The sequence below is a fragment of the Mytilus edulis genome, chromosome 5 (genome assembly GCF_963676685.1).
Source record: "Mytilus edulis chromosome 5, xbMytEdul2.2, whole genome shotgun sequence".
NCBI classification, from domain to species: Eukaryota; Metazoa; Mollusca; class Bivalvia; order Mytilida; family Mytilidae; genus Mytilus; species Mytilus edulis.
The window spans coordinates 56,259,181-56,469,006 of NC_092348.1; the positions used below are offsets into that span (position 1 = coordinate 56,259,181).

Below are 209,826 nucleotides of genomic sequence, written 5' to 3' on the forward strand. Positions count from 1 at the left end.
TATAAACGTTTTATATTCTTTTCAGTTACTTGCAATGCTGTATTCATACAATGAGTCTTTTATGTTGTGAAGATAAACTAGTGCACTAAGCCATTGTACTGTTATGAAATAAATTGGTATTTAAAATTTACGATGAGCGATTTATGAATTCCCAATTTGTTTCAGGTAAATTGTTAAATTTGACATCTATGTTTACTTAGATTAAACTGGTAGGAGAATTAATCGTTTATTGACAAGGGGAGATAACACGATACATGTGGTAGCTGTGAAACTTATCAGAACAAAACAATTTATTGTTCCTCTGGGTTGTTGACTCTAATTTTATCTCCACTTTGGCATTTTTTGGATGGTTCCTGGAAGGTTTTTATCTGTTCTTGACGTAATTTTTGAAGCACTTCAAAAGTACATTGTTGACAATAAAAAAACATGCTGCTGTGTGCTACCCATATTAGCACTATGGGACTTAAGAATTTTAATACTATACAAATCCTTGCCCAAATAACAAAAGCAGTCTATTCTCAATATCAATAGGCTAGCTGGGTGCTAACAAAATGTGAATGGAAGTAGATTGCTGGATTAATAAAACAATGAAACAGCAACCCAAGAACACAATAAAATAATTAAATCTTCAGGTCTAACATTACACAAGCATGTCTTTTTAACAATATGGCAAGCACCTTATTGCACTGAGTCAAAAAACTATATATGATTTAAAAGAGAAACAATAGATTCTAGGGGCGGATCCAGCCATTTTAAAGGGGGGAGGTGTTCCAACTATATGTCCCAATTCAAATGCATTGATTGTCCAAAAAAAGGGGGGGTTCCAACCCCCGGAACCCCCCCCCCCCCCCCTCTGGATCCGCGCCTGGATTCTGTCATCTAAATTTAAGGTATTGACTATTCATTTGAGCTGTTGGCTTTCCTCTTAAAAACAAAAGAAATAACCATGAAGCTGATGGAATTTTCAGAAAATATTTTTTAAAACTCTTAAACTTTAAATATTACAGAATGTATTGTAAATCTGTTTAGAACATATAGGTAAAATGAGTCTTATGTAGACGAAACGCGCGTCTGACGTACTAAATTATAATCCTGGTACCTTTGATAACTAATTGCAACTTTATTTTTTTATAAATGTAAATGATTTACATTACTACTCCAGGGACAAAGCTCTAGTTTGTTGATCAAAATGATCACCCTTCTTGATTGACAATTCTAATTGCACTAGGAATGTGACCCATACTGAGATAAGCTGTACCTCTGTTGCTGATAACATATGTAAGACAAACAATATCGTTTATAGTAGCAGACAATGTTTTAATTATAACATTTTCAGTTTTAAAGTGTTACACAGAAAAATAAATCACAATACAAGTCAAATTAATGATAAATACAAAAAGATTATGTCCTGAGCATTAATTTGTTTCTCAGTTTTAATCTGTAGTCTTTAATTTTCTGAAAATAAAAAATAACCTCTATATAGATATAAATCAAAATAGTAATATTTCTAATTCAACTAATTATTCAGTGGCGGATCCAGGGGGGGGGGGGGGGGGGGTCCGGGGGTGCACACCCCCCCTTTATTTTTGCCGATCAATGCATTTGTATCGGGACATATGTTTTGCACCCCCCCTTTGCCCTGTTTGCCCTGGGTTAGCACCCCCCCTTTCGAAAATTCCTGCAACCGCCCCTGTTATTGAATGGTTTTGATTATAACATTCAAATGGTAAATAGCTTTATAGCAAGTTTATTTAAAGTCTAAAGAAAGGAGTGAAATTGTCCCTGTTTTATGGTTCCAAAATAATGAATTTTTCACATTTGACAGCTTGCATATATGTTCATATAGCAAAAGACTAATCATCATGAATTAGCTGAATCAGAGGGTGTGATGGTTGTTGCTACAGGAAACAAAGAAAACCACAATCCAGATTGAAAACAGGAGACCATTTGGATAAATTTAGCAGGGGTGGATCCAACCCTTTTTAAAAATGGGGAGTTCCCAATCCAGGATAAAAAGGGGGGTTCCAACTACATGTCCCCATTCAAATGCATTGATCAGCAAAAAAAAGGGGGTTCAACCCCAAGAACCCCCCTCTGGATCCGCCACTGTTAAGTAACAATTAATGGTTGAATCCAAAGACCACAATAAATTGAGTACTTTTAGTGCTTTTAGTTTTTGAGCTCTTTTTTGAAGTTCCTACAGTAAACCTTAAGTAACTAGAAAGATGGAGAACAGCAATAGTGGTGGTTCCTTTGATAAATGATTATCTCTCTTTATATCTCAAGAATTAATGTTAAATTATCTTTTTCATATTAATTTTCTCATTTATCTTGAGGTATATTAATTGCATATTTAGTATATATATGTAAACATTTATCTTTTAGGTATATAAATTGGATACTTAGTATGTTAACTTGATATACAGGTACAAAAAAAATGTTATTATTTATAGCATGAAGTTGATAATATTCCCTTACTTGTTAACTTTGTTTCAATATAGTCTATGTGGAATTCAAATCCTATAGACTAACAATAACTCACATTGATTTGTAGAAATGCAGGCGCGGATCCAGAGGGGGGTTCCGGGGGTTGGAACCCCCCTTTTTTTGGGACGATCAATGCATTTGAATGGGGACATGTAATTGGAACCCCCCCCCCCTTTTGTCCTGGGTTAGGAACCCCCCCCTTTTTAAAATGGCTGGATCCGCCCCTGAAATGACTTATGAAATAGTGATTCAATGTTTATATCTTGGTACAGGTGTACTTGTTATTTAAACTAGGTTTATAAAAAAATCAGGATATTTTTTTTGTAATGTGTCAATTCTTACAGAATGCTGAATCTTTGCCAGACCTTGGACTATAAAAAAAACCCCATAATTTTTAATAGATCATTGAAATAATATTTATCTTTTACAAAAATCTATATAGTTTTGACAAATGATGACCTTTAAAGATAATTGTTGTCAAAGTGTTGCAATATTGCCATATTCGTAAATTTGATATTTATTTTTTAAAGAATTGCGTCATTTTTAAATAAACAGATACGGAATGTTTTAAAAAAATCTTCTCTTAACATTCTAAAAGATTGTAATTATATTTACAAGTATACATTGTAACTACCTTTAAATTGCTTATGAGATGTTTATGTTTAACGAAATAATCTATAATTTGTGTATTCTAAAAATCATTACCATTTTAACAATAGCTGTTTAAATGAAATTTTCAATATTTATAAAAAGACCTTGATCAGAGATGGGCCCATAACTCCTCTTCTTCATATCTAATCGATAGATTGATATAAAATTTTGTTATGTAGTAAACGACTGATGTTTGTTTATCTTAAAGGACCAGAGAGGAGTCATGCTTCATTTGTTCAGAGCATATCACGCCTGTCAAAGGCATTGTATAGGAATTTTTAATTCATAAGGATTTAAAAAAGTCTTTTCATACAAGAATAAACTCTGATGTTGTTAGATATTTAATTTATTGGAAAGTGTCCTCGTGCCGAAGTCAGTCTATTGAAAAATGTTCAATGTTTAACTTGGGATTTTGAGATCTTGTTCGGGTTTGAAGAGATATGTTGCCTTCATTTAATATTGATTATCATTGGAAAAATAGGTAGTGAAAATTTTGATGGATTAATGTGTAAAATAGCTATACTGATATGGAATTTTGTACAAAAAGATTTTAAAACTGAAAATTTGTAATATTTCCTAGACAACATGGAGACAAGGTAAGGATGATCTTTGTTTACATCAAGAAATTTAGGATTCTTAGTTTTAAGGGGCTGAAAGGGGTTAGGAGGAGGTTGCCTTAAATATTTTAAACATTTTGAAAAATGAAATAACACAAGGCAACACAAATATCTAGAAGATGGTAGGAATTAAGTCTTACTTTAAAGTAGACATAAGTAAAGGTTTATTTTTAGGCTCCCCCCACCCCCTCCAGTCTATAAATCTCAGGATTTACCAATTTTTGTTAGTGTATGTTTTTTCTTTCTTAAACTAATCCAGAAAATGTTATGAAATATCAGCTTTTATCCCACCTCTACTGTATTAAACCTTCAGATTAACCCCTGATGCTCTGTCTTTATAATTAAATTTTAATAATATATTTAGAATCATTTAAAAGTCTATATGATATGCAGCATGAAATTTTCCTCTATCAAGCATGGATAATTTTCTAATAATTTAATGTTTAAATTTGTCCTTTAAAGTTATAATGTTTGAAAATAATACATACTTTTTTTCCTGGTTATACAATTACTAGTTTTAACTTCATAACGTTCATTTCTGAAGTTAAATTGTGTCATGTTTCTCAATGCTGAATTTCAATACTTTGAAATTAACATTTTGATACATCTATTATATTCTATATGCTAATGTAAACAAGTAAAGTTAAAATATATTGATAGCAATTATGGCAAATTGATTCACACATGGGTAAGTCATTTTAAAGGCATAAAACAAATTTTAGTCGTTAAATATATCTAGTATTAATGACCATTATTTTCTTCCTCTATTTGCTTTTAATATGGATTTTACATAAAGAAGAAAATTCACAAAGATTTTTCGCTATTTTTTCTTAATTTCAATTTTAACACTTGAATGAATCAGTTGGTGGGAAGAACTTTAACATGTATGTAAACCTGCTCATAACAATTTATCAATATATTGTATGCATTTAAATATCTGCGTTCAATAATGATCATAAAAGTGCCAATGAATGTAGTCCATATTTCAGAATGTCTACTCAAAGGGCTTAAAACTGTTCAATGCCAATATTTGTGAAAAAAAAATAATTTATAAGTTAAGAAATCTAGGCTTCTTAGTTCTAAGTCCTGAGTAATTCGTAATCTTAAAAAAACAATGCATGCCTCATTTATAATAATTTGTTAAGAAAATCATCTTTGACAGTTTAATTTTTTTAAGAGTCACAATTCCCTCTTGAAATCTCTATTTTTTGTCAATTGACAACCAATTGCGAATGCATTTTTTAAAAATCAAATTACAAGTTCTTAATATGAGTTGTCCAGCATCTTCAAATAGATGATTCTCTGTTCTCTGGTGCTATTCTAAAAGTATGCTTAACAATATAAGTGATGAATGACAGTATGCTATGGCAAGCCGTTTTACTATTTATTCGAATTTTAAGATATCACCTATACTCCTTTAATATATAAGATATCTTATATAATTTCATTTTTATAAGATATCTTGTATATTATATAAGATATCTTTAATGTTATATGAGATATCTTTAATGTTATATAAGATATCTCATAAAGTTTATGATATCTTATATACTTTATAAGATATCTCCTAAAGTTTATAAGATATCTTATAAAATATATGAGATATCTTACAAAAATTTTTTGTATAATATATCTTATATAATTTATAAGATATCTTATATAGTTTATAAGATATCTCATATAGTTTATAAGATATCTTATATAGTTTATGAGATATCTTATAAAGACAATTATATAAGATATCTGATAAATTATATAAAATATCTTAAAAACTATATAAAATATCTTATAAACTATATAAAATATCTTATAAACTATATAAGATATCTTATAAACTATATAAGATATCTTATAAACCATATGAGATATCTTATAAAGTTTATGAGATATTTTGAGGTAAGAATAAATAGCAAAACGGCTTGCCATAGTATGCGCCCTTTAATGGATCTCCATATAGGAGAGTTTGAGTGGGGTTTACTGTTACAGAACAGAGAATAATAGGCCATCACCACAGAAAAATTGACAAAAAAAGAAGAATATATATGATGGGGGAGAAAAAGATATATGATAAGCAAATTAATGGAGAAAAAGAAATAATGGGGTGCTAAAATATAAGGAATACAGAATAATGGACAGAAAATATAGAGAAAATAACCTAAAAAATTAAAAAACACAGAAGGAACCAAATCCAAACCCTTATATAGACTATCTAGTTACCTCTCAATATCTTTTTGGTTAATTATGTAATTCGGTTGCCGTCTCAATACTGATGTTAAATAATGTCTAATCTTTTATTCATTTAACATTAGAATCAGAAGTTTCAAAATCAGAAGTTTCAAAAAATCAGAAGTTTCAAATGAACTTTGAAGTACAATATGTATTGTATATATTTTGAAATCTTATTAAAGATCCATATCTCAAATAGTACCTGTTAGTCAGAATGTAAAAATAGTTCGTTCAATTATGTGACTATTTTGTGTCCCTTTGCATATTTCCTGCTATGACAGAAATAAGTCCTAGTTTTAAAGACCACGTCGAGGGTGTACAACATTAATATTTGTAAAGTCAAAATTCCAACTATAATTATACAACGAAAGTTCATTTCACATATCATTAACTTAATTTCATTTCCTTTGAAGGGGACCTATTACTGGATTCAATAAAAAATCATCGATCACGTCAACATAAAATATTCTATTTGAATTAATGAAAGTAAATAACAGCACAACTGAAGTTGTATAATTTAAAATGTACAATAGGTGTTTTAAAATTGAATTCAAAAATATAAATATGATTTTTAAAAGGCTAAACACAAGTTTTAGGTATTTGATAGAACTGGAATTGATCTTGATTTTATATATATACATTTGTATATATATCTTTGAATTTTTATATCTAGAACTTGTCACTTTCTTAATCTATATATTTTTAATATATGTTGTAATGTTCAAATGAAATAATTTTTTATAGATTATATAAGATTTGCTAATACAGGAGCTTTTTTTATGGATATTACAATTTAAGATCATAAGGATTAAAAATTTAATTATGCATGTATTGTTAAAAAAAGATTACATTTCATTCTAAATTGATGAAATAATATTATGTAACAATAAATTATATTTAAAATATTGAAAAATCAATTCAATTATGTAAAAACAGAAATCAATGCTATTGCTGTCTGCCCGTGATACAGCTTTTCATTAGGAACTTGATAAACGGTTGTTCATGATAAAAGAACATGCAAGATCTTGTTTCTAGTAAAAGTTAAAATCTCCCAGTAAGTGTCTTATTGCAAGCTATCAGTTAGTTAAATTGTCATCACAAACCACTCATCCCAAAAAATGTGATATTTGTTGCTGATCAATTTGTGTATCTTTCAATTGTTCAAAACTTTACTGAAAGTTTAATCTCTGAATTTATGATTCAAATTAACAAAAAAAACTAAAGTATAAGGAAGAAGTTTTCTTCAATTAATATAAAAGTCAGTGGCAGATCCAGAATTATTAGGGGGCCCACTGGAGTCATGCTTACCTCAGTGATTCTCTTTATAATCAACAAAATATTTTCCCACAAAAAAGGGGGGGGGGGGGGGGGGTTAATCGGCCTCTAAAATTCACAAACACATTGCTACCCAGGACAAGGAGAGAAGATAACACCCCTCCCAAATCTGCTCTAGTTTTTGGACCTTTTTTTAATCTTAACCTTCACAGTGTTTAAGATTTAAGAGGATTGTGCTTTTAATTAAATATGTTTGCATTCTTTAACAAGATTAATTTCAACTAAGTTTGTAATCTTAAAACTGTAACAAGATTGATTTTTAAAACAACTTTGATAGATTAAAGATACATTCATGGTTAAAAACTTAAAATAGAAAATATCTGATAAATTAAAACATGATTGTTGAATGGGTACCACCAAATCGGCATGTTCTCTTTTTAACATGCTACTTTTTTAAAGAACCCTTCCGTAGGTAAAGTTAATACATGTTTATAGAAACAATCTTCACAATCTAATTCACATAAATTTTCACATGTAGGTCCTATCATGGTTTTTAAATTGTGGTAAAACTTGTGTTGGCTCACTAAGAATGGATTTATTGGGCTTTCTCTTCAACATGGGGGCTGGGTGAGTTAATAATCCAGGATTATTTTTGAAATGTTATTTGTCATTTTTGTTAAGTTTGTAATTTTATCTTCACAATTGACTTTAATTAAGAATTTGTCCAGACATATTCTGAAAATTAAAACCATGTTGAGTAATAGTGATAATTTGCCTATTATCGCCACCTTGATATGAATGGCTATTTAACAGTGATTTATGAAGGTACAGAAATAGCCCTTAGAAGTTGATTATAATACTTTACAATTTTATTAAATTACTTTATGTAGATGTGAACACACTACAGTTTCTAGTTGGTTTTTTAAAGTACAGGTCATGGGGAAAATGCAAGTACACATTATATTTTTTGTTTTATATTTCATGATACATTTATTGTCATAATGATACAGACTTGGCAACTACAATGTATTATTGCTTGTTGTTAGGTTGTCATGATCAATTCCAGTGGCAGATCCAGAATTTTGCACAAGTGGGGGCTCATTCTGCTCCTACTTCAGTGATTCCCTATACATGTATAAACAACAAAAACTTTCCAAGAAAAGAGGGGAGGGAGGGGGATGTTCCTTTTAAATCTGCCTCTGAATCCTGCAATCCAATTATGAAGAGCTTTCAAGATGGAGAACTGCAATGAAAGCACTGTTTCTTTGATATTATTTTTTGTATCATCATGATATTTTTTTCATTGTGTCATTTTTTCCATTTAAAAATTTCTTTTTCAAATTGATTTTAATTAGGTAACAGTACAAATATTGCCATTTTCGAGATTTTTAGCATTGGCAAATAGTTCAATTGTAGTTAGATACTGTAGATGATGAAATCAATAATGTGAAAAAATTCATCCAATGCAAAATTTGTAATATATGAAGGTAGTAATGGGGGTACCTTCATGAGGTATAACGGTAAAAAAATTTCTTTAATTATTTCATGTTTTTTAAAAATCTCTATTATAGTATATATGCTATTATAGATAAATTTATTCAATACTATGCTGGGCAATTCAGAGCTGGATACTTGTGCATTGATGAATTTAGAAGTTTTTAGATAGCACTGTTACAGGTTTTTTGAGTTGTTGGTTTTTCTGTCTTGTTATTCCCTATAAATTCAGTCACCCATATTTTTTAATTGAAAGGGGGCCCAATTTTTTTTTTAGATGTTACTTCCTTTTCTATAAGGTCTTTATGAATACATGTCGGTGAGCATTTGTAAAAAAAAATATTTTTATCTTTTTAGGCACATAGAAAATGAAAGAACACCATCTGCCAGAGGAACGCGGCCAAAATCAAGTAAATCAACAAAAAAGACTAAAAATGGATTAAAGAAAAACAATATTGACGAACAAACAAAATTTGCACTCAGCATTCAAATGGTCAATCCAGAAATAAGAGCATTGGTTAAAAATTACCCACCAATAAGTGAACAAACTGCCGAGTTATTCGAATGCATTCGTCAGAAGAACTATGTTAAAGTGAAAAAATTGATTAAATCAAAGGAATGTGATAAAAATGGAAGGGATGTTGAAGATCCTTTGTTTCCAACACCCTTGATTGTTGCATCAGAGCTTGATGATACTGAAATGGTAAAATTGTTGGTCGGTGCCAAGCGTCCTGCAAATGTAAATGATGAGAACTTACATGGAAGAAGACCAGTTTGGTAAATACATTTGTATATAGAGCAAACTTATTTCAATAGGATCCCTCAAAAAGCTTTATAGTAACATTTTGTGAAAAGATATATTTTTATTTTATAGGTTTATAGATTATTTATAAGCTCCCCCCCCCCAAAAAAAAACAAAAACCAACAACAATAAAAAATACTATAAAGCTACTTTTAAAAAGGGACTATCAAGTCCTATATGTAATATTTTTTAACTGTTATTTCACATTTTATTTTTTAAATGTTGCCCTTCAAAACATGAAGATGAAGGGTTTTGGATGCGCTGAACCTCTTAACAGCTTTGAGAGGGTCAAATTAAATCTTGTTCCATTGATCCATCATTTATGCAACATGAACTTCTCAATGTGAAGCCATTTGGGAAACCCCATAGAACACTTTTTTACAGTGAGCTACTTACACTTTTAAAAAAACTTTAAAGAGTATCTGGTCCAATCTTCATATATTTATTGAAACATTTTTTGTGCAAAACTAATATCAAACTGTTTTATGTTTCAAACTGTAACAAATATTAGTTTAGTATTTTAATTTTTTGATTTGACATGTATATATATATAGAAAAAGAAATTACTAAATTGTAAGAACTTGAAAGTCATTAAGTTTACAATACTATTTAAATCTAACATCAAAGTTACAAGATTAAAATCTGTAATAAACATAATTTAGTTGAACTAACAACTTGCTAAACAATGAAGTTAATATTTACATATGTACGATAACTAACTTGTATTTATCCATTTGAAATGTACACAGTAAGGTTAGCATTGAGTAAATTCACAGTTATATATTTGGTTACATGAAATAGTATACTGTTTGTTATGAGTGCTAGCCAATAGTGATGCAACATGATGAATTTGAGTACTAACAGATTCATTAAAGATAATTTGGCTTTGAAAATCAGAATACAAAAAGTTTTAATTGAAATGTTAATATATACAAACTTCCTAAGTACTGGACAATATTTAACATCCATAGGGGGGTCCAGTGGGCCCTGCGGTGCATGTGTATATGCTCTTTTGTTCCGACGTTGGAAAGTTCCGGGTGAACTTAGTTACTTTGTTCTTCCTCTGGTTGAAAAGTTTCACCGGAACAAAGTGACTAGTTGAAAAGTTCCAACAGAACATATCAACTAGTTAGAAAGTTCCTTTCTGCCAAATTAGTCAAAACCAGAACTAACAAACTAGCACAAAAGTTCCAACGGAACTTCTACAACCAGTCACAAAGTTCCATTTGGAGAATTGATGCAAAGTAAAAGCGCAACGTATTATCTTTGAACCTTTTCAAAGGAAAACAAAGATACTAGTCACAAAAGTCAAATGGAACTTATCAACTAGTCACAAAGTTCCTCTTTGTTAGGGTTAGGGTTAGGTTAGGGTTAGGGTTAGGGTTAGGGTTAGGGTTAGGGTTAGGGTTAGGGTTAGGGTTAGGGTTAGGGTTAGGGTTAGGGTTAGGGTTAGGGTTAGGTTAGGGTTAGGGTTAGGGTTAGGGTTAGGGTTAGGGTTAGGGTTAGGGTTAGGGTTAGGGTTAGGGTTAGGGTTAGAGTTAGGGTGAGGGTGAGAGTGCACTCGGAATAAAACAACTAGTTGGAAAGTTCCATCTGAACGAAATAACTAGTTGAAAAGCTCCGCTGGAACAAAGAAACTGAACGACCATAGTGGCTGTTAAACATGCCCCCCTTTTTGTGGGAAAAATTTGGTTGATAATATAGGGAAACACTAAAGCATGACTGGAGCGCCCCCTCCCCTTTAGGTCAGTCAGCGGGCCCCCCTTACATAATTTTCTGGATCTGCCACTGACATATTATAATGACATTATGAGTGCTTATTTTCCTGCACCATATGAACATTTCTACTATTAATGTCTCTTCAGTGATGTTGAGGCCAAAATATGGTACATTCAATATTTTATTCAAACAATGAAGAGTTGATCAGACCAAAGGTGAAGCCAAAATTTTATATTTTTCATGAAAGACCGTTCAAAGATCTCAATGAAAGCAAGAATGTGTCTAAAATACATGTATGCCCCACTCGCACTTTCATTTTCCATATTCAATGGACAGTGAAATTGGAAATTGGAAATTGAAATTTGGCATTAAAATTAGAAAAATCATACCATAGGGAACATGTGTACTAAGTTTCAAGATGATTGGACTTCAAATAAAAACTACCTTGACCAAAAACTTTAACCTGAAACTCGCACTTTCATTTTCTATGTTCAATGGACTGTGAAATTGGGGTCAAAAGTCTAATTTGACTTTAAAATTTGAAAGGTCATATATCATAAGGAACATGTGTACTAAGTTTCAAGTTGATTGGACTTCAGCTTCATCAAAAACTACCTTGTCAGACCAAAAACTTTAACCTGAAGCGGGACAGACGGACGGACGCACAGACCAGAACTACTATCGTAGGTGGGGATAAAAAAACATAAGTGTTGAAGTAACTAAGTAATGTACCTGTTTCTATGAAGATCGGTATACATGCATGGATTTCAAATTTGAAAGTGTGGTGTTTATATCAATAAGACAGCAACCCAACAACTAAAAGACATCCAGTGGGCAACATGCAGCCTTGAACAATAAGAAAGTTCTTAAACAATATCTATTGATTATTTTGAATCTATAAAAGTTAACCTCTAAGTATATACAGATTTGCATACTATATGGTATATGGAAAAGGAAAAGCTCAACTTTTTGGCCCAAGTGAGCTTTTCTCATCACTTTGCATCCGTCCTCCGTCGCTGTTAACTTTTACAAAAATCTTCTTCTCTGATACTACTGGGCCAAATTAAACCAAACTTAGTCACAATCATCATTGGGGTATCTAGTTTAAAAAATGTGTCCAGTGACCGTTCCAACCAACTAAGATGGCCACCATGGCTAAAAATATAACCTAGGCGTAGAATGTAGATTTTGGCCAATATCTCTGAAACCAAAGCATTTAGAGCAAATCTGTCTGAGGTAAAGTTGTTTAACAGGTCAAAATTTATCTGCTCTGAAATTTTCAGATGAATCAGAGAACTCATTGTTGGGTTGCTGCCCCTAAATTAGTAATTTTAAGGAAATTTTGCCGTTTTTGGTTATTATCTTGAATATTATTATAGATAGAGGTAAAATATGAACAGCAATAATGTTCAGCAAAGTAAGATCTGCAAATAAGTCAACATGATCAAAATGGTCAATTGATCCCTTAAGGAGTTACTGCCCTTTATAGTCAATTTTAAACAATTTTTCGTAAATTTTTGTTATTCTTTACAAAAATCTTTTCCTCTGAAACTACTGGACCAAATTCAACCAAACTTGGCCACAATCATCACTAGGGTATTTAGTTTTAAAAAAAAATGTGTCCAGTTACCCGGCCAACCAACCAAGATGGCCACCATGACTAAAAATACAACATAGGGGTAAAATGTAGATTTTGGCTTATATCTCTGAAAGCGAAGCATTTAGAGCAAATCTGACAGAGGCAAAAGTGTTTATCAGGTCAAGACCTATCTGCCCTGATATTTTTAGATGAATCGGACAACCGATTGTTGGGTTGCTGCCCATGAATTTGTAATTTTAAGGAAATTTTGCTGTTTTTGGTTATTATCTTGAATAATATTATAGATAGAGATAAACTGTAAATAACAAAAATGTTCAGCAAACTTAGATCTACTAAAAAGTCAACATGATCAAAATGGTCAGTTGACCTCTTAAGCAGTTATTGCCCGTTATTAGTAAATTTTTAACAATTTTTCATAATTTTTTGTTATCTTTTACAAAAATCTTCTTCTCTGAAACTACTTTTGGTTATTATCTGAATATCATTATAGAAAGAGATAAACTGTATAAATAGCAATAATGTACAGCAAAGTAAGACCTACAAATAAGTCAACATGATCAAAATGATCAATTGACCCCTTCAGGAGTAATTGCCCTTTATAGTCAATTTTTAACAATTTTCATAAATTTTGTAAATTTTGTAAACTTTTTACAAAATATTTTAACTACTGGGCCAAGTTCATTATAGATGGAGATAATTGTAAGCAGCAAGAATGTTCAGTAAAGTAAGATCTACAAACACATCACCATCACCAAAACACACAATTTTATCATGAATCCATCTGTGTCCTTCGTTTATGATATGCCCATAGACCAAGGTGAGCGACACAGGCTCTTTAGAGCCTCTAGTTTTGAATCTCCAAGAAATATATCATTGAGCAATCTCTATTCTTTTTCAGGATAGCAGCTAGGAATAAGAATACAGAAATAATGGAGCTTTTGGTTGAAGGCAACCAGGAATGTCAAGTGAATTTTACAGACAGGGAAAAAGGTAAGTTCAACTTATATTTCTATTCTAAAAATGTTTATTTGGGGGTATTTTTAAAACATCATACACAGTTCTTTAATTCCAAATGTTGGACAGGAAATTTGGATAGAAAAGAGAAAGATAGAGAATTGAGTAAATGCTAATGAGATACCATCCAATAAACTATACAGGAAACACATTCCATGTATACAATTTTAGAATTATTTTATTGGAAGCAGATGAGAAAATCATTTTAGTCTAAATTTGTTAAAGCCCAATTCTTTGAATTCTTTATACAGTAAATAATACTTTTACTTAAGCTTTCTATAACTGATAAATTATATTAAAAGTCATCTTTCAAAAAGGATTGATAAGCATAGTATCTTTTGTTTGTGTACAATCAAGAATATGAGATTGAAATACAAACTCAATTTATTTTTATGACCAATAATGCTTATGAATTGAATGTATTTATGATTTTTACAGGTACAAGTCCACTTTTTGAAGCAGTGATTGGTAGTTGTCCAGATGTGGCCAGAATTTTGATACATGCTAGGGCAGATGTGAACATGAGGAAACTTGGTCAGGAGAATGGCCCTGATACTCCATTGACAAAGTAAAAAAAATTATATGAAAAATTCAAATACAGTCAAACCTGCTTAAGAGACCACTAGCTGTATTAAGCAAAAACCTGTGTTAAAAGACCACCAATTTAAGATCGCTCTGTCGTACATTTCATATAAATTGAAACTGTATTAAAAGACCACCTGTCTTAACAGACCACATTTTGGCTCTCCCTTAAGTTGTCTCTTAAAACAGTTTTGACAGTATATAAAGGGAAAAACAAAGATAATAGCTAACATAATAAAATAACATAAACAACCATGCAAGAACTTAATTTCTTTAGAGAAAAGTGATAATTTTTGTTTTTGCTCTTTTGCATTGCATGGGAGATAACTCTAAAAACAAATTGACATTTATTTAAATAAAACGTTTACAAAATGAATTGTACATTTACCAAAATGTATTCAATAATATCAAATAAAATGTTGGCACACTTAAAAATATCAATTTAAATTAGAAGATTGTGGTATTCTAAGAAAATATAAGGTTAGTCAAGCAAAAAATAAACTTGACTATGTTACATTTGTATTGTGTGCTGTTATCAAATAAATGCAACTAAACTTGAAACTGGCAGTTGTTTTGAATATGTGCCTATAGTGGTGGTGCTTTAAAAGCAACATAACAGACCAGTGTTTAATACAATAAAAGTTCACAGTAGAATATATATTGTTTTTTATATTCACAACATTACCACATTCATATTAACAAGTCCGCATCTACGTCACGCGTTTTCACACGCTTTTTCATGTCATGACATGATTTCCCATTGTCAGAGGTTGACATGTATGGATATGGTTAGGAAAGATGTTACTACATGGTCAATTTACCCAGCTATTGGTCTCTTATGAAAAATGTCTTTAAGAATGGTACAATGATATTTTTTGTGCTATGTTTGAATTTCCTGAAGCATGGTATTGTTTATTATATGGTCCATTTAAAAAAATGATTGATACTAATCATAAGCATATAAGATTCTCAAGCATGTGAAATATTACATGAGATACAGAATAATTCATTAATAAAGGTCATACAGTTACCTTTAGTTTCTAATCTACATCATTTAGTGCTTTCAAGCCACATCTCTTTTTTTTTATATTCAGAATATTTTTTTCAAATGTGTTTACATGAAACCATATTTTTTTGAATTATGTATCTTTATGAAAAAAGTACCAGTTTTTATGATATGTACAAATTCAAAAAATGCTGAGCTATGAAGATGTGCAGCATTCGTATACATCAATCAGACAGTGACCCAAGAGAGGTCAATATATATATCATCTTCATCAAACAAGCCCTAATCTCCCATTGTTAGAAAAAATATGAATAAAGGAGTAGGGGCATTAAGGCCTGGTTTTGGCCCAAGAAAATAAAATGTTTGATAACTTTTTCAAATTGGAACATAATCTTTAGAAATGCATAGGGTCAAGAAATATAAATGAAAAACATTAAGATTCTTATTTGATGACGTCACAATTACGTCATAATATATACTGTTTTCACAAAAACGATGAAAATTCAGAATTTATGCAGTTTTCTATCTTTATTTCTGTTGTGGAAACATCGTGTGCAGCCAAGAAACAACAAAATAATTTAACTGAAGCTTTATCATTACTATTGACAAAATTTCACCAAATATAAAGTTGTTTCTTGGGTACGCACATACTTTTCCAATCGAAAATATACAATTTGATGAAAAATAAGGAAAATCACAAAATTTTATAAAATATGCAAATTAAGGCATGATTTGTTGCCATGGTAACTTTTTTAATGTCCAAAATTATTTAGTTTTTCTGAATACCTTCTACCTGAGATACTTTTCAGTAATTTTAAAATATGTATGATAACTTTTAAATTTGCAGTAATTTTTGGGCCAAATAAGGGCCTTATTGCCCCTACTCCTTTAACAAAGACTATACAAAATCTGGCATCTGCCACAAAAGACAAAAAATACACACCCAGAAGTTTTCGAATTGGGACTGACACATGAACATGTACAGGGACTAAACTTAATGTTCGCTATCCTCACCCTTTCACTTTTAATCTTCAACAGTTGAATGCATAATATGTTTTTTAACTTGTTTCTGAAATAATTACGTACTATTATCCATTGATCTATATTTTTCAGAGCTATTCAGCAGGATAATAAAGAAATTGTACAACTTCTTCTAAATTCTTTAGCAAAAATGAAGTCTAAGTCTGAAAATGGACTTACAGCTCTACATTATGCTGTTGCATACAAACGCTATGATATATGTGAAGTTCTTTTAGAACATGGTGCTAAATTACATGCCAGGACAAACTCAGGGGTTACTGCTTTAGCAGTTGCAATAGAAAATCATAATCCAGCCATGGTTAGAATTCTACTAGATTACGGGTATAAAATGGACAAGAAATTTAAATGGAAAGAAACCCCTCTTCAGCAGGCTATTTTTATGCATGCTGATAACTGTGCAATGACTTTATTACATTATGGGTGTAGTATTAAAAAGGAGAAAGGTCCGTCATACTTTTGGTTGGCTGTCAACGAAAAATTGATTAAACTTGTTAAGTTTATGATAGCTTTAAAACCAGCCTTTTTAAACGAACCTTGGATAACCAAAGAAGATTGGCCAGTTTCAATATATCACAGACCTGACATCTTTGAATGGCTTAAGAAAGAATCTCGGAAAGTAAGACCACTAATGTTTCATTGCCGAGCTCAAATATATGGATATTTGGGAAGACATCCAAAAAATAAAATCCATGAGTTACCACTTCCTGATAAGCTGAAAGAATATTTACATTACAATGAATATATTAAAGATCAATATTTTGTTAAAAAGCCATTGGATGTTCGTGAGTGTCCATTTGATTGTCCGTCTCTGTGTCCAGTTCCTCACTGTCCGCCAATAGAAGTATCATCTGAGTCTGACACAGATTCAGGTGATAATATTGAAAGTGAAAATGAGGACGAAAATGAAATAAAATCAAAATTTGAGCTCAATGGTGATCTTGAATCAGAGCAAAGTGATCAAAATTCTCAAAGACAGCAGACGTGTGAACAATCTTGTCAAAAATCAACAGAGAATGGAAAGAAGCAAAAAAGAACTTCAAGTGCAAAGAAATCAAAAACTATTAAAATACACAATAAAAAATCTGATGTAGTTCATCAGGTGGAAAAAAATTAAGAAGATAAAGGAAGCAAAATTATTTATATGTACATGCATTGATTTTATTTTACTCAATTTACAGTTAAAAAGAGAGAAATTATTCTAACTTAATATGGCAAGTGCAATAAAGTTTAAAATATACAAATAATCTTCTGACATATTATTCCAGCTTTACATGTTTTACAGTAATGTATGACAGAGGTTGAGGAGATGTACATTTAACCAATAGTAATAGCTCCAGTCTGATATATATATTTTCCTGCAACTGCTTAAACATGTAATATCTTAAGTCTTGTACTCTCATTTCTATAGAAATCTTTTTAAAAGTAAGAAAGCTATTTGTTAGAACTTGATCAAACAAAGCAATTGCTAACTTCACAAGTAAATTTTTCTTTGATTTGAGGAAACTTAATTACTTGTTCAAACATTAATTAATTTCTGAACACCTTTTTTAAATTAAAATACATGGAACCCTGACTGAACCAGAAACCTGTTTAATGGGAAATAAAGAGAATGAAATAGATGTTAGAAACTTTAGGTCACTAGTAACAATTAAAATACTTGCTCTAAAGTCCATGTATACCAACATCAAAATTATTTTTCAACTGTTTTAACAAAACGCATATCTAAAATGAACAAAAAAAAATCATTCTTTAAGGGGTTTGTAAAGAATATTTTAATTGTTTGAATGGTTAAAAAAAATGTGTAAAAGATTTGCATATATCTCCTCTTGTTAAAATTTGGGTGTACACTACCCAATAGCAAAAGAATTGAGAAGGGTTTGAATGCTTTGAGACTTCAGTCCAATGAAAGATAGGAAAATAATAAAAAGTTATCAAGGGGGCATTGCATGGTTTTATCATTGTTTTCCATCATTATATACCATAGGCTGAAAAAACTTCTTAATTTGTGGCTCACATGTACCAACTAAATCCATGAAAATTGGCAACCACAAATAATAATGAATCCAGGTAACACAAATAAAAACTTCATTGCAGGCAATACAAAAATAAAAGTACGGGCAACATAAGAACAACAGCAGAAGCAACACAAAACCAACATTCCAGGTCATACTAAAAAAAACATTCCAGGCAACACAAAACCTGTAGTGCAGGCAATACAAAAACCAAAGTGAAGGCAATACAAAAACGACATTCCTAGCAACACAAAAAAAACTATATTACAGGCAACACAGAATACAAAAACAAAATTGCAGGCAACACAAAACAACAAACAGGCAACACAAAAACAACAACATCCCAGGCAGCACAAAAACAACAACATCCCAGGCAACACAAAAAACTAACAACATTGCATGCAATACAAAAACAATATCTAGGCAACACAAAAACAACATTCCAGGCAACACAAAAACAACATTACAGGCAACACAAAAACAACATTACAGGCAACACAAGAACAATGTTCCAGGCAACACAAATACCACATTCAAGGCAACAGAAAAACAACAGTACATGCAACACAGAACAAAACTACATCATCTTCAGCAATAAAGCTTTCATATATTATGGTAAAATCTGAATTGACTAAATAGTATATGGGAAAAAATAACTGACATCTCTTGTTGATTTTTTTCGCTGTTTATAGTTTATGACTAATTCATAATACTTTTTTTAAATAATTGTCAAAAAGGGTGAATGAAATGAGCAAAAGGCAATATATCCAATGAGACTGGTTGATAAATGGTTTCAGCTACGTATTCACTTTAGTAAGAGTTTAATATTGATGATATGTTTTGCTGTCTATAATAGTTTTCAAGATAAAAGGAAACACTAAAATGAGGCCCCTCATGGGGGGGTCCTAGTAATCACATAATCACCATTTTTTTGCCAATATAAATCACATAATCATTAAATATTTGCTTATCTTTAGTAATCAAATAATCATAAACTAAAAATACAGTCCTAGGTAATCAAATAATCATGAAATATTTGGCTTAATAATCAAATAATCATTAAAAAAACGGCCAAGTAATCACATAATCAAAAACCCCATGAGGGTCCTCTAAAATGTGTGTCGGAAATCATGATTAAATGGAATGGTTCCTATAATGAAAAAGAAAAATGTTTTCCGTCATATTGGTACTATTGGAAAATCCTTTGAGGGCAATAACTCAAATAATAGGTCGATTTACAGTTTCTGATAGATTTACGTTTGGGTGTTTTTTTATCTTCTTTTTTTTTTTTGGCTTATTGTCTTTCGGTGTGTTATGGACGATGTTATGTCTTTCCTCGTCATACTCATTGTAAATGTTCTAGCTGTCTCTCTTGAAACCACTTGAGTAAATGGAATCAACCTTGAACACAATCATACACATAATATTTATAACTTTCAAAGTATTATGTTTGCCCGATTACTAGTATCTCAAAAACTTTTAAGGAAACGAATTCTAACATTTTTACCTGATATCTCGAAATCTATGACTGACAGACAGACAATCCAACAGCCGAATGATGATTTACAATTTAAGATTTAAAAAAAGTCACCAGAAAGATATCTGCATGTAATGGACTCGCATCAAGATTCAACAAAACAAAATTGTATGCTAAATACGAAATGTTCTGCTTAGTATATCGTTTTGTAGTGTTGAATAAAAGTTGAATGCACATTACTGACAAACCGTGCAAGTTTATTATATACATTAGTACTCAGTCTATTTTGCCAAGTTTGTTTAAAAAAAATCCAATGTCTTCCTTTAATGCTGTTTCATAGAAACTGTTCTGACAAATGCATGATATAACATCAGATCTAAACAAAAGATAAAACTTCTATATAGTAAACAATATCTACCAAATATTGAACAACGAGTGATTGATCAGTGCACACAGGATCAATCATAAAAAAATCACGATTCATCAAAACTAAAATTTTACCAACATTTTCTACCAACAATTTCATAATTCAAATCAGCGTAGTTCTTATGTTGATGTTCTAAGTAATAAATTAGAAAGGTCATATCTGTGTAAAATAAGATTGAGTGCACACAATCTTGCTATTGAAAAAGGGCGATATTTAGGTTTACCCGTATTACATCTATAGTTTACCCAACGATGAACGAGTTTGTAATGTATACATGTAAATCAGGTGAGGTAGAAAGATGAAAATCAGTTTTTACTGAAATGTGAATGTAATTTTCCAACTACAGACTTTACTTTAAAAATATTATATTAAATATACTTCTTACATGCTGTAGTGAAAATCAACTAAATATTAATAGTTGCGTGTATAGTAAATCTTTAAAAGTCCTGAAAGTGACTAGTTCTTATATATAAATGTCTGGTGTATAGAAACAAGATTGTAGCTTCTTAATTATAACATATTTAACTATGCTGTATTCATTGTTATAATGCACCGAAATATGGGCCTTTGCCAATTATTGTAATTGTGTTTGTGCCAATAAAATATTTGTATTTGTATATATAGCAAAGCTCATCACAAATTAATACATAATGCACTAATAAACCAGTCCCACTAGAACACGATCGCACCACGCTGACGCGATCTAGAATAAATTCAGATCGTGGTGAGGTCGCGGTATTATAAGCGGCATGAAAATGTAAATTTCCGTTTCTTTCGCGATGCTACTACGTCCCCATTACGCTTCTACAACGATCCCGCTACGATTATACCACGTTCTCAACGCGCTTATTCTACGACCTCACTATACGCTTATCAAGATCTTTCTACGCTCATCACGTTCTTACTGCGACCATACCACGAGTTATCAGATTGCAACACGTTCTTACCACGCTTCTACTGCGATTATAGCACGTTCTCACCACGATTATACTACGTTCATACCGCAATCTTACTACGTCCTCAGCAAAACGGTCAACATCGTGTTCCATATCATTCAATACAGTCCCATTCCTTCTATTTCTGATTTATACGTAGATTTCGCGGAAACAATACAGTCATTCCATCAACATCTACTAGAACACGTGGCGTGTTGGTAGGGGTTGATGTTGTAGAGGCAGAGGGAGCTCTGATAGTAACGAATCCTGATCAAGTAGAGATGTCGGATAGACTAATCCAACCTAAATTACAACCTATTGCTGGTCCATAAAGCTCAATTGACGATATTTTAAGGAACGATAGCAGAGATGACACAGATGTGTCAATATATATAGGAAGATGTGGTATGAGTGGCAATGTGACAACTCTCCATCCAAGTGACAATTTATAAAAGTAAGCCATTATAGGGGCAATGTACAACCTTCAACACGGAACCTAAGCTCACATCGAGCAGCAAGATATAAAGGGCCTCAAAAATTACTAGTGTAAAACCATACAAACGGGAAAACCAACGGTCTAATCTATATAAAAACTAGAAGTATGGTTGAGTCGTTAGAGAAAATAGACAAGAAGTCTAATTACATACAGACAAACAAAACATGTAGAGATTTGATATATTTTATGTGAAAATGACAATGAGAATGATGGTCGTAGTATGAACGTAGTCAGGTAGTAAGAAGAGCGCGATGAGGACGGCAAGGGCGTGCTATAATCGTACTATGGTCTTGAACAGCGTGGTGTAAACGTGGTATAGTCGTAGTGTAAGCGTAGTTGGGTCGCGGTGAGAACGTGATAGTCGTAGTGAGGTCGTAATAACGTCGCTGTGAGATCGTAGCGCAGTATCTCCGAATAGAATCACGCTTTCGCTACGCTCAGCCTCTCTCTACGATGGTGCAGCGACCGTTGCGATCTTACTTCGACCTTAATGCGTTCTCACTACGCTTCTACTACGACCTGATTTCGCCACGACCGCTGCGCACCACGATTGTTTTGAACATGTTCAAAGTTGGCCACGCTCATCACGATCTTGAAGACCTCACCACGACCGTAATACGACCTTACTGCGATCTACACGATCGTACTACGATCATCAAAATTTGCATTTTTTTCACAGATCGCAGTGCGATCGTGGCCTAGTGGGACTGGGGTATAAAGCAACGACCATGAGAGTATATGAAATACATAGGAAAATACAAAAATAGTTCTGATTAAAGAGAGAAAAATTGAAGATGTACAATTAATGGCTTAGCAAAGGTTCTGAGATTTTTTTTAAATATTCTAGAAAAGGTTTATAGGAAGAGTTGCGAATAAGAAATGGGAACCGCCCAATCAGCAATCGGACAAAGCCCGGGTCATGCCAAAGTATACTTTGGCCAACAAACATTCGAGACTAAGATTCGAGATTTGCAAAATCCTGTCTAGCGGTTCAAGAGCAGTAGTCGAATTAGTTTTTATGTCAGTCATATGTTGAATACTGGTGTGTACGATGGTATCTATTTTCTTCGAGTACTTCATGAAACGGGGTTTTGTCGTGATCTAGGAATACAGGTTGTGGTAACGAAACGTGGAAAATAAATGTGGTGCAAGTCATCTGAGAAGTCAACTAATATTTCATAACTATATTTAACTATCAACCAAATCCTGACATTTATTGTTAAACTATCCGCGGATGGGCGAATTATTGTAGCTTGCCCACTTTGAAACTTTGGTTCTTTAGCTTCCGTAAAAGCAATCCTCTATCAAAGAAATCATAATAAGAAACGCAAGCCCTGTCATATCAACTATAGGAGATATATATCGTAGATATATTCGTACTGAATATGCATGAAATAAATGGCTGTGAACGCTAAGTAACTAAGCAACAATCAATCCGCTTATCATATACAGCCGCTGCTGGAATTAAACTGCTGCACAGAAAGTTCACGACTTTCAAGATTCCATTAATTTTTTAAAAACTAGTTTAACCCAGTCAAATATTAATGTGGTGCCATGAACTTCTTTATGACACCACATTTCTTTTAGAGTTAGCCGTGGTGCAGTGGTTAGTGCATCGGACTACTAACACAAAGGTTCCTGGTTCGATTCCCGTTCCGGGATAAAAAATTCAGGGACTGAATTTTCGGCTCTTCCTTGACACCATTTCTTCTTCTTTTTCTTCCAATTCAATGCCGTCCTTTAATTGAGTATTATCGAACTATTGCCCATACTGGGTGTGACAACAAAGGTGCAAGATCAAAACAGTCTGATGGTGCGATTAAGGGATACTGTACATAGCTCAGTACCCCCTGCTTGAAAGCATCTAGTGAGGTACTGTCCACCAAAGGTTGTGAAAGGCTGTTCCATATCCGTATGCTGTCTGGAAAGAAGGAATTCTGTATGTTGAAGTTCTTGCATACAGTACGAGAAATCGTGTTCTGTGTCCTCTAGGTACGCATAGGCGGATCCAGGGGGGGGGGGCTTAGGGGGGGATGGCGGGCCTCCCATTTCGTGGGAAAAATTTTGTTGATTATATAGGGAATCATTGAGGCATGACTGGAGCGCCTCCCCCTCCCCTTTAGGAAAAAGTTCTGGATCCGCCACTGCTACGGATGATGTAGTATGTAGCTCTAGCGTTGGCATTGCTACGAGGCCATGTACTTTTCTGTACATCATTACTGCTTTAGTTAGCCGGCTTCTCTCGGCTATAAGGTTGCCACTATAGATTTTTTGGCATCGATGTTACACTGCTGGTTTGTTGGTAGTTGTTCATTTGCTAGTATGGTCTTCAGGAAACGATGATAGAAAACGTCGGAAGGGGACGATAAATGGCTGACCCGTGTTAAGAGAGAGACATATCTCTTGCACTTTAAAAACACCCTTGTAGATTTCGAAAAAGAGCAGGCTAATGCCACTTCAAGGCAGCACTCGCACCGGTAAAGTGGAAAGGGATTTATATAAGTTGCAAAACTTATTTCCCAATCCACTATAAATAAATATGTTTAAATTAAAATTAAACCTCTTATTACACATGTAAATTTTGTTTTGATTGCAGATCTTTTATTGTTTGTATTAAATCATTTTCACACTTTCCATTGACTCCTGACATCGTGAAATCAGTTTTATAAACATGGCTACTGTTTTGAAGAGTAAGTTTGCCTAAATAAAACGGTAGATGTGACGGAAAAGTCAATGACACATATCAAGCCAACGAAGATATGAGCCCACGCGGTAAACGTCAATGTTATCCGGCAATGACGAATCGAGCCATCGATAAAAATAACTAGAAAAATAAACATCTAGAAGGCAACAATAGACAGTGAGGTCACAGTATTCAGAAATTGGTGTTCAAACGTAAAAATGATTTTTTTGCAACAAATAAGCCAGCTTAGCAACTGATGAAAAATAATATTTTGTCCGATTAAAACGATAATCCTGACCTCTCAAAAATTTGCAGAACCTAGCTTGTAGCATTGACGGCAAAAATTTATGGGCCGACACAAATCAAGCGAAAAATTCTCGACTATTGTCCTGTTATATCAGAGGTCAGAAAACGAGTACGCCGGTGATCCTTATAATAGACCTTTTTTCCTTTTTCTTTTTCGAATAAACAAATATATATAAAAAAGATGTGGTATGATTGCCGCTGAGTCAACGTTTCACATGAGACTAAATGTATTAATTTTTAATTTAAATTTTCATATGAATTTTTAGTCTAAAAATAATTTCAATTTCGAACATTTGAATTTTTGCGCCACACGCACTTGCCATCCGGGTAATTTTTCCAATTAGCCTCGTTTCTATGGCTGAACATATCACCGCCATTTTGGATTAATTTTTGTCAAAATATGTCCCTTGAAGAGCCAAATACTACTCAAATACAGCTAGAGAACATTGGAGGTCAGGTTTGATACCGAGTATATATAACAAACAAAATCAAAAATTCGTTAACACTACGTTTAATCGGGCTAGGTCGGCAGTAATGCTGCTTTTGTGGACAGATAGTGCACTGCGTTCATTGTCCGGACATTTGGGCGCAATGATCTGTTAGGGAACTTGAACTTGACAATATTCCTACTCAACACGCGTAGAAATATTGAAATTAAAACTATTTAATTGTAAAAATGTTTTTGTCATGTCGGAACGTTAGGAGATAATCCGTACTTTTCAATTATTACGACAGTCCTCATAGCCAAAACCAAGATGCCTTTCCTGGCTGTCTTGCAGGCTTATTACAACTTGTGTCCATTTTTTAGTCAAATTTCGTCTCTCGCGTCCGCCTACTTTTACTTTCTGTTTACCCGGAGTTGGACTAAAAATTCAAATAGACTTGCACAGTTTTTGACTTTGTTCAATTTTTGTTTACATGATCGTGTCTTGCTCAAGATGTTGTTCCTAGTTTCGTTTAGGGATGCATATTTTTTAGGGTTAGTATCACAATATTGTGAACGTACTGTTTATCTTTTCACATAACACTACTTTTTAGAAAGCAGATACATGTATGACTTGTATTGTTCTAATCACAAACTCCCAAATTTTCGAAGTGCTAGTGACAGAATTTCAAATATTTTTAATATCCATAAAACATGCTATTCCTTTGAACAAGGATGTGTATAGTAACTCCTTGCTTTGAATTGCTAATACAAAACTAGTACAAATAATTATGATTAGTGGGTCTCATAGTCATACACCTTATCGCTAATCCCGGCTGACCCGGCTGCTTGAACTTTTGACGCATACAACAATCACTTTTCCATTGTGGCGTCAGATATTTTGTTTTGTGACGTCAAATTTCTACGGGAACCTGTGTAATATCCAGTAATGGCGGACAAATATCGATAAGGCAGATTTTGAGGGTGTTTCAGGGGGGCCAGGCCCCCTCTTTTGTGGGAAAAATTGTTTGATTATAAGGAATCATTGAAGCATGGCGAGAGCGGGCCCCCTCTTAGGCAGTCAATGGGCCCCCACTAATGAAAATTTCTGGATCAGCCACTGATTGCCAACTTTTTGTAAGCGTGACACATGAAAGTCAAATTATTTTGCTGTGAAGATGGGAAATGAAGTCTAGCGGGACACATGAATTTACAAAAAAATGAGAATTGCTTACGTACATAGTGAAAGCAGGATTTGGGAATTTGATAAAACAGTAAGCGGGATTCGGGATCAGAACCCCCAAATGAGACCCCCTGATGATTGGCAAGGCTATTTTATATTTTTTCAGTGACGCCTTCCTACGACAGTGTCCCAGAATTTTTTTTAAATAGCCTTGTCAGACGTCATTATTATTTGGACTAGTACAAAATTTGCAGTGTTTTTAATTGTCATATGCTGAACAGTGAGACCCAATTCTAGACTAGTTCATAAAACAAAAAAGGGTTGTAGGTCAGTTCATAGTTGAACCAATGTATTGGCTTAAAATGAGAAGTACCCGGTACTAATAAGCATTGTACATGTTATAAACTTTGCAGAAATGTACACAAAAAAGCAAGAATCTGAAAGTGTGGCTTATTACTCTCTTATGAAAGGAGATATAGGGTATACATGTATAATCAATGAGGCAGTTACCCCAACAAAAACAATCAACTAGTAGACCTGTGTCTTGACTGCTACATAAAGTTTCACAAAATAGAAACAAAAGATACCAAAGGAACACTAGTACTCAACTCATGTCCAAAAACAAACTGACAATTAACTAATGTCATGGCAAAAGTGTTTAGAAAATATGTCAAGCTCTCAAAATTCTTCTCAGTTTGAAAAAGCTGAAATTTGATAACAGACTTGTTTTCCTTACATGGGACAGGCATGTGAATATGGAAGGTTTATCCTGGTTTTGTTTATTTCCTTTTAATACATTTGAACATGTATCTCAATCTTATCCCTTTATTAAATCAAGATACATAACACATGTACGTTGACTTGCAATTGAAGAAGGTATAACATATATAATGTGTCCAGGAATTGGTAGGAAAAGCATTGAGCTCTATGATTACACTGAAAAATCTTGTTTTTTTTCAAAAGACTTATAGTGGGTCTCATTGGGGTCTAAGCGTGATGCGGGATTGCCAATTTTTTGTAAGCGTGACACATGAAAGTCAAGTTATTGTGTCGTGAAAACGGGAAATGAGGTCTAGCGGGTCCCGGGAAATGACAAAAAAATGATAATTGCTTACGTACATAGTGTAAGCGGGATATGGGAATCCGACAAAACAGTAAGTGGGATCCGGGATCGGAACCCCCCAATGAGACCCTCCTTATACACTGTAGCACAGTTTCATAGAATGCTTGCAGTCATTAAAAGCAAGCTCAAAATTTGGTGGCTGAGTTTGTCTAAGTTGTTTAGTGTATCACTAGCCTGTAGCTAGTCTTTCGCCATTTAAGGGTTATGCCCATTTACATGAAAAAGAACTAAGCTTGCGCAGGGGCATTTATGTTCTCAAACTCATATTTCTTTATTTGTTAAATAATTACCAGAAGTACTAAATAAGCAGAAATATTTGAATCTTTAACATATATATATATATATAATATGTAGAGACAACAACATCTGGGTTACCGCAAGGTGATAGTTTTATTGAGTCGACATGTTTCGCCGCTAATGCGGCATCATCAGGACAATATTACGGAGTTTACATGTTCATAAAGTGTATATAATGCGATTGTATTAATTATGACGTAAAAGAATAAAAGTGAAAGTGAAAATGTAAAATAGTGTTCATAATGTAGCAAGAATAAAAGTTAAAAATAGAAATAAAAACAAATGTTTATCTTGACTGGTATGTTTGGTATGTTTCGTAGTCACTGTGATTGAGGTTCATATATAAATAGAAAGTGAAAGTGAAATTAAAATAAGAATCTAGTATAGTTAAAAGTGATGATGCCGCATTAGCGGCGAAACATGTCGACTCAATAAAACTATCACCTTGCGGTAACCCAGATGTTGTTGTCTCTACATATTATATTTCCATGAGGTTTTAAGACAACCGCAGCATACTTCGGTATCCATCTTGGTTACTCTACCAGCTTTTCCGTTAGAAGGTGTTGGTTCACTCGTCACAAAATATATATATATATATTAAAAAGAGGTTGACATAGATTCAAACTTATTGAATAAGTACCATGTAATGTTTTTATTGTATTTTTGCAGTTGATTATGCACAGTTCCTTAGCCAAGCCACCATAGCACATGTTGCTCATGTGTCTGAAACTGGAGAAATTGTTGCATTTGTAGAACAACATGTAGATCCAAACCAGCAGGAAAACATAGACCCAAATCAAATCACTTTAGCCAACTTTGATCCTCAACAACTCCATGTTGAACATGTGGTGTTTGAACAGTTACCAGAAGGGACCCAGATTCAAACTTTGGAGTTTTTACCTCCCCTTCAACAGCAACAACAACAACAGCAGCAGCAGCCAATACAGATTATCGAACCAAAAAAGGCAGAGATCAAACCTCCTGTTGGAAAGGTACATGTGTACAAATTAAGTTTAATTGCTTGATATAACTTAAAATCAATTTTCAAGAAACTGTACATTTGCATGATATAATTTTTTTATTGAAATTAACATACAGACTGACTTTATATAATTATAAGTACAATTTAGTGAAACATAGAGAAAAAGAACCATATTACTTAACAAACAAATTGTTTTAAAAAAAGGTAATTTTTCTGTGTGAACTTAGTATTCATGAATCAAGTCAAACAATAATTTTTAGTTACGTTACCAATCTTTTAAAACAGGATTCATTGCAATTTTGCAAATGATCTTGACTCTGAAGTGAGTAATTAATGAGACTTATTTTGTTTCTGATAACATGGACTTGCATGTAAGATCAGCTATAACTACTTTGTATTTACTTAACATTTTTTAATGTAAAAATTATAGTATGTGTATTTGTATTTTGATATTAAGGGCCCATTTCCATGTGAGTCTTGTGATAAAATATTTCCAAAATGGAACCAACTTCAAAGACATATAAAGACCCATGATGAAGACAAGCCATTTCGCTGCTCACAATGCAACAGCTCCTTCAATATCGAAGAGAATCTCAAATTACATCAGGCCACCCATGTGCCACTTGATGGGGAACCAACCTGTCCAGAATGTGGCAAGACATTCTCACGTATAGCTAGTCTGAAAGCTCACATAATGCTGCATGAAAAAGACGAAACATTGATGTGTACAGAGTGTGGGGATGAATTTGGTGTGCAGGTAAAGAAATGTTTGCATTTTATGGTAGAAGGACAAGAAAATATTTAGTGGTTGTTAAAACATCATATTTATTGAGCTGTACATGTGAAATACTAACATCATTGATACAGCAATTCAGAATACATTACAGCAACAATAAAGACATTTTTGTTTTTGAATAAGTGTATATTATATCGGCGATCAAAAAACATAGTAGATTTTGTTTTTCAAAAAAATAATATAAATCTTCTTCAATATTTATATTATAATCAATATAATGTGAAAATATGTATCTACACTATTTCTATATTATAAAAAGATTACCTACAAATCATTTATACAACATATTATATGTAATACATGTATCTAAGTACTGGATACATCCAAATATGAATACATAGAAAAAAATATTTAAGCAAAGCTGTTTTTAAGCACCAAACAAGCTATAAAATAGCTAAACATTATATATAATTACTTGCAATGTACAAAAAAAAAAGTATTTTCATAATTTACCATTTCTTACATACATGTACCATCCCTATGTTTTTTTTTGTCTTGTAATATGCATGGCAGATTAAAAGATCAAAGGTAAAAACTTTCAATAAAAAAGAATCACAAATCTTATGTCATGCTTTGCCATAGTATTACTAGTTTAAGTAATATACCCTGAGTTTTACAAATACTCTTCATTTATTGAATATCAGTTATACGCCTGAAAATCTCCCAACTAAATGTTATCTGATGCAAAACTAAACTTAGAGAAGTATTAGCCATCAAATTGTTAAATAATAAGATTTTTTAATGGGAGATAACTCTTGATTATTTGATAGTCTCAACTGAACAAACATTTACTGGAACACAGACAAGAAGAAGCAGGGATGAAGTCTTATCCATGCAAACAGTGTAACATGCAGTTTAATAAACCAGCTATTCTTAGAGAACACATGAAACAGCATTATAAAATTAAGTGAGTATTTGAACATGCTATTTGTGACCAGGATACATGTGTTACAGAACATATATAGAGATTTTTTATTCTTTTCATAATGGAAAATCTATCAACAATTTTTTAAGCAGAATGATAAAGAACAAATTAATGATAAATAAGCTGGATTCAGATGGATTTTTTCTAACAAGAATCGTGTTATACACTGGGAAATAACCATTTATCAAACGAACACATGAATTGCTGTTCTTCATCTTGAAATCTGAAATGAAGCTAAGATTGTTTAGTAAAAATTAAGATGATCAATGAAAGAGAATAAGGTTTATAAATATAAATTTACAATGAGATATTTCAAAGTGGATCACTGACAATCACTAGTATTCACCATACAAAATCACTGCTGTTAGGAAGGATCTGCAAATTGTCCGTTCCATGAGTGAATTTTTCTAAATATCAATATGTGGACATTTGATAATCATTTATAGTGTAGTTATTGTCAATTTTTATTGTAGAATTATTTATAACATTTCAGAGCCTCATTGACACACAGACCATACAAAAGAAATGTTGATAGGTCATCTTTTCATTACAAATGTCAGCATTGTGGAAAAATGTTCCAGAAACCTAGTCAGTTGGTCAGACACAATCGTATCCATACAGGTAATATCAAAACTAGTTAAAATTCAGTATGTAAAAACCTACCCAAAAAGATGTAAATTATTACTGAGGTTGTTATTACTTTGGATGCACAAGACAAAAATATTTTTTGTATTTTCAATTTTAATACTGATATTGTGTTATTGAAATTTGCTGTTTAAAATTTTTGGAAAACTTTTTTTAATTTTGGAATGTACCAAAAAATATCTGAGTTATCCCCTTTTATCCAGAAAATGCTATAATATTGGGATTTGTTTCAGACAGAAGAAAATTCTGTTTTCATTTCAATTAGCACTTTTCTAATTTTTTTTATAAGTGAATACTGTGTTATAAAGTGAGATACAGTAACCATGAAAAATCAGTATTCTGGTACAAAATCAAAAAATGTTTTCACTTCTTTAATATAAAAAAGGATTCCTGCCACCCAATGGCAGCAGTATATTGTTTCTAAAATATGAATTTATAAATAAAGTAATGATTAGATTTAGAACTATCTTCTTGAAAATAAGTGATATTGAATGGCATTTATATATAATATATATATTGTCTTTGCAGGAGAAAGGCCTTATAAATGTACTTTGTGTAACAGAGCATTTAACCAGAAAGGGGCTCTCCGTATACACATGAGTAAACATACTGGAGATAAACCTTTTATGTGTGATTTCTGCCCTCATGTCTTTGCTCAGAAAGGAAATCTTAGAGCTCATATTAAGGTAAGATGTTAAACCAACAAAGTTTCAAAATGAGTTTTCATAATTTTATTTATGACTTGAATTATTTTCATCTTTGCTTATAATTATGAGATCTTTTGTTGTGGCAGAAATGAAGGTCTGTACAACATGCTTTAACAATTGTTTCCAGAATAAGCATATGTGATCATGATTTTTGGTGCCTTTTGATCAGGATTATTTTCACTGAGAAAGTTTTATGTATTCATTGAAAGTTGATTTTATACTTGTATTATGTAACATTGTGGTTAGTATTTTATCCCTGTATTAGAGGGAGTCTCATGCAGACTGTCATTATTTTTTTAAAGAAAAGACTGTTAAAAAGGACACTTTGTCAAATATGCATTAGCATTGGACTGCTTAAATTTGATTTTTTTTCAAGAAAAAATTAAAGCATTAATTTTTGGCTTTTTATGTGGTATGGCTTTCTTAGTTTCTTAGTTAGGATACAAGAAAAAGGCTTCAACAATGTAGAATTATTAAATTATAAAAAGTTAAACTTTTATCATATTCATGTTACACACACATTGTTCAAACCTTTGTACATTAATATAATCATGAACTTCTTTTCCAGAGAGTGCATACACTGCCTGAAGATGGACAGGAGTTTCAAACATTCAGATGTAGTGAATGCAGCTGTGTATTTAAAAAGCTTGGAAGTTTGAATGCTCATATTAGTCGTGAACATGCAGAACAAACAGTATGTTGTATTTTAAATTTTGTTTGGCTTTTACTAGCAAAAAGTTAAAAACAAAATTACTGAACTTCAAAGAAAATTGAAAACAGAAAGTCCCTTATCAAATGTCTAAATCCAAAGGTCAAACACATTAAACGAATGGATAACAACTGTCATATTCCTGACTTGGTACAGACATTTCTTATGTAAAAAAATGATAGATTGAACCTGGTTTTATAGCTAGCTAAACCTCTCACTTGACAGTCCCACAATAGTAAAATATCTTCAAATAGAAGTAAAGAGTCCTTTCTTATTTATCTCTCACTATTTTCATTATCCATCTTGCATACTTTGTTTAGTTCAAATAATTTCAATAATTTTGTATTTATGCTTGTGTTATTGTTTTAAGATTTCTCAGCTATTGTCATTCATATTCTAGAAATGAATTTTGTAGGAGATTCCTATGCCTAATGATTCTGGTAAACAATTGATAACAGAAGAACAGAATGACATGGTTATAAACCAGATTTTAGGTTTGTCAGAACAACCGGCTGATCAGGACGAATCCAATCAACATGCTACAGAAAATCAATTACAGGAGATTGATGGACAGCAGGTTAGAACCACCACCGTACTATATACTGTAAATTAGAAATTATTACATGCATTTATTATTGCTAATTTGTCTTTTACCCTAATTTTAGACTAAAATGCAATTTAAATTCTGCGATATTGCGAAAAATCCAGTTTAGTAAAAATGAGAGCAAACTGTAGCGGTTTAGCAATTATAATAAAAACATCGCAATAATTTAGGAATTTACAATACTTGTAAACCGTCTAATTTTCTCGAGGGATTTATTTTCCTGTCAGAGTTCAGAAATGATGTTATATATCCATTAAGAAAGTCAGAAAACAGCCAAAAGAAATTATTAAGTCGGTTGAAAATGGCTAAACATGAAATAAAGTATCTGCAAAAAATAGTAGGTTTACAGTATATTGTGAAAGTAGAAATTTGATATAAAGGGTTTGATATATTCTTTATTTAAAAAAAAAGTATTATTAATGTACTGCTAGAGTTTAAATTTTGTCAGATAATTATTAAGAAAAGAAAAATTCTCAACAAAAAAATAACCTATAAAGAATATTACATTCTAAACTGCACCTGCTAAAAGAGGAAACATCAAAAGGGATAAAGGGATTCCAACAAAATCCATTGAATAACCAATTATTTTTCTATAAAACTTGAATTTCATAATTTTTCTTTTTTAGGTTTCAAATAGTGATATTCTACAGCAAGCTTTAGAGAACAGTGGTCTTCCTAGTGGTGAAACAGGAACGGGACAGGTAGTGCCGTCAACGTCTGGTACAGAATTAGTACCTGTTGCTCCAATGCCTATCTCTGTATTACAGCATACGCCAATAACACAAACAGTCACAACCATGACGCTATGCGATTCTGCTACTGGTTCTGTCAAAAAGCATATTATTAGAAAGGTACAGAAAATGATTAAAGTTAAAAACAATAGGGAACCATCATCAGTTTTGAATATTAAAATAATTACAATACAAAAACATATCATTAATCTTTTTAAATCCATATTGTAATTTAAGAAAGGTTGGTTATCAAATTTGTGTAAGTAGTTTATTTTGTCACTATGGAATTCATGGCAACACAAAAGATAGCTGTTGTCATTATCTACAAATGAACAACTATATTAGAACAATTGATTGATTAATGATTAGAACAATTGATTGATTAATAATAAGAAAGAAAGATTGATTAATGATTAGAATGATTGATTGATTAATGATTAGAACGATTGATTGATTAATGATTGCTTTAAGCTGCATCAGTATAAGACAAGAAGATGTGGTATGATTGCCAACGAGACAACTATCCACCACCTAAGACCAAATGATGTAGATGTTAGCAATTACAGGTTGTTGTATTCAACAATGAGCAAAACCCATACCACAGAGAAAGCCATTAAGGCTGAATTCCATTATAAAACAGTTGAAACAAAAAAATCACAATGGCTAGTCTTCTTAAATAAAAATATTCATATCATACATTTTGTTTCATGGATATTTATAAATCTGTTTTCTTGATTATTTGCACAAATGTATTAGTAGCATGCATTGTGGGCATTGAAATATACTGTTTTGAGGTAAGATGGAAATTTCCAAAAATAAAATGTTAAATGTCTTGGCGATTAATATCTTTCGTTCTTAGGAAACTGAAATGTCATCACTAACACATTTTTCTTGTATTTTGCAGGTGAATGGAGTGAGATGGCATCAGTGTACATATTGTGCGAAGGAATTCAAGAAACCCAGTGATCTAGTTCGTCATATTCGTATCCATACTCATGAAAAGCCTTATAAATGTACCCAGTGCTTCCGATCTTTTGCTGTGAAAAGTACATTGACAGCTCATATTAAAACTCACTCTGGAATCAAAGATTATAAATGTGATTTGTGTACAAAAATGTTTTCTACTCAAGGCAGTTTGAAAGTTCATCTTAGAATGCATACTGGTAAGAAATACTTACATTTTGAAACGTTAGAATTGAGGTTGTTAGAAAAAGTTATTCTGGATAGAACTCTGTGCAATGTCCTAGCTAGACTAGAATAGAGGAGAGCAGCTGTTGTCTGCCTTTCTCTGCAACTACTGCTCTTCTTGTCCATTTGTGCACTTTTGATTTTTGAAAGAATTTACAAACTTTCCAATGCTAAAGAATCAAAATTAACTACTGGGAATGTCTTTTTACAACCGTATTATACAATATTGTCTTTAAAAAAAGCAACCACAACAAAAAAAAACAGAAATTTATTCCATGTTTTATTTGTAAATAGTTCATTTTCAGACATGAAATTGTGTAAACATGCCCTTCTTTTTCTTCAGAACTTGTATGTATAGATGCAGTTCATAAAAATGTGAATAACTAACTCATTAAGTTTACATTGCCTTTAGTAAGTGCTAATTTGTGATACACAGAGGCAAGGTGAAAAAAAGAAGGACAGATCATAATTTAACTTTTTCTCTTTTTATTACAGGTGCTAAGCCATTTGATTGTCCTCAATGTGAGAAGAGTTTTAGGACATCTGCTCACAGGAAGAGTCACATTACATCACATTTTAGAGATGGCGATATGGATAAAAGACCTAAAAGAATGTTTAGGAGAGCCAATAAACAGGACTTGGTTCCAGATATACCACTTCAGGAACCGATATTGATAACTGATACAGGTAGATATACATCTAAAATAAGTGTTTGGAAATTGTAATACCTAGAAAATAATGTACTGCCATTCATATTTGAAACTTTCATCTTGCTTTTATGCCTTTCTGTCTTTCGGATAAAATAGAAAATGAAAACTGAATGTGTCAAAGAGACAATGACAAGACAAAAGAGCAAAAAACAGCACAAGGTCTTCAAGGTAGGGAGAAAATCCCATAATCCGAGGTCGGATTCAGCTGCCCCCTAAAGAATAATTTATACTAGTTCGGCGAAATGGAAACCTCGTGTAAATTTTAAATATTCTAATTTTACATAATCTACATGCATATTGATTAAATGTTCTTTTTAGACAAAAATAATATCTGTAACCTTGACAACCAGTGAATAAGAGGATAAAACAACAATGTGTATAAATACATAAATTTCACAATTCAATTACATTTCAGGTTTAATTCAGCAACCCCCAAGAAATAATTTGTTGAATCAGTACCTTGGAGAAGCTGCCAGTGTTGATAGACCATATAAATGTGGATTCTGTTCACGTGGATACAAAAAGTCCAGCCATCTGAAACAGCACGTTCGATCTCATACAGGTAATGCAAACTTCCTACCAAATTTGAGATACTTAGCTGTTAATATTCAGAATAGGTATTTCAAATGAATATCTGCCCTATATTTCAACATACTTATAACAAAATACATGAAGACAAATTAAAATCTTTCTGATTTTGAACTCATTGATATTGAAAATCAATTTTCAACTTTAAAGTAATTTTGTAGCAAAATTAAGAAAAGTAAGAAGTTGATTTATAAGGGGAAATAACAATCTAATGTTAAAATAAATTGTACACAGCGCAAAACTGGGGAAGGGCTTGGTAGAACCTCTCCCTTCCCCAGTTTCTCAGCCTCATACAAAAAAGTTTATATTTTCCTGACATTGACCTAATATTGTATATGTATATATTTGTAAGTAAGGAATTTAAACTACTTGTGTTTAGCCACAGTAAATGTACAAGATATTGATTTAAGCAAAGTTAATGTTATTAGACATGTTTTGTCAAATAGAAAGATACCAAAAACATATGTACAGTATAACTCAATGTTGTTATTTTTGTTAACATTCTCAAACTATTATTTTTATCTTCTTTGTTATATACAAATACTTTTTGTTTACAGGGGAGAAACCATACAAATGTATTCAGTGTATGAAGGCGTTTGTTTCCAGTGGTGTCCTAAAAGCTCATATCAGAACCCATACAGGGCTGAAAGCTTACAAGTGCCTCATCTGTGATAGTATGTTTACCACTAATGGAAGTCTGAAACGTCACATGTCAACACATAGTGAAGTTAGACCATTCATGTGTCCCTATTGTCAAAAAACATTCAAAACATCAGTCAACTGTAAAAAGCATATGAAAACACACAGGTTAGTACTAATAAAAAATCTGCATAAATCAGCTTCCAAGATTCAAACTTTATCGCCTTAAGGTGGTACCTAACACTACAGGGAGATTACTCTGTAATATCAGCTAAACGTTTTAATTACATTGTGTTGTGAAGGCAATATAAACCTTCTCAATAATCAAAATTAGTGTTTGTCAAACTGCTATATAACCAGTGTATTTTTTCTGATAAAACGCTTGGTTCAAATTCTTTTATTTTTTTATATTTTTATAAAAGGGTTAAAGTGAATACTTTGTCAAAATTTTATAAAAATTAAACGAGCCAAATTAAATTTAGTTAAAGTGTTAGGTACCACCTTAAGGTGTTTTTTGTCTCGCAGTTGAAAAATTGAATAGAGCATGGGAGAAAATCTTTGATTACACTTGTCTTTTTATGTTGCTGTCACTAAATCTATTGATTTTGAATTAATCACCCGAATCAGAAAAGGCTTTAATCTTGGTCATTCCTGAATCTTGCATAGATATTTTTAAAAATAAAAAAATGACTAATTACCAATGGGTCCTCCAAAAAAATTAACAAAGTTTTGTGCCTTGGGATCTAAAAATAAATTGAAAATATTCTTAGAACTGTAAAAAATAGCCTGTAAAAAGTGAGAGAGAAATTGTCCCTCCTTTATAATATTTTTGTTTTACAATTGCTCAAATAAAAAACAATACCTTCATTTAGATTAAATTCAAATTCTGTCTATAGGAGATTTTATCTGAAATTTTTATCCTGATCTGTTAAGTTAGAAACGGTGATGCTCATTTAAAATGATTAATTGTAAAAACCTAAAGGAACAAAATATACCATGTCACCCTTTTCCAAGCAAAATTTGATAGACTGAAATCACCAAAGTTAAATTAAATCATGTGATATGATATACTGTACTTCAGACATGAGTTGGCTCTCCAAGCCCTACAGAATGATGGACAGGATGTTGGGGAAGATAGTCAAGATGCTACAGACAAAGACCAGGCTGATCTTGTGGAGGAAAACAATTTGGCTGACCTTGTCCTTCAACAAACTGACCAATCCGGTAACATTAATCAGAATGACGGCCTGGCTCAGGCCAGTATTCAGGATGCTCTCAATTCTGCTAGTCTGGATCAACAGTTCCAGCAAACTCTTAATCACCAGGTGAATATCTTATTATTAATAAGATTATGTGACCAAATCATTTTTGATTAATTTTCATTAACACAATCAGTGTCCAACTGCATGTATGAATTATATTCATACATTTACACTTAAAAATTAAAATCCTTTTTTAATGTGAATAAAAGATGAGGAGTACACATCAAGGAGATAGCAACCAAATATCACATTAAAATTATTCTGTGATCGATACTTTGATTTGTTTTGGTAAATGTCTATTCGAAAATATTTCGCATAAATTCAGAACAAATTGAATGATAGAATATGGTCTATCTATATCATATATGTAGCTCTGGATGACAAAAGATTAGACACATTGTGCATTCATTCAACACAAACTACCAAGTATCTGCAATAACTGCTGAAGGGACAAAAAAAAGTGACCAAAAAAAAGCCTTATCCAATAATGAGAACCACTGACAATTTAGGGACGACATCAAAAGTTCAATGTAGGATAAAAAACTTAATTCACATAGTTTTTTCATTGACACCCCCATCCCCCTCTTAACTTAATTTGGGAAAAATTGATTTACCAATAGGGATATATGTAAAAATCGATTTTAGATATACAAAACTTGTAGAATTTTAAGTTTTTTATCCTACATCGATCTTTTGATGTCGTCCCTTACTGCACTATCAATAATGAATCTGTGATTATAAGTATTACAGTATGTTGTTTTTATGTTTTAGATATTTGGTCATTTAGTCAGAGTTTATTAGGAACAGGACACTGCACTATCAATAATGTATCTGTAATTATAAGTATAACAATATGTTGTTTTTATGTTTTAGATATTTGGTCAGCCACAGACATTTAGTCAGAGTTTATTAGGAACAGGACAACAGAATTTTGCTCAGTTGAATCAACATATCAATAATCAAATTCAACCTCAAAATGTCATGACCTCTCAACTTAACAACCAGATAACCAATCAGATGTCCACATCTATGAATAACCAATTTACTACACCCCTCAATGATTCTATGGTGACGTCAATTACCAGTCAGCATGGAGGCCAGCTAGAAGGGACAATTTTTAATCCAAACAGTTTCCAAATACAGGTAAGGAAAAATGTCTTCTTGAATTGGATAAGTAAAAGAGGGAAGGAAAGCATCTTGATTCAATTTAAGGAGACTTGTTATGTTTGAGACAAGTAGATTGAAGTTTTGTAGTATATATATACCACAAAAATATGCACAATATGTATGTATATGACTCAAAATAAGAGACAACCAATTAAAACTTATTGAACAGTGTGTAAAATGGAGAGAAAAAAAGGTACAATGTATATTTGACAAATGAAATTGACAAAAAAATAAAACTTAATGAAGGGTATGAAAAAAGAGAAAAACTAGAAGAAAAAAACTAAATATTAAGAAATCATTTTTATTTTCGTAATCCAAATATTTTAGAATTATTTATAATGTTCTTTTATATTGCGACTCAAATGGCTGATGGTTGGTTTCCTCAATATTCCCATTGTAAGCCTACATACTAATGGGTTTTTTTGAATGAAAAAATGTGAGCAGTACACCTGAAGGGAAAACAGTTTTGACATTTTGATTGAATTTTCAGGGGCAACCACTGCAAGACCTAAATTCATTGAACTTTAGCCAGGGAGTGACCTCTTTGACCACAAGTCTACCAAGTACTTCTATGCAGAATATACTGCCTACAAGGTATGGTAATTGCTGGATTTTATTTTGAAGTTTGTCAGAATGTTTGTTTATGAATATCAACACTGCAATTACCTAAACAATTATAAAAGCTTATACATAAATTAAAATTAAAGAAGATATGTGTGATAGATACTGGTGACATAGTCTTTTGATAATACATGGTTACACAAAAAAATCGACAATACACTGTACAAATGTACAGCTTGCATGATTACTGAAATTTAATTTTGGAAGGAGATAAAAAGATTTTCCTTTTTTACACACCAATGATGTTTTATTCATATATATATTTTAAAACGAAAAATGTTTTGATCATATTTAAATTGAAACCAATATGTATCATAATTTATTAAGTATTTTGACTTCAATTGTAAATACTTAAAAAAGGAAGACATTTTTAAAAAGTTTCAATCAGTAAACATAGAATATGCACTGATGATGAATATTTAAGTATATTTTCAATGATTTATATTTTAGTGACATATCCATTTTGGAGGCACAGGAAGCAGAAACAGTGGACAAGGAACAGCCAGCAGAGCCTCCACAGGGGACAGAATCCTTACAAAAAGACGATGATGATGGAGCGAGACAGTACCCATGTACTTTATGTGATAAAGCCTATAAGAAGTCATCTCATCTTAAACAGCACATGAGATCTCACACAGGTAAATGTAATTCTAAATATTATTAGTTTAATGTGTGCAAGGAATCCTTCAATAACTATATCATCATGGCATATAAGATCTCTATTATGGTTTATGTAAAAAGCAATATTTGATTAATAAAATTATAAATTAAAACAAATGACACTTACTATATTATTCTCATCAGATCTCAACTCAACATGTGACTTTTTTGTCAAGTGCATTTGTTTTGTGGTTGTAAATTTTTTTTATTATCATTGACACTTTTGTGTTTTGACGAAGAGTAGTGATTTATACACATTCATATTTTTAAAAACACTAAAACTACAAAACAGAAGCAGATAATAATCATAATTACATGTTTATCTCAAATCTAGAAAATAATGAGTAAAATCGTACTTTACATTTGTTTCATTTTAAAAATTCATACCCATTGTCGTTGAGATATCACATGTAGTCTTGGATGCTGCCTTTTATTGGGCAATAAAACATCTCTCTACAATTCCATGTGATTGTTTTCTACCAATCAAAATTATAGAATCCATATGACACATCTTTTAAATGAAAATTTTCAACAATTTTAGATAATTTTCAATTGTATGTTACAGGAGAGAAACCATATTCCTGTTATCAATGTAGCAAGAGTTTTATATCAGCCAGTGTACTCAGATCTCACCAGAGGACTCATGATGCAGTCAAACAATTCCAATGTACTTTTTGTAAAGCAGAGTTTACCACTAATGGTTCATTGGTCCGCCATATGTCTGTCCACGATCGTCAGAGGTCACAGAAATGTCCTTACTGTGAAGAATCGTTCAAATCATATAATATGATGAAGAGACATATGAAAACCCATAGTGATGGTATGTTCTTGTCAGAGGCGGATTTAGAGGGGGGCCCAGGGGGCCGGGGCCCCCCCTTTTTGGGAAAAAATTTGGTTGCTTATATAGGGAATCATTGAAGCGTGACTGGAGCGGGCCCCCTCTTAGGTCAGTCAGTGGGCCCCCACTTATGAAAATTTCTGAATCCGCCACTGCTTGTTACTGTGGATTCATTTATTTTTGTGTGTATCAATTTTTTGTAGATTGAGGGAAAGTTACATTTTCATGGATATTTGATTTCCCTGGTTTGGCCTATAGAAAATTTGTCAATTGTTGGACATTGGAATTTGTGGTTCCAAGGTTTCCACAAAGTCTTAGAATGTTTGTATCCAACAAATAATAATGAATCAAAGTATTCAAATTTGAAAAAAATTTCATTTAATACAAATGTGGACTGGGTGACTTTTTTTGTATATTTTATTTATTTGAGTCTTTGTATATTTTTATTATGAAAATAAATAATCTTTTTTTTTGGTCTTGTAATATTGATTTTATTTTATACCCGATATTCTTGGTTTGAAATTATGTACTTTGCAGATGAAAATTATATTTAATATTGTGACGTTCTTTTTTCTATTTTAGTGATTGAAGAGGACATAGCCTTAAACAAACGTCCTAAATCATCTGTGATGAATTTAGTTTATGAAGAACAAGCACAAGAAATTGATGAAGAGGTCCAAGAAGAAGACCAACTTAATGTGTCCAAGAAAATTTTGGAAGATTCATCAGACAAAGAAAAGGTTGTTGCGGACAAGGTTTGTGTTTATTTTCATTGGTCCAAAGGAGGTATGATATGACCTATTTTCCGGCCTCTTATAACACAAGAATTTTTATGATGACATTTAACAGTTTATATAACTGCTCTATGATTATATACTACTTATAAGTTTTTATGCCCATCTTAGAGGCATTATGTTTTTTGGTCTGTGTGTCCGTTTATTTGTCCGTCCCGTCCATTGTCTGTCCTGCTTCAGGGTAAAGCTTTTGGTCAAATTAGTTTAAGTCCAATCAATTTGAATGTTAGTATACATGTTCCCTATAATATGATCTTTCTAATTTTAATGCCAAATAACAGTTTTACCCTAATTTTAAGGTCCACTAAACACAGGAAATGATAGTGTGAGTTGGGCATCTGTGTACTTTGGACACATTCTTGTTTGGAAGTATGATATTTATACAGAATTATTAAATGAAAATATAGAATTTATTTGTACTTAGCTTTGCTGAGCATTTCTAACACATTTGAGCTGAGTACAAGTGAAATTTATTCAAACTTTTAACCCTTCAAACATTCCGAATAAAATACTTTGCATAAAAGTTTAAAATTTTGAAATTTGAAGTGAATTACATAAAAATTCTGAATACTGCATTCTTCATGAAAATTCTAGGGAAAAGGATTATCAAAGACACAAACAAGGTTTTTTTCAATGACTCTTTTGAAGTTTTGGGTTAATGCAATTTGAATTCGCAAAAATTGCACAGTTGCAGTATAACATTTGAAATTAAAAAAAAACAAGGTTGAAATACTTTTTACCTTGATGTAATTTCATACAGAAAAAAAAATTGAAGCTATCTTTAATGGTTTGTTGCATTTAGGACGTCATGAGTATCACTATACAGAGATCACATTCTTTCATGATTCAATATTTTTCTAACATTAAATTTTGTGTGTTTCAGGATGATGAGAATGATGAGGATGATGATATGTACAAGCATGCACACCAGTGTAATCATTGTAGTAAAAGTTTTAAGAAGCCCAGTGATTTAGTCAGACACATACGGATACATACTGGGGAAAAACCATTCAAATGTGATACGTGTGGCAGAGCATTTACTGTCAAATCTACACTAGATAGCCACATGAGAACTCACACCAGTAGTAAGTATACATAAAAGTTACATGAGACTCGTGTTAGTAATAAGTACTCATCACAGTCTAATGAGATTTCATGGCCATGATGTACACATCAAAAACAAGATAGAAATCATTGCAGTAAGCATATATGTACAGGCAAGAACTCAAGGCAGAATTAAGTACACATGGAGGCCATATGAGAACTCATGGCATTATTAGTAAACATGATAGCCACATGAGAACTCATGACAGTAGTAAGTATACATGATGTCTACATGAGAACTCATGGCAGAAGTAAAATAAGATAATATTTACATGAGAACTCATGACATTAGTAAGTATACATAATAGTCACATGAGAACACAAGGCAGTAGTAACTCATATAGACAGCCTTATGAGAGTCATGGTAGTTGTGAGTACATTAAACAGTCAGCCACATGAGAAAACATGGTATTAGAACAACACTACACTTCCACATGAAATAAAATGGTAGAAATAAAAATATTTAGAAAACATGACAGTGTAAAAACATTTGAAAGAATGTATGCCGAGAAACATTAGTGAATCCATACTGGTAGTAAGTAAATATACATGACAATCACAAAAAAAATAATATCACTTCTAGTAAAAATATAGGAAAAGTTTTGAGTATTGCTAGTGTTGGTTGTCCTTTTTGTGTTAGTTTTCCTGTCTTGTATGCGTAGTTCTCTTTTTAGAGGTCAAAACAACTAAATGTATAAAGATTTATTCTTGTCATATATGGATTTATCCTGCAATTGGGTGTTCTACTATACAGATACAGCCCTACAGATATCGCTATGCTGTATCTGTATACTATACAGATATCGCTTTAAAGCTCCGCCCACTGCCGGACGGAGTATTGTATGAACCTGCGTGACCTCAGAATGTGTATTGCAGTCGTATTCCAATGACATATTAATTGCGAATTAAAAATTTCTTTTATACATTCTGTTTGTTTTCAAACATTTCTTTAGAGCAATAAGAATCACACCAATTTTCTGATAACATACACACATGAATAGCAGTCTTTTCTACGATGACAACTATCGATTTGAAAACTTGAATGTGTATTATTGTGTAACAAAAACAACCACGTCAATTTCAGCATGCATGTTTAGTGAATGTTGAGTCTGAAGCGTAGGACAACTCGAACACTCCTGTTTCATATTGGACAATGTTTTGTTATTTGTTTTTACTGTTGAAATTAGTTGTTATGTTAAAATAGATAATTATTCACCTTGAGCGATGTATTATTGTTGACCATTCAAGATTCTTTTCTTTGCAACCTGTCTTCAGCTGAATGTGTGATTACTGTATGGTATTACTACATGGGCCTCAAGGGATTTCAAATCGAAAATAAATGCAAAACATGTGTTTTTGTGTCTTTTAAAACACAAATAATATACAGAATTAATTGCAGGATAAAGACAATAACTGTTTAGTGTCTTTAAATATCAGCTGTATTTGTACTCGCCTGGAAACAGGTGTAGTAGCTCGCTAAAAGCTGGCATACACCTTAGCTCCTAGCCTCGTACAAATACAGCTGATATTTAAAGACACTAAACAGTTATTGTCTATATTGACACATATATTATAAATTTGTGAAAACTTAATGAGTTGATGAGCATTAAGACCAAATTTATTTAGAGTTAATTCCCTTAGACTGTTTTTTGGTTTGTTTATTGCATTTTCATCTAACAAATTCATATTTAGTAGTGTTTTTTATTCGTTTACTAATTTTGCTCAACTAACAACTAACTGAAGTCAGTGTTTGTGAAAATTTGTGTGTATTTTTTTTTATGGCTACTGAATTTCTCTACTTGTATAAATCCTTAAATTGGTCAATTTTTCATACATTTGGTAAATATGTATGGTTCTATATATGGCATACAAAAACATTAATTAAAATTGAATTGCCTTTCATAAACATATTTATATTTCAGCAACAAAGAATTACAAATGTCACGTGTGTGCAGCCATGTTTGCTACGAAAGGAAGTTTAAAAGTTCATATGAGACTACATACAGGTGCTAAACCATTCAAATGTCCACATTGTGATCAAAGATTCAGGACCTCTGGAAATCGTAAAAGTCATGTGTTACAACATTTCAAATCAGATCCACCAAAAAGGAGAAAGGCAAGGGAACCAGAAGAATCTGTTCAGAATGTTGACTATGTATCAGCAAATGATGTACAAAATGTGATGACAATTAATCAGAATAATCAAAGTCATGTGATTCATTTAGACCAATCAATGTTGGGCGGTCAGGGTATATTACCTGTTCAGTTGACTGTACCTAATGACACTCCTCTTGCAGGACTTTCAGAAAGTGCTCTAGCTACCCAAGTATTACAAGGTTTAGAAGGCATACAGTTACAATTGACAGGAAACCAGGGCGTGCAAATAACGGGACTTGACCCTAATATATTCTCCCAGACTGTTCAGATTGATGCTAATTTGTTACAACAGCTTCAGTCGCAAGGGAACATTAATATAACAATAAATCCAAACATACTCACTCAAGCATTACAAACAGCAGATCCAAACATTATACAGAATGTTCAGATTCAGCAGCAACAGGAAGCAATTAACCCTAACATTATAGTACAACCTATGTCTGGTATCACTGACCAAAATATGATGGCTACGTCTTGTGCTAGTGTTGTAATGGCTGACGGTGCACCTAATTCTTTTGTGGTGTCAGGAGATGGTACTATACCCAGTGATCAGGTATTTATGTTATTTCAGTCAATTGGTTGTCATAGGTACTGTAAACCCAACTAATTTAGTAAGCGATTTATTTTCACAACTTTCGTGAGTAAATAAATATTGTGATTATAAGAAACCTTGACCTTTTTTAACTTTAATACGAGAGTATACTTTTCTCCCCTGGTGGTCGAGAGACCTGTGGTAGCCCGAACTGAATAGCTGGTGATAATAGTTGACCTGAAAACATAGATTAATATTTTGTAAAGCATTATTTTATTTCTTTTCCAGATAACAGTTACACAGGCAGATATAACTGAAGTAGAGGGTATGGTGGACATGGGTCAAGTAGATGATGATAACCATGAAGATGACGATGATGACGACGTGGACCTTGATGACAGTCTCGAGGATAACTTACATGGGACAGTTGAAGATGATGCACTTCTACAACAAACTATAGACCATGATAATCTGACACACGGCAGTCAGTCAGCTAATATCAGTCTGCAGGATGTTTCCCAGGCAGTTAATCCCGTCACTGGAGAGAATTATGATGATTCTTCTCGGCAGTATAAATGTCAAGTAAGTTTATAATTTCTCTGTTTACAATTTCTCTTGGTACATGTGGTAAGATGTATATTATTTTGATACAAAGTTTAACATGTAAAAAGAAATTATAAATAAAGGAAAATAATTTGTTTTGAATTATTCTCATAATAACAAAATGTTTAAATTGTGTTTTTAAAAACTTTGTTAAAATATATGACAATTCTATAATAAAAGAAGAAAAATGGGGGCAAATGAAAAATGAACAGCTTGAAGTGTGTAAAAATATGAAGATGTGATAAGATTGCCAGTAAGACAACTTTCCACCAGAGACATATAAAATCATGTGCTGCAAGGGATTTTGTTGCATGTTATTTTTTTCTAGTTACATTGATTCCGTTTTTGAGATTTAATAAATCATGTATCTTTGTTTTTTTATGTTTTTAAGATTTGTGATAAGTCTTTCAAGAGATCCGGGCATTTGAAAGAACATCTGATGATTCATCAACCGGACAGTAAACCTAGATTTAAATCGCCAGGCAACCACAAATGTCAACATTGTAATAAAGCGTTCCAGAAACCTAGTCAGTTAGAGAGACATATACGAATACATACAGGTATATATATAGCTATAAGTATTTATACCTCTAACTTTACTATCTTAAATGCTCTGTTATTTCCAGTGATAAATTATTTTGTATTACAAAGCTGGTCGCAGCCTTTTAAATTAGTAATTATACCCCCCGCTTTAAAAAAGTGGTGGTATACTGTTTTACCTTTGTCTTTCCATCAGTCTGTCAGTCCGTCAGTCCCATGAAAACTTTTGTCACATTTTTCTCAGGAACTGCAATACAAGGATTTCTGTAATTTGGTTTCAGGGTTTATATGAGTCAGCTATAATATGTGATGTGTTTTCAGATTCACCACTCAACAACTTCCTGTTTGCCGAAATATTTTGGCGGGGGTATCATCAGTGAGCATTAGCTCGCAGTTTCACTTCTTTGGAATTTTTTTTCCCCCATAGATTTCAACTTAACCACAAGTTTTTAAGCTTTTCAGTACTTAGTTACCTATTTTCAAATTTCAACAAAAAAATTGTGACATAGTTGTTTTTTTCAAGGGCTCTGATACCCCACCCCTATTCCCATAGGGAAATATGATATTTGTAGACAGTTTGACCTTTAACTGAGTAAACTTTTTTCAGACCCAAGACAAAGAATACAAAAGTCCTTCATACCTATTGCAGATTGCATGTGTATTACCAAAAGTATTTCATTTGCAGATTTAATGTTCTTTTACTGTTTAGTTTGAACATATGTTATTGTTAAACAAAACCAGTTGAATTAGAAACAATTTGTATTTATACTAACAGTTTTGGTGTTTTATGCTTTTAAAAACTAATAATTTTCTGTTTCATTTTCAATAACCATCTAAGATATATGATGTTATGGTGTAACATTACCATTTTGATTTTATGGTTAATTGGAATCACAAGTTTCGAAACCCTTAGAGAATAAACATTTGTATGATTTGTTAATACATGTGTGTGCAGCCATAGTCTTAAAGCATGCATTAAGAAAAGGCCCACAGACTTCTGATGTATAAAAAAAACAATAAGCCAATGAAATTCTAAAAACAATATCTCAAAACTCCACAGAAAAATTATGTATATCTAGAAACCATGAATTCAAAGACCACTTATATTTCTACACATGTCAAAATTGGAATCCATGTACACAAGCACTGTATGAAAACTATACTAAAGGTTGTCATCTCTGTTCACACACTTTTTTGTTTGCTTTAGTTAAGTTGATTAAAAAGATAATAGAAGTATGAAATAAACAGAAATTGAATGTTTACAATCTATAATAGCATTTATTGCATTTCTGTATATGGCTACTGTGGAATTATGCTTAATTAGCTATAGACCCAAGCAATATTAAATACTTATAATGAAATAATTTTCATATCTTGTAGGTGAGAGACCATTTGTTTGTGAAATTTGTTCGAAATCATTCAACCAGAAAAATGCTCTTCAGATCCACATGAAGAAACATAGTGGTGAAAAACCACACAGGTGCTCATATTGTGAGCTAGCTTTTACTCAGAAAGGAAATCTCAAAACTCACATAAAACGTGCTCATCATATGGACATGGTACATTCTATGAACATTCCCAAATCATACGTACCACCTGCTGGTGCTAATGTGAATATAAAAACAGAAGGGGAGGGTGGTAGTATTCATGAGGACGGAATCAGTTACGATGAAATGGCCGATTTGATGAATGTGATATGAGCCAACACAAGTGCTCATTGGTTAAAAGGCTTGTATTAGAATGTGTTCTGCGGACAGTATTATTACAGGAAGGGGAGGGTTGTAGTACTTATGAGGATGGAAACTGTTATGAAGGAAGGGAGGATGTATGTGTGTGATACGAGCAACACAAATGCTCATGTGCTCATTATGTATAGTAAGACCTATATTTAAAAATGCATTATTTTAAAACTTGATGTAAACAATTATGTATGTGAATTTTATTTAATAATAATCTGTGAATGAAAGATATATTTTATGTGTGAGTTTTAAAATGTGATAATGTGATAATTTAAACACTGACTTCACACACTGTCAAAATAAATTAACAAGGAAACATTTGGTTTTTCTTCATTTTATGAAAACTGTTGTTTAGAGATACAGTTAATTTATAATGGAAAATTAACAAATGTAAAAATTCTGTGGTAATATCAGACAGTTAGAAAAAAACAAGAGAAAACTGGAAAATCCCTTGACATATCATATAACCTGACTTGACACATGTATTTTCTTCTGGAAAACTTGTGTGATAATTGTCATATTCCTTTTGAATTGCTGTTGGATCACGTAATTTTACACTGGAAAAGTTATGTTATGGATCAGTCTTTTGTCACGAATACTCCATATTGTTCAACAATCTTCTTACTTGTCATCTGATGAAATTTCTGAGATGACAGAAAATTGACATATGCCAAAAGTATCTTAATGTATATTCTAACTTGAATACTTAACAAATTTATAATTATTTATTTCATTTTCAATACATGTAAGGAAATTTACTAAACAAAATGTATTGTTTCTTGAATTATAAGAATGGAAATACATTACTTTGGAATTTAATTTTAATGCCGATTTTTCATGACTGCAAGTTGATATTTTTTTACAAATTACAAATAACTGAGATGTGAAAGAATATGCTATATATAAATCTAGTCATGTTTAGAATTTAACCAACAAAGGAAGAAATACTGAATCTCATTATCAACTTCATTGAAGAGATTATTTTTTAATATTTTTGAAGTCAACATGTCTGTCAGTAATTCATAATAACATTGTTTTTTTTAAAGCAAGAAAGACCTAATGATGTTTCACTATTACTTGGCAACCATAATCTTTTCTAAAACAACACTTTAAGCCTCTTAGAAGATCATGTAATGGTTGAATGAACTTGTTACTTTGTTTTACATCAGATAACAAATATGTTTGTCACATATTTTCTAATAAGCTGAATCTTAAAAATTCTTAAATAATTGCAGAGTTAGTTGATGGTTTATATGATAGAATTGAATGAAACTTGCAAGTGTTTAAGCATAAAGCGCCAGTAGATTGGTAGAGCAGTTGTCAAAAAGATATTTTAAATTTATTTGAAAATATGTTGTTATAATTCTCCATCGTTAGTTTTCATTTGAGTTGCTTGCAAATTAATAAAACCTTCATAAGAACTTCACGCCTTCGTAAGAACTAATTGTTCAGTTGACACCAAATATTGCAAAAAGGTTCTTTCTTGCCAAATTTTAAGAAGAACATGGATCTGTTATATTTGATTATCTAGATATATAGGATAGACTAGCTGTAAGCACACCAACTACATGCATGCCAAATGAAGAATCTGCATTGCCAAAATTTTAATGAACTGAAAACTTTTAAATTTCTTCAACAAATGCTCAATAGGTATGACCCCACATTTTGTAAAAAAATCTTATATTTTGTTTACACAACATAATTCTGTTATAACTGTTTGAAAATCTAACCCTGGTATAACAAAGTTTAATAAAATATTCCCTACCTAAGCCATTTGCATGCGTGATCTGTGATAATGTTATGTGTAAAATTATAACTTGAATATATGGTCTGAGATTCGTTTTGGTGGTTACTTGTTAAAACATAAAATGATTTTTAACATGTTATATGTTCCATGACATTTTTAGTGACTTGGAAGTGTATTCATTTATTTGATTTTGTTGTGTTAGTAGAACTTGTTTAATATTGAACAAGTAATTTGATTTGTAATAAAAATCATTGATTGGATTGCAGTTTTTTACCTAAATTTAATGATTGTGTTGAAGACTTGAGAAGTGGCAGATCCAGGGGGAGGGTTGGGGTTGGGGGGGGGGGGGGGGGGGGGGTTTGAACCCCCCTTTCTCCTGGGTTGGGAACCCCCCTTTTTAAAATGGCTGGATCCGCCCCTGTTGAGGTATTGGCCAATTCTAGCTTTCTCTGCTATGTATATGAAATAAGGAGGCCTAGTAAGATTGCAAATGAGGCAACTGTCCAACAGAGTCCAAATGATATATAACAGTATAATATACTGTATGGCCTTCAGCAATGAGCAAAACCCATACCTAATAGTCAGCTGTAATGCGGGGTTCACACATTGCCGATTATTACTCCCGTTTGAGATCAGACAGCGATACGACACGAAAAGTGAAAAAGTCGGATTAGTATCCTCAATTATCTGGAATGTCCTATTATTGTCTGAACGCAGTCGTTTTAGTTCGTAACAGATTCCTACTGGTCGGGAAGGGTCTGAATAGTTCGGCAAAGCACCCCGACAGTTAGGTGCGTCCCATAACATTCGGGGAAACTCAGCCTATTTTGTCTAGTCGTATTTCAATCGTGCCTATGTCGTGACAGATTCTGCTGTATCGGATCGAAATCCTAACAATGTTCTGTGTATTTGGGACGGTGTCCTGTGGAATGGGAATGATCTGGAGAAATTTGTTCGAACGGATAACTTCTGTCAGCGTCGGTTCACTGTCTTGTCACTATCTGATCTCTGTAGGATTACATTCGGTAGAATCGGGACGCAGTTGTGACAGACTCGGTCGAATTTTACCTGGCGAAAGATACAAATCGGATTAGAAGCGGATTTAGAACGGGATTATCGGGATAAAATCGCCTGGAAACAGTTGAATATCGACGCTTTCTGAACAATATCTGATTGTTGTCGTGATTAAATTTTTAAAGTTTGAATTTACATCCACGATTCATAGGATCTTGATCAGACTTTTGATAAATTTTAATCTGGAACGGTCCTATCAAGGAAGGCAGTAAAAAACCGTGAATGTGTGACCCCAGCTTAAAAGTCTATATGACAAAATAGGAGAAAATTCAAAAGAAAAAAATAGTCCTAAATATTACAAAACAACAAACAAAATACAGATATAACAGACCTCTACCATAGATTTTTACTGAACGGTAACCGAGTTGGGACAAGCACATAAAAAATGTGTTCATACATACTTCAGGTGTTTATTTGATAAGTTACTACTGACCATTGCATAGCACTTTCATTCCCTAGATCTCTGAGTGTATGTGTTTTAGTTACTCAATGTTTTGATTCTATAGAGTTTCTGACATAAACACAAAAATGGGTACCTCATTTTGCATTTATTTCTTTTAGGACTGTTTCGAAAATAATTGTATCAGCTGTTATATTTTTCAAGTAGATAGCTGAAAGCACAAAACATTGGTGAAATTTATAATTGAAGGGCAATCATTCCATAGACAGAATGTAAATCTTAACATTTTGAACAATTCTATAATGGTTTTTTGTCTCTCCTTGATGGAGTCAAAAAGCAAGACATAGGCATGCTGTTGCCTGCGTTGACGGCTTCAACAATGTATTAGTTTGTGATTAGGTCTAGTTTATGGTGAACCACAAGTGATAGGTCAATCATATTTGGTATGCAGTTGTATAAGCATTGGCACATCTCATTTACATTGAGATTATTTGGCCCTGCCCCTCAGTCATGGTCAATTGACTTTGAAACTTTTGCTTATTTTAAATGTATCAGTTTGTGATTAGGTCAGTTTATGGGGAACCACAAGTGGTAGATCAATGATATTTGGTATGTGGTTGTATAAGCATTGGCATATCTCATTTCCATGGAGATAATTTGGCTCCGCCCCCTTAGTCATTGTCTATTTATTGACTTTGAAAATTTTTCTAAGTTATCATGTATTAATTTGTGATTAGGTCAGTTCAAGGGGAACCATTAGTGGTAGGCCAATGTTAATTGGTATTCAGTTGTATAAGCATTGGCACATCTCATTTCCATGGAGAATATTTGGCCTCGCCCCTCAGTCACAGTTTTTGATTAGATCAGTTTAAGATGAACTGCTTATGTTAAGTCAATGATATTTGGTATGCAAATTTATTAGCATTTGCAAGTATTGTTTCCATGGAGATTATATAACCCCACCCCCCTCTTCATGGTTTATTGACTTTGAAACTTTTTTACATAGTTTACAAGTTAATTTTTGTATTTAGGTTTCGGAACGACTTATAATGAGTCAATGGTATTTTGTATGCAGTTGTATTAGCATTGGCACATCTCATTTACATGGAGATTGTTTAGCCATGTAACTATACCCCCGCTTTGAAAAAGGGGGGTATACTGGTTTACCTCTGTCTGTCCATCCATCCATCAGTCTGTCAGTCGGTTTGTCCCATTTTTCTTGGGAACTACAAAACAAGGATTTCTGAAATTTGGTTCAGGGTTTATATAAGTCTGCTATACCGTGTGATGCGTTTTCAGATTCATCACTCGACAACTTCCTGTTTACCGAACACTTGTATGATTTTACACATGATAGCCAAGTTGAAAATTTTCTTCACATTTTTCTCAGGAACTACAATACAAGGATTTCTGAAATTTGGTTTCAGGGTTTATATAAGTCAGCTATACTGTGTGATGCTTTTTCAGATCTCGACAACTTCCTGTTTCCCGAACACTTGTATGATTTTACACTACATGTATTAAAATTATCCACTTGCGGCGGGGGTATCATCAGGGAGCAGTAGCTCACAGTCTCACTTGTACAGTCATGGTTCATTTACTTTGAATACTGCATAACTTGTGCAAGATGTTAAAGTATTGCTATATATATTTTGATTTTAACATTTGCATAATCAAAATTACAAAAAGGCGAGACATATCTCTGTGATAACAGTTTATTGAGTTTTACTTCTATGCCCATGTGGGTTGGTAGGCTGGATAAGTGTAACACTTTCTTTTAAACAAGATAAACCATGGATAAATGTGGCTCAAGTTTGGTTCTGATTGGTGTAATTTGGTCCTGTAGTTTCAAGAAGAATTTTGTAAAATGTTGGACTTGGTGCCAAGTGATGAGAGTAGCTCTTACTAGTACACTTTCCCCCCTGGTCAGTTGCCATACTGTATGCCATCTTTCCATTTGACCAAATACGATTGGATATAGTTTGTGACCTTATTGGTGACAATTCTTGGTGATAGATAACAATCAAAACTGGTACGGAGTATCATTGATATTCTTCAGGACAATCTTTACGATAGTCCTTAGCCAGAAATGATATCACTAATTTTAAGTTGTGTTATGTTCATTGCTTTTGACTGTCTGCTGACAGATTAACAACTTCACCATGTTTCTGGCCTTGACACAGTCTTCTGTAAGTTAAATTTCTGTGCTGAACACAATTTTGTATATTTGAAAGGAGAGATAAATGTTTAAATTCAAGCTTACAAATGTTCAGTCATATTCAGGATTAGATGTTTTTATGATTTGAGTATCATCCCAGCCTATTAAAGTCAGTCTATACTGGACCTCTAATAGTTAAGCAAATTGTGCTGAAACCTGTATGGTGACCTGTCATTGCTTACATTCCCTTTTCATTGGAAGATAATTGTCTGATTGACAATCAAACACATTCTCATTCTTATTTTTAAAATGTCCTGGACTGATCTGACCAACCAAATTTTAAAGTACTAGTCCACATGATGACATGTATATCTAAGGTGGTACCTAACACTACAGGGAGATAACTCTGTAAAATCAGCTAAACGTTTTAATTACGTTGTGTTGTAAACAGAATATTAAGCTTCACAATGATCAAAATTAGTGTTTGTCAAACTGCTATATAACCAGTGTAATTTTTCTGACAAAACGGTTGGTTCAAAATTTTTAAAATTTTTATATTTTTGTTAAAGGATCAAAGTAAATACTTTGTTAAAATTTTATGAAAATTAAACGAGCAAAATTAATTTTAGTGAAAGTGTTGGGTACCACCTTAATCAAACTGAGCAAACCAGTCAGCTCTTTTTTTTTTTTAAACTTCTAAAAGGGGGACGAAAGATACCAAAGGGACAGTCAAACTCATAAATCTAAAACAAACTGACAATGCCATGGCTAAAAATGAAAAAGACAAACAAAAAACAGCACACATGACACAACATAGAAAACAAAAGAAAAAACAACACGAACCCCCAAAAAAACTAGGGGTGATCTCAGGTGTTCCGGAAGGGTAAGCAGATCCTGCTCCACATGTGGCACCCATCGTGTTGTTTATGTGATAACAAATCCGGTAAATAGTCAGGGGATTATAGTTACGACGTAAGGAACATATCCGATATCATTTGTGAAACGGTTATTCCATAACGGTCAACCAACTCGTGATGGTGTCTGTAAAATTTACGAACGGATGATTCAACTTCACCATTTGGAACTCTTGGTTTAATAGCTTCCTTGTGAGCAGCAACCCTCTATCAAGAAAATCATGATAGTAAATGCAAGCACGGGAATATCGTATCAATTGGGAGATATATACCCCGTATGCAGGTGCTGCTGGAATGTTGCTACTTAGAAATGGAAAGTTCACAATTGGAAAGCTGAAATCATCTCTTTTGTCGTAAAGTTTTGTTTTCAACCGACCCTCATTGTCAATTTCTAGATGTAAGTCAAGATATGAGGCCAACTTAACTGTATCTGTGGTATCTTTTATCTCTAGCTCGATTGGATAGATGTGTTCCACATAGTCACCAAATTTTGAATTATTTAGTGAAAGAACATCATCTATATAGCGGAAAGTAGAGTTAAAGGATATCGCTAACTTCTTATCTTTCTTCCTAAGAAGTTCCTGCATGAAGTCAGCCTCATAAATGTTGCATTATTGACAGAAGCCGCTACAGTGATGCTTCAAAATGAACTTAACAAGAATCGGCATAAATAACATTGAATGAAAGAAAGAATTCAAGTTTTCTTCAGCTTTTTATTTTAACAATATTGTTGATAGGATATGGATTTATCAAAACATGTAAATACAAATATATAAAGTCAGAACACATCAGACTGGAAAGATTTAAGAATATTAATTATCACATATTTGTAACGAATACGTCGGGTTTTGCATATGCAATAACCTCAAAATTGCCCGGGGCAAAAAAGAGGATATTGATATTGTGCCCCGATTCTAAATGACGTCACGTCATTGTATCCCTAACGACACGTGTGTGATCAAATGTTTAAGGTTTTACATTTTATCTTTCTTTAAATTGTTATAATTGACCTTTTTTTCTCTTTTCTGCAGAACATAAGAATGTGATAAAAAGATTATAACATGTCTTTTCCATATTGGCCCTGGTATCATCCCTCGACCCATATAGGCCCTCGGCTAAAGCCTCGAGGCCGATATGGGAGTCTCGGGATGATACCAGGGCCAATATGGAAAAGGGCATGTTATAATCTATACTTATTTAAGTCATTTTCTATCATATGGAAACATCATTTCATTTTATATATTATGCAAATACATAAATTTCCTTGTAGATAAACATGTCATTACTACATGCTTGCAGATTGAAGATAATCTTATCACTGAGGATTTAAATATGTTTTTTGACAAGAAGTGTAAAATCATTCATAATAACAGACAAAGAAAAAAAAAAACCAATTTTTTCCCAAAATTTTTTAAGTGTTTTTAAATTTTCAGAAAGAGCATAAACAGAGGAAACTCAACTTAAATGTCATTTCTCCACCAAAATTGTTATTTATAAATTCATTGCACATACATAAATGATATATATGTATGTATGATACTTGTGTTTTAAGTAAATCATTCCAGTCTGATCATCAGAGAATGAAAAATGAAATTTTCAGAAACATTTTCAAACTGTTTACTTTTGAATACTATAAAATAAAGCACTCAAGTGTTAACATATTCATCAACATTTAGTATTCAATAGTACAGTAAACACATAGTTTCTGAATATAATAAAGTAGATAAATGATATGTAAAATGTAATGGTTTTCACAAAAATATGTACATAATTGTAGAAGTCAAACAGGATTTCATTCATTTAAAGCCAACTCAAATATACATGTATAAATGCGAATTCTGACTATGCCACAATAACTAGATATTGAATGTAATAAATATTTGCCATTTTCAACATATAAAACAATTTCTTATGCAAGTAAATTTCATTCCATTAAATAAATACATATCTGTTTATTTTCCTATAAAAAATCAGTTTAACAGTTCAACAAGATTCATACAGTATGCAGAATTATACAAACCTTTCGGCCAGTGCTCTTTATGGAAAAGGGGAGTTGGAGTTGGGTAAACGGGATTTCAAAAATCTACACTTAGAAGTAAGGGTAGTGGCCGTTTTAAAGTTATATCCTTTTTATCGCAAGCTAAGGAGAAGTATTTATAAGAACATGAGCATTCAATCAGATAATTAGATTGATTGATTGATTGTTGGTTGCTTAACGTCCAGTGGCAAATATTTCAGATAATTAGATATGTTTTCTCTAGTCAAATGGTTTCCACTGTACATAGAGCAAACAAAAATCAAAAGAATATATGAATATTTTTGAGGGTTTAATGCCAGTTGAGGCATATTCTTATCCTAATTGTCAATTTCACAGACGAATTATTAGTGAGAGTTAACAAGAGTTCCCTTTACAGACCCCCACAAAGGACAATATTTCCCCATTTGTTTAAAATCTGTAGACAATGCAGAATAACAAAATTTAATTAGATCCTGTCAAGTAGTTTTTAGTTGAAAAAGAAGTTAATTATAAAATGTGACAGTTGCCATCAGATAAAATTATTTTTTTTATATTTTTTACATAAATTTCTAATAATTTATATCCTCTTCATCAATATCATAAATATCATATGTAAATAACAGATGTTGACAACTGAATTAGCATATCTTTTTCATAAATTATATAATATTATCAATGTATCAGGATTCTATATCCATGCATTGCATGTGTTGGCAGAAAATCTATTTAAATATTACTTTGCACTAGTTTTCCCCAAATATATATATTCAAATTCAATTGATTCAATGACAAGGCATTTTATTGTCACCAATTTTTTTCAAATTCCTCATTTTCCAGAAAAAAATCATTAAATTAACACTTGTGACAGTTCCTGGATATGGATTTTTTCTTAATATTTTGTTCTTATGTAAATACAGCTGTAAAACAAGGTCAAATGAAAAAAAACAAGTGGATGACATCATTTCTTAAAAAGTTATCTCCCTTAGTCCAACTTAATCTTTGTTTATCTAGTTTGCAGTTTTCTCCCTTTGTTCATCTTATACTGTAAATCAACTAGGTTTTTCAAATACCATTTCAGCCTCTTTTTTTCCGAGCCAATCCGTTGAGATTTAATTTCAAACTTTGATGTATTTATGCAAAAGAAGATCAAGATGGACATATTCACCTTACTTTTCAAGTCACTAAAATGAATTGCTCGCAAAAATAATAAGTTTGTTTACAGAAATGACATGTTACTTGATTGAGTGCTTTGTGACATTTTTGGGTATCATAGTGGTAGAAGACTTGACATGATCTATACAGGTAGATGTCCATTAACTGCCAAGCCCATTACCAAAGGTCTTCTTATAAATAGTCCCATTTTAAGTTTTAATTAGATAGGAAATATGGCCATTTTCCAGTACTTAATATTATTACATAGATATTTAATTGATCATTGAACATACCCGAGTAAAAGTTTGACAGTTTTGACAAATACCTAGTATCTAAACCTAAGAAAGATGACTTAATGATATTTTTTTGTCTTCCTATCTGCATACCCAATGACAATTCATGTCTGAAGGCATTAACCAAACTGATATGGTGTTAACTGACAGATGACCTAAAAATGTTTTTCCCAGCATTGAAATGTGTTAAAAGATTAGTTAAAGCAAATAATCTTAAAAATCAATCTTCTAAATTACATGTAATAGTCTCTTATACAAGATTCAATTTTCATTTACTTTTCTTTATCTTATTCAGAAAACTATTTTTTTGCATGCAATTTTCTACTTGGGAGAAAGGATTTGAAAGGCAGGATTTATTCATTTAGAATGTATTGCACCACATGGGATAATGATCTCTCCTAAAGATTATCTATATTTCTTCCATTAAAAAGGTTTATCTGTTCAATAGTACAAAGATCTTTTTGATGTACGACAAAGAAACACAACACATCTAGATGATTTCTTTGTATATAAAAAATCATCGGCTGACAATTTGACAAATCTTCAAAACAGTCAATCCATATCAAATTTAATTAGTTTAAATCCAATTTTTCTTTGTAAATGGTATATATACCACAGCTGACACACATAAGATATGATTTTTTTTATCACTATTGTTAATCTGCCACGATTGATATGTCCTAACACCATCAAAGATTATATAGACAGCCTGAAACAGATGAATACCCTGAAGCTGAACTAACGAGAAAAATTAAGCTCTATTTTATGTTGAATGATTGCAGCAAAATATTGTTTTGGTATTTTTGTTGTTGAAAAGGGTGGACAATAATAAATTAAGATCAAATAGATTTGTATAATTAGATAATTCATTTACGGAATTAAAATTCCCTTATAATTTATGGCAAATTTGGAACATTTTAGACAAAAAGGGGAATTTCTAATATAATACCCATTATGCCTAAACATTTCTAGTGACGTCAAGGTCATTTTAAAAATAATTACAACACTGTAATAGTCTTGAGGATTTGTGACAGTATCAAATTACATAATCATGAAAATTACATTTAACAAGATTTTCCTTATACATGCTAATTAATTGTTTCTACATCAACAACATTTTTAGATAACAGAAGTGGATTCTGATAAATTACGGCTTTATATTTGACAAGTCTGCAAGTGACAGCCTACTTAATTACTGTGTGAAAAATAACAAAACATGCAAGTGTTACCTCACATTGTACTCTGAAAGACAAAAGGATGAAGTAAAGGCAAAAATTTAGGTCGCAATTTACTAGTACAAACTTGCATTAGAACCATGAACTCCTCATTAATTTAAGAAACTTTTTAAAGTCAAGGAAATTTTGTATCAAACTTCCAATATTGTATTAAGGGCCATGTCAACAATTTTACTAACATGAAATTATTTGTTGTAGTTTTGTTAAATCCTGAAAACAAGAATGTGTCCATAGTACACGAATGCCCCACTCGCACTATCCTTTTCTATATTCAGTGGACCGTGAAATTGGGGTCAAAACTTTAATTTGGAATTAAAATTAGAAAGATCATATCATAGGGAACATGTGTACTAAGTTTCAAGTTGATGTAACTTTAACTTCATCAAAAACTACCTTGACCAAAAACTTTAACCTGAACTTCGCACTATCATTTTCTATGTTCAGTGGACCATGAAATTGGGGTCAAAACTGTAATTTGGCATTAAAATTAGAAAGATCATATCATGGGGAACAAGTGTACTAAGTTTCAAGTTGATTGGACTTTAACTTCTTCAAAAACTACCTTGACCAAAAACTTTAACCTGAAGCGGATAGACGAACGGAGGCACAGACCAGAAAACATAATGCCCCTCTACTATCGTAGGTGGGGCATAAAAAGATAGTATTGGCTTTAAAACTATATATTGAGATCTTAATATCATGTATATCTTTCATATTCCTTTTTTCTGATAGGGCATCAAATATTTGCAACTGGAAATTACCCTTACAATAATCATTTAATCAACCTATTTTTCTTAAATCACAAATACAAACAAGAATCTTATCTTGAAGAATAAATTAATTCCAGATGAACCCTTGCCTCCCCTCTCCAAATAAAGAGAAATCATTCAACAAACAACCACTGCTTACCTTAAGCAGCAAGCTTTTGCAATGTGAGTTATCTCCCATGTTCCAGATAATGATAAATTAATCTGGTTCAGGGTAAAAAGCATTTAGGAATTGGGTTGCATGTTTTAGTATACTAGGCTAAACTGCTTTTTAAAACAACAGAACCATTTTTGAACCATTTTTCAACTTTTAACAGATAGGCTTCATTGTCAGAAAAGACTAAGACTACTTTACAAAAATATATAACTAAAATTAATCTATTAATTACTGTTACAATTAAAGTTTATTCTGTTTAATAAATTAATATTTCAGGTACAGATACTTTTTTAAAAACTGCATAAATATGTATGATTAAAAAATTGATGAAAATAGCAAATACATATAAGTAGAAAAAATAACTCAACAACAAAGTAGCAGTATAATAAAGCAAATAAAATAAATAACAACAATTTAGACAGATTAGATCTGAAATTATTAATATTATAAAGCACTTAGTACTAACAGTTCATTTTGATATGTATACAATAGACACAACCGATTTCTTTCGACTTTGTTTTATTTAATAAATAACTGAAATAAAATGATTCTTAAGGACCAAGTCCCTATTGTGGAATGATAAAATGTACAAGTATTCAAATAGATAAATTTCAAAGAAAACATTAATATCTTCTATCTTTATGAAATATTATTTCATTTATTTACAGATATCAGGGATTTCTTTGACTTTCTAATTTTAGATTTATGGCACAGAACATGACAATGAATTTTAAAAATCATTGGTACTCTAAAATATTTTTATGAAAAATAATTAAACTGATTGACAATTTTAATTGTTTAACAATTCTCAATCTTTATATTAAACTAGTATCATTGTTTTAAATACTATAATAAAGTCATGCAACAAACTCTTCAAAAAACAAATTTTAACCCTGAAGGTCACTCCATAATTACAAAAAAATATCTTGCAAACAGTCATTGCTATTTTAATTACTACAGTTGAAATTAAAACTACTACATGTACAGAGAAAATGCTTGAGCAATTTTGATTTCAACTGCTATATATCATTTTTTTTTAAATAGCAACTAAAACCCTCTAAAAACAGACGTCATGATTGCTGTCTGCTTTGAAAAATGCAGAATGGTATCAAATCTGTCACATTCTATATATAAATTTAACCGAAACAAATAAAAAAAAAAATTTTTATGAACAGAGCTCTGCTTTCGATCATCAATCATTATCTTTCATCTAATATATAATATCCATTTAATTTATACACCTCGATATAATATGACTTACAAATACAATAGTAAAATCTAATACCTGTTTGTTTACCCAAATTTTTATTAAACTTTTCAAATTTCCTGTTTTTCAATTGTTCAAATATTTGAAAATGAAAAATCGTTTAAATAGCGTGGTAAATTTATCACTGTCACCCAACGGTTTATGACATGATTTGTTACATCGTAAATTTTTCCTGACCATCAGAAGAAATTTATCCTTTGGTCCCTTATCTCCCTCACAAATCAATATTAATTCAATACAAACTATAATATAACACAAATTCTTGTCTCAGGCTGCCATAGATTATACTTTGGTCTAACTATAACTGTACTAATTTCCATCAAATAAACATTTATTCCTAATGTTTTCTTCATTTTACTTATAAATTCATAGACATGTTTTTTTTCAAATAGTAATAGTAAGACGAATGTCTTGACAATTTTTTTGAAACACGTTCTTTAAACGTATATATGTTAAATAGAAATAAGAAGTAACATACTGTGGATTCAATAACTATCAAGGATACCATTTTTAATACACTTTGAAAGGGGCAAAGTAATAAAACCAAGAAATGAGGTACTCTCAAAAAAGCAACTTTTCTTGAAGCACATAAATTAGAAATTAGCTTTATATGTCCATAGGGTAACATGTCATGCTTCTACTGTAAAATTTGCATATTTTTTTAACCACTGAATCTGGGTTAAACCCCTAATTTGGCATACATACAAAGACTGCATCATGATGAACTTTACTACCAAGTTTCATGTTGATGTGAACACTACTTCATACTGTGAACAACTTACAACTTAATTTGGGAAAGATGCATGAACCAGTTAACTTAGCCAAGATTATATTTTATGTGTGGCATAAAAAGGGAGGATTAAACCCACAGTTTAAAAGACAAGAAACTAATTTTAAATTGTAATAACAGAGAGTTCATGGAAGTTAAAATTTTGGGACTTGTTCTAAAGCCTCCATCTCTAAAACTAGAAAAGTAACAACAAATATGTCTTTTAGACTGAATTTGGATGAAAAAAAAAATATCATAAAAACTGAACCAAATTAAATCTACATATAATTATATGAAATCAATAAAAATTTTACCTGACAGCTTCTCAGACTTGAAATAACCAATATTTCAAAAAAAGACTGTCCAAACATGAACATCACAAAATAACAAATAAAAGCAAAAAAATCTGACTTCTAGAAAAGAATATACTGAAATTAGTACAGTTATTGTTTAGAAATTGCACAGAGCAAAATAAAATATATATATATATGTTACAATTTTTCTTTTTTTACTAATTCTTCTGCCATTTTAAAATACTTAGAAAACTTGGCAGTATGGTCTAGAGGAAGATAAACATAAGGACTCATGTTAAAGGCCTCTTTTATACCATATTTCTTAATGGTGGATAGATGACATCGACTTAAATGATAACGGTATGTTCCTTTTGAAGCAAAATGTCTGCTACAAGCTACACAGTGGTACTCTACGGCAGAATCACTACCACTGTCGCTATGACTACCCTCAGATATCCCGTCCTCCACAAGGTCATCCTCATCAATTTCTCTTTTCACAGACAAATTGAGAGGAACGGAGACTTCAGGCGACCCATTTAAAATAGTCCGACTTGAAGAACTCATTCCAGGAATATCAGTTTTTATTATGAGTTTCTGTAATTTATCAAGAGGGTGTTCACTGTCTAAAGCTTGTCCATAGACAAAACTACTCAATGAATCCAGTGCCGATGAAGACTTTTCAGCATTTTGTTCCTCTTCGTCGATATTTAAATATTTACTACTCAATGATTCACTTGTTACTTTCGTGTCTTTGAGTTCAGCAGTTTCTGATTTCGTACTTTGTTTAGGACTCGTCTGCCTTTTGTTGACATTTTCACATAATTTTTCAAGTTTTTCTAATTCATCTTTTGTTGAATCGTCGGCTTCACTATCATTAATCTCTGATTCCTCTGGCTTCTTTGAAGTATTTTCCATCATTAGAGACGGTTGGAAATATTTCCTATATTTTTCAAACTTCAAAAGAGGACTTAGAGACTCCTGCTTGTCAAACATATTAACCTGAAACTTGTTTTTACCATAGGTAAATTTTGAACTAAAACTTTTTTGAATGAACGATTCCATGGCTTGGAGAGCAGAGTTGCCACCCCTATCTGTCCCTTCATCCTCTGGATTTAAAATATCTAACATTTTAACACTATCAGATTTTAGTGGATTTCTGTCTTCGGATTTATCATTTTGGTTTTTTTCTGAGGATTTTTGGTTTTCATTTAGTTCTATAGGTTCAGTTTTGATATTGTTTAGCTTTTCCGGAGTATCTGTTAAAGAATCCTGATTGATAAGTTCTTGTTTTATATCACTGTGTACTTCATGTTTCAAATCTTTCTTTTCTGAACTTTCAAGTTTCACAATTCTAGACTTTAAATTTTCAGAATCTTTCCCATTACTAGTTTCAATCAGGTCAACTTCAAAGTTTTTATTTTCTTCTCTTACATTTTTTGACTGCAGATTGTCAACTTTTGATTTTAACTTTTGAATTCTCGATTCAAAGGCATCAACCATACTTTGATGAAGACAAGCTCGTACATGTTCCACAAATGAGCTTGTTTCTATCTTATCACCACAGTTTTCACAACTGATCATGCTATCGTCCATTAAATCACTCTCAGGACTACTAGCCGATAACCTGTCTTGAGGCGGTGATGACCTAGAAAGAGATTTTTTACGAGTGTCACGCTCTGTGCTTTCCTCACTTACCGGTAAATATTGTTGAATGTTTTGTTTTAAACTTAATTCTGCAGTGTGATTTTGAGTTCGGAGTATGTTTCGTTTATGATGTCCCGATAATATCATGTGATTAGCTAGTCCTTCCATGTCAACAAACATACTATTGCATACTTTACATTTGAACACGCATTCACGGTCAACATCACGATCACAATAAGCCGAACACTTGTGTGTACGTCGTCCATGTTCAGAACTTACAATTTTTGTATAATGCTGAGTCTGCATCATATGAACTGTCAACATAGGCAATGATTTAAATGATTCTCCACACTGCATACAGCGTAGAATTCGTTTGGTTTGTTCCGACTCTGTATTCAACCACATATCTTGACCGCGGACAAGTTTAGGATATTCCATCAAGTTGGCCTTTTTCACACCAGCAGGGAGATGTCCCGTTTCTTGAATATGTAAACTTAAGTCATACAATGAAGTAAATGTTTTAGTACAAACACATTTATGTCTTGTGTACTTATCTTCTTCATTATCATTGCTAGAATTCTGCTTTTTGAAGTTAGAATTCAAGTCTTTGTGATTATTAAATGACGATTCTGATTTTTCGCTCAAGGATTTCTCTGATGTTTCTGTAAATGGTGGAATAGGGCTTTTCTTTTTTGGTAATGAGGATATGGAATTCAGCAAAACATTATCTCCACAAAAAGTTTTGTTAAACATTTCATATGATAAGGGATGCAACCCTTTCACAGGTTTTTGTAATTGTCTTGTGTGATAGTCACCGCCAAACTTTTGTTGCAAACTTTGTAGACTAGATTTTACAGAATCTGGAAACAGTCCATTGCTGTACTTATGACGAGATTTCAAATGAATGTTTTCCGCTGTGTGACTTGACGTGAGTTTACTAGAACCTGGTGAGTATGACGCAGATGACGATGATTTCCCACTTCCTGTTTTCTTCGACAAGTCTAAAGGTTGGTCGTCATATACTTTCAGATTGGGTTGATAACCCATTGAGTGAAATGATGAAACAGCTGAAGGCGAAAGGAATAGTCTGTTTGAATAAGGCTTTGATTTCAACATATGTTGCCGTGGATGCATCGGAGCATTTTTAACATTCGACAAAAAGGCAGGAGTAGGAATGAGTGGCACCTGCCACTTTGAAGAATGAATGTGTTCCTCTTTAAACATCTTTTTAGGTGGTGAATGATGATGATTGTTCATGAATAAAGGTAATGGATCCTGCCTCATTAGTCTTTTTAATGGAGGTGTTTCTGAACGACTAGATTCTTTACTACATTCTTGCTTATCCACGATATGTTTAGTGTCTGATATTTTTTCACTTTCCTCCATAATTTCAGTTTTTTCTTCTTCTTGTTTTGTTTCTTCCTCGTCTACCATGATGTTTTTGTCATAGTCACCACTCTCCGTATTCAAACTTCCCTCCTCTTCATCATCTACTTCAGACTCTTCTTTGTGACCATTAGTAGTTATCTCCCCTTCATCCACATCCTGTGAATCTGTTTCCATGGTTACTGTGTCACAGTCTTTGTCACCATCACTTTCGTCCTGGTTATCATCATTATCTTCTTTTTCTGATGATTTCTCATCACCAATAGCTGAAACAGAAAAATATGAAAATTAATTTTATGAAATTAAATTTTTTTTTAAAGGCCTAAGAAATATACCTCTGTTTCAATACATAAGTAAAATACTAGATTTAGCTGCATATCACCCAAATTCTACATTTAATTTCAATTATATCGTTTCAACCAAACTGGCAATGCTTAGTTAAATCAGTTTATTTTTTAAATATTTATAGCATATAATGGAAAATTCTTGCATACAAGATGCAACAAATCTTGCCAACTCACTTTTATTAAGATGGCTTTATATGTTTTATTTATCTTTTTTGCCGCATATCCACTTTATTTGGACTGACTCTGGTGGATAGTTTCATTGGACATCATACCACATCTCCTTAATCATCTTTATATATGGATCATAGCAAGAAATTCCTCTATGTACTATACTTGGTTGCCAATATATATTTTACCACCCCTAATTTTGTGTCTTTCTTAAAATATTTTGATTTATTGTTTATTACATCCACCAAACTACAAGTATTACATTCTTATTTTTTCTCAATTTTTGATTATGTAATGAAGCTGACGAATAATATCTGATTTTAATTTCCACCGCAATTTTCAGGTAAATATCACATATGGCAGTTCACCTGTAATCATCTTTGTTTATTCCTGAGCACACGAAAAACATGTGAACCTGGATGCACTTTATGACATAAAGTAATAATATGAATTGTCATAGACGGATGCAATAAGTCATCTGCGCTAGATTTATTACGAGATGACAGTTTGACAGTCAGATGATTGTGTTTCTTGAAACTGGAGATGAGACCATAAAAACAAGGATGGGTTTCAAATTTAGGAAAATATTAAAACAACCCTAATCCATCACAATATCGGGTATTTAAAGCCCGTCTATAAATCTGTCAAAATGTAGTATATAAAACTACAGTAAAAGTGCCTAAGATTTAATGATAGGTGACATTTCAGTATGATAAAATATGTCATCTCTGTGCCAAATAATATTAGTAATAAAATTTGATATATTCTGAATAAGTTTTAAATTTAATACAAAAATTAATACAGTGTGATTGTAAAAGCAATATTCCTCTTGATTTCAGAGACAAATAATACTCTCTGTTGTCACAGCCTTGAAGACTAGCATTATGCAACACGAAACTTATACACTCAAATTTGACAAATTACCAATTTGACTAGTACAATATTTTTTTTTGAAGTTATCTCCCTTGTACAAGTTACCTCCCATGTTTCATAGCCAGATTCTATAAGAAAATGGCAATGGATCTAAATTGATTCTTTTAACTGCTTTACTTTTTCATTACATCAGTTTGGAAATGGTGCACTTTTCAGGATAATGATATTTTAGCTGGATTTTTCCATATTTGTAGAAAAACCTAAAATTTTGCATTTCAACACTTCTTCCAATAAAATAAACTACAAAGAAAATAATCATGTATTGCTAAGTGTAACACTTTATCATTTTTGGGGAGTGGGGAGCATTTCAATTTATATTTTTAATGCAATAATGTTGTGTGCAGACTTTAACTGTTCCCTTACATACGACAACATAATATGAATCACTATTGTTTACTGATGGATACTGATGATAAAATGCAAATTCTACTGTTAAGCCCTGCGGACTAGATAAACTGCATACATATATATATATATTAATTTATCAAATACAGCAACCATATTTTTTCAGGTTATATTTCACTTCAATTATAAGCAATTTCAAGAAACAGTTAAAAGATGATACGTTATTATCTGTCTCTGCTCCTGTATCAGGCCACAATTAAACACATTTTGGTTTGCCCAAACCCTACCCAAAGGTTTAGACAGTGGGTAGGTAGGTAGGCATTTTCTTTCTTTTTTTTCAAAAAACGAAATTGAAGTATCGGATGTTTATTAGTCTTCATGCCTATCTGATTAAAAAAAAACTTCTTCAAATCAGGACAATAAAAGAATTTGAGTAGGCAGCTTTTTTCTGGGTAGGTAGGGTTTGGGCAAACAAACCTATTCTTTTTTATGGCCTCATATCCCTTTAAGATGACGCTGTATTTCGAGCATTTATATATATCATTTCCAACTGTTTCCTTTTTTTGGTCAAACACCACAATAAGATTTTAAAGGAAAATTGCTTCAGTGCTAAAAAAAATATGATTTAGTAGGTTGACTGAAGAGCTACAAGAGGTTTTACCTTTTTGTTTTCAACTTAGTAGTACAATGTACTAGAAGTAAGTCTTACATACATGTAAATACATGTAATGTGGAGTAGTCTTGCTACAAGTCCAGTATTTTGTTGTGATTTATTTCTCAATTATGATTTCAGAGTTCTACTATAAGTGGAGGACTGAATGTCCACACCAGCAAAAATTTTCGAAGGAAAAGCACAACTTTGGTATTTTGCAATACAAATAGTAGACCTGCAGATTTTTTTAAGGACAACCAGGGGAAAAGTATTTTGAGAACTCTGTGATATATTTACAGAAAACTAGCATAATACTGATTGCTCAAGGGCAGTTAATATACAAGGATTACATTGACCAAGGAAGTTGGATTACGAAATATAACCCCCTTGCACTCATCACATGTTTCGTGCAGTTTCTTAATTATAAAATGATTATGAAGGAATGCATAAACAACCCCACCTACCCATGATATCAAAACAGCAATTACACAAAGTCTTATTATCTTTGATGTATATTTAATGGCTTTATAAGTACGTTAAATATGCAGTCTGACAACAATTGTGATTACGGAGACATAAAATATCCACCTGAAGACCCCCATTCTTTTATCCTCCATTTACCAAATGATTTATAGAAATTTTCGAAGTTTTATGGTGTTTCTATGCACAAATCCATGGGAATATATATTTCTATATTAACTTATATTGATTTAGTATGTCAGGTTGTGTTTTTATGAAATTTGTATAGAAAATAAATCGTATCAAAAATCGATGGAAAATGACAGAATACATCTTTAATTCCACCAGACTTAATGTATTATGTGTTCAAATGAAAAGAAATTCACAACTCCAATAAATCATATATAATAGTCCAATAAATCTGAATACTGAAAAAAATAAATTTCTATAGTTGAAGGGTGCTGTATATCATAATCGAAAAAACCAGATCCAGAAGCTGCCGATTTTGCAGTCATCGAGCTTGAAAAAATCAGACATTTGTGTAAAATTTATTTCTTAATCAGTCTGTTAACTAACAAGCTGTAGGACAAGGATGTACTTGCTCTTCATAGTACTTTTTGAGGTTTAAAGCAGGAGAGAAAAGATTTTCAGACAAAAGTTCAAAGCTGCTGTATAGATTTTGAAACTTGTTGTAGCTATAAAATGATGTTCATGATGCTGAAGCAATAGCAGGTTCTGCATGCAAAAGCCCAATATTAGGTTTTAACTTATGTTTAAAAAATTTTGAATCTTTCATGGTAAAAGTATGAAATAATATAGTAACATCACAACATAGAAAGACACATTATAAAATATCAATTGAAATGGCTAATAACTCAATCAAAAGACATATAAAACACAAGTGAACATACACTGAAAGAATAAATATACAGGTAATATGTAACATGTTGTACACTGAAGTTATAAGCTATCTTGCATTTAAGAATATGCATGACCTTTTTCTACTCCACTGAATTTTCTATGGAAAAAAATCAATTATTGAAATTTTAAATTTTTTAGTTTCGGATTTCTGAAAAAAAGAACTTCCAAGCATTGGCCATCAAAAACATTTGAGGTCATACTAAAATTAGGACTTCACCACATCAGCACATATACCATTAGGGACATTTCTCCCTATTGCAGAGGAATTGAGAAGAAACAATATTACATAACAGAAAGTCTGATTTGAAGTAGGAACAAACAAGAATGTGTCCTCAGTACACGAATGCCCCACTCGCACTATCATTTTCTATGTTCAGTGGACCGTGAAATTGGGGTAAAATCTCTAATTTGGCATTAAAATTAGAAAGATCATATCATAGGGAACATGTGTACATGTCGATTGGACTTCAACTTCATCAAAAACTACCTCGACCAAAAACTTTAACCTGAAGCGGGACAGACGGACGGACGAACGAACGAACAGACGGACGGACGAACGAACGGACGCACAGACCAGAAAACATAATGCCCCTCTACTATCGTAGGTGGGGCATAAAAATGTGGTGGGGTTAAACATTATACCACTGTACTAAAAGGGGATTAAACACAGGACCCCTGACACAGTCCACCCTTAATCTAGTAACTTTGTAAAAGAGTACTTTTTTACTTGAGTAGGTGTAGTGATCTGAGTTAATATACAGTGCAAGTGATTATTAGGGGCTCAATTCAAGGACGGTATAGTTGTAATATTTTAATGAACACTATTCTTTACTGATATATTCTAGGTCAGAATCAGCTCAACTCCTGCAGGGACAGTTACCCAAACAATACAATAACCCTTCTCTCAAAAATGACATCTATGGTTATTTTTTCTTAAAGAAAGCATGTGTGTAATATTGAGATAAAAGTGAAATCAATCCCTGATCACATTTCTTCATCACTGGACCTGATCTTTTCAAGGGGTATAACTACTCCCATCTATGATCTTATGTCCCCCATCTAAATTCAATCAATGTCCTTTATTTTTTTTAATTTTTGTATTTTGGGAGTCACATGCAGTGGTTCTGAGTGAACAATTATAATACAGAATTGATTTAGACATTTGTAACAGTTTGATTGTCCTTCAGTATCTGTATGGGTGTATGTGTTCTAAACTAATTGCCTACCACCCTTCCCAATTGCAAATAGTTTTTTCTTCTTTTTTATAAAATGTAAACAATTAGTTTTTTCTTCTTCTTTATAAAAATGTAAACCAATAACTTTTTAGAAAATGTTGAATTTCATTTCCTACTATAAAACTTTAAAAATTTAAATCTCATATCTTCCTTATTCTTACTTTCATTCTAGTCAATACCAAATAAAATAAATCACAATAAAATAAATAAAGATGATTTAAAGCCGTTATATAACAGAAAATAAAACCTATCCTTCCTGATATTTTTTTTTCTTGCTAAAAAAGTTACGTAAGGTTTGATATAATCCTTACCTTTATCTTGTGTTATGATCATAATGACAACATTCCAGAGTCACACAGTTTCAAACTAACACTCCATAATGAAGAATTATTGTGTAGTCAACGCTGATTGATGGTTACATTTCACCTGCTGTAACTGAGGGACCATATTTACCTGGCCGCTCAGGTGTGTCTGTTTGACAAAAACGTAATACCTGTCAAGAGACTGATAAATTTCGGAACCAGATGCGGACCCTTACTTTTACCTGTCAATTTTTCACTGGTTTGACAAAAAAATCGGCCAGTTTATTGGGTGATTAGCGACATATTGATTTTTGCCTTGATAGCTGTCAAAGTTAAAGTATCTGTAGGGCAGGTCATAGGATTTTGTCATTTAATATTGGTTTGTTGTGCTATTAGCAAATCTCCTTGTTTCCTTTTCCCCCCAGAAAAAAAATGTCTGAGGGCGGATTTTTATATCGCAGAACAAACTGTTACAAGATGGACAGCTATATTTATATCAGAAAGTCAAATTTGACATAGTTTAATATAAAAATAAATATTAATGTTATGTATGCTCAATATTTATCACTTGTGTACATTACAAACATATTAATTTAATTCACTTTCAGATTGTATAGTGTTAAGTAGAAACTTTAATGTTGTTTTAAATGTAAATACTTTGGCAATAAGATTTATTTTTATCATTTTGTCAATTAAAAGTTGAAAAATACTTGCTGATTGAACTTATCTTTTAACTTACAGAGATTTCTTGGTTAATGGGGGTACTTATATAATGTTCAGTGGCAAATAGTACAGGGATCTATAATGGGGAGGATAACCATGTTGTAACAATATGAATGTAACCCTTATTTTAACTCTGAACAATTTATTGGGTCAAATTCTTAAAAACATTTTGAAATAGAAAGTCTGAAATGGACATAGGGAATGTGTCAAAGGGACAACAACCTGACTATTAAGAGCAGAAAACAATCCAAGGCCATCACTAGATTTTTCACTCAGCAAGAAGATGCCACACCAGTAGATAGGCTTCAGCTAGCCTCTCAACAATAATGATTACTATTTCAGCAAAAAGGATGAAATATAAATACATATATATAACCAATGTTCAAATGCAACATAAATGAAATCTAGGCCAACCCCATCCCTAAAAGCCATCAAAAAGAAGGAAAGCCTACAAAGACTCAATGCTGGAAGTAACTGCAGAACAATAGCTCCTATGGTCCTTGTGATGTGATATCATATTTTTTTACTATCTCTGGACCATATGCTGGAATGTGCCCATGTTTACTACAGTTTTGATATAACTTCGAGCATACTGTACAGTTTTGATATAACTTAGAGCATACTGTACAGTATATAACTTAGAGCATACTGTACAGTTTTGATATAACTTAGAGCATACTGAGCATACTGTACAGTTTTGATATAACTTAGAGCATACTGTACAGTTTTGATATAACTTAGAGCATACTGTACAGTTTTGATATAACTTAGAGCATACTGTTAATTCAGAAATTATTGCTATGTGTTTATTATTGCTAAAACTGCAACAGGAATATAATTGCAATAATTGAAAGTCACATTTTAAAATTTTTATTTGAATTAAACAGGATTTTTCTCCATATCGCAAAAATTAAAATCGTATTTAGTCTAAAGTCATAAAATATCAATACTAAGTGCACGCAATAATTTCCGAATTAACAGTACTTGTTTCTAACTTAAATGAGATAAATTACTAAATGCAGTCACTAAATTCCAATTTTTTTGGTAAATTTTGCCGTCTGTCATTGTAATCTTTTAAGTAGATGATGAATGTACAATTAATTCACATGCTCTATAATCGTTTTTAGTGCATTACTTATAGACTAGAGCAAACATTGCGTTTATTTGTATTGGTTGTTTCATGTCTTGAAGTGCAAAATAATTAAATGATGTATTTGTTTCTGCCAATGTTAAGCTTACATAATGACATTCATTGCGGACAAAGATTAGGTTAGTCTAAGAAACAAATGTCCTCTTTATAATACAGTCTTGTGTTTAATTTTTTTTTTTTGCATGACTGTATGACATTGCTACACTCAGTCCAAATAGATATAGGAAGATGTGGTATGAGTGCCAATGAGACAACTTTCCATCCAAGTCACAATTTGTAAAAGTAAACCATTATAGGTCAAAGTACAGTCTTCAACACGGAGCCTTGGATCACATAGAACAGCAAGCTATCATTGGCTGAGGTTATTGATAAACCAAGCATTTAGTGTTTCTAAAAGATCTCAAGTTTCTTAAGATTATTTGCAACTTGCAAGACTCTTGATGGTTTTCAGCTTGAACTATTATATGAACTGTCTATTGTCAAAGACTGTCACAACAACTTTGACCTCAATAAATGTGTTTTGATATTTTGTGTGGTTTGGTTGCTGTCTCATTGACATTTAACCAAATCTCTGTTTGTTCATATTACAAACCATTTTGTTACACAATAAAATGCCTTACAGTCAAGCAATATGTAAACTATATTTATACCTACTATTATTTCATTGACCTTGGAGTATATAATATTGTCATAAATGATATTAGCTTGAAACCATATATATAATCAAGTCCATCAAAACTCATAAAAGAAGGGATGAGCTCCCATCAATAATAATTTGTTTAATTACTTTGCTTTTAATGTCAAAATAAATCTTTCATTTGAAATTATACGTTATCATAATTGAAAAAAAAAAAATCAAAATTCGTGATTGAAGATTTGACAATCCTAGGAATTTAATAGCGGGTAATTTGCTATACAATATAAGAAATTACACCTGTCTTTCCTTACAAACAATCCTATTATGATAACAATTGGTTGATCATCTTGCAGTCCAAGATATCAAACAAGCTGCAATTAGAACCTTATACTTTAATGTGTTTTAAATAATATTCCTGTTATAGAACATTTACATAATTTTTTTTTCTAATTTGAGCAAGACTTATGTTGTTGATGTCATTGACAGTTGAAGAGCAATTTAAATATAAATAAAAGAACTTTCCTATACTGTGCCCTCTAAATACATGTACCTTACAACTCATACCAATATAATCCCCTCAAATACATTTGGCATCCGGCTTGCAAATCTTGATTTTATTTTAAATAAAGGTTAGGATGAATTCAGATATAATATAATTCTAATTAAAGTTCTACAAAAAACTTATTTGAGACAGTGGTTAACAAAAAATAATCATTTAGTTCAGGACAGAAAATAAATTAAAGATGTAAAACCTGACACAAACCTTCTTAACTTTACAATAGCAATAGCCAATACAAAATTGTCTATGAATGCTCACTTATATAATTATGCTCAATGTTGTTGGAAAACATAAGAAGGACATTGAAAGAACTAAAACCATGTCACACTGTACAAAACTCAGTGGCTGATCCAGAGGAGGGGTTCCGGGGGTTGGAAACCCCCCTTTTTGTTACACGATCAATGCATTTGAATCAGGGGACTTAATAGTTGGAACACCCTATATCCTGGGTAAGGTACCCCCCTATTCAAAATGGCTGGATCCGCCCCTGTAATTTAAACAATTTTGCAATTCACTAAAATTATGCATCATGTTTTTAGCAAACAGAAAGAGGAACATTGAAAGAACTGGCCTTGAAGGCATAAAACTTTGCTCAGTGCTCGGAGTATAAAAATCATGCTTGAAACATGAAATCCAGCAATTTGATTGGTTGATTTTCGAGTCCGAGTACAGAAATCATGCTCGAAAGTTTTATGACCGTAAGGCCTGAAAACAAGTCACAGCCTGTATTGCATAAGATAACTATACAAAGAAGCCAATGCTTTGAAGATGCAGAGAAAAATGAGGGAGAAAATGTGTCATTTACTGACAGACACTGAGGTAAAACCAAAATATACATTATTATACCTATAAGCTGTTTGTTTTAAATTCTTATCTTAAAATGACATACATTTAAGTTTAACAGATGGACAGACCAACATAACTAGTCAACAATACCCATAACTTCTAAGCTAAAGTCTAAAACTAAATACATCTGTACTCATGCATCTTATCTTTTGCTACTTTGGTCAACAAACATCCACATTACTTAATTCAGTACCTTTCATGTTAAGACAAGATCATGCAATGTTGGAAATTTTAATTAACAATCATTGATTATGTTCAATATTTATAACTTTAAAGCACCCAAAACTCATTAGTACCCAGTTGCATACAATAAACAAGTTTAAATAAACTAATAAACTGTAACAATGTGTCAACGTTAACGTGATAAATCATACTAATCTATCACTTCCCTCCACGTCCAATTCTAAACTTAGTCATTCTATTATGACAACAAATTCTTAATTGTTTGTCATGGTAGTACTGACTTCTACTGTGTTTTGTTCTTTTTTTCATAACCAAATTAAGTTTTATTACAATCAAGGTCATAAACAAATGGTCTTAGATTCTGTACAATCAAGGCCATACAGAAATTATTCTTAGATTCAGATCACTCCACTTCAATTTTTTTTTTTAATTTGTGTAACTTCTTATGGCCACAAGATGGTTAAGTCTAAATATATTTATTTGGGGGCCAGCTGAAGGATGCCTCCGGGTGCTGGAGTTTCTTGCTGCATTGAAGACCTATTGGTGTCATCTTCTGCTGTTGTCTGTTATATGGTCGGGGTTGAAATGTCTCTTTGTCACATTTCCCATTTCCATTCTCAATCTTATTAGTCTTCCCACCAATTTTAATGCACTAGACATTTGTCATTCAAAAGTTACATCCCTTGTCATACCGAAAAGTTCTTGTTTCGTCATTCACATGATTCAGAATTAGGAGATAACTGTATTGTATTTTAAGCTCTGACGGCATCAATTGGGGATTTGATGGTCGCAAATTAAGTTTACTGGCGACGTGTTAGCGGAGACAGTGAACGGTAATTTGCAACCATCAAATCCACAATTGATGCCGTCGGAGCTTAAAATACAATATTGTTATCTCCATTCTAATGAAACTGACAGAAAACAACGTCAAAACATGCATTTAAAATCTGTCATATGCCGTCTGCGCTTGCGCGTACGTCCAATAGCATCAATTGTCAATTGATGCCATGTAAATAAGTGACGCTATCCAATCAAAATGAACGTTACAAACGTTGTTGCATTAGAATGTAACTTGGTATGACAGGTAACTAGTGTTATTGTGCAACTAATATGATACACGTATTTGCCAATTTGGAATTATGACTGTGTTGATTAAATTATAACAAATCAGCAAATCTAACCTTATTTGGCAACAAAATGCTGTAACATTTCACCAAAGTCCAAACTGAAAATTCATGAAGTCATTGAGATAGTTATCAAAGGTACCAGGATTATAATTCAGTATGCCAGACACACTTTTCATCTACATAAGACTCATCAGTGATGCTCAGATCGTTGAGATCTAATATTCAGTTTTCTCAGCCTAAATTCTTAAACCAAGAAAACATCACTTTAACTCTAATGCAAAAAAGTAAAGTTACATTACATAAAAAGCAAAAAATGTCATTTAAAGATTATTTAAATGTCTATAATTATCATACATAAAACTTTAAAATCACATTCAATTCACTTCCACGATTTTATAAACATGTTTTTCAATAGTCATTCTTTATAAGGTGTTTTGTAGTAAAATACATTAAACACGACTCTTTTTTTTAGCATTCTTAAATTTATTTTCCCATATCAGGGAATTAAATATTGCAATTTTATGTATATAGCCTGTCAGCTAACTCACCATAAAAATGACAATGCTATTTAATGAGAGTATTTTCACATAAAATGATAAAAACACCCTTATTTCTACCCCATCGAAGTTGATAATTTATTAACCAAAATGTTCAGCCAGATGCTTTTAATGTATGGATTCTGAAGAGCCCTGACAACCTTTACTAGAAGAAAATGAATGATTTAAATCCTTCATAAGAAAGAAGTTGTCAGTGTGCTGCCTGATTTATGATCGCTTGTTATTACAATTGTGCCTAACCGGGTATTATTAAGGAGAATCCCATGGCACAGTAAGAAATGGGTATTAATAGCGAACTACTCATTCAATCAAATGATATCTGACACCTTGTTTTGCAAAGGATTTGTTGTTGATATCATTTGCTTGACAAGACTTTTATTATCGCTTTTAGAGCTTTAGATGACGAAAACAAAGGGACAATCAATCACAGGTCTAAATCATTCGTAAATTACTTGTACATGCAACTCCCAAATGGTGTGGCTGAACATTTATTTTCACTGCACGTAAATAATCTGCATTGTGCTGAAATACAACATTAACACGATCAGTCTGTATGAAAAAAATACTGAAAATCTCATAAATTCTGTTTCTTTCTCTTCAACAAAATTAATTCCATATAGCAAATAAAATTTTCACATAAATCAAACAAAAATTTAAATTAGGAGATTTAAATTCACAAAATCATGTTTTATACTCATCACTTGTACAGTAACTTTTGATTTAGCAATGTGTTATAAACTCAAAGACTGTAAATAACACAATATTTTCGCTTATTTAAAAAAAAAAACTTCAATGATTTTACTAACAAAACCATTCTGACTATTATACCGACAAATACATTTTATGTACTCTCTATTATACATACAAAATTTTCAAATTAAAGCATTGTAGCTTATATTAACCAGAGACATATAATACAATATTATATGTCTCTGTATTAACTAGGAGTCGAGTTGATAAAGTAAGCATCATATATTGAACTGCATACTTATCATTCTGAGAATAATATACTCTTCCAAAAAACACAGCACACTTTCTAGCTTAAAAAAAGTACAAATGCACCAGCATTGCAAGTATTGATTTTTTATGAATTATTTATAAAATAAGGACAATTGAACTAGCATTTTTGTTTAAATTTCAATATATTATAAGGATTCTGGTTTTGATGAATCATCAAAAAAAGATGGTTCATTGAACTATTTCCATTTATGTTAAATTTTGCATACGAGATGCACTTCTTTATTAATATTCTTTTAACTATTCCAACTGTTTCCAAGCTAATCATTTTGTGGAATCATGTACTTTCTAAAAGTGTGCATGCTGTAAGGGTTATGCTTTTTCTTCAATCATTCAATAATTAATGGGTAAAGAAACTTTTTTGTTTAAATTGCATAATTTTTTATACACATCATTGGTATACATTATGCAGAATATAAGCTTTCTTAGGAAGCAGTATGTTAGGTTAACAACATATATTACACTGACCTAGTATACATTATTATCATAAAGGCCAGCAGAAGCCTGCATCTGGGTGCAGGATTTTCTTGCTTCGTTGAAGACCCATTAGTGGCTTTGGCTTGTTTTCTGCTCTTTGGTTAGTTAGTTGTCTCTTAAGTTACTTATTTATAGTGGATTGGGAAACAAGTTTTTGCAACTTATATTAATCCCTTTCCACTTTGGGGGTGCAAGTGCTGACTGGTTGTGCCATTAGCCTGCTCTTTTTCATATCTACAAGGGTGTCTTTTAAGTGCAAGATATAAAGCTCTCTCTTAGCACGGGTCAGCCATTTATCGTCCCCTTCCGACAGACTATCATCGTTTCCTCATGACAACTCTTTGACAACAATGTACTTATTTTATGGACAGGAGGACAGGCATTCTTGGTACTATATAAAACAAGTGTTAATATAACCCCAATAGTTCATGTTATTGCATTCTTATTAATGACAACAATTGGTGGGAATAATTCAAACGCACCTCAAACTGTTTTGAAGTTTTTCTCATCCCATGAAAATACTTGTCAATAACTTTAAATAATCCATCTATATTAATTTTATTCCTCCTTCCATTATACAAATGATTTATGCGAACATTATGTAATAAGATTTAATTTTTAAACTGATGTTTGATCAGACAATCTAATACCAATGGTTCTATATCAAAGCTGTGCAGGTTAAGAATTTAATCCACTTAAAGTGATTATAAAAATTTCAAACTCTACCTGTGAAAAAGCACTCCCTACTAATCCATTCAAAGTCGAAGCATTATTGTATAAGTGATTAAATATCAATAGCGTCAAGCCAATTCTATCTTATTAATCTTTCAAAATAACATTTATCTTTATTGCCATAATTTCATTACCAAAATTTGTTGTATCATTAAAGTTGTCTTCAAAAGATCAAACAAAAACAGTTATATTAATTATTGGTGATAAGAACATTAATGGGGTAACATCAAGGGCTATGCAAATAGTAAAAAACACTATTAGTAAATCTTGATTTTCTTAAACATGATGAATACATGTTTAAGTAATCAATGGCTTTCAGTCTTCTTTGATGGTTTCTTGTTTTAAGTCTGCCTTGTACAACAAGCACTAGCATTACAAAAAAGCTTTCCAAAATCGTCAGAAGAGCATTCATAAGCTCTTACTATTGGTCTGGTTAATATACCAAGTCTGTGTAGGGCAGCATTGTACTCCGCAGCAGGCTAACTCAACTCAAAAATTGTTACTATAACATGCAAAAACATGAAACTCTTCCACCATATAGGGTTTAATTGAATCAATCTAAAACTTAAGCCCAACATAAAAAGTTGTGGTTCCTGTCTTATCTACCTATTCTTAATTTTTATGTCTTCCCTAACACTTACATTTTCAATCTTTGAATAAGCACTGTCAAAGTCCAGTGATACTGCACAGAATCCCAAAACATTTCCTAAAACGATCTTGCCTTTTAGTGTAAGAAATTTTGATAATTACAGAATCAGAATCAGTAATTACCTAAATGTTGTTTTTTTTTGTTTTTTTTTCTCTTGAAAAGTTTTTTTAATTGACCTTTCATATTATGACTAACTTGTTCATTTTGGTCTTGTTATATTTTATGAGATCATCATCAAAGGATAACAGGCTGACAGACACCATGTGTTGGCAACAGTTCATTCACACAGGCACTTGAGTTAAAAAGTTGTCTAAAGCCTCACGTTAATTCAATGAAACATGCATGATGACTTTCAAAGACATGTAAAGTAGTTTGTATTATCTCTACAAATCACATACTATTGTGACCTCAGTAACTAGGATATATTGACTATGACAGAAGCTTTGACAGACTGTCAGAATGCAGCGGAGAATTACGACCCCCAGGGACTACTGTATTCCAATTTACCTGTCAAACCCATAATAATAAATACAAAGGGTGGCAAGGAAATCATTAATATCTTAATTGTGACTCATCATTTTATATCAAATGACAAAGATTTCACCATTTATCTTTTTCTTTCCCATTGAAGTGTACACCTAATTCAATTTTTTTCTATATCACTGTCAATTCATCGGTATCATTTTTCATATTGTATGGATGTCAAGCAACGAAACAAATCAAATTCTATATTGAAATAACTTCTGATCTTATGACAGTTACTGAGATTAACAAACGAAAAAAACAAACGAATGAAAACCAGAGGACATTTACTACGGTGTTCTACTCCCAGAGAAGTCTTTCAGGGGTACATTCATATTTACATCTTGATTTGCTCACACAATCTGTCCCTTAATATTTTATATCATAATCAGTATTTATTTATATCATTAAAATAATACTCCAAGGATCTTGTTTTACTAAATATCGTTGACATGAAATTGTTTAAAAATTGTCTTAAATTTAAAAACTTTTGCAATTAAAAAATCAATGTACCAAAAAATTTCCTAAGTGTGAATTTAAATTGTCGCTCTTTCTGAAATAATAGATGTCATAAGTTTTACTTTTCTTCTTAATAGACTAATAATATATGCATTGAGAAATTCTGGTCCCCCAGACATGAGTGAGTACCCCAGAAAGGGGCTGTAAAGTCATGTGACCTGAACAACTTCAAACATTTTACATTTTGTTTCTTAAAGGTCTGATAAAAATGAGAGCAATCACGAAAGACAGACACTCTCCTACACATTTTTATCATATAGATATAAAAAACAAATAACATATATTTTTCCTAGAATTACAATTTTTTCAAAATGTTTGGCAGCCCACACACTATCCCTTAAAGAATCTGTCAAAAAAGCCAAGCTCAAAATCATCTGTCTTGTTTTTAGTTCTTCTTTAAAATGAAAGAAAGTATACATGTACCACATAATATAAATCTACATGCCTACGCTGAATTTCTATATATCATTACATATCTCCAAGCCATCAAGTTCTTATGATTTACTTACCGAGCGTAAAAAAGAAAAAGAAAAAATATATAAAACTGACAATCATTCTTCTTTAAAAGCTAATTTTAGGTGACTATTTGTTAGCATGCATCATAATGTTAAAATTCATCATCGCATTCATAAGGAAAGAAAAGATACATGTATCTAAATTAGTGGGATTAATTTATAGCTGAAGACAGAACATCAGTTTTAGAGAAGAAAAAAATCTCATAGCAATCTGTCATTCTTTATACAGTATATAAACAATAAAGATGGATTTGTATATTCCCTAATAAAAAACTATGATGAAAGACACAGATGCTACTGGCAGCTGTGCCCCTTTCTAAAAAGGCCATGCGAAGATCATCAGAGTACCGTATATCACTCTGGTCCTAACACAGTAATAAATTGAAACAATCAAAATCTCTTTGTCACACCTACAGAAATACACATAATTAATACCTGTAAATTAATTGTTCAGGTAAAAAACAATGACAAGACGTAATACTGGAAGTAGGAGTCTTTCTGTGAATTACACCGACAAGGTCGAAGGTTAAGTGAAAAGCATACAAATCACCTTAACTAGTTGTAATAAACATTAAGTAAACGTAATGCAGAAAACAAGGGTAGAAATATCATATGTTTGTCAAATTTGACATTTATTTTGATGATTAAATGTTCTTCTTACTTACTACCAGAGCAGCTGTTAGGCCTTAGAGTTACTCATTCATCATTCTGTGGCAGTAAAATATCACTTCATGGTATTTCCTTAGGAACCAATGAAAAATAGAGTTATCTCCCATTGAATAAATATTACCAAAGTTTTTTCAAACCATTATTATCTGAAATATCAGAAGCTGTTTTATGATAAATATCATAAATTCCAGGTATATATGTCAAAAAAAGAATGTCAAATAGAAAAACTTGTATTCCCACTTATAATGGATGGTCCCCAAGGACACAGAAAAATCTTTTTACCCTGATGGTCCTTGATGTGCAAAATCTGCTGGTCGTTACCATCATTTCTACTGCAAAATACCAAAATTGTGGAGGTCCTTTGCAAAATTTTGGTCAAACATTTGGACCTTCACTTTTCCAAAACTATGCAAGGCCACTGGTACCATTGATTCAGTGATGCAAAAATTGTTGCAAGACTAAAATTGACACATTTATTTTTTCCTATGCATCTAGTTTTTAATTACAGTCAATTAAATTCAAATTGTTTACCCTATTTGGCCATGTGGAAGAACATGAATATAACTGGTCTTTTTCAAAATAGAATAAGTTACTGCATTAAAATTAAAATCAAATTTTATTGGCCAATGGTTTCTGAAGTATTCAGATGAAGACCCCCTTAAAACTGACCAGTCACAACAACATGCAAACATGATTGATCTTCATGTACTTACAAGTCCATTGTGTTCAAAACTATCAAAACAGATGTGCAAACACCTAAGTACAACATTTCCCCCTACAGTCAGAATTTTTAGCATCTGTCTAATCTGTGAAATCTACATGATTATGACTAGGACAGGTGAGTATAACATCATCATCACAAGGGGACAGGTGATAGTTAGTCTGAGGACAATCAAGTCTATATGATATATAGGTCTGCATGGTGGTCAATGTCCACAGGTAATATGTATAGATTATAAACTGATATACATGGTTGAACATTCATCATCATACAAATTACTCCACAAGGTCAAGATATCTTAAGTACAGCCATATAAATGTATAGGTTAGACATTGGTCAGTTATGGTCCATGAAAAAGAATCTGTGAGGCTTATTCAACTGTTGGTACCGTCATTTGGACTTTGAAACTATAATTTTATTAATAAATCAGTCATATTTTGTCTGATAAGGTCTGACATCTGTTACAAATATAGCTTAATAATGACTATTCACTTCAGGTGAGGTCAAAAGAGAGGCAACTCTTACAAAATAATCAATCATTAAATTTTTATTACTATTTATTCACTATATACTGGTACATGTATAAGCTATCAACTAATCAATCTTCCACAATACAAGCTTCATGATTTCTGGCATAATTTTATTATGGTAAGGGTTTTTTGAAAAGAAGAGTCTCAAAATGAAAATTATTTTGTAAGTGCATTATCTTTGTCTAAATAAACAAATAATGATACTGGATTGATATTTATTGTTTTAAATTTGTTAGTTGGTGTCCAGAAATTTATCATTTATCATACTTTATGTGCCTAATTTCCAAAAGAAACATGACACACCATATTCTCCAGTCCATTTGGTCCCTTTTTGATTCACAATATAAAACATTTCCTTTTAAGCACTCCCTATACATAATTATGTGCATGTTACTCAAACAGTGAGTCTGGTCTGTTTTCAGTTAAGATAAGACTCGTAAGTGGTCAAAAGCAAAACTGACACATTTTCATTTAAATATAACAAAACTGGACCAAAACCTAAGTACATTTGTTAAACTGCTGCACTGTTTGATATAAGCTTTATAACATAGAGGTTCATTATAGTGATTTTTGCATTCAAAAATACAAAATTTATTTTTTGATTTACAAAATGTGTTTACAAAAATACCAAATTCAAAGGTATATAAAAATAGAAAAAGTCCATAAAATTTGACAAAACCAAACACTTTTCTAGCCAATTTTGTTAATAAAAGAATTTTCATAAAATCTGAAATTTATCAGATCCATACTATTATCTTAGAAATTTGCAAAATGTAACACCCATTGATCACCTTCAAAAAAGCTTGACGATTTAAATTTTTGTTACTCTCAGGTATCATATCCAAATCTCTATTTGAATCAGAACAATATCAAAACATCAAAACTGATGAATAAATTAAAAGTTTGATAATATATCTAAAACAAAAGTACTAAAACAGATTTTAACACTACAGTTTCTGAAAAATAGAAGGAAGAAAAATGTGAAAATATAACAATAAGTGCAGACAGAAAGTAGTTTTCAAGAATGAATAATGGATAAACAGAGATGAAAGACAAGATGAACAGATCTTATAATTCAACAGACAAAATAAATAGGTTACAAGATAAATTTGATGGAGTAAATTACCTATACAATGGATAAACTAATTTATTACTGATATTTTTCATCTTTTATCTTAGGCTCTTAGGGGATAACAAACAACATTGAAATCCCTGGTGACAGATAGAGATGCTTGAAAAATAAACTGAGAAATGATTTTTCTTAAAACACCTAAGAGACATACATCAAGAGCTTAACACAATATGTCGTATGTTACACTGCCTGGCTCGTTAATATCCCCTCCAATATTTGACACCAGAAACGGATACCACTCAATCAAAATATTTACCAGTAAGTTTAGACAATACTTTAAGGATTTATGATGATATTCCTGTCAAAAGAAGCTCACTAGATGCAGCTAAACATCATATTTCAATGTCAACTAACAGACAATGTGGGACCATACAACCGATGGCTTTTCTACTTTATTTGATGCTTTCTGACAGTTACCATGGCAATATTAAAACTTATCCATCACTGACTTTTCTTATTTTTATCCTAATTTGTTTCCATTTAAACTGGAGGGATAAAGAGAAAGAATCAGACAAATGTCACACAGACAAATATATTTATGTCGTAAGACAAGAGATCAGTCAGCATTAAGTCTGCTATAAGCACTCAAGATTGGTTCAAAAACAGGTGAAATGGTATACAGTAAAAGGGAGATAACTCTTGAATATTTTCATAGTATATTTATCAGGAAATAACAAGTTCCTTCATAATATAAGTTACAAGATGTTCCTTACAGAGTAAAAGGTAAAAGAAGATGTGGCACTCATTACCACATCTTCTTATATCTATCGAATATTTATTCCATATAAGAATAGTGTGCACATCTTCTTATATAGATCTATAGAATATTTATTCCAACAGGAACTTATATTATGGCATTGTTTATGACAAAGTTTCCCAGAGAATTTCTTTTAGTCGGAACAACATTGTTCCTTAGTTGTTTTATGGCTATAATTCTTAATAGCGGCAATTTTATATCTTTGGAAGAAACCATATATATTTTCCATAAAACTCTATCACACTTAGGTATTTGAACTTTGCTATTTGAGAATGTTTTAAACACAGAGCAGTTTTAATACAATATGTAAGTGGTCAAATATTTTTGATCCCCTTTATAAAGACAACCTTAATGACTGCTTTTTAAAAACTCTCTTGTTTTTTCTTGATATTTAAACCAAAATAATTTAATTCACCAATATCTTTATTTCAAATAACAAAATGTTCTACCAGTGCATACTTTGAACAACTTGAAAGGTCCTTAGATTAAACTCTTTATAATTTTATTTTCAAAAATATTTCTAATTTAAAATCTTTAAACAAACATTTGAATGTCTAAAAACTAAATTGAAAGGGAAATAAAATATATCCATATTAGGAAAAAACCATTAAGGTGAATAATAACACAACAAAACAAATCCAATAAATGCCAAGATCACAGCTTTTTAATATCGTACATGCAATAATAGCCAAACATGCAATAATAGTAAATGAATTATAAATATTCATATTACATCAAGTCTAGAAAAGAAGATAAAATTTCCCACCCAGAGACATCTCTCATAAAAATACAAACAACTCCTGCCACAGCTAAAAGTTATTGATATGGTCCTGATTGAAGCATGGAAAACATAAGTCTGACATTAGCAATAATATACAGTGATTTATATGGAACTTTAAGACTGATTACAATCCATTATGGGGTCTCGTATGTAAATTAAGATCCACGGTCATGTAAGATCGGTGAAACTGGGTGCGATTTCCAATACAAATCTGTCATGAACAGAAGCCATCAATCCCGGCAATAAAATATGACAATAACTTCAATCATAAATCACTATAAAAATGTTTTATGGTTGGCTACCTATTAAAAGATGGTATCAGGTTGCTTTCATTTTGTTTTCGAGTTAGTATTTTGTTTCTATTAACTATTCCCTGACACATGGTTGATAATAGTTGATTTTCAGATAAAAGACACATAAAACAAATCATCAAATTTTATAGTTTGAATCAAAATGAAAATTCATAAATCTGAGAGACAAAGAAGTTTTTTGTTCTATGATTTAGACGCTGAAATACTGTGTCAATGTACAGTCCCAAAAGGGACATAATTCATGAAAATGTCTTTATGTTTTATTGCCATATTCAACTCTTTTCCACTTCAGAAATGCAGTTATTTAGATTAAATTGTGTTCCAACTATATGCCCTTATTCAAAAGCATTGTCATTGATCAAATAAAAAAAAAATAGAAGAAGTAGAATTCGTGACAACCAGGATTTTGCAAAGGACAGAATGATACAAATTTGTTATTTTGCAATTGAAATAACATTGAGGACCAGCAAATTTTCTTCTAGGACCATCAGGGAAAAACACATTTTGAGAACTCAGTATGTGTCAACTCTAGCATGGAAAAAAGACACACTCAAAAAACATTATATTGATCATCAGTACCAAACATTTCTCAAAAAGATTAAATCTTCATCTTCAAACGACTTTAATCCGTAACAGTAAGCCTGTAAATGTTATCCATAAACCTAAAAATATTCAATTTTTCATAAGTGTATAGGTCTTGAATTGATTATGTCAATTGGCAAACATTGAAATTCCAAATCAAAACTGGCCATGACAAACAGATGCTAGATTGTAAATAACATTATAAAGGGAAATAACTTAAGATAGGTAATAGTGATGGCCCCTAATTCAACCTTGATCTGTCAGTTTTGTGGTAATAAGCATTGTGTATCAGTTTCATGAAACTTAGTTGAGGCAAACTAAAGTTGAAGAATGGAAACCTATTTCAGGACATAGGAAGAACAGACAGACAAGGGTAACTAACTCTTGATGACCCATTCACTGGGGTGAGGGCACAAAAATATGTAAGCCATTGTTATTTGGATGGAGAGTTGTCTCATTGGCACTGACAACACATCTTCCTATATCTTAGTCAAGCTGTTCTCTATTTAATCAATGTAAATAATTGGAAATGTACATGTATCTTTGGACATATTTTCCCTTATACACCTCGTGACAAGTTGGGGAATCAAACTGATATAATGATGAATTAAAGTTTTTTTATAGAGCTCTCTCTTAATGAAAGCAATTGCTAGAATTTCTATACAGATTATATTGAATGAATATTTTCAATTCTTCTAATACAACGTATTGGCATTCTACTCTTAACGGATCAAAAGTTTGCATGCAATGTCTGAATAGAAGTTTACTTAATAGACTTACCTCTTCAGTTTAAAATGCAGTTGCAATCAAAGCTTTTGAAAACCAATGTTCAAAATAAATATTTATCATTTTCGTCATCGATCATGGAGAAAAATAATAGGCTTCAAAGGCTTGATGGATCACAATTTTTTTTTTCTCAAAATTTTAAAAGTTAAAAAAGCTTTGATCATTTTTTGAAAATGACAAAACAAGAATGATAAATTGGTTCATTCTTTATTTCAAATGTCAAGATTAGGCTGTAATTTCATCATTCACACATAATCAATCAAACAGCATTTAAAACACAGACAGATTAAAAAGGGAAACAACTCCTTTTCAACATGCAGTACATCAATTTTGATATGCTCAAGTCCTGTATTTATATTCATCAATCCATTTCTTCACTCTGTACGAACAATCAGTAACACCATTTTGGAAAACAAATTAATTAAACAAGACATGAATTTAATCAAACATCAGTAAGAGTAAAGTTTTAGTATATAAAAGAAAATCAAATAAAACACATTGCTCAACGATTGCATCAAATCATTTTAAAAATTCAAACACTTTCTTGACATCTCCAACGCAACACGATATTCATTCGAAAATGGACGAAAATCTGGAAGTTTTCGGGGGAAGTGCAGTTTGTCAAAATCAAAATTTCAGAGATAGTGGGAACCGTGGAGTCGGACAATCTTCTGACATGAAACAATTGCATGTAAAGAATGTGAAACGTTGTAAAGACTTGAGGAGCCTGTGTAGATAATAGATGTCAATGTGATACAGAAGTGAGGTTTTACAGCTTATGTAATGTTTGGTAAATGTTCAGATGATCTATGTGCCTTTATCATGCCATAGTTATCAAATAATGAAAACAAATGAGCCTTGGGTGCACACTACACTAATCAGTCAGAGATTTATGTCTTAATATGTACAGACTTATGGCAGACATCAGAACCACAGGGGAGAGGTACTAATATAGATAAGATACCACTCAAACATGCATCAATTTTAATTTAAAAAATAAATTGAATTATCTCCCCTTAAAATGGACATCTTACTTTAAAAGTACAAATATATCAAAGAAACAATCACATCAGTCATTTTTTTTTTTTTTTTTTATTTTTAAATCTGATACATTATATTTATCCTGTAATCGTCCAACCATTGAACAAATATCATGTTCACAAATAATTTTTTGCTTTATTTGTAATTGTACATATAAAGTCTCCTGTTACTCTGCTTCCATGTTGAGGAAATGGTAATGTGATTATTTTTTTTGGATAACAGATCATTTTGGGGTTCTCTTTGTCTTTTGTTGGAAATACTCAATTTATTTGTACTCATTAAGAAACACACCAAAAGCTAGGTGAGCCTCGCTTTTTGTCCTGTTCCCAAATAAAATTAAGTTCTACATTTTGTGACAAAAAAATATTGTACATATATTTTGTATATACATGTACACATGTACATATATGAGCCGCGTCGGATAGAAATCGACCTTATGCAATTCGACGTCAAACCGAGTAACGTTACGATAAAGTTTCACAAGTTTTCATACAGGTAGTTTCTGACGTTATAAAAAAAACATGTCGCTATCTTACAAAACTACGTTTTTTCAAAAAATTATTGTGGGGACATTTCTTGTCGGATTTTAATGTACTAGGTACCAATAGAAGCAGAATTGTCACAGTTATATTTGTTTATTTGGATAAATTTTTGTTGTAAAACGTTTTTAATTTTTGGTAATATAACCAGTATTGTTTTTGTTCGGAAGTTTCTTATGTATTTCAACGAAATTAAATTGTAAATACTGTTATACATGTTCATAACATGAGAAACAAAAGTAATGGACGACAAAACTATGACAAATTAAACTAGTATACTTTAGACGATTCTGCGTCTTTTAACTCCGTATTTGTGAAAATCCACCATAATATAGCCTTCACAATTTTTTTTTAGTGGGGTTTTATATAAATTTGTAAAAAAAAATATACCAGGAAACCATACAATGAGGGGGGATAGGACCTTTATCGGGACTCCGGGATCGGGTTTTTTTAAGCTCGGGATTTCGGGATTGACCCTTTCGGGATCCGGGAATCCTTTTTTTCGGATTTCGGGATGTCGGGATTTGCTTTATTTAAATTCGGGACCTCGGGATTTCGTTTTTTCAAGTCCGGGATTTCGGGATCAAGACCCCTCCTATCCCCCCTCTACAATGTTTATCTGATTAAATCGGGCCTTTAGCTAACGTATTCCATGCATATAGAACAAAACTAGTATATTATTTCTAATAAGTTTAGTAAAAAATGCCAATAATTTCTTTCACGGAAACCGCTTTATCCGGTCCGACATGAACATTTCCTAATTATCTGGGAACCGTCACCTGCGTGTCGCGTGTCGTCTGCTTTTAATAAAAAAAATTGTTCCTGAATCCTGTCTTTTTCTAAATAGCATATTTCTCAACCTTAGTATCAGTTTTGGCTAACAGGAATACATTGTTTTGCTAAGGTATGTATTTCCTAATACGTGCTATATATTGAACTATTTTTACGTTCACGATCTATTTTTACATTTTATACAAAGTGAAAGTACTATCTGTTTTAGTAAAATTTATTTTCATTTCGTTCAGTGGCATAACACCTGTCTTAAAAAATAATTGTATACAATTCTTAAGCTTAACTCAACTAAAGTAATATTCTGAAAAAAACTATTTCTGGTAGTTTAAAACGAAATTTGTGTTGTATTGCAAAACTTTGCAGTGACACACGCAAAAACAAAATTAAATCAAAAGTTATTCATGAATACTATCATTGTACCGTTGCATTTTGGAAAATCTAAAAAGAAACAACAACACAAATATACAATATTAAACAAAGACCAAGACGTGCTCTAGGTGGATTTTTTGTACTATTTGCATGCAATTTATCTGTTCTTATCTATTCAGAAATTTGGAAATGATTTGCGTGTAATTTATGTTCAATGGCATTTCTGATTTAGAAATTGAAAGAAAGAGGGAAACATTTGCATAATACATGTGTACATGTATTTCGAAAACTAATAACTTTCAAAATAAAACCTTTTAAACCTCCTTTTTCATATCCCGACAACTTTAAAATTAGTATTCGGGCAATAAAATTCACGAACTATGCATCCGTGGGTCTTACTATTTTTCGTCCGTCCGTCCGTCTGCGTGATTAAGGTAACAATTTTGAAAGATGTAAACTGTGATGTCGGATTAATAAATAATAAACCAAAATTTCATCTAAAAAACCCGTTTATTTTGAAATTTGAACTACTATAATTTAAATAGATAGTATTTGAGATTTTGAACTACCTGTCACAAATCACTGGTGAATTATAATGGCGCAAAGCGCGACTACCAGTCGTATAGAAAAATTCTCTTGGTTCAATTTGTCTTTAATTTCATTCCTTTTTAATGTTGTAGTAAATTTCTGAAATGGACTGGTTCAATAACATAGGATGCGAAGAACTAGAAAATGAAGCAGTTGCCTATTTTGAACAATATATAGGGTCAATACCAGAGATTTTGGCATCAAGCAATGTGTCTGATAACAGCGATTCCGATATTGAAAATGACGAATCTGATATTGAAAATACATGTGACACAATTCAAGCTAGGGCCCGGGAATTTTATTCCACTTCCGTCATTCCAGATCAATCGGAAAATACATTTGTTCTTAATCAAAATGATGAATTAGAGGATCCTTCCCGACTTCGAATAAATGCTCTATATGCTAACGACTGTAATTGTACAAAAAAATGTTTTACAAAGCTTTCCACATTCAGAGAACAGGCCTATGATGTATCGTTATCTGTTTGTGAATTTACAAAAGCAGAGCGTGACATATACTTGCTTTCAAAATTAGAAAACTTAGAAATAACAGACTCGGTTTTCAGAGGAGGAAAGAGAGAACGAAAACGATACCGATATTCTTTTCAAGGAGTTGAGATATGCGAGTTCACATGGAGAAATATTTATAACATTGGGAGGAGCGAATTTAAAAGTTTAAAACAGCACTTAAATGCAAATGGCGTAACCCCTCGATCCCATGGTCTTAGTGGAAGAAAATCGAATCACGGACATTCATTTGAAGTAATTGAAAATACAGTAAAATTTATCAAGCGGTATGCTGATGAATTTGGTCTCCCTCTCCCGGCTGCGCCTCGGGCAACCGACAATACCCCTCCTATTCTTCTACCTTGTAGCGAGAGCAAGAAATATGTACACTCCAAATATGTTAGTTCATGCGTTAACTCAGAACAACAGTATGTTCAACTAACCGTATTTAAAGAAGTTTGGAATGCATGTGTCCCTCATATTCAATTTATGAAACCAAAGACGGATCTGTGTAAAACGTGCTTTCAGTTGAGGGAGGATATTTCCGGATCTATTTCAGAAGACGCGAAATTAGTGACAACTCAAAAATTAATTGACCATATACAGTCTGCGCGGACGGAGCGTGAGTATTATAAATTATGTACACAAAGATCACGTGATGAATTAAAGTTAGCTGAGTCTCCAATAGGAAAGTATAACACTCCATGTTCAAAAAATTTTGAAAATGTTCATTACACTTTTGACTTTTCACAATATGTAAACTTGCCACATTCGTCTCAACAAGTTGGAGCTCTTTACTTTTTAACACCTCGAAAGGTTCAAATATTTGGAGTTTGCGATGAAAACTTTCCAATGCAAACTAATTATTTGATTGATGAGCAACAAACAATCGGAGAAAATGGAAGTCGGACACATGGACCCAATGCTGTTTTAAGTATGCTCCACCATTATCTGCATGGTAATACTTATGGTGAAAAGGCGTGTCGTTTTCATGCTGATAATTCCGTGGGACAAAACAAAAATAAAACTACATTACATTATCTGTTGTGGAGGTGCGCAAAGGGTTTGCACAAAACTATTAATTTGCATTTTATGATTGCTGGGCACACAAAATGTTTATGTGACGCATGTTTTGGCATGTTGAAAAAAAAATTTAGAAAGTCGGACGTAAACACTGTATCGCAACTGGTTAAAATTGTTGACAATTCTGCCAAATGCAATAGGTCAGAAGTTTACAATGAAAATGACGATGACGAAAACAGCTTAAAGTGGTACAGATGGGATAATTTCTTCACTAAATATTTTAAACCACTCAGAGGTATAGGAAAATTCCATCACTTCAGATTTACCAGTGACGAAGTAGGAGTCGTATTTGCGAGAGAAACTCTTGATCAACCGGAGAAAAGACTGGTCCTCCTAAAGGAAAGCGCAAACCTACCGGAGTTGCTCACGACACTTCCAGAAGTTATTCAGCCAGCAGGGCTGACAGAGGAGAGAAGGCGTTATCTGTACAATGAAGTCCGTCCTTTTGTTCAGTTTAATTTCCGTGACGAATTTTGTCCTCGTGCTTCAGAGGAGTAACATTTTACATATATATACTGGTTAATGTTGGATTGAAAACTTGAGAATCATGTATTGCTTCATTGTAACAATCTTATAAATTAAATTAAATATTGTATACAAATGTATGTTTTCATGTCTCTCTTTATTACGAGAAAAGGACCGATACAGAATAAAATTAATGCACGATAACGTTAATTTCACGACGTTGTCGTGAGATTTGATGTTAAATATATGTATCCGTCAAAACTTTGAAATGGCGAAACTTTTTTAAAAAGAAAGTTAGAGTAAAACGGTTTTTTGTATTCAAATTGTATAAATATCAGCAAAATTAATATGAACAAAACTTAAATTGAGATTTTTTTTGCATAAGGTCGATTTCTATCCGACGCGGCTCATATATTGTATATACATGTAAACATCTAGAAAAAGACACAAATCTACAGCACATCAGATGATAAGGTTCTCAACTTTTTAAATCGTTCAGTTTTAGACTCTCTCTTCAAATTTATTTAACTGTTACAATGCCCTTTGAATTTTATTCTTTTAAACAAATAGAACTCCATAAATTACAAGAACGCAAAACTAAAAAACAATGGCGGCATAAATCATGCACATCAGATTTACCTTGAGAAAAATGTCCAGCAGCTGCATATAAAACATTCTATAATGACAAATGTTTATTAGGTCAAGACCCTTATAACTACCTGGGGCTTCTGCAAACAGGCCATCTGCTTGTGAAAAATGAATTTACAACCAGCATAATACCTAAATATGGTTATTAATTTAACAAGCACACGTTTAGCAACACTTGAATCAAATTAGAAAAACAAATCGTAACATAGAAAACTATAATATTGATTAATTGAATGTTGTTTAAGGCCACTTTCTGCACTATTTTGCTATCTCCGGGCAGTCAGTTTTTATTAGTGGAGGAAACTGGAGGGCCAAGAGAAAATTTAGATTGAAAACTGACGGTTTTAGTCAATTAAGATTAAAGATGGACCCATCTGTCACATGCCACCGGAATCAAATTCACAACTTCAAAGTTGACAGCTAGGCTAGTGATACAGTAGTTTGACTTCTTATCAGAAAAAATAAAATTAAATAAAATCCATTGATTGATTTTTGATGTTTTAACGCCACTTTAAAGCACCGCATTTAGGCTATTTCGTGGCAGTCAGTTCTAAATGGTGGAGGAAGCTGTAGTGCCCTGAGAAAACCAGGACCTCCGATAGGTAAACTGACATTCGTAGTCAATTAAGATTGGAGTCGAGTGCACCCGTGTATGGGCAGGGTTCGAACGCACAACCTCAGTGTTGACTGGCTAGTGATTACAGTAGTACTACTAAGACCACTCGGCCACCGAGTCCCCTCACAAAAAATAAGAAGTTGTGCATTGTCTTTTAAAGCCTAGTCCCAATCTTTCATTCAAAGAAGTAGAAAAAAATAAAGAAGGATTCTGACAGATCTGAAACACATTTGCAACTCATCTCTGTCAATCTGAAGACAAAATATGAAGTAATTTTTACAGTAGTTCCAGAGATGAGTGTGATGAAAATATTTGTTTTAAGTCAACATCAAAATATCAAGTAATGGCAAACAGGAAGTTAAGTATCTGACAGATCCAAAAAAATGCTCACACTTAATAATTCATCAGTGTCAAGATGATCACCAAATTATGAAGTCATTCTGTCTTGTAGTGCCTGACAAAAGTGTGACAAAAATATTTAAAGGATTAACTGAAAGACATATGATGCCAATATTAGTACATGTACTTGACTTCCATTTACAGATAATATAGATACTTTAACAGTAGTTAACAACATTCAACTATAGTTTGCCCATGGATTATCAATGGTGAGCAATGGTAACCTTGGTAAAGCATTGATGCCTAAGATGGATGCATTTTGATAGGTGTGTCTCTTGGACACATTCCTGGTTACATTCTATAATTTATCAATGACCAGGACATAAGTCACATGATAAATTTGTATAAAAGTAATTAAAAGGAACATTTACAGTGGTTGCCTAATGTTTTTTGTCAACCGCATTTGTATTGATTGCAGATCTTTTCATAGTTATGGTTAAATTTTGTTTATATTTTTAGACTATAGGGATCAATTTAGAGCTTGAAATATTTTGGATACCTGCCTCAATTGTCAAAGACTTTAATTTGATCTCTTGATGTCTTGTTTATTTGTATCAACATCTTCGCTAGCCAAAGGTTACGATACAGGTGAGGGGGACTGAATTGTAACCCTTGACTAGGGAAGATGTTGCATCAGTGGTTGCTGGGTATCAGTGGTTGCTGTCTCTTAGAAATTTACAAACTGATTCCTTATATATTTTACTTCATTATGTACTCATGCATGAAACATTTGCTGCTGGATGTTAAGCTTACAACAATCAATCAATCAACCCTTTGATTCATGGGATGTTGTTTTTTTTTAAATTTCTATTTTTGAATAGTAATTTTTTAATGATAAAATGACATTCTAAGCAATTCTTAAATGTTCAAGAACTGCATGAACTGTGACTTAGTATTATTACACTAGATTAATTTATTTTTCAAAAAGCGCTTGAAAATCAGTCGTTAAAATCAGTGGAGTCATAAACGTCTTAAATTTTTTTATAAATATCAATCTTTTTTACTAAAATGAAAGTGACCGAAGTTCTACTTGTACCTTCTTTTACTTTTTAGCCAAGAAGGTGAATTGAAATCTTTTACCCAAAAAAGAACTAATACATTTTTATTTCCTTAAAAAAAAACACCAGATTTTCACATTACTCTGGTAAATAAATATAGTTTTTCAAATGTTGATTTTAATGAATAAATAAACCATTAATAGTCTGAAATTAGAAACCAAGCTGATGTAAAACATTCAATATAAAATGTAAATTTTTTAACATTATTTACAACAGGATTTGACACATTTAACAGCAATTAAACTTGGTTCAATAAATTAAATAAATTGGCATGTCTAGTCAATCCTTCAAACAAACCAATCCTACATAAAGTATCACATTTTGTCTCTGTATTTTTTATTTTTTTTTGGTATTGTCATATTTTCCAACAAAATATATGTATTTGAAGGAGCAGTTGATAGTCTTCAGATAAATGAAAAAACCAAATGATTCCGACTCCCGTTTGTTGTTAATTGCCATCTTTCTAGACACTTGCAACCATCTAAAACAAATGGATCTCCAAAAGCAGCTAACAATGGCTGTAAAGGCTATTAAACTTTGTCAAAGGTATTTTTAAACCTTTCTTTTTTTTTGTAAATTTTTTTTCACAGAAAATTTAAGTAGAAATCTATAATTGAAATTAACTCAAATGATGACTTTTTCAAAGCACTGGTCACTGGTCATCATCAGACATGCATATCAAAGTTTAGCAGGACCCTAAATATTGCAAAAAAAATGTCATAATGCTAAAATTGTATTTGTCAAGTTTTTTTTTTTTTTCATTTGTAATAAATTATGACCTATTAGTTAAGGTATGTAGTGGCATAACGAAGATTTTTTTTTTTTCAATTCAAAGAAACTTGTCCACCTTCCATTTGCGTAGTTGAGTTTAAACACCTAGCTAGTGACAAACTTTCTAGAGTCCAACAGAGATGATGATACCAATTTATGAAGAGCAGAAATGATCAACTTCTAATTAAATGTTGATTTTTTAATTCTTACCTTTCAAATATTTGAATTTAACATCTCAATACCTGAAGAAACATCAGTAATAAGGTACCAATTATAAAAATCAATTTCTGAAATTCATCTTTGCATACAAATTACATAAAAGATATAAATAATAAAGAATATGTGATAATAATTGAGTAATGAATTTCTTAACAGGATGTGATAAATGATTTCTCCCCAGGTTTTAAGATTTAATGATTGGCCTATCTGATACAGGTGTCATCCCTGATTTTTGACAAATACGTCACTTTCGTCTTAAAATCATTTTTCATTTTTAACGTTATATAATTTACATCTGAGAGAACTTTCGTAACAATACTTCACAATACTTCACACCTGCGCCATATCACAAGTTAATTAGGTTAACTCATTTATGTCGATTACAACTGCAATAATTTTGTAAACTTATACTCGAATCGTCAATATTTGACTTTCTAGGGAAACTAAGAAGAGGTGTAGCCTTTTGATTAATGACAAAGTTGTACATATTTTTGAAAAACATCTGTCACATTTTTAAACTTAAATTATGATTGATATGGCACGCATGCACAACTAAAAATTATTAATTTCCTCTAAATTCATTAAAAGATTAAGATTAAAGCTAGTAATTTATGTATTTCAATACAAATGGCATAACTCACACATTATTTATCTCCTCCCATAACTGTGCACTGACATAACTAAATTTCTCACATACTTTTCCCAAAACAGTATTACATGTATATATAAAAAAAAATCAAAAAATCATTTCATATACTTTTTAATCCAAAAGATTGATAGTCCTCATTTATATAAAGCCTACATAATTCATATATACATTTTGATCCAATATATGATGGTCCGTCATTTATATAAAGCCAACTTAATTCATATATACATTTTGATCCAATATATATGATGGTCCGTCATTTATTTTAAGCCTACATAATTCATATGTGCATTTTAATCCAATATATGATGGTCGTCTTTTACATAAAGCCTTCATAATTCATATGTGCGTTTTAATCCAATATTATCAGATATAAAACCTTGGTCACACCTTGCCATAATCTAATAATCCCAAAATAATAAGAAATTTAATAATGCGACAGGTCTTATCAATCAAATACAGATAGATCAAATGATATATTACGTAAGTTTAAATATCAAAATATATTGTTTCGTCAAAACTTACTATATAAATGGATATATACCTTAAGTATCTACTGTTTACAACAGTGTCAAATTTTAAATCAAGTTGAAATATAATGGTCCATTTTAAAGTACATGTTTAAGTATGAGTATGACATATTTTTGTATGAGAAATTACTAATACATGTAATACAGTCATGCTTAATATTATGTTTTTCTGTCACATTTTTTGGATTGTTCTTAATCTTGTGGTTTTTGTTTTTATTTTTTGGTCAAGGCAATATGTCACGTAATATTGGACTTCTGATTTTCAATCTCCCTCCCCCCCCTCCTCTTTTCTATTTATACTGTAAATTAAGAATTTTGTCATTTTACACCAAAAATCCTACTTAATTCAGATGAAAAAATTCATGATGTGAGTTTAAATTATTGTGATTAAACCCTGTCACATTTTTTGCAATATTTCTTGAATGTACAGTATCAGAACTAGATTGCTGAGACTGTTGTCAACAGCCATTTTTGAGATTTCAACAAGAAGTTGAAATCTTTTTGAATCTCAACAGCAAGACTTCCTTTGGATAATTTAACACATCTTATATCTAATGCTGTTTTAGAGATATTTCATTTTCCTAATGTCTGAAGTAGGATCTCTCCCCTTTTCACAAAAGAAACTTGACAACATGAACTACCAACAGGTCTTAAATCACCAATTTGGTCCTAAATCATTTAATTATCAAAGATGTCTGATGTGGCCTGATCTGGTCATAGATGTCAACTTATCTAACCTTTGAAGTAATGGAGCACTCCCTTAGTTTGGACATTTATGATGCATTGAACTCAAGATCTTGCAACCAACAATCAAATCTTAAGAACTATACACTTAGTGAAACCAATATTTCCCTGCATTGGAAATCTTGATTTCTTTTTTATCATTTTATTTTTTTTCAAGGGGGCAGAGGGAGTTTTGTAAACCTTTAAGTTTCTTTCTATTCCAGTATGAAAAAAACATGCTTCTGGTTTGTTATAAATCTACACATGTAAACCATGAGACACTTCTGAGAATAATGAAGCAGGAAGTTTAACAATATTAGAAAGCCCATTTGACAGGCATGATGTTTGACTTCTCATACGATTGATCAATGCTTTTTTCATTTATATGAATAACAACTTAAATTCATTATTTCCCACCCAAAAACATAAAAATTTCAATATTTCTATTATACCGCTAATATTCTATACCCATGCGACAAGGTGTTTTTCAATCTACCTTGGTACTAAATATTATGGCTTTGTTCAGACAGTTTAAAAACTAGATAAGGTTGATGTATAAAGTATTGATTGGATATAATTGTGTTTTGTTGCTTGTTTGATCAAACTATGTCCATCACAGAGAACATTTACGAGTGATTTATGACACATTATTAGACAAGGATTTTAGCTACTGCAATGTCGCAGTATTGACAGAGCTTTTGAAATCTGATTGGACTGACAGGACCACTAACATTTGTCATTTCTTCTGATACAGACCCAGTGATAAAAGAATCCATTAAAGCTTGGGACAATATATCATTTGTGCAATGATCATAATTTTTCTGGAGTGCATTGTCAGAGGGTACACAGGAGTTAATCTATCACGCGGATACACCCACCTTAATAACATGACAGTCACAACTTAAGCAATCCTGTTTTTCTAAAGATTGGTATTCTTAAGTGTTACAAAGGCTTAACTAAGTACAGGTTATGCTAATTCAAAACAACTTATCCTTGTTTTCAAATCTATTTAAAGACATGTACAAGTAATGAATCCTCTTAATTTACTTTTTACAACAAACCAGATGATCCACAGGGTGCAGCTTTATACGACAGCAAAGTTCGAACCCTGAACAGTTTGGGCAAGTATGGACACAACATTCAAGCTTGATACAGCTCTGAATTTGGATTGTGATTAAAAAGTTGTCACAACATAGGTTTCTAACACAGAATGAATGTGGTCTAAGAACTTAAACTTAAAAACTTAAAAATTTTAAATTGGACATTTACCTATTATGGTCAAATATCCAAAATCTAAATACATGGTTAGATTCAGCATATCAAAAAGTAAAATCACAAAAATACTGAACTTAGAGGAAGATCAATTGGGAAAGTCCATAATCACATGGCAAAATCAAATAACAAAACGCATCAAAAACGAATGGACAAGAACTGTCATATTCCTGACTTAAACCTCAATTATTCAATTTTTGATGAAATCAAACGAAGTATAATTTTGGACCCTTTGGGCCCTTATTCCTTAACTGTTGGGACCCAAACTCTCAAAATCAATCCCAACCTTCCTTTTATGGTCATAAACCTTGTGTTTAAATTTCATAGATTTCTATTTATTTATACTAAAGTTATGGTGCGAAAACGAAGAAAAATGCTTACTTGGGCCTCTTTTTGGCCCATAATTCCTAAACTGTTGGGACCTAAACTCCCAAAATCAATCCCAACCTTCCTTTTGTGGTCATAAACCTTGTGTTTAAATTTCATAGATTTCTATTTACTTATTCTAAGTTATGGTGCGAAAACCAAGAAAAATGCTTATTTGGGCCCTTTTTTGGCCCCTAATTCCTAAACTGTTGGGACCAAAACTCCCAAAATCAATCCCAACCTTCCTTTTATCGTCATAAACCTTGTGTTTAAATTTCATAGATTTCTATTTACTTATACTAAAGTTATGGTGTGAAAACCAAGAAAAATGCTCATTTGGGCCCCTTTTTGGCCCCTAATTCCTAAACTGTTGGGACCAAAACTCCCAAAATCAATCCCAACCTTTCTTTTGTGTTCATAAACCTTGTGTTTAAATTTCATAGATTTCTATTTACTTATTCTAAGTTATGGTGCGAAAACCAAGACAAATGCTTATTTGGGATCTTTTTTGGACCCTAATTCCTAAACTGTTGGGACCAAAACTCCCGAAATCAATCCCAACCTTCCTTTTGTGGTCATAAACCTTGTGTTTAAATTTCATAGTTTTTATTTACCTAAACTAAAGTAATTGCGCGAAAACAAATGTGTCTTCAGACAACGACAACGACGCCAATATCATACCAATATACAACTGGTTGCATAAAAACAACCATAAGCAATCATTTCTTCCTGAAATCCTTATCATTTACCTAATACATGAAAATCATATATTTCTAACTCTATAGGAAAAACTTATGCAGTATTTTTTTTGTATTTTAAAGGGGCATAACCCATGGAAAATCACATAGCAGTAATATCAATTTGGTAGACCATAACTTTTTAACAGGAAAGTTGAAAAACTAAAAACTACAGTTCTTGTCATAAAAACTTCAATAATCACTCATTTTCCCTATATCTAAGCACATGCAGTTTATAATCACATAAGCAACACGATGTGTGCCACATGTGGAGCAGGATCTGCTTACCCTTTTGGAGCACCTGAGATCACCCCTAGTTTTTGGTTGGGTTTGTGTTGTTAATTCTTTAGTTTTCTATGTTTTGTAATGTGTACTATTGTTTGTCTGTTTGTCTTTTTCATTTATAGCCATGGCATTGTCAGTTTATTTTCGATTTATGAGTTAGACTGTCCCTCTGGTATCTTTTCTCCCTTTTTTATAAATGTCTCAGATTTTGTTTTACCTGTATATGTTATACAATGTATAGGTGAAAACAAATTTCATTGACAAATTGCAGCCTGTGTTTTAAAGGGGCTTTGAAATAGATGAAGACTATCGGGTAAGAATCCTTGTTACTTGTACCGGTATTTATAAAAGCCTCTTGAGTAAATTGTCTAAATGGTAGTATTCACAAAATGTTAAAGAAAGATTGGAGGGACAGTCTATTTTATATATTATCAATCAAAATATGACAGAGGACAAACTACTGCTGACTAACATTGTAAATATTAATTCAAAAATACTTTAAACAGGATAATAATAAAACTTTTAAAGTCTTCAGAAAGAATCCATTTATAATTTGGTGTGCAGTTATGGACAAGTAACAGGTGCCTTGGGCAAGATACTCAGTTGATACAACAGTTTTTAAATTTAAGCACGCATGACAACTATTTGTCTACAAAAGACTCCTCAGTGACACATGAAGCAAAAAATAAAAACGGACAAATAAAGCATGCAGTTGAAGAGCACTAAGGACCCAAGTCACTCCATGCATTTTAAAGAAAATTAAGTATGAAGTTGAAGAGCATTGAGGACCCAAGTCACACCAAGCATCTTGAAGAAAATAAAGTATAAAGTTGAAGAGCACTAAGTAATTGGAGGACCCAAGACAGGCGGCAGTCACTCCAAGCATCTTGAAATAAGAGAGAGAAAAGCACCTGTATACCCTCATGTCAGCTGATTCATTTTACCTGTGCAACACCTTCGTATGACAATCAAACTCATCAATCAAACAGTACAGAAACCTTTTTGAAAATCAATCTTCAGAAAATCTCTCTCCTGCCTGGGATAATCATGGTGAAGTCAGTCATTTAACTGATTAATGGACAAAAGAAAAATATCTGAATTAAAGAGTGAAGATCAAATAAATTATGTACAGAAAAATTTAATGGCTTTTTACATCCATCCTGTCAATTAGTTTGAGTCATAGTGTCTATGACCATTAAAAATAAGGACATATTTCTCTCTCGGCCTCCATTTTTCTTTTCCCAATTTATGGGAAGTTTTCAAGTGATTTACTGCTTTGAAAAATTTATACTTCAAAAGCCATGGTATAAATATACTTTAAATGGTGTAATTATATACAATATGTTATGTCTTTTCTTTATATTTACTTGACATGAGAAGACATCAAATTCCTGCCTACATTTTGCATTTTTCTAAAATATAAATACATGTACTTTAACATTAAAATTCAAATGTTCAGTTGAGGACATATTAACAGGTGTTTAATTCCATCTTTCCGGTAGATTCAAACAAAAAATATCTAGCAAGAATCAAACATTTACCTTGGAGCATTATACTCAACAAATTTTCAGGGAAAAAGTTTATTCTGAAATTCAAGATGACCACCATTACTAACACTAAGCAATCAATTACTGGTAACGAAAAAATCAAGCAGCACTAAAAAAATGTACAAATTACCAAAAAAAATATCCTTTTTCTTTTTTAATTTATCAAAGTTACGGCCAACCTCTGTTATCTCTGACAACAATAAATTCAATAGTTTAAAAACTTCAGTCCTCAAACAGAGAAGCACTTACAAGTTAACACATTAAAGCAATCTATCAATAAAACATTCCCAAAAGAAAGTATACAACCTACTAGATCATCATACGATCAGACACAGTAGTCAAGATCACTGTCAGTCCAGGCTAAATTGCTTAGTCGTCATTATGGATCAAATGTGCTTTATAGAGCAATCAACCAACTTTATTATCTTGTTTTTAAATGAATTGTCCATTTGCATTAATTTTAAAAGGTAAAAGTTCCTGTAATTCACATTTACAGTGTCAGGAATGCATTTCAGGCGGATCGTAAATCGTCATTGCCAGACGTCTGAGTGAAATCTGTCTGTAATGAAATGGTAATGGAAAACCTGAAGCTGTCATTAACTTTTGCTAATTTAATTTTCAGCTCTGTTTTTGTAGATTTTTTTCCTAATGAATTAATTCCTAACAAGGGTATGACCTTGTTTGTTTTTTATATGAAACAAGTACATTAACTCATTTACTGTCGCTTGAATACAACAGTTATAAGACTTCAAGAAAGTTTTATCCAGTTAATTTTTTTTATCCCAATGTATGAAATAAAAGTTAATCACCAATAAGGAAGTAATAATACATTCTTAGGGCTTAACCAGTTTAATGGCTTCCCAAATCATCCATAGTGTGATTTTTCAAAAGCAAAGCAGGTGAAGCTAGCATCTTTTATGGATAGGCTAGTATTTTTAAAATCAACCCTTCTCTGACAAAAATATTGCTATTGACTAATAGTTGTTAACTTAAACTTAAGCAAATGAATTTACATCAGAATACCTTTTCTGGTAAAGAAATATATTTTGATCATTTAGTGCCCAACTTATTCATCATTATAAGAACTTGCAACACAATTTTAGGGTAGTTGTGCTCAATTGTATTTTGATGACGATTTTCATTACCCCTTAGGCCCTACATGCTATTTTTAATAGTAGACTTCCCTAACACAAGTTGTCACTACAAGACTTGATACATTGGTTGAATATTGCATGCATGTAGAAATTTGATACATGAACAATTCTGCATATACATGGTGTTCATGAAGATAAAATTAAGGTAAATATTTCCAGAGCTGTAAAAATTGAAAACTTTGGTTGAAATTATAAAGGAATTTTGGACTTCTTAACATCAATAAGTCTAAAAGCTAGTTAATGTCACTATCATAATTTTTCAAAAAACAAAAACTTGGTCAAAGAAAAAAATGCACTTTGATTGGATAATTTCTGTCAAAGTTTTAAGAAACAGCCATTTCCCCATCCTGAATCGACTCTCAAATTATATTTGGATGGAAATTGTTGTCAAGTAGTTGCACTCGTTCACTGCAATCAGGAACAACAATGATTATTAATTATTATTACCACAGCTTTTTGTTGTTGTCAGTCATAATTGGACATTGGTTTTTATGATACTTATGATACACTCGTAAACAACTTGATTCTAATCACAATGAAAATTGATTTTATGTAAAACTTAGTATTGTAATTGGTAATTTATTATCTACCTCTCATCCTAGCTCCACATTACAGTGAACTAGTTCCTTAGAAGGGTAATAAAGTTTTGTGAAAATGTAAATTAAAAGTAAATTCATGAAATATTTGCCACTGAACTTTGAGCAAACAACAGACAATTGCAATTTACACAAGATTAATCAAATCCCATTTCAATCTATCATGGCCTATATTTCATAGTTGAATGACTTTGGGTAAGTTTTATATCTTCTTATTGGTTTAGATACATCAACGATACGTCACCAGTGCAGTCTTTTCTTATGTTGCAACATTGTTAACATCTAAGTGATTGGTTAAGACTTTTTTCCTTCAGTCTTGCAACCTTTTTGACATCATGGTTAACCATGGTAGAACATGATTGACCATGGTCACTGATGGACATGGTTGTTAACCATGGCTGCTGACCATGGTGCCAATTAACGGAAGATGGTCAATAGTTATCAAAGGTACCAGGATTATAATTTAGTACGCCAGACGTCAACCATGTTCATGGACAGTGACTATGACTTTTTGCTTGGGAAATTTAGGCTTGCTTCATTGTAACCATGATACAACTTTAAATGTACCTTCCAAGACATTCACATGTCTTAACATTTTGTCTAATCACTTATAATTGACCTTTAAAAAAAAAGAATCACAAATAACATTTTAACAAGCCAATTAAATGTGACTCAAGTGTCACCATCAAACAAGCAACATGACTCTTTCAATAAATGTTCAACACGGAAAAATGCCTTAAAAAAATAAAACAAAAAACTTTCAGCAGATTAAGACTCAGATCTGATACCAATTACGTACATGGCAAGACATTTTTATCCAAATTTTGCATGTTTACGACAGACATATGCCATTATATCAGAGTCATCAATCCTCAAAACGCTTTGTTGAATTCCATCAATGCAGAAACTTATTGTTTGATATTGACATTCAGCGCTGAATTAAAGGAATCAGTCATCCTATAAATTGAGGGTACAATTCCCAAAAGTATTGTAAAAAAAATACAACAAGACATGATACTCTGTTTATCCCTAATTACTAAGGATGAAATCTACTTCTAATCTAGAAGAATCAAAAAGGATTAGGTCAATCATTTTTCTCTTATACAACAATGTTTGTCAAGTATGGTAATGATCATAGACTTAACTGATTATTCTTAAAATTGAGAGCTTCCACTTGGCAATATTTTTGTCAGAATCTACACCGTTTTCTTTTAGATAAACAAACCCTCTATTGTGGGCATACATAATAAAATTTAAAATAAATAGGGAATGTGTCCATTTGACACAGATAATGCCCCCGCTAGCATATCATATAAAGTTATAAAGGGACATAACTGATGAATGGTAAAAGTGACACTACCCAAACATGTACTTGATCTGAGTTTTGTGGTAATAAGTATTGTGTATAAGTTTCATACAATTTGGTTGATGCAAACTTAAGTTAGGAACAGGATGGAAACGAAAAATTCAGCAATTTTTCCATTTGTAAAGGGGCATAACTCTAGAAAAATAAAAGTGACACTCCCAAAATTCAACTTTGATCTGTATTTTTTTGGTAATAAGCATTGTGTATAAGTTTCATAACATTTAGTTGTGGCTAACTAAAGTAAGAGAATTGAAACAAAAAATTCAGTATTTTTTCAATTTGTGAAGGGGCATAACTCTAGAACAATTAAAGTGATCATCAAAATTCAAATTTGATCTGTGTTTTGTGGTAATAAGCATTGTGTATACTTAGTTTCATGACATTTGGTGGTGGAAAACTGAAGTTAAAGAACGGAAACTAACTTTGGGATGTACATACAGACGGACAAGGGTAAAACTTAATGCCCCCCTCTGCTACAGCGGGAACATAAAAATAATAATCCCTTACATATGGTATATATACTACATCTTGTAGTTGCTAACAATGCATGACATTTTACAAGATACATGTGTATCACAAGTTTTGGGTTAACCCTGCCACACTTACATGTTTTTAGGTAACCCAACCACACTTGTGAAAACAAGCCAAGATGCATACACCAAATATTCTAACTTTTGGCACTTTAATGTATCTTAGAAATGAACCAAGACACAAAATTTAAAGATGACTTTATAAATGAATCCTTACAATGCACATGTGTAAACCTTACAGTCATTCCCTACCCATTTATAGTTGAACAATGGCTTATAGGAACTGGGAAACATAAAAGCTATATAAAGCATGAAAAGGCGATGTTGACTAATGAACCATGAAAATGATGTAAAACTAAAAAGTCAGATAACTCTTCCAAACAGACATAAAAATGTATCTTATAATCATCAGAAATTGGACTTGATCATCATGAGCATCTAGTCACAGAAAGCAACATATCTAAATTTTAAAAGATTTCGTCCAAGCATTTTCAAGTTATTGCACGTACACTGTTAATGGCAGCTGCCGCCCAGCCATCAGACGTACATCATCAAAGTTATAACCAATATTTTCCTTTGGAAATCTGGTAAAATACGAGGATAACTAAAATATAACAATAATAAAAATTACTTAAAAAAACAAAAACCAGATCTTTATTACCAAGATCACGAACAAGACCTAGTCAACTTGTAACCTTCCTTTCCTTAGCTAAATCATTGTACTTTTCGCAAATTTATCTCAGGTTTTACATATATATAAACTCTCAGCTGAACACGATTTTTAAGACTACAAATGTCTGCTGATACCTGTCACAACGAAGTCATGAGACAAATTCTTAAGAAGCATTACAGACCAATAATTCAATGACGGGACATGTCAGTTTAAGTTTTTTTTATTTACAAAATGATTTTTATAATACTGTCCTCTTACAAAGGAAATATAATCTTCTTATTTGTTTGCAAAATTCAGTAAATAATGAGATTTATTCAGATCATGTCTAAAACTCACAAATCAGCTAAATCAAATAAATAACAAAAGAAGACAGAGACTCGGATGGAGTTTTTGTCAGAAAACAATCCAAGTCGTCTTCAATAAATCACCTCCCTACATGTGACAGTCTCAATTATAATGATTTTGACAAATATAAATGGGAAACTGCTTGCTTTTAGTTCTGGAGTTGTATTTACACCAGAAAAATGGATTAACTGAACTATAAAATGGCATACATCAGTCTTAAGAGATAATTATCTATTACATGATCAAACTTCTATGTAGGGTGACACCAGCGCATCAAAACTCAAGAGGGTATCATTTAAAGCGGCTTTAACACCAAAGGATAAAATGACAATTTTCTATTATTGTTGTTTAACTTGTTGGATTGCTTTAAAATTTCTGTTGTTGGGAGCTTGACAATTCAAAAAGCACTTAAGCTCTTAACCTAATGAGTTTTACTTATATCTATCTATGCTTGCATATATTTCTTCATCACTTAAAATGCCTAGTCAGAATTTTTTCAGTGTAGAGGTTTTTTTTTAACAGCACATTGCTATCTTTTCTTGTCTTATAAGCCAACTATTAATTCATATGAAATACAAACAATTTTGTCCTTATGTACTGACAGGAAACTGTTTCAAAAATGCCTTAAGTGTTTTATGAACCTCCAGTATGCCAAACAAGTATTTCAATGTCCATCCCTGAGTACATGTATTCACAACCGTTTTGAGAAAACTGAAATACAAGCAATTATGCTATCCAATTTTACTAAAATTCAGTGTATATATAAATAAGATGGTTTGGTATGATTACCAATGAGAAAACTCTCCATCAAATGACATACAAATAAGCAACTTCAGGACAACATATAACCTTCAACAACGATCAAAAACAAATACAGCACTGCAAGCTTTAAAGGCTCTGAAATGACCTATTGAAAAAAAAAATTCAATTGGAAGTTATTGAAAACATAGTTGTTCTGGAAACAGCTCTCTTAAAATCTAGAATTCCTTTCAAATCCCTTAGGCAAAGTTAAACTAAGATGAATTTGACACTTTCAGTTAGTTTATGCCCTGAAATGTTTAATATCTTTGCTCCCATATTTTGGACATAAGCATACACAGTATGTCTAATGATTATTATTCTAGAAACATGTTGTGCACATATAAAGTATATTAGTTACATTTTTACTCAGATAAATGTTGTGCACATATAAAGTATATTAGTTATATTTTCACTCAGATAAATAATGTGCACATATAAAGGCCGTACGGTGACCTATAGTTGTTAATGTCTGTGTCATTTTGGTCTTTTGTGGATAGTTGTCTCATTGGCAATCATACCACATCTTCTTTTTTATATATAAAGTATATTAGTTATAAAAATTTCACTCAGATAAATTTTGATCTCAATATAAACTTGATTTATAATACAGCTATTGCTTAATTGCAGGTTTATTAAATCACTTGCAAAAATAACAAATAAACATTTCAGTTGTAAAATTAAATGAATGTAAAAATAAGGAATTATTTGAATCTGGAATAATAATGAATTCTGGAAAATTGATTAGAAATGACGTATGATGAAAACTAACCCACCTAAGATTAATTTTAATTTCACTATAATTTCAGTGTGAACTGAGTGTTTCCCTTCAGCCATAACTCATTTTCTTGTACAGAGGTTGTTTTCAAGGCACTGGTTCCTCCTTTTCTACACCCCCCCCAAAAAAAAAACCCAAAACAATCAAAAACTACAAACTTTTAAGAGCACATTTCAAGAAAGGGAATTTAATACTTTCATATGTTTTAATTTAATATCAATTTGAGCAAAAGTAAATTATGTGCGGAAAATGTGCCCTTTTTCGGTATTATTATACTTATAATTCGATGCATTTACAAACCAAACACTACTGACAACTAACCAATCAATGGTATATATAGTCCTACTTACAACTATGACATTAAGTGTTGTCAGTTACCTGAATTAATTAAACTGTCATTAAATCATTACAACTGTTTGTTTTATTATAATCTTGCCATACCTGACTAATCACAGGATAATTAAAACAACCTAACTGTCACCTTCACCTGTAAAAGTGACATGTACTTGTCAGTAGACTGCTGGTGGTCCTAAATATGGTGGTGTAGGCAAGGGGCATACAATTCAGATGGTTAGGTCACTTAAGTCCTTATATATACCCCCACAGTTCCATGTATTTCTGTAATCTAGTAATTTCTACCAAAAGTCACTTTAAGGTATCCTAGAAAAAAACTTTGGTAAAAATTATCATTCAAGGGCAGCAACTCCAACAAAAAAGGTTGATTTTGAAGTTTTAATAATGTTGACATATGTAGATTTTGGTTGCCAATAAATTTTAATGTCTCTTTACCTATTGTAGTTTCAATTATTAACTTGCCAATAATAAAAAAAAGATCATTTCAATTTGAGGGCAATAACTCTTACAAGAAGTAAGTGAACAATTTTTATAACGTTGACTTATTTATCTTACTTATACTTTCCTCAAATACTTAAAGAATTGGACCAAAACACAAAAAAACATACTGTTGATTGGAATATACTAAAAATAAGGTCATTGTCAGGTGAAACCTACCAGATTAGAATGACCAACTTACCATTATTCCATTCAACAAACTTATTGACCTATTGTTTATAGTATATAAGAAGCAGACTCTAACATAAAAATGTGATTGATTGAATGGTCTTTAACGCTTCTTTCAGCACTATTATGCTATTTCATGGTGGTAAGTTTTTATTGGTTAAGAAAACCAATGTGTCTGGGGACAGGCTAGTGATAATTAGCAGTTTGACTACATAGACCACTCTGCCACTGAGGCACATCTTGGAACATACTGTTGACCAATGAACCTTGAAAATGAGGTCTTGGTCAGATGAACCCTGCCAGACAGACATGAACATCTAATTAGACTACTCGACCACCCTTAACATGAAATCTAATGTTAACCAATTGATTCCAAATTTTTAAAAAGTTTTGCCTTTAGAAGTATCTTGTGTTAACTTGACACAATACTTATTTTCGAAGTGTCTGCTTTTCAACAACTTGTTCACAATCAGGATCAAACAAATAGCTTGCTGTCTCAATAAGTTATCTGAACCTGTTTTGATGAAAATACAGCCATAAAATTTAAGTCCTTGAAAATACCACAAACACAAAACTACAATGATCATACATTATCCCAAAGTATCTGATAAATAGAATATAATCTTCTGTTAAATTATCATATATTTTTCAATATGAAATGTCATATGTGCTTATCAAACAGAAAATCTGTCAAACCAACAAAGATCAAAGAATTCAAATATTGAGTTAAACACAATGATTATCAATCTCTGTCATATCTAACAATGGCTATTATCAATTGTTTAAAATTTAAAAAATTTGGTATCTGATATCCCGGATCAATCTTGCCAGTTATAATTCAATACCTTAAGTGCTTAAACAATTTGTTCTTCATCCTCCTATCAAGTGGGTGACATTAATTTATCCCCATTAATTGATTAATTAGATAATTTAAAACCCTATCAGAAAACAATGTCGCTAATCTCCGTAATTGCTGCACAAAACTGCTTCATATTACTACATGTGAGATGCATAAAATTTCTTGGTGTCATTGCTGCAATCTTTTGAGCGTGATTTATACACCCCCCATTCTAATTTGTTATCTATTAATTGACATCTTTATCTAGAAAGCAAACCAAGCCCAGACCTCAACCTATTGACTGACGTCTTTTCTTGAGTTATCATATAGTAAACAACTTGCCCTCATCTCGTGCAATCTATTATTACAATTGGGTAATAGATTGCATATCTGTTTTGTAATGTGCCATAAAATTTAGATGATATAATTCCTGTCACAGTGACATGGTCCATACCTTTTTTCCCTGATGTTTGCACTTCAATTCTCATGTCTGTGAGGTCTGGAATGTGAGTTATAGCTATAATAGATAACTTTCACCATATTTGTATAATTTTATGCATGTCTTTCAAAAATAAAGCCAAGCCACAAAAAAAACTTTGGGATCCAAGTTGTTTTCTCTTCTAAAAAGTTATTATATTTAAGGCAGCAACCATTTGATTTTCGAGGGGGGGGGGGGGGGACCTATGGTTTTTTTTGGAAAAAAAAGTTTGTTTCTAGTTTTTGGAGAAAAAAATAATTAGTTTTTAATTCTGAGAAAAAAAATTGTTTGTTTCACCCTCAGCTGCCACTATATGTAATGCTTAAATTGAAAGAAAAAAATTGTTTTCGACTTGTCGCGAAAAAAATAGATTGTTTTTCGCCACAGGTGAGAAAACAAAATTGTCCAGAAAAAAAAACCATAGCTTCCCCCAGAAAATCAAATGGTTGCTGCCTAACAAATTCAAGCCCTGAAGGACTTTTATCAAATTAGGTTCAGGTCTGTCATTATTATAGGGATTGGCTGAAATAAAATAAACTTTAACAATGCTTTAAATTTTTTGGTGTTACTTGTTTGCTGTCTAATTGAAAGCTTTAACCACTCACCTTTTTACTTTTATTTTCAATTACACCAATTGTTACTTTAATAAAAATTATCTATGATTCCTCAAAAAACAAGTTGGTCGTTTTTTTGTTCTTTAATTATTTGGCAAAATACATGTATGGTTGTCTTTACATATGTTTATTTCCTTTTAAGGAAATTTGGTGTTAAAACACATTCTTTAAAGTCTCTTTTCACTAAATTTCTTTACAACTTTTCTAGACTTATGGCAATTCAGAGCTTCAGACACTTGTATTATTGGAGGCCTTTTTGTCTTTTGTCTTTTGTGTTGTTCATGTTGGTTTGCTGTCTTGACAATGAACATTCAATACCTACTTAAATTCACAATTTCCATGAACATACATAGTGACATTATTACCTTTCGAAAACTTAAAACTTTGTCTTTCAAAACTGTAATTATTCTTAAGATTTTATTTTGAGAAAATCTCCTTTTTAACAAATTATATTGGAACATATTTATATATATAAATGACTTTGAGATTTTGTTTATACAGAAGATAGATGTTCTTTCAAAATAATATTATTTCATTTTGTTTTGGCAGAGAATATATCCCTAAGGTTTCAAAATTCAAAATGTTTTCATAAATGGACGAAAGTTTGTTTTTTTATATTAAAAATACACTTGTATGAGTCTTAGTGTGAGAAATGTATAAAATAAGATTCCATTCTGCAGTATAAGACATTTTAAATGTTTTTAAGAAAAATTGTGCTTTCAAGTCCAAGTTGAACATTTCTCAAACCATGATTTATCCTCAGTCAGCATACCTTTCCCATCATTAAAATCCCATTCCATCAACAATTTTGTAATTTTCATTGAATTCTATACAATTGCTTTTGTGATAACAATTACCTTTACCTTGCTCAGAAGCATATATTTTCAAGACCGGATCAATTACAAATATGTTGCTATGGAATCTGAGTATATAAAACTGTCACAACAGACATAACTATCAATTTGTCATCAATTTCTGTCATTTCAAATCTCAAGCTATAGAACTGCAAGTTCCTTTATTAGGAAAATAAAATGTAAAAAGAAACTCCATAGACATCATAAACTTGTTCATCCTGTAATTTGCCAGTCTTTCGTGACATTAAATCATGGATTCTGATATTATTTCAAAAACGATATTGTGACCGATTTATTTTGTATGTGAACATTATTATGATGATATTTCTCATTTTGCCATACCTGATAATAAATACTCTATCAACTTTCGTTTTATAAAAAAAAATAGCCAAAATAGAAATCATCTTCCTGGAAATTATCAATTGTAAATATTGAATTTAAAACAGACTTAAAATGCATCACATGGTTCAACATGCTCAAATGAAGCCTGGTACCTAATTTCAGGTTGATCTGATCTTTAGTTCCTGAAAAAGAACATAAATGGGACCAAATTTTTTTTTTCAATTGTTTTCTGATTTCACAACCACTGATATTTAGTTTTAAAAAGGTAACATATATTTTCATAAAGCTAAGCCCCAAAAAATGTTTTTAAAAATCTCTGATTTTTTTTTCCAAATTTTTTTTCTAAAAGTTTATTTGTCTAATTTTTGAAAAATAAATAAATATGTTTCATATTATTGGATAACAACTGTGCTTCATTTCATCCTGTCCTTCCATATCTATCAGAGTTTTTGCATTCAAAAAAATTACACAAATTACAAAAATAATAAATAAGGACTCACAGACAGACAGACAGACAGATCTATAGACCAATTGAAAATTGTGGGGCTCCCATATCCACCATGTGGGGTTTCAAAGATATTCCATTTGAACACTACATTTCTTGAAATTTTAATAAGATTATAATCAAATAGCATCAATCCCTAATAAACCAACCTAAAATAAAATATCTGCCAATGCATTATTAATGTACACTCTGCAAACTGATTTCCTGCATAGTGCAACATGTTAACAGACTGATGTTATTCAATTAGCATTATAAACAGATAAAAATAACCTAATAGAAATGAAATAACAAAAGACCACTCTGAACAAGATGACACCTTTTTAATAGTGTCTGAGGAAAATTACCTAAAAAGGATGCAAATGACATCCCAGATTTGTTCGTCCCTGATCAACATGACAGACCCCTGCCGATTTCCTTCACTTCACCTTGCCCGGTGACAGCTCAGAAAAGTATCAACACGTCTTTCTGTCAGAAACAACTGCTAAAAGGATTTCATACCACTGATTTTTCCAGCAAAGACTGTCAGTTTCAATAAATCAACGGACGTTTTTGTCCTATCAAATATTGAATATGTAGCTCACTCAATATAAGTTTTAGTTCTTCCTTGTAAACAAATTCCAGAACTGTTAAGATTGGTAATTATCTGTGTATTGTACCAGAAAATGAAACTGATCGCTAATTAGATAACAATATCTTGTATTATTCTTGTCATTCACAGCCAATTGATATGAAAAAAAGCAAAATGTAATATTTAATAAATGTTACAAATTACATCTGAATTCAAAATAATTATATTTTCGATTTTAGCTACATTTGCCTATTAGATTTGTGAAAGGTAAAAATGGTCCCACCAGTTTAGGATAAATGTTAGAAAAAATTGTATTTCAAAAGAGTAATTTGATTTCTACCTGAAGGAAGGTTTAATGATAATGGCACATTTTGGTCTCTGGAATTTGAAAAGCACAAATTATTATAAAGCTATTTGATGCTATTACATATTAAGACATAAAGAAACTTTTGAAATGTCTTTAGTATACTTGTATTTTTTAATTTTTTTAGAGCAGCATTCATGAATTCACATAAAAACAAACTTTTTGTCCAACTATTGCAATAATAAATGAAAGCAAAAAAATCATAGTTACCTTTCAGATATTTTTTTTATTAGGTCTTTTTGAGTCATATTAAGGCTTCACTTTTCTTGAATTTAATGCTAAATTTCAAAAACTGCCAAATTAACCTTATCTAAGATTATATGTTTTGCAAAGATATATCCTAAGCTTAATTTATAAAGCTGCATGTAATATTGTGTAAAATGTTTTTGGGTAAAAACTTTGCATTACTTGTATATTGAATTTTGCCAAAAAAAAGTATGTGAAAAATTCAATTCAAATGACCAGGTTGCATAGAATTAAAGTCTTAATTTGGTCCAATTTTAGGATACACAAATGAGGTACCCAATTTTCCCTGCTGAGTAAATGATTCATCAGCCTATTCAACATCATCGAACTATGGACCCGATTCTGACTATATATAATACCAAGCCAATAAGGGGAGGTAAGTAGACATACATCTGCCAGTTGAAGCAAAGTCTAAGCCTTAAACTATGTATTCAATTTAAAAATTAGCTGAGATATTTTTTCTCAGTAAACAACAACCTAGCAATTGTGAAAAAGTGATAAAAATATTGAAGACAACATCAACATGAGGTTTTGCATATTTTTATAAAATATACCTTGTTCTGGGAGTTCGAACCACCCTTTTTTTCATCTATTTTTTTAAATATATATATATATTTATATGTGAATGTTTCATTATATTTTGGGGGTTGAACCCCCTCTTTTCAAAATGGCTGGACCTTAAGAAGCTGAACGGTTGAATAGAGGTTCTTTTACTGCTAAACTTACTGCAAATAAACCTATGAAGTTGTATGTGTATATAATCACTTCCAAAAATAATCCTTTTATTAGCCAAAAGCTTAGGGATATGCATATCTTTGCCTCTAAATAAAGCAAGAATACTACATAAAGAAATTGAAATACGGTTGTTTTTTTACAAACAGTCCTAATTCATTCACATAAACAATTTGGATTAAGACGTGTATAAGCCAATTAGTAAGTTTCTAAAATTTTCTAAACTTTCTAAGAGTTTCTAAAATTTCTAAAAGTTTCTAAAATTTTCATGGCATTGTCAAACAAGAAGTGACTGGCATTATGTTAAAACATCTGAAAATATAAAATCTTGACTTCAAGTAATGTATATAATATGCCAAAAAATACTGATACAATAATCATGTTCAGTGTTTCAAACTATTGGGCCTAAATTAATATATTGTTTGTTTCCCCAATCATGACCCTGCCAAGTCAGGTGTGGGTAGGTATTAGGTATGATTATGATACAATTAACAGGTTACACTTAGTCTTTTCAATTGTTATACAAATAACCCCAAGGGTGATTGAGGAATAGAAATATGGTCACTTGGTCTTCTTCCGACCGGCAGTAAAACGCTTGCCGAAGTGGGGCGTCCATTTGGCTGTGCAGGATGTATCAAGTTCGCAGTCACGTCCGGTCAGATTGGGGACGTTAAATCCGATGCCTCGTGTAAAGAGAGTGCCACTCTCTTTGCACGTTAAGAACACTTGCAACAACTTTTTTAGGGGTCCGTAGGTGGCCAGTTGCACGGCAAAATTTCTGTCCCTGTCCAATATACCCTCATTTTCCAGTGGCAGTCCAAATTTCCCCGACCATCATCCCAGATGGCCTCTATTATTTCAAGACCTACCTATATTATTTATTGTGAACTTGTTCTAGTCCTGAATATGCATGAAATATTTGCCACTGGACGTTAAGCAACCAACAATCAATCAATCAATAAAACAAGCATAGCAATACTTAATAAAACGAAAACATATGACTTGATTCCCTGTTCATAATAACTTTTTAAATGCAAGATGATGATTTTATTTTATAAAGGAAAGATTTGTTCCTACAAATTTTGATTGCCCATCATGATATACCATGAGTTCAAATTTGATTTAAATCATAATAGGTCCAGGACCATTTCAATGAATTTTCAAGAGAAAGGCCCTCATTAAAAAAAATCCTAAGTTCTTGTATAAGGCATCAGTGTAAAGAATGGTTTCTTGACCTGTGTAATTGTCCTTTCCTATAAAAGATAGGTCCCTGACCTTTGACCTACATTATAATTTGAATCCCTAAAAGTAAATAAAATGGCATAGGGCTTGTAGTACTCCTGTAATGGTTGTTACAATGTTTGCTGCAAAACTTAAGAATTTCAAATGTCAGATGCAAGAAGACACAGTTTCAATTGTATTTAACTTTTCTCACATGAAAAATTCACCAAAGCACCAACCTGCTCATGGTTGGTGGTTATCTATTGCTTCTTCCGCAAATCAAAACTGACTGCCACAACACAGATAATAGTGCTATAAGTATCGATAATGGAACATGATCAAGCTAACTTTGTGAATGTTAGACAAAAGAGATGCAGAAGCAAACATTTCAAACCTTGACCTTAAATGTAATAGGGCTCTTCCTCAAACCCATCCCTGGGGCATTACTTAACCAAGTTTGATCAAATTTGGATACATAGTTGAAAAAGTAACGTCGTGAATTCATTTTTTTTTTTTAATTGCTAATCAAAGTGATCTTGACCTTTGATCTATTGACCCTAAAATCAAATCTTGATCTTTGTCTTAAAGATGTGAAGTATACAACAATAGGACAGCAACCCATTGACATAAGAAATTCAAAACTTTTGCCATAATGTTCATAAAATCCTGAAGAATACACAAGCAGTGCCAGCTTTTCGTGAAACACGTCTTGCTAGGTTGAACTGTATCATAAGGAGAAGCTTTCCCACAGCTCTGATACAACAGTGAATTGCATCCCTGTACTTAAATTGCTTTTTCTTAAATTCAGATTTTCTGTCATTTAGAACATGTTCCCACTAAAGTAGATAACAATTTGTCATGATAGAAGCTCAATATCTATTTTGACATCATAAGTTTTTATATATAGGTTGCTGTTCAATCTATTCCTTCAGACTTTTACACCACATTTCTCTTAATTTTAACTAAATCTTCAACAAATTTAAGAATCTTTTTAATTGTTTTTCTTGTTTGTTCAATAATTTACAACAGCTAATGTAATTTGTATTAAAGCATGAGAAACATTTTGAAAGTCCTTCCCATATATGCCACCTGTTCAGCAGACTGCAGGCTCTGCTTCATTTCTGCACATTGAATTTTCAAAATCAATTTTACCTGACACAAATAAACGACTATTTTTAATGACATATTGGTGATATATATCTTTTTCCTCATATATTTCAATCTGTATGGGTTATAGAACTTGATGCTACTGATAAAACCACCCCACTTAAGTCTTGTTGTGGTATTTTCATCATTAACAATAATTTATGAGTATTTGGCTGACATGTATGAAAAATAAATGATGTTATTTGTATCTTCCTTTGACTGATAACAGCACCTATCAATCAAATTGCAATTAGCATCTCCTGTTACACAACTGAATAGTGTATTCAAACCTTTGGAATTACCAAGAGATCTTACATCATACTGTTTGAACCAATCAATTTTTCCCTCATAATTTTAATAGCATGAATATCTATATAAATAGATATAGTGATAAAATATCTGTAAATAATAAAAAAAAAAAAAAAAAAAAAAGAAAAAAAAAAGCATGAATTTTATATCATATATGGACAAAAACATTAAATATTACAACCATGACAACTTAAAATTGTTCAAGTATTTTTTTTGTAATGAACTTTTATAAGTCCTCTAATAATTTCCTTTCTTACTTTATATACATGTACTTTAAAATAAAAAGTAGATATTTCATAAAAAAAAAAAGTCAAATGATATAACTAATTAAACAGGTTTCATTTCTTTTTTATATAGTATTAAACACATTATCCCTTTTCACCTTCATCATCAACTGAAATTAAATCGTTAATGTCATTTTATCTACCCCATTATCAACTTGTTACCTAATATTTTCTTTTTAAAAAACTGTTTGGAAGCAAATGTCTTTGTGTGTGCACTGCTGAACAAATACACTTTACAATAAAGCTAGAGGTGATTGATGGCTTAGCAGATTGATTGTACTGGCTCCACAAAGGCGCTGTGACAGCTGATTGACAATCTCCAATGAAATTTTTGATTGATACCTTAGAAACACTGGCAGATGTCTGATGCATGGATTCAAGGACCAATACACAATTGTTTAATGGCAATTGCAAATAATAAACATTCGTGATAGAATCGATCAAAAAGAATGAAGTGTCATTTATTATGTAAATAGATACCCTTAATTAGTTTTTGGCGGCGACTCGTCATTCGGGTATCTGCATTGAAAGACTGTCATTTGACAGACGACGTGTTTGAGTGACAATTCAAGTGTGAAATTCTGTGAATATAGACAATGTCAGTAGTTAAATTTGATTTTGTACTTACATTTACATCTTTTTGGTTGTATCTGTTTTCTTCTTCCCATTCCTAACTTGTTTTTTGATGAGAATCCATCTGTTTGTTGACAGAAATATGTTTTGAATCTTACCGCACGTGAAGTGGTCGGGGCAGTGGGCTGAACTTAAATCTGACCCGGAAATAAATATTATGCTGACTGCGCATCAATCTTTTGGAGCATTTCCTGTTATTGGATAACGATTGCTTTTACAATTTAGCAAAATAGCTCACTATGCACACTTAATGTACGTTTAAATTGAATGTTTTTGCATTACTATTCACCTCAAAAACTGAATGACAACTCTTGTTTACATTAAAACTAATCGATTTCGCCAGAAATTTTCATGCACGAGGTGCGCACTGGTGCCCTCCATAACAAGTATGGCGGGCGAGGTTTGACAGTTTTGGTTAGGGAAATTATTGATGTCAAGTCGATAAATTTAAAGCTGACTTAAAGCTTAACACAAACTGATATATTTGTATCATGTTATCCTCCATTTATCATGTGATAATCTCGTACTGACAATTCTTGTATTAAATTTGTACTTGCACCCCTTGAGTGAAAGTAAAAAAATACTCTAGACTAGTAGATAGGGGGTTTGGGAAGGGGGGTCTGATACGGTACTGGATCCTGCTTATTCTTTGATGAGAATCCCATATCCTGCTTCTCCTTGCCATAAGAGAGCATGTAATTTCCTGTGTCCTGCCAGACTTCGTCTCCCGTTTTCACCCTTAATTATTCGACTCTCACATGTCAAGCTTTAAAAAAATCAGCCGATCCTTTATGCTTAGACCTCAATGAGACCTACAAATTTTTTTGTTCCCATTTTTCCTAATGACTTTGTACCATAAACTTGACGGAGGAATGCACAATCTCATGTCTTCAGCCATCAAACTTCCATTTGTCAATTCCGTTATGGTCTCGGAGTGAGCCTTTAAATTTTATCACTGTTTGTCGAATCTCATTTTGTCGCTGCATCAAATGGAGTAAATGTTATTTTAACAAATATAATACAGAATCAACATACTTTTGCAAAAAGATTATCATTAGATTATTCTAATTATGGCTTATTCACTTGTTAGTCCATGCTGTGCTTGTGTTTATTGTTGCATCATTAGGTCAAAGTATGGTCTTCAACACAGAGCCTGTGCTCATAAGTTTTGACCCTGACTTATTTATCATGTGATAATTTACATTATTTCCAGGTCAAGACTTATGAGCAAAACAATTCAGCAAGTGTTATAAAAAACAAATATAATTATAACAGACACTAAAGTAAACAAAAGGCAAAAACTGAACTACAGGTTTCTGACTTAGGACAGGCAAATAAAGAATGTGGCAGGGTTAAAACTTGTTTCTGAATGCTTAACCCTCCCCTAACCTTGAACAGCAGTAGTTAGCACACAATACATGTATGTTAAAGAAATTTAGAATTAGCTGCTATTGGCTAATAACCTAAAAATCCAGAATGAAGCACATAAACAACTAATGTAAAAATCTCTTGGACAAAAGAAACCATCATAGATAGAGAGAAACTGTTTAGAATTAACCAAAAAAACAAGACAAGGCAAGATATCGTTAAAAGCAGTAATTGACTCCCTAGGAGTTGCCCTTGAAAAGAACTTGAGAGGTGGTTTTACTCACTTTTTGCACAAACAATAATAGATAAAGACAATCATAAAAAAAGTCATAGATCTGCACATTCTACAAATAAGAAAGAATTGTAGATTAGGCAACTGACTCCCTATAAAAGTTATTGACCCTGAATAACCATTTTTACCCATTGAAAGAGTTGATATTACTTTGCTTCATAAAAAAGAATGGCCAACGTAGATACAAGTATCTTGTCTTAGGGAGGGATAAATCCTACTTTGTAAAGAATCACTCTGATTCAAACAAAAAATTCTCTGAAACTGATATTATCAAGATGCTTGATTTCTTGATTGACAACATATTTGTTACGTTCGGAGGACGTGTTTTTCAACAGACTGTCGGCATTCCAATGGGAACAAACTGTGCCCCTCTACTCGCCGACTTGTTTCTTTATTATTATGAGGCTGACTTCATGCAGGAACTTCTTAGGAAGAAAGATAAGAAGTTAGCAATATCCTTTAACTCTACTTTCCGCTATATAGATGATGTTCTTTCACTAAACAATTCAAAATTTGGTGACTATGTGGAACGCATCTATCCAATCGAACTAGAGATAAAGGATACTACAGATACAGTTAAGTCGGCTTCATATCTTGACTTACATCTAGAAATTGACAATGAGGGTCGGTTGAAAACAAAACTTTACGACAAAAGAGATGATTTCAGCTTTCCAATTGTGAACTTTCCATTTCTAAGTAGCAACATTCCAGCAGCACCTGCATACGGGGTATATATCTCCCAATTGATACGATATTCCCGTGCTTGCATTTCCTATCATGATTTTCTTGATAGAGGTTTGCTGCTCACAAGGAAGCTATTAAACCAAGAGTTCCAAATGGTGAAGTTGAAATCATCCCTTCGTAAATTTTACGGACGCCATCACGAGTTGGTTGACCGTTATGGAATAACCGTTTCACAAATGATATCGGATATGTTCCTTACGTCGTAACTACAATCCCCTTCCCTTTCATGAATATGACCTACCGAATTAGACTATTTACCGGATTTGTAATCACTTAAGCAACACGACGGGTGCCACATGTGGAGCAGGATCTGCTTACCCTTCCGGAGCACCTGAGATCACCCCTAGTTTTTGGTGGGGTTCGTGTTGTTTATTCTTTAGTTTTCTATGTTGTGTCGTGTGTACTATTGTTTTTCTGTTTGTCTTTTTTATTTTTAGCCATGGCGTTGTCAGTTTGTTTTAGATTTATGAGTTTGACTGTCCCTTTGGTATCTTTCGTCCCTCTTTTATGTATTTTGAGATGAAAAAATAGATGGGAAGGAAAAGAGGGGGGAGGTGACAACAATGTTCAGCAAAATAAGATTAAAAAGTCAGAAAACATTATGGAAATTTTGCCAACCAACTTCAAATATTACAATAGTTGTTATTTACCCCTGAATGATGATTTTTAACTATTTTTTAAATTTCATAAAAAAAGTATACATGAAGTTGATACATGTAGGTAGATACATGTATATGTATAAAATTTCAAATGCAAATTAAGAGATCTACAATAAAGTCATCATGATCTTATTGTCAGATTCCTTAAAGTCCTAGTCTATTTATTCTATAGCCCTTTAATAAATGTCATTAATGACATTTTTTCACATACTTTTATAATTTTGTCAATTACAAATGTACATACATGTATATGAGAATAAACTTTGATAATACAAGTAGGTACAAAATGTATAAACCATAAACAGTAAATATTATCACCAATGCTAGAGCTACACAAATTTCACCAATACAAAATTATAACTAAATAAGATCTACAAGTAAACAGTGTTCAGATAAATATCAAAATAGCATACAGATTTTTAATGGTGAGCAATTGAAAGGCAAATGTGTTCCATCTGAGCTACCTTTTTATACGACCGCAAAAAAAAATTTGCGGTCGTATATTGGTGTAGCGTCTTCGTCGTCCCAAGACGAATGTTTTCCGGATAATAACTTGAGTATAAGTAAACAGAAATCAATAAAATTTTAACACAATGTTTATAACCATAAAAGGAAGCTTGGGATTGATTTTGGGGGTTATGGTCCCTAAGGTTTAGGAATTGGGGGCCCAAAGGGCCCAACAATAGCATTTATCTAGTGTCAGAACAATAAGTTGTGTATAATTATTTCAATTGTTCTGAAATTGTACCACAATGTTTAATACCATAAGTAGAAGGTTGAGGTATATTTTAAGGGATATGGGGCAAACAGTCTAGGAATAAAGAGCCAAAAAGGGGCCAAAAAACAAGCATTTTTGTAGTTTCAAGTCAATAAATTGGAGTTTTCATTCTTTGTCTAGAATAGAAGTTGAATCAACTTAAATCAATGCTATACACAATATACAATGCAATATTTACTTTACTACCAACTGATAAATTAAAGCAATCTTTACCATTCAGTGATTGCAAGCACTTTGATTACCATTCTAGAGTTATGCCCCTTTACCATGTTTACAAGTGGAAAAATTTAAGAATTTTTCAGTTTCTGTTCTCTTAACTTAAGTTTTTCTCAACTAAATTTAATGAAATGTGTAAATAATGCTTATTACCTCTAAACTCAGTTTAAGTTCAATTTTTGGCAGCTTCACTTTTTCAGTTCTTGAGTTATGTCCCTTTATAACGTTATATGCTAGCGGGGGCATCATCTGTGTCCTTTTGACACATTCCCCGTTTATTTTTTTAGAGGTTACTATTAATTAATATTAACCATGACTGTATGACATTTTATATTTTAATATTTTATGATGTATTTAAATGAGTAGTTATTGTTGCAAGCTCCATTAGAAGTTTGAATTGAGATCATTTTTGGAATAAGGGAAAGGGGGAAGTGAAAAAAATTGGGGTGGGGTTCAATTTTGTTTTCTCATTTCAGATTTCAGAATTAAAATAGAAAATTTCTTCAAATATTTTTTCTTTGAGAGGATTAATATTCAACAGCATAGTAAATTGCTCAAACGCAAAAAAAATATTTTAAAATCATTAGACCACATTCATTCTGTGTCAACTATTTAATCACAATCCAAATTCAGAGCTGTATCCAGCTTGAATGTTGTGTCCTTACTTGCCCCAACTGTTTGGGTTTGACCTCTGCGGTCGTATAAAGCTGCGCCCTGCGGAGCATCTGATTTTATTTATTGCATATTTCTTGATCAAAATAACAGGCAGATTCTACCTGGAAAACTCCCCACAGTTATTGTTTTTTTACAATTGGATTTTGCCTACCTGTCATCATACTTTTTGGTATTAAGATGTACAAACTTGCAGGAAATTGTACATGTATGCTTCTTAAAATTTGTGTAACCAGATACGAAATTGCAGGAAATAATTTAATCCTTTGTTTCTTTATGATATTTCATGAAAAATCCCCAAAAATGTTAATTATTGCCTTTCTTAAGAAAACCAACACATTTTTATGTAGATTGTTTTTCATAAAATTTGTTGATTCTTTACTTATTTCTTCAGTTATTGTCAAACAAGCGGATATCCATATTCTTTATTAAGAATCCTTAGAAAGAGTGTCAAGGACTCTGGGGGGATGGTTGTCTCATTGGTAATCATACCACATTTCCTTTATTTTTGTAAAGGAAGCTTTGAAAATATTTATCTTGTAGATTTTTTTTTTGTATTGGAAAATATAAACATTAAAAGTATACAACATGAATACACAGTGCATGACAGTCAGAGACTGAAAGAAGAAAGATGTAGGTTGAAACTTAAAATAATTTTTTTATCATTGTCAGTTTGGATTTTCCTAGTGTTTTTGCTGGCTAATATTATGAGAAAAGATAAATCATAAAAGTAAACTTGTCTTATATTTTAAAAACCAAAATAAAGAACATTACATGATTAAAATATTCACAATGCCAAATTAGCCTACCTCTTATTAAGGGCTATAACAATAAAATAAATGTTGGGGGATAGAATGGGATTACTTGATTGGTGTTTAACACCACTATTGTGCTGTTTTGTGGCAGTCAGGTTTTATAAGTGGAGGGAGCCAGAGTGCATTGAGAAAATCATTGACTTCAGTAGGAAAACTGAGTTGAGTGCACCTGCCCTGTACGGAATTCAAATTAAGAACCTCAGTGTTGACTTGCTATTGATCAGTAGTTGGTCTATTTAAACCGCTGTGCCACCCAGGTCCCATGATATCTGTTTTAAGGAAATAACCCTATATCAAAATATTGAGGCCACTACTATACTGCTATTGTGAGTTGTTGCCCTTGAAAGATGATTTGCGTTTTAGATTATTTTAGCAGTAAAAACCTTTGATTGATATAACCTTAGCAAATATTATCAACTATACAAGATTTATAAAAATGGTATTATGACCAACGCTAATTAACTCATTATAGGAGTAATTGCCCTTGTATAGATTTTTTATGTTTTTGCCTATGATCTTAAAACTTCGATTATTATAAACAAAAATGTAAACAGCAGGAGTTTATGACCTTAAAATTACACATGAATGACAATTTTTACCAATTTTAGTGTTTAAACTTATTATCTTGAAATTCTATTAGTTAGACATGATAGACAGTAGCTGTAAAACAGAAATACATTAAACATGATCTAAAAAAAATGCCAAATTGAATAAAAACATTAATTGACCCATAAATAACAATATGGATTTATTTAAGTGTTTCTACCTATTAATATTGTTCAAGTATAGCAAAAACATTTCAGCAATACATTACAAGATCTCTAAAAAAACATCAATACTAGTTATTCAACGTATTGCTCTTAAAAACAAATTTTAGCTATTTTGCATATGTATTACATGTATCTTGAAAACTTTAATTGATACATTGATATACAGTACATTGATATAGTGCAAAAGGATCAGCAATATTAAAATTTAGATCTAAGAAAAACACTATACATTATGATTGAGATCATCAATTGACTTCTTAAAGTTATCATTGCCCTTAACTGACAATTTAAGTGAGGTTTCCTATAACTTTTGAAAAATTAAACAGAATCTAAAATAAATACAGCAAAAATTTCAAGTGATGCATGATGTACAAAAATACAAATCAGAAGACTTCTTTCATAAATGATGATTTTTACCAAGTTTTGACAAATTATTTTGAAAACTTTAATAATAAGGCCAAACAAAAACAAAGAAATTATCAGATAGCGATCAGAGGTGGATTTAGGGGGGCCAAGGAGGCAGAACTCCCCCCCCCCCCTTTTGAGAAAAATATTTGGTTGGTTATATAGGGATTCACTGAAGCGTGATGGGAGCCGGCCCCCTCTTAAACAGCCAGTTGCGATACATAATTCACTAAAATTCTTAAATTGATAAGAACCATTATTGACGTTTTGTATTGCACTTAAATGACAATATTTTACCTATATTAGCATTTTGTCTGGGTTTTTATAATTTTTCAATGGGGAAAACTATAAACAGCAGTAAAGAAGTTACAAGACCAAAAGTGTTGGAGTTATTGCCCTTAAATGATTATTCTTACCTGCATTTCTGGTTTGAAACATCTTCACTTTTGAAACTTCTAAACAAATTAAACTTATTTCAACATGAATCATCCTTGATCTGTTACTGAATTTTTGTGCATTTATCATATTCTTGTCTGATCAACTAACTCATGACTGCAAAAAAAAAGGGGGGTACAATGTCAATAAAAGTTTACTCTTTTGATAATTGGTACAATGTAGATGTGAAAACTGACATTGTTGTGACACCCAGTGTTTTCGTCAATATTATCAAATAGTGCAATACATTTGTATATGGTTAATTCTATTCAGATAGCAAGCTCAATGATACAAATTTAATAAAAAAAAAAAAAGTACCATAATAGGTAGGTCCAAGATTCAAGTTTCAAGATTTTTTGATAACGCTCAGACCCATAAATGTGTTACATGATGTCAAAGGCCAGAGGAGAGCATTTAAGTGACCAGATTTGAAACACTGGTTTACCTGACCTTGACCTCATTTCCATGGTTTGGCGATAAACATTGTGTTTTCATGATAAGGACAGCCTCTCAGAAACCATGAATTATAATAGGCCAGCTTGCACATAGTGTACATGATCTGTAAATGTTGCAATGTTGGTTTAAATGAAGATTTCTGTCTGACAGGGTTCATCTGACCTTGAGACCCTGGCCTAATTTTATTTTTCGTTTTTTTATTAGGTCTATTTCTCAGATTCATTTGGTATATGTAGAATGATTGTAAGGGGTACATGTACCTGTTTGACCTCCTTTTCATGGATCATTGATAAGGTTCAGTCAACTTCAGTGTATGTGAAATTTTCAGTAATAGCTTACTTTTACAAATTGGAAATTGGACAAAGAGTTGTCTCATTGGCACTCATAATACTACATCTTCTCATATCTATTAAAATAAGACTTTCAACATAAACAGTAACATAGAAAACTCTCATAGACTTTGGTTTAAAGATTTAATCCACAATAATGTTAAATATATTTTACATTCTAGTTTTATATTTACACCTATACATAGGAACTGTTTTGGTTTAAATATGTTCTACTTTCCAATACTTGTATGTTCTTTTAATTTTGTGCGGGCTTGATTTGGTGGTAATTACAGTAACATCTTACAAAAGTCTATTCCAATAATTTTTCAAAGAATTCCACTCAAACCGGTGAAAGGGGCCTTCTTAAACTTGCAGTTAGGTGAAACTGAAAGTTTCTTTTGCTCTGTGACTTTAAGATGAAAAATAGCAATAAAAGTGCTGTTTGTTTGCTTTTAGCATTATTTTTTTTCTGTGCATATAATGATTTTGTATGTCCTGGATGAATACCCCTATATATCCTTTATTTTTCTATTTTATTACTAGATTGATTGAATCGTCTAGATCTATAAAAATCAAGTAATGCCATAAAATGTAAAAAAAAAACAACCTTATAACCCATAATTTCCAGCTTATTAACTTTTGTAGGAGTTACAATTATTACATTTGTAAAAACAAATGGGAAACAACGTATTCTTGGAAGTCCTAACTAATCTTAAGTCTAGTTTTACATTTTGCAAGATGCAGAAGTTAGGGCTGAACACAACATTGGTTTTAAAAGGTGAATAATCAAATTAAGAAAACAGCATATTTAAGTGTTTGCCATTAACATGATTAATATTAATACTGGTAATTGAAGATGCAGAAAATGGACATGACTAGTTGCTTGATTATGTGCTCTTAAAACTAAGTTAGCTGTAAGAAAAACTAGTAGTTAGTCATGCAAACTAATTAGTCATTGTCATTATTTATATAAGTATATTATTATTTTTGTCTTTTTTCAGACGTAATTGTGATGGACACGACAAGTATTGATGATGTGGATGATTGACCTCTACCTTTGGCTTTGACCTTTTGCATCAGCGTTGTCGTAACTACCACTAACTCTGACAAACTTGACAGTTCCTTAAAGAGTGAGTGATTGTTTGTCACATTGAGTAATGACTGTCATTCTGCAAGGGCTTAAGCGAAAATCTGTCAAACAAATAGCTTCTTTACATTGACAAAGACTGAAGGATATATATTTTTTGGTTCTTAACTCTCATTAGTATGAGGATCTTCATGGGTTATGCATTTATATAGGAAAATAGGATGAACGCTTTTGAAACGAGAGGAGATTAATAAGTACACCACAATATATCCATGATTCTGATAGCAGTAAAACATGTTTTTGCAAACTTTTTACATAACAAGATAATTTTGTCAAGATTAGATGATTTAATCAATAATTCTGGGAAGGAAATTACTGTGTTTTTTGTGGCAAGCATACATGTTGCAAGATTGCCATGTTGACATAAAACACAGTGAAAATATGAAAGTTTTGAAAATTTTATTATTTTGCCAAGTCAATTTCATGTATATTATTTTGAATTTTTTTTTGATTTTAAAATGGTTTTTTTCTTAGGTTTCTTCATATATAATCATAATAAATTAAATACCATAAGTTATTTATCAATGAAATCAGTAAGCTTATGCATACATCATTTGTTCAAGGGGAGACAACTCTAGAAACTTAATGTGTTAATGCAGAGAAAATTGAAACTAGCACTATTGTTAAATCACAATTAAAGAATGTTCACTAATGTTACACTTTTTTCAACAGAGGTGGCAAAATTGTTTTTAAAAGTAATCTGAAATGTTAACTTTTTATGGCTTCTGGAGTATAAACATGAACTTATTTGAGGATTTATGTTTGGGAATGACTAACTTTTTCATCATTTCCAATAAGCAACTCACAGAGCATCTATCCATGTTCTGTTCCAAAATAGAAAATATATTGTATATATGGTTACATATATCTAAAAAATCAGTTTAGACAAAATTTCAGTTTCATTTTTCTGGGAATTTATCATTTTTGTCTTAATTTAAATTTCACTAGAATTTTTACATGAATAAACCTCCCAATTTATATTGCTGTTTGTTAGAAATTGTCAGATCACATTTACTATTAGTTTTTGAAACTACTAAAACTTTCCATGCTTGAAAATGGATCCTTGTTATGTTCATTCAGATGGGGGGAAAAAAGCTTACTATAAAAGTCTTATTTTTCAATTAACTAATTTCTCCAAAAAAAAATTGAAAAAATACGTCGGAAGAATGTATGATAAATGCCAGGTTTTGGCCACAGGCACTTGTTTCTATCCAGAGGAAGGTCAACTATCCATATAAATATTCTATTTATTCTATTTATATGGATAGTCGACCTTCCTATGGATAGAAACAAGTGCCTGTGGTTTTGGCACCCGAAATTTAAAAAAAAAAATCAAGCATTTCAAAATTATGTTAATTTCATTTAATATAATTTATAAATAAGCAGGTTAATGTAATCATGACACATTTGTACAGTAAGATCACCTACGAAGTCACTATGACTCATAAAACAAGTTGAAGTTTAAGCACTGGTATAATTTGAACTATAAAAATTACCAATTCAAGCATAGTTTTGGGTCAAAGTAGATATTTGACCAAAATCTATCCAAAAAGATACATACACATCTTTGTAAAATACATTTTGTAGCAAAATTTCTTTTTGGGTAAAGTTTCAAAATGGTGGCTTTTTTGTCACTTTTTTGCTGTTTTGAACTTAATGTATCATGGTTGAAGCTCTAATTACCAAATGCAAGACAAAATTTAAAAATATAAGTACTGGATTATGTCAGACTTGTGTACATGTATTATAAATTATGCATCATAATTGAAGAACTTTCCCAGTGAAGGACATATCTCAAAAGTGGTCTATTGTTGAAGTACAATTGAATTATTACATCACTGGTGTCAGTCAAATACTCTTAAACACACACAAAAAAGACCAACAAAATCTGCATAAGATATATATTATGTACTATGAAATGCAAGTTTTAGCAAAAATTCTAGAACTTAGCTTTTTGCAGAGTAATCGAAACTATTTGTTTTATCATTATTATTATTATTATTTAGTTTAAAAAATTACAAAATGTACTTGAGTTTGAAAGTTTGAAAAGTGAAAAGGCAAACAAATGTTTTAAAAGAAGAAATAACCTACATTCTTAGTGGAGCATTGTTACAACATTTATATTGATTATTGTATTTCAGATTTGAAGCCATGGACGAAGATGATGATATGCACATTTGTTTGGTTTGTCAGGCAACAGTCGTAGGACTAATAAATTACGTCAATCACAAAAAGTATGAATGTCCTGGAAGAAAAAATGCAGACAAAGGGGTTAAGACAGCCAAACCAGTGAAAGCTGTATCCCAACCTACATACACTCAAGGGGAGCCAACTACTCAGTCTTTCATGCAGTTATTATCACCGACTGACAGCCAGTACTCACAGTCTCCCATGTTTTCTAGTCACATAGATAGTCCAGCACAAATTACTACCAGTCAACAATTTTCTCAGTCACCAATGCATACCACTAGCCAATTGTTTTCTGTGAGCTCTTCTCCAAGCCATGGAGTAGGTTACACAACTCAAATCTCATTTAGTGATGAGATTGGCCCTGTGATGTCCTTACAACAAAATACTGATCTTCCGTCACCTCCTGCATCAGGAATGAATCATAACGAACAAGTGTCTACATCCAAGACTTCAATCCAAATTTCACCCATCCAGAATAACAGGTTAAGCAGCTCATCGTCACAAGGAACACAGCCTCTAACAGTTGATGCCAACGAGCAGTATTTAACACTTCCATCAGGAGGTTTTAGTCCACCTGGTAATGTTATGAATCCAGATGTTGTCATGAGCCCCGAAGGGTCAGATTTCTTTTCTTCCTTAGCATTGCAAAAGAAAAGTGAAAAAGTTGAGACACAACACAATGAACATAAGGATAGTCTGACCGCTGACTTGCCAATAGCTAACATTCTCAATAGTTTGGACTTGTATGATGAAGATTTAGATTTTGTGTTTGCAGACGACAACTTTCTGCAAGATGCTTTCACCGACGAATCTGATGATGACAGTTTTCCTCCACCAAACCATACTCATGGAAAGTGGAAACCAGGAGAGGGGCCGTCACATCACTCTAAAGTTTTATGGCAACCAGGCAGAAGACCAATGCATCCATCAAAAGGGAAATGGAGGCCTGGTGAAATGCCTGGAAAGGCAAAAGGCAAGTTAAAGTCTCATATCCTGGCAAGACAGCAAGAAAATGCAAAAGCAGAAGAAGAGAAAAATCAAACAAGAGTAGCATATAAGAAAAGAAATGAATATAAATGTCAGTATTGTGACATAACATTTTCAAACAGGTTTGTTTTTTCAAGCCATTGCCAGAAACCCGAACATAAGAGAAATGTTTCCAACTATGATAGAATAGAAGAGGCTGTCAAGAGTCTTGATGTAATAGAATGGAAAAATGATACAAATGAAAATAACAAAAAAAAAAAACTTGACGACAAAATAAAAGAAGAAAGATCGAGTCCGGATAATGACAATAGGGAAGCTTTGGATGAAAATAAATCTGTAGAACTGGAAAAACTAAGTAGTGAAGTAGAGGAGAAGAAACATGAACCTCCTGTTTATATTTGTTCTGTCTGTGACAAAAAGTTCGATAGCAAGTACACAATGGCACGTCATCTTCTGTCGACTTACCACAAAAATCGTATAACAGGAAATCCAGATACCATCAAAGTTTTAGAACAATATCACAAATATATAGTATGGCTTAGCCCTTACCAATGTACAATTTGTCAATTTTACTTCAATAGAAATGATGATTTCATGGAACATTTAAAGTCTGAGGATCATAAACTACAGTGTGAGGGTCTTGACGGTGAAATAATGTGCAGCACTTGTAAATTTAGTTGCCATGACAACGGCTCGCTTCTTCGCCATATAGAGAATAATGGCATACATAAGCAAGCTGCAAAGAAGGGAAATAAGCCATGTATAATCAAAGAAAAGAATTATGATACAGTATGCAAATATTGCAAGAAGAGATTGCATTCTAAATTACACATGAAAAGACACATGCGCGCCCAACATTTCAAAGAATATGCCGAATATGAATCAACATGCAAATTATGCGACAAATTTTTCTTTGATACTTACACATACAAACGTCACATGGCCACAGGTCAGCATAAATTACGAGCAGAACAAAGACAGGCATCAGGGAATGATGCTACCGAAGAAAAGCCAGAGGTTTTTAATGAAGGAGTTAACAGGACAAGAATTAATAGAAAAGTTGAAAAGCCATACAAGTTGGCAAAAAAGAATACTAAGAGTATAAATAAAAGCTTCAAATGTGAATATTGCGACTTTGTTGCTTCACAATACAATGAGCTGAGGCCTCACTACATGGAAAGCCATGCAAACCATGTGTTTGTTTGTGAATTGTGTGATTTAACTTTTATAACGGAGAAAGCACGAAAAGTTCACTTTGCTGGAATCAAACATCAAACAAACTTGAGAAAATCTGAAGGAAATCCTGCATCAGTGATTCTGCAGTGTGATTATTGTGATAGAAGATTTGAAGATGAAAAATTGAAACTATTTCATACAGAAGTTTACCATTTACATCCTAATTCAGAAGAATCTTTGAAAGACAAACTAGGTCGTGGTGATGTGACAACTTTGATGTATCGTGACTTCCTGTCAACAATTGATCAAGTAGAAGATGAAAGAATTCAGTGTCTGGAATGTCCGAAGACCATTATGAAGGACTATATCCTAGAACATTTACGATCTCATTCAGGGGACAAGCCATATAAATGTCGTTATTGCAGTTCAGGTTTTGCTGCACCACTTTCTCTTAGAAGACATTTAATGTCACATGTAGGTTTGGCAGACAGAAAATGTGAAATTTGTGGTAAAGAGTTCAAGAAGTATGGTTCTTATAGAGAACATATGACAAAACACTGTCTTGAAGAGAACAACGCTAGCAAACTTATTTGTGATGTCTGTGGACAGGAATTTCTATTACAAAAACAATTGACTACACACATGAGAAGACACGGAGAGAAGAAATTCAAGTGTACCTATGAAGGATGCCGTTGGGCATTCTATTTATACAATGAACTTAAAGCTCATTATAGGTCACATACTGGTGAGAGAGCTTATCTTTGCGACATCTGTGGATATGCTGCTGGAACAAAAAATCGTCTTAACCGTCACCATCACACACATACGGGAGAAAGAGCTCACCATTGTGAATATTGTAACTACAAGGCTGGAACACGAACTCATCTCCGAAGACACATGAGAATACATATAGGTTCTAAACCATACAAATGCCCTTATTGCCCTTATTCTTGCAATACACATGAGAACATCAGGAAACATATATCCAAAACCAAAAAACATGCTGGACTGCCAATTTATCCATGTAAATTTTGTAATTATGGCACAAGTAATACTGTTGATTTCCGTTTTCACTTGGAGCAGAAACATAAAGGAGAATTTAATTTCAAAGCAAGCGATGGATTAGCTATCATTGCTGGATTGTACAAAAAAGATGACGATCCGGACAAACCTTTAGAAGGAACAGAAATATTCCAGGTTCGAGAGAGAAAGATCAAAACGGAGAGACAGCCTCGTCAAAAACAAAAGAAACAAGCTATTCATTTTGTAGACACAAAATATGATATCCCAGAAGAAAACAAGATTGAAGTAGCTCAGTATCAAGTGAATAATGAAGATTTCCACAATCAGACAGAAATTGTAGATGTTCATGTTACGCATGAGCAGTGGCCAGCCTACACGACACAAGCAAAGATAACACCAATTTCATCCGACATGCAGTCTTACCAGAATGTAATTGAACCGAGTTATTCTGGACAGATTTCATCTGTTGGATATTTTATGCCTGTAACAACTCCCTCAAATACTGTCACTGTAGAAAGTTCGTTGATTCCACAACCTCCTGCCTTACAAGTTGATGTTGTAGCTAATGGTATTAAATTTCACTATGATTAAAGAAAGCAAAGAATTCTGATAACAGAACATTCCAGAAAAAAATGGGATGAAAAGTGATACTTTTAACTTAAAATGTAAAAGCACATATTTCATGTATTTTGGGGTATCAAATGTTATAGCCAGATATTATGTTTCCAAGTTTGACTGTATTTTTTGTTTTTTGGTTGGTTTTTGATGTTTAGTTTTTGAATACTTTGATTTATATTATTTTGTTGATTTTTGTTTTTGTATTTGAGAACAATCCTAGTCCATGAAATACATATATTCAAATAATGACAATAAGTAATTGTCTATAGATATGTTGTTGGTTGTCATTTTAGCATTGTCGGTTTAAGCATTATTTGTTGGAAAAATTAAATTGTCACTCAATAGTCTATTACCATTGGTGCTGTAATATATTAAAGAGATAAAATTACTGACCAACTTAATCAAATGAGAATTTTTTTTTTTAAATCAAGATTTTAAGAGATCATTTTATTATTTAACACACTATGATCAGGTTTACTATTTATTAACACACTATGATCAGGTTTACTATTTATTAACACACTATGATCAGGTTTACTATTTATTAACACACTATGATCAGGTTTACTATTTATTAACACACTATGATCAGGTTTACTATTATTTAACACACTATGATCAGGTTTACTATTTACTATTGATATGCATTTCATGGAATAGAGGTAAAGGTTACGGACTCTTCTATTGAAACTTACATGAGGGAAAACATATTTATAACAAGTCCTAGAAATGATGGAGACAAAAAATTGAATGCTTCTAGCTATTCTTCCTAGCTAAAATATGTAATTATAAGTATTGAATGCTTCTTTTTGTTACTTCATTGGGGTGTAAAAGTGTTGACCGAAGTACATTTTGTATGAAGCACGACAGGGCTTCATTCTAAAAAATGTGTGCACGGTCAACGCTGATATTTTAATATTTTCATGTTGATCCATTCACACATTATGAAAAATAATTCCCTAATGTATGTTTTAATTTAACACTGAAAAAATGTTTCTGATATTTTAATATTATGAAAAATAATTTCATTATAATTAACAAAAATTGTTGACTGCAATTATTAATTATGCTGGTTAATATGCTTGAAAATTATATTTTTGCTTGAAAGATGTGAGTTGTTGTAAATTTAATTTATTTTGAATACGTTGAAATCAATTTCAAAGGGCATTGTAGGCTAGAAAGCATATATAACAGTCTATTATTTGAACTTGGAATTATTTTTAACTATGGAATTTGCTTGATTTCTTGTTATTGAAATTTTTAATAAATTCCATGATTATTCTGTACTGAAATGTTCTGTGCTGCGCACAACACTTTCTATTACAAAGAAAATAGTATATTTTCAATAGAATGTACTGTGCTGCGCACAACACTATCTAACCAAAATACATTGTATTGAAAGTGTTATAATAACCGCTCAAAAGATCATAATACAAAATAAACATGGAATTTGTAAAAAAAATTTAAACACAAGAAATTATGCAAATTCCATAATTAAAAATAATTCCAAGTTCAAATAATAGCCTGTTATATTGTATTTATATTTTATAAGGTGCTATGATCTATAAGTAGCTATAGGTTTATCCAAGTGAATAATTATCTTTGGTAAAAACTGAAGACAACAAGTAATGCTATGTTTGCTTTATGCAAAGTTATCACTAAGATGAGTCTATCAGATAGACTCTTGAAAGTTCAAATAGACTTACAACTTACTTAAAAGATGAGTCTAAAATTCAAACAATATAAAAATAAGGAGATGTGGTATGATTGCCAATGAGAGAATTACCCACCAAACATCAAATTCAGTGGGATGAAAGCTATTATAGTCCACAACACAACATTTGACAATGACGAAAACTGATATAAAGTGTAGTCTGCTATAAAAGGCCCTGACATGAAAAATAAGAATTTTTTTTTTTTTTTAGCATTGTGACTTTGATCATGTTGATCTAAGTTTTGTCAGAATTGAGCACTGTCCAGAAATTCTCCAAACAAGAGTTTTTGTACAAGCACAAATTGTGGTGAGATTAAACCAGTTTTATGTGTGCAATACACCACATTTTTTAAGACCATATTTATTAATGAAAGTAAAACACACACACGCATTAAACTCCACATTCCAACTACCAACATGATGACCACTGACTTAATAAAAAAAGAAATGTCACATATACATAAGTTTTTAAGTAATGCATCAAAATGAGCTTGCTACTAGTGAAAGCTAGCTAAAGTAGGCATGCTAGGAATGTTTTTTTATTCATCTATCTTCCAACATTTTGTCTATGCAAATTTTATGAATGAAACAAAATATTTTAAAGTAACATATTGCATTCTGTGCATATTTTCATAGTTTTTTCAAATACATGTACATGCTTTCATGCACATAAAAAAATAAACTGATATTAAGAGTTGCAAAAATGATTTACTTTCAATGTAATTCAATTGCTGAATGAAATTTTTTCCCACCTATTTAATGTATATACTTATTTATAATATAGTTTCATTTCAAAATTTTTCTACATCCGATTCGTGAAAATTATGCTCTTATTTTGTTATTACTTTGAATCATCTATGGCATCATGTTATTGTAAAAGACCTTGAAATTTTGTCAAAAATTTGGTTCTAGTTAACATCATTCTTGTGTTTAGGGGTAGTGCCACTTCTTTCCCATGTTGAGCAAGTGGTTGAAAAATATGATGTTATATTGGCAAATAAATTTCTTTTTATATGATTATTAGCAATAACCAACTATGTCCAAACTTTTTATTTTCTTAATGGCAAGGATACCATTTATATTGGTGCTTTAATAAATCTGCAGGGCTCTTTAAGATGAATGCATGTAGCATATTTTTGCTTCTTAATAATGATAATGTGTTATTATTATATAAGTTTATAATATATGTATTATTTTGCTAACATTTTTTGTGAATTATTTGAACACCATGAGGGCTTTGCACTATGTGAATGGTGAAATGCAACATCTACATCTTGCACAGTGTGCTGCATTCGAACATCTAGCATTTATGTACAAATCTGTAGACCATTAAATAGTCTCCTTGATAAAACCTATTAGTTTCTTTTGTTATCATGTATAAAAATCACATATTATTAGAAGATTTGAGACCCATACCTAATTTTTTGGGAAAACTATGATTTCTTTATTTAAGTTTAAATTATGAAAACATATTATTAATGACAGAAGGATATATATGAATTAGTGGAAATTAATTTTGACTTAAATCATGGCACTATAAACAGCACAATAAAATATTCAAAAATGAATTTATTATTCTTGACCATGGAGATGAGCTGAGAGCGATCTATAGTTATGTGTTTTTATACATGTGCATGTGATGTATATTCATGTTATATTTGCCACTGGACAGTACACACCTATCTATCATAATAACATTATGTATAAACGAAGTAGTGGTATGATTGGTAATGAGACCACTATCTGCCAGAGTAGTATAGTTTGTTGTGGGTCATAATGTACCAAGTTGCCATCATCTCTGCCTTGTATTTGCTTTGATACAAAGTAGCTTGCTCCTTTTTTAGTTTGAAGCACTAGGTATTTAGAGAGTTACTACTTTGTGTGTCATTTGTTGAGTGATTGTTTAATATGTAGTTTCTATAATTTGACTGGCTTTTGTGGCAGTTGAGCACCTACAAAGAGGAAAGTCTGTAAAGGGGTATGTGGCCCCTTTTACCCTTGTAAATCCACCTCTGCTCTTGTTATAGTATACAGGAATACAGCTGCTTGAAATAACATACCAGAGTAAATCTGGAACACAATATCATGAAACAACATACCAGAGTAAATCTGGAACACAATATCATGAAATAACATACCAGAGTAAATCTGGAACACCATATCATGAAATAACATATCTGAGCAAATCTGGAACGATATAGCATGACAACCCATAGAACAGCATACAGGACCACAGTCACATAAAACAACAAACACCCAAGAAATCAGGAACTCATCATAAAATAACATTTTACCATAGCACACAGGAACACTCTAATATGAAACAACATCTAACAAAATAACATGAAACAACATATGACAGAACATACAGGAACAATATAACATGAAACAACATATGACAAAACATACAGGAACAGAATAACATGAAACAACATATTGAGCATACAATCTTCTTTTTTAAATATAAAAATAACAGATGTGGTTGTTTCCAATGAATCAACTATCCACCAAAGTTGAAATGAAGTGGATGTGTGTAATTATAGACAAACTTATAACCTTCAACTATGAGAAAAACCCATACTGTATTGTCAGCTATCAAAGGCCCTGATATGAAAATATGGTAACATTTATTTTGGTTAAGAAAAACAAATATGACACATGAACCAACCATGTTCACTCAACTACAGGCTTCTGACTTTGGAGAAGCACATACATAGTTATCAAAAGTACCAGGATTATAATTTTATACGACATAAGACTCATCAGTGATGCTCAGATCAAAATAGTTAAAAAGCCAAATAAATACAAAGTTGAAGAGCATTGAGGATCAAAAATTCCTAAAAGTTGTGCCAAATATGGCTAAGGTAATCTACTCCTGGGGTAAGAAAATCCTTAGTTTTTCGAAAAATTCAAAGTTTTGTAAACAGAAAATTTATAAAAATGACCATATAATTGATATTCATGTCAACACCGAAGTGCTGACTACTAAGACTGTTGCTGGGTTAACCATGTTTGTGAGAGCTCAACCCTCCCTAATCTTGGATAGTGGTGTAACATTACAAATAAGAACAAACTATAACAAGAATGTGTGAATAGTATACGGATGCCCCACTTGCACTATAAATCTCTATGTTCAATGGACCATGAAATTAGGGCCAAAGCTCTAATTTGGCATTAAAATTAAAAAGATTATATCATAGTATTATACATGTGTACTAAATTTTAAGTTGATTGATCAAGAAACAACATATAACAGAACGTACAGGAATACAATATCACGAAATAACATTACAGAACATACATGAATACAATATCACGAAACAACATATAACAGAACGTACAGGAACAACATATTACAGAATATAACAAGAGTGCACAAGCTGAAATGTCTCGCCTTCTTTACTAATCATTGATATTATGTTGATTGTCCTAAGTATAAAGCTTTATTACAACGGTCACATAAACTTAATTAACCAAGAAAACTAAACATTGACCAAATAACCATGAAAATGAGATCAAGGTCAAATGAACCATGCCAAGCAGGCATGTACAGCCAACAATTCTTCCATACAACGAAAAACAGACCAAAACACAAAAACTTAACACTGAGCAATGAACTTTGAAAATGAGGTCAAGGTCAAATAAAACCTGCGCGACTGACAAATAGATCATAAAATATTTCCATACACTAAAATAGTTGACCTATTGCAATTAGTATTAGAAAAAAGTACCAAAATTCAAAAACTTAACTTTGACTACTGAACCATGAAAATGAGGTCAAGGTCAAATGACACCTGCCATCTAGACATGTACACCTTTCAATCATTCCATACACCAAATATAGTAGACCTATTGCATACAGTATAAGAAAAAACAGACCCAAAACACAAAAACTTAACTATAACCAATGAACCATGAAAATGAGGTCAAGGTGACACCTGCCAGTTGGACATGTACACCTTACAGTCCTTCCATACACCGAATATACTGGACATATTGCTTAAAGTATCTGAGATATGGACTTGACCAACAAAACTTAACCTTGTTCATTGATCCATGAAATGAGGTCGAGGTCAAGTGAAAACTGTCCGACGGGCATGAGGACCTTGCAAGTTACGCACATACCAAATATAGTTATCATATAACTTATAATAAGAGAGAATTTAACATTACAAAAAATCCTAACTTTCTTTCAAGTAGTCACTGAACCATGAAAATGAGGTCAAGGACATTGGACATGTGACTGACGGAAACTTCGTAACATGAGGCATCTATATACAAAGTATGAAGCATCCAGGTCTTCCACCTTCTCAAATATAAAGCTTTTGAGAAGTTAGCTAACACCGCCGCCGCCATCGCTGGATTACTATCCCTATAAGTTATTCCAGAACATACAGGAAAACAAAATCTTTAATCACATATACTAGAGCAAACAGGATCACAATAATATGGAACACAATGACACTAAAAAACTATTACAAAGCATACAGGTACATCATAGTATGAAACAACATATAGCAGAAAATACAGATACACCATAGCATTATCCCCTTATTACAGATAATTAATTACCCCATATCATGACACAACATATATCAGGGCATATACAGGTACATCATAGCATGAAACAACCTATAACAGAGCATACAGGACCACTATAGAATGAAACAACATATAGCAGAACATACAGGAACACAACGCAAAGCAATATAACAAAGCATTAAGTATGCACAACAATACAAAACCAAACCATACAGGAACACAACATCATGAAACAGCATATTACATAGCATATAGGAACACAATAACATATACCAGATTACTCTACACAATAGTGGGAAATAATTACATTAGATGTATGTTTCATATGATACTTTATTCTGATTGGCTAACTGCACATCACGCGTTATTCCGTAAGCAATTGCATTGCTCAATAAAACTTTTCATTCATGATAACATGTGGTCCCACAATAAAGTGCACAGGTGAATTAAATAAAACAATAATAAAATTCGTGTTTTCATGATCATTGCTAAAAACTGTAATTATAAGTTTTGAATGCTTCTTTTTGTAACTTCATAGGGTTGTAAAAGCGTTGACCGTGCGCACATTTTTAGTATGAAGCTATGAAGTAATGAAGTTACAAAAAGAAGCATTCAATTCTTAAATAACATATACCAGTGTATTCAGGAACACAATTAAATGAAGAAAAAAACACACTAGAGTATACAGGTACACATAAATAAGACATAAGATATACAAGAGTACACAGGTACACAGTAACATGTAATAAAATACCAAAACATACAGTAAACAAATAAGAAGATGTGGTATGATTGCCAAAAAACTGCTCTCCTCCACAGAGACCAAATGACACAGAAGTTGGCAACTATAGGTCACAGTTCGGCCTTCAACAATGAACAAAATCTATACCGCGTAGCAAGCTTTAAAAAGCCCCGAATTGGCCAATATGAAAAATATGAAACAACTAACGGCATAATTTATGTACAAAACAATAAAGGAAAAATAAATATGTTAAAATTGAGAATGGAAACAGGGAATGTGTCAAAGAGACAACAATCCGACCATAGAGCAAATATAACATATAAACACTGAGTTGTAGGATCTTGGATTTGGATATGGTGGGGTTAATCGTGTTTGTTAGTCCCCTCGGCCTCCCATAAACTGTGACGGTGGTGTAAAAGCACACATTAACAATTCATGAAAATCATTTGAAAAGGGTTGTACAATAGCATAACCGAGTAGTAGGTGCATAAAATATAACAGATTGTAAAAGTAACCATTGAGTGTATACAACAAATACTAGTGTAAACAGGAATACAATAATATACAAATATAGCTATTGTATGAGGTCGATACAAGGATATATTGACCTGAAAGAAGTATATTGACTGAGGACGAAGTCCGAGGTCGATATACTTCTATGGGTCGATATATCCTGTATTGACCTCATACAAAGGTTACATTAGTTATATTATTAATTTCCGACCATATTTGTATCAAAATAGTCATTTAGGTTTGCTGGAATTTTATAGATATAACATTGTCTCCTTGACAATAACAACATATTATAGTTGTTAACTCATTTACTTTTTTTTTTGGACAGCTTATGTATTTGAAGATTTTTTTCTTCAAATAATCGATCACAGATATCAAGTGTTTCAAAACGTTTTAAACAATAACCTGAAATTCATTACATGACGTCACAAAGTATGTCGGTTTTTAGATATTCTAAAAATAACCGTGCAATATGCTATTTGCAGGTCAATATGCTTTTTGTTATCCGCCGTTTTCTCTCTACCTCCGAAAATATAGTTTAACATGTGACTATTCCTAAAACGAATCACATTTGTTAAAATATACGAATTAATAATATCATGAAATAACAATACATCTCTGGTCAGTTTTAACGAAGGCAAATGAAAATATATGATACCGTGGATTTGTTATTTTTCGTGGGATATCAATTTCGTGATACTCCGCTGAGACTCATTAAAGGAAGGAAAAAAGATTTTCAAACGTAATATGAATGTACTTGATTGAAACTGTTATAAAGTACATGTTACCGTCATTTAGGGTCAAGAGAAAAAGATGTTAACAATTACAGGTCATAGCACGGAAAATGCATGATATATTTGCCGCTGAACATTTAAGCATCACACATACATTTTACGAGAAAGGATTGGCATGGAGATGTGTCTAATTCCTGAAATCAATTACTAGTAACTTAGTATAAAAGTGTTTTTGAGTGTCACGATGAAACTAAGCGGAAATTATAGCCGTGGCCGGTGTGGTGATTAGCGTATAAACACAAATATAAAAAAGAAGATGTGGTATGATTGCCAATGAGACAACTGTCCACAAGAGACCAAAATGACACAGACATTAACAACTATAGGTCACCGTACCGCCGTCAACAATGAGCAAAGCCCATACCGCATAGTTAGCCCCGATATGACAATGTAAACCAATTCAAACGAGAAAACTAACGGCCTTATTAATATAAAAAAAAAAATGAACGAAAAACAAATATGTAACACATAAACAAACGACAACCACTGAATTACAGGCTCCTGACTTGGGACAGGCACATACATAACTCAGTAATGATTATGTGGCGGGGTTAAACATGTCAGTTGGATCCCAACTTACCCTCCCCTAACCTGGGACAGTGGTACAACAGTACAACATAAAAACGAACTATAAAAATCAGTTGAAAAAGGCTTAACTCATCAGATGGACAAACATGCAAGTGGACGTGGCCGGGTACTTGTACATCCCGACAACAAAAAGACACAATGAACAGATCTGAGAGTACTCGCAGTTATCTGACAGCTAGTTCAAAGCCACTAACGACTAATTAAAAATGAATGCATCTTAGACTAAACTATCAATCCGTACACATCCAACATCCAATGGATTTAGTGTAAAGACGTCATAAACAGTCAGAGAAAAACATGACCTTGTGCAATGCCAAGTTACAGGTATCAACAGATTGTAGACCCATGAATGTGTATATGTATTTAACATGCTAGTAATATTTAGTTTGCTTTAATTTACTGATAACAAAATCAATATTTATACCAATAAAACAATATTCAATGATCCTAATTATTACAGTGTTGAATTGGTAACCTTTTAGAATAAGTTTATTTAAAGGAGCGATAAGTTTACAAGATCACAAAGCCAGTTCCTGGTTCGAACCCGACCCTTGGAGAAAATTTCAGGAACTGGATCGATTTTCGGGCCTCCCTTGACACCAGTTACGAGAATAGTCTTGAGAAACTGAATTTACTGAGTTTTTGCAGGAATGTTCTATTAACCTATCTAAGTATTGGTACGAAATTTTAATCAATAAAGGTACAAAACAACTTGGTCGCACATGTCAATGAACAGGCCCCGATAAGACAATGTAAAAACAATTCAAACGAGAAAACTAAGTTGACTATATAGTGCATTCAACAAGCACTTGTTGGAACTATAGGACATTCAACAATTAGATTATAATAGATCATAGGTTACCACATAGCATCTCTTTATTCTTTATATTGCAATGAAGAAATATCATGTCACTGTACTACTTGTATAACCTAGACATGTCAATTTTTTGGATAGAAATAATAAGGTATGCATGGGACTAATAGTTTGTGTGTTTGCTCAGTCCAGACTCCAGGTTATGTAAATCCTATTACTAATATTGGAATGTAAAAAAAAATGAAATTCCGTGTCATATTCGACTAATAAAAAGATACCTATATCTCGCCTAAGTCGGCCCAAGTTAATAAATCGGTCGAGAACTTAGTCAGTTGTAAATATGAATGTCATGAATGTGACAATATGTTTAGATTGTTAAAAAATGTTAAAGCGTGTGTCATATCACCTCTTCGCCTTTTGTGAGTAAGAGAAGGTAGTTTAAGTATTTTTAATCTGTCTTTATGGCTTAGACTCCGTAGGGTTGATTTTTTATAATAAATTCCACAACGGCTTGCCATATAAAAAAGGCACTGGCTACGGTTACATGGAAATGTAACAATAATAAAAATATTATTGTTACATTGGAGACTAAATGCCGGAATGCATAGTTGGGTAAGGACCTGTTAAATTACGAATGTAGCAATAATTATTGAGGCTACGGTTACATTGCGTTATTGTTACATGAAAAAAGGCAATGTACGATGGGACTAGTAATATGTACTAAATAATAAAAGTTGAGGACATTTATTACATACATTTATATCATACAATTTATTTACTGTAATTTTTTATTTACAATGACAATTTCTACAAATCCAGTAAGTTGTTTTTAAAGTCCGACACATTTTTGATGAACGAAATTACGTCCTCCACGGATACGTGTACATACAGAATTTCTTAGTATTTAAGTTACAGTTAGCAAACTTTGATTATCAATTTGCGTCAAGTTATAAAGCTGTATGAAATGTATGTCTTGATATTGTTTCAGTTTCGTTTGAAACGTATCCCAAGTTTAATTTTTTTCACCATAAACAAAATTGGTCCAAAGTATAATGACAGTAATAAGAGTAGGTGTGCAGTTAAATACTTTTAAAAAGTGGACTATATTTTTATATATACTTTTAAAAAGTGGACTATATTTTGAACTATATTTTTCGCTGTTGTCGGGACAGTCACACTCCTAATCTTGAGTAGTATCTTTAAGAACATCAAAACCATTAATACGTAGTAAAACTATTCAAGTTGTACACCATTTGTTGAATAATAATATTTTATTATTTATCAGTATTAAATTACAAGTATTGTTTAGTACATATGAAAGAATGAAGCAATACAACTATAGAAGATTGAAGTTTAATCAATCTAGCGTACATTGCTGTTTTTCATGTAGCAATAACGTAATGTAACCGTAGCCTCAGTAATTATTGTTACATTTGTAATTAATCGGTTCCTCACCCAACTTTGCATTCCGGCAATTAGTCACCAATGTAACAATAATATTTTTATTATTGTTACATTTCCATGTAACCGTAGCCAGTGCCTATAAAAAAAGGTTTCCACCATATAAAGATAATGTTTGTATACACAAGATACATTTTAATTAATCAAAAGACGATAATCATGAAAAAAGTGGAAATGGTTGTAACTATCCCAAACCACACATCTATTGGGAACAAATAAAGATAAATGACAATCATGAATAATCTCTCTTGTATCTCAAGGGTTTAAAATACGAGTATACTAGGAGGGGGGAAACAACTCAGTGACATGTACTTTTATTGCTTTTTTTCTCCTGTGTATTAACAACTCAAAATGTAATCTTCGAGTTATCATAAAAACATTAACTATCAAGAAGGATATTATAATATTGCTTTAGGAATTATAAAAAAAAGCCAGGCCTTAGAAACCAAAAATATAATCAATACTTTCTCCAGAGCCCTAATAGAAAGAATAGATAAATCCTTTTGTGACATCTTTCTTAAAATAATAGGCTAAGGTTTCACTGACCTGGGCAAACTCATCAGGTGTACAGGCACATGATAATTAAATTGAAAAAAATAGAGGAGTAAACGATTTTTCCCCAAAATTAACTATAACGTTAGCCTAGTTGAACTTTGACTTCAAAATCTATACGTCTCTTTCCTTCTCTTTGTCTCCTATTTGTACAAGTCTCATACCAAGGCAATCAAACAAACCTAACTCGAGTAACCATCATGAAGCTATTTTATTTCAATATGTTGTTGTTTTAAACAGTGATCATAAACTCTGACCTGTCGATTCAATAGGCATCTTTAGCTTTCCTATATCTTTTATTTTTATTTAAGTTTTGATTTTACCAGCTCTTTTTAACGTTTATATCAGGGTTTGATTTTTTAAATATTTTGACCTCGAACATTACTTAAACTGTCTGAATGTGCATTTGGTACAATTGTTACCCAGGCGCGGATCCAGAGGGTGGGGGTGTGGTTCCGGGGGTTGGAACCCCCCTTTGTTTTGGCCGATCAATGTATTTGAATGGGAGCATATAGCTGGAACCCCCCCCCCCCCCTTTTTTAAAATGGCTGGATCCGCCCCTGTTACCCTTAATGTTATTTGAACTTAAGTTAACATCTGGAAACTGTATTAATAAATATAGAAACAGAGACCTATTGAATCTTCAAGCAATATTCACTTTCCCTTCCCCGCATCTGTGCAAGTCTTATTCCAACCAAGCAATGGAAATTCAAGAGCCACTTGTTTCAGCACACATGATGCACAGACGGCCAGATGGACAAAGTGATGATTATATTGCTTTGATTTAATTGGTTAAATTTTTAAATTCCCCAATTGTTTTCTCATGCTGTCCAAAAACAAAATTCTTACATGATAGACATTCTGGTTTGTAAACTCCAATTAACAGCAAACTAATAAAACTCATTTTATTGAAATATAAGAACCTGAACTGATATATTTAAGTTTTATTCATATCTTTTTGAAACTATTACAAGGTGCAGGTTTTCAGAAAATCTATTTTTGTTTTTGTTTGTCAAACTGATTTAATTTGAAAACGAGTGCATGGACCCCTATTTTTTAAAACGACATTTTGTTTCATTTTCCAGGGAGATTATATGGACCAAATTTTATAAAACTGTAAATAGTGCAATTTTTTTAATTTTGATAAATATACAGCAAAAAAAGACGTTGTTTTCTCAATTCATGACAATTTGATAAATATAAGTTATTTTTGAATAAAAAATGCATAAATTTTTATGATATTTATAAAATACTGTAATTACAAATTATTTAACAAAAAACAATTTGTGCTTATCTTTTAAAACAAAAAAGTACTGGCTTTCTTTCGAAAGGAAAAATACGGCCACAAATCCGAATTTTGAGCCAATATACAAACTTTCGACCTCATTTAACTCAAAAAGTAGCACATGGAGGTATATTTTTTATTACATTTTTGATTTAATCAGGCAAAAAATAGCTTACATGGAACTTTTCATCAAACTGTAAATACAGGATCAAAACTGTATTGTATGCCCTTAATTTGTCTTTTGTTTGTTTTGTACAGACTGTTTGATTTCTATTTTCTAACTGTTACATCATTTGATCTCTGGTGGATAGTAGTCTCATTGGCAATCATACACACCAAGTGCATCTCATTACTATATACTTGTATATATTTGGCAATTCTTAGCAATGCAGTCCCCTTGTATAAAAGTATTTGATGCTTTACTTATACTTGAAGTAGTTTTGAGAGATATTATTTTGTTTTCTTTGTTGAAAAAAGAAAAATTCTGTCCTTTAATGCAAGTAACAAGTAAAGAATAGCCCCAGTAAAACCTTCAGATGAAAAACAGCAATAAAATCACTATGCCTGTGTTTCAGGTTTTCATGTGTATGTGGGGTTTTATGTCATTATTATACACTATATCACATATTTGGGATAACTTAGTATGTTGAGCATCATTAGTTGAGCAAGAACTGCTAACTCTTTAGAAACACATGTGTTCCCCCCTGGTTTTTGGTGTATTAAATTAGCTCTTTCAAGTTTTTCTATGTAATGTTGTTTGTCTTTTAGTCATGGTGTTGTCTAGTTTTTACTCCTATTCCTGTTTTAGTTTTTATATTAATCCTTTTTCTCTCCCTCTATTCTTTTTTTATTAGCTTGTTATATATTATTGACATGCTGAAATGTCTTTAAAATAGCTTCACCATGAGCTATATTCCGACATGTTGACCACGGACGGACAACACACAAAGGTATACCATAATATGTCACAAACCGGGCATATAAAAACGTTCTTCAACCTTAAAGATTTTTAATGGATACTTGCTCTGCTTCTATTTTCACAAAAAATCTTATGATTAAAATTGATCGCAAGTCTATAGTAAACTGTTCAGGACTTATGAGTATTTTAAACTTGTATGATATTTTGTGAAAAGAGCCACTGGGTGAAAACTTTGTTGTCTCTTTGAGGACTACTCCACATATCCTTTTGAGCATAGTAAAGAACACATATTGTTTAGTACAATTTTATTAGGCACAAAGGATGAAAATTTTACAGAAATCATACAGGACAGATTTATGAGCAACTAAAGAATACTACATGAACATGTTTATATTACTGATAATTCAGATTTTTTAACAATACTCAAATTATTTTTTTTCCAATTTAAAAAAAAATACTTTTTAATGCTTATTTTTAGTCAATGCAATCAGTTTTCTAAAAAAATTACCTCAAGAGTATATTTAGAATTCTTAGAAAACAACATAATACAGGTTTGAATGTATTGATTGTGTCATCTTAAACTAGTTAAATTATTTATGTAATGGATTAATTAACAGAATATTCATAAGAATAAATATTAAATCTACATCTGTTGCATATTCATGCTATTAAAAATTAAGGTCAAAGGTGAAATCATGTTAATACTGATCTTTTTAAATCACAATAAAATAAACCCAAATCAATAACTTAAAACAAAAGATGGAAAACGTATCTAAAAGCAACTATGCAGGGGAGATAACAATTAGTGAAAAGATACAATAAACAGGGGAGATAAGATTACAGAAAATCATTTCTCAAATAAGTATTTTCATACTTAAGACAGTTTTCTAAACATACTGATAGAGAGACCATTTCACACAATAGAATTTTCTTTAGATTACATTTCTACAGTTGTGCCACATATACATATTATTATTATCAAAACTTAATTGGCTCTTGAAGTCAGTGTTTAATATAAAAAATCTTTGAAAAAACTTTATGATAATTTCCCTTACATACGTAAATCAGTTAGGAAAAACAGGCAACATAACTTACTGAGTTATTTCCACTGATAAGATTATTCATTAGCCAATCAAGTACAAGGATAGTGCCTTATTGATTAAAAACGTATAAAACTAGAATATGAATACTAAAGTAAATGATAAAAGTAAATCTATATTAAAATACATAATACACAAGTACTGATCACGTAAAAGATGGACATGGAATTCAAATGATGCAGAAAAATAATTTTTCATGTGAGACCAAAGGATTTGAAACAAAGTACAGAATGTGTTTGAGCAATTGGTCAATTCAGAATCTAATGCACTGTGGGTGAAAAGTACACCAAAATGCTTTGATTGGTTTAGGAACGATCTAATGTAACATCATTGGTCAAAAATCCATTGTTCATACACCAAAATTTCAAGAATAATCATTTTACCCATAGAAATTTAGTTTCTGAAATGGCAAATTGAAACCAGCATAGCTAGAGCCACAAAAATCTGCCAAATTTAACAATTCCTTAAAGAAGCTTTGTATAATTACATTATCTATAAACTGAATATTCCCTATCAAAATTATACATTTCTCTATGTTCACTCATAAATTTGTTTTTAGCCCAATGAAACACTTTTAGATATCAATTTTTTTGATAAAGCAATTTTAAGTACCAATTGAAACAAGAAACACATTCTTAATTGGAATTTTTAATCATGAAAGTATTTGCTTAAATGTTTGGATCGTTACAAAGTTTACATCATCAGTGCTTTATAAGCAAAATCAAGTTTAACAATTCAACAATTTATAACTTTTTTTCACTCCGTGTTCCAATTTTTTTTGTTAATCTTTACCAGAAAAATAAAATTAATTGTTGGTTGCTTATTGTCCACAGACAAATATTTCATGCATGTTCAGGACAAACAAAAACAGTGTTGAGATCTTCTTTAATTGATTTCAATACAAATGTACAGTTTCCTCTGTGATGTTAACACATTTTTTAAGTATGCAAACAATAGCTTACAATGTGTAGCACATAAACAAATATAGATAAAACACACTTATTTTTATTGTTATTAAAACATTGATACCTCCTATAAAAATAATTTAGGCACTTTGCAAGACATTTGACAGAGAAAGGTATTCAAAGCCAACAACAACAAGATGCATCCTTCCAAGTACACCATAAATTGCAAATGCTTAGGAACTAAATACAATTTGAAATACTTGCAACAATTTTGACTCGCTGTTGAGATTGAAAATAGAGGACTTTTACAGGATGATTTTGGACCTGATTAAAAAATCTGTTTTTAACCCCTGCATTCCAAAAGCACATGTCACAGAGAGAATATAAGAAATTAGTTGGTCAAGTGATTTTTCTAAAAAGAATAAGTCAACACGTAAATTGTGCATAATTCTAAAGCTAAACCAATTTTTTGTGGCCTTGTGAAATGATCTATCTAGTGTTCATATAACTAAATAAAATAAAGTAAGTTGTGTAAATAAACTTCATATATAGATAGATGTGAACATAAAATTGGTCCAACGAAAATTAAAATTACATATCAATGAATACACAAATTTTTGAGACAGCATCAATTTAATCTTATTTCTTTGGATATTACGGGGTGGGGGTGGGATGGGAGTAAAAAAAAAAGTTCCCTTCAAACAATTTTGAAATCAAGGAGATACCTAACTACTGATGTCTGATTTATATTTTTAAAACAATATTTGCAATCGAATTGGAAATAATTCAATAAATTTATTCACATTAACATACATTTACTTCTACATAAATTCATAAAATACTCTTACAAAACATAAAGTGCAATGATCTTTTATTGGTCAGATAAAATTCATTTCTCAATCTCATCACGTCTGCTCTAGCAAATTTTATTTTGATTTTGTCATTTTAAGAAATTGTATGAATTTTAAAATTTGAGAAAAAAAATAAAATTGTTGAACAGTATTTCTCGAAAAATGTGACATTTCCTCCCAAATGTTTCAATCTGCACCAATCAACCGACTAAATACAAATGACAATATAAGATTATTAAAATGACCTTACTTAATTCATTCTTTGTTCCTAATTAAAATTGTGATTTGAACAGATATACATGAGTTTATCATACACATAAACAAATAAATGAATGTGAAAACTGAAGTTAACACATTGGTATAAATTATCTCAGATCTATGTTTAACCGGATAACAGCTTTATAATAACCCTCAACAGTTAAGAATGTCTAAATGAAAAAAAAAAACTTTTTAAGTTTCATTTCATTTTTTTGCAAGTCATATATCACAAATATTTATATTATCACTTTTTGAAAGTTTTGTTTTTTTAAATCTCTATGAGAAAATGATATTTTTTATATTTTTAAACATGTTAAAAGTTCATGAACGAAGCAAATTAAAATTATTACAAGTCATCATTGTATCATTCATGTAAAGAGTGAGTATTTTATTTTCCAATATCTAGACTGAAGTCCAAGGTCAACATGATCAAATCAGTTTTTACTGTGTAGGTCAAACTGATTGGAAAAAGTACATATCTACACTGAAGTCCAAGGTCAAATCAGTTTTTACTATAGTTGTTGTATTACTAGGTGAAACTGATTATAAAAAGTACATACATGTATCAAAGTATCAACAATGACCTAATATCAAATTTGCAAACAATAAATACTAGAAGAATCCCTTTTGTAAGAAAAAATCAGAATAATTGTGGGTAATTATTAACAGGTGCAAACTTTTGTACACAATTATAAATTAGTTTTTGCACTTATATATATATCCTCACTTCCAATTTGAAAACTCTACTGCAAATAAATACATGTACATCAAAATTATATAATATGTTAAGTATAAAATACATCTTCCAAATATAAAACTTTTATGTTTCACAAGTACATTTAACTTCGATTTACACTTAAAGCATAGCTAGCATTACCAGACTTACATACATGTACATGTCATGCATGTATCCATAATAAAAATGTTACCAGACTTACATACATGTACATGTATCCATTATAAAAACGTTACAAGACTAACATACACGTGCACGTATCCATTATAAAAACTTTAAGATGTACAAAATAACAAACTTCTTCATAACAAGAGAGCTAAATAACAATGAAATAAACAATTGGCAGGATTCACAACACAACATACATTGAATACGATCATTCTCATTTGTTCTGGTCAATTACTCTTAATAGAGGGTCTGGTCTAGTAAGGAGTTCTTTATTTTCTTTAAATTTTTTTTCTAGCCCAAATAAAAATATATGTGTGGTTCCAGTTACATACTTTTAAAAAATAGGGTCAGTAGGTCGGCAATTTTTTTAATTTTTTAATTTTTTTTATTTTTGAATGTCAAAATCCGGAAAAAAATCTTGTGTTTACCGAAATTGTTTCCGGTATTGTACAATGGTGGACTTCGGGCCCCAACCGGAAGTCCACCATTTTTACATGTGTTTGGTTGTAAAATAAACAGTCATATGTTTTTAGTTAATTTTGTTGCATTCTGTTATGAATTGTTGCATTTTAGCCATAACAGATACTTGTGATGGAAATTCAGATGACAGAAATCTATGAATTTAATTATTTTAATTCACAATCCTCAAATTTGATCGTTTGAAAATTTATTTTTCAGAAATGAAAAAAAAAGTTCTAGGGTCGAGGGTTTTAACTAGGGTCGGTGGGGTTACTAGAACCACACATATATTTTTATTTGGCCTTATAGATGATTTTTCTCTTTTCTTTATATTTTTGCTTATTATTTTCCATTCTTTACATTTGGCCCATTTTTCTCCATTTTCCATATATTAGCATCACATTTTTACCTTATTTTTCTCTATTCTTTACTTTTTAGGCCCCTTATTTTTAATTCTGTAAACCCCAACCAGACCCTCTTAATTTGTATTGCCCGACAGAAGTAACACATTTAAAACAGTAGAAGTTTCATGCAAGAAGATAAATAAAAAAGCCGATTTTGTTCAAGCATTCATAATGTATTAATTTAGTATTAAATGTCTTGATGAATGTCTTCAAATAGAAAGAGGTCTTTGAAAATAAGTTATAAATCCCTGAAGAGGCATCAAAAAGATCTTATCTTTTTAACTTTGATATAACATCTTGTGACTTATAGTTACAATATATACAAAAATATTCATTTACTGTTTAAAAAAAAACAAGCTGGTTTAACTTACTTACTCTTGATAAGTTTATTTTAAGTAAAGAAAAAGGTAAAAAGAAATATTTTACATGTTTTTGAACCCAAATTGCAATTAAGGCCTAAAGTTAATTTGTTTTACTCATATCGATTCTGCCTTGAATTTGATCTTCCAGTAACATGTTGTAATAATGCCCAATGTTTGCGATATAAGACTACACACTCTGTACAGAAAACTCCCAGTTTCAACACATCAATTTAATAGTATCAAAATATTTTGCACAATTCCCGTTGTCACATCAGGTGCAAAGAAAAATCTTCTAAAACAGGAAATTTTCTCAACATAAAGTTTTTCTTCTAAACATTCTGTGCTTTAATCCAATTTCATTCTAAGTTATCTTTTCCTCAATGGGTTTTGGATGCCCATTTGAAATCATCTGCTCTAGGCTTGTTTCCTGTTGCGCTCTCTATTAAGCTTTCTAGTGTAGTCCAGAACCTGATTTTCTCTAGTGGATAATTAAGCCATCCTGTCGTTATACAGAAATATGTCTCGTGAGGAGAAACATGGTGGATCCGATGATGCTTTTTGGGTAAGATAATATGATAGTCTTGCAACATAGTAATCCACTTTGGAAGTCCAAAGTAAGTATGAGACCATTTGTGAAACTGAAAAAAGAAAAGAAAATATAAAGGAAAATGGAAATTTAATTTTCCCTTCAATTTTTTTTATCATGTCATGGTTATCAATGAATAAAACTTATAAAGAAGATGCTATACTAGCAAACAACCTGGTATTTCTGTTTATTTTAGTCTTTGTTGCAGATCATACATAACTAATAGAATATAGAACTTAAGGTGGTACCTAACACTACAGGGAGATAACTCTGTAAAATCAGCAGAACGTTTTAATGACGTTGTGTTGTTAAGGGAATATTAAGCTTCTCCATGATCAAAATAAGTGTTTGTCAAACTGCTATATAACCAGTGTAATTTTTCTGATTCAACGGTTGGTTAAATTTTTTTGAAATTTTTATATATTTGTCAAAGGGTCAAAGTAAATACTTTGTCCAAATTTTAAGAAAATTAAACGAGCCAAATTGATTTTAGTCAAGGTGTTGGGTACCACCTTAATTTTCATTCTAAATGAAGTTTAAGTGTATGCTGCATTTAGTCAGAACAAGACTTTAAAAGGAATGTAATTTATAAAACCCCTCTTTCTTTACATGTCAGATAAGCTACAATAAAGGAGTATCATTCTAGGTTTCAGGGTTTGCCTATACAACACATTAGTATTAACAAGAGTTCATCACAGTTCAGGTTCAAATTTTTTTCTGTCATTTTACGATGTCCAATTGATGTAACGTATATGCATTATGCCATATATGTGATAAAATATGAACAATTTGGAAAAACGAATGTCATGAAACAGTACCTACCAACTATTCAAAATCTTCATTTGGGATTTTCAGCACATGAAGACCTCATGAATCTCTTCTACATGTTATATATTTTATAAAAGTGTTTTAACTTTTTTAAATTACATAAACTATTGTTTTGAATATTAGTAAGTATATAAATGCCATTATAACTCGTTTTAATGTATGTTTCAAAATACATGTACTGTTATTAGTTTATAAAATAGAGGATTTCAAGATTCTGATCAATACCTCTAAGTAATAAGATATCTGGAAAGCTAGCAGTTCTGATGAAATATACTACAGGAACTGAGACTTGGCAAATTAAGGGCCCAAGATGCAATGTTAAAATACAGAGAAAATTGACCACTAAATTAATAAAGATATTTTTTTTTACAGTATTAAAATATTTTAGAGTGCATATTTAATTTATCACTTATATTTGCATTACTGTTATAACAAGCATCTATGTTTTTTCATAATGCTTAAATATTCAAGCAAACATTTTGACCATAAGAAATGTGCATATAATTTTGTTTAAGCATTGGTTATGCCTACCTGATTAGTCAAACTAACAAATACTGCAATAAAAAATACATAACATTCCCAATTGTAAGTGGCTGCTATCTGTTCAGGTGACAGTGTCCAAAACTTGTATGTCATTTGAGCTAAAAATGGGACTATAACAGCAAAATTATCACCATTGGTCTCTATAAAATCATGTCTTGTGATAGAAGTTGGGTCTATATGGTGTTCTCTGAATGGTCGTATAAAACCCTAAAAATACAGATAAAGTTACAAATGTATATTGTATCAATGAAAAATCAGTTACAATATAATAATTACAATCATTTATTTTCCCATCCTCTACTATTTTAGTGCTGGCTATAACAATAATAAGATTTAATTTTCAAATTCCTAATCTTTTTTGTCAATACTTGAATCAACTATGTAATTTTATCAGATTTTTTTTAAAATGCATTTTGTTCTGTTAGCAATTGCCACCATCTTGGTTGAACAGATGAGTATTGTAAGGTATTCTGAAAATGAACTTTTGTCTTTTGTAGACAAATGTGCATCTGATGAGTTTATTTAGGACCATTTCGAAATCTCATTTTTTTAACCAAGGAGGTTATATGAGAAGGAGAGTGAACACTCTGCTTGATACAAAATTAGCATCCCCAGGATAGCAGTTCGATTAGAGAAAAATGATAAAATTATAAAGACACCGACATGTTTATCACCTACTTGACATGGCCCTCTGATGTACCGGGCTGTTACCGCGAGCAGTTCGGACTATTAGATAAATTGCATATGTCACGTGATTGTTATCAGTGACTGGGTCATTAAAGTTCAGGTGTATTTTTGGTAACAATGCAGTGTATAGGTGTTTATGATATGGAAAAAGATTTGACTCGCAATTTCAAAATCAATCGTCTGTTTACGATGAAAAAAGATAAAGAAATGACAAAGTTATGAGGGTTTAAAGGAAAGTTAGTGTGCAATTTTTATTAAACACTACATTGCTTTAAACAAAGATTTTCGCTTCACCTTTCAATTTCTGTTTATGAGAATTGGCAGGTAATAATCATAGAAAATATACGAATATGCAAAGTACTTTAGTTACGGTGACCGGTAACAACCGGAAGGAATATATTGCAATTTAAACATAGAGAAATTTATAGGGAACAACGTAAAAGTGAGTTTCTGTTGATATAAACATTGACGGCAATAAGACGGATATTCGTTTCATTTCTATTGTTAATAAGTTTACTTTTAACGTAAAATTTAAATCTTTAATTTATACTTAATAAAAAATATCACAAAATATCTTTTTAACATGTCAATAATTGTATATGCGGTCAGTTTATGACACCTCGGGTGTTTCCGTTCTTACTCAGGAATGTCATTAGGACAAAATCTCCCCCTGTGACAGGGTCGATCTCAACTAATTAAGGTAGCAATACACAGTTAGAAGTTTAGTTTCGCATTATGGCCCCTGTGAATTTTTTAAATATGAAAGTTTTTGTACAATAAAATTGATTTTTAGATAATTGAAGAATAATATAGCCTTCTTAGTGAGTTTATATGAACATTAAGATTGTTTTTAACATGTTTTATAGGCCATTTATATGATTGACAGTCCGTATTTTCCTATCCGTACCGTGCATAGGTCCATACATTATTGTAGTGTTTATCAACAAAGATTTTGCGCTCGATCTTTTCAATTCAATTTTATGGAAAAACGAGCAGATAAGCATATGATTTTTTTGGGACCACTTGATAGATATAAACCTATGGATTCAGGAAAGGTATTACTGTAATTGATTGAAATTTTCCTTTAGACCAAATTTTGGAGACTTTTGTGACATGTTCACCCCCCTTTTTTGCTATATTTTGTATCTAAGAAATGCAGATTGTTGCCATGGTTACACCCAAGAGGGATTATATTTCACCCTTATGACCATTAGAAATCAAATCTATGGAAGATTCTCTTTCTATAAGTATATACATGCATAACACACATATAAAGCCTTCTTTGTTAGACAGGAGGGGAAAGAGGGTGTTTAAAAATCATGAGTGTCAATTTTAAGTTTTTTTCCTAACTGTGTATTGCTACCTTATGGCATTTGACAAAGCAAAGAATTGCTTTTTTTTAGACAAATCATACCACAAATCTATTGATAACTAGGTTATAGATACAATTCTGAGGGAGAAACAACCTTTAGAATGACAATATATGTTAGTTTTGTTGTTTATTGTCCTTAGCAACCAATATAGACATTTTGACACAAAGACTTGGTTCCGTCATAACTTGAAACTTTATTGGCTACCCCTTGGAAAAGAAGATTGCGCGTTATGTAGAAACCTTAGAAGGGAACGCTTTATATTTTTTCATGCGACTAAATCAAATTTATTATTTTAGCAAGTATAAAGTCACAATTTAGCATGAATTAAGCCTAAATTTTTTCTCGCTATTATAAATGAATTCAGTGTTTACTAAATTTTAACCAAGGCTTTGGTATGGTAATACACAACAAAATTGACATTCTAGAGCTTAAAAATAGCTTTAACTTGTAAAATTTGTCTACTGTTAAGGTTAATTTAAGTTTTTAAACAAGAAAAGACAGGCTTAGAAGGTATAGTTTTAGAAATTTGACTAAAAAAGGAGAAAATGCACTGTTGACATGGCATGTTTCATAAAATCACTTTTTTTTGCATTTCAGTGTCAACTGCTAACCTTCATAAAATATTTATTTCTGAACCGATTTTCAAAACTAGCAGGCCAATTTGCTCGTTTTAGCTAGCAGAAAACAGAAATCCATTTAAAGTGGAATTGGGAAAAAAAATGTTAATCCTTAAGGTAGCAATACACAGTTAGAAGTTTAGTTTCGCATTATGGCCCCTGTGAATTTTTTAAATATGAAAGTTTTTGTACAATAAAATTGATTTTTAGATAATTGAAGAATAATATAGCCTTCTTAGTGAGTTTATATGAACATTAAGATTGTTTTTAACATGTTTTATAGGCCATTTATATGATTGACAGTCCGTATTTTCCTATCCGTACCGTGCATAGGTCCATACATTATTGTAGTGTTTATCAACAAAGATTTTGCGCTCGATCTTTTCAATTCAATTTTATGGAAAAACGAGCAGATAAGCATATGATTTTTTTGGGACCACTTGATAGATATAAACCTATGGATTCAGGAAAGGTATTACTGTAATTGATTGAAATTTTCCTTTAGACCAAATTTTGGAGACTTTTGTGACATGTTCACCCCCCTTTTTTGCTATATTTTGTATCTAAGAAATGCAGATTGTTGCCATGGTTACACCCAAGAGGGATTATATTTCACCCTTATGACCATTAGAAATCAAATCTATGGAAGATTCTCTTTCTATAAGTATATACATGCATAACACACATATAAAGCCTTCTTTGTTAGACAGGAGGGGAAAGAGGGTGTTTAAAAATCATGAGTGTCAATTTTAAGTTTTTTTCCTAACTGTGTATTGCTACCTAACACCCATTTACAGAAAAGTCGGTAACATTTTATGTGTAATTATCAGCTTTTGTCCTCTCTCCTCCTATAACCTCCTTGGTTAAACATACATAAGGCCTAAATTAAAATATTGTTTGTTTCCCCAATCCCGACCCTTCCAAGCTAGGTGTGTGTAGGTAGGTAGGGAAATAATTTTATTTTTCCAAAAAGCTTGAACATTATCAGACGATCCGGCAAGCCTGAAAATCCAAAATGAATAAAATAATATATGACTTAGTTTTGACAATAAAATTTGATGAGTAGCACCAATTTTGCAGGGTCGATCGGGATTGGGGAAACAAACAATATTTTATTTTAGGCCTAACTTTTGATTTATTGACAATTATATATATATATATATATGCATTTAAATCTTAAATTGCCAAGTGATTGTAATAGCTCACAGGGGCCAAATAATCTAGGTGAGCATAAAAAAAGAACCATGTACTTAAAATTAATTATCGTATGGTGATTGTGTTTTGTTTTAACAATATTTATATTGATAAATTTCAAATTTGTAGCAGGACTTGACCATAAATATACAAAATCTATCACATGAGAAGTGTACTTTGAAGAAAAAAAAACATAACATGACCTCCCATAAAGGCATTACTAACTCTGTGGTTAATTAATTATTACCTTTCCCAAGATAGGCAATTCCACTGATCCCCAAGTGTCAGCTCCCCAGTGGACCAGTCCACTAAAGAAATCTGCAGTCAGTATACCTAAAACTGAACAGAAACATTTTATTAACAAACGATGTTCATAACACGTATATCATAAACACAAAAATTCAACTATGAAAGGCACAACAACATTAAAATCTACAGATGTGAACAATTTACATATAATATTCTTATGATTGGCAACACTTGTGGGTCCATTATGTGAGTAATCCATTACATACTGTAATATATATCAATCAAGAGTGGCAAATTATCCGCACATATGACTTTTTGCTACCCTTATTCCTTCTGGCATGTGCTCAAGAATTATAGATGTTCAGTATTGACTTGACCAATAATACAGCAAGCCAGCATACATTTAACCATAAAAGCAATCTACAGGTCTGAATCATATATACAGCCAATCACAATGATCAGGTAAACAGGCTTTATAGCTTGCTCAGTTGCTGTTCGGTGGGAGCGAAAGCTCTGTATTGAAGGCCATACCTTAATCTATAATGGTATACTTTTATAAATTGTTACTTGGATGGAGAGTTGTCTCATTTGCACTCATACTACAACTTCCTATATCTATTTATGACCAACTCAAATCTTTTGGAAGTTTCATAAATGCATAAAGTATGACCTTACTTCTAATATAAACACCAAATTATCGACTGGACAAAAAAGGCTGCTGTGACAGTGAAAACCAATTAAAAAGATCCTGACATGTTTATTTTATGTTCAAGTATAAAGCTTATGATTTGATTTTTCTTTATCATGTAGCATTTAAATTTGTGTGAATGTACAGATCATTTGAGCTATTGGTAGCTATTTGTTTGTGACAATCAACTTTTCTTCTATTCTGAGACTTCAATTTTGTTAATAATGACAATCTACATATATGTCATTATGAATTTTCAAAATGATTTTAGCATATGTGTTGCTTATAAATAGTTGATTTTTTTGGTAAGAAACCGTAGGAAAACTTTATTTCAATTTTTCATTGGATCTGATCCAATTATGATGTCAATAATTTTTGTGGTATTCCAATGTAACGGTATTAATACATGGAATAGAAGATAACATATAAGATACTTGACGCAGTAGTAGAATCTGTATAAAATTTTATCATGTTTATATATGTATTCAAATTTTAAGCATTAACCAGCATACTTACTAGCTGAAACAAGTATAAAGTACCAATTTTCTGGTTGGAAATATCTAGCTAGGTTTGTGAAATTCCATATAATAAGTCCTATTGCAGTAAAAAGGCATATGGTCTCTTGTATTCTTTTCCCTGCAAAGATACATTTTTAAATTGATTAAATAAGTAAGCCTTAAATAAATTGTATTTGTATGTTGGTATGGTTATAAAACAACAATGTTTACAAATGTATAGACTGAAATTTAAAATCTGCAGAATATAAAGAAATAACATATGTATAAAGATTTTTTGCTTGGTGAAATTCTGGTCCCAGTTACCAATATTACTGACTTTATTTCCAACATTTGGTGAGTGTCATGACAAATACCAAACAGTTTAAATGGGGATTTACAATTGCCATGAGGAACAGGTAAATGGAGAGCCTAGAAGGAAGGAACAAACTCAGTCTGCAGCCCAAACATTTTTTTTATTTACAACAGCTTGTGACAATGGATACAGCAAACAACTTTTTGCAAATTTGTGCATATGATTACCACAAAGATTCACAAAATAAATATAAATATATAGATTTAATACTTTTCAGTGGCGGATCCAGAACTTTTTGTATCCAGGTGTATTGATAAGTCATTATCCTAAGGCTATTTTTTTCTTATTTTTTCTGTAGACTTGGCTTTCATTTTTTATTACCATGCATTGTCAAGCTTGCAAATTGGTAACTCATAATTGTTTCTCAGTAACTCAATGTACGATGCTGTCCCATACTGAACCTTCTGACCTTGTTTGTTTACATTCAAATTTCAATGGCGTCAAAATCATGTGATGTCAAATCGTTCTACCCATTCAAATTGCTCTACTGTCAATTAGGGTTTATTTCAGTCTACGGCAATTACGTTATTTCTTTGTGGGATATTGCTTTAAACTAGTTTGCAATAATTTGGGGTTTTATTCAACAGGAAACCTCATTTTTTTGCCATCCCTTTCGACATCAATGGAATTTTGTATGAATATTTACCTTCAGTCATGATGGTCAGAATATTGATCTTTTTATAATGAATAAAAAAAAAAATCTATGAAAAATAAATGTTAATTGTTTTTTTATTAACCTTCTCTATATTCCTGTACAAAATTATGGCATGGACATTGTTTTTTCATATAGTTTTCCTTTCATTTTGGTTGGGCTTTTTTCGCGAAAGACGTAAGGAGCATGTCATTTTAAAATTCCTAAAAATACGATTTGCTTGACCTGTATTGCCTGCCACAAGGCTGATGACGTTGAATGGAATGTACACAAAGCAATGGAGGTCGGAAGTGGGATTTTGTGAAGTTCTAGAATGTTTTCAGACATTCGGAAGTCGGAATTGAAACAGGCATTAGAAAATTGGCATTTTTTAGCAATAATTGAGAACAACAATGAAAACTTACCTTTAGAAATGTTTATTTATTCAAAAGTGCAGAAAAAACGTATTCTGCACTGTCTTTCTACGCCGGAAGTAGCGTAGTGACGTCAATGCGTAGTTTTCCTGTGTGTTAAGTTCAAACACAAATGCCTAACGAACTAACAAGATGACCGATTTTAGACTACGGTAGGTCACTTAGGGGGGGGCTGACTGACCTAACGGGGCCCCGCTCCAGTCACGCTTCAGTGATTCACTATATAATCAACAAAATTTTTCCATGGATCCGCCTATGCTTTTTCACAAGTAACAACAGCCTCATGAAATTTTTATATATTGTGTAATCAGAGATGTTGGAATCCAGTGTTTCAAGATACTAGTGACACAATAGAAACTTTTTTATCATATATCCCGGGTCTACTATGATCTGGGAACAACATAGATATATTATTCCGGGTCTACTATGATCTGGGAACAACATAGATATATTATTCCCAAGTATGCTGAATGTTTGCAGTGCAGCAAAGGTCGTAAAATCAACAAGCATCCTGAATACCGTACGTGAGGAGTTGCATAAGCATAGATTTAACAGCTAAATCTGGTGATATACTTTACCCATTGTATATTGACCAGCCAATTCCTTGGCACCAGCATGCTGAGGTCCCCATCTGGGTTTTTCTGTGACAACGGATTCATTGGAGTTGGGGTCATCCTCCAACATAGATTTCATCAAAATCTCGTCTTCCTTTTTGACGACCATGTTGTTGCTCTGTTGATCGTTACCTTTGACCTCATCGTATGACAGCACTATTCTGCAGTAAATATTTTTGATAATTCGTTTTTTTCTTATTATTCTTATGTCTTTAATATTAATCATTATTAATTCTTATCAAATATCAATCAGGAGATACATGGTTTATTATACAAAATAACAATAAAACGTAATTTTTTTATAAACAGGTAAAGTGTTCATTTCATGATTGTTGTACTGTCAACGTATATTTATTCCGCCTAACAGAAGTTCCACTAGAAACTTTATTATAAACAATGTCATAATACCTATTCCTGTTGGAACAAATATTCTATACTATTTATTCCGTTAGGAACATATACTGTAATATATATTCCTGTGGAAATAATATTCCAGAAAATTTATTCCTTTTGGAACTTATATTATGAAGGAACTTATATTCCGTGACAGTACAACTTGTACCAGTTCACCAGACAGCATTGTTAATGCTAAACAGTTGTTAGTGAAGCATGATCTGGGTATTTGATGAAGATATTATGCTATAAGCTCATTCTCAATATCAGTCTACGATAAAATAATCAGCTAAAAAACAGTAGACAGACTAATTTTAATGAAATCAAGGAAATATAATTTGTATCTATAATTTATATTTATATAATTCGTCTAAACATCAGCCCAACAATGTTAGATCTGTAAATTTGCTTTCGCAATTTTTTTGTTCTCCCCTCGCGGGGATTCAAACTCATGCTACTTAAATATCGTGACACCAAATCACCTGCACTCTATCCGACGCGCTAGACCACTCTACCACTCAACCACCTGGGCTGCACAACAATAAAGCTTTTGGTGGCCGGGTGTTACCTTTCTCGTCAGTTTTAATATAGCGTCGTAATACAGTATGTAATATATTTGCTACGGCATTTCTTTGCGATATGTCCTTTCTTTTTACAGCTGTGGCATTTTGCATCCTTAAACCTGCATTCAGCGGCTAAGTGATTTCCTCCACACCGGTAACAATCTCCTTGTTTCGAATTTCCAGAGTTGTTTCTTGTATATGATTTTGAAACTTTATTGATTTGTTTCTGAAAGGTTCCATTTGTCCCACTCGCTTGGATGTCCTGTGCATTCTTCTCTGCAGTCTCCATAGCGGTAGCAATTTCCAATGCCTTTTCAAATGTTAAATTCGGCTCTGCTAACAGCCTCCTCTGTATGCGGTCACTCTTTATCCCGACGACTAACCTGTCACGTAACATCGCATTTAACGTGTCACCATAATTACAGTGTTCTGTCAGACTTCTTAGTGCTGCAATAAATGTCCTCACTGACTCATCGCTGTGTCTTGTTCTACTGTTAAATTTAAATCTCTGAATGATTTCTGATGGTACTGGATCTCGGTGGTCCTTCACTAGTTTTGTTAAATCGGCCAGTGACTTCGTTCCTGGTTTGGCTGGTGCTAATAAATCCCTTATTAATTTGTAGATATTCTTCCCACATACACTTAAGAAAATATCCCTTTTCTGGTCTTCTTCGTCTATCTCATTAGCATTAAAATAATGTTCCATACGTTCTACATATTGTGTCCAATCTTCGGATTCATCAAAAGAGTCTAATTTCCCGTAAGTCGGCATTCTCACTTGTAGAAATTCACATTTATTTTAATATTCAGTTTTTTTCCTCGTCGCCAAAATGTGTAATATCTTTGATAGGTAATAATACAATCCAGTTTCTATAACTAATTTATTAACAAGTACATCGTTTGATGGTCAGACTACAGAATGACAACATGTGTATAAGAACTTCAATTGATCTATTTAATTACATGTTTATTTAAGAATGTGCAGACATGTGAGAGTTGCTGATCTGTCAATTATAATTACTGTAGCAGATGATACGGTAATAAAGTGAGGTGAACTTTATAACACAGTACATGATATATAAGGCATGAAGATGGAATTATTACAGATCATCTGAAATATCTATTGTATATATAGTATACAAGTGACTATACTAATCCTTGATGACATATGTATATCTTTATATATTGTGACATATAAATTACTGTCTTTACTTGTATGCATGTTTCCTTTTAATATTAATGATATCAAACAAAATTTTAATGATGCCATCCTTAAATTCGCAATTAAATTTTTAATCATTTTATCTCAAAACATGGTGAGTTTTCCTAAATCTGGATTGATAGATTTGTTGCATGCATACATGATCTTTCCAATTCTTCATGGAAAAATTGATCTCATAATGCAAATATCTTAGCATATGTCCTTTGACATGTTTCCACACAAATAACCCCAGGTCTGAACGATGTTGCAGTTCATAATACCAAAATCGGAATCTTGTGTATTGATCAACAAGATTGGTTTAAAACAAAATCCACGCTTCTAATACAGAGGTATTTTAATTAATACGTCAAACCTCTTGAATTATTAAACAATGTGATATATAATTGTCTTTCAAAATTTGCAAATAAGAAATGTCTTGTTCATGAAAATCAAAGCTCAATTGAATAGTTAGGTTTCGATTTGACGTAGTTTGAGTTATTTACCTTGGCAGTGACCATTCAGGGGGTCATTAACTGTTGATTTCCTTATTTACATACAACAATGTAAAATCAACCGTTTCTCTATAGAAATTAAACATGAACATGTAAACTTACTTTAAAGTCATATGAAACCTCAAATTAAAAAAAAAATATGCATATGTTTTTTAATACTAAATAGATAGTTTTCATTATTCAACTTATGTACATATACTTTTTTCTGAGGAAAATTCTTTAATTTGTCCACATTTAGAAGAAGTTTACTTATTTTTATTTGCTTGCTGCCAGGAAGCAATTCGCCGACATATTTTCCGTATGCATAGTGACCTAAGCGTGACCCTCCTCGTAAAAATCCGGTGATAGCAATACGCATGGATCTGTCATTAAAAATAAACAATTACCTGATTGTATATCTTAAACACGTGCTAAATACCCATGCTTTTTCTTGATTATTTACTATAAGGTGACAATCGGTAAACTTCGGCTTCATAACACGTCATTTAATGAGTAGCCATATTTGTTAAATCATATCAGACAGATAGAAAAAAAAATTGACGATTATACGATATATTTGCGTTAAAAATGATAAAATCGTGCACAGAGGACTAAGTTTATGATATATACATGCATTGGTTCAAGAATTGGATGAACATTATTTTTCACCAGTCACTCTTTTCTTATGACTTTAAGACTGGTTTTATAATCTTAATTATTTAATTAATTTCTTCGTGGGCAACAAAAACACAAATGTTCATTTTGATCTCCAACTTTGAAATTTCAAATGTGAAGCCAATCATATGCAGCCCATGTTTTATTGGAATAACAACATCTGTCTTTCTTTTTCAAAGCTTCAATGTCATATAAGAATAGTGTTATGAACTCTATACAAACAATATATAAAATAGTTATGTTTTTATTTCAGAGCTCACAGTGTTGACAATTTAAGATAAGAAGAAAATGGCAAATGCAGGATATTTGTTGACATACAGCAAAATTTCTATGTATTTCAAAAGAGATATGGCTCGGCTGATGTCAACTGCTCAACCATTGAAACCTCACAAGGCCAAGTCTAAAATCAACAGAGTAAGAATACAGTATGATTTTGTTCTTTGATTCACTAAGATTAAATATCAATGTCAACTATTATTTGATTGGCCATCAGATTAAGAAAACACCAGTTTGAATATGAGCGTCTGGAAAGAGGTTTACAGAATACAGAATAATGAGCAAGAAATAAAGAAAATTTTGTAGTATAATTGGGTGCTAAATTATAAAGAATAGAGAATAATAGGCATTAAGGCAGATTCCAAAAAAGATTAAGTTGAAAAATTCCCAAAAATATGTTTAACAAAATCAATACCAATGAAGTTCTGTTTTGGAATACATGTTATACTTATATAAGTAAACACTTGTTGACAAAAAATAGATCTATTCACATTATATTTTTTAAATAAAGAACACCTTAAAAAAATGTTGCTATCATAACAAAATTGACAGACATTTTGATAGAACTTTCTCATGTTAGCAACACAAACAATCTTGATATTTTCAGTATTTTCAGATTGGATGTATATCTTGCTTAAATATGAAAGGCAAATTGGAATAAAACATTTCTTAAGATCTGCACCAATAAAAAAGGAATTGTAATAACTTTAAAAAAGGATTATCTTGGAGTTGCTAACATAAGATTTGACAGACATTATTGTTGCTGACAGTGGCATAGCCAGGGTTGAAATGATGTGGATGCCTTCGCCAAGCAGAGCGATGCGAATTGTTTTTGGACTATATATATATATTTTATGCAGAAAATTATATTTTTTCAGACATTGTTCCTGTAAGCACTTTTGCTCACATAGAATCCGACACTGGTTAGATTTTTGTTTAATTTCAAAATACCCACCAATTCATATAATTATATTTCAAACATAATTTTAATGTTTTCTCGAAATTCTCGAAACTGAATGTAATTCATAATTTATTTATTTGATGTAAATAAAGGCAACAGTAGTATACCGCTGTTCAAAACTCGTAAATCTATGGACAAAAAACAAAATCGGGGTAACAAACCAAAACTGAGGGAAAACGTATTAAATATAAGAGGAGAACAACGACACAACATTAAAATATAACACACAGAGAAACAGGCTAAGCATTAGACAAAATCCGATGAGAATAACAAATATAACATCAAAACCAAATACATGAATTTGGGATAGAAAAATACCGTAACACGTCTTATAGTAATGTGAATTCACACTAAAATATAAGAGAAAACAAACAACACAACGGAAACACAACGTAAAAATGTTACACACACAGAAACGAACTATGATATAACAATGGCCATTTTCCTGACTTGGGACAGAACATTTATAGAAAAAAATGGTGGGTTGAACCTGGTTGTGTGGCATGTCAAACCTCGCACTTCAATGGCAATGTTAAATATAACATTAAAATGACAACATAATATTACAGGACTACAATACAAATAAATAAATAAGAAACACATGAATAATAGATCATAAAAGGCATCAGGTTTAAAATTCAATAAACCAAAACGAGCCTCGTCCACAGACATTATTGTTGCTAATATAAGAATTTACCAGTGACGCCCAGATATAAAAGTTCGAAAGTCAAAAAAAGTACAAAATTGTACAGCACTGAGGATCAAAAGTTGAAAAAGGTTGTGCCAAATACGGCAAGGGTTTTCTGCTTGTGATAAGAACATCCCAAAAGTTTCCCACCAATCTTAATATTTGAAGTCTCATAAATGGCCCCATCACAGCGGTACTTCTGTATAAAGGAACTGAAGTGATTCCCTTTCCTAGCATTTCGCAAAAAACGGCCCTATCACAGCGGCACTTAGGAATATAGGAACTGAAGTGACCCCATTAACGCGTCGCAGGGGACATCATCGAAACACCTGGTGTCCGTCCATCCGGTCTTGTTTGCACTCTCATGTGTACAATTCTTGCCAAATTTTTATATCATCAGCAATGACAATTTTGAAAATAAGTCCTAAGCTTTGACCTTTTGAAACATAAATTATAACAGAAATCCCATTGCATTTTCTCTAAATGTACATTATGAAATACAATTTTAACAGGCTTATATAAGTACCTACAATGATGTGGCAAGATTTTATGAACATGTTGCTATCATAACATTTATTGACAGTCGAGCATCTAATAAGCAAGATTTTTGAAATTGAAAAAAATATATCACAGATGTTTTTAAAAAAAGAAAAGCAAAAGATTTTGAAACAGGGATGTTTGAATAATCAGACTACATTAATAAAAACCATTATACCAGTGTCAACTTAAAGCATTGTAAAACATAAACCTTGTGTCAAAAAATGGGAAGTAATTTCCGTCAGCCATATCACATTTTTAGCTCACCTGGCCCGAAGGGCCAAGTGAGCTTTTCTCATCACTTGGCGTCCGGCGTCGTCCGTCGCCTTTAACTTTTACAAAAATCTTCTTTTCTGAAACTACTGGGCCAAATTAAACCAAACTTGGCCACAATCATCATTGGAGTATGTAGTTTACAAAATGTGTCCGGTGACCCGGCCAACCAACCAAGATGGCCGCCATGGCTATAAATAAAACATAGGGGTAAAATGCAATTTTTGGCTTATAACTCAAAAACCAAAGCATTTAGAGCAAATCTGACATGGGGGATAAATTGTTAATCAGGTCAAGATCTATCTGCCCTGAAATTTTCAGATGAATCGGACAACCCGTTGTTGGGTTGCTGCCCCTGAATTGGTAATTTTAGGGAAATTTTGCTGTTTTTGGTTATTATCTTGAATATTATTATAGATAGAGATAAACTGTAAACAGCAATAATGTTCAGCAAAGTAAGATTTACAAATAAGTCAACATGACCAAAATGGTCAATTGACCCCTTTAGGAGTTATTGCCCTTTATAGTCAATTTTTAACAATTTTTCGTAAATCTTAATAGCAATCTTTTACAAAAATCTTTTCCTCTGAAACTACTGGGCCAAATTAATCTAAACTTGGCCACAATCATCTTTGGGGTATCTAGTTTTAAAAAATGTGTCCAATTTCCTGGCCATCCAACCAAGATGGCCACCATGGCTAAAAATAGAACATAGGGGCAAAATGTAGTTTTTGGCTTATAACTCAAAAACCAAAGCATTTAGAGCAAATCTGACATGGGGTTAAATTGTTTATCAGGTCAAGATCTACCGGTATTTGCTCTGAAATTTTCAGATGGATCGGACAACCTGTTGTTAGGTTGCTGCCCCTGAATTGGTAATTTTAAGGAAATTTTGCCGTTTTTTGTTATTATCATGAATAATATTATAGATAGAGATAAACTGTAAACAGCAATAATGTACAGCAAAGTAAGACCTAAAAATAAGTCAACATGACCAAAATGGTCACTTGACCCCCTAAGAAGTTATTGTCCTTTATAGTCAATTTTTAACAATTTTCATAAAATTTGTAAATTTTTACTAACATTTTCCACTGAAACTACTGGGCAAAGTTCATTATAGATAGAAATAATTGTAAGCAGCAAGAATGTTCAGTAAAGTAAGATGTACAAACACATCACCATCACCAAAACACAATTATGTCATGAATCCATCTGTGTCCTTTGTTTAATATTTACATAGACCAAGGTGAGCGACACAGGCTCTTTAGAGCCCCTAGTTCAACTTGTTTTGATCATTTCTACTTTTAATGGAAACAAGCATATCCAATAATTGGTCTTCTTGTTTTATTTAACATAACTATTCAATAAAACATTCAAATATTATCATTCAAATAACAGTTAGTATTGTTTTTCTTAATTTGTTCTTAAATTTTTGATGGAAATTTTCTTTTCTTTATGGAATCTGCCCAAAATTAAAGAATAGATAAAACAATGAGGTGTTAAAAAAGGATAAAATAGAGAATGATGGACCAAAAATTAAGAATAGACAAAAATGAACAAAAAATGACTTGAGCAAATTAACCTTAAAAAAATACAGAAATGAGTATCTCACATCCAGACCCCAGATTTGAATAAAAAAGGGAATTGATCTTTAATTACCCACAAGCAAAAACATCTAAAGTAAAGATTTATTTTAACTATTTCTTGTGATTTCTTAGATTTCAGAGTTATATAACATTTTGTATAATTTGATCTCTCATATGACAAGAAATGTGATAGTAGATTTTTATAGTTTTTTATATGACCTGGCTTAAAAGAAGCCCATCATAATTTGCTTATTTTGTATCATTCTGTACAATGGATGAACTAATATACTTTAATACTTTTTCAGAAAACATTTTTTGTGGATTTCAAAAAAGTAAAAGTGACAGGTGGAGCAGGAGGCAATGGAGTTATGTGTTTTACTAGCGCAAAGAATAAAGAATTCTGTGGTCCTGACGGAGGAGATGGGGGAAATGGAGGCCATGTTGTTCTCAAAGGTAGGTCATGTTCTCAAAGGTAGGCCATGTTCTTCTAAACAGTAGGTCATGTTGTTGTCATAGGGAGGCCATATTGAAACAGGGCCATTTCAAGCTCTAAAAAGTATCAGTATGAAGTAAGTTAACTAAGTAAGTAATTACTTTATTTAAAGAGGGTGACTCAATTAGCTTTCCCTAATCTACCTTGAGGCCCTCACAGAAGTAAAATAGAGACTGCAGATTAAATTAGTTTATTTTTTGTAATTGTATTTTAATTTTTCATGATATCAGTTTGTAATTTACAGCGCAATTTTCATGCTTTATTTTTTTTTTTGAGGGGGGGCTTAATTTTTATATACATATTATACATCCCACACATTTATTAGACAACAATTCAATTATGCAAACTACTTAAACAAAATAATACTGACATTATTTTCTATGCTTCATTGGAGTATTAACCTATCGGAGTATACCACTTTTTAGACAGTCATACTGACCTATATTTCATGCCTGACTGAAGCATTGTGGTATGGGAGCTTTTATATCTCTATTTAGCTTCCATACTAAATCTGCGTACTGAGAAAGTCACTGGAGTTTAGCAATTTATAAATAGGGGATTTCCATAGTAACCTAACTGAAAATAAGGATATGTGGTATAATTGTCAGTGAGTCAACTATCCATCAGACTTCAAAGGACAAAGATGAAAGCAATTACAGATCATCATACAGCCTTCAATAGTGAGAAAAACTCATACTGTTAAGTCAGCTTTAAAAAGCCTGACTTAAAAAAATGAAACAATTAAAACATGGAAAACTAATGGCTTAATTTATACAATGCAATTTACGAAATATAATAGATAAGATCCAACGACAACCTATAAATTTCAAGTGCCTACATTGAGATGCACAAAAGAATGTGGTGGGGTCTCACCTTAGTTTCTAGAAATAATTTTCTATATCAAATGAGAAGCATGATATGAAAAATTATCAGAAAAAAAATCAAAGGGAAAATACACAAAATAGCGATAAGAATGTTTTTTATATTCATGGAAAGTAGCTGTTGGTCAAGGAAGTCAGATTACAAGACATTGTCAGAATTACATAACATGTTGTCTTTATATGCAGCATCCAAGGATATCAGGTCACTTAATCATCTACTAACAGTTATAAATGGTAACACTGGTGTAAAAGGAAGGTCCAAGAATTGTCATGGAAAAAATGCTGAACATTTATATGTTAAGGTAATTTACCATTGAGTTTACATAGAAAAATATAGACTGCCATGTCTTTAGAAATTGGAAAGAGGGAGTATCCTTTTGTTATTCTTATCACAGTTTTCTAATTTGGGGAAAAACAAAATGTATAACAAGTTTTTTAAGCATCAGAGTGAATATGTTATTTGTTTAATAAATGTTTAAGAGAGTGCTCTTTACCGTCATTCCTCAAATTGTCATTTTCTGCTACTGTTAGAGACATATAGGTTAGAATATTATCACGATTTGAAAAGAAATCCTTATGATAAGTAGTTAGAGATGTATAATAATTGTAAATAGTTGAATTTTTTTTCATCATCACTAAGAAAATGAATATTTTATCATCCTGCACCTTAAGGTACAGTTAAGGGCATACGATACAGTTTTGATCCCGTATTTACAGTTTGATGAAAATTTCCATATAGGCTTTTTATTGCCTGATTAAATCAAATATGTAATAAAAAATATACCTCCATGTGCTACTTTTTGAGTTAAATAAGGTCGAAATTTTGTATATTTGGTCAAAATTCGGATTTGTGGCCGTATTTTTTCTTTCGAAAGAAAGACATAACTTTTTTGTTTTAAAACATAAACACAAATTGTTTTTTGTTAAATAATTTGTAATTTCTGTATTTTATAAGTATCCTAAAAAATTATGCTTTTTATACGACCGCAAAAATTTTAATTTTTTGGTCGTATATTGCTATCACGTTCGCGTCGTCGTCGTCTTGCATCGTTGTCTTGGGTCGTCGTCGTCCGAATACTTTTAGTTTTCGCACTCTAACTTTAGTAAAAGTGAATAGAAATCAATGAAATTTTAACACAAGGTTTATGACCACAAAAGGAAGGTTCGGATTAATTTTGGGAGTTGAGGTCACAACAGTTTAGGAATTAGGGGCCAAAAAGTGGCCCAAATAAGCATTATTTTTGGTTTTTGCACCATAACTTTAGCAAAGTAAATAGAAATCTATGAAATTTAAACACAAGGTTTATGACCATAAAAGGAAGGTTGGGTTTGATTTTGGGAGTTTTGGTCCCAACAGTTTAGGAATAAGGGGCCCAAAGGGTCCAAATTGAACTATGTTTGATTTCATCAAAAAATGAATAATTGGGGTTCTTTGATATGCCGAATCTAACTATGTATGTAGATTCTTAATTTTTGGTCCCGTTTTCAAATTGGTCTACATTAAGGTCCAAAGGGTCCAAAATTAAACTTAGTTTGATTTTAACAAAAATTGAATCCTTGGGGTTCTTTGATATGCTGAATCTAAAAATGTACTTAGATTTTTATACGACCGCAAATTTTGAAAAAAATTTCGTCGTATATTGCTATCACGTTGGCGTCTGCGTCGTCGTCGTCGTCGTCGTCGTCCGGCGTCCGAATACTTTTAGTTTTCGCACTCTAACTTTAGTAAAAGTGAATGGAAATCTATGAAATTTTAACACAAGGTTTATGACCACAAAAGGAAGGTTGGTATTGATTTTGGGAGTTTTGGTCCCAACATTTTAGGAATTAGATGCCAAAAAGGGCCCAAATAAGCATTTTCTTGGTTTTCGCACTATAACTTTAGTTTAAGTTAATAGAAATCTATGAAATTTTGACACAAGGTTTATGACCACAAAAGAACGGTTGGGATTGATTTTGGGAGTTTTGGTCTCAACAGTTTAGGAATTAGGGGCCAAAAAAGGGCCCAAATAAGCATTATTCTTGGTTTTCGCACAATAACATTAGTTTAAGTAAATAGAAATCAATGAAATTTAAACACAATGTTAATGACTACAAAAGGAAGGTTGGTATTGATTTTGGGAGTTTAGGTCCCAACAGTTTAGGAATTAGGGGCCAAAAAGGGACCCAAATAAGCATTTTTCTTGGTTTTCGCACCATAACGTTAGTATAAGTAAATAGAAATCTATGAAATTTAAACACAAGGTTTATGACCATAAAAGAAAGGTTGGGTTTGATTTTGGGAGTTTTGGTCCCAACATAATAAGGGGCCCAAAGGGTCCAAAATTAAACTTTTGTTTGATTTCATCAAAATTGAATAATTGGGGTTCTTTGATATGCTGAATCTAACTGTCATGACTGTATGTAGATTCTTAACTTTTGGTCCCGTTTTCAAATTGGTCTACATTAAGGTCCAAAGGGTCCAAAATTAAACTAAGTTTGATTTTGACAAAAAATGAATCAGTTAGGTTCTTTGATATGCTGAATCTAAAAATGTACTTAGATTCTTGATTATTGGCCCAGTTTTCAAGTTGGTCCAAATCGGGGTCCAAAATTAAACTTTGTTTGATTTCATCAAAAATTGAATAAATGGGGTTCTTTGATATTCCAAATCTAACTGTGTATGTAGATTCTTCATTTTTGGTCCTGTTTTCAAATTGGTCTACACTAAAGTCCAAAGGGTCCAAAATTAAACTTAGTCTGATTTTAACAAAAATTGAAATCTTGAAGTTCTTTGATATGCTGAATCCAAAAATGTACTTAGATTTTTTATTATGGGCCCAGTTTTCAAGTTGGTCCAAATCAGGATCTAAAATTATTATATTAAGTATTGTGTAATAGCAAGTCTTTTCAATTGCACAGTATTGCGCAATGGCAAGAAATATATAATTGCACAATATTGTGAAATATCAAATTTTTTTTTAATTAGAGTTATCTTTCTTTGTCCAGAATAGTAAGCAAGAAATATCTAATTGCAAAATATTGTGCAATAGCAAGATTTTTTTTTAATTGGAGTTATCTTTCTTTGTCCAGAATCAACTTAAATCTTTGTTTTATACAATATACAATGTATATTCACTTTTTACTACCAACTGATAAATTAAAATAATCTTTACCATTCAGTGATAACAAGCAGTTTTTTTACATCTTAATATTTTATGATGTATTTAAATGAGTAGTTATTGTTGCAAACTCCATTCGAAATTTTAATTGAGATTAGTTTTGGAATAAGGGAAAGGGGGATGTGATTAAAAAAATTGGGTTCAATTTTTCTCATTTGAAATTTCATAAATAAAAAAGAAAATTTCTTCAAACATTTTTTTGAGAGGATTAATATTCAACAGCATAGTGAATTGCTCTAAGAGAAACAAAAATTTTAAGTTCATTAGAACACATTCATTCTGTGTCAGAAACCTATGCTGTGTCAACTATTTAATCACAATCCAAATTTAGAGCTGAATCCAGCTTGAATGTTGTGTCCATACTTGCCCTAACCGTTCAGGGTTCAACCTCTGCGGTCGTATAAAGCTACGCCCTGCGGAGCATCTGGTTAATTATTGGCCCAGTTTTCAAGTTGGTCCAAATGGGGGTCCAAAATTAAACTAAGTTTGATTTTAACAAAAACTAAATTCTTGGGCTTCTTTGATATGCTTTATCTAAACATGTACTTTGATTTTTGATTATGGACCCAGTTTTCAAGTTGGTCCAAATCAGGATTCAATATTATCATATCAAGTACTGTGCAATAGCAAGAAATTTTCAATACACCTTATCGCTATTTGTCCGCCATTACTGGATATCACACAGGTTCCCGTAAAATTTTGACGTCATAATATAAAATATCTGACGCCACAATGGAAAAGTGATTGTTGTGTGCGTCAAAAGTTCAAGCGGCCGGGTCAGCCGGGATTAGCGATAAGGTGTATTGCACAGTATTGCACAATAGCAAGAAATATCTAATTGCACAATATTGTGCAATAGCAATTAATTTTCAATTGGAGTTATCTTTCTTTGTATAGAATAGTAGTTGAATCAACTTTAATCATTGTTTTATACAATATACAATGTATTTTCATTTTTACTACCAACTGATATTTGATTCACTAATAAAATTGGTCCACATTGAGGTCTACAAAGTTTAAAATTAAACATTACTTGATTTCATCAAAAAATTAATTTTTAGAATTCTATAATATCCTGAATATAATCATATCTCCAAATTAAAAATTTTAAATTCTAATTTTCATTTCTTAAACCAAATTCATAATGTGACATAAACCTATGTTGTGTCAACTATTTAATCACAATCCACATTTATAGCTGTATCAAACTTAAAAGTTGTGTCCATACTTGTCCCATCTGTTCAGGGTTCTACATCTGCGGTCGTATAATGCTGCGCATCAATTACAAGTTGTCCAAAAAAAAGATAAATTCAAATTCTAAAATTGCCATTGTTTTATGTCTACAAATTTTATGTAAGTTTTTAATCATATCACCATAGTTAAGAATATTTTATGATTTCATCGTGTGACTAGTGTGTATTCAATGATATGGGATCTGTAGAAACATAAGATCTCAGTAAAAGTACCTTTTGGGTTCCATGTTATAAGTAACGGAAACATCATGGTCTTGTCAATGATTGATCACATGATCTGTTATAATATCGAATTTTTAATTCATATTATATAATGGTGTTTAATTTCTCTTTTTTTTCTTCTTCCTTGCTTTCAATAGGTTCCTCAAGGTACAATAGTCAGGAATGAAGAAGGAAAAATGTTGACCAGTCTTGATGAAGAACATGATTATTATATTGCTGCAAGGGGCGGATCTGGTGGGCGGGGCAACAGGTTTTTCTTGACTGACACAAACACAGCACCAGCAAAAGCTGAATTGGGTGCTGAAGGAGAAAGTAGACAGTTAATGCTTGAACTAAGGATAATGGCAAATGCAGGACTGGTAATTAAATTGATGAGACAGATATTTTTTTATATTTTTTATACTGTGGTTATTATTCTTTTGATACCAATTTTCATGTATTTCATTGTTATAGATAAACTCAACATAGATACCAGGACTAAATTTTGTACATACGCCAGACACACGTTTCGTCTACAAAAGACTCATCAGTGACGCTCGAATCCAAAAAAGTTTAAAAGGCCAAATAAAGTACGAAGTTGAAGAGCATTGAGGATCAAAATTCCTAAAAGTTTTGCCAAATCCAGCTAAGGCATTTTATGCCATAGTGAACCAAGAAATTATGTGTTTAACAAATTTTTATAAGGTTATATGCAGATTTGGAAAAACCATGAAATCAAATATCCAGGAAAATGAAAGTTTTCCTTAATCCATGAAATTAGGTACCCACAAAAATAAATGAATCCACAGTATCTTACATAAAGTTAAATAGAATTATCTGTATATCAGATTAAGAGATTTTTGTTTGTAAGTAAGTGAAAAATAAACGCAGACAGAAATGCCTAGTTAAGTCCAAAATAGACTAAAATTTTCAATAATATGCAACACATGACAGACTTTTAACAGCTGATATCAATTATAAAATCAACGATTTTCATGAAAAAGCAAATAGTTTCCCCATTTCTCAAGCTTTTTTGTCAAAAAAATTTCATAAACATATATCAATTTTCAATTGTTTTACATTTACTTTCTTTTATCTGTTTCAATGACATTATGCAGAAAGGTTGGTTATATCAATATTTGTCCTTTTTTCCAATCAGTTTCTCATCACTTGAATTTGCCAAAATATGCTCGAAGAGTATTATCATTTTAAAATGAATAAAAAAACAAATAAAGATTAAATAATGATAATGTCTAATGCAGGTCTCATATTTGGAAATACATTGATTTGTCTGGGTTTTTTTTGGTTCTTTTTTTACAAAATTTTTGTTTTTCATCAATTTCTGCGCACACCAAATGTAACATTTTTACTTGACAAAATAATAAGAGTTATAATCACTTATACTGGTTACAAATTTTAAGCCTGTTTATTTTTTTTCAGATTGGCTTTCCAAATGCAGGAAAGTCCACACTTCTGAGGGCTATTTCTAGAGCTAAACCAAAAGTTTCACCCATTCCATTTACTACAATGAATCCACACATTGGGATGGTTGGTTATGATGATTACATACAAATAGCAGGTAATTATTTTGGATAATTTTAAGAACCCAGCATACTCAGCTATCAGTGGCGGATCTAGGGGGAGGGTTCCGAGGGTTGGAAGTTGGAACCCCCTTTTTTTTTTATGATCAATGCATTTGAATGGGAACATACAGTTGGAACCCCCCTTTTAAAATGTCTGGATCCTCCCCTGTATATTATGTAATTATGTTAGAGAATACTGAATCAATTGTGCTATAGAAAAAAATCAAATTAAAATCTATATGACTTTTATGACCAAAATAACAAAAGTGAAATGGAAACATTACACATCAAAAAGACATCTAAACATGTAGTTTTAACAATAAATTGATTATGTAAGCAAACAAACTTCCTCTAAAACAGGTAATGCTATCAGGTTTTCTGAAATGGTAATTCATTGATTTCTGCTAGTCAAAGATTTGGTTTTGGTTAGGTTTTCCCTATCGGCAGTCAATTTCACTCTTAGCATGCCCTGTATGAAATATCGGTAACAAAAAAACCCATATCAAATACACAAAAAAATCTTTAGAAGTTAATTTTTTAAAATTATTAGGTGAACAATTCATCGAAGAATATTTGAATATTATCACATAGTTGCTTTTCCAACGTTTAATAAATATCTATCCTTTTTGGGTTATAGAGAATGTTTTAGAAATTTCACCATTTATATATGTAGTAAATTAAAACTAATACATCTGATATAATGTTACACATAATTATTTTCACCTACAGTTGCAGATATTCCAGGCTTGATTAAAGATGCACACAAAAACCGTGGACTAGGAATTTCATTTTTGCGCCATATTGAAAGATGTGCCTGTCTATTGTATGTTATTGATTTATCAGTGAGTGAACCATGGACACAATTAAATGATCTGAAATATGAACTTGATCAGTATAAACCAGGACTATCAGACAGACCTCATGCAGTGATTGGTAATAAGATAGACCTTCCAGGAGCAAAAGATAATTTAAGAGAATTGACTTTAGCCATTAATTTGCCTGTGTATCCAGTCTCGGCAAAACATAAAATAGGCATAGATTCGTTATTGACACATTTAAGATATATGTATGATAAATATGGAGCGAAAGAAGACATCGAGGAAGATTCTAATTTGGTGACATGAAATTGTTATTTGATGGATTCAAAATTTATTGATGATGATTTTGTAATACAGTAATACATACATGTTTTAAATAAGTTTGCAATTCTTTTATTATGCATTTTGTACTGATGTAAATTTGAACAATTTAAATATAAAACTCACTTCAGCATGACTAATGATAGTCACTACTTACTTAAAAGCAATACTTGTTTAATACAGTATACTATAATTCCTATGTTGTGTGTAGTAAAATAATAAAAAACTACTGAACTCCAAGGACAGTTGAAAACAAATTCCTGTAAGCTGAAATTTCATTGGTCAACCTCAGTAAAACTGGAAAGTGAACACATCAATTCATGTTGTTTTGTAAAATTTTGAGTAGAAATTCTTTTACAGACACAATAGTTTTTAAATTACTTATCATATTAAGATGACAGTAATTAGGCATTCCATTAATTGGGGGTCTCATTGGGGGGTTCCGATCCCAGATCCCGCTTACTGTTTTGTCAGATTCCTGTATCCCGCTTACACTATGTATGTAAGCAATTCTCATTTTTTTGTCATTTCCCGCGTCACGCTTAGACGCCAATGAGACCCACTTAATTCCTAGATGGTGCTCTGTAAAAACAATAGCTCTATTACATTTGAAACTTGTATTCCATATGCTTTCTGCATGCATTTGTTATATATGGAGCATGGAACAAATATTAAGGTAAAAGGATTTATCAATTGCTTAAGTATGTGCTTAGGTGAAATCAAGAAATTCTAGAATGTATTAAAAATTGAAACTATATGTTGGAAGAACAAAATAAGCTAAACAATATTCATATGTTATGGAGCTCCTTTTCGAGATATGTACCCCCCCCCCCCCCCCCCCACCTGTAACTTTTAAAAATGGTGGGAAAAGGCTGTCTCAGACTTTTACTTTGTATTTGCATTGTTATTATTTTGGTCTCAAATTGATCATAGAAAAGAAATCTAGAATCTGCTTAAATTTTGGTAAATCACCTAATATGAGCTATTGAAGTCTTATATGGATATGGAAAGAAAAATGGGTATCATGGGGCAAAATAGTTGACCCTTTATTGAAGGAAAAAAACCAAAGAATCCAAACATCTGATCATTCCAGATGATATTTACATTACCTAAAAAAAGAATTATACACCATTAAATTGTAGAGGAAACAATGGAAACGTTTTTTAGAAAATGAATAATTTTGTAACTTGAGTTATCTCCCTTGATATAAAAACTTTTAGTGATTTTTAATTTTCTTTAAGGTGGTACCTAACACTATAGGGAGATAACTTTCTAAAGTCAGCTAAACGTTTTAATTACATTGTGTTGTAAAAGGAATAGTAAGCTTCTCAATGATCAAAATTGATGTTTGTCAAATTGCTACATAACCAGTATAATTTTTCTGACAAAACGGTTGGTTCAAATTTTTTCAAATTTTTATATTTTTATTAAAGTCTCAAAGTAAATACTTTGAAATTTTTTTATGAAAATTAAACGAGCCGAATTAATTTTAGTGAAAGTGTTGGGTACCACCTTAATCTTATCTAAAAGATTACCTCAGAAATAACTTACTGTGGATTCATTATTATTCGTTGGATACCAATTTTCATGGATTTCATGGGTACAACGAAATCAAATGTTTAACGAATAACAAATTTTCTATATGCTTGTATGCCTTCTTCAGCAAAACCACGAAATTAGATATCAGTGAACATGTCTGTTCTATGGTCGGGTTGTTGTCTCTATGACACATTCCCCATTTCCATTCTCAATTTAATGTTTTCACATTATTCCACGAAAATTGGTACCAACGAAATACATGAATCCAAAGTAACTAATTTAAACAAAGCTAGACATAACTATTCTTTGTGTGTCGAGATATAAGTTATGACTTATAACAAACTCAAACAAAACAACATACTTCCATGACTGATATCAAAAAGCCTTTCTTCTAATATTTTAAAAACGTAAAAGATAAGGAAATAAGAATAGGCAAAATGCTAAGAAACTCTTGTTAATCCGTCAAAGTTTTAAGAAAAATTCTTTGTTGGAGTTATTGTTCTTTATTGATGATTTTTATGAAAAGAAAGGACAGAGAGAATATGCATCAAGCAAAAAAAGAAATAATAAAAAAAATTTAAAAAAATTACAAACTTGACCAATCATTACATTGGTCTATATTTTGATGACTAACAAAGACATGTAATACATTGTATCAATAATTTTGCCAAATGAGCTATTTCGACTCATTCAAGCTTAATAATTGAAAAAAAAATGTCTTTATTTTTATTATCATTTCCAAAACTATTTTTTTCGCTCTTTATAAATAAAATAAAGACATAAAGATAACCGATACACATAATTAATGAGCCACCATTTTATTTAAATGTTACTTGGTAGTGTCAGAGACATGATAGTAATAGGTAAAATAACTAAAATACTGAACTCCAGGGAAAATTCATATCAGAAAGTCCCTTTTCAAATGGCAATATCAAAAGCCCAAAGACATCAAACCAAGGGAAAACAACTGTTACTGTCATATTTCTGACTTGGTATAGGCATTTCCTTGTATAGAAAATAGTAGATTAAACCTGGTTTTATAGCTAGCTAGACTAAAGACTGAGAAACAACACATATCTTCATTTTCAGTTGTTAGAAGAAATGCTCTGTCTTAAATCTGTTTGTCCTGTTTACAATGTAACAGAACTTATCTGTAAAATTGATAATTATAATTTTCCAGTTCTGAATATGCATGAAATAAAGCCACAGGACATTGAGCGAACAACATTACATGTTTTAATCATTTTTGTTTTGAAAGGTTCATGAAATATTTTTTTCTAAAGAAGGTCTGTCATCATTCCTTATGGATACAAAATAAGAAATATACCTTTTGTTAATGCTATTTACATATATGAGTATGAGCTCAACATTAAACACGTGTGAATCACTAGAAGTTGATAATATAATGTAATTATTATTACTAGCAAAATGAAATTATTGTCCTTTATATATTTTTTTTACATTAATTCAAAATCTTGAATTAATTTCTAAATTTCTAATTGTTTTGTTCATTTTTTTCAAGTTTTGTTATCACCATATCAAAGTTAACTTTTACTTTATATTCACTTCTATAATGAATATATATATTCACGTCCATAATGAATATATATTTACTTGTCTTAATATATCACTATATCATTCAGTGAAACATTGGATGATGTGCAGGGCTTTGAAGTATTTTACATTAGTTGATTTTAAATATAGTAAGACATGAATCTAAAATGTTATAGGTAGAATATAGTTTAATCCACACGTTGTCATTGGTCCTTAATTCTAAAGCCACAGCAGCAGTTCCAGTTTTCCAGTAGCCTTTATCACTATAGCCTGCCACATATTGCTGGTTTATGGAGTTAGAATTTTTCATGATATCTATTTGCACAATGTTGCTGTCAGACATTATTGTTATTACAATGTGATAATATCCAGGAACATGACAGGTAAATTTGCCTGTAGATTGGAATGATGACAGGTTGGACACGCCAACAGATGTTTTAATGACTGGGAACTTCAGTGGTCCAGCAGGTTTATTACCATACCCATAATTGGTACAACCAGTAACCACAACTGAAATGAAAGAAGTCAGTATATGAACTTCATAAGACATTCCTTTATTTTAATAGTTCATTTTTGTTAAATTTTAACACTACTTTAATGACATTAAAGTCAAGGTGTGTCATCAAGGCTTTGCTAAAAAAAAGTGGGGCGAAAAATACCAGAGGGACAGTCAAACACATAAATAGAAAATAAACTTTTAACGCCATGGCTAAAAAAGAAAATGACAAACAGACAAATAATAGTAAACAAGACACGGCATAGAAAACTAAAGACTAAGCAACACGAACCACACCAACAACTGGGGGTGATCGCAGGTGCTCCAGAAGGGTAAGCAGATCCTGCTCCACATGTGGCACCCGTTGTGTTGCTCATGTTATTACAAACCTGGTAAATAGTCCAATTCGATAGTTCATATTCGTGAAAAGGAAACAGGATTGTAGTTACGACATAAGGAACATATCCAATATCATCTGTGAAACGGATATTCCATAACGGTCAACCAACTCGTGAATGCGTCTGTAAAATTTACAAAGGGATGATTTCAACTTCGCCATTTGGAAATCATGGGTTAATAGCTTCCTTATGAGAAGCAACCCTCTATCAAGGAAATCATGATAGAAAATACAAGCCTGGGAATATCGTATCAATTGGGAGATATATACTCCGTATGCAGGCGCTGATGGAATGTTGCTACATAGAAATGGAAAGTTCACAATTGGGAAACTAGAATCATCTCTTTTGTCGTAAAGTTTTGTTTTCAATGGACGGTGCCCTCATTGTCAATTTTTAGATGCAAGTCAAGATATCAGTGGCGTAGCTATGTAATTTTTACGTGTACGCCCGAACCTTAGCGAGGGGTTCGAGGACCCAAACTGGTCAATGTCAAACAATTTCTGGTAGTGGATTAGATCTAGGGAGTGAGGCCCCTGGAAGCTAACGAGTTGTCGAGAATGAATACCATTCCTGTCATTAAAAAACTCATCAGTAGAAACATACTTTAGAATCTAAATGGTTTATTTGTTATATTAAATTATTCATTTTGTTAATTTCAAATATAATGGTCATTGGATTCAGAGAAAATGTCAAAACCAGTAGCTTTAAAATATGTTTCAAAAGAGCTGTAATGAATTAACCTACAAAATCGCCTTTTTATTTCCAAATTTCGCAAATGAACATTAATCTTCAGAGATGTGCAGGTGCACTATTAGATATCGTAAAGGGTACTGTGGAACCCTGTTCTTTTGTCTGGGATTTTCCCCGCAAAAAGTGAATCCATTTATCAGTCTATTACAGGATTTTAAATCCAACATTTTCTTTAGATATTTTTTCTTGATCTGGAATACTAGTTTCTGCCCAAGTTTCGTGACAATTTATGAAGATTGACGCATTGATAATTTATAAAATCAGGATAATACTGAAAAATGAATAAACAAAATTAATAATTAACTTTTAAAACTTTGCTTCAGACAAAAATTGTAAAAATGCTTGGATTCTGCTGAAGTTTAATTTAATTCGATGAAGTTTTGACAATGAAACTGTTGTGTAAAAATTGTTAACCCTACACTATAACTTTTAGCACCGGTTAATTTTGTCCGTAAAACACAGTTTCTGTTCAACTTCCGGAAAATTTCACAAAGTTTGGCAAAGTTATTATTATTTAAAAAAAAGTTTCTCAACATATTTAACCTAGATATTGACTCCACCGACGAAATTTATGATCGCTACGTCTCGCTTTTGTGACATAAAAACAGGTGTATGTCACAGGCTCGACAAAACTGTAAACCACAAAACGAATCTCAGCAGATAATGGATTCTTTTAAACAAAAGGGAAGGGTGTATAAAACTCACAGTAGCTTCAGACTTGACAGAAAATTGACAAATATATAATATGATACCATTTGACTAAAAAGTAAATTTCGTCACTTTTATCCGCAATTACAAGCCAAAGAAGAAAGAAATATAGAGCTGATGTGCTTCTAACAAGTTCTTTTCATTTTCTTTAGATTAAAATATTTTTTAAACAAAATTCAAGTGTACGCCCGGGCGTTTTGACGTAAACGTAGCTACGCGCCTGGATATGAGGCAGACTTACTGTATCTGTTGTATCCCTCATCTATAGTTTGATTGGATAGATGCGTTCAACATAGTTACCATATTTTGAATTATTTAGTCATCTATATAGTTAAAGGATAATGCTAACTTCTTATCTTTCTTCCTCAGACTTTCCTGTATGAAGTCAGCATCATAATAATAAAGGAACAAGTCGATAAGAGGGACACAATTGGTTCCCATTGGAAGGACGATAGTTTGTTGAAAATCACGTCCCCAAAACATCACAAATGTGTTGTCAATCAAGAAATCAAGTATCTTGATAGTGTGAGTTTAAACAAAAAATTCTTTGGATCATACACCAGACTTATGATTATCCAGTATTTCCTCTTTGATAAGGCTAGTGAGTAGTGAGGGTACGTATATGTTAAGTTTCCAAGTAAATTGCCAATACCTAATTCATTTATTAAGCATTGTTATGTGAATGAGATTTAAACACAAAAACGATGCTGTTTGGGGCTGTATCTGTGGGGACAACAACATATTTGTCATGGAATTGCTTTATTTAAGGGCATACGATACAGTTTTGATCCCGTATTTTTACAGTTTGATAAAAAAAATTCCATATAGGCTATTTTTTGCCTGATTTAATCAAATATGTAATAAAAAATATACCTTCATGTGCTACTTTTGGAGTTAAATGAGGTCGAAATTTTGTATATTTGCTAAAAATTCGGATTTGTGGCCGTATTTTCGCTTTCAAAAGAAAGCCATAACTTTTTTGTTTTAAAAGATAAACACAAATTGTTTTTTTGTTAAATAATTTGTAATTTCTGTTTTTATAAGTATCCTAAAAAATTATGCATTTTTTATTCAGAAATAACTGATATTTATCACAATGGTCATGAAATGAGAAAAAAACGTAATTTTTTGCTGTATATTTATCAAAGTAAAACAAATTGCACTATTTCCAGTTTTATAAAATTTGGTCCACACAATCTCCCTGCAAAATGAAACAAAATGTAGTTTTAAAAATATAGGGGTCCATGCACTCGTTTTCAAATTAAATCTGTTTGAATGATAAAAATCAGTCGAAAAATGCATCTTTTCCCGATATGTCATAGTTTGACGTCGCGAAAATAACATTTTAAGTTAGCATTTCCTTCCCTGTAACTGTATCGTATGCCCTTAAAGCGTGTCTTTTATATAGCTAAAAAAACTACAACGAGATATTGAAAAAATAAAAAAAACAATTCTTTTTTGTTCATTCATTAATGAAAGTGAAATATTGAAACAAAAACTTGCTTTTAGCAGTCAGTTTGGTCCAGATTTGTCCCGTAAAAAACCAAAGAGACACCGTTACTGATTATTCACTTGAAAGGAAGTAATTTGTACTTATAACATATTTGTAACGAATACGTCGGGTTTTGCATATGCAATAACCTCAAAATTGCCCGGGGCAAAAAAGAGTATATTGATATTGTGTGTCCTGATTCTAAATGACGTCACGTCATTGCATCCTTACGACACGTTTGTGATAAAATGTTTAAGGTTTTACCTTTTATCTTTCTGTAAATTGTTATAATTGACCCTTTTTCTCTTTTCTGCAAAACATAAAATATGTGATAAAAAGATTATAACATGTCTTTTCCATATTGGCCTTGGTATCATCCCTCGACCCATATCGGACCTCGGCTTAAGCCTCGAGGCCGATATGGGAGTCTCGGGATGATACCAGGGCAAATATGGAAAAGGGCATGTTATAATCTATACTTATTGAATCTGTATTCATTTGAAGTTTAATTGATCGAACCCCTTAGCTAGATATGGGTTACGCATGAACTAGGCATGTTCAGGTATTTATGAAAGGAAAAGAATGTCAACATTCGAAGTTAAACAAGGGTTAACCATTTGGTTGACTGTTCCTATCTACTAAAACTCATTTTGGTACAGGTAAAACAATTATCATTATATTGGTTTGTTTTTACCTATAATATGAAGTCAAACAGATCCAGAAAAATCCCATTGCACGCGTTCGCTATCTATTTATATCTATGTTCATATTTATATCGGATTGAATGACCATTGACAGTCTTCGAAAGGTCACCTCGATGGTTAATCAGAAGTTGCTGGACTACAATTCACACGAAATATTGATAAATTGTTATTGCTAAGTGAGGTGTTTTAAAAAATTTGAATTGCACTATACCTTTCTGTAATTGTTTATCCAGATTTTATTGAAAAAGTGAGAAAGATGAGTTGTGGTATCTGCCCATTTGTTCAATTTCATTCATGGTATTGTTAGCCTGTTCATTTATTTCTTTCATGATATGGTTTGCTAGCTTTTCATTTTCTTTTCTGTAATCGGATGTCAGATTGTGTAAAATTTGAAAATCTTGGTGCTGTTTCTGTTGCATGGTTTGATATTGATTATTCATTTGACTTTTCAATTCATGCTTGGATGATGTAGTCAGATTATATAAAGCTAGAAAGTCTTGATTCCTTGCTTGTTCATGGCTGGTCAGTAAGTTAATCCTAGAATCAAATGTTTGAACCTGGGCTTGTAATTTTTGGAGAGTTTGTAGCTGATTGATATTTTTAAGTTGCTCCAGTTTTTTGATTTTTTTCAGCAAGAGCAAGGGTTTCGTTCACTGCAGAATTATACATTTGCTCCTTGACTGTCAACTCAGCTTGGATTGCATTGTACTTCAATTCAAGTTCCTTGTATTTTTGCTCCAATGCATCAATTGTTTTCTCCGTTTTATTTAACTCATTGTAGGATGGTTGTGCAGCTAAAATTTGTTCTATAAGGTCAAACTTTTGTTGCAGTTAATTGGCTAATAAGTTCAGGCTTTTCTGCTGCTGATCACGGTATGTTTCCAGGTCATAGTGAATTTTATTTTTGTCTTCATAATATTCTGATGTTGTTAGATAGGTTGGTTTTCCTGCTAGAGTAGAGGTGTTCTTACTTTCCAGAAGAAAACCTTTAGTACTTCCAATCACAAGCAATGAAATGAAAGCAGCAATCATTGTGCTACAAAAAAAGTCAGTTGCAAACTAAAATATTCTGTCAAGTGTTATACCGTACACTGTTGAATGCATAAATATTTCTGTTTCTATTTATCATCAGAATTTATATTAAAATACTTAATTAGGTCAGAATGATTCAAGCTTATCTCACACTTGTATTGTAAGGGATGTTTTCTTTTATATTGTTAACATATTACAAACACTGAGTAGAAATACAAATGTATATATCTTGATTTTTTATCTCTCATTGACCTGCAAGGACATGTGAGCTATTGTCATTTCTTGTCATCCTTCAACTTTGGTGTACATCGTTGTTAACTTTTTCAAAGATCATCTCTTCTGAAACTGGTTTCAGTTTAACTAAATTTTTGGTGAAAGATCCTAAGTGTATTTCTTTTTTTTTATAAAGTACATGCATGAAATGCCATAAAAATACTATGGTACTGACTTGGTATCTAAATGCATCCTATCCATGGAGAATTTCCAGAAATTTATCAATAAAATACATGATCAGAAATTCATGTACAAAATGATGTTCTAATCGGCACAGACATTACTTGAGCAAGGTTCAGTTCCTTTGTCCATATTTGTAAACTATAAATGATTGAACTACAACGAATGCTTTATACAATGCAATGTTTAAATTTACCTCCAATTTAAGCAATCTTTACCCTTTAATCTTACAAGCACTTTGATTGTATAATGTTTGTGTTTTTGTTTTACTTTTATATTAAGGTGAAAAATCCTATTCCTTTTTTACATTACTTAATTAAAATGCAGTCAAGATCATTGAATTGAAATTGATTTTGCAATCATCAAATTTATATTCATATTCATTAACAAAGGTTTTATTTTTTAATTTTGTTTATTTGTGCTGTACATATAAATGTTGTATATCCTCATTCAGTACAATATCCATAATCTGTACAGTGTTTGGCATGATGAGACATTGGTATGACTATCCTTTAAAGCTTTAGATTTCGGAAGGTAAAACTGGATGCTTCATATCTTGGATTCAGATTCCTTATGTTACAGAATTTTCGTCAATTATATTTCCAATGTAGTTGACCTCGTTTTCGTGGTTCAGCGACTGCTTGAACATGGATAAGAGTTTTATACGCCTGTTTATGTATTATACTATAGTGAAACTTTGGTGAATTTGTTGTTTATGTACGCTCACTTTCGATTTTATATAAATTTATAGTATACAACTGTTCGTCCGTCCGGGTCCAACATTGACTTAAAACTGTTTTAACTGATTACATGAAACTTTGGTAAATTTGATTATGTGAGCTCCCTTTCAATGTTTATAAATTTTGGCTTTTATTTTTCCGAGTTATGGGGTATTATTCATTAACTAGAGGCTCTAAAGAGCATATGCCACTCACTATGAACTATGTGCATATCAAACGAAACGACACACATCGGTTCATGAGAAAATTATGTTTTGGTGTGAGCGATCTTACTATACTGGACATTCTTGCTGCTTACAATTATCTCTATCTATAATGAACTTGGCCCAGTAGTTTCAGAGGAAAAATATTTTGTAAAAATTTACCTAATTTTTTCTAGAAATATTATTCACAGCTGCACCATGCTCTCACAGATGAAAGAAAGTGAGTCTCTGCTGGCATTACAACACACTTTGCTTATTTATAAATTTAAAAGTTGAGTCCATCGAAAGAATACAACTGCACAATGTTAAATCTATTACGCCTTACTCTTGGAATTCATAGTATTTCTACTCTTATTTTATCATGGTGTATCAGCTTTGAGCGAAACACATGATCAAGCTGCATTATTTCAGTATTATCACGTGCAATCATAGCTGCTGTCCGGGAATAATTAAATGTATGTAACACGTCTTTTTATTGGTTGAACATTTTTTTACTGTCAGCTCGTAGACATTATTTTGTCATATGACTGTGAAGCCATCAACATTATTTTCTTAATTTTCTTCTTAAAGGTGGAATTTAGAATCAAATTATAAGGAATGACACTTTTAAATAACCCTCTCACGTGACGCGATACGCGGGTTATCAAGTTGTGTGCACCCAATTTATTTATGTTATTTTTAAGAAGACAGAAATAAATATTACAATAATTTTTAATTTCTTAATGTAATTTAATATTGGTGTGCCTCGCGATTGTTGATAGCCATAACTAAATGACAGATTCAAATGAAACATACATTTTATGTAATTATAAGGTAAAATAAGTTCCCTATTACGCAAGTATTCTTATCTTTACGAGGCAGAACTAGAGGGTTACAAATATTTGAACGTCACTCAAAAATGAAGTTTTTATTCATTCTCTTCATTGTTGTTTTTTTGCAGGACAGACGTAGACGAGGCTGATGTGAAAAGGTTTAACAAGTTGGAAACTGAGATGACAAAACTGACCACTGGAATGCAGAAACTGATGAGTGAAAACGGCATTTTTAAAAGTGCATTGGTTTCCTTAGAAGCTGAAAACAAGTATCTACAAGAAGTAAACCAGAACATGCTGCGAAAAATGAACAAATTTGAAGATTATATGTTGTCGAATCTAAACGATTCAACTCATAGGAAGCGGGTCACAGTGACACATCGTATTTATAGATTGTAATAGGTTTTTAATATTGAAGACTTTATCACTTTGATAGTTCAATATTCTTACTAACATATATATATATATATGTTAAGATAGTCGGTAAGATCAGTTCTTTACTGAGAGTGCTTGTGACCTAATATGATATACCGGTATATGGGATCAATAAATTCAATTTGGACTGCGAGTCAATGTAACTAATACTATATGCATTATAATGTTAAAGCATATCGAAGTTGTCTTACACATTAACTCCGATACTAAATTAGACCAGGGTCATAACGTTAAAGATCTGCTAAAGTCTGCACTATTTACATTTATATCGCAGTTTTTTTTTATGTATGTGTATTTCATGGTTGTGAAAAGTAAAATCCCAAAATAACTGAACTCTGAGGAAAATTCCAAACGGAAAGTTCTTAATCAAATGGAAAAATCTAAAGCTCAAATACATCAAACGAATGGATAACAACTGTGATATTCCTACTTTGGTACTTGCCTTTTATTTCTTAGCATGTAGAAAATAAATCATTAAACCTGGTTTTATAGTTTGCGTAACCTTTCACTTGACGTATAACAGCGACACCAAATTCCATTACTTTGACAACGAAATGAATGTGTGATGTATTTTTGAGCAGGTAAACGTCAAATAATTGCCAACTGTTTAATCTGTCATGACACATAAAAAGAAAACAAATGTAGAAAAGAAATAAAAATGATTTGAGAGAACTGGAAAGACTTATTCTTTACCAATATTAAAATGCTGTTGGAACTACAGGAACGGTGTTGAATTTCAGATGCAAATACATTTTGTTCGTTTTGGTTTAGAATGTCATTAACATGTGAAATTTGCAATGTGTTATCATAATACCAAGTCTTCACCTAGTGAATATCACTGAACAACATTTTAATTTTACGGAAATATGGAAAATTGATCTAGAACAAATATATATAACAGCTATTTCTTTTTATTTCATTGTTTTCATATTTGAGATGTTATTAATTGGGTTTGTTATTTTTAACATTCGACACTTCTTAATCAATCACCTATACTATGAAAATAAAATGTTATACTTATAAAGCACTAAATTTTTTTAACAACAATGTCAAAACCGTTCCAACATGAGAAATATAGAATACAAACTCATTCCGGGTACAAAGTTAGTAAGAACTCCGTATCTTTGATAACTGCCGTTCTGACTTTCTTAACCAACGACCACAGTTTACGATCACAACTATAGTCGAGATGGTTTACTTCAACTTCGTACTTTATTTGGACTTTTTAACTTTTTTGGATTCGAGCGTCACTGATGAGTCTTTTGTAGACGAAACGCGCGTCTGGCGTATATACAAAATTTAGTCCTGGTATCTATGATGAGTTTATTTACAACCACTGGGTCGATGCCACTGCTGTTGGAGATTTATTTCCCCGAGTGGATTACCAGCTCAGTAGTCTGCTCTTTTTGTGCTGACATGAATTATCATTGATATGGTTACATTTATAAATTAATTGTTTACAAAATCTTGAATTTTTGAAATACTAGGGCTTTCTACCTCAGGCATAGATTACCTTAGCTGAATTTGGCAAAACTTTTAGGAATGTTGGTCCTCAATGCTCTCCAACTTTGTACTTTATTTGGACTTTTTAACTTTTTTGGATTCGAGCGTCACTGATGAGTCTTTTGTAGACGAAACGTGCGTCTGGCGTATATACAAAATTTAGTCCTGGTATCTATGATGAGTTCATTTACAGATTAAACAAAATTACCAAAAACTAAAGCACAATTGTTTTTTCATGTTCAAAAGATTAATTTAGTGTTTATTATAGCCAACAATTGCATATATCTTGGTTATACATAATTTTTAACAGCTATGATATAGTAAACTCGCTTAAAAATTGCAGAATCAACTGTTAACAAACGTACCATACCTAAAGTCATATTAAACTTTTGTTAATTTGCCGGATGCCTGCATATAAACCGTGACCTCAGGATACAATTACTTCCAATTACTAGTTTTGAAGAATATAATCCACAAAGTATATGATTATCATTAGGTTATTCGCTTGATTAAACACAAAAAAGACCAGAAATGGGTAAGGCTAGAGAAATCAAAAGACGCAATGAATTTGACACACGATAGTCAACTTGCGACTACGAATCAAGTACTAAAAAGCTTCTTAGAAATTCTTTAACATATATTTAAAAAAATATGACTCTAAGATATTCAAATTCAACTAGTAGGTTTCTAAAACTTTCATATTTTTTTTTACCAAATTTACCAACCCTCTTTCCCAATACCCACAAGATATCTAAATAACGAATACGTATTTAATATATATTCAACTGAAAAATCTTTCTTCATTATCATTAACAATAAAATTTTATGCTAACAGCTTCATTTATGTGGCAGAGGATACAACAATGGAAATCTCAATTGTTTAATATTCTTTTGTAGCGGTAAATGTGGCTTTCCATGCAAATATGGTAGGACGTAAAAGTTTACATGATAATGAAGTTCTGCACTTCGACCCGTTCAACAAAATCAACGTACTTTGAGCTAGCTCTAGAGTATCAATTGAGACACATATACTCCATATGCCGGTGCCGCTGGGATGTTTCTACACAAAAATGGAAAGTTGACTATAGGAAAATATAAATCATCGCGTTTGTCATAAATTTTGGTATTCAACCTACCATCAGTAGTCATTTCTAGAAAAAGGTCTAAATATGAAGCAGATTTATCTGCGTCGGTAGTATCTTTAATTTAAAGTTCACTTGGAGAAATCAACTTGACTTATTATAAAGGCAAACACACATTTCCAATTGCCCTTTTTATATCTTGACTTACATCTAGACATTGACAATGAGGGTCGTTTGAAAAGAAAACTTTACGACAAAAGAGAGGACTTCAGCTTTCAATTGTGAACCTTTCGTTTCAATGTAGCAATATTCAAGTAGCTGTTGCATACTGAGTATATATCTTTTAATTGATACGATATTCTCGGGCTTTTTTTTCTTTTATGATTTCCTTCATAAAGGGTGCTACTCACAAAGAAAGTTTTAAACCAAGAGTACCAAATGGTAAAATTGAAATCATCCCTTCGGACATTTTACGGACGACATCACGAGTTGGTTGAACGTTATGGAATATCGCAAATGATAGCAGATATGTGATTAATGTCATAACTACAATCCTGTTCTCTTGTCACGAATGTGACCTACCGAATTGGACTTGTGTTTGTACTAACAGAAGCAACACGACGGGTTTGCTTAAACTTCCGAATCATCTGTGATTATCTCTAGGTTTTGGTTTGGTCCTTGTTACTAAGTCTTCTGTTTTATATGTTGTGTTTTATGTACCATTGTTTGTCTGTTTTTCTTTTTAACCACGACGTTGACACTTTATTTTCGACTTATGAATTGGTATATCCTTCTGGTATCTTTCGTCTCCCTTTTCTAGTATTTTAAATACATAATTGGCAAGAAAGTAATGGACGTTTATAAACCAGCATTCTCATAAACAGCATTGTCCTTATAAATTAACATATTGATCTTGTATCTGTCCTCGAGGGTACCCAGGAGCAGACCCAGGATTTTAGAAAGGGGGCGTATAATTTGAAGTTTGCCGAGTGGAGCGAGGTGAAAAAAGGTTGGGTCCTTTCTTCATAAAACACATAAAATAAGTGTAAAATGCACTTTTGACGCTTCCTGACATGGGGCATACATAGTTTATAGTTAAAGTGTAAGGGTTGGGATTTTTTGATGCGGTATTCTCCCGCATTAAAGGTCTATTATAAAATGATTGCTATGTACTAATATATTTGATTTTTCAGTCAAAATAAACATGGACAATTTTCGTTTGTTGTATGGCAAGTTATAACAACCTCACAGATTTCGTGTTATAAACAAGATATACGGCTATTCAATGAAATTTACAATACGACCGACATGAATAAAAACAAACAATCATTTTTTTTATCCAAATGTTTGGTTGAAATGATTTTCCCAAGAAATGAGGGGTTCCGAATCAATCAAAGGTTACGAATGAGTCTGAAAGGACAAATGGAGACATAAAGGCCACACAAAGCAGCAGGTTACAGCCGGGCCTTGAAAAAAGTATTCAATATATCAGTTCGGTGAAACAGACATTCAGGTCGGATAGGTGACTACATAACACCACCCAAAAAAATGACGCCCGTTTTTTATTCATAATGTTTATTTAATGCTAAATAATTCTGTTGGATTAATTTTTCTTATAGCAGAAAAGTGGACAAGATTGTTGTTTTCATTCCAGATATAGTAAGAATTTTGGTTAAAGGTAAAAAACAGGGTCAGAACTTTTCTCTATAATATCTCAGACTGCCCCTTCAAATCAAATGGTTCGTACCTTAGACATTAAATCTATCTTAAGCTTACTGACTGGGGATCATTAATGTCATTAACGGGCGTGTGAGGTTAAACGACCCCTCTGACACCACCACTGGTGTCGCGCTCTTTGCTAGTCCACAACTGTGATGGTTCATAAATTGCTTGTTGAACGGTTTACTTTATGCCCTATTATGAATTCCCTCTTTTCCCAGTAGCAGTACACATTTCCCGCTTTTCAACCAGGAAGATCTTCTTATCAGTAGTCAGAGATTACTGACAAAAGACGGAAATGTTCCAATTATCTCAACTACATGCAATCTTGTCCTCTTTTCCCCGAATGTGACTTATCGAATTAGACTACTAGTATCATGCTTTCATGTTTTGCACTCATTAAATAACCTACCAAGCAATACAACTTCCTGATAACGCAAGTATTTATATCTTGAAGAGCGAGAACCAGAAGAGTATCAATTACATTTGGACGTCACTCGGAAATGAGGTTTTTAATAATTCTCTTCATTGTTGTTTTTTGCAGGGCAGAAGTAGACGAAGATGTTCTGAAAAGGCTTAACAAGATGGAAACCGAGATTAATAAACTGACGACTGAGATGAAAAAACTGGAGAACGAAAACATGATTTTTAAAGCTGAAAACAAGAACCTAAAAGAAGTTAACCAGAATATGCTGAGAAAAATGAACAAGTTAGAGGATTTTATGTTTTCAATTCTTAACGATACTACCCATAGCAAGCGGGTTACAACTATAAATCGTATGTATTTACTTATTTGCAACATGATTGGTAATTTTTCCTTTGATCTTCTAGTTAGTTAACTGCAGTTAATTTTAAAGGAATGATTTTTGGCTTGGATACCTATTTTGTCGTGTCAAAATTTACAATAGTCTAAAAATATATTACTTAATGTTTAGTATTTTTTTTCATATCATTAAGGTCTTTTCCCGTATATTGATCATGAATCAAACAATTGTCCCTGGACCTTACACGCATTCAACACACGACCATTGCAATCAATAAACCGATCTTTCCCTAAATTTTAGTAATGAACGGAGATTTTTCAATACCTTCATAATTGGTATTAGGAAATGCGTAAAATTTGCAGTATGTTTTAAGAAATCGTTGCATAACTTTTCATTAATGGAAAAAATTAAAATAGATTTATATCCAATCTATGCAATTGAGATATATAAATATTTATATAAAAGAAGATGTGGTATGATTGCCAATGAGATAACTCTCCACAAGAGACCAAAATGACACAGAAACAGCAACTATAGGTCACCGTACGGCCTCAACAATGACGGGTTCAACAATGGGCAAAGCCAACACCGCATAGTCAGCTATAAAAGGCACCAAAATGACAATGTAAAACAATTCAAATGAGAAAATTAATGGCCTGATATAGTTAAAATCAGTGTTCTAATTTTCAATCTTTTGTAATTGGTGTTGGTTTTGTTAACCTTTAAAATAAATTGTTAACATTCGATATTTCTTAACCAACAATCCATACACAATTTACATATGAAAATAAATTGGTATACTTAAAAAGTAATACAAATACACAGAACAAAAAAACTGCTGCTACGAGAAAAAAAATGAAACAAGCTCAATTCCGGATGCAAGAAATAGTGGATTCGGAAACGAAAATCAACTTTAGGCAAACGTAAAAATTCGAGTCTAAGATATTCAAAACAAATTAACAAAGTTTCTTTAACTTTCATAATTTGAACCGGTAGGTGAAACAAGTTCAAAGGGAAATTTGTGATAATTCTTTTTTCAGTTACTTTGGAAAATAAAATTAAAACAAGGACAAAAACATTGTCGATCTGATTAATGAGAAGTTCAATTAACAAGATCATGTGGTATACATAGAAAACCATGATTTCTTACCAAATGTACATACACCCTTTTCCAACACTCAAACAATCGTTGAATATTGTATCCAGTATATAAACAACAACAAAAAATCTGTCTTTCCTTATCATTTGCAATAAAATGTTGTGCATGCTAACAGTTTCTTATTATTTGACATTGGATTCAGCAATATGGAATCTCAATTGTTTATAGTCCGAGGGTATCATCATATCAGTAGTCAATACTGACAGGGTTCATAACAAAATTTTCAAAATTTTTAGGTTTGTAAATTATGAAATTATAAAGAAACTCAGGTTTCAACTCCCTCAGGCAAAGCTAGCCTTATAAGGATTAGGCTTACACTTTAAGTTGTTTTTGATTAAACAGTCCTTCAACTGTTCATTTTTGTACATCCCTGGCTTTTAAATATTTGACTTTGAGCGTTCCTGAGGATTTTTCTGAGGATTTAATCTAGAAAGGCGCATCGTACGCATTAAATTTATACGTGTTGTTTTCATTTTTACAGCAAGAAATGTGGCTTTCCATGCAAATATGGTAGGACGTAAAAGTTTACATGATAATGAAGTGCTGCATTTTGATCGAGTCAACACCAACCTAGGGAATTCATATGATGAACACTTAGGGGTATTTCAATCCCCTACTCCGGGTTACTACGTATTTTTTGTACATTTTCTTACATATGTACCAAACACTTTAGAGGCACAAATAGTGAGAAATGGACATATAATTCAAAATGTCTATGCAGGGAATAGGGGTTCTGCAGGCGCTAAATATGCACCAGGTTCCAACTTAGTTATCATTCAGTTGAATCAAGGAGATAGAGTATGGATTAAAGTTCACGACCAGTACCACGGCATTGTCGACGTTCTTGATGGTCCATGGTGTACATTTGCTGGATATCTACTATATCCTGGAATATAAACACAAACAAGAGATATCGTACACAATGTTCTTACAAATAAAATAAAGAAAAAAAAGATATGATAACTCGTGAAATAGCCAAAATATGTAAATTAAGCGTTATCCTTCAACCATGATCACACATTTCTTTTTCTTGAAAAAATAATTTTAACATTTTACATTCATTGTTTATCGCCTCCAAGTTAATTGACTTTTGGAAGTTTCGGACTGTTATGGTTTTGATGTTTTCAAGTGAATAGTTTGCAATGATGACAAACCTTGTTTTGTGTACTATTGTTTGTCAGTTTATCTTTTTCATTTTTATCCATGGCGTTGTCAGTTTTTTCCCGACTTATGAGTTGGAATATACCTCTGGTATCTTTCGTCCCTCGTATTTTAATACAGAATTGGAAAACAGTAATGTACATTTATGAAACAGTATTCTCATAAACAACATTGCCAACAAAACATAACATTTGGTTTGTGTTATTTATTCTTTAGTTTTCTATGTTGTATCATGTGTGCTGTTGTTTTTTTTTGTCTTTTTCACATTTAGCCATGGCGTTGTCAGTTTGCTTTAGATTTATGAGTTTGACTGTTCCTTTTGTATCTTTCGTCCCTCTTTTAATATTAAAGCTGTTTTTGGAGGGTGTCACACTCTTTACTCGTTCAAAACTGTGATGGTTTCTTCATTACCTGATGAACGATAAATTTTATGCCCTATTATAAATTCCCTGTTCTTCCAGTGGCAGTACACATTATCCGCCTTTTCAATCCCGACCTTCTCCGCAGCACTAGTTAGAGTTAACTGACAAAAGACGGAAATGTGCCAATTATCCAAACTATAATCCTGTCTTCTTTTCCCGAAACGTGACCTTCTGAATAAGACTGATCACCGGGTTTGAACTTATTTGTAATTCTTATCCTGCTGATCGTTATAGAGTTTTGTTCACCTGATTCAGTATCTTCAAAACCGCTATGAATAGAGAAAATCTGACAGTAAAGGGACAGAAATATTAAGAATGTTTGGATCTGCTTACAGACATTCAATGCCAAAAAGGCGATTTTTTTATTGGAGTCATTGCCCTTAATTGATGAAATTTACCGATTCGTTTTATTTTTGCCTTGTATCTCGAAACTTTATGATAGATACAGAGAAACTGACAAATAGCAACGATTATCAACAAGATATAAGCTCTACAAACAAGTAAACATTGCTGAAGGACGCTTACGGTTGCGGGAGTTCCTCGCTACATTGAAGACCCATTGGTGGCCTTCGGCTATTGTCTGCTCTATGGTCGGATGTTGTCGCTTTGGCACATTCCCTATTTCCTTTCTCAATTCGCCGTTTCAGAATCAATGCATCCTGGGTAATATTTTCAAAAGTGTACACCAAAACGTCCTGATTGGTTAAAAATGTCAATAAGAATATAAACAATGAAAATTTAACCAATGACGTGGCCTTATTTTCATTTTGGGGTACGAACAATGAAATTACCCATGATTCTTTAGATTCTGAAACGGCTAATTGTATTGCCTAAATTGGGCGACGCCTTCTTATTTTAGTTTTTTACCTTTAAGGGCGAATTTCAGTAATGCGTGTTTGCTTATCATCTTGGGAACTATAATAGATAGATATACATTTTAATTAACTGATCTGAAAGACCAGATCTACAAATAAGCCAGCATAGACAAATTCTACAGACAACTCCTTTTTGGAGTTTTTGGCATAGAATGAGCAACTTTTACGTTTTCCCTATTACATTGAAAACTATTTGAGATAGATTGACGCTTTGAATGACAAAAAGATTAAAAAAAACGTAATTTACAAATGAGTCAAAGATTGATGAATACATAAGACTTATTCACTTTTACTGGAATAGCAAAATTTTGCAAAAGTGTTATTAAAACCTTTTTTTTATATACATGTGCTTTATCATGTTACTATAACTTGTACTTCCTGTCAAACCAGTATTCATTATATACTCTTTTATTGTACCTTTTATTGGTTACCATGTTGTGTTAATGTAAATATGTTCAAACTTTTATTGTTTGTTAAAATGCTGTACTAATAGTTATCAAAGGTACCAGGATTATAATTTAGTACGCAAAACGCGCGTTTCGTCTACATAAGATTCATCAGTGACGCTCAGATCACAATAGTTAGAAAGCCAAACAAGTACAAAGTTAAAAGCATTGAGGACCCGAAATTCCAAATAGTTGTGCCAAATACGGCTAAGATAATCTATTCCTGGGATAAGAAAATTCTTAGTTTTTCTAAAAATTCAAAGTTTTGTAACAGGAAATTTATAAAAATGACCAAACCATTTATATTCATGTCAACACCGAAGTGCTGACTACTGAGCTGGCGATACCCTCGGGGACGAAACGTCCACCAGCAGTGGCATCGACCCAGTGGTGTTAATAGTTATCAAAGGTACCAGGATTATAATTTAGTACGCAAAACGCGCGTTTCGTCTACATAAGACTCATCAGTGATGCTCAGATCATAAAAGTAATTAATCCAAACAAGTATAAAGTTGAAGAGCATTAAGGGCCCGAAATTCCAAATAGTTGTGCCAAATACGGCTAAGATAATCTAGTCCTGGGGTAAGAAAATCCTTAGTTTTTCTAAAAATTCAAAGTTTTGTAACATGAAATTTATAAAAATGACCAAACCACTGATATTCATGTCAACACCGAAGTGCTGACTACTGGGCTGGTGATACCCTCGGGGACGAAACATCCACCAGCAGTGGCATCGACCCAGTGGTGTTAATAGTTATCAAAGGTACCAGGATTATAATTTAGTACGCCGAACGCGCGTTTCGTCTACATAAGACTCATCAGTGACGCTCAGATCATAATAGTTATTAATCCAAACAAGTATAAAGTTGAAGAGCATTAAGAGCCCGAAATTCCAAAACGTTGTGCCAAATACGGCTAAGATAATCTAGTCCTTGGATAAGAAAATTCTTAGTTTTCCGAAAATTCAAAGTTTTGTAACATGAAATTTATAAAAATGACCAAAACATTGATATTTATGTCAACACAGAAGTGCTAACATACCCCATGTTTGAGCTTCAGCGAAAAGAAAGGTCTTATGTCATATGACTTATGTCTTATGTAACTAAATAGAAGATAATACTTCTTTTGTTCGCTTTGGAGATTCCTCATATGGTCAAGTTATGGACTAACTGTTCACAGCTTATTTCGGACCTGTTTCTGTATTATTCTGAGTTACAATTTAGGACTAAAATCAGCAAAGACCAGTCGAAACAACAAATGATACAAAACAAATAATAATGCTTTTAGACATTTGGATGATATATTTGCTCTCAATAATAACGACACCAGTACGTTAACTAAGATATTTATCCTGTTGAACTAACTTTGAATAGAGCTAATATTACCAATGAACATACCCTTTCATGGATCTTGTTATCTATATAATTAACGGGATGCTAAATACTCCTTTTTTAGATGGTGACGTTCCCTTGTCACCTTCTGATGGTGTTTATACTTCTTAACTTGTTTGATTCGCACGTATATGTAGCAACGTATTAGATTTCAACGAAGGAAATCTATATATTACTGTAAAATTATTTTTACACCAGGGTTTTTGATTTCATAAACTAGTCAAAACATTTACTTAATTTTATCATAAGTACAAGGACATCATTCGTAAATATAAATCAACATGCATACATATTATACGTTCAGGTATTCCACATTCGATCTTTTATAATAATATTATTTACAAAGCACAAAAAAGGCGGCATTCACATCAAAAGCTAAACAAACCTTTTAAACAGACTTAAAAGAAGGTAAATAGTTACGATACTGTTTTCATGTCATTAGATATGACATATTTTGGATTCAAAATTGATTCACTAATAGGGTCTTTGCATCGGAATTAACACATTTATTCTAAAACCAGTTTTTGGCATGATATAAGTTTTGTTTTTCTCGCATATTTCATGATGGTATGATATTAAGCCCCTAAGGACAGGAATTGTGCTTGATATTCATATGATGAAGACATAATATCTCAATCAGTTTAATTGAGGTCTGGAGCTGGCATGTCAGTAACTACTAGTAGTCTTTTGTTAATTTGTGCATCATTGTCATTTTGTTTATTTCATTTTGTTACATATTCTGACATCGGATTCGGCCTTACTTTAAACTTAGTTTTACTATGCGTATTACTAAGTGTTTCTTTATTCTACATTGTCTAAAAGTATAGTGGTAGGTATGATATGTCACAAAACATGTTTAACCCCGACGCATTGTTGCGCCTGTCCCAAGTCGGGACCCAAGCCTTTGTTAGGTTTGTATTATTTCCAATTTTAGTTGACATATATATTTCGAAGTTTAGGATGATGGCCATTATCACTGAACCAGCACACAATTTTGTCCAGGGGTCAGCTGAAGAACACATCCGGGTGCGGGATGTTCCCGTTTTGTTGAAGACCCATTAATGGCGTTCGGCTGTTTTCTGTTCTTTGGTCGGGTCTTTGACACATTTCCCATTTCCGTTTTCAATTTTACTCAATATTCTGAATATTTCTACCCTATAAGATTTTTCAAGTTTATTAACATTATTATCTTTTTCGGCCATGTTGGTTGACAAGCTGTGTCGGCACAAAACTAGTGTCTGGAGGCTGTCTTTGAATCCTTCCAATGTGGAAGCTCTGACGACAGCAGATAGTAGTTCATTCCACAGATGAATTGCAGATCGAAAATATGATTGCTGCAGGTTTTGTATTCTCCTACTACCTAACTCGAGAATACAAAACCACCAGCTATCACATTTTCCATCTGCAATTCGTTACAGCTTTCACATTGGAAGGATTCAAAGACAGCCTCCATACACTTGCTTTGTGTTAGACATATCAGTTTTAATTGTATATATTACCACAATCATGGCTTTTAACCGGATTTGTGTACATAGTTTGTTGGAAGTATGTTTCCTTTGGGCATGTGTAAATAGTAATTTGCAATAATACACCAGAGGTGGTATGCAAAATATTAGAAGAAGAAAAAGACAGACACAAATGTAAAGAAAAAGATATCATAAGAATGTTTGTAGCTCAGTATGGCTCCTATTGACCCATTAGTTTCAGATGAGAACATTTTCGCGACCATTAACCAACGAAGACGGGCGACTGATGGATGATAATAGCTCACTTCGGCCAGGTGTGCTAAAAATGGGAAATTTCATTAAACCTGACAAAATTAAACGCTCAACTATATCAACCAAAGCGACGAACGTTAAATAATTGTCATATTACTGACTCGATACATGCCTTTTCTGTAGAAAACGGCAGGTTAATGTTCTTTCGACCCTATAGTTAAAATGGCTACGTTTTTTTCACCTCAAAATTAACTTAGAATACAGATAACTCTGTGCATCTGGAAAAGTTAAAATATATAGCATGGCCTAAATAAATGTGCAATTTCAACAGATAAGGCGGTGTCACATTATTCTTATCTTGAATTGTTCACCTTGTCTGTTAAACGATTTGAATTTATTGGAATCTGAAATGTTTTATTCCATAATTTTCCTTTTATTTGCATTTTGCAGGTCTGATGATGTTGGGGATTTAACACAACGTGTTGATGTTCATGAAACGGAGATGACCCGCCTTAAGTCTGAAAATGAAATGTTAAAGGATATAATCAAAAACATTATGACGAAAATAACCGACTTGGAGGACAAGATTAATGGAACTGTCCACAATAAGAGAGTCACTACAACCAATCGTATGTAAATATAGTTTATTATTTTTAAACCCCTAAGACAATGTTGACCTTAGATGAATTTTGCTTTTTCCAGTCACACAGCTCTCCTTGTGAATAGTTCTTTTATATATTTGGTTTTGATGGCGATTAATCTAGAAAAGCGCATCGAAGTTAATTTGAAGTGTTTATTTCATTTACCCTGCAATAAAAAAAATCGGTATGTTGATAAATAAAGCACAATTTTTGGAAAAGCATTCTTTTATCCACAAGTACAATTTTAATTGACAATCTTAAGCTTGTATATATAAAAAAAAAAACGTTTGGAGAAATCATTTAGTTGAAATTGTTTTTATGTTTCACATGTTTTAAATTCGTAACTTAACACTTCCTCGACAGAAACAAGAATATTCGTCTTGTTATGAAGGAAATGATTGCCACTGGAAGATAAGCTATCACAATCCTTATACAAATACAACGTTTAAACATTAATGTAATTCATTTATCAGAAGTTTATAATGATCTTTTATTTTCCATTTAATTTTCACCGCCAGTAAAGAGTTTTGATCTGGAAAATCAGCATAAAACAAATCCAAAGATTGAGTACTTGTAAACTTCACAATTTCATAACACAAAGTAGATGATGCATTATCACAATTAAAAAAGCATGTCTGCACAATATAAAAAAAGTACAAAACAATTCTGGTACATCACGATTAGCCATGGAGTTATATTACAATGACGTTTGAAAGTGTTCAAAAAAAAATAATGATGATCCTTGCTTTTAATTATTATTTTTTACTTTTTCAGCTGTAAATGTGGCTTTTCATGCCAACGTTGCAGGAAAAATAAGTTTACATGATAATGAAGTTCTACACTTCCCAACTGTCAATACCAACCTTGAAACTGCCTACGATGGAAACACGGGTGTGTTCGAAAGTCCTTCACAAGGTTACTATGTATTTTTTGTACATTTTCTCACTTATGCACCAAAAGCGATTGAGGCTGTTTTAGTTAAAAATGACGCTCCCATCCAAAATATTTATGCAGGAACAACAGCAACGCACGGATATGCCCCTGGATCCAATTTGGCTATACTTGAACTGAATCAAGGAGATAGAGTTTGGGTCAAAGTTCACGACAAATTTCACGACACTGCTGATGTTCTTGATGGGCCGTGGTGCACCTTTGCCGGATTTCTTCTTTATCCAACATTTTGATCAAATAAATTTGTTGAAATGGCTCTTTTTTTGTTAACATAAATCATACCAGGTAACATGAAATACTTATATAAAAATAGGTGTGGGGAATACGTTGTTTTTAGAGAAATCTTAAGACATGGACAACCAAAGAAAACAGACAGAGAACTTCATTTTCCAAATTCAGTAATTTTGGATAAAGAATGAATCGAAACTATGACTATTATATAGTTGATTGATCGTTAGCAGACGACAACATGAATTAGTGTTGTATATCAGCTCTTATACATGTACGTTGGTATTGTTTACATGGTTGTTTTAGTTCTAATTGAATTCGGAAACTGCGAGTACATCTTGTCGGGATTTTGTGTTTTTTGTCTTTTTGTTGTGCACTTTTTGTCGATCTGACGATGCAATTCTTTTAATCTGATTATCATACTTTGTTCTTATGTTGTGCGGGTTCACTACGTTCCCAGGTTATGTGTAATAGTTTGTGCATGTAAGGATGTTTAACCCAGCAATATTCTGTATATGCTATTTCCAAGTCAGAATCCTTTAGGTCAGTTGTTGTCGTTTATATTAAGCTATTAAACCAAGAGTTCCAAATGGTGAAGTTGAAATCATCCCTTCGTAAATTTTACGGACGCCATCACGAGTTGGTTGACCGTTATGGAATAACCGTTTCACAAATGATATCGGATATATTCCTAACGTCGTAACTACAATCCTCTTCCCTTTCATGAATGTGACCTACCTAATTAGACTATTTACCGGATCTGTTATCACATAAGCAACACGACGGGTGCCAGATGTGGAGCAGGATCTGCTTACCCTTCTGGAGTATCTGAGATCACCCCTAGTTTTTGGTGGGGTTCGTGTTGCTTATTCTTTAGTTTTCTATGTTGTGTCATGCGTTCTATTGATTTTCTGTTTGTCTTTTTCATTTTTAGCCATGACGTTGTCAGTTTATTTTCGATTTATGAGTTTGGCTGTCCCTTTGGTGTTTTTCGTCCCTCTTTTATACCGTTTTATCAAATTCGTTTTTTCCGTTTTTCGTTTATAGTTTTGTTCATCAACCTAAAAGATAGTTTCTCGTTTGAATTGTTTTACATTTCAAATAATAACTTACAATTGCATTATAAAAATACATACTATTTTACCGCTAAGATTTATACAAACTCTCTGCACAATTGCAAGGTCAATCGTTAACAAACGTACCAAATTTAAAGTATACTTTACTTTTGTTAACTTGTCGGAAGCCTAACTGTAGATGAGTGTGAATTCAATATATTCCAATTACAATGGAATAAAATCGACAACATATAGGCTTATCTTTATGTTACTCGCTTGATTAATTGTTAAAACATAAGACAGTCATTTTACCAGAAATACGAAAAAAAGAGGCAACAGTGGTATATCGCTGTTCAAAAGTCACCAATCGATTAAGAGAAAACAAATCCGGGTTGACAATTAAAACTGATGGAAACTCATTAACTATAAGAAGAAACAACAGAACAATAGAAACACTGACACAAAAACAAATGAAAGCTAAAGCATTTACAAGCAAAATTTGATTCGGTAACGATAATTAACGCCGCGAGTCGATTATCGATTACGACACTCTCTAATGCATATTTATATGAATCTCAAATATTCAAATCAACTAGTTTTCTTTAACTTTAAGATTGTGGCCCGGTAAATGAAACATATTCAAAGGCAAATTTACGATTCCTCTTTTCCAGTATCTTTCAAAAATTAAATAAAAACAATAATTTAACAACGTCAATCTGATTAATCAAAATTTCAATTTGCAAGACCTGGTGGTTTACAAAGAAAACCCGGATTTCCTACCAAATTTAGCCCCCCCCCTCCTTTCAACAATCCGTACAATAGCTTAAGATTGAATTCGATATATTTTCTCACCTCAAAAACCTATCTTTGCTTATCCGTTACAGTAAAATGTTATGTTAACAGCTTCTATGTATATGCCATTGAGCACAGCAATTGAAGTATCAATTGTTCAATATTGAAATATCAATCGTTCAATATTGAAATATCAAATGTCCAATATTAAAATATCAATTGTCAAATATTAAAATATCAATTGTTCAATATTGAAATATCAATTGTTCCATATTGAAATATCAATTGTTCAACATTGAAATATCAATTGTTCAACATTGAAATATCAATTGTTCAACATTGAAATATCAATTGTTCAACCTTGAAATATCAATTGTTTCATATTGAAATATCAATTGAAATATAAATTGTTCAATATTCTCTGACATTATTAAATGCGCCTTCCATGCAAATATGGTAGAACACAAAGGTTAGTATGATAATGAAGTGCTACAATTCAATCGGGTCAACACCAACTTAGGGAGATCATATGAAGAACACTTAAGTGTATTTCCTAAGTGTCGGCTTCTTACGTTTTTTTTGTGTACATTTTCTCACAATTGCGTCAAAAAGTTTAGAGGCACATAGAACAAGAAGTTGAGATATTATCCAAAATGTCTACGCAGAATTATAGGTACTAGATTAAAAGCAGCGAAAGGGATTGAGCCAAATTTATAACTACATTACTAAAGTCCACAACCTTTAAACTTTTGATAACAATATCATCACTATTGTGAAAAGAATTCAAGAACGTTAACGTATTAGAAACAAAGATGTGTAAACTGTCCCATGTTATATGTTATGAATAGTAACAAGGGCCGGCAAACGTGTTCAACTCCTCCTCATTCTGTTTATTCCTAACTCAAGTCAGTCAGTTGTGGTTTGTTCCGTTTATCATATTTGTATTTTTTTGTTTATTGTTTGATTCAGTAATCGTCACGTCGATTTGTAATACATTTGTTATGTCGGGGCCTTTATATCTTGCTCTGTGTAATTGGTTTGCCCAATTGTAAAAGGTGCAAGTATAGCTATTTAATTTTACTTCTTTTGGTTGCTGTAACACGAACTATTTAAGATTATGTTCCAACAATTGACATTGATTGGTTTTGAAAAGATAAACATTCAAATCTTTGCTAACAATATCAAAAACAAAACGTGCTTTCAATATGTACGGAATTTCTACAGATAAAGCGGTATAACATAGTTCTTATCTTCAATTGTTAACTTTGTCTTTAAAATCATTTGGACAACTTGGAATCTGAAATGCATTATTCCATACTTTTCCTTTTATGTGCATTTTGCAGGTCTGACAATGTTGGTGATTTAACAAAACGTTTTGATGTTCATGAAACTGAGATAACTCACCTAAAGTCTGAAAATGAAATGTTAATAAGATTACAAACATAATGTGGAAAGTAAACTACTTAGAGGACAAAATTAACAGATCAGTTCACAATAAGAGAGTCACTACAACCAACCGTATGTAAATGTGATTTAAATTTTAGCATACATGACTCGCGTATTCGCTTTAGGCACAACCCCTATTTTGACAAACGTGAAATGTTCTGTATATATAAATAACACATAACTTAAATGGTTATAAAGCGGATTATCAACCCGAGAAAGCATTGTAAACAGAAATGTCTTTCCGAAAGATAAAACCTGCTCTATCATTCTCTTAACTATGCGTTATCTAATTTGTTATAACAAAATGTTCTGTTACTATTGTCTATCAAAATTCAAATAGAAAATAATAAACTTTGACGTCTTGTTCATGCGAATCCGTATAAGTACTTAAAAAAGCGCACAATTGATCAATCTTCTCTGTGAACGACAATCAATTTTTTGTCAAATGGTAGTGTAAATTATCGCCCTCGTATAAACCAATAAAAAATCTGACATGAAGTATGAGATATGATGCTATTTAATCCCTCAGACAAGGTTGACCTTAGATGAATAAGCCTATTTTGTAAGGCCTCTATTATTCAAATAGCTCTCCATGTGTTTATGTCCAGGTATATATTTGGCTTTTAAATGTTTGGGTTTGATGAAGGTAAATCTAGAAAAAGTGCTTCAAACACTTAAAATTTTAAGTGTTATTTTCAATTACCATGCAAATGAAAAAAGAACGGTATGTTGAGCACAATTTTTGAAAAGTACTCGCGTATTCATGCACGAGTCAAATCTTCATTTGAAAATTTTGAAATTAAAAAAATAAATAATTTAAAGCTTAAAATACAAAATCAGGAGAAATCATTTAGTTAAAGGTTTTAATATGTGTCATGTTTCAAAATTAATTAAAAAACATATAAATACGTCTATAAAATCCCGAAACGGATACAATAATTTAACAAAACGAAATTCAGTGTCAAAACATGAACGCTTTACCATTATGCATTTTATTTATCAAAAGTTCATATACACCTTCACTTTCCATTAGTGTTCCCTCTATAAGATAATGGGTTTAATCAGGAAAATCTGCTAAATCACAAATCAAAGTTTCAGCACTTGGATCACTGATGGTGTTAAGAACATTCATTCGACGCTTAAGCCATACTTTCTACTGAAAAAAGACCTTTTTTATATTTCTGTTGATAAAGAAAAAAATATTTAGCACCGAGGATGAAACAAATAGTTAAGTGAATTGTTCCCTCATATATTTTTTTTAAATGATCAAATGTTAAAAAAGTTTTATCAAAAAGAATATGATAAACGCAATGTATTTAAAATAACACATCTGCTACAAAAAAATGAAAAAAAAATATGCTAGTATATAACAAACACAGCCATGGATTTATATAAGAATATATTTATTA

The 209,826-nt window shown here is 31.9% G+C and overlaps 10 protein-coding genes across 18 annotated transcripts; 7 read left to right on the forward strand and 3 right to left on the reverse strand.

Moving 5' to 3' along the window:
- The first annotated feature begins 238 nt into the window (after positions 1–238).
- Positions 239–17,755, forward strand: LOC139524020 (ankyrin repeat and KH domain-containing protein 1-like). Of its 3 annotated transcripts, none has more exons than XM_071318543.1 (5): positions 239–360; positions 9,108–9,527; positions 13,770–13,861; positions 14,324–14,453; positions 16,587–17,755. In XM_071318543.1, the coding sequence occupies exons 1-5, from the start codon at positions 347–349 to the stop codon at positions 17,626–17,628; spliced, it is 1,698 nt and encodes a 565-aa protein (XP_071174644.1). In that variant the 5' UTR covers positions 239–346; the 3' UTR covers positions 17,629–17,755. The 3 variants fall into 3 exon arrangements, with proteins under 3 accessions (XP_071174644.1, XP_071174645.1, XP_071174643.1); XM_071318544.1 differs by lacking the exon at positions 239–360 and adding an exon at positions 3,217–3,734; XM_071318542.1 differs by lacking the exon at positions 239–360 and adding an exon at positions 7,782–7,883.
- A 7,412-nt stretch (positions 17,756–25,167) lies between these two features.
- On the forward strand, positions 25,168–51,125 carry LOC139524019 (zinc finger protein 236-like). 2 transcript variants are annotated; one of them, XM_071318540.1, is made up of 25 exons: positions 25,168–25,302; positions 28,547–28,869; positions 29,317–29,616; positions 30,426–30,562; positions 31,074–31,201; positions 31,754–31,911; positions 32,501–32,626; positions 33,057–33,218; positions 33,872–34,096; positions 34,881–35,139; positions 35,660–35,851; positions 36,290–36,436; positions 37,020–37,269; positions 38,183–38,426; positions 39,237–39,506; positions 40,021–40,124; positions 40,602–40,789; positions 41,377–41,631; positions 42,232–42,404; positions 43,327–43,528; positions 45,470–46,257; positions 46,525–46,818; positions 47,231–47,399; positions 47,987–48,049; positions 48,760–51,125. In XM_071318540.1, the coding sequence occupies exons 1-25, from the start codon at positions 25,251–25,253 to the stop codon at positions 49,077–49,079; spliced, it is 5,529 nt and encodes a 1,842-aa protein (XP_071174641.1). In that variant the 5' UTR covers positions 25,168–25,250; the 3' UTR covers positions 49,080–51,125. The 2 variants fall into 2 exon arrangements, with proteins under 2 accessions (XP_071174641.1, XP_071174642.1); XM_071318541.1 differs by lacking the exon at positions 47,987–48,049.
- A 10,135-nt stretch (positions 51,126–61,260) lies between these two features.
- On the reverse strand, positions 61,261–120,812 carry LOC139524009 (protein tiptop-like). Of its 3 annotated transcripts, none has more exons than XM_071318527.1 (2): positions 119,828–120,812; positions 61,261–66,657 (listed from the first exon to the last, which is right to left on the reverse strand). In XM_071318527.1, exons 1-2 carry the CDS (start codon positions 119,865–119,867, stop codon positions 63,560–63,562), a joined length of 3,138 nt encoding a protein of 1,045 aa, XP_071174628.1. In that variant the 5' UTR covers positions 119,868–120,812; the 3' UTR covers positions 61,261–63,559. The 3 variants fall into 3 exon arrangements, with proteins under 3 accessions (XP_071174628.1, XP_071174630.1, XP_071174629.1); XM_071318529.1 differs by lacking the exon at positions 119,828–120,812 and adding an exon at positions 97,321–97,443; XM_071318528.1 differs by lacking the exon at positions 119,828–120,812 and adding an exon at positions 71,763–72,069.
- Positions 91,633–93,658, forward strand: LOC139524010 (uncharacterized). The gene has a single exon (XM_071318530.1). The coding sequence runs from the start codon at positions 91,669–91,671 to the stop codon at positions 93,649–93,651; it is 1,983 nt and encodes a 660-aa protein (XP_071174631.1). The 5' UTR covers positions 91,633–91,668; the 3' UTR covers positions 93,652–93,658.
- Positions 119,983–138,194, forward strand: LOC139524008 (zinc finger protein 99-like). Of its 2 annotated transcripts, none has more exons than XM_071318525.1 (4): positions 119,983–120,084; positions 128,773–128,901; positions 131,060–135,384; positions 135,535–138,194. In XM_071318525.1, the coding sequence occupies exon 3, from the start codon at positions 131,070–131,072 to the stop codon at positions 134,883–134,885; it is 3,816 nt and encodes a 1,271-aa protein (XP_071174626.1). In that variant the 5' UTR covers positions 119,983–120,084; positions 128,773–128,901; positions 131,060–131,069; the 3' UTR covers positions 134,886–135,384; positions 135,535–138,194. The 2 variants fall into 2 exon arrangements, with proteins under 2 accessions (XP_071174626.1, XP_071174627.1); XM_071318526.1 differs by lacking the exon at positions 119,983–120,084 and adding an exon at positions 120,199–120,246.
- Positions 138,195–153,616: 15,422 nt separating this feature from the next.
- LOC139523996 (plasmanylethanolamine desaturase 1-like) lies at positions 153,617–163,553 on the reverse strand. Its single transcript, XM_071318497.1, has 5 exons — positions 163,358–163,553; positions 161,361–161,480; positions 160,155–160,246; positions 156,025–156,243; positions 153,617–154,717 (listed from the first exon to the last, which is right to left on the reverse strand). Exons 1-5 carry the CDS (start codon positions 163,500–163,502, stop codon positions 154,457–154,459), a joined length of 837 nt encoding a protein of 278 aa, XP_071174598.1. The 5' UTR covers positions 163,503–163,553; the 3' UTR covers positions 153,617–154,456.
- On the forward strand, positions 163,536–179,888 carry LOC139523995 (mitochondrial ribosome-associated GTPase 2-like). 3 transcript variants are annotated; one of them, XM_071318495.1, is made up of 7 exons: positions 163,536–163,559; positions 166,970–167,130; positions 171,343–171,490; positions 172,598–172,713; positions 177,185–177,406; positions 178,467–178,605; positions 179,339–179,888. In XM_071318495.1, exons 2-7 carry the CDS (start codon positions 167,005–167,007, stop codon positions 179,731–179,733), a joined length of 1,146 nt encoding a protein of 381 aa, XP_071174596.1. In that variant the 5' UTR covers positions 163,536–163,559; positions 166,970–167,004; the 3' UTR covers positions 179,734–179,888. The 3 variants fall into 3 exon arrangements, with proteins under 3 accessions (XP_071174596.1, XP_071174594.1, XP_071174595.1); XM_071318493.1 differs by lacking the exon at positions 163,536–163,559 and adding an exon at positions 163,943–164,011; XM_071318494.1 differs by lacking the exon at positions 163,536–163,559 and adding an exon at positions 165,496–166,170 and having other exon boundaries at positions 166,738–167,130.
- LOC139525146 (uncharacterized) lies at positions 164,369–165,121 on the reverse strand. Its single transcript, XM_071320331.1, has one exon. It carries the CDS (start codon positions 165,119–165,121, stop codon positions 164,369–164,371), a length of 753 nt encoding a protein of 250 aa, XP_071176432.1.
- A 15,945-nt stretch (positions 179,889–195,833) lies between the features above and the next one.
- On the forward strand, positions 195,834–198,257 carry LOC139523997 (complement C1q-like protein 2). Its single transcript, XM_071318498.1, has 2 exons — positions 195,834–196,145; positions 197,773–198,257. Exons 1-2 carry the CDS (start codon positions 195,872–195,874, stop codon positions 198,186–198,188), a joined length of 690 nt encoding a protein of 229 aa, XP_071174599.1. The 5' UTR covers positions 195,834–195,871; the 3' UTR covers positions 198,189–198,257.
- A 4,992-nt stretch (positions 198,258–203,249) lies between these two features.
- Positions 203,250–205,129, forward strand: LOC139525147 (caprin-2-like). The gene is made up of 3 exons (XM_071320332.1): positions 203,250–203,263; positions 203,755–203,933; positions 204,720–205,129. The coding sequence occupies exons 1-3, from the start codon at positions 203,250–203,252 to the stop codon at positions 205,127–205,129; spliced, it is 603 nt and encodes a 200-aa protein (XP_071176433.1).
- The last annotated feature ends 4,697 nt before the right edge of the window (positions 205,130–209,826 follow it).

Bases quoted from the DNA above. Each gene is read 5' to 3' on its own strand.
- LOC139524020 (XM_071318542.1), top strand. From the start codon at position 7,846: ATGGATTTATTGGGCTTTCTCTTCAACATGGGGGCTGG. The intron at 7,884-9,107 runs GTGAGTTAATAA...TTATCTTTTTAG, and splicing joins CTCTTCAACATGGGGGCTGG to GCACATAGAAAATGAAAGAA. The intron at 9,528-13,769 runs GTAAATACATTT...ATTCTTTTTCAG, and splicing joins CATGGAAGAAGACCAGTTTG to GATAGCAGCTAGGAATAAGA.
- LOC139524019 (XM_071318540.1), top strand. From the start codon at position 25,251: ATGTCCCTTGAAGAGCCAAATACTACTCAAATACAGCTAGAGAACATT. The intron at 25,303-28,546 runs GTCAGGTTTGAT...GTATTTTTGCAG, and splicing joins ACAGCTAGAGAACATTGGAG to TTGATTATGCACAGTTCCTT. The intron at 28,870-29,316 runs GTACATGTGTAC...TTTGATATTAAG, and splicing joins TCAAACCTCCTGTTGGAAAG to GGCCCATTTCCATGTGAGTC.
- LOC139524010 (XM_071318530.1), top strand. From the start codon at position 91,669: ATGGACTGGTTCAATAACATAGGATGCGAAGAACTAGAAAATGAAGCA.
- LOC139524009 (XM_071318527.1), bottom strand. From the start codon at position 119,867: ATGGGAAGAAGAAAACAGATACAACCAAAAAGATGTAAAT. The intron at 66,658-119,827 runs GTAAGTACAAAA...TTTCTGTTTCAG, and splicing joins ACAACCAAAAAGATGTAAAT to CTATTGGTGATGAGAAATCA.
- LOC139524008 (XM_071318525.1), top strand. From the start codon at position 131,070: ATGGACGAAGATGATGATATGCACATTTGTTTGGTTTGTCAGGCAACA.
- LOC139523996 (XM_071318497.1), bottom strand. From the start codon at position 163,502: ATGGTCGTCAAAAAGGAAGACGAGATTTTGATGAAATCTATGTTGGAG. The intron at 161,481-163,357 runs GTAAAGTATATC...GTATCTTTGCAG, and splicing joins GGCTGGTCAATATACAATGG to GGAAAAGAATACAAGAGACC. The intron at 154,718-156,024 runs GTAGGCATAACC...TTCTTTTTTCAG, and splicing joins TTGTTAGTTTGACTAATCAG to TTTCACAAATGGTCTCATAC.
- LOC139525146 (XM_071320331.1), bottom strand. From the start codon at position 165,121: ATGCCGACTTACGGGAAATTAGACTCTTTTGATGAATCCGAAGATTGG.
- LOC139523995 (XM_071318495.1), top strand. From the start codon at position 167,005: ATGGCAAATGCAGGATATTTGTTGACATACAGCAAAATTTCTATGTAT. The intron at 177,407-178,466 runs GTAATTAAATTG...ATTTTTTTTCAG, and splicing joins TAATGGCAAATGCAGGACTG to ATTGGCTTTCCAAATGCAGG. The intron at 178,606-179,338 runs GTAATTATTTTG...TTTCACCTACAG, and splicing joins TGATTACATACAAATAGCAG to TTGCAGATATTCCAGGCTTG.
- LOC139523997 (XM_071318498.1), top strand. From the start codon at position 195,872: ATGAGGTTTTTAATAATTCTCTTCATTGTTGTTTTTTGCAGGGCAGAA. The intron at 196,146-197,772 runs GTATGTATTTAC...TCATTTTTACAG, and splicing joins GCGGGTTACAACTATAAATC to CAAGAAATGTGGCTTTCCAT.
- LOC139525147 (XM_071320332.1), top strand. The intron at 203,934-204,719 runs GTATGTAAATAT...TTACTTTTTCAG, and splicing joins GAGAGTCACTACAACCAATC to CTGTAAATGTGGCTTTTCAT.